This window comes from Phoxinus phoxinus (assembly GCF_949152265.1).
Source record: "Phoxinus phoxinus genome assembly, chromosome: 24".
NCBI lineage: Eukaryota > Metazoa > Chordata > Actinopteri > Cypriniformes > Leuciscidae > Phoxinus > Phoxinus phoxinus.
The window spans coordinates 18,782,522-19,056,888 of record NC_136899.1 but is presented as its reverse complement, the minus strand read 5'-3'; the positions used below and the strand labels follow the sequence as shown (position 1 = coordinate 19,056,888).

Genomic DNA, 274,367 nt, shown 5'->3' with positions numbered 1-274,367 from the left:
TATTTGTACACTGACCAAAAGAGAGAAGGCTACATGCTAATTCAGTGGTAATAATTTAATTGTTGTTTTTATTTATATTGTTGTCCATTTATCAAACTTTCATGCCTATTATATAGTAATTATATATTATGTAAACCAATTTACTAATGCTCGGACACTCGTGCTGCGTTCCAGTCCAAAATTGTCATGCCCTTCAAGTTCACTCGCTAACTTCCCTCCGTCTCGTTCACTCGGATGTACTGTACGTCATGTACTGTACGTCATTGCTTACGTTGCACGAGTGCCCACTACTGGCGGAAACTGCAATGGGCTGAATTCTGAAATGGAACGTCCATGGGTGCTTCTCAATTCTTATTTGTGCATCCTCGTTTCCTTTCCTCGCCTCCTTTCCTCGCGTCTCAGCTCCACCCCCGCGGGGGAAGGCTGCAAGGAAAGGAAATGAGGACGGAGGAATCGAATAAAAGCTTTTTTATACATTGGAATACTTGATCACTCGAGCTTCACAGCGTCATCAGCAGCGGTCAAAAGATCAGCCCTTAAGGCCTTTTTATGCTTCTGCGTCATATCGACGGCGTACCCCCGCAGACCCTTCTGCGTCGACGCGAAGCCCTCCGCCGTAGCTCGACGTGCACCTCCAAAAAATTGTAACTACGCGTCGAGGCGACGCAGACCACAAGGGCTGTGATTGGTCACACCCCCACCCCCTAGCATTCTGGCGGTGAAATGCACCGCGATGCAACACAACCCGACGCAGAACCATAAAACGGCCACGACGCCGTAGGAGTGACGGCGTAGCTACGGCGTGGAGTTGACGCAGAAGCATAAAAAGGCCTTTATGTTGTTGAAGTTTGGTTATTTAAGAAATTCATAATAAATAATAATAAAGCAAGAGACCCTGTTGAAATATGTGACGTGTGGTTTATATAAACTGCAATAAAATTATATAACTATAAAATTATTGTGACCGATGTGAAGGAGGAGGAGAATTTGTAATGTGCGTCACGTTTAGTCAATAAAACACTTCCGCATAGGATACACCTGTGTATCCTCGCTCATAGCTCCTCTGGAAGCCTCCTCACTCCTCGCCTCCTCGTGGTGCAATTAGGGAATTGAGATATCCCTCAAGATGACTGAGCTCGATCGGTTTCCGGGTCATAGGATGGAGGACGGAGGAGCGAGGAGACGAGAAGGGATATTGAGAAGCACCCCATGGCTGCGTTCCAGTCCACTTTTAGACACGCACTTGCAAATTTCCCTAAGCACTTCCCCTTGGGGGAATCCCTGCCGCCATTTTGAAGTGCGTTCCACTTCGCGAAGTGGACAAGGGAAGTTTTTATGGACAGACCCTTGTCCCCCCCGATTTTGACAGAGGGAGCGAGTCTACTTCATATGTACACTTCAGGCACCTATATGTCCCACAATGCAGTACGATTGTGATCAAGGACTTAGGACGTTCCAGTTCAGCCCATTGCAGTTTCCGCCAGTAGTGGCACTCGTGCAACGTAGGCAATGACGTACATCGAGTGAACGAGACGGAGGGAAGTTATCGCTAATAGAAGGGCATGACAATTTTGGACAATTTTGAAAAGAGCCCGAAGCTTTGAAGTGTCCCTGAGACAGGCGACCTAGATGGCGAGAACTCCTCTTTCCGAGGAGGCCGTATCCAGACCGCTTCTTCCCCCGGTGGAGGGCTATAGGAAAATCTTCTTTTGATTTTGCCGTCTGCCTGAAAGGCGACAGTACCCACATTTTTGGACAAAGAGCAGCTTCCTCCTCTGGGTCACACTTCCTCACGTTCAGCCGCAACACGTTGCGAGTGCACTTGTTACAGTAGCTTGCCATCATCTGCACCACCAACACCTCATAACCTCATGTCAGTTCAGCTGGTTGTGGCGTTTTCCCTAGGGACCCCTAGTATCAGTACATTGACACAACGTCGAAGTGACTGACAGATGGGGAACGTCTTGGTTACTATTGTGACCTGATGGAGGGAACGAGACGTTGTGTTCCTCATGCCACAACCCTGAAACCCGATGAATGGCCAGGACACGCTCTTGGCTCCTCAGCACAATCCTGAATGAGTGGATGCACGCCATCTCCTGTTATGGCCATACGTTTATGGGAGTGGTGTATGCAAACTCCACTCGCCAAAACTCACTGGCCTTTTCTCAATGTGTCAGAGGTGTTTGGGGGCACCCAAGTGTGGCCCCATAGTGTCAGTACATCGACATAACATCTCACTCCCTCCATCATGGAACGGAGGTTACAATAGTAACCATGATGTTTTTCCTGTTAGAGGTTTTGTGTTAATGTTAAACCTGCAGTGTGTGTTTGTCCTGATATAACACTAACAGTATAGTGTATCGGCACTACAAACCATTTAAAAAAAATTACCGTTTAATAAATAATTGCTTGTTCCTGCAGAATAATGTGTTGCCAAATTCATATGTTTATTTTTAAGTTTGTATATCTGTGCAGTAGTGGTTTGCAGTGTTTAGTACAAGCCGTGTGTGAAATGGGCAACTTAGACGTCTAAAAAGGGCAAATCATCAGAGCCTGTTTGGCGTTTAACAATAGCATTAGTAACCTTAACCACCCAATTGTGTTTTAAGAACACCAGTCTTTATGATCATGACTGTGTACACAAAGCATGGCTAGACTTCATCAGCGAGGAAGGAGAACAGAAGGCTAAAACCAAAAGTGCATATAGGGACTGTCAAACACTAAGGAGGATTGTGTCCATTGTGTTATTTTGTCCATGCAACCCTTTAACAGGCTGAAATTAAAGTAGAATGCTTGAATGAAATATTGAAAGACCATGTTCTCTCAGCACTTTCAGTATTAGTCAAGAACTGGATTAGATTAAAAACAAAGCAGTATTCACGTTGGAAAATGGGTAAAAGCAACTTAAAAGAAAGAATCATTTTTACAGTATGGTTTGTATTCTGAGCAGCCATCACTATTAAGGAAAAGCAAAGCATTACCCTGACTGTCCAACAGGGAGCGCCAAATGAATGGCAAATTGCACCTGAATGGTTGTTACCTGTAGATTGGTGCAAATTACAATAAAAAAGGATCACACATTTCATGACTTTGATCAATAGAATAATCCCTCATCTTTCCATTTATTTAAAAAGTAATTCTGATGTAGCTACTATTGGTGGTTACTTGCATTTTGACACTGAATAAAATAATAATTTCCTAAAAAAAAAAGAAAAAAAAAGTGCTGAGATTTACTTGCCAAATTGCTTTACAAAAATAGTAGCAAAAATCTGAATGCAGTGTAGGGAATTTCACAACTGAGAGTAGTTACATAGTAAAGGGTTCACAGAGAAAAGATTAAATTTTTCCATCCATGCTTGCCTCTCTTCCTCCATCTGCATGCACAGGAAGCTGGACACAAATATGAAGGAAATCTGGAGCCAGAGCTGTAAAGCCTGGTGCATTCATTAAGTTATTCATTGTCTTATGAGGCGTTTCTATCTGTACCTTCCATGGCCACAGGGTCAAGAAACAAGAGAACTTTCCAGTAGCAAGATTTTTTTTTAAATTAAAACTAAATCAGATCTTTATCTGTTTTCACAACAAATATACCCGTCTCACAACACCAAATGACCCTTTAAAGGGTTAGTTTACCCAAAAATCTAAATTGTGTCATTTACTCACGCTCATGTCGTCCCATACCTGAAAGATTTTCATTCATCTTCAAAACACAAATTGAGATATACTTTTAATGAAATCTGAGAGATTTCTGTCCCTCCATTTACAGCTACGCAACTATCCTTTTGCTTTCAAAGAGTTCATAAAGAGACCATAAAACGAATCCATATGAATCGAGTGGTTTAGTCCAAATTTTCTGAAAAGAGACTTTACAGTAGGCTTATATGATGAACAGATTGAATGTTGGCTTTTACTCACATAAACATTCATCAACACATCAGTTGTGGTAAATGGAAGCTCACACATGCTTGGAAGTGCAAGAACCAATGAGGTTCATACTCGTGTTACGCAGCATGTTTGAGCTTCAGCAAGAACCAATGAGGTTCATACTCGTGTTACGCAGCACGTTTGAGCTTCAGCAAGAACCAATGAGGTTCATACTCGTGTTACGCAGCACGTTTGAGCTTCAGCAAGAACCAATGAGGTTCATACTCGTGTTACGCAGCACGTTTGAGCTTCAGCAGGAACCAATGAGGTTTGTTCTTGTGCATCAAGCATCAATCTGTAGGGTTGATTTTATGTTTTCTGATCAATGTTTATATGTAAATAAAAGTCTAAATTAAATCTATTCATCATGTAAAGCGATTGAGTCTCTTCAGAACTGTTCAAGCGGTTTGGACTAAACCGCTTGATATGGATTAGTTGCTTGGGCTGTCAATGGAGGAACAGAAGTCTCATATTTCATTTAAAATCGTCTTTTGAACGAAAGTCTTACGGGTTTGGAAGGACAGGGTGAGTAAATGATGACAATCCATTTCTCATTTTTGCGTGAACTAACCCTTTAATACCAATGATCAATTCATGAGTTCACACTTACAAATAAGTCAGATGGAATAAATGGTATGCATATTTGGCGTGCTGTCCGAGGAGAGGGCTCCGGGCTCGGTATTCGGCCCGAACCAAGAGTACTCCCCCCGTATTGCTGGTTTAGGAAGTAACCAGGCGAGTGTGAGGAGACGGGGTGGTGGAGGGATGCTGAAAAACTGTCGAGGAACGTTGGTGAGTCAAATGAGTATGTATATAGGTCTCCACTCATGCTGATTGGATAGAAATGTTGATTACTGATTGTTGACAGCTGGTTGGAATGATGTGATAATTGGATCAATTATTTGAACGTGCTCCTCCCGAACTTTGTTTATAAAACATCATATGTGTATTTGAACAAAGAATCTTAGATCTAAAATAAACACTGACATGAGTTTATTGTCCCCAGATATTTAATTGTCGAATTTAGGAGGAAGGGTTTCACACTGAACAACAAACATCTTTGACTGTTTTGATTGTATACGCCTTACTGAAATATTCATTCATGCACAAACACTCTTGTCTGCAAGTTAAAGACCTGCCACATCACCACAGCAAAACAATAAAACACTGCAACAAATAAATAGATAATGAATTCAATCTTTTACATATTACTTCCACATTGATATGTTTCACTTTTAAGCAAGACAAAGTTGTCCACCAAACATTGACATATTTTACTAGCTGCAACTGAGATATTTATTGCTGTTAAAGTCCCCCTGTAGTCAAAACATCAGCACGCCAGCGATTTCAATTCGCATTTTCGAGACTGTCTTTAGTTCACTTAAAAAAAAAACTCAGCAATGGTGTTGACTTATGACTTTGCACATGGTTTGTCTTAAAGCAACTCCACATTTGATTTTCACCACAGGGGGTCTTTAATTCAGTAACACGATGTTAACCCTTACTCTGTTAAATGTTGCTTTTTGTTATGACTAGCTGCAATGTGGGATCACCCGGGAGCCAGTTTGACTCAAGTTTGAGATGTCCCTGAAACCATCAATTTCATCCGCCCCTTCAAAACAACACAAATACAGCAGAATGTTTTGTGGAAAGACACAACAAGTGCAGAATTACATCAGCAGGGAAACCACAACATTCATTAGTGTTTATCTATAGATCCATCATGTCATTTAACCATAAAGGCTAGGCTTACTGATTGTTTTAGATGTAAATGCAGGTTTTCATGTTTAGCTGTGATAGCTAAGCATGGAAATCTGGAAATATCGGAATCTAAAATCTAAACATTTTAAACATGTAAAAGTCATGAATACATAAGTTTTCCAGTTATGCTCTGCTCTAGCTAGATGTGACTCTTTTTGAGTGCAGTCTATAAAATTATTCAAAATTATTAATTAAGCTATTCAATCTAGATTTCCAATCATGATTCATTACAGATTTTAATTTCGGTCACTATGAGCATAAGACTTTTTACATGTTGGTTGATTTATATCCATATAATACAACCATTAAATCCATTATAGTTGATAGACTGTTTTGAGGGACTGTTTAAAGAAAGTTGGGCAATAAATCTGGGAGAAAGGCTTACAGAACACCACATCTCAAAAACACCCCAGAAAATGTGCATTTAGAGGTCAGGGGTCACATTTTACAAACACTTCACCAGACAGCACTGCTCCTGAAGAGGACAGGGTGAGAGAAGATCCATGCAGAAGTGGGAATTGATGATATTTGATGGAGTTTTAGTAGCTCATTCATCAAGTCGACCCTCCAGGATACTCTCGAAGGAAAACGGGACAAACTTGAAGCCCTGTCCTGTGTAGAATTTGTTCTGGAACTCCACCCTAAATGACAGGAAAAACAGGACAAAAGAACACAGTGTCAGAGCAGGACATTTAATACAAAAAACACCTGTGGATTCCTGTTGACAACATTGTACTTGCATCTTTATTTATTTAAAGTATGTTGTGGTTATTTCCTCAAAAGCAGAAGGGTGCTGAAGTAAAAGAGTGAGAATCGGGGTTGTGTTGTATGACCATATGAGGAATGTGTCAGTCGGTGGGGAGTCTGCTATAATGTGGCAGTTATCCATGGCCAAAATGTCTCTCATGCCCTCTCAGTCATACACGCACAGACAGCGCTAAAACACGCATACATCTCCTATGCTCATTAAGGCAGCATTTATTTGTTTAAAAATATAGTAAAAACAGTAATATTGTAATAAAAACAGTTGTAATACATTTTAAAATGTAAATTATTCCTTGTTTGGGAAAAGCTGAGTTTTCAGCATCACTACTCCCAGTCTTCAGTGTCACATGATCCTTCTGAAATGATTCTAATATGCTGATTTGGTGCTGAAAAAAAATATATTCCCCCCCCCAAAATTATTTGATGAATAGAAAGTTATGTTACTTTTGAACAATTGAATGTGTCCATGCTGAATAAAAGTATTGTTTTCTTAAAACCAAACCAAGGGCCAGATTTGACAGCTTGAGCCAGTGGGAACCTTCTTTAGTCATTAAAAACGTACTCGGTTACTAACGTAACCTCGGTTCTCTCTAGGAGAGGGAACGAGTACTGCGTCGAATCGACGCTGCGGGAAAGATATTTCTTTGTCGAGATTGAAGCCCAAAAATTAATCCTTAATTTTGTAATATGTAAAACGCTTTTCTGTAGCATACAACCCTAGGCGGAGCAATACAGCTCGCCCATTGGCTGCTCCGCCAGAAAAGCACAGCCTATGCGAGGCCAGTGACGCTGACCAATGAGGGCGCTTCGCGCCCTTCTGCGTCATCTCCCGCCGAAACAGGCGTGGCCTAGGTCTATAAATACCAAGCATAGCTGCTTCCACTCCGATTTTTGTCACAGAAGCGACACATCGTGGGCATGCACGGCATGAGACGCAGTACTCGTTCCCTCTCCTAGAGAGAACCGAGGTTACGTTAGTAACCGAGTACGTTCTCTTACGTAGAGTTCTCTCCTACTGCGTCGAATCGACGCTGCGGGAACCCCTGTAAGACGCCGTGCGTGCTCTTGGACCGACCCAGACACCCGAGGGCGCGCGCACGCGCCCCGGCATGCCAGAGCCTACACCAAGAGTATACAGGGAGAGCGGCTAGGATAGCATCATCCCTTTATAATAGGGCCCCTAGGGGCATAATAACATATATATGTAAATAATAGATATATATGGGGGGGGTAAATAGCATGCTCATGGGACACATTGTCGGTGAGTGATGCTTAAACATTAGTGACCTGGGCCGCAGTGCGGGGCAGGAACACTATACCTGGTCTTAGACCGAGAGCAGTTTAGCCTGCAACGCGGGAACCTCTAGGTTATAGAACCTTATAAATGTAGACGGGGAGGCCCAGCCTGCCGCCATACAAATATCATGCAAAGAGATTCCGCTATACCAAGCCCACGACGAGGCCATGCCTCTCGTAGAATGTGCTCTGATGCCCAGGGGGCATTCCAAACCTCTAGATGCGTAGGCTAGCGCAATGGCATCCACTACCCATCGAGATAGGCTCTGTTTCGTCGCAGCACGCCCTTTAGAGCGCCCACTGAACGAAACGAAGAGCTGCTCCGTCTGTCGAAAAACAGCGGAGCGGGACACGTAAGCTCTTAATGCCCTGACCGGGCAAAGAAAGCTATTTCCGTCCTCAGAGGCCGGCAGAGCCGACAGGGAGATGACCTGAGCCCTGAACGGTGTGTTGAGGGACTTAGGTACATACCCGTGCTTCGGTTTCAACACGACTATAGAGTCGTTGGGCCCGAACTCCATACAAGAGGCTCTTACTGAGAGCGCTTGCAGATCCCCCACACGCTTCACTGAAGCGAGAGCCAAAAGAAACATGGTCTTGAGAGACAGATGTTTCATGTCAACTGAGTGAATAGGCTCGAAAGGGGCCCCTTTCATAGCGTTCAACACTGTAGAAAGGTCCCAAACGGGGACTGAGGGAGGCCTTGGAGGATTTAACCTTCTGGCTCCTCTAAGGAAACGTACCACCAGGTCGTTTCTGCCCAGTGCATGGCCAAGCGTCGGATTGACGAACGCTGATATGGCTGCCACATAGACTTTGTGCGTGGATGGGGTCCTACCCTTATCCAACAGCTCCTGCAGGAAGGAGAGAACCTCCGTTTCACCGCACTGAAGAGGTGATAGACCTTGGTCTGAACACCAGTCAGAGAACACCGACCATTTGGAAGCGTAGAGCCGTCTAGTAGACGGGGCCCTAGCCTGCTCGATCGTGTCTAACACTCCTCTTGGGAGTTTAGCGGGTACCCGTTTATGGCCCACACATGAAGGGACCATAGCTCTGGGTGAGGATGCAAAATCGAGCCCCTGGCCTGCGAGAGGAGATCCCTCCTCACCGGGATCGGCCACGGAGCAGTACTCTTGAGCTGCATCAAGACTGGGAACCAGGGTTGATTCGTCCAGTATGGTGCTACAAGAAGCACTGAGCATCCGCTTTTCCTGATTCGCTCGAGCACTTGGGGCAGGAGCGAGACAGGGGGAAAAGCATAGAGCGGACGGCGGGGCCAGACTCTGGCGAGCGCGTTCGTGCTCTTTGAAAAGAATTCCGGGCAGTGAGCGTTTTCCTGGTTTGCAAACAGGTCTATCTCCGCTCTGCCGAACGTTTTCCACAGCAGACGCACTGTCTGTGTGTGTAGGGACCATTCTCCTGTCGGAACATTGTTCCGTGAGAGTCTGTCTGGTCCTACATTCAGGCGACCAGGCACATGGATCGCTCTCAGCGAGCGCAGGTTGTGCTGGGCCCATACCAGTATGCGTTCCGTCAGCCTGTAAAGGTTTCGGGATCTCACGCCACCCTGGCGGTTTATATAGGCTACTACCGACGTGTTGTCCGAACGGACTAGGACGTGGTGTCCTTTTATCCGAGGACAGAAGCGCCTCAGCGCTAAGTCCACTGCCATCATTTCTAGGCAGTTTATGTGCGGTAGTTCGACTCGTTTTGCCCATTGGCCAAAAAACGGTCTGCCTTCGAGCAGTGCTCCCCAGCCTGAGGTGGACGCGTCCGTGGACACCACCTTCAGGCTCGAAGAAGTCCCCAGGCTTACACCTGACCGGTACCAGTCTGACGCTCTCCATGGTGTCAGGGCTGAAACGCATTCCTGATTGACCTTGAGGCGATAACGACCGTGGACCCATGCTCGGCGCGGTACACGCGCTTTTAGCCAGAACTGCAGTGGGCGCATGCGCAGCAGGCCCAACTGTAGAGCTGTCGATGCTGCGGCCATGAGGCCTAGCATTTTCTGAAATCTCTTGAGCGGCACTATGTGGCCGCTGCGGAAGGATTTCGCCATCCGCAGGGAATTTCGCCTGCGTTGTGATGACAGTCGAGCTGTCATAGACAGCGAGTTCAGCTCCAGTCCTAAAAAGGAGATCCTTTGACTGGGAAACAGTGAACTTTTCTCCCAATTGACTCTCAGACCCAAGCACTCGAGGTGATCGAGAATTAGGGTCTTGTGGCGGATGAGTTCTGAAGGTGATTGAGCTAGAATCAGCCAATCGTCCAAATAATTCAGAATTCGAATGCCGCGGAGTCTCAGGGGTGCCAGCGCCGCGTCCATGCACACTGTAAATGTACGAGGTGCTAGAGACAGGCCGAATGGCAGGACTGTGTACTGATATGCCTGGCCCTCGAAGGCGAATCTCAAAAATCGCCTGTGACGTGACGCAATTTGTATGTGAAAATACGCGTCTTTCAGATCTATTGCCATAAACCAGTCTCCTCGGCGAACCTGCGCGAGGATGGCTCTGGTCGTGAGCATTCTGAACTTTCGCTTTGTCAGCGCTTTGTTCAGATGCCTGAGATCTAAAATGGGTCTGAGACCCCCGTCTTTTTTCGGTACCAGAAAATATCTGCTGTACAGACCCCCTTCGCTCTGAGCTTGAGATAAAGGCTCTATGGCCCCTTTGCTCAATAGCTTCGCTATTTAGGCTCGAAGTAGATGTGCTACTTCTGTTTTTACCGTTGTTTCGACTTTCTCCGTGAAACGGGGAGGGCGTCGATGAAACTGTAGCGAATAGCCTCTTTTTATAGTCTCTAGCACCCATTCTGAGACCCCGGGAAGTCTTTCCCATGCATCTGCACGTGTGACTAGGGGTTGAATGTAATCTGGGCCCTGGTCGCGAAATGGCGGCGACACGAGAGCAACCGTGTGCTGTGACATGGACGCCGTGGCGTGTGAGGCGGGGGGCATGTTTAACACAGTATGCATCCCGCGCGCGCTCGGCTCTCTGTGTCGAGAGAGAGCGCGCGGGACGAGTCCCGTAGGGCTCGATATGTTTGTGAATAAACGTGGGCGCTTGGTGGCGGGCACATTTATAACACCGGGGACATTGTGTTTGTGTACTGACTGACCGTTCGTTAGTTTCGTTTTTACAGAAACCGCGGAACGTGCAGTGTGTAGTGGTTGTGGGCACTGGATAGTGGGCACGCTCACTACATGCAAAGCACAATCGGCATGAGCCGATTTTATGTGTGCAAACCCTGTGTTGAACGGGGCTGTGCTTGTGTGAATGAATGGGCACTGGGTGGGCATTGCAGTTACACACATTACACCATCGGCCTTGGCCGGAACACCAGAAATTAAACTCTTTTTTAGATTTATCTGGGTCGCCGTGAAAACGGCGTTTGTGTGCAGGCAAACGGGCTTTACGGCCGGTTTGTTGGCTGCTAAATACACTGGTACAAACACGGAACTTAGGGCTGTACAAGCGAAAATCTTTGGTGGAAGTCCGGCCGCAGCGGGACCCGAACACCGTCTTTTTCCTAGCAGGGCTAGGATGGCGCCGAGGCCTCGGGCTTGAGTGAAATCTTGGGCCGAGGACCACGCGGTGGCGGGCGGCGTCCGGCGGAGCGAGACCGTGGTCTCTCTCGGGCCTGTTGCTGCTGGGCCGGTGCGGCGGGCGCGGGGCGCTGCTGAGTTCGGGCAGGCGGCTGTTTAGGGCGGCCTGTTACGGAACTGGAGCGCTTTGGCAGAAAATGTCTCATGGCCTGCGAAGTTTTCTGTACCTCGGCGAATCGGTCCGCGAAGTCCTTCACGGAGGATCCGAAGAGGCCCGTCGTTGAAATGGGAGCGTCGAGGAACGCAGAGCGCTCCGACTCCGCCATTTCAGAGAGAGTCAGCCACAAATGTCTCTCGGAAACAGTAGCTGAGGCCATAATCCTGCCGATGGCGTGTGCGGCGGACTTTGTAGCGCGAAGAGCTAGGTCTGTGGCGCTACGTAAGTCCGGAACACTGATCGCGCCCGGGCCTTCCTCGTCTAGCTTGCAGAGGAGGTTAGCCTGGTGGATTTGGAGCACCGCCATGGTGTGCAGCGCCGATGCAGCTTGTCCGGCGGCGGAATACACGCGGCCGTTCAGAGCTGACGATGTGCGGCAAGCTTTCGATGGTAGGACTCCCTTAGCCCGCCGTCCAGCAGAGGGTGGGCAAAGGTGAGTCGCTACGGCCTCCTCGACCGGAGGGAGAGCGTGGTAGCCTCTGTCTCGAGCACCGTCCACTACGGAGAATGCTGGCGAGGCAGAAGTACGCACTCTGGCTGAAAAAGGCGCCTTCCACGATTTCGCTACCTCTTCGTGAAGCTCAGGAAGAAATGGTGCGTGTCTGGAGGGGGGCGCAGCGCGGTCTCCAGCGAGGAAGCGGCCATCCAGCCGGTTGAGTGCAGGTTGTTCGGGCGTCGACCACTCGAGGCCGAGGCTCGACACGGCCTGTGTGAGCAGACGCATCAGCTCTGTCTCGATGCTGATCTTCCCTCCTCGACGTTCCGGAACGGCGGGGGAGGGGAGATCCACAGAGCTCGCCCATCCCTCGCTCTCCGAAGCGAGAAGCGAACAGCAGTCGTCATCCCCCTCAGATACAGCTTGCTGGTCGTCCTCCATAACGGACAAAGCGGCGTGCTGCGGCTGTTGTCCGTCGGTGAGCGACTCGAGCGAAACGTTGAGAGGAGCTAGCGGCGGCGGCGGCGGCGAGCTCCTCGTGGAGGGAGGTTCCGGGACCCGCTGAGCGCGGCGCTTCTTACGGCGCGGCGCTACAGGGGGCGGTTGAGCAGCTTCAGCGAAAGATGCCAGGCGAGTCCGCAGAGTCGCGATTGGCATCATGTCGCAGTGATGGCAGCCGCCATCACCGAGAGCGATAGCTGCATGTTCCTCGCCCAAGCAGGAAACACATAGTTCGTGGTGGTCCCCGTCGATGAGCGCGGCTCGGCAGGAGCCGCAGGAAACGCGAGACATCTTTAAAAAGACACTCGTGCTCTTTTGTGAGGAAAAAATGTGTGACGCAGTAGGCGAACACACACACAAAACACACACAAAGACTGAAAGGATATTCCACGCCGGAGAAGCGCAGCAGGGAACGGCGGCTGAAGGCGGCGATGACCAGCGGCTTCAGGTAAGGGCTCGTCCTGCTGAGGTGCTGTGTCAGACGGCTGTGGTGGCTCGAATCCGGTCCAACGATGCGTGTAGCTTCGTGAAGTAAAGAAAATCGGAGTGGAAGCAGCTATGCTTGGTATTTATAGACCTAGGCCACGCCTGTTTCGGCGGGAGATGACGCAGAAGGGCGCGAAGCGCCCTCATTGGTCAGCGTCACTGGCCTCGCATAGGCTGTGCTTTTCTGGCGGAGCAGCCAATGGGCGAGCTGTATTGCTCCGCCTAGGGTTGTATGCTACAGAAAAGCGTTTTACATATTACAAAATTAAGGATTAATTTTTGGGCTTCAATCTCGACAAAGAAATATCTTTCCCGCAGCGTCGATTCGACGCAGTAGGAGAGAACTCTACGTAAGAGAACTACTGTCAGGATTTACTAAAGACACGCAGTGAAAAATGAGCGCTGAAAAGCCGTGGACACATTTATTTTTGCGGATGACCTTATTGCATATGCATTTGTAGGATTTTCCCTTACAGACTCAACATTTATGGGAGGAAATTATTTAAATGAATCATGCAAGGTGATTTACTAAGGTTTGCGCTAGTCAATTTACTGGAATTTGCGCCATTATTCAACCACAGATGTCTCTCCGTGCTGACCAAAGCACCCATTGAATGAACAATAGTGCGGGCCATTTGCTTGGTCGCATGGAGGGACAAATCTGTGGCTCGACAAAGCTCTGAGAATGCCTCCTCGTCAATGCAACCTCTCACACTCAGGTCCTTCAACGGGTCAGCCTGGTATGCCTGTAACATCGTCATAGTGTGCAGCGCAGCACCAGCCTGAACTGCTGCTTAAAACGCTTTCCCCACCAGCGTTACGGTGGTTCTGCACGGCTTAGTGGGGAGAGTTGTTTCTTTAATGATGATGCCGAGCCAGGTGAAAGATAGCTTGCGAGCGTATCATGACCTGTTGCATCCTCGAATACTTCCGTGCTTTCACACCCACGATAGTCGAATATATCGACATCGAAGGCATAAAGACACGAGAAGTATATGGTTTCCCCCATGAACGAGATAACTCGCTGTTGTGGTTCTTCCTCCTGGCCACCAGACAGAAATCGGTCTTCCAGTTTAAAGCGTTTGGGGGTTTCTTGTTCGCTTGGTCAGTCCAGCTGTAACCTGGCCACCGCACGATTAACCACCTCAAATAATTCCTCAGACGCTTTGTCATCACGTGAGGAACGCTCAGAGCAACTCAAAATCCATACCGGATTCAAGAGATTTGTTGTCCTCCGTCCGAGCCGCGCTTCTGCTTCGGGATCGAGCAAGAGGACATCTGGATCTGGAAAGAGTGCAAGCAATAGGGATGGACCCGTCTCTCGTCCCTAAGCCAGATCCATACAGGAGCCCCATGATGGCGAAGCGGAGGCTGTTTTTTTGACAAATTTTTTCTTTCCCTTTTCACTTGTTTGACAGAGTAAGAGGATAAAGAAAGAATTTTCTGCACACTGCCTAGGGACAACTAACTCCTTGCAGAGACACAGAGATAGTTTGAATCACACACACACACAGTATGGTCTGAAGACAAAAAGACCTGTCAATGCACCTGTGGCACATCTTATTATAGCCTCTGATGAGCGTGCATTCCAATGACATCACTGTCCGAGGCTATAAAAGCTCAAAGTCAATTCCATTGACGTGTTACACGCATATGTTCACAGCTAGTCACACAAAAAGTGTTCCCAGAGCGCTGAATCAAGCGCAGCATTAAGTGTAGCTTTTGAAAGGGAACACTAATTACCATAAAGTACTAAAAAAACATTTTCAACATTCAAGATGACTTTGGGAAATGAGTGAATGCAACTAGAGAAAGATAACTGAAGATATGGAGGAAATGAGTGAAAAGTCTATTAAGAATTGCTCCGCCTCAAAAACTTTTGTTTTCTGCTTGACAAAACTCACTCGAATCAATGAATCTTAACTTGGGGAGTAACTAAGGCATAGTATGTGAATAGTACAGATTACTAGATTTTTACAATTAAGTTATGACATTAAGTAAAGTTAACTAAAAAGTGTTAGTTAGAACAACTGTTGGATCAGTTTAAATATTAAAAAATATTATACATTATAGTCAGTCTGTAAATCAAATACACACATACTCTTTTGTAATCCTACGCAGAAAGTTCTATGCAAAGACTTATTTTTTTCATATAAGCATTTTTTCCTTTTTAAAACGTTCATATCATTAAGCATATCATTGTTATTTGGGCCATTTCTCGTACTTTGTCTATAGTGGGAACATTTTTCAATTTCTACAGGTTTATCCGAAGATAAGGAGTGAAAAAAAGCTGTAATCACACATTCCTTCACTATCAGCAGCTCATAGATAAGAGTGTTTAGATTTGCAGGGTAGAGAACATATTTTTTAACTGAAGGTTGAGATTTTGAGTAAGGTAATGTCCAGACACAAACTTTTAAAATCAAACAGAAAGCTGTGAATGAGTGATTGTGTGCATGACAAGGGCGCTTTTGAGGAGCCAAGTGAGGCAGTTCCTCGTGGGGTGGGGGGGTTTACATAAAACATTTTTTTATTAACAGACGAAAATAAACATTGGCTTCTTATTTCAGATGTTCATCCTGTTTGTGTGAGTTTGAAAATACAAAAGAAAAGGAAACATTTAAGAGTGGAGGAATCTCTCACTGCTGTGATAAATATTTAATTCAAGAGAGAAAAGACTCTTCCATCTTTCCGCGCATTGAACAAATAAAAGCACCAAGAATGCAGAACTTTATTTGCCTCCAAAATGTATGTGTAATCATTAGATAAGGAAAGCATTGAAAATGGGTCAGGCCGGGAATGATATTGAAATGCCACAATTAGAGCCTCTCACTAAAAGCCGTTCTTGCCGTGACTAAAGCATTCAGAAAGCTGCGTATTTCAATATATCACCTCGCAAGGCAATGAATGAAACTAATTACCGGTAAATATAAGATAAAATAACAAGCAGATGTCATGAAATAAAATTCTGCTCCATTGAAATACAGCAGAACACTGCACTTTCAACCATTTCATGTTTCACCAGGTGTTATGTGTATTGTCTTCTATTGTTACAGTATCACTGGGTGAAAAAATGCCTTCAGATTTAGGTATGTGTTATTCCTGTAATTAAATCTGTGAAATAATATCTTCAGCAGACAGATCTGCCCCAATCAACTGTGTTAATGAATTGCTTGTATTCACAGAAGTCTGGATTTTTGCTTTATTAGAGTCCCTTTAAGCAGCTTCAGTGGAATGAATTGCAAAAGTGTAATGCCTCGAGTCAAGGGCTTAGGACAAACCCTAAGCTGAATGTTTGGGCAATGGAAAGGCAGTTCTGCCTTGCAATAATAAAATAAAATCAGTTATCAGGACATACAGTTATTCTTAAGAGGCAGTGATGTGCACCTTTCCTCTTCACACTCTTCACCTCTGTAGCACATTTCAAAAGGATGACATAATCTAGACTTTCCAATATTAACGGAAAAGTGTGGCGAGGATAGAGAGATAAAAAAAACAGTTATAGAAGAGACTAATCCTCTAATCTGTTCCGTTCCATTCATTCATAGATTTTTTTGCTAACATCAATTCAATCATGACAAGATAGATAGATTTGGCATGTTAATGGATATGACAATGTTAATGTATTTGGTCTTGGTGGACTAGATAAAATACTTTATATATAGAAAGATGGTGCATATTACTTATGAATGGGAGAATGTGCAATGCGCAATATGGTGGAATAAGTCCCACCTTCTAAATAAGAGAGCCAATCACTGATTGATAAAGTCATCACAGTTCAAGTGAGATTTTGTTGCTGATTTGAAATGCGTTATTTAACTGTGAGTTCGACAAGCAGTTTTGGGGATTTTTCAAGATTCCTCCATTCAAGTGGATGCCAGAAATAGCTGCCTGGAGGCGTTGCAAATATGGCCGCCTTGTGAACAGACTTTTCTTGAAAGGGACTTTGACTAGATCTGGTACGCATGCTTCTCTCGCTGCTGCAAAGCAAATATGGACTTGCTACTGGCAATAGATACGCAGACATGCTGCTGTGAGCATGTAAGACATGCCGCTGCTGCATGAACCGGCAGATCTAGACAGGTGGAGCTGGGGGAGGTGGAGGGTTTTAGAGCAATTCTAAACTCTATTCTGAACCAGAATATTTAAATGTTCAGCAAGCAATGCCATTGGCTGCAGAAGGCCAAGCAGCTTGTGCCATGTAGAAAACCAGCAAGCAATTTTGCTCAAAATTGTCCTAGACGTCTAGGATAAAACAAGCCAAAATTTGGGCTGTCAGTGAAAAATGTAATAGACGTCTAAACCATAGCCCAAGAATAGACTAGTCATCAATTAGATAACAAAGAAATTAAATTAGTGAAGAAATGAAAACAAAAACACCTTGTAATCACTGTTTGTGTACTTTACTTGCATGATAGAATATCATACAGTACATCTCGCGAGTTAGTTAGGCAAAAACGACATGTAACCTATGTCGGGTCTATAGTTAACCTGGACGGTGAAATGACGGCTATTGCTTGCTGGGAAATTATGTCTTTGCTAATTTTGCTAATTTTGTCTTCATAAAGCCAACAAAAATGTTAAAGATCAATTGTTTGAATTTAAAATTAATACAGTATTTCAGTATTTTTTTGTGTGTGGACACGCTGCCCTGTGTGTTGGTTTGTGTATCTCACCAATGCAAGCGCAGAGCGTGCAGGAATGCAGACAGTCCCTCCATGATGAGTAAGATGCACACTGTTAGTGTAGCAAAGGCAGAGAAAATGATCGACAAGGCAAAGAATCCGCCACCACTCCGAGAGGACAGCCCAATACGCATCACCATTCCCCAAAGAACCTCAGATAACTCTGATATACAGACAAAGAGAAAGTTATATTTCAACAAGCCAGTGGATATGCTGTTGATATTTGTATGTGTGTGTGTGTGTGTGTGTGTACTTACGAGCATGAGCCAAACTAAGGGCCCAGAGCCGCAGGTACGAGGCCGTGTTGGAGATGCAGCCCAAGCAGTACTCTATAGTGTGAATGGCCTGATGAACAGCCATATCTCCAAAGTTAAACTGCAGACAAGGAGAGAAAACCAGAATTCGGTCAATAATTATCTTTGAATGTAAGAGCTTCTTTAACAATCTCTTCATGAACTTTTTGAAGCATCAAAAGTTTTGCTAGCATTGACTTTCAATGGAGGGTCAGAAATCTCCCAGGCTGAAGATGAACGAAAGTCTAATGGGTTTGGAACGGCACGAGGGTAAAGGATAACAGAGCTTTAATTTTTGGGTGAACTATTCCTTTAAAGTTGCCTTTAAACTGCCCAGTTGTGATTAATAAACCTGAAATACCTATAGATATAGGTGATAGTAGATATAGAAATACCTATAGATACCTATATACATATAGGTGACTCATTAGGGGATCCGACTGTCAAGTTTATATAAAAATTTAATTAAAAAAACATAAATAGTTTTCTTTCCAATATAATACCAATATTTAACAGTGTACATTAACAATATGTAGAAAACAACTTTTTTAAGTCTTTATATTGTATAATGCCTACTTACAATAAGCAGTAGCCTATGCAGTGTATACTATGCAGAATTCAGAGAGTAGTAAGCTAGTATTCTTTTCAGAACTTTTCAGGTCCCATTTACATTTATGTTTATGCATTTAGAAAAAGCGACTTACACTGCACTGAGAGAATACTATTTTTTATCAGTTCATACATTCCCTGGGAACTAGACTCATTGTTGAGCTACAGGAACGTAGTGAAATATTTTAACGTGCTATATTTGTTATACAAATACTGATTATCCACCCACTTCCATTTGCACACAGCTGAACATTTTTTGTGTGTTTTTCTGTGCATATATTATTTTAATATTCTGCTCTTGTACTTCAAGTACTGGAAGCTTCTTAACTGAAGTAAATGTTTTTGCGAATGTGAGCATACTTGGCCAGTGAAGTGTTATCAGATTCTAAAATGATAAGTGAGCTTTAGAAGGAACACTGGCTCGGCTCCGTAATTCATCTTCACTTTCCATCATAATATTTTCATATGGTTTGAGCTGCATGGAGTCATTAGTGTTGAGAACAATAGAGCTGCGATGATTGTGATGTCAGTGATCTGTTTCCTGTCTTTTTTCTTCCATGTTCTGTCTAAAGATCACATATCCTCTTTTGTGAAGTTATGAGCAGTGTGTATACACACAAACACTGTTCTATGAAGAGTCTTTAATGACATTTATGTCATAATAAAAGTAGAAGGCTGCAATGGACCTGCATCCCAAGACCCTGACAAGCAGTTTGGACTTTGGAGACTTGGAGAATTTGAAATTCAGAATTCTATATACATACTATACATACTTATGCATGCTTGAATATGTATGACAAACTGGAATCCGAACATAGCCTAAATGTATGGACAGCACTTCAGCTGGAGTTCATCAATATGTCCAGGATGTTCCTGCTCAGGTGTTTCTGTCCAATAGAAATAATCGTACTCTTACTCGGCAAAGTTAGCAATACAATTGAGGGAAAATTGATGTCAGGTGTGTTTATCATGAAGGAAAACACAGGTCTGATCATTCCTACTTGTAACGTTTAGCTTGGCTGGGGCTGGTTTCCCTTTTCCACTAGACTCTTTTGTCAAGCATGCCGAATGGCCCAAAAGCCATCATGGAAAACCTGACGTAACACTCTCATTGTTCTATAACAGAGGTGTGTTATCAGGATATCATAGGAACCTGAAGTCCAAGGCTATTGAGTGACTCATAGTTTGTATTAACACGATATCAAGCAGAATACATCATTCTAACAACTGAGTGTAGAAATAACACTAAGAAACAGCAGGTAAGTGTATCCAAGAATGATCTTTCATTCATCTACCATTTTTTTTCTCTTCACTATCGCCACCCACTGATAAGTCATTCAATCACATTCTCTAGGCGGAAATCATTTTGCTTGTTGTCCCAATTTTTTTAAGAATTAAAAAATTATGAAACTTGATTGAGGTTTCATGACATCCACATCCGTTACATAATTTATTCTTTGCGGGAAGCGTAACTTGTAGGGATGTGTGTATTGTAGTACTGCGGGATGCAAACAGACCCTTCTCAGTTTTTAGTCCATTTGATTTAATTGCTTAAACAGAAACAATGTTTTCACCGTTTGATTGGACAAGTTTTTGAAAGAGATTTATATTTTGAGAAAATTACTTAAATTCTTTGAGTATATTTAATATTTAAAGTGAGTCTATAATTATGAGAAGCTGTTCATTTGAATAAATCATTACAATTTAGTTGAATATTGAATGAATATTTATTATAAATCATTTTTATGAATAAATTATATATGAGAAGGATTGTATGCAAATGTAACAATACAGAAATGTCTCTTACCGGTTCTTCCTCCGTATGCTTGAAAAGAAGAGAACAGAGGTTTAGATAAACAAATCAGAAAAAATTGTATCAATGTTTCTAATTTCATTACTGTGGAATTAACGGTGAGAAATTCAAATGCATACCACTGAGAATGATAGGAAAGGTTACATATCAGACAAATAAAATCTGCTAGGAAACTTACGCAGGTGTGTGATGTGTGTGTGTATTCTATACTGCACCTATACTGATAGACTGCTATTATACAATATTCAGATATGAGCATGCAGGATCATGTCCTTGTGTTTGCACTCATTTTTCCATCTCAGTAGATGAGGATCTACGCAATTATCTTACACCACAAACAATCAATGCCATGTGTGGATAATACCCGAGACTCAGTCATAACTCATAATGTTCATCATAATCATAAATTACAGAAAGATTCAATTACGATGGCCATAAATAATTACTGTTTCAAAACAGTTTCAAAACTACAGAGCATTCCAAAATGATTGAATCCCCATATGGCTAACTTTCTGTTTCCACTGTGTCTTAAACAGACCACACATCAAGTGATGACACTAACATTTAATAATAAAAAAGGCAGCAACTATTTGCAGTAAGTGCAAATAACGGTAGTTGCTATTTACACTAAGCGTACATAGCAACAAAAAGTATTTTCTTAGCACAAAAGTGCAAATAGAAGGCTATTTTAGATTTCAGAAATGCTGTTTTAAAATAAGTGTAAATAGCAATAGATGTAAATAGTAGTTAGATGCGATTTAGATGGCAGATACCATTTTCACCTCAGTGTATTGTAATATATTATAAAACATTATCCAATAATAACAACATATTAAGTGTACATGATTATATTCTTTAAAGGATGCTGCCTTATTTGTCTATTAATTGTCCCTCTCCCTAAAGCCCTCCCCTATACACCTACCCCTAACCATATTGAATCTGCTGATCAGTAAAGGTGTCCTCGAAGGTCCAAAATAGGGAGTCATGATTTTGAACATGATAAAATGAGCTGTACGTGTCACGGTTGATGTGGACACCATCCAATTTCAATTCTAGGCCAATTAAATACCCGTTAAAGCCGCTTTTTCCCCCACTATAGAATGGCCGTAAGGCATTTTATTTCCACTTGTCGAAATATATTTCCATTTTTCTAATATTTTCTTTTTTTATGTCAAATAAACACCTCTCCAAGCTGATATGTGATGGGAAAAGGTAGAAGAATGAGTTCAGAAAAAGGTCAGTCGCGTCAAAAACTAATGCCAACCACCAATCCCTCCACACCACTTCTCTTGTTATCATATGCTATTTTTTGTAATTTTGTCTTGCTCAATCAGACAGTGATGGGCAAAGTTAGTGTAAATAGCCTCTGCTAACAAGATGGGCTATTCATTAAAAAAAAAACACTCCAAAAAAATTTATATGAATGTGTTGTTCAAAATAACAAGTTATCGCCCTTTATATTGCCCACAAATAAAATCTAGTAGGCTAAGGGTTTGTTTACACGACAACGATGTACTAAAAACAGACACATTTTTTCTTTGCGTTTTTCGCATACAGTTGACAACGGTGTCAAAACGATCCACGTTCACGCAGATCTGCGAAAACGACTAAAAACGCTGTATTATGCATGTCAGGCCAGTAGTTGGCAATGTCACTTTGTAAAGAAAGACTACGCACCTACTGTATTGACTGAACACATAATACTCATGCGCATAACATCACAGGTTTCACAATTCACGTTTTTGTACAGTAGCTTACACAGAGACGACAACTCTATAGTTTTTTTTTTTTTTTTTTTCAAATCAGTTTGAAACCAGATTTCACAAGTTTGCATTTTCAGGCCCCCAAAACATAAATGAATGGCAAAACGCAGAAGTTTTATTTTTGAAAGCGGTGTCCTGTAAAAAGCCCCTTAATCTCAAAGAAAAGACCCCCAAAATCTTGAACTCAAATGAACTTTTGCCATTTCGTTTTTTTTTTAATTAAGCATTATAATATATATATATATATATATATATATATATATATATATATATATATATATATATATATATTGAAATATTAGAAAGTATATAATTAAAGTTATAAAAGTAACTTTATAAGTAAAGTTATATACCGTAAGCACATTTATTATTTCAACTGTAATGCATTTGGTTTTATTTTTGGAGTTTGTTATAATTCCCATTATTTTCAAAAATGATTATCATTAGATTCTCATCACTGTAATTTAGTCCTTTTTACAGCATTACAGTAAAAAATAATTAACTACAATACTTTTTAAAATTTGAATCAGCATTAATGAAAGGTCTTACAACATTTGCTACCACGGTCAATTATACTGGTTGTAAAAGCAGGCTTCATTGTCTTTATGCATATCATTTCATATATATGACCTGGAAATCATATATCTATCTAAAACATCACGGCACCAAGACAGCAGCTTTTCGTTCATTCAAGTGTATTTTCATTATTTGTTGTTTTTAATCTGCTCTGATAGAACATACGGTCAAAAGTTAAGACAGGGGATGAAAATATTTAGCACATTCCAGTGGTGGGTATGTTTGGAATGGATGAGTCAGGCTAACAGAGTCTCTGTGAGGAGTTACTCCTCTGTTTACATTTCTCAAATCACGGCAGGATAACAAATTGCTTAACCATCTTTCATTTATTAAGTAGTACGTTTAATTGGTGGTTTATAAACCATAGTTACTTTTCCATTAATCTTGATCTCACTGCACTCCACCTACAACATCTCACAAGTAACGTTTTTCTGTGCGCCACCAAAACGTCTCTGACTAGGTTGTGATTAGATTGTATTTTTATGTATATGCAATAAGGAATAAACACAATGTAGAGCTGGCCGACATCACAGACTCCACCCACCTCATCTCCTTCCTCTGAGTGCTGTGAGAGCTGGTCGTGGTCAATGATCTCCGCCTCGTCCTCCGTAGGTCCGTTTCCGACCCGGACGCCACCGAATTTCTGCGTGCCCTGTTGGGTGAGTCCGGTGGGTGAGGTGGTGCCTGTCTGCTCTAAAGTTTCTAGATTCTCTGCAGGTCTTGCCTCCCTCATCTGGGACTAAATACAAACAAGGTCTGTGTGGCTATCAGCATGCCATGGGGCGCCTGAGTGTTTGCTGTCTGGTACGGCTGCTTGGGGCACCTACCAAATATGATGGAGCTATACCTGTCAATCACACAGCAGCTGGCCAAACAAGCAGGCTAAGCCTAAGGTTCAGCTAATTGCATTTAACATACATTTAAACTAGAATCCTGTGTTCTTTTAATTCAAATGAACATGCATTTTAGTGTCTGAAAGCATTATATCTATTTCACACTTAAAGGGAAAGTTCACCCACACATTTTTATTCTGTCATCATTTACTCACCCTCAAGTGGTTTCAAACCTGTATGAGTTTCTGTCTTCAGCTGAACACAAAAGAAGCTATTTTGAAAGAATGTCGGAAACCAAACAGTTGATAGGCCCCATTGACTTGGAAAAAAAAAAAACTATGGAAATCAATGGGGCCCATCAACTGTTTGGTTACCGACATTCTTCAAAATATCTTCTTTTGTGTTCAGAAGAAGAAAGAAATTCATTCATGTTTCGATTAACTTGAGGGTGAGAAAAACATAACAGTATTTTCAGTTTTGGGTGAACCTTTAAGCATATTCTTTTAAAATATATAATACATGCATAATTATTAGGCAAGTCGATATTCTGATCATGTTTTTTTTTTTCCAAGCACATTTTACTAATTCCAAATCACATCAATCTTAATAACTACTGTTCATTGAGTATATAATCATTTATAAGTGATATATAACTGTAAACACGTCCTGTAATTGAAAAAAAAAAAAAAAAAAAAAAACCCACCTTATTTTCAGTTGGTTAGTTAGCAGGTTTTCTTTTACGAACGAGTAAAATGGGCCAAAATAAAATATTTAACTCACACGGAGAAGCCCAAAATAGAATAGAATAAAATAGAACATCATAAATTATATTTATGATAAAACAAGAAATCCACACTTTTGGTCCCCACATTTGAAATCTCTGCGGTATTTTTTGTACTTTTAGGGTGGATTTACAATATTTGGATGAAATACAATATATAAATCCTGCTGAATTCTACAGATTTCACCCCATTAGAACAAGAACTGATTCTAGTTCAACATTATGATGGATAAATTGGTTATTAAGTTTACTTTTTTTTTTTTTTTTTAAATGTCATTATGGTAAAGAGTTAAATATCTTTGTTGTTCAGGGCGTCCTTCCACATTAATCCTACAATTATAGCTGTTTTGCTAAAATAATAATATCATCAATAATCAAGTATTTTATCATTTTGAAAAAATCAGTACTCTCAGCGCTAAAACTCGGCGGTCTTTTCAATGGAAATTATCTGTGACCTGTTATCTTTTTCTTAGCTCTCCTAAACAATCTTCCATCTGCTGTAAATTCTTCAAGCATGGTAGGTGCCCCATTGGGTCAAACCAGAGTTGACTCTTCCTTCAAAATCTCATGTGATCTACAAACATGCACAATTCTACTCTATCAAACAGACATACACTGCCGTTCAAAAATGTAGGATCGTACAACTTTTTAAATGTTTTTTAATGTTCTCTTATGCTCACAAAGGATGCATTCATTTGATTAATGATACAAAAAAAAAGTAATATTGTGAAATGTTGTTACAATTTTAAATAACTGAATATATTATAAAATGTAATTTATTCCTGTGATCAAAGCTGAATTTTCAGCATCATTAATACTCAAGTCTTCAGAGTCACATGATCCTTCAGAAATAATTATAATATGCTGATTTGCTGCTAAATAATTTTTTTTTATTATTATCAATGTTGAAAACACCTCAGGATTCTTAGATTAATAGACAGTAAAAACATTTTTTTTCTGAAATAGAAATATTTTGTAACATACACTACCATTCAAAAGTTTGGGGTCAGTACAATTTAAATTTTTTTTTTGGAAAGAAATTAATGTTTATCCAAATGCATTAAAATGAATCAAAAGCAACAGTAAAGACATTGATAATGTTACAAAATATTATATTTCAAAGAAATGCTGTTCTTTTGAACTTTCTATTCATCAAAGAATCCTGAAAAAGAATTACACAACTGTTTTCAACAATGATAATAATCATACATGTTTCTTGATCAGCAAATCAGCATATTAGAATGATTTCTGAAGGATCATGTGACACTGAAGACTGGAGTAATGATGCTGAAATTTCAGCTTTGCATCCCTGGAATAAATTTGATTTTAAAATATATTCAAATAGAAGATATAGATAACTATATTACTGTTTTTACTGAATTTTGTATCAAATAAATGCAGCCTTGGTGAGCAGAAGAGACTTCTTTTAAAAACATTAACAAATCTCACCAATTCCGAACTTTTGAATAGCAGTGAATGTACACACAAACATTCATCTATGAAGAAATTCAGGAAAGGTGTTGTACTTGGCTTTGTCCCATGGCATGCTGTCAAAAAACATCTGAGGAAACACAATGCTCACAGTCTATAAAACTCCAAACCCCAGTACCAGAGGACTGTTTGTTCATATATTTGTCATAGACAATAAAATAACACAAGCATTCCTTTCAACATTCCACTTAACCCTCTGCATTGCAAGTAAATCACTTGCATATGGGAGTATGGTACATTTTGAGCTATGCAAATAAATGATACATTCTTAGATATCACTCACCAGTGATTGAGTTAGAGGCTAAGAATAAGCGTAGTACACATATATTTTCATGTGCCTACATTTGAACGTTCATAGTCTTTACAGTGCAGTTTAGAGTCTTGATATCAGTGGATATGCTTCTGTATTTGAGACTTTTTTAAGGTGTCTTTGTTACAGGGTAATTATACATTTAAGTACTTACTATAGGATTAAGATTGGTTTAGGGTTGGTTGAATTTATAGTTATTATATAGTAACTACATGTAACATGTGTAAGAAGGACACTGTAAAATAAAGTGTTACCAAATTAGTAGTAGTATTTTATTTCTAGTATTGTTAGTTTTTATAGAAACACCTAATGACAAATTATGTTAATCATCACTCCCAGCCCATAATTTCTACCATAAAAAATAAAGAAAAAATTTGTGAAGAGAAGCATATTTCAAGTCATTTATACATATATCATTCATCATTTATGTGTAGTTATATAAAGTCTGGCAAGTAAAAATGTAATAGCCAACGGCGATTCAATTGGTAAGGTATGAACATCATGTCCTCTGATTTAATGACATGTAATAAAAGAGAAAAAGGAATTTTGGCTGGTTTTGGTTAGAGAAAATAAACATACCAGGTGCTTCCTCCACATGTACTGACGGCGCAGGACCAAAGTCTTCACCACCAGCATGCATGGCACGCACGCCAAAGCTATCACCACCAACAGAGACTGAATCCCCACCTATGCACACATAGAAAGAGATCCCCCAATCATTCAACCAGAACTCTATCCTGTTCTAACCACACTTCTATCTTTCTACAACCATCGTTTTGTGTGAATGTGGGCGTTACCTGCCCTCTGTACAGAGGTTTGTTGGTGGGGTCATTGTAGTTGAATAGAAACATATTGATGAAGGCTATCAGTAGACTGGGAGCGTCTTTAGAGATTGCTGCGTCGTAAGCAATCCACTTGTAGAAGATGAGCAGGACCAGATAACCGAACAGACTGCTCATGAACACAATCTCAGGGATGAAACCCAGGAAAATGTTCAGAGGTTTCTTAAAGTACCTGTGAGACACATGAGGGAAAAAAAGCTGCAGTTAGAGCAGTAGATAAAACTCTGAGGGCCCTATTTTAAAGGAGAACTCCGGCGCAAAATGAACCTTTGGTCTAATTACACATTGTTACCTAGTCAACCGTTATCTGAGATTTGTTTTCATGATTATCGAATGTAAATAGTTTTATCTCTAAAAACAGTTTAGCCTATAACGCTAGTATAACGCTAGTATATAGGGCATTGACTAATGACAAATAAAAATCGCTTGTTAATACCACTAACAAGGCTCAAAATAGCCCCACACTAACACGGTAGCATAATGAGGGTCCCTACCTTCAAACCGAAGCATTGAGAACTTTTACAGTGTCCAGACAGTTTAATAAGAAGATATTTTATACATACAGTCAACTTCACGAATACAGGCAGAAGCCATCTTAGAAAAACAGTCTCTACCAGTTGATCTCCGAAACGCCGATCCAAATGCGCTGAACTGTGTAGAATCTCATATGGTCCAGCGCATTTGGATCGGCGTTTCGGAGATCAACTGATAGAGACTGTTTTTCTGTGCACTTAAAACGTGTCCGAATCCACTTTTGCTAGTTTAACGACGGGAAAAATGGTTGGCGCGCCCGGCGCATGGTCTAAAAGGGTTGTCCCTATTCACTTAATGAGTAATGGGTGTGTTTTGGTTGTAACGTGCAAAAAAACAATTAGAGTCTCGTCTCCCATTCCCTTTAAATGTCAGTTGCGCTCGTGCCATGGCGAATTGCTATTTACATGGCGGAACTAGCAAGCGGAAAAACTGAACGCTTCTCTAGCGAGGAAACGGATCTGCTCTTGCGCGAGGCTTAAGCGCGCAAGTATACCATCTATGGGACAAAGTGTATGTGCGTTGTGGACCCGCCTATAGGCGCACATTACTAACGCGCTCTTTTAATAAAAAAAAATATTGCGCCATTTTCAGTTGGTCAATGGCGCAGTCTATTAGCCTGGCAAGCCAGACCCACATCAAGATGTCAGGTCTGGGAACTCACCATTGGCAGGGCTCAATCCGAGGGGCGGGATAAACGGTTGTCTTTCAAATTCCCGCTGCATGCAATAGGATAGCGCTACAACCAACCAGAGCAACGAAGAAGGTGACGTAGTCAGAGCGGCAAAGATCCGGTCGGCAAAACTCTGAACACTTCTTCCTTTTTTAAGAATGACTTAAGTGGCGTTCTTTGTTCTTTTCTCAAAGAAAAGCTTAACTCCAAGTCCTCCAGAGTCGCGGCCAAAGCCGATTCGAAAGACAACTGTTCGCCAGCAGCAGCAGCCATTCTTTGTTTTCAAGTAGCATGAAACCGTCGCAACTCTGTCATTATGTTTAGCCCGCCCGCCGACTCTATATAGTGTAGTATACACGATGTGATTGGCCTGACTAGAGTTTGTTTTTTCCAGTTCTAAAGCCAACGGAGAGTTGCAAGACTACCCTGGCTGCAAAATAAATTTGGCTGCCGCTACGGTGCGTCTAGAGTTCTAGGCTAGCAGTCTATTTCAGTTGCCTCAAAATAGCAACGCGTCTGAACAATGCGACTGAACACACACCTCGTTTTCAGACCAGCATGCCCATGGGCGCACGAATGGGCGCAAATGCATTTACTATTTAAACAACGTGGTGCCAGACGTGAAAATGATAACTGTGTCGAGCTGAAACTAGCAAAAAACACTTGCGCCGCGCGGCTGGTGCTGCATTGCACTGAGTGTATGATAGGGCCCTAGCTGCTCCACACACACATTTGGACACACACTTACAGGTGATTGAAGAGAGACAGTGAGACTCCAAACAACATGTGAATGACACCCAGGATTACAGACATCTTCATCTTAAACGAGTTCAGGAACGTCAGCTTATTTGAGGCAATATTCCAGATCTAACAGAGAAACATTAGTAGAACAACATTATTCCAGCATCTCTGTGGTTCACACACGATTTGTTGAAGATAAATGCTTCATTTTACAATTAAGTTTTAAAGATAGATATTAGGGAACTGCATTTTGGATATTTTTAATACTAGAGATAAACTACAGGGTAAAAGTACACAGGAAGAGAAGGTCTCGTTTGTGCTATTTGATTTATTGATCGTTGCATGCACATGTAAAACAAAAGTTTAAAATAATTTTCCAGCTTTTTAAGTTTATATTTTGCACTCCTCAACAAAATCACCCAGTGATTTATTCATTATTTTCACATATTACTTTTTAAATGAACACTCCTGGTGAACACTCCTATATTTCTTCATATCGCAATTTGAAATACCGTATATTTTGCAGCCCTAATATCTGTGTGTGTATTGTATGCATGTGTTTTTGTGTGATGCAGCACATACCGGGTCAATTCCCAGAGGATACGGGCCACCAAACACGCCAGGAACAGTAGGGCTTAACTGAAGAACTGAGTTACTATCCAGAGTCTCAAATCTACAAACAAACACACACCGTACAAAGACAGAAACAGAAGAATATCACATTTTTTAAAATGTGTCATTAGTTTCATTCTAAATTCAAAATGTATTATTTTTAAACTGTTTCACCGATTTAATGCTGTAAACTTACGTCCAGTTTCCCTTAGGGAAAAACATGGGCCGCACACTCCAGCCAGAGCCGAACATGTTGATGGACTTGGAAAAGCAGTCATTATAAATCAACCCGGTGTAGACTGAGAATACCCCCATCAGAAGAACGATATAACGACCTGCAAATATCATGTTAAATATCTACTCACACACACACACACACACACACACACACACACACACACACACACACACACACACACACACACACACACACACACACACACACACACACACACACACACACACACACACACACACACACACACACACACACAATATTAGTATATGACTTTTGAATTTATAAAAAAAGAAAGAAAATAACGGTAACACTTTACAATATGGTTCATTAGTTAACTACCTTTCTTAACATGAACTAATAATGAACAATACATCTTCAGCATTTATTAATATTAGTTCACATTAATTTCAACATTTACATCAAAGGTTATATTTGTTACGAAGGTACATATATCATGTTAACTAATTAACCTTATTGTAAAGTGTTACCAAAATAACTTATAACATAATAAATATTCATACAAATCCAGCATCTCTGAATATGGCTTTATGATTATACTATGATTGTTAAATTATATAGTTGTATGTTAAATACATTGAAACAGGAAGTTAGATCTGTATATATTGAAAGGCTTGTCATTTTAAAATGTGAATGTAAAAATGTACATTTTAAATCCATTAAAATCCATCATTACTAACATACACTAACAACACCATATTTGATTTCGACTCCATCTTTATCGTAAGAATTATTGAGAAGCTGAGACCTCATTGTCACTCTTCTGAGCAAGCAGACGGGTCTCTCTGATGACAAGGTAAAGAGCAGCACATGTCATCAGCAAGCCATGACCCATGTCCCCAAACATGACAGCAAACAGGAACGGGAATGTAATGATTGTGTATGGCGCTGCAAGAAACAAAACAGAAACAATCCAATCATACAACTGTAAAATAAAACCTATAATTTATTGCCGGACAAAAAAGTGGACTGCAGATCTAACAATTCATTTATAAATGTACTTTAATGCATAAGAATTACCTGGGTTGATCTCTCGGTAGGTTCCGATGCCGTAAGCATCCACAATGTTCTGGAACCCTGAGGTGAACTTGTTGGTCTTGTTGAAAGTTGGTGGAGTCTGTTTGGTCTGCATTCGATTTAAGATGGAGGGAACTGTGGAGCCACTCCGTTCCTACAGGAATAAAATTGTGATTAAACTGACAGTATTATTACTGCATTATTACCTTTTCAATGTACACTGCCAATCACATCTACTCATTCTTTATTAGCAATATTTCCACATTTAAGTATAAAAGTAAAGTGATGTAAACTATGAAATAACACAAATGGAAATACAATCAACTTCATGAGTGTCATGATCATGTCTTGTTTTAACATAAGTCTGTAGATTTACAGGTTTTTAAAGGAAATAGGCTCATTTTCCAACTCCCCTAGAGTTAAATAGTTGAGTTTTACTGTTTTCTAATCCATTCAGCCGATCTCCGGGTCTGGCGGTAGCACTTTTAGCATAGCTTAGCATAGATCATTGAATCTCATTAGATCGTTAGCATCTCTCTCAAAAAAATGACCAAAGAATTTCAATATTTTTCCTATTTAAAACTTGACTTCTGTAGTTACATTGTGTACTAAGACTGACAGAAAATAAAAAGTTGCGATTTTCTAGGCCAATATGACTAGGAACTATACTCTCATTCCTGCATAATAATCAGGGAACTGCTGCTGCCGTACCAGCAGCGCAATGATATTACAAACTTAGTGCCGGTCACGTTGGAAGTTACCGAGCTGGGGACTATTTTCAGGCGCTGCGTAATATCATTGTGCCGCACAGTTTATTAATGCTAACGGTCTAATCCGATTCAATGATCTATGCCAGGGATAGGCAACTCCGGTCCTGGAGGGCCACTGTCCTGCAGAGTTTAGCTCCAACCCTAATCAAACACACCTGAACAAGGCAATCAATGTTTTCAGGATTACTAGATAGATACAGGCAGGTGAGTTGTTATTGATTACCTGATTGTTACCTGATCTATGCTAAGCTATGCTAAAATTGCTACCGCCAGACCCGAAGATCGGCTGAATGGATTAGAAAACGGTAAAACTCAACTGTTTAACTCTAGGTGAGTTGGAAAATGAGCCTATTTCCAAAAAAAGTGGAGTGTTCCTTTCATAAGAAAAGCATGTACGCTTTGTGTCCGAGCTTTTGACTAGAAGTGAATATATGCAAAGCATATTGTTTTCTTGCTTTTATTTGTGGATTGAATGACTAAATTAAATCATATCTCAGTGGTCGAAATCATCAAGAATGAATATTACTCACCGTTCCCCTCCGCAGAGCGAATTGAATGGAATCCAGGTCAGAAACGGGACACCAGACCTCAGCGATCAAACATTTCTGAGTAACATCGATATTACAGAGGTTCAAAGTGTGATAAATGGCCTTCATCTTCCTCACTTTGATGAACCACACACGTATGGTTTTCGCAGCGGCCTGCAAAACCCTCTGCCGGTGGTCTTCAGTTTGATTCAGTACCTATATGATTGAACACAGCAAACACTGTATGATTAGGGCATTTAATGCTATTTTTGCATGAATTTAAAGGTAATCAAAAAAATTTAGTTGAGACAAAGAGAACTAGGGTTGGACTGTGGCATACCATCTGGAGGTCATCAATGCGGGTGTTGACACCCGCTGCCATTTCTTTCCTCTCCTGAGGGGTTTCAGGGCACGGGTAGAGAGATGCACGGAACCTGGCGACCAGTTTAAAATGTTTGATTACCATTGGATAAAATGTTCAGAATAATTCAGAAAAGACCCTGCTACATACCCTTCACAGATCTTCTTCACTCTGTTCTTCAGCTGGTCTCCTTGGAAGAAGATGATAAACACGGATTTGTGCACCTGATCACCCTGTGACAAACAAAGACCCATGACTTGAACAATTTGATCACACTTGTAAATAAAATGTAAAACGCAGACATCCTAACTGACTTAATCACTAAATAATTCAGAATAAGAATAGAGACTGACTGTTGTGGGGTCCTCAAGAGGGTCCTCAATCTCTGCCTGACGTAAAAAGACATTTCCACGGCAGACTCTCCACAGCATCCTTTCAAACGTGGGGATTCTCTCACGGTTTATAACCCCAGCCACAAACCTACAGGGTAAACAAACCTGTATTATCAGCAGGGTACTTAGAGTGCACTTACTAAAGTCAATGCAAATCTGTTATTTACTCTGATTCTGAATTCTCTTCTAATATTACGAAAGAGATATTGTGATCTCTTTGAATAGATAAAAGCTCTGATAAACAAAAAGGCTTTCCCACAACTGTACAAGAGTAGGTAGCCTATGTATGCACCAATTCCATTTTATTTCTTTTACAGTAATTCCAGTGAAAATCAGTTTTTTAAATCCTAAACCCACTATCATAAAAAAAAAAAAAGGAAATCTCAATTCCAAACAGTAAAAGTAAATTCTTATGATATTTGCAGTGAGCGAATTCTTAAACAGCAACAGAAGACAGTGAACAGAAAGAAAATGTAATAATTATTCACTGATAATCTATCCCCCAAAATTCTCAAATTCCATTATAAATAGTAAAACACTAAATAGTATTAATATATACTAAAATAAAAATATATTTCTAAAGAACTGGTGCTGTCAAAAAAAGAATTAATAATTGAATGATGAATGGAATGATGAAATTCCAGAAAACGCCTAAATTGTCACAATAGGGTGGCTGTTGTAAAGATTGCATGACAAAGGAGAATCAAAAATGAGAACAATATTTCTCAACAACAGAACTAGGAGCATGCAGGTGTAAAGATAATCATAGAAAAAAACACATTAAACAGATGATAACTAACAAACTCAGGCCACATCCACACGAAGCCAGAGCTTTCCCTATCCGATGTTTTTTTTGCCTCGCTCTAAAAAAGAATTCCGTAAACACGGCGTCGTCTCAAGAAATATCTGCGTACACACGAAACCACTGAAACCGACTCAAAACGATGTAGTATACATCCCAGACCAGTATGTGGCACTGTAATTCTGCCATATAGATACAATAAAAATGGAGAAGAAGACTTTGAGCATGCGCATAAACCTTGCGCGCTGTATACAATAATATTAGGCACAGTAGCTTCTTCTTTTCTTTTTTACCAAGAACTTTATTAAACAATAATAACAACCATAAATGGCCTGGTACAAAATAGGGATGAGTCACGAATCACGATATTCAATTAGTTGTCGGACTCATAAAGCTTGCCACAAAGAACCGGCAAAAGTAATGAATGAGTCAAATATAGCAAGGAGACATTTTAATAGTTTAAAAGTAGACATTTCAAGCATTCTATATATTTCTGAGTTTCGGTTAATTTATGAGACGAGTTCCAGTTCACGAGCAATGCAAGTTATATTGCGCCGGCGCGTCCATGTCATGATTATATTGTCAGCTATATTTGCTTCTTATTTATTAAATCCAGGCAATTGGTTGATGAAACATTGATTAAAATTAAGATACAATTTATACAAAACAAAATTCACTTTAAATAAAGGCTTTATACAAACCAGCTTTATATAAAAACCAAAATGATGTCTCCCGCTATATTGCGCATCTTATGATTACTCATGCTGTTCACTTTCATAAATCAACATAGATGAAATAAAAAAATAACATTATTTAAACATAAATATGAAACTAAATACATTTTCTTTAATGGCTACAACAGGCTTACTGAGAAATGTAATGTCGGAGTGGAATTTGAGCGAGCGCCATTGTGCTGGCGAGCATGTGCGTTTTTTTAACAGCCTAATAATCAAATAATTCCCAGTGATCGTCGAATACTATTTTTGTTTGAAATGCCCATCCCTACAACATACGAAATGTCTTAATCAGACAACAGACCAGCACCATAGCATAAGAAAAATATAAAGAAATACAATAAAAATACATTTAAGTAAATAATAAATAGCCTAAAGTAATAAAAGAGGCTCAGTAGCTTCTGCAGCATTATATTATATTATTATACAAGCATGTAGTCGGCAGGTGTTGTTGCTGTTACGTGACTAGCAGTGTCTGACTAGTCGACACGTGGGGTGATGACATCAACGTTTCACAAAATATACGGATTGGCTGTACACACGAAAACGCAAGCGTGTCGTTTTCAGATTTATCCACTTTGGGACCCGGTTTCAAAAAATAGCGGTTTCAGTCTCTCAAAACGCCGGATCCGTCTGGACGAAACGCCAATACGACACAAAATTTGTCCGTATACAGCTAAACGCGTCTCCGTGTGGACAGGGCCTCAGAGTGCAAACTAAGGGCTAGCTATATATACAGGGAACAAACAAAGGAAACTAAACGAGACACAGGTGCAAATCGTATAGAAACTAAGGGACATCAATAACCTAGGAAACAGAAACTAGGAGAAACATGGGGTTCGAATTTAGGCACTGCTAAAGACAGTAAAGACCCTGGCTCACTCTACACATTGGGACACTGATGACTCTATTTCCAGCTACATGATAACATCCTCATTGTACAACATCACTGGTATTTATGAACAACAGCAGAACTGATATATTTCTGATATTACTTTTTAATGTTATTTAAATTACATTATGATACATACTTTTCGTGTTACATATACATGTAACATTTTAGCCGTACATGCATTATAAATGTTAGTTCGATTTTGTTCGTTAACTGTCTAGTGGTGTATCTTTATTCTGAAATATAATTATATTTTTTATAATTAAAAAAACATCTATCGTGTGTCATTATGTGTAGGGAGTTGGCTGACGTGATTTACGTTTCGCACTTCAGAAATTCCTGGTTTTCACGGTGCATTGTGGGACTTTTTTGGCTTAATTTAATAATAATAATAATATATTATTATATACAATTATATGATAATAAAACATATATACTTAATATGGGCTATTTCGTTCTGGAGGTCCTGCAGAGTTTAGCTCAACCAACCCTGATAAAAAATCTGTAATCCTGAAGACCTTGGTTAGCTTGTTCAGGTGTGTTTGATTAGGGTTGGTGCAAAACTCTGCAGGACAGTGGCCCTCCAAGGACCGAAATGTCTCATCCCTGCTTAATATTCTAATATACTTGTATGCATTTTATTTATTGTTTTTGTTATTAAATTATCAGTTGTTGCAATGGTATCAAGAAATGTGAAATTGCACTGGAACTCACCCCAGGCGCAGTGGGGCACCTCGGCCAGCCTCACTGGGGTCCAGCAGAGATGAGGATTCTTCCAACAGATTAGGATCCTCCATCTAAAAAGAGTCCAGTAGAATTATATGTTAGGGTCAGAGGTGGTTTGGATGTAACATTTCAAAGTGGATTTGAAAGACCTTTCCACTGTATTGGACCAAAGGCTTAACTAACACCTCAAAAGGTCTTGAGTTTTTTTAGTTTCTCTCAGTGGATTGCTTTCACATTGCCGGAGAGGACAGGCATACCTCGTCAAAGAACTGCTGGGTACGTCTGAGGATGTGCTTGAGTTCGGTCAGCTCTAGAAAGTTCTTCTTCAGGGCCTCTTGATTAGTGTTGATCTCTTTCAGCTCATTCTCCAGCTTCTCAAAGGTTGCCTGGCGATCAAAGATATAAATATAAGTTAAAAACATAAATCGAAAATATAGATATTAATATATACCCAAAGTCTAACATAACCAAGACAGAGTAAAATTACCTCAAGGTCAATCATGTCTCGTGGGAATGGAACTTCAGGATTCTCACCAGTGTCCATAGTTGAAATGTTGGCTTTCTTAATCTCCTTCTCTACAAACCCTGCAGAACATGACACAAGCATTGATGTATAATAATATTTAATAATTCATTCTCTTTGATTATTTTTCACAGGGTGAATTTTTTTGTCTTGTTTAGTGGTGGATCTTGCCATAAGCAATATAGGCCTTAAGTACAGGGAACTACACTAACCTTTTCCACTGGTGGCACTTGCGCTACTAACTTTTTCAGTTACTGGCGCAAAACATGATTTGGTCGCACAAATTATTTATAGTAAGCCGCTCTGGATAATAATGAACAATAATGAAACTGTATTGCATACAGATGTGCTTTTTATTTTACTTTCCATCTTTTAAACCACATGCCGCCTTGTTTTCTTTAACATTGGTTGGTATAGATTTACTGCAATAGAAAATACAGTACACAATAATGTAAATTAATTTCTTTTGGATTTCAACATGCTATGGTTGCCACAGATGGGCAGACTCCTGAACTCTTAAAATAAAATAAATATAATCCATAAAATAATAATAGATTTTCAGCAGCTATTGACTATTCAGTATTAAAGATAATACAAAAATGCATGTCTACTTCACAATTAAGTGAAATATAATAAGCCACAAATAAGGCTATATTATAAGCTACAGTACATTGAACTTAGCCTAATTATCAATTCAGATTCCTCACTTGCTCGGTTTGCTTGACGCCGAAATGCAGTGGGGAGTGCTGCTGCGTCACGGGATATGTACATGTCTATACATTTCGCGTGCTTCATACTGTCATTGTGAAGCTTCAATTTACATGGACACTTATAATCGGATTGACGGCTCAATCGGACTAAAAAAATCTTCATGTAAACGCCTTAATCGATCGGGTTGAGCTCGATCCGAATGCATTTTCGATCGGATTGAAAGGGGTGGTTTATTCCTTTTGTAATACGATCGAGAGAACATGTCAACACTTGATCGGATTGAAAACCGAAACTGAAAGGACTGCGCGTACAATGACGTATGACGCGCGGAACGAGCTGTTCTTCCTGTTGAATAAAGTGTCATATAAATGAGTGTCCCGTCATTCTAAAATTCTCATTTCACTCAGCGCCTGTGAAGTGAAGCAGGACAACATCCCACTAATTGTTTTGGATTCTCATCCACAGACGACTGGTTTTGGCCGCGGGGAGGGGCATTTTTACCGCGTGATAAATATAAACAGCACGGCAAAACGGTTCAATGCTCAATGTCTCCAAATCATGACCAGAGACGGATTAATATTACGTCTGCCGTTTAAAACAAATAAAGAGCCAATAGAGGAGAATGGTTATACGCAAACAGCGGGAAACGTGTGACATATAAACGCGCACATCAACCCGATTACTTTATAAGTCGCGGGGCTGAAGCCAACTTTATGTGTTGAATGCTCAGAGCACGTTATAAAACGTATTCTTAAAATACACATTTCTGTTTTAATAAATGCTCATAGTAAATCATAGCATATTGCCTAAAACATAAGGTAGGAACAAAAATAATCAGTGATACATTTGCGACCCATTAAAAATTAGGGTCGCAATGGCATTTCAAAAGGTCGCATATGCGACCATTTTGGTCGCAGTGTAGTTCCCTGCTTAAGCAGCAGAGTTTTATGGCTGACCCCCTTCCCCACCGCTAAAATTATACTTGTAACAAAGTAGGGTAAAACAGGGCTAAATGTGTGAGTTAAAAAGCACTCCCCCCCCCCCCCCCCCCCCCCCCTGTAATCTAATCCACTAGATGAAACAAAAAATCATTGCACCACTTTCCTAAACATCCACGTTGCACCATGTGGAAATTTTGGACATAATCTACTATTTAGTGGTTTAAATCTAGATTTATGCAGCAAATGCAGTACATTTTGATTTTCAGTTTTGTTTATAATTAAATCAACAGTTTTTCAATAACTGAAGAATATGTAGAAGTATGGTATTTGGAGTAAAAAGCACCCCTGCTTTTGCGGCGAAATGTACAATAATTAACATGATAATAAATAGCTGGCTGACATTTCCCATTGTTGACATGACATGTTAGATTTAGATGGTTAATATAATTTATTAAGTAGGGTGTCCACAATAGAGATAATATATTTATTTATATTAAAATATATAATATGAATAATTTCATATTAATTCATATCATGGATTCATTATTAAAGCAGTGCAATAATCTTTATGAATTTATATATGAATATATATATGAATATATATATATATATATATATATATATATACTGTATATATATCTTTTTTTTCTTCTTTTTTTTTTTACATATTTCTGAATAATTTAAATGAACATTTCATGACAACAGTATTTATTTGAATAAAGTAAACATTTTTTTTATCAAAATAAACTGAATATGGTAAAAACTTAGCTGAAGTGCTGTTTTAAAAAAGTATTATTTTAGATACTTTGCAAAACATATTACTTTAGCTAAAGTATTTGTATCCATACTGGGGTCCTTTTACCAAATTGTAACAAAAATGTATGAGATGGTGAGAATGGTATAAGGCCCCCCTCACCATTTCATTCATTTATATGATTTTTACACAAAACAAACCACTTTTAAGATGTATTCATCTTTAAATTCTCCATCAATGTTCAATAAAAATATATACCGTACATATTTTTTCTATATAGTGAAAAGCACAATGTGTGCCTTTTAGCTCCAATGTAAAATAATAAATCAAATATAATGTAACAGAGTACAGTATATAACTAAACATTTATGATTTTATAAGTTCATTTTTTCTACCATTTTCTTATATTTTGGTATTTATCTTAAAGGTTCTTTTAGTGATGGTTAAGCATAATACACATAAAGGAATATGTGTCCATTCTATCACACCTGACTTTGTCCACCATTTTAGCCAATCAGAAACGCTCTGCAGCTGTTAAACATTCTGAGGACTCAGGACCGTTACTGGTCTTTGTGTGTACAGTATGTGTGTCCATGTGTTGATCCACTCACTGAGCTTCCTGTCCATCTCCTCACAACGTCTCACTTCATTCACAAACTTCCTCTGAAACACGTTCACATCAGGGTTGAGCTGAAAGAAAGAGGCTTGCACTCATTATCAACAGATATGATAGAGGACAATATATGACAGAGGAGAGAGCAGGAAAAGAGAGAGAAAGCAACCTGTCTCTACTCACATCTCTGAACTGGACCATTCCCAGCTCTCCCAGTTCACTGACACAGCAATAGGCCGCTTCAGACTGGAGGAAGAGCTGGGCCAGAGTCATCTCCTCACTGCGGAACAACTCCCCCATGATGCTGTAGACCGCAGGAACTCACACACGGATCAGAAATCAATCCCACTGGATACTACCTGTCAGGAGAACAGAAGGACATTTTATAAATGATACAGACAAACAGACAGACAGACAGACAGACAGACAGACAGACAGACAATAGACAGATAGATAGATAGATAGATAGATAGATAGATAGATAGATAGATAGATAGATAGATAGATAGATAGATAGATAGATAGATAGATAGATTGATAGATAGATAGATAGATAAATAGATAGATGTCATATAAAAATATTTCTATACAGTATGTATCTTTTAGAATATATATATATATATATATATATATATATATATATATATATATATATATATATATATATATATATATATATTAATGTTTTTAAAACACATCTCTTTTGCTCACCAAGGCTCAATTTATTTGATAAAAAATACAGTAATATGGTGCAATATTGTTAATAATTAAATTATATTATATATTTGAATATACGGTACTTTAAAATTTTGCTGAATTTTCAGCATCCTTTCTTCAGTCTTCAGTGTCACATGATCCATTAGAAATCATTATAATATGCTGATTTGGTGCTAAAGAAACATTTTTATTATGATCCATTATTATTGGTGCTCAATGATTAATAATGGTTCTTATTATTATCAGTGTTGAAAACTGTTTTTTGCAACTTAACATTTTTGTGGAAATCGTGATGCTTTCCCCCCAACATTCATGTGTAAAGCTCAATGACAAGCATTTATATACAAAAATTATTATTTTGTAACATTATAAATGTCTTTACTATCACTTTTGATTAATTTAATGATGAATAAATAAATTAATTTCTTAATTTTTTGATCAAATAACTGCAGCAATAGTGGGCATAAGAAACTTATTTCAAAAACATTAAAATAATCTTAATTATTCCAAACTTTTGACCAGTCATTGGCAGTTATAATTAATTCATTATATTACATATTTAAATTTAATTGAATTATAATTATACCTTAATATATTAAAATGTAGCCTAGGCTTTCACAAAATTAACTGAACATTTGACATTTATTTTGATATCCACAAATTGTTTAGCTGACTGAAATAAAGCAATGAAAGTAATCACCATTAGATATTCTGTAACTGAGGCTGCTTCTCTTCTCATAAGAGAATCTGTGGGCTGGGCACAGCATCGCTCGCATCTCAAAGAGCCGATTGGCTGAAAGCTCAGCATCCTTTCTGAATGGCGGATGAACTCAACACCCCTCGCATCTCTAAGAGGTGATTGGCTAAAAACCTCAACAAGGTTCACATCTCTGCGAGCTGATTGGCTGATGCCTCAACATCTCTCACATCTCTGCCGCACTGTCCTTCAGCTCTGAAGGACGCCATTACGCACTCCTCTCTCTATTGCTAACAATCATTTTTATCAGAATTGTATCACATTATATAATATACTAACAGATTCTGCCACTTGTGAAAGTCTAATACATGCATATTAATTTGTAAGATGTTCATTTTTGTTTAATAAGGCGACAGTGAATAATTTTGCCATCATCCTGATTATAAATAGACCAGTTAGAGAAATAGCACTCATGTTGTCGCATTTTCAGCCAAATTAAGTAAAACATGAATTCCTAATTGAATAAATGAACGCAAGAATGAGTAGGCTAACCTTAAGTTATGCTCTGGGACGCAGATTTTACAATTTACTAATAACTAAATGCTGTTAACAGTTTATTCTTTCACGCGAATATAACATAACATTGTAACCATAATCACAATCAGAGCGAATATTAATATATTTATCAATGCTATGGCAGACAGATTAGATAAACCCCAAGCACCTTCTCATTCCAGCGACCACAAATTCAATGATTCATCCACTCATTTATGTCTTATATACATATAGTGGAAGTGTTAAAAGTGTGGAGAGAGAAACAAAATCACAAATATGTAAAAGATAAACGCTCTCACCGTCCTCGATGTCTTCAGAGATCACTTCACCTCTGCGATGATGATGATCAGACGTGCTACGTGACGTCACGCCAGCTGCTGCTGTCAGGGTCACGTGATTGCTTTTTCTGTGTACATTTATAGGCTACTGTCCTTTTTGGTTATGAACAATGTTTATACATTGGTTTATTATTATTTTATTCCAACCCTTGGGAATAAGAGTTGGTATAGCCTTTAGTAGGCTACATTGCATTGGTAAAATATTAGGTTATGTGGATAAGATGAATCACCATTACTGAAATTAAAAGGAACATGATTTGATATCTTAGAAAGACAAAGATTTTTACTAGCATATGTTTTCATTTGGATGTCTGACATGACATTGCATTAAAAAAAAGACAAAATGTATAAACATTTATAATATGCTTAAAACACATGTCAGATCTATGACTAGGGTAAAGCTATTCTTAAGCATCCTCATTCATCAGGATATAAATAAATACAGTATCTGAAGTCTGCTTTATTTTCATTTTCTGCTGCAGGAAAATAATGTCTTGACAATGTAGACAGGGATAATTATCTCCAAAAAAGAATCCGTTGGCCATTGGTAAAACATCTTGACCTATTATAATGTAATATTTGTGATTTAAATATGAATATAAATAATCTAAATCTAAATTAATATAATAATATACATAATTTGACAAATTGAAAAGGAAATTCTGATTATATTTAGAATAACCAATACTTAATGCACAATAGGCTACATACCAGAAATTATGGTTGTACTGTAACCAGAAAATATGTATTATGAAATTAGGGTTCTTTTTAGTTTCATATTTACATTTAAAGGTGCTTTGTAGCCAGAAAAATCATACTTTTCTTTACATATAGGCTACTGCTTTATGGAGCAAAAGAGAGATATGTATTCCAAGTATATTTTTGACACTTGTGACAATATGTGTCTAACTAGTTCAATAGTTAGCTCTCTGACTATTTAATTATTTAGCCATGAGTTTACGGGAATAGACCTGTGGTCTGATATAGACTGGGTGATGCAGGTTTGTGTGAAACAGTGAAAGGTGAGAGGGCAGACCTCAGAAGAATGTAGCACAGACTCTGTAATGAACCTCTATATTTAGAGCCAGAAACTACTGAAGAACCAGAGGTGAGAAACATGCAAACGCCTGAGAATTCACACTGACCAGCTGAAACAAGCTGCAAGTCTTTCCTCTGCGTTGCATGGTAACCCCTAATAAGGCCGTTTAAAGTATTATGAATTTCAATTACGTACACCTGTTAACTTATAATGTCAAAGCTTTGATATTTTCGAATTTTATTTAGCACCTGTACAATCAAAGCTCTGAAGATAATGAATATCTCTGGCCCTGTTTACACCTGTATTAAGATGCGTTTTGGTCGATCAGATTGCAAATGGACGAGGGAAAGATTCCCGTTTACACCTGGTGTTTTAATCCGTCTCTTTTGCCCACTTTCAACCACTTTTGTAGGCTACTGATTTCTTTGAGGGGAGGGTCTATGGGTGGGTAAATTTGTGGGGTTTTTTTCAGATCTTTCGATCTAAAGGATAAAATAAGCTTGCGAAATATATGAACGCGAAAGGAGACTCCGGAAAAACATGCAGAGAGCAGCAGCTTTCGTTTCTGCTCTGACAGCCGCAAGACCACACCGAACGTTAGCATGTTAGCAATATTGAGAAAACATTGTGCTTGGTACGTTTTCCGTCTTCAAACCAAACTGTGGTCTTCAGCCAACAAATTTAAAATCCAGCCTTCCCATAATGTTTGCGCATCAGGTCAGGAGGCGGACAGTATGCGGTCTTTTGTGGCTGTTCGAGCACATGACCACCGTTTACACTATGAAAGCAATCCAGTCGAATGCGTTTTTGACTACCTCTGGAAATGGTAGAAAGTGGACAAGCTCAAAATGTTTTAGACCCTGTTTACACCTGTACTAAGCGTCGTCCATTTGTGATCCGATCAACCAAAACACACCTTACTACCAGGTGTAAACTGTAAAGGCCTCTGATGTTTACATTTATGTTTCACTGAGCTCATTTTTGGATTCACTCCAAATCCACAAAACTATTGTTTCATTCCACTGGAAAGGAAATACAGTAATGATATCATCAATCAATCTCCACTGAATATTACATTTTCTCTCTAAAATTGTAAATAGTATGGCATTCTATCAGCGTAGCATTCAGCTAGTTTGAACTTTGTTTTCGTTTGCACTGTTTCTCCCTGCCTTGTTTGTTGTCATAGTTACTAATTTGATTTCATCATCTTCTTCAGCTGTGTTCCCCTGTGTACATAAGTTATTGTGTTTCATTCTTTGGTTCTTGGGTATTGTCGATGGTTGGTTGTGTTTCCCTGCCAGTCACTGTCTGAATTACCTGTGAATTAAGGACTTTGAACTTTCCTCTTCCTTGTTGTGCCCGTGATTATCACTACTGAGTTGTGACAATCATTGAGGGATGAGATGGAATAATACACACACTCGCACATGCATACACACGCAGGGCCCACGCACATAGAGTTAGAGCTCAAGTTATTTTTGCAAACTCTTCCTTTGGATAGGTTTTTTTTTAACGTGCTCTGGGAAAAATGGGCCTTTAGGGAACTGAGAAACCCTGCAGGTCTGGATGACATTCCAGCTCTCGCTGTGTCTGTGCCTGTCTAATACTGTTACACTCTCCAGAACCTCATGTTATCTTCACACATATACAGCACTGTCCCAGAGGGACATTTTATTACTCAAGAGTTTGCTAAAAGATATTACGAGTTTGGAATTGTTTCATATAAGTATTACCTTTTTACTAATTCATCAGGAGGTATAAAAATAGACACATATGAGACAATTGTTGATGTACAGTATACTTTACAACTACAGTATAAAATCATTGCGATTAAATAGCCTACATTTAGATGTATATCAAATAGCGATTTGATTTGGCAGAATTTGCTAAGAAATATTTGAGTTCACCCTTGTGAAAAAGACGTACACTTTAGAATTAGTACTTATTACAGAAATAATATACTTAAAAAGAATAAGTGCAAACTGATGTTTTCAGACACTTAATTGCGTGTTATTTACAATTAAATGAAAATGTATTATAGTTTAAATGTATATTAATTGCAATTTTAAAGTTGAACTTTATAGAGTGAATTTTGACCCTTAAGTCGGAATTTCATAATTCACTTAATTGTAAACTTCAAATCTAAAAAAGTATATATTTAACAAAAACTGTACTTAGGGGTAATATAATATTAATACAATAAGGCCAGTAAAAAGCCCATATGCTTTCATGACTGTTTCTTAACATTAATGTACAGCTTTAAAGTACATTTTAAATGTAAAACCTTTTGTGGCGCTGTACAAGGTTGTCCCATTTTTTCAGGGGTGTAGTATTTGTCATGGTCATGTGATCATGGCAGCCACAAGGTGGACCATCCTTATGTAGAATAAAGGTGAACATGAAGTACAACATGTTCCTGGATCAACATCTTTCTTGATCCTGGCACAACATTCCAATCAACAATCAATCAAATCAGTTTTTGGGGAAAAGTTTACAGTTTATGTCAAGTTACAGCCAGTACAACCAGGGTTAGGTGCTTCTACATCAGTATATTCCCCTCCTATTTTAGGCATAAGTTATGGGAAGGGTTAGGTTTAATTGTAGGGTAAGGGTTAGGGCAAAATTTTGGGATTGGAATGATGTTCCAGGATCGACTAAATATGTGGTTGCAGGAACATGTCTTACTTGGCAAAATCACAGAAAGCATAGAATGAAACAACTTTTTTTTTTAAAGTAGACCATGGACTCTTCATCTTTAAATGTAGACTGTTTGTACATTGGAAAAAGTTAAGATCTTATTTAAGATTTCTTTTTGTTTCTTTTTTTCAATGGGGTCCCATTGGAGGCCACTGGGTGGAGCACTGCTCTCCAACACACACACACACAGAGCTACACACCGTGCAGGGGGGAGTGTCACTGGGTAAGAGGAAGGCAGCTGGCACGCAGCTGATTTGTCTGGAGGGTTTCACAGGAAAGTGTGGCATTCACGACCCAGCGCTCATGCAGTACAGACCGTCCACAGCTTACTTGCCAGCCTCTGCTGCTCTGGCCAGATCCCAAACACACACACAGAGAGAGAGAGAGAGAAAGTGAGTGTGAGAGAGAGAGAGAGAGAGAGAGAGAGAGAGAGAGAGAGAGAGAGAGAGAGAGGAGAGCAGATGTGGTTAGTGTGACAGAGGAGGGAACAGTTAGGTGAACTCTAGAGGGGAATCCTGAGAGCAGAAAGAAAGGCGAGTAAGGACACAGAACTTTCCACTGCTTTTATCCTTTCACATTCCATTGATTTTACTAGATACTTAAGCTTTTCAACATGGAAGTGATTCAAGACAGCCATCTGCACCTGGAGGTGCCTGAGCTGCACAAATCCCTTACTGAGATCTCAGAAGATGAAATCAACCTCCCAGCCTCTGATGATGAAGATGAAGCCAACACTGAGAACAAAACAAAAGATGCCGGTGAGAAAGAAGAGGCAGTTGTGGGAGAGAAAGGTGAGATCAATGGAGTCATGGTCCTGGCGCTGCTGGACAAAATCATCGGAGCCGTGGACCAGATCCAGCAGACGCAGGCCGGACTGGAAGCCCGTCAAAAGGAGATGGAGAGATCAGTGACGGGCATCCAGGGGGAACTCACCAAACTGTCCAAGAACCACACCACCACGGCAAACACGGTCAATAAGATGCTGGAGAAGGTGCGCAAGGTGAGCGTGAACGTGAAGTCGGTGCGGGGGAACATGGAGAAACAGGCCGGGCAGATCAAACGCCTGGAGAGCAACGAGAACGAACTTCTGAAGAGAAGAAACTTCAAAGTCATGATCTACCAGGTGAGGGGTGTGCACACACACGACACTTAGGATTGCTCAGGATTCAGGAGTTCTCAGTTACATTTCAATGAAGCATCAACATTGTCTTAAATGTTTGTCTTGAAATTTTCTATGATAAATAAAAGTGGAGACAAATGACAATTACAATAAGAGTATTGACCTAATGAATGCAAAAACACATAGCTCATAGATCAGATCTTGGAGGAAATTGATAAGAAATGTTATTGTTATCTCTTCATTGTTGAGATCTCTTCTCAAACTATATATTAGACGCGAGATTCCTGTTGTAAAAAGAGAAACAAAGTAAAAGTCTCCATTTGCTCTCTATTTAATGTTATTGGTGTCTGGGCGAAACAATTGGGATATTGACGAGATCTCGTTTGTGTTTTTTCTTTCCAAAATTTTCAAAGATGTTTTGTAGAAGACATCACAACTGTGTTTTGTAAATGTGATTTGCATTATAGATTTGGATAGGTCTACCAGTGTAATGTAAAATGCAGGGTATCACATGTCACAGTCATACTGTAGTTGGTAGGGTGTGGCTTTGGGTAATGAGTATATCGGTAACACTTTAGTTTAGGGTCAAATTCTCACTATTAACTATATAGTTGATTATTAGCATGCATATTACTAGGATATTGGCTGTTTATTAGTACTTTAAGCATGTATTAATGCCCTATTCTGCATAACCATATTCTACATACCCAATATCTAAACTTAACAACTACCTAACTAACTATTAATAAACAGTAGAAGTTTATTGAGGAAAACGTCGTAGATGTTGGTTAATAGTGAGAACTGGACCCTAAAGTGTGACCAGGATATATTACTATTATTAAATAGTACGGTACCATTTTTATAGTGGCACTAAAAAGTGTTTGCATACTTAAAATGCACGAATGCCATTGCATTACAACAAAATATCAAACCAACTGTCACTTGTTTTTCAGAATAAAAGTATAAGCACACTTTTCAAGCACAACTCATAACAAGAAGTTTACGTCACATATACGGTTACACTGTAAGAAAACAATTTGTAAAAAGAATTAGGCCTACCAATACCTTTTCCTTTAAGTTTACTTGTGACTTTTCTTGTGTAATATTAAGTTTAAAAATTGAGTGTAAATTTAAGATTACAAAGATATTTGGTCAAGTTTACAGTGAAATGTTGGTAGTTAATGCATAAAACAACACCTTGTTACTCTATAGGACAACTGTGTGAACTGACCTCATACTAAAAATTACCACATGATTAAAAGCCATTGGGCAAAAAATAACGAAGAAAAGACTTCTGAGAAGAAGCAACATATTTTATACATTTTGTTATCTGATATCCCGACATTATAAGGTGTGGCTTAAAGGGATAGTTCACCCAAAAATAAAGAATTTGTCACCATTTACAGTTCAACAGTCTGTTGAACACAAAATAAGATATTTAGAAGAATGTTGGTAACTAGACAGTTGATAGTAGCCACTAACTACCATAGTAGAAGAAAAAAATACAACGGATGTCATTGTTACCATCAACTGACTGGTTACCAACATTCTTCAGAATTTATTTGTAGGTGTTCAACAGAAGAAAGAAACTCATACAGGTTTGGAACAACATGAGGGTGAGTAAATTATGACAGAATTTTAATTTTTGGGTGAACTATCCCTTTAAGTAAAAAAAAAGAGAAGCTTTTTGAAGGTATCTTTTATGTATTCTGATTTCTGAAGGAAAAAACTGTGTTAGTGTGAACTGACGGCCACACACTGTGTGTGTTAGGAGCTGGGCTACCTGCTGCCTTATAAAAGCAGGATTCTGTTTGATGGCTGCAGAATAAACGAACACTGACATGTTTTTACATGCATTCTCTCCCCAACACGGCAGTCATGCTGGATTAATGTAGAGAAGGTCTCTTTCTTTTTCTCAGAGATGGAAAATACCACAAACAAAATCCAGAGACTATTTTAAAAGGGTGGGAGTGGTTTGTTAGGGAAAGAGGGAATGAAAGAACACGAACAGTGGGTAAGGACAAAGTAGAGGGGAGTGGGAAAAGCAAAAAATAAAAATAAAAAATGGTAGCCTCATGCAAAAATAGTCAGAGAGATTTACTCAGACAGTCTGTCTGTAGTTAGAGTTTTTTTCGGCTGTATAATGCGATGTGTAATAGCTTGCAGCTTTGCACAGTGGCGCAAGAACATTCAGAGTTTCCACACAGTGAGTCAGAAAAGGCTGGAGCTGCCCGCCCCACGCACACACACTCCACTAATTACTCTTCCCAATATCCTTCCTTCGCTCATCAGAGAGGGAGGGTGGGGCGCTCACAATTCCACCCTGTTATTTAGCAAGTTTAGGAAGATCAAATTCCACTCTTTTCATTAATTTGTTCTTTCATTTACTTACTCAATCCCTTTTCTTTTTCTCTTAGTCAAATATGCAAATAGATGTGAATACTTGGTGGATGTATTGTGAGCATCACATTATACAACATGCATTCTCGCTTTATTGTCTTGAGTTGTCAGACGTTTGACTTTGCCATGGTCTGCAGCTTATTTTGGCCAAGAGCAACCGGCCCACTTGAGGAATGTACCTTCTGAAATGGTTTACATTAAATAAATGGTAGGCTACTACTACTTTGTGGGTAATGATGCTGACATATCTGTCATATAGTTTATTTATATTCTTTATTATGTATAAATGGTACACCAAGGTGAACATATTTAGACATGTTGTGAACCCTGTTTTGTTTTTAGGCAGTTGAATATAACTTTTAAAAAAGCCTGTTGCAAGCTTTACTGCCACTCGTCAATGGCAGCTGTCACAGTTGCTAGGCGACAAGAACAATCCCTCGTAAGCTAGACCGTCCCATTTAATAACGTTCAAGGTCCTTGCACACTGAATTTGAAATTCTCTTCCAAAATACATTTACGTACTGCTTCCAAAACTTTTGTCCGTCAAAAAACAATTTTCTGCGTTTTTCGCATTCGTAGCAAGCATTTTGAGAGGTGTTTTGACCATTCAGAGCCGCAGAACCGCCATCCAGAACTGTTCAGGATCAAATGGTTCACAGAAACACTTCTTTTTAATATGTGGCTCCTGTATCACTAGCAAAGCATCAAACTGAACCACTGATATCCTGAAGTAAACATTAAATTGACCTGGATAATCCCTCAGCTCCTTGACAAGGAGGAGGAACTCTCCTTCCTCTCTACGCAATCTCAAGATTGGATGGAGCCAATATTTCCTCCCCCCCCCCCCCCTTTTAAGAAGAGAAAAAAGACAACAAAATCATTCTTACTGCTTGAAAACGCATACAAAAATGTAGTGTGCAAGGACCTTCAGTTCGACCTTCGCTGCCTTCGAAGGCGTGGCTTTTTAAAGTCTGATTCATTCGAAGGATGCAGCCTCTGAATTGGGACAGCCATTGTATATCCGCAGTCCATTCTCTTCCGGTTTACCTCTTTTGAAAGACAGATACAAACTACTGCCACCTGCTGGTACGGAGAGTTATTTCCTCTAACGCATGCGCAAATGTTCATGGTAGTTGGCTATTAGCCGTCAGTCTTTGTGGTGCGTTAAAATGTAAAATTTTGGATCAGATGCAGGCGACGTGAGGTGAAAAAACAGTCGTTGGCACTAGTTCTTTGATGCTGTTTTGGACAACTGTAAATATAAAATAGTTTATGCTAATGTCTGCTATAGCACCTTTCGTGTAGCAATGCTGAGAATGCTTGTGTTGCTTTATAAATTGCATTCTGGTGCATTTTAGAGTATAACGTTCCTTGAAAACCTAGAAGCGTTTACATTCAAAAACGATGTTTCATCAGAGCCAAGACGTTTCAGCAATGGCATGCAAATATAACCATTAGATAATTACATACACATCTGATTTGCATGTTCCACGGGTGTGTTGAAATGGTTTAAAGGACAAAGAGCAATCTAATCGTTTGTCTCCCTTTAGCACAGTACTTTCCATATTTCATAATTTGTGAAATGTGTGTCTGACAGACACTCCAGGGTCACGAGTTAGAATGTGTTTAGGGGAGTTGTTGTGTCCCTGCCCAAAGGAGACGCCCCTCTCTTCTTCACAACCTTTAGCTCTTCTGTTCTGAGTGAAAGAATAATAGTTTTCATTCAGCAGTGACTGTCATGTAGTGTTGTGGAAGCTAGTTGGCAAGCTACTGGAAGCTAGTCATAATGTAATGTAGTTAGACTACAGCAGAGACAGTAGTAAAAGGAGACGGGACACTTGTAGAAAAAGCAATAGGATCATTCAAAATGGTCAATATTGCAACTTTGGTCTTTTCTCTTTCAAGCAGATAGAAGCTAATCGTAGTCCTAGAAACTAGATGCTGGGGATGTCACCAGTTAGTAGCTACTGCCGAATCTTTGCCTTTCCAACCCCTCTATATCATCACAATCGTTCATCCTGCCATCTTCTGCTGCTACGACTGACTGTCTCTCTCTCAGCTATACATCTGCTAACATGCTTTTTTCGACAAAATTCATTCTCTCTGTTCATTATGTGTTTGATATTCAATTGAGTCGGACAAAAGTTTTTTTTTTTTTTTTTATAGATCAGTTGGCATCAGCTAAGCATCATACTGTAGTTGTGTGTGCTTTTCAGGTAATAGTAAAAGTACAAATGTCTTGCAGCACGTTGTCATAATATTTTGGATTTGTGCAATTATTATTTTTTTTACGTTCTCTTTATTTAATGTCAACATTAAGTCATATGTAACCAATTTCACTCAATAAGACAGATTTATGAGTGAAACTTGATATTTAGGTGGGACTTAGGCCCTGTCCCAAATGGCACACTCCGGACTTGTGGACTTCCTCAGAGTCCACACTTTGGTGACGTCATGTAGTGCAGACCTATAGGGCCCTTGGCGCGAGTGCACGAGGGCGCATTGAGAGGTATTTTTGGGACAGACTCGATCGCCACGCCGGAAATAGGAAGACGGTCCGGTTGTTGTTTAAATATTATATTTCTACATTTACATATGACTCAGTAAAGCCCTGACATTCGTTTATATTTATTTAATTAAGCATAATGCGATCGTAGCCTATTATTCAGTGCGCTATTTATGTTTATATTAAATATAAATATATATTTATATTTATGTTTGAGACATCAACCACTGGTTGATGACCATAATGTTTGTATAAACTGTAGGTAATAACTGGCAAAATGTACACATAGGTTATAAAAATAATGATATTTACACTTAAATATTTTCTTCTCATCCATGTTAACATGAGTCAAAGCTCCTCCCATTCGTTGTCTGATTGGCCTTTCGCAAATTCGCAAGGATTTCTGGGTAGTTAAAGTGCGTGAAGCCTGCATCCATGCGGGCTTCGCGGAAGACCGCTTCAAGGGTACAAAGGGGGCGCTGCTGAGCACACTTCAGAGCGTTAAAATGATGAATGGGACGGCCTACGGACTCGTAGACTCAGCGAGCACGCGCAATTTAAGTCCACGAGACCGAAAGTCCACATCAAGTGCGCCATTTGGGACAGGGCCTTAAAAGTCACCTCTGTAATTTTTTTCGTTCATGTGGCACTGGCCGATATGGCAGTTGTCTTAGACTTATACTGACACCTAGTGGCGTGGATGCAGTATTATACAAATATTTTCAATTGGGCTTTATGCACAGCTGCACTACTTCCTGAATTTAGCCAGCTCCTTTGTTTCCTGTCTGCCATCATTGGACAAACTGATTAATCCAGGTGTGTCTGACCGAGAACAATAATCAGACACACCTGGATTAATCAACAAATTAATAATTAATTTGTACAATAATGGCAGACAGGAAACAAAGGAGCTGGCTAAAGTTCAGGAAGTAGTGCAGCTGTGCATAAAGCCCATTACTGATCCCATTGTAGAAATGTTCTGCAGTAAGTTATGCTGTTTTTTTTCTGTTAGCAAAAGAGTCCAAAAACAATAGAGGCTACTAAGAAATAGCATGTAGTATGTATTTCACATGTCAGCCTCCATGAGGTGAACTGCTTAACATAGAAAAAAGTTGCTTTTATTAGACTGCTGATGGAGTCTTATCTGTCTTATCTTATGTGTTTTTGTTTTGTTTTGTTTTTTCAAATATACTATTTTGGTCTAAATGTGTGAAACCTTTCTAATGCAGAAAAAACAGTCTATTACAATTTCAGAAAACATTACAAAGACAAAAAAAAATATTAGTTGGGATAACATGCGTAGAATTGTTCAAAACTAGGAACATGTATTAGGAATTATAAACGGCATCACTAACAGTTTATTCCCTCCCCAAAAATAAAAAACAGAAAGTAAGATAATAATAGATAAGTATGTTTTTTTAATGCTTTTTTTTCTACAACTTATTAACTGTAAATAGTTCTCATTTAGATTTAGATTAATGTCAAAAGGTCATTAAAGCGCAACACTTAATTGTGCTTAATTGTCCTAACACTTCAATAACATTCATTGTCACTTCTTGGGCCCTCTGGGCATGGCTTTAGAGGTGTATTCCAGTTCTTATTCTTCTATTCAGTGAAAGCAGGAAAGGGAATAAGAGAGGAGGGTTTTGTGGTAGGGTGTGGTGTTCTAACAAAGTGGAGCTCATATTTACCGTGCTGATTCATTCTTCAGGCATCCTGACTCCTAAAACTCTCCATCTAGCTTTCTTGCTTCCCATTTTGAACCACTGCCAGGATATCACACATCTATAAACCTGCCAGTACCTTTCACACCCTGATACTCCCAGCCTCCAAAATCCTGATAACTCATTGGCCTGAACTTCACCTCAAACTGTTGAATACATTTGCTATGACTGTTACTGATAGCTGTTATGTGAGCAGTTTAATAATATCATAATAAGGTATGCAAGCTAATTCATTTCACAATAAACGTAAAAAGAAACACGCACGCACGCACGCACGCAGACGCACGCACGCAGACGCACACGCACACGCACACACACACACACACACACACACACACACACACACACACACACACACACACACACACACACACTATTTGATAGAAAATATTAATGTTGTGAAATATTATTTAAAAAAATCTATTTTAATATATTTTGAAATATTATTTATTCCTGTCATCATCAGTCTTTAATGTCACATTATCCCTCAGAAATCAATCGAATATGCTGATTTGCTACTCGGGAAGCATTTAGGATTATTATATCAATGTTGAAAACAGTTGTGCTGCTAAATATCTTTGAAATCATGATAAATGTTTTTCTCCAGAATTCTTTGAATAAAACGTCCAAAGAAAATCATTCATTTCAAATAAAAATAATCTAAATATAGAAAATAAAATCATAATTAAAACATATTTCAGATTTTTGTTAATAGCTGTTGTATAAAATAGATCCTTCAGCACACCTTTGTTAGTGTTCAGTTAGTTTCAAAAGTGGATCTTATTCAGAATAGGCTGCAATATTAAAGTCAGTCCTCAAAAGTCCATGAGCAAAAATCTAAAATATTTAGATTATGGTGAGAAATCTGCAGTAATGGATTGAGACGATTTAATAAGTGAGAAATTAGAAGGAAAAACTTGGATCTTGTCCACCTTATAGAGACTGGAATGCTTAAGTGTATAACTTACATCATGAAGACTGATCACATACTGTAGTAAGTTGATAACTAATGTATTATATCTGCCCGTTACACTGGTAGACCATATATGGCAAAGTCACAGAAATACTCCTGTTGTCTGCGTCATGTAGAAAAGCCCATTTGCCTTGTTTCACTTTGGAAGCGATTTCAGCGAGGCAGGGGCTTTCTCCACTGACCGAAAAGAGAGAGAGACAGCGTATGAGACCAGGAAAACAAGAGCATTAGAGGAAAAGTTTGTGAATCAGACAGTAAGAACCATGCAGGGTGAAGCTATGAGAACAGAACGACATCTGGGCTTCTAAAACACAGCTAGCACACACACATCTGTGAGAAGGGAAGGAAAGGCACTAGTGGTTGCTATAAATAGGATCCGCTGCATAGTTGTTTGATTATGAGAGGGGGAGAAGGCTCATGGATGAGGTTGGGTTATTCTCTATAATTGATCAGAAAGCATCATGTCCAGCTGAAGGGAGATAGCAGAATGGATGGCTATATCCACCGCTGGCACGGTCCAGTGCTGTGTGTCTTTTTTGATTTCTTTCTGTGCAGTTAATCTTCAGGCGGCATGAGGCATAGCAGCATGACTCTGGCTTTTGGCCCATGTTTCTCAGTTTGGCATAGGCTTTATCTTGTGTGCTCTCTATCTCATACCCTCCTTCTTTCATTTTCTCCTTTTCAGGATTCTTTGAAACTGCGTATGAGCTACAAGCTAGTTGTAATTTAAAGAAGTTAAACAGTTTAGAGACCCTTTGTTAACTTAAATACAAAAAAACAAGCAACATGGCAAGAAAACCATTTTAAAAAAGTACACTTCAGCATACTTCAACTTATTAAGAGCACTTGTTACAGAAATAATATACCTCTGTACTTTCAGCCACTTAATTGCATGTTAATTAAGTGTGTTAAAGGGGTCATGGAATGTTTTTTTTATTATTAGGGCCCAAGCCTTGAAAAGGCGAAGGCCCTATTGTTTTCCTTCGGATTATTCTTCTTTATTATTTATTATTTATTAGGGCCCAAGCCTTGAAAAGGCGAAGGCCCTATTGTTTTCCTCCGGATTATTATTATTATTTTTCTTACGACTATTCGGGCACTTTTGGGGGCCTTAACGTGCTCAAAAACTCTTGAAACTTTGCACACTGGTCAGAACCCGCGGCCATTAGAGCCGGACTGAAGCTGGTACCCGGGCGTGGCAGGGGGGCTCGACAGCGCCCCCTGGAACGGGGTCCGAAAACTTGGTCCATAAATCAAACACGCTTGCATGAAATAATATGAAACTCGGTACACTTATAGATCTCATCGGTTCATATATCCTTCATGCTCTGACTTTTTACGCCAGCCCAACAGGAAGTCGGCTATTTGGGGTAGTTAGAAAAACGCATTCAATGGAATTTAAAATACTCCTCCTAGACGATTCAACCAATCGCCACGAAACTCGGTGTGCATGAAGTCAAGACATTGAGGATGAAAAATTGCGAGGGGATTTTTGATATCTCGAACGGTTTGGCCGTGGCGAGGAAACGAATTTATGGCGAATATTGGAAACAGGAAGTGTGTTATAACATCCTCATACATTAATTGATCTTGATGAAACTTCAGCAGTGTGTTCGCTGTAAGAGGCCCATCACATGGATGTGACTATTGTGAGTCAAAGTTATAGCGCCACCAACTGGCAGCAGGAAGTGTGTCACTTTCAAAATGCTTTGAATTCACCCTCTTATTTTTACCCGATTTGCTTCAAACTTCATCTGTATAATGTAAACACACGACAGATGTAGACCTGTGAAAGGATTATTGATATCTTTAATACTGTCGCCATGGCAACGCTTTAAACTTTTATATTCTTTTTGGATGCATTTGAGGCTCTTAACATACTTCAAATTGCATGAAACTCAACATGCATATCAGATTTATTGTCTAATAGACATGTGCGAAGTTTCAGAAACGGGCGTGGTAAGGGGCTGAGTAGCGCCACCTTTAGTCAAAAATGGGGTATTAGTTTTACCTACAGTAACCAAAATCGGTATCTATATTTATCTCCCCGAGCCGGACAACTTTCTAATTTACAGTCATTAGCTCCGACCAACAGGAAGTCAGATATTTTGGTTTGAATGTGTACTGTTTGGAGCATTTTCCCTCTGCCCCTCTGCATCTGTGTGTGTGTGTGTGTGTGTGTGTGTGTGTGTGAGGAGGGGGGCTAGTTTAGTTTAACCCTTTCTCTGCTGTGTGCAAAATCTCGGGCACTTTTGGGGCCCTTAACGTGCTCGAAAACTCTTGAAATTTTGCACACAGGTCAGAACCCTCAGGGCCGGGCTGAAGCTGGTACCCGGGCGTGGCAGGGGGGCTCGACAGCGCCCCCTGGAATGGGATTCGAACACTTGTCCGTATATCAAACACGCTTGCATGTAATAATATGAAACTCGGTACACATTTAGATCTCATCGGGCCGAACAACTTTCGTGCTCTAAGTTTTACGCCAGTCCAACAGGAAGTCGGCTATTGTGGGTGGTATGAAAACGCATGCCCCTGGAATTTGATATACTCCTCCAAGAAAATGAGTCTGATCACCACCAAACTCGGTCAGCATGAAGTCAAGACATGGATGATTCTAAATTGCGGACGGATTTTTGATATCTCAAACGGTTTGGCCGTGGCGAGGAAACGAATTTATGGCGAGAAAAGAGAAACACGATGTGTTATAACGTCTTCATACATTTATTGATCTTGATGAAACTTCAGTAGCGTGTTTGTTGTAAGAGGCCGATCACATGGATGTAACTAATGTGAGTCAAAGTTATAGCGCCACCAACTGGCAGCAGGAAATGTGTTACTTTTGACAAAAGTGGGGGGGTTAGTTTTACCTGCAGTCACAAAACTTGGTATGTATATTGTGCACATCGAGCCGGACAACTTTCTGATTTACAGTCATTAGCTCCGACCAACAAGAAGTCAGATATTTTGGTTTGAATGTGATTTATGGTATACTTTAGACTACGAGTTTTTAGCAGTGGTTTATTTTATTCACACCAAACTTTTTCAACATGATGAAAATACATTAAAGATGCTAAATTGTGAACGGATATTAAATATCTCAAACGGTTTTGCTATGGCGAGGGATTAAAGTAATGTCCAAAAAAGGGAAACACTAAAAGCCTCATATCTTCTAAAAATGTTATTATTCACCATTTATTTCTATATAAAAGTATACAAATATCAGAACTAAACCCATTTTGTTCTTTTTTTCAATTTAAGAATTATGTATATGTTAAAAAACAGCCAGAATGCGCTATTTAGTCAAAAAATAAGTCATACATAGGGCAATACTGCCCTCTTGTGATCAAAATCAGGTAGGCCCATTGTATATTGTATCTATTTAAATAGTGACTGTTAGAATATTTTCCTACCGGTTAATCGATGTGTGATTAAAGCGGGGGCTTTTAAATCGCTAACTTAAAAGCCAAAGTAAGTAGGCTACTGGACGTCTGAATGAACTAAAACACATTCACTCTGTTCTGCTCGTTCCTCGCCGTGAACGCGTTATTGCTCGTGCAGCCGTGAGCATTTCGTTTAATTTTAAACATAGCGCCATTTCGGGGGTGGGATTGCTTGAATTGCGTGTTCAATAGCCTATTATTCTTAATCTTTTCAGTCAGCTCTTCACTCATGATTAATGAAATTGGACTCCTTGTGCTGATGTTTGCTGAGACTCATTCAGCTCACGATTTATTAAGCGGACACGTTCAGGTTTTAATAGGCTAGTGCCCACTATATTTGAATATCTGTATGTAATATCTATACCTAGTCACACCCTACTCTTATTAAATGTATGCTTCATAGTTCAATTTTAATTTCTAAATTTGATCTATAAATTAAATTATTTAGAATAATAACACTGTAGGACTGTTAGCCTACCCTGTGGCTGATCAAATTAAATATTTTACACTGAAAAATAACAATGCATTAAATAATGTTACAAGATTGTTTTAAATATAAGTTAATTAACGATCGTTGCAAAGAATGAAAGGCTACTTTTAAACATAACACTAAACCTCCTTTAGGTGTCGCCAGGCGACCGTCTTAATGAGCGAGTCATTGATTCATTCGTTCAAACGAGTCGTTCAAATGACTGAGTCATTCATGAATGACACAGATCTTTATGGATTGATCATTGAATCTTTGAGTCAAGCGATTCTTTCAAAATGCGGAATCATTCACTAATGAAAAAACACTGAGATGCGCAATGGTTCTGCTGTGATCTTTGTTTAACTATTTTCGCTGCTGAAACAGAACAAAAACAGTCAACATTGTTGTGTGTGTGTGTGTGTGATTTTGGTTGGGTGACATTTGTAGGTTACAGTTTGACAAGAGTTTATAGTTTAACAAAAGCACAATGTTGTGTTTTATTGCGAGTGTACACAAATATAAGGAAACACTTTGCAGTTTGAATGATGTCCTGTATGAACAAAATGACAGAGTATGTTTTTATGTCTCCATTTTTCGATCGATCCTCGTACACACACACACACACACACACACACACATTGCAATCTTGACATTGCAGCCACACACACAGACAGCCCCTCCTGTGTGTGTCTGTGTGGGGAGGGGGGCAGAAAGACTATTAAAAATAGGTATATTGTGCCATCTAGTGTTTTATACTATGTATAAATGTGTTTTTTCTTTTAAACAAGTGTTTTAAAGTACACTAATTTCAATTAATTCAATGCTGCATTTTTATGTATATTTAAACATTATCAAAGACTACTTTCTGTCAAAGTTAGGATGTTATTTTTTTAGTTTCAAAAGTTCTCTGTCTCCCTCTGTCTGTCATTCCCCTCCCCTATTCCTGTTTTTTCATTGCACGTTTTTCAATGTAAAAAAATCTTTCTGTTTTGATATATTTAAACTTTTAAAAAAAATCTGGCAAAAAATCTGCCCTCGATGAGCCTTTTGCACAACCCATTTTTTTATTTTATTTTTTCACTGTTCTAATCAGGTCAGGCAAGTCAAATTCTCTGTCTTGTCCCTTAAAAAATTTAATATATATATATATATTATATATACCACACTTCATATGAATTTTTGGTCTTGTTTACTTACAATGGCTGCTGATTTCATGTGTCCGTTAAGTCCATGAGACTGGGTGTCTAATTTTTCATTTTAGGTTTCAGAAGGGTGCTCACGCATACTTTGTGGTTGATATGTGCCCTCAATGCGCACTTTTGCAGAACCCACACTGATGCAAGCTCTAAAGCAGACTTCTTCTGGACAGTCAAAGCAGAGTTACGTTACTGCCCGTCGTGCACAGGAACCCTAAAGGCACCGGGGTGGCGGATTTTTATATATATATATATATATATATATATATATATATATATATATATATATATATATATATGTATATATATATATATATAAATAAATAGAGCTGCAAGCAGCGATGGAGGGCCCAAGCCGGTGGCACCGTCTTCCTGGTGCCTTTAGTGCAACTAAAGGCACCGGGGTGGCGGTGCCACCGGCTTGGGCCCGTAATCGCTGCTTGCAGCTCTATTTATTTATATATATATATATATACATATATATATATATATATATATATATATATTTAGGGCCCAAGCCCTGAAAGGGCGCAGAGCCCTATTGTTCTTCTAAGGGTTTTTTGTTTTTCTTCTTCTTCTTCTTCTTCTTCTTCTTCTTCTTCTTCTTTATAATAAATTTTTTTTCAAGGTTTTTGCCACTTTTGGGGGCCTTAACGTGCTCAAAAACTCTTGAAACTTTGCACACTGGTCAGAACCCGCGGCCATTAGAGCCGGACTGAAGCTGGTACCCGGGCGTGGCAGGGGGGCTCGACAGCGCCCCCTGGAACGGGGTCCGAAAACTTGGTCCATAAATCAAACACGCTTGCATGAAATAATATGAAACTCGGTACACTTATAGATCTCACCGGTTCATATATCCTTCATGCTCTGACTTTTTACCCCAGCCCAACAGGAAGTCGGCTATTTGGCGTAGTTTAAAAAACACATGCAATGGAATTTAAAATACTCCTCCTAGACGATTCAACCAATCACCACGAAACTCGGTGTGCATGAACTCAAGACATTGAGGATGAAAAGTTGCGAGGGGATTTTTGATATCTCGAACGGTTTGGCCGTGGCGAGGAAACGAATTTATGGCGAATATTGGAAACAGGAAGTGTGTTATAACATCCTCATACATTAATTGATCTTGATGAAACTTCAGCAGTGTGTTCGCTGTAAGAGGCCGATCACATGGATGTGACTATTGTGAGTCAAAGTTATAGCGCCACCAACTGGCAGCAGGAAGTGTGTCACTTTCGAAATGCTTTGAAATCACCCTCTTATTTTTACCCGATTTGCTTCAAACTTCATGTGTATAATGTAAACACACGACAGATGTAGACCTGTGAAAGGATTATTGATATCTTTAATACTGTCGCCATGGCAACGCTTTAAACTTTTATATTCTTTTTGGATGCATTTGAAGCTCTTAACATGCTTCAAATTGCATGAAACTCAACATGCATTTGACATTTATTGTGTAATAGACATGTGCGAAGTTTCAGAAACGGGCGTGGTAAGGGGCTCAGTAGCGCCACCTTTAGTCAAAAATGGGGTATTAGTTTTACCTACAGTAACCAAACTCGGTACGTATATTCTTCTCTTCGATCCGGACAACTTTCTAATTTACAGTCATTAGCTCCGACCAACAGGAAGTCAGATATTTTGGTTTGAATGTGATTTGATGGGAATTTTGCCAGTCTCTCTCAGTGTCTGTGTGTGTGAGAGAGGAGGGGGGCTTTATTTTAACCCTTTCTCTGCTGTGTGGGACTTCTCGGGCACTTTTGGGGCCCTTAACGTGCTCGAAAACTCTTGAAACTTTGCACACAGGTCAGAACCTGCGGCCATCAGGGCTGGGCTGAAGCTGGTACCCGGGCGTGGCAGGGGAGCTCAACAGCGCCCCCTTGAACGTGGTCCGAAAAACTTGGTCCATATATCAAACACGTTTGCATGTAATAATATGAAACTCGGTACACATATAGATTTAATCGGGCCGAACAACTTTCGTGCTCTAAGTTTTACGCCAGTCCAACAGGAAGTCGGCTATTATGGGCTGTATGAAAATGCATGCCCCTGGAATTTGATATACTCGTCCAAGAAAAATTATCCTATCGCCACCAAACTCGGTCAGCATGAAGTCAAGACATTGAGGACGGTAAATTGCGGACGGATTTTTGATATCTCGAACGGTTTGGCCGTGGCGAGGAAACGAAGTTATGGCGAGAAAAGAAAAACACATTGTGTTATAACGTCTTCATACATTTATTGATCTTGATGAAACTTCAGCAGTGTGTTTGTTGTAAGAGGGCGATCACATGGATGTGACTATTGTGAGTCAAAGTTATAGCGCCACCAACTGGCAGCAGGAAGTGTGTTACTTTCAAGATACTTTTGACTAAAGTGGGTGGGTTATTTTTACCTACAGTCACAAAACTCGGTATGTAAATTGTGCTTATCGATCCGGACAACTTTCTCATTTACAGTCATTAGCTCCGACCAACAGGAAGTCAGATATTTTGGTTTGAATGTGGTTTTGTCTCTCTCTGACAGAGTTCCCCCTGCCATTCTCTGTGTGTGTGTGTGTGTGTGTGTGTGTGTGTGTGTGTGTGTGTGTGGGGAGGGAGGGAGGGCACACACACAGACAGCCCCCCCCCCTTTTCTGTGTGTGTTTGGAGGGGAGCAGAAAGACTCACACTGATGCAAGCTCTAAAGCAGACTTCTTCTCGACAGTCAAAGCGGGGTTACGTTATTGCCCGTCGTGCACAGGAACCCGAAAGGCAACGGGGTGGCGGCTTTTTATATATATATATATATATATATATATATATATATATATATATATATATATATATATATATATAAATAAATATAGCTGCAAGCAGCGATGGAGGGCCCAAGCCGGTGGCAGCGCCAGCCCGGTGCCTTTAGTGTAACTAAAGGCACCAGGGTGGCGGTGCCACCGGCTTGGGCCCGTAATCGCTGCTTGCAGCTATATTTATTTATATATATATATATATATATATATATATATATATATATATATATATATATATTTATTTTTATGTTCATTGAGGTTCACTTTTAATGTTAATTAAGTTTTTTAACTAAAAACACATATATATGTGGAAAAAGTATTATTTTCAACTCTCGTTCTGAACATATGTCTGAAATGATCAGTTTTTAAGGGTCGGCTCTTTTAAGTCTTGCCAGTAAACGGCCACTGTTATGATTGGCTAACATCACAAACATAATCACCGCCCACTTAATCCATATAAAAACGTACAGCGGACTCAAGTGCGTAGTGTACGTCAGAAAGCGAATGTGCATACAGTATCCAGTGTAGACAGCATCAGTTATTATAATGGATCCAATTTGCTTTCGATGAAATTCAGCACTCACATCAGGTGTAGGCAAGTCGTTAAGCGACTGAACGCCAGTGGGCGGGGCCTATGATGCGATGATGTAAAACTATTCGTCGAGGTCTTGCACTTGAGGCAGTCATATGCAAATCTATTTGCCCATGTGATGTCACAAATCCCACGATATCAAAACGAGCCATTTATGGAGCTTGCTTAAATAAATTATTTGTTTATAATGAGGAGAATGTTTTAGGATGAAATGCAGGATGTTTTAAAGGTACAAAATCCTCTTATATGTCAAAAGATCGTGAACCCTTTAAGAAATATAGTCAATGAAAGTGTACTCTCTTTAAGTGGCCTTTAATTTTGTTCATGTATTTTCCCTGCACATAAACAAAGAATCGCGATTACAGCACGGCACATACATGTACATTTATGCTAGATATAACTAAAAGTATAAAGCACTCCATACAAACCACATGTAAAATGTTGAACACATACTTAATCTAAATGAACTGAATCACTAAAATAAAAACTAAAACGAATCAGACCTCCCACTGCTACTTGTGGATATTCTAGGACTACGCGCTACTCGTTGGTTAAAAAAAACTTAGCCTCTGACATGGAAAAAAAGTTATTTAGTAGTAGCCTATTACTAGGTAGCTACTCCCCAGTTGTGGTTCCTGTCTAAGATGAATGATAGCCACAGTGGGCCTACACAGAGGTAGCATTCTTCTTTATTTTACAAGAAACTACCCCCTTTGTATAAACAGCAACACAAATAATAAAGGAGAAAGAGATTGATCGCTGGCCGTTTGTGGATTGGACTATAAACACACACTGTTAAAGGGTTTGTTCACCCCAAAATTGTAATTGTCTGTCATCATTTACTCACCCTGATGTTGTTCCAAACCCGTAAGACTTTCGTTCATCTTCGAAACAAAAATGAAAATCTTTTTGATTAAATCTGAGAGCTTTTCGTCCTCTTCATTGACAGTCTACGCAACTACCACTTTGAAGCTTCAACAAGTTCATAAAGAGATTGTAAAACTAATCCATGAGCGATTTAGTCCAAATGTTCTGAAGAGACTCGCCGCTTTATATGATGAACAGATTGGCTTTTATTCACATTTAAACATTGATCAGCGAAACATAAACAGAATCTAAACCGAACTTGCTTGACGTGCGCAAACAAACCTCATTGGTTCTTGCGGAAGCTCAAACGTGCGTAACACATGAGAATGAACCTCATTGGTTCTCGCAGGCTAAGCATGCATTCTTGAGCTTCTGTTTACCACAACTGATTTATGAACCTTTTGAAGCGTCAAAGTGTCTGTTGGGTAGCTGTCAATGAGGGACAGAAAGCTCTCAGATATCATCCAAAATATCTTCATTTGTGGTCTGAAGAAAAACGAAAGCCTTATGGGTTTTGAAACGACATCAGGGTGAGTAATTAATAACAAAATTTAAAATGTTGGGTGAACTATCTAAATGCATTTAAATCCTGAACATGGCAGTTTTTAACAATGGTTGCTAGTTATATCTCACTCTGATTTCCTTTCCTTTTTTTTTTTTTACCTTTTTTTTGTTAACGAAGAAATATTAACGATTGGATATGTATTTTTATTTGCCAATAGTAGGATATTTTGACAAAGGCAATCCTTTTGTGTTTGAATTTAGAAATTTGTTCATTTTCAGTTTAGCGTTATGTGCAGGGCAAAAAAAGTGTAGAAAAATAAGAAACAGAAGTCTGATCCAGTATTTTGCTGTGGGGAGCATTTGGTACATTACTACGGCTGTACAGAGAGGATGTGCTGATGTTCCACACAGTCATAAATCTCTGTGTAAACACTAACCTCTCTCCTCCATTGTTATTGGAAAGAGTAACTCAGCAGCACCATGGCAACCGTGATCGTGGTGCCAGACAGCGCTCTAAATCAGCGGGCAGAACCAACCAACGGCGATGGCATGTTCTGAATAACAAGCTACATATTTTTTCACTGTACTGCATATAGGAAAACGTCAGTTTAAGAAATGGGTTGCAGCTTACCACAGGCTGGAAACTGCCCGCTTTGCTTATAAAACTCAACATGGCAGCGAATGCATGAGTTTCTCCATGCGCCATGCTTTAAACCATTAGGAAACATTTTTGAACAGTCTGTTGTTGATGAATATGAAAATAAAGAATTGCTTTGTGAGTTCCAGATGCTGTATGCCAATGTTCACTTTCTCAGAGCAAGCGTGTTCCAATGGACTCTTTTATGGCATATAGCATATTGATTTCCTAAAGTTTACACAGAACTCCACATGGATGTGAATTATCGAGGACAGCCGCAATTGCTAAGCACACAGTTGCCACAGTTGTCTTGATGGTCACCATGAGGATATTGTTGTGCGGTTGCCATAGAAACTGCCAGTGTTTATGACATCAAAGAGTTTAATTTGGTGTTGTAACAGTTGAACAGCCTTGCTCTCTCTATCTCAACAACAGCCTCTGATTCATCAAATATTCCCTGCAGGGAAAGCCAGCATACCATCACTTTATATAGTCAAATCTCTCTCTCCCTCTCTTTTGCAGAGAAAATAACTCAGCAAAAGAACAGCTGAAAAGAATAGACTCTTCTCTAGAGTATGTCCACACAAATGTTTTCCAATTTCTCTCTCCTTCTGTTCCTCCATTAACATGATGAGGATTATCATGATGATAAAAGAACGGATTGTTCAGACTTTGAATTCAAACAACACCAATGCTATGTTCTGTCTTTCGAGTAGAGGTTACAGTTTCAAGGCCGCAGTCCAAGGACTGAATGTGACTCTAACCTCTTAGCATCCAAGGTGAACTCATCAATGAAATAGTGAAATCATCAATATTTGGTGGGAATACTGCCTTAGTTCCACTTTTTTAAGTCATCTAATTTGGTAGGTGGCACCATAGAAATAAATACATAGATGCCTCATTAGTGGCTGTTTCTATGGGCCGCTATAGTAAGCCGCCTGCCATATTGGAAAGGTCAAAGCTGGTTAACAGTGGAGAAGGGGATGCCGCATCTACGTGTGGTATTGTCACAAAAAATAATCATACTACAGTATTGGCACTTTCAAGTCAGGTGTATTCTGCTCTCAGTGTTTTTATTGTTTATCAGCTGGAAATAAACTTGCAATTCCAATGATATTGTTTCTATGTGTCGTTATAGTTGTGATGTAGACTTCCCCATTTTTAAAAAAATTATCTAAACCTTCCTTTTCTAGCTTTCGTTATTAATTAGGGTTAGTTATTAACATGTTCATTTTGTAATAATTTACAAAAAATATTTAACAGTTAACGTAGCATCTATTTTCTGTCATTCTTTGCGCTGCTACAGTATATGACCACACTATCATTCTTTACAGTGCTATCATAATCATTCAAGATCAATAAGACACAAAGAAAATAGGATGTGTGTCTGATCCATGTCATGTGTGTCAGCTCTTAAAGTGACAGCAGCCTAATAAACCTGCTGCTGTCTGTCATTATTGTTAATAAAAGAACAAAAGACAAAGAGAAAATCACTCACATGCTCTACTTGACTGAATAACTTAGTACTGGCATCAGTGATTTTAGTGCTTAGTAAAAAGATTACATTAAATAAATATTTAAAATATACTTAATTTTGTAGATTCAATGTGAAAGTATTGCAACATAAAAATATATTAAAAACTTTAATGTTTGGTGTGATTAATCGTAAATGAACTACAATTAGTTTTTTAATCGATTGACAGCACTGTTATTGGTACATTTATTAATTAATATTTATAGCATAATAATACACTTTCTTGTTAATGCATCCAAGATCCTTTTGTATTGGAAGGGTGGTTAAAAATCCTGATCCGGAGTTTAGCTCCAACCCTTATTAAACCCCTGAACCAGCCAATCAGGTCTTTAGATCTTTGGAAGCCTGAATGATACAGTATTTGTGAGCTCTGATGGAGGGGATTTTTTCTTTTTGCTAAATCATTTTAAATAACGTTTGTACCACTTTTGTGTGTTGCTATGTTTTTTGTTTTTGTATGTGAAACGAAATCTTACCAAACACATGCACATTCCACACGTACTCCCTTATCCTGGTGTTCCACTTTTTCATTTCCTGCCATGATGAAGTTATGCAACATGTCCGGAGGATTCCCTTCCACACATCCAGTGCTATATTCTTGGGAAAACCCCACACCCACTCATTTTCCCTCTGCCCTGGCCCTGCGCTGTAGTTTGTGGCTTTGAATGGAAAGGTGGGGCGGAGAGTGTTTTGGGAGGGAATCCCTCGTCGCCATAGAGACACGTCGGGCTGGAGGCAGGCAGATGTGAAAGAGCTCTTCACATGTGACTGAAAAGAGACGCTTCTGTGAGGCAGTGGAAATATTCCACCATGCAAACACAGTGTTTTCATTTATCAGTCTGCTGACATGTGCAAACATTTTCAGCTCGGTTTCTTGTTCTAATGAGGATTACTTAACCCAAAAATTAGAATTCTGTTATTAAACTCAACCATTATGTTCTTTCAACCCAGTATGGCATTCTTCCTTCTGTGGAACAAAATTTTTATATTTTGAAGAAAACGGCAAAAGTTTTTAACATTCAATGGCTGTTCTTCATCAATCTCCAAAAGAATACAAGCACCATAAATGCAGTCAAGAATATTCCAAACCTTCTGAATCCATGATGGCAACTGTGAGAAATAGATTGAAATGTATACAGTATAATCAGAGTCAACTCAAGAATCAATCTTGTTTTTTGAATAAATTGTTCGGTTCACTAATCTGGACCTAAAGTTAAAGTTAAACGTTTAGAATTAGGGTCTTAAAAATTCTGCTTTTGTTTTCCAGCATATGGGTTTGGAAAGAAGAAGAAGAAAATTTCCGTTTTTGGTGAATTACTCTGTGGTGAACCATAATGAAACCCTTTATGACATTTTCACTTTTTCATCATTTGTGGATATATAAAGTGGTATGTGAGGAAAAAAAATGTGTCCAGTCTGAAAAATGGATGGATAAATGAAAGTATTTAAAGACCACCTGGGATTGAAGCCAGTTGATATCAGCATATGACAAACCTACCTGCAAACAGACAGAGACAGATAGAGAGACAGTTAACCAAACCGCACACCATGTGACCCACACACAGTCAAAAGATCTCTTGTTGTTTCATTTTGTGTTTGTTCACACTGTGACAAACACACGCACATTAACTGTCTCAGAGACACACAAACAACTCTTCTGTTCCTGTGCTCATATATTATGTCAATCTCTGTAGCCCACGGCCCTCCGTGCTTCTGTGGTTGGCTCATGGAAAAGTCCAAGCAGTCTCTGAAAGTAATTCATATGTGTGTGTGTGTGTGTGTGTACGTGTAGAACACCTTGTGTTTAAGAGGAAAAAAAGGAGGAAGCCGTTGCATGACACCATCTTTCTTTCCTGACCACGATGAGAGACAGAATGAGAAAGAAAGAGGAGGAATTCATTTCTCATTCCTTAAAACGTGTTGCTGCACTGACTCAGATACCGTGTTACTTGTTTCTAAGGCAACTGTGTTGTGTGTGCGAAGGATGAGATGGTGGGATTACACTTTAACCATATTGAAAGACAATTGAATTATGAAATTACATATAAAGGTGTACTTACCATGTCATGCACACATGAAGTCAAAATTAGTATATTGTTATTTGTCTTCTATAGGAGAAGAAACTATGCAAACAAATCCACAGTGCAAACAGCAAAATAGCCATGCAGTTTACACAGATTACACTAATGAACCATAATAACGTATAAAGTGAGTTCTGTCTCATGGTTTGAAAGGATCTAGCCTTTCAAAAGGGAACAAGTTCAAAGAAAATCTTTCTTGGGAATGTGAAATGTAACTCCCCAGCTCTTATCGTTCCCTTCATACTCACATTTTCTCACATTTTCCAATGGTTACTAGTGGTGGAGTGCGTGTTTCCCTTCCTCTCCGCTCAGCAGAACAATGCAACATTAACTTGAGAGAGGCACTTTGGGATGTAGGCTCACCAAGGTGACTGCCTGACTTCCTCTAGCATGTTTCCATCTTACTGTTTCTTCCATTACAGCTGTTTTTACAGAATGTTGTTTACACAAGATCAGCGACCTTCGGGTCTTTAGTACTTAGATTATGTGCCCTTCTTATATTCTAGGTCATACCTTTGATTGTGTAATGAAAATGTATTGATGCTTGAGACATTTCAGTACTGTTTGTGTTAGCCGGCTAGCATTAGCATCTAGCAAAGTTCATTACCTTAAAATTCTTTAGGGTAGTGTTGTTCGTCATACACCATAAGGTATTTTGCTTGAGGGGACCTGGATTTAAATCTGGCCTGTGACATGACCTCTTCTCCCTTATCTCCTGTCAGATCTCCACTGTTTTATCTGATACACGCTAAAAGACCATAAATAAACTGACAGGCTTTACTTTGACCCCAAGAAATAGTTTGACAAGCAAAGTTTTTTAAACATTGCTGATGTACTTACTATTGAACAGAAAGTTTGCTAAACTTGATATCGCTACACTAAAAAAAAAAAAAAAAAAAAAAACCTGGGTTGCTTCAACCCATGTTTGGATCAAATATATGGACAAATCCAACTGTTGGTTTAAATTAACCTTAGTTTAAGTTGTTAAGTTTAATCCAATGGTTGGGTTTGTCCATTTTTGTCCATTTGTTTGTCCACACAACCCCAAATTTTTTAGCGTGTATTTCGATTTTCACAATTAAAAGTTTTGTGAGATGGCAAAAACAATTCCCAGGGAGATTTTCCAAACCCGATCTCACGGCAATTCGTACATATTTTACGAGTTGCCCAATTCGTACGCCAACTCGTGCAAATTCATATGAATAGGTCGTGACTCTTGAGATAGCGTTAGATTTTCCTCATGTTCAAGTTATACAGATTCAGAGCTATCCAGATAATCATACAGATTTGTGTAAGCTGCTTGTTTTAAAAGTGACTTCTGTGTTAGTTGTGCTTCATACATTGCTACAATATTGACAATGGACAGTAGACCTTTTTTTGCCTGTGAAATTTCACTAAAATTAAGCTAATGTGACCACACCTTTAGGGGGAGGAGCCACACAAGTCCACTTGAATGAACATTTTCCAGAAGTTTGACAGTGCTCTTGGTCTTAATGATTGGTTTTCTCTAATCCACACATGCACTATTACAGATTATTACAGGGGTATTACAGATGAATCCAAATATAAACATTTTCAGCAGCAGCAAACACCTTTACACCAAGATAAGCTAACCAACACTTTGTTTGCTTGTATGTTGATTCCGTGTTTGTGGTTTTCTGATTAGATCATTTGTCCCTGCTTGATGCAGAGGAAAATCAAAGATGATTGTTTGCATCTTATTGATGCAAACAATAAGAAAAGACATCCTTGAATTTGTTAGTTTTGCCTGGGAATGTTGGCAAAGACATTACCGGAGCAAAACGGGATGACTCAATGTATCACACTGATGGAAAATATGTCTCCTTTACAAACAAGTCAGAGCATTGTGCTGTAGAAAAAGAGTGCGCTTGGGAACGAGGGGCTTCGCGGGATGGAATGCAGGGAATTAGGGTCGGGCAGGAGGGTGGGAGACAGGTCGGAAGGGAAGGGCGATGAAAGAATGGAAGAACAACACAAGAAAGAAAACAAAAACACTGTTGAGGAACATAAGAGGAACAGCAGTGCATTGTGCATGTTCTCCCTGTGTCGACCTCTGTAGGAATTAATTTGTAATTTTTTTTAATTCATTATCTGTACATGCTTGTTTGACATTTGACATAATTTAAAAGGGTTATCTGTGAAATGGGGACCTGTTCGGTTTTGAAAGTAACGTTTAAATTTAATTTATGTGACATGTTATGCAATGTATTACTTAAAGAAAGGCATATAAATTACATTGTGCTAAATTAGATCATCTTAAATAAAAATGTAAAATATATATTGAAAAGACACAAGACTATCTTTTATTTAACCATTTTATGAACACATTTACTAATACAGAGAGAAGTAAGGAAGGATTTTTAAAAAATGATAATGCCGGTGACTCTTGGAATGACATTTTAAATGATACCTACCATACAAGTGCATGATAAAGTATTTGTAGTGACCCTACACACATAACATAATAACAGGGACCTCTGGGAAATCAAATGCTCTCCCTAATAATGGGCTTGTTGTGAATTCAGCATATGGGTGGGTGTGTTTTTGTGAGTAAGGTCACCATCAATGCTTGTACGGATGCTGAACAATGGGGCCATTAAATGGGTTAAATAAAGACAGGACATTGATTGTTTTTGGCGGTGCTTAGTTTGGGGATCTGTTACACGCTTTTGGCTAAGGATGCTTATTATTTTCACATTTCCTTAAGGAGAGAGATACAACTCTGTGGAACATAGATAGTGGTGCCTGAATAATCGTAGCATGTTGGTTGGTAGGTTCTTTATTAGGTTATGACTTGAGTAAAAGGAGCCCACCACAGATTCTCTCTGCTTGTATACCTTGATAAATAAAGACAATTGTTTTGAGGATTGTGTATGTGTGCTTGACCTCATGGCAGTAAATTATATGACTATTTTGGTGTCTCTCTGCAGGACGAGGTGAAAATACCTTCAAAAGTCAATGTGGCCAAGTCTATGAAGTTTCCAGAGCCTGTGGAAGGAGAAGCTGAAGGTGAACTCAAAGCGGCCGCAGAGGAAGGAGGTGAGGACAGAGAGAAAGTCCATCTGGACCTGTCCTCTGATGAAGAGGAGGTGGAGATCGAGGAGACCATTGAGGAGTCTCGAGCAGAGCGCATCAAACGGAGCAGCCTGCAACGCGTCCAGACCATCAAAACCGCTTTCTCCAAGGGAAGTATGGAGAAAACCAAGCAAAAGACCAAGGATAACTTGGAGAAGACCAAACAGAAGACCAAAGAGAACTTGGAGAAAACTCGCATGAAGACCAAAGAGAACTTTGAAAAATCCAAGCAGAAGACCAAGGAGAACCTGGAGAAGACCAAACAGAAGACCAGAGAGAACCTGGAGAAAACACGTCACAACATAGAGAAAAAGATGGGCAAACTCACCAATCGCATGGCTGTGAACCCCGAGCGTAAGGAGAAGATGAAGACCTCGCAGAAGAAGGTGATGAAGTCTTTCACTCCTGACCACATCATCTACGCCCGCTCCAAAACGGCCGTCTACAAGGTTCCACCGTTCACCTTCCACGTGAAGAAGATCCGTGAGGGAGAATTGGAGATCCAGGGAACCGAGATGGTGGAAGTCGGCGGGGACACAGAGGAGGTGGAGAACGCAGTGATGGAGGGAGAAGAAGATGAGGAGATGGAGATGGAAGGTGGAGACATGGTTGAGGAAGACGACGAGACAGAAGACAGCCCTGAGATAAGGGCGCTACTGGAGAGGGGAGACGAGCTGGTGTTGGTGGAAGACCATGACAGAGACAGCGATTAGTCTGTGTGTGTGTGTGTGTGTGTGTATGTATGCATGTGTATGTGTGTGTTCGGCGCTTACACATTAGAACATTTGATGGGTGGGAATGCATCAAATACGTTTTTAACCATGTTGATGAGCCGGCTCATTTTGATATCAAGTGTCAATGCAGCAAATATGAGTTCTGAAAGCACAACTCTTAGATTGTAATTGATAAAAAAAGTTTTGGTTGCTAGAGCATCCATTTCGCCAAACCCAGATTTTTGTCCTCCCAGCCTTTGCACCCATTAAAGTGTTGCAGCGTTCTTTGACATAGCGTAACCTCTATTGTGTAGGCGCCCTGAACATGTGTGCTGTACTGCTGATCCAGATGTTGGATGTTGCAGGAGAATGTGAATGTATCCGTTTGCATGTGTGTATTTACATCTTTTCTAGCAGCAAAATGTTTCAAATATAAGGTGACTCCACTCACCTGATGTGTGTGCGACTGAGAGATTTACTGTACTAGTCCAAGTAACTTAGTTCCTTGAGTTCCCCTTGTTTGATAAGGGTAAGGGGCAGGGACTAGGCGTGCTGACCAATACGATGAAATACGAGTTCTCGAAACATTTTTATGCTAGTTGGAAAGAATGAACTGACATTTTTTGACTATATGAAATAGATAGGCTTGATCAAATGAACAACAGACTTCTTGGACAGGTAGGTCTGTTGCACTAGAAGATTATTTGGTCACACTTTACATTAGGTGGCCTTAACTACTATGCACTAACATTAAATACCCACGAGACTATAGATTTACTGTATAGCCAAATGTTGTTTTGGAAAATTCCCACATTCCCTGTAATGACTTTGAGGTATGGTTAGGTTTAGGAGTTAAGGCCACCTGATATATAGTGTGACCGATTATTTTTCTTCTTGTTCTAGTCTCAGAGCTACAGACTGTTCTTCACTTTTCATAGAAGGTGGAAGAACAAACCAAGATAAGAAAACCTGAAGTATTGCCTCTGTGCTCATTTTTACATATCTTTTATATAGCTTAGAGTTTAATTAATAGTTTTACATTTCCTTAAAATAGGCTATCATAGTCAAACTGTTACACTGTTTTTTCTGTCCCAATGTGACAAATCACACAAATGATAAATAGTAAAAAAAAAGAAGATGAAACCATTGAAACACCAAAACACTTTTTATAATATTTTGCATTGGTTTGCTGGAAACTACCAAAATATATGGACTATAGAAGAAGTATAATGATCAAAAAATGATCTTGGTTTCAGAATGGCATGTACTGCAATACTGTTTGTGTAACATTTGCACGTCCCCTGGTGGACATGTGTGGTAATGCTGTAATAGGTCAAAGAGCCCTATGAACCCTTCCTTATTTGTAGACCCAAGAGCACAAACATATAATAAGAAAAAATAGGTATGAACTGCAAAAAGCTACAGCTAATGTCATCAGCACCTCCTGATCTTGAATTAAATGCATATGATTATGAATCACTGCTATTACTTAGAGAGCACAATCATTTCTCAGATGTTACCTTCATTCTCTGAATTGCTCAGATTGTATCATTTCAGTAATTGCGTACTGCAAAACTTCTACTATAAGCATCTTAGCTTTTTTATTTTAAGCATCTTAGCTTTTTTATTTCATTTTTGCTTGTGTAGCTGATGAAGCATATGAATACTCTCTTGTAATGTCACACGTCTTAACCACTAATGTGTTAATAAAAGCAATCACGCTTCACATTCCTTGAGTTCTGCTTGACTGATCAAAATTAATGTATTATTTTTGCACTTTATTGTTGCATTGTACTGTATAATTACAAGTAAAGCAAGTATTTCTTACTTATACTAATATGACTAAAGAAAAGCCAATGAATTCATTCTGAATTATGCAAAAAATTACTGTTATACATTGAAAATGTAAAGCGGATTTTGTAAAAAGTGTCTGTGGGAGATGGTCCTCAACATTAAAAGTGTGGTTAAATAGAGCGCACACAAGAAACAAGAGAAACATCGGTTTAATTTGATTTGCATTTTCAAACACAAAGTGACTTTAGCATTGGGAATACAAAATATCCATCTATTTATATAAATAGAACTATTCGAACTGTTGTCATTTGCATAGCTATTCATTAAATGCAGAAGAGAATATTTTAATTCTGATCTCATTTTATATTTGCCGAAAATCATAGACATACTCTCTGTACTGGTTTAGCTCTCACCAAAATTAGCAACAATTGATCATCACGTCTTTAACACAACAAAATAACTCACGAAACCATGCAGAGTGAAAGTTACCATAAAGAAAACACATCTACTCCAAACATAAAAACATGCATTTAGAAATACAACTCATAACAAATCATGACGATCTTCACATAACACAAAATTACCTTGGGAGAGAAAACATTAAGTGTGAAGCTATAACTCTGCAATGCTTGCATGAAACATAAAGAGTAAAGAACAGTGGTCATGCTAGTAAAGCTGATGCATGCAGTGCTTATCAGTGCCATTCACTAAGTTGCTCAGTAGATGGATGATTCACTGTTACCCTGGATGTGAGTGTACTCTGGGTATATCCACTTGTTACCATGACGATGGTTAGCGATGCGGCGCCTTCAGAGTAGCATCCACCTCTTCCTCTGTTTGAAGAACGTGCCACTGGGCCACTGGACGCCGGGGATTGGCCAGCATGTCTGACCAATGGCGTAGGCCGACACCGGTGGCGCCATAACCAATTAAGGTTTTGCCGATAGGGTCATTGCTGCCTAGCTTGTCGTAGTCAAATACAGTGATGACCAGTTGGACTTTCTGCAATTTAATAGATTTGAACTTTAGAATATGAATCTATGATCTATAAATGTCCCATTCACAATTTGTACATGTACAGTAATGGACACACTATAGGATATACCAGACGCAAGAATAATCACACATCACCTGAATCTGTTCAAATGGGACCTCAAAGCTGAAGCTCTCGTTGAAGTATGGGTTCAGTGTGTTCTTTTTAACTGTAGTTTTCTTCTTTTTCAGACGCTTTCCGTTATGCTGTAGCACAATCTTCACATACGGATCTGACACAGGGAGTAGGATTGTTACCACAAGTGGTTCAAATGCAAGCGTAAAAAAATATATATTAAGAAAATATTTAGCTACTGTGAATACATTAAATGTACTATTCGAGTCGTTTTGGACAGACCGATTTTTTCTGAAATCAGCAGTATTTTCCACATTTTAGAAAAATAGTAAAGTAATCAAATATATGACATTTTTATACTTTTTTCAAATAAATAATTATCAATACATCGTCAATCCTTCTTCCAAAAGTTGTTTTTTGTCTTACCCTGATTCACTATGGTAAGCCTATTTTAAGTGTTTATCCCTAGCGGGAGAGTTTTCGCAGGAAATTGCGGACACACGTGACTCGACTGTGTATGTCTCGTCCAACCCAATCTCACGGCAATTCGTACGAGTTTTAGTAGGTGGCTAATTTGTATGAATTCATATGACCTCACTCGTATGAATTCGTATGATTTTTGCTTAATCGCACATATTTTACAAGGTACCCAATTCGTATGAATTCATTTTTTAGAGCCTTGTTAGTGGTATTAACTAGCGATTTATTTTTACTTATTCTATGCCCCATATACTAGCGTTATAAGCTAATCAGTTTTTAGAGATAAAACTCTTTACATTCGATTATCATGAAAACACATCCCAGAGAACGGTCGACTCGGTAACCATGTGTTAATTACCCCATGGTTTATTTTGCGCTGGAATTGTCCTTTAAGTCTGGTAGTGAATGTTTTATGAGCAGTAGAATAATCATATTCATCCGCACAGTCACGCAGAGCCGAAGTACAACCAAAAATATTCTTCCGCAAAATGCATGCAGTTTTTTTTAACTGCTAGAGGGCCAAACGTTACATAGGCTACCTTTAACTTATGCTATTTCATAGATGTGATTTCATATTTTAAATGAATTATGAATTGTACCTGATAAACCACCGACATCCATCTTCTTGAGATTTTTGGCCTCCATTATGTTGACGGTGAGTTTACCAGCAGTGGGCACATAACGCAGAGAAATACAAACGTCTCCAAGTTTCTCCTGTTGAAGAGAAAAAAAAAGAGAAAGTGAATAGGTAACTTTAGAAAATATACAGCTTATAAAGCCAGGGATGAATGATGGCATACCTGAGAACTCAAGCCAGAATACAGTAGAAACCAAATAGATATAAATACTGTATAGACAGGATATATTATATACCTCCTCCTTTTCTCCATTTTCGAGATCCCTCCATTCATGCAGTGGCTGTGCGAGATCCACGCAGTTCATGGGAATCTTTATCTGGCCAATCACATCATGTTTACCAAACCGATCAAAGTCAAACACCTGAAGCACCAAAGTTTTACCGCCCAACTCAGCATAGGGAATCTATAAGTGAGTCACAAATATATTAGCTCAAATGAGTCTATCAGCATTTTGTGTAAAGCAATTTTCCAGTGTTAATATGTCATAAAACATTGAGATGTCTTTACTAAAATGCTGAAAATCCGAAAAAGAGATTCAGCAACATCAGAAACCATTTCAAATGCTTCCTGATGCTGGTATTTAAAGGAATAATTCATCCAAAAAATGTACATTTTGCCAGTATTTAGTCACATTTATGTTGAAAAAATAAATAAAATAAATAATTTAGAATGTTTACGCAGCTCTTTTCCATTAATGACAGTCTATGGTGACCATGTGACAGATGTCACATGTATGGAATGTATGTTTTCCTGTATGGAAAAGGACAGTGTGAACATTCTTCAAAATGTATATGGTTTGGAACAACATGAGGGATTATTATAATAAACATTTATTTTTTGTACATTTTTACGTGTTCATTTTTACGTGAACTATTCCTTCAAAAATGTATTTAACCTCAGAGATACCTGGATAGCTGTCAATCAAAAAATGAATGACAAAACCAGTGTAGGGAAGCAGGGATTTCTGGGAACTTAAGATGCCACACAAGGAGACAAAACCCTGACACAAAACCTGAGAGAGAGAGAGAAATGGACAAACAAACTACAGGTGGAACTAAACAGACGCTAGAACACTTAAAAAGACAAAACTACAGACAATAAAACCACATGTTCACGCTAACACATATATAAATCATCATGTACAGAATCCGGCTGCGTACTACAGTATGTAAACAAACAACATTTAAGAAAAACCTTGAAGATAAAGGTCTCGTTGAAGACAGGGCAGAGGTTTTTGCGCTGGACTTTGGTTTCAAACTTCTTCTTCTTGTCTGGAAGCAGGTAAACTTTTACATAAGGGTCAGATGTGCCTCCAATATCCATAGCAGGAAGATCTTGAGCCTGAAGAACTCCGACTATCAGCTGTTGACACAAAATTAGACATGTTGATTACATTTTCTTGTTACAGTGACATCACCACAACTTTTTAATAAGTATTTTCATACATCAGGAATGCACCTGAGCATCAGTGAAGTTGTAATCCAAAGAGAACTCCAGTTTTCCCAGATTGTCATGCTCCTCTTTGTGCTCTTCTCCCTCCTTCTTTTCTCCTTCCTCCTGCAAGATTGACAGTCAGTTTAAGTGTGCCTATGCAATATGTAAATGATAATCAATATGTATTTTATATGAAATCTAGCACGCACGCACGCACGCACGCACGCACGCACGCACGCACGCACGCACGCACGCACGCACGCACGCACGCACACACACACACACACACACACACACACACACACACACACACACACACACACACACACACACACACACACACACATATATATATATAGGTACACAAACACATAAACATTCTATAATGAACCATAATAAAAAATATTAAAACATTACACGTTATGTGTATAGAAATTAGAACTAACCCTAAAAAACCCTAACCCATAGTACTGTACATGTAGTTAATTATTATTACTCACTACTTACAGTAATTACACAGTAACAACATCACCCTAAAATAAAGTGAAAACTGTATTTTGTTCTTGCACCTTTTGTTCTCCTTCACCCTCTTTTTCAGCCCCTTCTACTTTTTTCCGTGCTGCTCTCTTCTTCTCTCGAGCTTTCTTGGATTTCTTCTTCTTGCCGAAGCATTTCTTGAACATGCAATATGTAAAACATGCCACAAGGGCGAGAACCACCACCACGATGGCTCCTACAGCCCACATCGGCACTAAGGGGAGCAGAGAGCTGGTCAGTCTCCATGGAAACAGGTACAGGACAACACACAGGACAATACTCGCTTAGTGTCTTATGACATCAACTCAATGTGCTTTTAATTTGAAATTATCATCGTCTATAAAGCTGCACAAAAACATAAATCAAAGTGCTCCATTTATGTAATTTCACTTCTCATCAAATGCAGGTAATGACTGATGAAAATGAAGAATGATATTGTGTCCTGTCATGTTACACAATCACAACAAGATCAGTGAATGAAGTATTTTAATGACATTAAGTGCAGTGAGTTGAGGAACTGAACAGAATAATTTATAAATGTAATAAATGAACTGTCTGATCTACATCTACTCTCTTCATTGTGCAGGTTTTGTGTTTCCCCCACATTTATTAATTGATGGATGGATGGATGGATGATAGATAGATAGACAGACAGACAGACAGACAGACAGACAGACAGACAGACAGATAGATAGATAGATAGATAGATAGATAGATAGATAGATAGATAGATAGATAGATAGATAGATAGATAGATAGATAGATAGATAGATAGATAGATAGATAGATAGATAGATAGATAGATAGATAGGGATGGACGGACAGACAGACAGGTTTTGTGTTTCCCCCACATTTATTAATTGATGGATGGATGGATGGATGGATGGATGGATGGATGGATGGATGGATGATAGACGGACGGACGGACGGATGGACGGACGGACGGATGGATGGATGGATGATAGATAGACAGACAGACAGACAGACAGCTAGATACATAGATAGATAGATAGATAGATAGATAGATAGATAGATAGATAGATAGATAGATAGATAGATAGATAGATAGATAGATGATGGATGGATGGATGGATGGATGGATGGATGGATGGATGGATGGATGGATGGATGGATGGATGGATGGATGGATGGATGATAGATAGACGGACGGACGGACGGACGGATGGATGGATGGATGATAGATAGACAGACAGACAGACAGACAGCTAGATAGATAGATAGCTAGATAGATAGATAGATAGATAGATAGATAGATAGATAGATAGATAGATAGATAGATAGATAGATAGATAGATAGATAGATAGATAGATGATGGATGGATGGATGGATGGATGGATGGATGGATGGATGGATGGATGGATGGATGGATGGATGGATGGATGGATGGATAGATAAGAAGAAATGCTATTCAATGAATCGAACACATTCGTGTGCTGTATATTTAATTGTGGATGGATGGATGATAGATAGATAGATAGATAGATAGATAGATAGATAGATAGATAGATAGATAGATAGATAGATAGATAGATGGATGGATGGATGGATGGATGGATGGATGGATGGATGGATGGATGGATGATGGATGGATGGATGGATGGATGGATGGACGGATGGATAAGAAGAAATGCTATTCAATGAATCGAACACATTCATGAGCTGTATAATTATTTATGGATGGATGGATGGATGGATGGATGGATGGATGGATGGATGGATGGATAGATAGATAGATAGATAGATAGATAGATAGATAGATAGATAGATAGATAGATAGATAGATAAGAAGAAATGCTATTCAATGAATCGAACACATTAATGTGCTGTATATTTAATTGTGATGCAAGAAAGTAAACTCATCATCTTTGCTTGCTAACTCTTTTATGTTAACTTGAGTAAATAATAGGTACTCACATGGAAGATGTTCCAGCTCATTCATGAACTTGGTCTTCATGTTCTCATAGTCATGATGAGTCGGGTGAGCAGGATGTGGCTCATGTTCTGGTTTTGGCTGTGGTTCAGGTTCAGGTTCAGGTTCTGGTTCTGCTGGTTCTGCAGTCCTCCGAACACGGACACCCATATTCACAAACCTCATCCCAGCTGTGTGTCAAGAATCAAATGCACAGCCTGAAAATAACGTAACACAAAAAGACAGAGGATGTATGGAAGAAACTGTTCAGTAAATCTCACAAAACCCGTAAAGAAATACAAAATGCCGGAATTAGAAACACCTTTATCATAAAGTAAATACAAAAAGTCATTCTTGACTTGCTGAAGGGTTTTTCTAATCTTTTATTTTATTAAGAAAAGTGAATAACCTTATAAGCATCAACTAGAGCACTATTATCTAAACAGCAATCTTTATTCTTGGCTCAGAATATGATTGTGATTACAGTTTTTTTTTTTTTTGGGAAAGAGAAACCGAGTTTCCTTGGAAACATGACAGCACAGGAGTCAGTACTAACACCAGCTCAAACAATTAGTCGCATACAGTTATGACTAATTCTGTATACACTGATTATAAAGTCTGTTCACACATTCAAAAGTTGAGCATTTGGTTCACATCTAATACCTCCTGAAATAAAAAAAATGTTGTACATGTATGTGCATGTATGTTCCCTAAAGCCATGATAACAAACATGGCTGATTCTAATCCATGATGTATTTACCCTCCTTTGCCATACCATGCATCCACCCCCATCTCTACTGGTCCATGTCTCTCTCTCTCTCTTTCTCTCTCCCATGCGTAACAAGATTATGGGGGGACATAATCAAAGCTCAGATAACTCAGATAAACAAGGCACCTCTTCAAAACATTATTGACTGTTTCATGACAAGAAACACATCCATCTTCGGTAATAACTGTTTATCAATATGCACTACAAAATGTTTCTAGTCCATGAGTAATTTATTTGTGCAACGTCTAATTTTGTTTTCAGATTTATGCAGATTTATGGAAGTCATGAAAATCCCTGAATGCTTATGTTTTTCAGTTTTTTTGAAGGTGATTAAATCATTTTTTTATGGGGTAATGTCCGTGGGGGTTATGTTCCAACTGTGCCTAAAATTCCAAAATAAATATTGTTTGTACGACTATGAAAAGTACATGACCCATATATAGAGCAATTCATTGTTTTCCATAATCATATAATAATTGATTTGAAGTATAGCCTGTGTTGATTCATGTGTCACGATTCATTTGCTAACCATCATTGCTTTGAATTACTTAAATGTAACTTCTCTGAAACCCCTTCATCTACACTATCGCGTGGGGCAGATTATTTTTGCTTTAATTCTTTTAACATAAATTATGTTACGCATTGATTTGCAATAAAAATAAATATAACCTACCTTTTTTCTTTAGCTCCATTTGGCTATTTATACATCAAATACAATCTACTTTGTGAGCTTCTACACTTCTCATAGATGCATGAAATTAATATCGCTATTAAAAGTTAATTATTATTTCTAAAATATGTGTTAAGTGTGGACGCGCCCTGCATGCGCTCTCTAAACGCGCTGCACCATTCGCAGGAACGCGAGCGTCATTCGCGGATTCCGCGCTGATCTCCAGCAACAGGTTACGATGGTATGCACAAATGTATTAATTAATATCGCCTCGCGTTACATATTTCTAAAAAATAACACCCCCCCCCCAAAAAATGAAATGATTTGTCCTGAAAATGTGTCCATTGCTGATGTGTGTTCTGTCTGGTCTGCTAAAGTGTGATATGAAAATGAAAGAATGCCTCTGTATAAAAAAAAAAAAAATCCTACCTGATAAATGAATTCCTCTGGATATGTTGGGCAGGAAATACCTAAGTTAACATTAATAAGATGCCCAGGCTTGTTTGCCCAGCAGCCCTCAGGCAGACATGCTGAATTGTGTATATTGTGATAAGTGTGCTGGTGGTTTAACCCCCTCCCCATCAGCTTTAAGCTCAAGTGCTTTCAAATCATTAAAGCACCACTAATCTCTCTCCCCCTCCCCATCACATCTGTTATGCAGTTATAGAATGTTTCTCTATTAATTCACCAGTCATATAAACCACGCCTCTATCTTTATTTTAGGTATTGAAAAAAATAAATAAACAAATAAGAAACCTCCCCACTGATGAATGTATGTTAATCTTGTGCTCATTTCCTTTGAGATCTCTTATTTATGTGACTGCAGAGCATCAACTGCCCATCTAATCTACACAAAACATCATGCTCGACATTGTTCCCATCTGGGACACGTTGTGGATGAAAATAGCCTTTCTGCCCTGATAATCTTTGATCACGGATTACACTTGCATTTTTTTTTTCAATCAATAAATCTGAAAGTATTGTTACTAAGCATGTTCACTTTTGCAGACATGTAAAATAAAATTTCATACAATTTCTGTACAGCTTTTGATCTAAATTGACTGATTTTGTATGGAAGTTTTGTACATGGTTTGATATAGCACAAGAACTGCTACAGTCAAGGACCGTGGATGATAGTGTGCATAGCAACAGGCTTTTGTTATGTTTAGTAGTAGCATGCATGCCTATACTACTATACTACTATATGCATACTGAGCCTATAGGCAAATTTTGGGTTAGGTGGGTTGGATCTGACCTTGTTTGTGCTGTAAAGAGGCTTACACTTATTTTGACAGACATACAGTACCAAAGAACATGTAAAGCACTGGTTTGATTATCGTTACAACTGTAGTTACAAATATATTTAAACACATAACATTGCATTTTTAGAAGGAATTGCATCAAATATATTATTAGTTTACCATAGATGCTTGTTAGTACACTTTAAAGTACAGAATATGATGAAATTACATATAATTCAACTAATTGTAAATTTAAAATATAATACATTTTCATTATAAAGTCTGTCACAGTCTTTGAAACGAGGCATTGAACATCAGGTTGGCATCAAACGTCAAAACACGAAACCTTCTGTGGGTTTGGTCCTTTGCATGAGTGCAAGTATTCTTTACAGCATTCAAAGCCTGACCCAGACTTATTAGTTTCAGCCTTTATACTGTATCTGCTCCACACACACGAATGACGAAAGTCAGGTGCGGCTAGATAAAATCCCCAACATTTTTTTTGGGCTTTTAGTACAAATGCCTTAAGGTTATCTATAAGCTTGTGTGTTCCAAAACAATGACAAAATTTGCATTTAGAAATTTGCATTGAAAAGTTAGTCTCTTTACCGCCACCAATATAAATCAATGATTTTGATGACATCACTCTGCACTTCAACTTCTCATCAGATTTTTTGTCCAATCAAATGCTCTCTAGAATCTAAAGTGCCCCGCCCCCTACACTAGTCGCTGAAGCACTGATGAAATCAGTCACTTGTTCACACAATTACTATTTTTGATATGGTGAATGGCACATAATGCATTATATAGGGGAGCGGAAACGATTCAGACGGTGTACAAAATGCTTTCCATCGGGGCGAATCAAATCTGGTTTCACGTTATTGTCACCTGAACCACCGCCGAGCGCACACAGTTTGCTCTGTTCCAGAGACAGAGCGAATGGACCACAAACTTAGCGGACTCGGACCCGTTTGAATTCTACACAGAATGCTATATTTAAATGCGATATGGAAGAGATTTGGAGAAGAAAGGATTAGAGAGACTCAGCATCAGAAACAGCACTGATGAGTATAACATCAGTGCCATGCACAAATATAAATTACACACTTTTCAAACTACACATTCTCAGCATGATTACATTCACTGTTTTGCTTTAGTAACAGTTTCATAATAAATCTAAAAGAGAAATCTATTAGACTGTGGCTGTCAAATGCTGGTGTGCCGAGCTGTGATATAAACTAAACGCTATTGGCTATTTAAAAAAAGGGGAGGGGCTGCTTGATATGTCCCGCCCTGTCTTACAGTAACACAGTCAAGGGTGATTGTGACAGTAAAGTGTACTTCTTTTTAACAAGGAATACTAATCAAACACACAACTTACAAATGAAAATAATACAAGCATTATTTTGATATTTCTTTAGTCATTTAGATTGCGTTGTGCTTTGAAACGTCATGGAAGGAGCAGAGCCATGATCAAGAAGTCATGACAACATATGTTTTTACATTACTTTAACTCATAAAAATATGTCAAACAAATTTCAACTTTTTATGCTTTACAAGATCCAACTGATTATTTTAAGTCAGTTTAATATAATTTAAGTTGAAATGACTTATACAACAACGTTAATTGTGCTTAAATTTAAGGCAGCAACTGAACTTAACTTTTTTCTATTCTTGAGTTCTATTATTGAATAAGAGAGAAGTGTGTGAAGACCTCTGTTGCACAAATCGCCCTCTCTGGTGTCTTTATATTTGCTCAGGGCATCGTCAAATACCTCATGATATGATACACATCACAATGTCATGATTCAATACTTCACAATCATGTAGAATGTCTCCAGGTGTATTTTCTGTTGTCTGTCAGTGAAAAGGCTATACTTTCCATTCTTTCCATTCACAAACACAATCAGATTGAATCCGGTTTCTCAGAAAAACTTTATTTTATGATTTGAAAAGGAATATGCTAGACGTACTGTAAGTGTTAGCACGATGCCTCATGCAATACATCAAACACCTCTTTCGGCATTCACAGCATCCTTTAGATTCATTGTTATTGAAAGGGTTAACTCAACAGTTTAATGGAGCATGAACCCATCCCTGCTAAAAGAGGCGGAGCTTAACCTCACAATCACTACAATTGTCATTCAGCTGCCGGTGACAACATTGCTTTTCTGCTTCCTGACTGAACCACCTTTTCTCACAGGTAAGAGTTGTGTTAAGAGTTGTTACAAATGCTCATTACAGTGAGATGTGGGTAATTGAGAAATCATATTTTACTCATGATTTACCTATAGATACACAATGAAATGAACAAGTGTAAGTTATTTCTTGGGCACAACACTGGCAGAGTGTGTGTTCACCTGACTTTACTGGACTTTGACCTCTTGGTGAATGTTTAGTGAAAAGGCAGCAAGATGAAACTGTGAACATGAAACACAAATGAAAGCAGAATTCATGGGAAGATTTAGCCTTTAAAAAAGCCAGACATTTTTCTCTGTTTCTAACAAGTACATACATGAACAATAGACAGAACACACACCCACATCATGAGCCAGTCTCAAAGGTTTTATGATGTGGTTTGTGCAGTGTATTCAAGTGTATTCTCTGTGCACATATTCTTCTTTGTTCATTTTGCTTAATATATAACACAGTTAATATATTCATTGAGAGGACTAAATGTCCCCACAAAAATAGAAATTGTAAAATAATAGTAAAAATAATAATTGCGACGCCCCACGAGGGAAACAGCTTATAAATCACACCAAGTGATGTTTTTTTGAAAATGTAAATGTGAAGAATGTTTTCTCTGATAGGTTTAGGGGTAGGGTTAGGGTTGGGGATAGAATATACAGTTTGTACAGTATAAAAATCATTACGTCTATTGAAAATCTGCGTAAAGATATTAAAAAAGTGTCCAGTTCAGAGAAAAAAAAAGTGTGTGTGTGTGTGTGCTTTAGAATGTTAGTCAGCACATCAAAATAAGTGTACACCTTTAAAGCATGACAAAACATTATTAAACCATTTAAAATGTACTTTAAATTAAAATGTTAAGAAAGTATGTTAAGAAAACAAGTGTAGTCTTGTCGTAGAATTGCTCTTTTTAAGTACACGTATTTAGCCTTTTATTTTATTAATGTAATATTTTCTCTAAGTAGTTTTTAAAAATATGCTTTTAATTTCTGAAATACAATATTCAATACAATTGAGCACACTTTTTTTTTCACAAGGATATAGTAGTGATATTTTTCTTTGAGGAGTTCCTGGTTGATGCCCTTTTTAATCGATCAGCAGATGTTTATCAAGAGCATTGTTTTCCGCATTGTATTGCATATGATTTTACTCAAATGGATAGCAAGCCATCACAGCTAAGGCATAAAAAGAAAAAGAAAAATCACTGAATTACTGCTATAGCAAATAAACAAAATAAAAGCTCCTGCTCAACAAGTGGAAAAGCTTCATCTGTGTACATCCCTGGTGCGAGCTGTTTCATAAAGTGGTGGGGACAAATTTAGACAAAAAATACACATTTATTCTATTCCTCCTTATTATGTCATCATGGCTGGATGGGCCAAGTTTCTGAACACCACAAAAGTATTGTTGATATGTAAATGTGGACGGCCATGTACTCTTTTCAGATGTACAGTGGTTCCGAAGCAGAATTTTAAAGGGTCTTCCATTAAAATGAATGTCACTGTTATTACCTATGATCATTGTTATTTCATCGCTTGTATTTTATGGATCCAGGCCCATGTAAAATCTGCCACCGCATTCATGTTTATACATTCCTCTTGTTGTTCTTTGTGTGGGTTTCAAACGCAGTCCATTTATTTATGACGTCACTTTTGTTTTTGTTTTTCCTCCCTCCTCTACCATAGTGATGTCATCTTCCACTCCTTTCCTGTCTAAGGAGTTGTTCCAGTGCTCTGTGTGTCTGAACGTTTTCACCCATCCCGTGTCCCTTCCATGTGGTCATACGTTTTGCCAGTCATGTATCCTAGCTCAGTGGACAGCATCTGGCTCCTCCCATTGCCCCAAATGCTCCGCAGTTTTCCAGGAAACACCAGAGCTCTGTGAAAATTCTTTTGCCCGTGAGATGGCCGAGCAAATCCTTAAGCAGAAGGGTCAGAGGTCATCAGAGTATCGTCCAGTCCCATCATACAATGTTTTATGTGACATGTGCCCCTTGGAGAAAGCATCCCGTGCTGTAAAGTCTTGCCTGGTGTGTGTGGCGTCATACTGTGAGGTGCATGTGACGTCACACACCTCCAGGTTCACCAAGCACAAGCTCGTGGAGCCACAGCGGATGGACAAGCGGATTTGCAGGATACACGAAAGACCCTTGGAGCTTTACTGCAGATACGACCAGTCTGCAGTGTGTGTGATGTGCATGAATACAGAACACAACACACACCACACAATACCATTGGAGACAGAATGGGCAGAGAGAAAGGTTTGGGCACATTTGGATGCTATTTGACTAATCAATGATTATGATTTTAATCAAAAACAATGGTAACACAACATAATATTTGGTCCCACTTTTTATTAGGTCTCTTTATGTGCATGTAGTAGCATTTAAATGAATCTGTTCATACAATACACTCCTTAAACCTAACCATACCACCAAAACCTGTCCCTAACATTATCCTGTATCCCACCCACATAGCACTAAAAGTGTTTTAAAATACAACACGAACACAATAAGAACATTGAACATAACATCTTTATGTACATAGTTAAAGACACACAATATAAAACACTGACACATTTTGTGATAAAACACTAATATTTTATTACCAAATATTCTAATATGTAGGCTACAGTATGTATAACTTATGAGTAGGGTTAAATATTATCATAAAAAAATGGTTTCTCTATAGAGAAAATATATAGGAATTGTACTTCTTCTATTTATACTTCTTTTACTGGAAAACCAATATTGTGTAAAGAAACAGGAACGTGAACAAAACAATGACACATAATATAACCTCCATAGACGCATTTTCAGATCATTTGTTTTCTCAGAGAGACAATATTTTTATGAAAATAAGCATATTTCATCTGTATTTCTGATTACTATAATGAATTCAGATTTTTACATTTGAATTTGAATCATTATTCTTGATGATTATCATTAGAACCTCAGTACTGTCTGGACACAGCCATTTTTAATGTGTTGTCTTACAGCTGCTTTTGTGTCATGAGATCTGTGTTCTCTCTGTTTGTCATAGACTCAGTTATTAAAGACACAGTCTGGCCTGAAGCAGATGATTGTGGAGAGATGGAGTAAAGTGGAGGAACTCAAACACTCTATAAAACTAAACAAAGTAAGAACCTGCAAACTACATCTTCAATGTTTGTTTAATTTGGCATATGCTTTTATCAAAAGCAGAATACAAACAAACTCTTTAATACATTCTAAATGTAATTAATTTTAAAATGTTGTTCTTTATAAACAAGATACAAAGGTGACATCAACCATAGGCTTACTAAAAAATTAAATAGTACGTTAAAATGGATTATAAACCTGCCATATAAGTCATAAATATAGGTAGTCAACTGCTAAACTTAAAGAATGCATTTCGCACAAGCCCATTCTTGTTTTATTGCCTGTTATTTATCTTTTTAGGAAAACACAGAAAGAGAGATGGCATACAGTGTTGAGGTCTTCACTGCACTGCAGCAGTTTATTGAAAAGAGCCAGTCTCAGCTGCTCAGAAAGATGAAACACACGCAGAAAACTGCAGAGAAACATGTAGAGGGCCTTATTAAAGAGCTGGAAGTAGAAATCGCTAAACTGAATGCCAGAAACTCTGAGCTGGAAAAGCTCTCATGCTCTGAAGACCATCTTTACGTGATACAGGTGACTCTTTTGTGCATCTTTTCAGCCATATCATACCTGTTCTTCTTGTTAATTAACAATCATAACGTAATATATATTTCAATATCAACTTAACACAGTGTGTTTAGTGAAATATATTAAAATACTGAAGGTTGTGAGGATGTTGACTTTAATTAAAGTAGTTGTATATTGACCTTTCCAGGCTTTCCGTAGCCCAAGTGAGTTGCCTCAGTGTAAAAGCTGGTCTCAGATCAGTGTGCACACCTGTCAGGGTCTGGAGGAGCTGAGAGAAACCCTGAATGCTGCAGAAGAACTGCTGAAAAAGCAAATATACACCGCCACAAAGAGAGGTACTTCTTTGTTATTTGACAGCTATAACTTAATGTTAATATTCACACAAAAAAAATCATTATTGTGTAAACTTAATAGGAAATTTTCTTTTTTTAACAGAACTTGAGGCCATTTCCCAGTATGCAGGTATTATAACATAATTAAGATGTGGAGTTTTGAATCTTCGATAGACTGACTATAACACATGTATTGAACTCTTCCTTTCACTTTGAAACTTTTAGATTCATTTGTAGATTAATTCCTCTGGAAAGTCTAAATATTCTGTTTCTGTGGTGATATCAAAACAGGTTTTTTTTCTTCTGAGCATTCCAACCAGTTTAACAGAACAATAGCCTATAGTCAATAGTCTGAGTTTGGGGAAGTAGCCTACTGCTTTTTTACTGTATGTTTATTTCAATTTTTAAAATTCCATTTGGTGACGCAAGTGCAGCAATTACACACACAACAGCTTGCATTTTATTGCTATTACGTGGAAATCTGAAAAACCTGAATCTTTAATTGTATATCTTTGAACAATCTTGAATTCTTACTCAAATCTTTTAAATACATTTACACTTTTTCAACATATATCAACATTCCGCCCTGGTACATTTCCAAACTACTTCTTTGTTAGTAAAACGTGGATACACTGTAAGAACAAATTCATTCAGAGCTATCCTGGTTTGTGGAAAATGCATGACAAATGTCAAACACCATTATTTAATAAAAACTTACTTTGACTTTTCCTGATGTAATTTTTGCAGCGGATATTACCCTTGACCCTGACACAGCAAACCCCTGGTTGATGGTGTCTGCAGACAGGAAGAGTGTGACTGACAGCAACATAGAACACAACGTTTCAAACAACGTTCAACGTTTTGACTCTGTACCTTGCGTCCTGTCAAGAGAGCCCATCTCAAAGGGAAGGAGTTATTGGGAAGTAGGAGTCTCAGGTAAAACAGCATGGGACTTGGGAGTGGCTAAGAAATCAGTCAACAGAAAGGGTTTGGTGACACTGAGCCCAGAGGATGGTTACTGGGCAGTTTGTCTGAGAGAGAATAGTGAGTACAGGGCCTGTGACCGTGAATCAGTGCTTCTGTCACTAAAGACTCTTCCGCAGAAAATTGGTATATATGTGGATTTTGAAAAGGGACAGGTATCATTTTATGATACGAGCGCATGCGCACATATGTACTCATTCACTGGACAGTGCTTTAATGAGAGCTTACTGGCCTACTTCAACCCAGACATGAATGACACAGGAAATAACAACGGACCACTTGTAATACAACCTGTCAATGTTGACAATGGGGATACTGTGACAATATGAAGACTGAAAATCAACAAAAACAGAAATTAAAGAAAAAAATAGAAACTCTAACAAATTAAAGTTCGACAGATTGAATAAAATTGATATAGAGTAATGATAAGTGTTAAGCTGTACAATTTTTTTTTGATACTGGATGTGATGAAGGAACTAAACTATGGGCCCTATCTTACACCCAGCGCAATTGACTTTGTATGCCGACGCATGTATCATTCCTATTTTGCACCCGACGCACAGCAGACTTTTCCCTCCGCAGACGCACGTCGGTAAATTAGGGAATGAACTTGCGCTCCCGAGGGCGGTTCAGCGAAAGAGGTGGCGTGTTCCGGCGCAAACGTTCCCTGGTGCTATTTTGCAGTTTCTGAAAACAATTCTGCCACAAACCAGGAAAACCCTAGTCTAAAGTCAGTGGTGCGTTAGATGCTATTTTAAGGGTGCATGCTTGGCCATAATGTAGCGTTTGCACAACGCGCATACATTTTGCTTCTCTCATCTACACAGACTATCCAAATTATTATAGGCTACGCCTGTTTAACCGAAGCTAATTTTGTTGGGTTTCTCCCATACCCATACAATGTCAATTCTCTGTGTTTTACGGCCCTGACGAGAACGTCGGTCTCCTCGGCTGTGAACCGCTCCTGGCGCGCGCCTGGCAAATCCGCCGTCATAATAGCAAGCATGGAACAAGCACGCCTGCTCGTAAAGGGAATGTGAGATAACACTCTGATTGGTTTATTTCACGTTAGTACGCCCAAACCACACCTATGAGTAATTTAGCTACTTCAGACCAACCCATTTTAGATTTGGACCCACAAAGTTAGTTGTGTTTCAGATCGTTAAAATAGGGCCCCATATATCTAAACAGTTTAATAATGCAACGAGAACACAAACCACTGTTTATTCCAAATTTGATTTTATATAACATTTGGGATTAATAGATAAATTGAACGTGTATAATTTATCCAGTCACACAAATTTTCACTTTGTTGAGACTTTCCATAGACATAATGATTTTATACTGTACAAACTGTATGTTTATCCCCTAACCCTAATAGCCCCGCGAAGGAAAAACAAGATATCATGGCCTCAAATTAAAGGCCCCCAGACAAAATGCAAGTTTTTTAGAATTTAGTATATATGTTACCTTTAAGATTAACATATTCATTAAAAAATAAGCTGTGTGTGTTACAAAACAATGACAAAAGCATTCGAAAGTTACAGTCTCTCACTTCCACTAAAATGTATCACATATTTTTTATGACATTACCCCGGACTTCAACTTCTCATCATATCTTCTGTCCAATCAAACTCTAAAATCTAAATCGCCAACACAATTAAAAGTTAGCAGATATTAAGCAGACAGTCTAATACTCTAATGAGAGTTAGTTGACATGTAGTTGCAAAGTTACTTCTAGTCAACAGAATGTTCAAAAGGAACCATCAAAATTAATGATTTAATTTAATTTAACTACACTGTCATGATTGGTTGTGGTTTTGTGTTCATGCTTTCATGTCTTTTATTTTGTTGTTTGGTACCCGTTTCCTGTCATGTATTTCTCATGCCCTCATGTGATCATGTCATTCATGTGCTTCCCTGGTCTCTTCTGTCATATTCTGATTGGTTGTTCTTTTCATGTGTTCATCAGTTCAGTTTTGTCATTGGTTCATTGTCTTGATCATGCCCATATTCTGATTGGTTGTTCTTGTCATGTGTTCATCAGTTCTGTTTTGTCATTAGCTGCGTACGAAATCGCATACTGCCCTATATAGTAGATGAAAAACAGTATGGGACAAAAGCAGTACGTCCAAATTCACAGTTCTGATATAAGAGTAGGCAAAAAAGCACCTTGATGACGTTCTACTTCCAGCGAGATTCTGGTGTGCATATGGTACTAGAACATACTTTTTTAGCAGTAATCAATCAAATTTAAAATAAGTACCTACTCAAGAGAGTATGCGAATTCGGACGCAGCCATAGTCTCAGGGGTATCTTGTTAATCATTAACCGTTTGTATATAGTCCTCATGCTTTTTTGTTCCTTTGTCTAGCTTTGTTTGTGTAACCTCAGTCCTATGATAATAAAGTGAAGTATACATTTTTGTTCATGTTATGTTTCAAGCCATGTTTGTTTCAAGTTATCGTTTTGGTTCACTTTTGGATTTAAATAAACTGCAGATGGGTTCTGTCAACTCGCCTACACACACACACACACACACACACACACACACACACACACACACACACACACACACACACACACACACACACACACACACACACACACACACACACACACACACACACACACACACACACACACACACACACACACACAATACTAAAGCTCCCTTTCATCCTTGTAATCTGATTTTCTCCAGTGACCTCCTGTTCTTCTTGTCTTTACTACAAACACAACAGCCAATCAAATTATTAGACAGCTACATTACAGCCAATCACATTGGACAAGGGTTCACAAACCATATGCTGCTCATCTTAATAATAATTACCGTCTTTTAGCATTTGTTAGTGCATCAGACAGTGCATGAACAATGTTTGAAGTTGTTTGTTCCAGGGGATTTGCATTTATATACAGTGTATTTGTAATTGAGAAATGCTGTGAGAAGGGAAGGAACACATTTGACAGGAGGAGGTGCAAAGAGAGATTAAGCAGATTAAAGTTGGACTGATGAGACAGCGTCTTTCCTAGTAAAAGAGAAACTAACAATCAGACCTAAACAAGATAGTTACGCTGCTGCTACTGATAAGTTGACTATGAGGAAGACCACAGTGAAGAGGATAGACCTGTTGAAGGAATATGAATGACACACACTGGTGCTGAGAGGAGGATTAACAACACTCACTAAAGCGCAAGAGACACACAAACACTCCTACAGGTATGTGACTGAGAAGACTTTACACAGTTTATAGTATGTCATCTCTTCCTTTCTATCTGTATCAGTATCATAATCATTTTCAGATTGGGATGTTTTCGTTTATTAAAGGAAGTTGCAATCATATTGTCAATCTACAGTTTGTGTCCATGCACCTGTTTGCCTTCACTAGTTAATTAGAAATGGTTCTGCTGTGTGACAAATTCATTTATCAAGTACTTGATTGTAGATATATTTGATGCAGATTCAGTCTCTCAATTAATATGAGGTCATGAAAGCATGCATAAGAATAATGAAATAAATATAAATAAATATTTAATGTTTTTTATAATGTTGCTTTAAAGGTTAAAAAAAAAATCATTAAAACTTTTTATATTATTGATTAATAATGTGTTAGAAAATAATGTATTTCTGTGATGGCAAGGCTGTCAGTTTTCTGCAGTCATGGCTGAATAATATGCTGATTTGGTGCTAAAGAAACATCTCTTATCAGTGTTGAAAACAGCTCTGATGTAAACTTTAATTAAGCTAAATGGTAACACTTTACTTGAAGGGGTGTGCATAAGACTGACATGACACCTTCATAAGCATGACATGACGTGATGAATATTGAATGAGGTTTTATGCATGTTTATGACAACTGCCATAAAGTGTCATTCGCTCAATTATGGCATTTTTTAATGCAAATATGACATTGTTTGAGATGTATTTGTTATGACAACTTGACATAAACCAATAATACATCATAACCTGTCAGTGTCATAACAACTCAACAATACCAAGCATAAACAGCATAAATTGTCATAAATATTTCATAAACATGACATAGCAGATTAATTATCAAACTTAAGAAACCACTTAGCTTTATGGGTTAACATTACATTAAACTGTCATGTGGTTGGTTTTGACATTGGCTGCCATGAAGCCATTATAACTGTGTCATGAATGTTTTTCTTGACCTCAACTACAGTGGTACAAACTGAATTTGTCAGTAAAATGTCATTAACTGTTAATACTATGTCAAATTATTTCATAACTGTGTCATGAATATTTTTCATGACCTCAACTACAGTGGTACAAATTGAAATGTTATTCAATGGGGTAAATGTAACAAAATAATAACAAAAGTTTGCTAATGGACAAAATAAGGTCACGTAATTTACACATAAATGCGTCGACGTAAAACACACAGAAAGCAGGAGCTTTCGTTTCTGCACTGAAATCTGCAAGACCACGACGTACACTGAGTGTGTATTAGAAATCAGGAATGGTGAGAGAACATTGTGCTTGGTATGTTTTTCGTCTTCAAACCAAGCTTGGGTCTCCAGCTGACAAAGTATCTCTTCTGGCTAGCGTGTTTCCCATAACGTTTACGCATTAGGTCAGAAGGTGGAGAGTCAGTCTTTTGTGGCTGTTCGAACACATTCCACCACATGAGTGTTTACACTACAAAAGCGATCCGGTCGAATGTGTTTTCAACTACCTCTGGAAATGGTCAAAAGTGGGCAAGCTCAAAACTTTTTAGACCCCGTTTACACATGTATTTAGCGTCGTCAACTTGTGATCCGATTGACCAAAATGCATCTTAATACCAGGTGAAAACAGGGCCTTTGAAATGACACTTGAGTGATCAAGAATATTCCAAAATACAAACAAAGTTTCCTTCGATTCCTCCGTCCTCCTTTTCTTTCATTGCACCCTTCCCTCACATCCTCTATGGGGGGTGGAGCTGAGACATGAGTGACTTTGGATTTTTTATTTAAGTACAGTCATTTTCATTTACATACAATCACAGATGTTTTTATGTCGGAGGTCCATGGATTGGCTGTAAAGATGAAAATCCCTCCTTTATTATTAACTGAATATAACATCATATGAGTTTAAGTTTAAATAATATGTTTAAAAATGTTAATATTAGTTTCAAATTAGTTGTTTAGTTTAATCTCATTCTTTGAAATGTTTTCTTATTTTCTTTGTGCCGCAGAAAAAGAAGAAAAATATCCCACTGACTTCCTCTGTGGTGACATCACTTCCTGAATGCCTCGGCTCATAAAGGCAGTGATTGGTTGCAGCTGTTAGTTCTCATAATAATGTCATTGACGGTGGATGAGACAGCAGGTGACCTCCCTGTGAGGGACGTGGGCTTGAGAGCAGGACTGATAACTGTTCTCACAGGTGTGTATAGAGCTGACACGGTGTGTGTTTCTGTAGGTTGCAAGATCATATGCATTTTTATTTCTGGTTTGTTTAAATGAGTGTATCTGTTCTGTTAAGATCAATGTATGCTTTATTTCAGACACAGATCAAGACACCAGAAGCTGGAGAAGACCACCACAGGTGCTCAAGATAAAGGGTAAGACATGTCAACATAGTCATATAAACATGCACTACTATTTCTTAGTAGGTTTAAAGGGATAGTTCACTTTTAAATTAAATTTTGGTATGTTTTAGCTTACCTGAAGTCCATCCAAGATTTAGGTGTCTTTGTCTTCGCAGTAGTTTAAATTTTGATATTTTTAGGTCAAACCGTTCTTGTCTGTCAGTCATATAATGCAGGTATATAGGTACTGTATCCAAAAGCATTCAGAGATGTCTCTAATAGCATGCAGAGAAAAGTCCAAATAAAAAAATTCCCCATCGTAAGTGCACATTGATGGCCTAAGACACGAAACAAGCGGTTTGTGTGATAAAACGGACAGTATTTATATAGTTTTTATCTCTTTTACACAACGACGTCCAAGTGATCTGTTTACACCGGATTTCTTCCCCGGAAACTAATCTAACCGCCTTCGATTGGACGTTGCATTTTTAAACTCAGCAGAAATGCGTGTGATTGGCTGTACGGCTCAGCCTTTGATTGACCTGAACAATGAAGCGAGTAGTGTGTCAAGATAGAAGGCTTACAAATTGGGAATAAGTGAAAACTCAACACTCCCGGATGAGTTTGCGCGAGCTTAGGCCATCAATATGCACTTACAATGGGGAATTTTTAAATTTGGACTTTTCTCTGCATGCTATTAGAGACATCTCTGCATGCTTTTGGATACAATACCTATATACCTGCATTATATGACTGACAGACTAGAACGGTTTGACCTAAAAATATAAAAATTGAAACTACTGCGGAGACAGACACCTACATCTTGGATGCACTTCAGGTAAGCTAAAACAAACCAAAATTTAATTTAAAAGTGAACTATCCCTTTAATTCCCCTTTTTTATAGAAATATATTACTTTTACTTATTACTAGAAAGAAAATGTATTCTTTACAATATCTTAACAGCAGTTAGATGCAAATGGAAAGCAAATGGAAACAAATGCCTCAGTAATCTAATCTCACATGTGTCATTTCAAGGAGAATTTGCTTGTTTCATTATTAGTCGTTACTTGTCCAACCACACTATTCATGTTTTATAGCTCTATACTCTTACTGTATATCAGCAATTATCTCCTTTGTGCTTATTTTTAGACGAAGCATCTGAGACAAAGTCAATACTCCAAAGAAATGTGAACTTCTTTCTTCAGTATGCAGTCCTGGGCTATAAAAGAGCAACTTCTGAGCAAGAACTGTAAATAGTAGAAACTCTGGGTTGTTTTCTAAGTCTCTCTGTCTTTATACAGATCGTCAGCGATTGTTCAGAGTACCACGCGAGCAGCTGGAAGACCAGTGTCTCCGTCTACAGGAGGAAAACGCACTTCTCAAACAACACAGCCGCACACAAGACCAAAAACTGCGCAGGTACAGAAACGCACACTAACAACGAGATTCATAATACTTAATTAATCTCAATGGTAGTTACTCAGCTGGTGCACGCAGTCCCAGAACTATGCAACCTGAACGCTTTGCTTGGACACTTTTATCATTGTTTTAATACCCCAAAATACACCACCTCATGAAGAGTATGACAATCTGTTGTCTTGGTCTTGGTTGTCAGGTTATCAACTAAACTGCTGCGATTAAAGCACGGACCTTCGTCTGCAGGGAGGGATGGAGAGCTGGAGGACACCATTCAAGAGCTAGAGGCTCGTGTAGCGTCTCTAGAGAGCCAGAAGGGGACGCTGCAGAGTAAACTACATTTAGCCAAGCAACACATCTTAGACCTGGGTATCAGAACTCATAATAGGCCACGAACAGGTGAGGAGTCACTTACAAAAATCTTGGTATCGGTGTGTGTGTTACTGTGTTTTAGGATATGGTAAAATGGTAATATTGCTGAAGCCTATTTTTGGACACACACTGTGTTAATACAATGGTGGCAGTTTAGTATCTCCACATACCTTTTTATAAGGAGTGTTAATTTGGTGTTGCAGTCCAGATTTTATTCAGTATCTACTCTCTCTTTCTCTGTCTCAGGGCGAGGCGTGGATGGGGATGGAGGTGTCAGACGAGCTGCCCAAACCGCTCCTGCCCGCTGTGGCATCAGTTCACTGGATGATACTAGAGGAGAGATAGACAGATTGTAAGTTGACCTGTGGGTGTGTTCTTATGTATGTTTCTACTTTAAAGTTACTATGGAGAATAGACAGAAAAAAATGCAACAGACAACAACATGTAACAGACGTAGGCCAGTGACAGCTCTATGTGTAAACCTCACTCCCGTAATCTCAAGAGGCGCTCTAGCGACTGATGCTAGAGACTGAGGTTTTTAGCATCCTTGTTAGAGCGCCCGCCTGCAATGCGGATGGGCCGGGTTCGAGTCCCGCAGAGTGGGCGGTTCGAACTTAAGGGGCTACCGTGGTGCCCGGTATGGGAGTGAGGTTTGGGGGGTGAGTGTAACAGACGTAGGCCAGTGATAGCTGTGAGTGTAAACCTCACTCCTCTAATCTCAAGAGGCGCTCTAGCATCAGTCGCCGCTAACAATGAGGATAAAGACAGCAGTTTTTAGTGTCAGTTGCTAGAGCGCCTCTTATAAAGTTTACAAGCACAGCTCTCATTGGCCTACGTCTGTTACACTAATAAGTCTGAAGACATAAAAAAAGAACTGCTCTTTAAATACCTCATGGAATGTTCACAATATAATATGAATGTGATGATACTATTCACATCAACCATGGTCAATACAAAAAAAAACTATTGTCCTCAATCTTTCTGTCTCTTTCTCCTCTGTAAAAGCAGAATTGCATTACTCAGGTTTGTTGGATGTTTTTGTGTTTACATAACTTGCAATTCTGCAAAACACAGTATAGTGCTGTGCTGCCTGCATCTCAGCTGAGACAAAGAAACAAACTAACAAACAAAAGAAGAAAGAAAGACTTTTAATGTAGTTCAAAAATGTAGTTCTGCACTGAAAATCATTTGCTTTATGACAATCTCCTCATGGCTTCCCAGCATAGAGACTTCAGCTATGTAGTTCTGCTTTCAACCTTAAAGACTTTGCTAGTATATTTTGCTTGATATATACTTAATTTGAATACATATTGATAATCCATACCCATATGGTAGGTAGTGATGGGACGGTTGATACCGGGGTTCCGACGCAGTTTCCAAAGCACTATTGTATCACTCACTGTTCCGATGCTTGTATTGAAATGACAATACCACGTGATTGATGACGTTTGAAGCTTCGAACGTCATGCAGTATCGGAAGGTCGGGACAGCTGGTTTGAAAAACATTGGCGCTTCGGACCTCATCTGATGCATAAAATGGGAAATGGTTATGGAGGAGGCATTATTTAAATTATTGAACACTACACTTCTCTATAACATCATTTATATATTTTAAAAACAGAACACCCAAAATATATTTTTCAATTAGCTTACAATTACTATAATTAATTATTTTATTAATTTAGATGAGACGTTTACACGTAACCGGCTATTTTCATAAACGGACATTTCACCCTCTCCGTTTTCAAAAATAAAATTGTGCACATCTGTCAGTTTTCAGAAAAGTGTTAGTTTACACAAACCCCCCGTGTATATATGCAGTCAAGAGCATGCCACACCTGTAGGTGGCAGTGTAACAAGAAGCTCAAGCCCACGTCAGCCAATCAGAATCCCGAAAATAGCAACAGAAGCAACGAATCACTCAACATAATAGAGCAGCTGTATTTGCAAATGCAAACTGACGAAAAGGGTTTGCACCAACATAAATGCGACTGCTACTCTGAATGCATCCATGATCACCATAGCCAAATGAAAATGTAAACATAGTTTGCACTTTTGACACAGGTGCAAGTTCTGTCGCATAGGCTACTGTGACCTCAGTTTACATGCAAACGTGCAAAGAAGTTTTCCAAAATCTCAACTCTGGCCGGAATTTTTAGAAAGAATCGGTTTCAGAGGCGAATTCTCCGTTTGCGTGTAAACGAAGGGAAATGTCTTCGTTTTTTAAAATAAGCATGTATGTGTAAACGGGGGCTAAATATAACTGTATTGGTCCCACACTTGTATGTCACGGACTTCCGAAGCTTTGGTCACATGCTTTTTCTGCTCTACGGTAATTTGTTAGATATGGTGGAGAAATCAAGTGTGACCACCGGATCTCACTAATGCACATTGTGTTAAAAGCTTTGAGTAGCATAATTAACCTTTTTTTCAGCACAATTTGATGAAAGCCTCAAATGCTTCAGAAAGCTTAGTTTTCCCATCACTTATGGTAGGTGTTACATACTGTACTGTTTAGACACACAAGTTGAGGATCCAAATACAGTCTTATTAGGGTAGCAGAAGGTCAGAAGGTCAGAATCATTACCCAGGAAACCAGATAGCACTCAGAAATAGTGTAACACATACAAGTTTTCACAGTGAGTGAATACACAGGGCTTATATAGGCAGAGTTTACAAGGGTAATGAGAAACTGCTGAAAGTAATCAGACATGAGTCCGAGCATTGGGTTCTGGGAAATGCTGTCCATGGTGAGATAACAAAGACGGCAGGGGTGCCCTCTGGTGGCTATCATAGGCACTCCGGCTGGCACGCGTGACAGTAAGACATTGCTTCCATGCTATTAATTAGCTATTAAAATGCCATGTTTATCTGCAATATCGTCTTTTCCCTCCTTGTTTCTTATTTTCTGGCTTGTTTTTTCTCTCAGCAGATCTACCATCATAGAAACCCAGCAAGGGAGGGTGGCAGAACAGGAGTTGAGTACTCAGTCTCTTAGAGAAATGTTCAGAGAAAAAGAGAAAGAAATTGAGGGTATTGTAAAAGACCTACGCAAACAACAAGCCGACGGACACAGGTAGGAAAAGTGTGAGTGTGTGTGAGTGTGTGCATGTGACATGTTTTAATTTTTTTACAGACTCACTATAAGTTTATGTGTGTGCATATAATGTATGTGCATGTGAAATGTTTTATTCTTCTTTACAGACTCACTATAAAAGATAATGTAGATGTGATCAGACTGCAGAAGCAGCTCTCTGAAAAGAGCTCCGCCCTTCTGGTCAATCAGGAAAAGTGTTCTGCTCTTCAGGAGGTGAGCTGTAAAACTATTACCCATTTAAATTATATTTTGGGTTCGGGTTCATTTGGGATAGTCCATCCACTTTATTGCTTGGCTCTGCTTTGGGCTTCACTGAACTATTAATGCACCAGCATATCGATGAGAGGAGTGAGTAGGAGTGTAACCAGTGTTGGTTTGGTGGCATTACAAGTAACACGAGATCTGTAATCAGATAACTTTTTTCAAATAACAAATAAGGCATTACTTTTACATATACAACAAAATATCTGAGTTCCTTTTTCAAATAAGTAATGCAAGTTACTTTGTTTTCACATTTATTGACTGCAGCATGCATGATGGTAGATTTCAATAAAGTCTTTATTTAAAATAATAAACACTCATACACATTACACACTTACTCCTTCCTACTGCTTCTCTCAAGATGGGGACAGAAGGGGTGTGTAATGTGTATGAGTGTTTGCACAATAACAGATTCAGTAGGCTATTCCTTAAAATGAATAAAAACATTGAAATGCAAAATCAGAATAAAAGAAAATATGATGCATATTTTAAAAACACATCACAATAAACATTAAAGTATTTTGAAGATGTCTTTATTTATAGTAAGTTAACTAAATTCACTAACAACGTGTTTAGTTTTATATTAAGCAAAAATGTTGTTTATGGTGAAATGAAGTAGTAAAGAGTATATTATATTGACCTACATTAAGCAGCATGTGTACTGTATATTGTCTTCATAATAAATCATATTTTTACTTTGTATGAAAGTTTTTTAACTGATCCAAGTTTCATAAAAATAATAAATTTGGCTGTAAAAAATATTTAAAAATATGAAATATATATATATGTATACATATAAGTATGTTTTACGTTGGTCCAAAGTGTGTGTGTGTTTGTGTGTGTGTGTGTGTGTGCGTGCGTGCGTGTGTGTGTGTGTGTGTGTGTATAAATTCAGTGTATATGGTGAATTGGATCTTAGATGGGGACTTCCACTTTGAAATAATTGGTATAATGTCTTCCAAATTATACTTCGCCATTAAAACAAATCATCCTCATTACCTCCTCTCTTTGTGTTCTTTCTTAAGGCTTACGAGACCCAGCTGGAGGAGGTGAGCTTAACCTGAAAATAAACATTTACCATTTTCATCGTTATCAGCTCTTTCTTTATAATCATGCAAACATTGACATGACCTGAAAATAAAATTGTATAATAGAAGTAGCCCTATTCTTAACTGGACAGAACATTGTTAAGTTAGACCCAGTTACTTTTGATAAATGCCATTGAATAAATAGGGTTCTATGTCTTTTATATTGTATATGGGTAAATATTATGTAGGGCCAAAGGTCTTTAAAAGAGAGTCAAGTAGCACTGCTGGAGAAGGTGGAGGACCTGAGCGAGCAGCTGAAACAGGAGAAGCAGCGAGTGCTAACACTCGAGGGCCAGCTCAACACCGCCACACTTTCACTGCAAGCTCTGGGGGAGGTACAGCTTGAGTTATTACTCTTAAAGTTTTTGCACTTTTATTTTCAAGTTTTATTCTTTGCAATCTTATACAATCATCTGTTCCTCAGCTTCAGGAGAGGGTTTCAGACCTGGAAGGGGAGAGGAACCTTTTGAAGAAGAGCTATGATTCACTTCTGGAGAGGTCAGTAGGATGTAGGTAGGGGCATTGATAGTGAGGGACAAACAGGGACATTTTCATGGACTGTAGGGCATTCCTTAGGGTGTAGCCTAGCCCTAGCCTACTTGAAGGCCTGAATTGACCTCATGACAGCAGTTACTATTCAGGGGGTACTCCATGTCTGTCAAACAAAATGACAACACAAGTCGCTTACTCTCTGATGTACCTGAATTATTTTTACACAGTTTATCATTGTGTAAAAATCAGAAACCATAAGCTTTTGAATTAGGTTATTTAACTACAAGAAAATACTGAAATTACAAGGTGTCAAGTGTCAAGAAGTCGGAAAGTTGACGTCACAGTGTATCAGATGAATGTATCCGTAAAAATGTTTGTGTGTGTGTGTTTGTGTGTAGTGTGTGTGTTTTATGTGCGTGTCACACTGTTTATTACTTATTAAAGCACAGAGATGTACATTCAGCATGTATCTGAACCAAATAATCCACAAATAAGTTGAAGTCAACAGATGGATGAAGCCAATTCAACAAGTCTAATTCAACCCTTGCATTTTTCAAGATCACTGGATGATTTCAAGAATGGACAAACGAAACTCCATTAACTAGCCACTCTGGGTAACTAGTATCAGTAAGTTCAGTAAGCTTTAAAGCTTGACAGACAAAATGGTGGATAGCAACAAGGCTTCTCAATGCAGCGATTTTTTGGGGTATTTGGGCTGTCAGTCATTTATCTGTTGTAAGGTCAATGGGGCCCATCCATACAACTTATTCCAGGCTATTCAAGCTATGGAACTAGTTGTTGATTTGTCTTTTAACCCCCAAACCATCCTGTAAATAAGTGTAGTTAACCTGTAGTTAAAAAGGCCAAGTTTTAAAAGTTTTAATTCATTGGTTTCCACCATAGCACTATGTCTGCTCAAAGCCATCAAGAAGTACAACACAAGGAACAAGAGAAAACAAGGGAACCGTTTAGAGAAGATAGGTGGAGAGAGGAGGTACAGAAGTTTGAAGAAAGACTGGTGGAAGAAAGGAGAGAAAAGATAATGCTGGAGCAGGAGAAGGAACAGATGAGACTTGAGAATGATCGAGTTCAGAAGGAGAAAGAGCGAGATAGAGGTAAGGCTCTTGCACTGTCAGATTTAAGTCTCTTCTTATTCTGGAAGTGCTCATTATAGCAGCCTGAAAACGGTGCACAAAGTTCTCCTGAAAAATCTGTAATCATCAAATCAGAGCTCATATTTGCAAATATGCAAAATACATCTGATGTTCATGTTTTCAATGTTAATGCAAACATCTCCCCCAATAAACTGAATGTATGTTTCTGTGTTCAGATATGGTTATGTTCCTCAGAGAAAAACATGACTGCTTGGAGCAAGAAGTCCTGCAGCACAGGCAAGAAGTCACATCTTTGCAAGAGAAACTGGACTCTGTTACAAAAGTAAAGTTTCCTGTATTTTCTTCGCATAGAGAAACTGGGGCCAGACATTCATCTCATTAGTATCTGTTTTTCATTTTCTATCAGGAGTTTGATATGAGTGTGGAAGATCTGAGTGAGACTCTGCTGCAGATTAAGGTAAGATTTTAGTTTTAAAAGGGCAGTTTCTTTTGACAGATTTTCAAATATTTAGGTAACTATATAAAAATAGCTTTGCTTTGCTTGTTTCATTCCATTTTTCTTTTTCCCTTTTTATTCGTGTGCTCTTCTCTTAGGCCTTCAGAATGCAGCAGGAGACTCAAGGGGTGTTGTGCTTCTTGAAAACGGATGGAAAGTTAGAAGACACATCACGGGATTTGACTGCAGTACAAGCCTCATATGCAGAAACTGTTTTAGAACTTCAGAAAACTAGGGACTTATTGTTACTGCAGCATCGCCTAAATGCTGACCTCCAGGTACACACAGTCACAGTGAAAATACATGTGGTATATCACAACTCTGGCATATATTGCTCAGAATGTCTCTTTTCACTCCACATAATCCAAAGCATCATCCGTTACACTTACAGTATTTTCTTTTATAGAACGAGATGAAGACAATTATGGAGAAATCTGAAAGAGAGAGGGAGGAGAATAGGAGGAGGGCAAGTGAAAAAGACAAATTGTTGAAAAGCAGAGGCCTTCAAATCAGCAATTTAAAAGGTTAGAGGAACTGCTGTTGTAGCATGTACAATATTCAAACGATCGGGGCTAGTTGTCACACGTTTTAAGTTAAGATTGTACCAATGTGTTTTTTTTCCGTTTTTTTCTAGCAGTTGTTTTGTATATTGGTTTCAAATATCTAGTTTAAACATCGTTTTCCGTTATATTTTGTTTAAATAAAACCATTATGTATTATGTTTTATTATTTAATATTTATAAAAATATTACATAATTAAAATGGTTACAAATTAAATAAGTATCCGATTTTAAATTATTTTAAATCTGTAATAATAGTAATAATTCAGAATTTTATCCTCCAAACTAAAATTCTAATGGATCATAATTTTTGTAATTTAGTTATTGGATAAACAAGAAACCATAAAAACACCACACTGGTATGTAGGGTCAACTATGTATGCATATGTCTTTATAGAAACTACTGAGAAACAAAGAATTGATGAGAGTAAAAGTGTGACAACTAGCCCCATTCTCCCCTATTTTCTTAATAATGCAAGTATGACATCATATTTTCCCTTCATTGTTTTAGCTCAACTCAAAGAGTTAGCGTACAGCCCTAGAAACAGTAAGCGGACCATACCCATGCAGTACACCTGGACAGGCCTGGCGCAGGAGTCAGTCCAGCTCACAGCAGAGGGCGCCATAGTCACACATCTGCGTGGAGGAGAATCTCTTCTGGAGGTCCATCTCACAGGAGCCACCTTTACACCACTGGGACTGAGACTCATGGGACAAAACACAGGAGATCACCAAGGGGTTGCAACCTTTTGCACCTATGGCTTTCTTGACTTTGAAACCCTCTCAACTCCATTACTGTCGGGTTGTCAGCCAAATTATGGCTTTACGTCGCATTACGCCCTCTCTGCCTTTGACCTGGATAAGCTCAGGGTTCAGGAAGGGTCCATCACTGTGGAACTGCACCAAGCACTTGGAGGGGTGCACTTTATAACCCGTGGGAGAGCGAGGATCACTCTGATGGGAGCGCTACAGTGCAGAGGTGAACGAATGAAAAACAGAACCAACATCGCAGGTAAGAAAAATAAATGATTCTTATGTAAGAGAGTTCAATTTCACATTCTTTTCATTGTTGTGGGTCTTGAATGCAATACTGTTTGCAACTGCATTTTGTAAGTTGTCCTTTGTTCCGCAGGAGCTGAAGGAGAAGTTATAGGAATCCTTGAGTTTTGGGTGTGTTTACATCCTCAGGTGGAAATCACAGAACCTCAAATGGAAAGACCCACAAGCAGAACAGCTGTAAGACACACCAGAGGTTCGGAATGGGCTCACGGGGAAACAGAGGTAAATGCCACCATGTACATACAGTATGAGGACAGCACTTTTTAGGACTGCAGTGTACTTATTATGGAAATAATATACTTGTATATTGATATATTGACAGTAAATGTGAACTAAATGCAATGGCTCAACTCAGAGCAGCACGCCATGGGATTTTTCTTATCCCCTCTCCTTCCCCAGCACCACCTGCCTAGATCTGCTACTTTCCTTGCAGCAGCTCATATTCGATTCCCTGTATTTATGTGCATGTTTTGGCAGTAGCCTCCACTCATGCCGGCAATAGCAGCGTATCAGATCTAGTCCGCCAAGACAAAGCCTATGCACATTCTGTTCTCATAAAAAAAAAAATGCCGTTTAAACCTATTCCAAGCATTGTGGAATGTAGTTAGCTGAAATTTTAATAGGTTTTTTTAACCACTAAAGTAGGACATAAGTACATATTAATATGTAATTTATTATATACTTATTTTGTCTTTGAAATATGCTTAATATGTACTGCTATTTATGATAATCCAAAATATACTTTAATGTCAATTCTATGGAAACTTGGATGTCTTGTATTTAAATATATTTGTAATTAAACATTTGTACTGATGACTTTGCAATTTAGTGCATTTAAAATATATTAAATTAAATGTAATATCAAATAACATAGTACAGATAAAATGATAAACAAGTACGTTACATGTGCTTTATCCGTTACATCACAATAAGTGTAGTGCTTTCAAGCAATTTACTTTTTAAAAGTTTACTTAAAGGGGTCATGACATGGTTTTTTTTATTTTATTATTATGTTCCCTTAGGTGCAAATATAGTATTACTATAGGTTTTTTTGCAAAAAACTTTTAAAATGTAGTGATTTATGACCTTTTCCCACCCTGTTTCTCATCCTCTGATTCAAACAGTCTGTTTTGGGGGTGTTTCCCCTTTAAGAGTTCAGTGTTAACGCCCACTGTTATGATTGGCTAACGTCAGTGCCTATGCATCAATTATTAACGCCCCCAGCCAGAACATTTGCGGATTTGGCGTATTTAAAAAGTAGTTTAAAGTTTTAAACACATTACTTACAGTTTGCGTCGTCGTTGTTGAGCCCAGAATAGTCGGCACGGACTTATCTTTGAGCAACAGTTTTCTGGCAAAGCCAGCATCATTTTGGGATTTGTTCTCAAAACAGTCATCCTTCAAATGTACAGAACACACGCTTAAACTAACACTGCCGTGACTGAGATGTCCACAAAAAATAAAGTGCATCCATTTTTCCCTGATGACTGGATCTTTCGCAGCGTATTCAAAGATGTTGTTTGTCCACAGCCAGGAACAGCACATCTGCGTGGCATCGTAATTTCCCTGTACACAGACCCACTCGCTGTCCGTCGACTGAACACTTGTGGAGCGCGCAGCGCGCGGGCTCGACAACGATACGAAATGAGCGTAGTTGTCTTGCGCTTAAAGCGTAGTTGCCTTGTGCCTGGAGGCGGTCGTATGCAAACGCTGGTACGTCACTTCGCACCGTGACGTCACTTCTTACCATGGATCCAGAACGAGCTGTATTTAGAGCTTGATTAAATAAATGATTAGTTTATAATGGGGAGGAAGTCTTAAGCTATGAAACTTGCAGGACGTTTTAATGGTACAAAGACCTCTTATATACCAAAAGATCAAGGCAAATTTGGTTTCTCATGTCATGACCCCTTTAAATGTGTTAAGAAGTCATTATATCATATATCTTTAAGTAGTAGCCTTTTATTTCATACATTTTATATTATCTGCAAGTAAATCTTTTTAAAAATGTACTTACAAGAGCACCTTCACTACCTTTAGACACACTTTTTCACAAGAGTGTATAGGGCTGCTCCTGAAAACGCATACCGGTACTTCCCTAATAGTATGTGACACGAATAGTGTGTCCGAATTCACAGTACTCTTAAAAGGTACAGTAGGCAAAAAGAACCCAGATGACTTACTACTTCTGGCAAGATTCCGAAGTGTGCGTACAATTACACTTTATTATCCCACTTTACAGTATCTCCAAACTGCTCTTTTCCATACAGTGAAAGTATACAATAACTAGGGCTCCAAAAAAGACAAAATAGAGCAAAGAAACACCAAAAAGCATGTAATATGACTTGTGCTCTTATTTTCAAGTCATATAATAGTTTTGTGTGAGTAACAGACTTTTGTGTGAGGAAAAATGCATTATTTAAATGATGCCCTCCATTGTAGCTATACTGTCCTTCACACATGTACATATTTAAAGATTATCAAATGGCTACATATAACTAGTAATATTGTCATATGGACTACTTTGATATGTTTGATATACACTTTTTGGGTTCCATTTTATTTTGATAGTCCACTTTAGACATTCTACTAACCATAAGTAACTTTGCAACTACATGTCTAATTCTCATTAGAGTATTAGTAGACTGTAGTAAACGGTTAGGTTATAGGTGTTTGGGTAAGTAGAAAAAATTGACTTGCAGTTGCCAAGTTAGTCAGTAGAATATACAGTATGTTGCAATAAAGAGTTAGCAAATATTAAGCAGACATTCTACTAATCCTCTAATGACAGTTAGTTGACATGTAGCTGCAAAGTTACTTATAGAAAGTAGAATGTCTAAAGTGGTCTATCAAAGTTTTTTTTCATTTCATTTTTGAACATCAACGGCATCTTTTACTGAATGTTACTGAGTCAGTTTAGAGGTTCTAAACATTTCCAGTTGTATTCCAGGTAGAACGAAAGCAATCGTAAGAGTAAATATTGAGAATTTTTCTATTTAAGTAGACTGAATACATTTGAATATCCATATTATGTAGCCGACATACATGTGTTGTATCAAACTAATTTCAGTCTTCTGTAATATAAATTCAATGTGTGTTGTTCTCTTGCAGAACTGGTTAATCTGACTGAAATTATTACCTCAAACTGTTAAAAACATGTATTTTTTGTGTGTTTTAGGAGATGTATGATTACGGCATAGGGATACCCAATGAGCTTGAGGTGGTACTGGAGCGCTGCGTGGGTCTCAGTACCCGCTGGCCAGGACTACTCCCTGATGCATACTTAACGTATCGCCTTTATGACCTACCACCTCATTCTACACCCATAATTCAGTGCTGCGTGGATCCTGTCTTTGAAGACTCAGCGAGCTATCCGTTAGCTGTTACCACGGATGTATTAGAATACCTGAATGTGGGCAGTCTGTGGGTGTATGTGTTTGATGACAGCGAAAGTCAGACTCCTCCCACTTATTTAGCAAAGACACCAATTCCGCTAAGAGCCCTTGCTGTAGGCAGACCAATCAGAGGTAATCATTACGATCAAGATGCAATTAAACAAAACCTTAATTGAACAATGTAAGTGGGAATATAATTTTGTTTTAGAATGTTTTAGAAAGAAGTCTTTTCTGCTCACCTAGGCTGCATTTATTTGATACGGTTTAACCCTTTAGTTCCTGAAGCTAAAATAGATGTTTTTCACTTTTTTTTTTTTACTGTAAAATTCTAAAACAATGTGCTATCTTCAAGTGCAAGGTGTCATCTTTTTCAGAAAAATAACTTGTATTTTTTTATAACTTGTAATACTATTTCACAAATTACAGTTTTTGCTATATTGTTGATCATATAAGTGCTGCCTCTGTGACTTATTAAGTGACTTAAACTACTTTTGCAAAGAAAAAGAAAAAAATCTTAATTAATTAAACCTTTTGTTTTGACCAATAGTGTACATTTAGTAATTTCATATTTTTTAAACAAAACCAAATATTCAATATTCAACCAAGAGAAACAAATAAAAGTAACATTATATTACCATGGGAATCAAATTTAGAACCATAAGAATTATTCACTAAGGCAATGGTTAAAGGGATACTTTAGGATTTAGCATTAAGGTTTGTATCAGTAGAAAACCTGTAGTATTTTCAAATTACCGTGCTTCCCCCCCCTCCTGAGACAAGAGATTTATGTATTTTTTTGTCTGTAAAAAATCCTCAGATGACGCAAAAATCGTCATTTTGCGTCATCGGAACCTTTTTTGGCCAGAGGCTAAAAACTACAGCCAGTAGAGGGCACTAGATCCGCATGTTTTCAACCGGCCCATAGAGGGTGGGATCTCACTCACAGAATCTACAAATAGAGTCAGCCATCTTTTATTTGGAAGCTAAGCTAACAGGTTCTTATTCTGTGGAGAAAGCTGAGTAGTAGGGGTTACCATCCTATTTTTCCCGGACATGTCCGACCGCCGAGATCGTCCAAAATGTCCGGGATTTGGCTTTTGCTTTCTGCAGTCGCCATTCATTGTTTACATGCACACCTTTTGTTTCAATCTAACTGAATTCATTCCGATTGGTGAATCTGAATGTAGTGTTTACATGAACACTAAACAAGTGATGGGTTAATGTGCATTTTAACATTGCTAAGAAAATTCCCGCTCCTCCGTGAGAGATACGAGACCGGTGTGTCACACAGGTGTCGCTCATCATCAATCACACCACCGGCCTCGCGTCGTTCTCCCGCGGCCATCAGTCTGCTCGTCACAGTAAACATAATGAATGGCGACTGTAGAACTCAAAAGCCGAATCCCGGACATTTTTGGCGATCTCGAAATCCCGGGCAGACTTGTCACGGAGACTCACTAGTAGCCTAGCCTTGTTGTTTAACTGCACTCTTACCGGTAGGCGTGGCTTGGGAGTGGCCTCGTAGGGCAGCGAAGCAAGTGCATTCTGGGAGTTGTTGTCTTTCATCCACAAATAAATGTTCTGACTTTTCTCAGTCTAGAAGGCTCCAAATTCAAAAATAATTTCTACTACATAAATGACCCATTTTAAATACACATTCCTCTTTCCAGAGGTGAAGTATCCCTTTAACTGGTGAATAATGTTTCCTCTGTTCCCTGCTGTCAGGTGATTATGTGCTTAGAGACCCTGCTGGCAGTCCTAGAGGAATGGTGAGGGTCACTGTCAGGTGGAAGTACCCCTTTCAGTCACCTGAGACTCCGTCAAGGCAAAGAGAAGGAGCCGAGAAAGAGAGGATGGTGCAGAGCACTGAGGTGTCACGGAGACCCGTTGCAAAGCCCAGGGTGAGTGTCTGTGAAATGACAATAACTGCCCAGGGGTGCGTTTCCCAAAAGCATCATTAGCCAACTATGGCCACAAGTTCTGATGCTTACAGCCGAGTCTGTGTTTCCCCGAAAACATAGTTTTAACGAACATTCGCAAAGTTGTGTTTTTGGAACGACATCTCTCGATCTGTAGTTTGAAGCACAGTTTCTTGTTTGCATGACATGTAAACTCAATAAATCCTTATCTGACATCCAGTACAATCTATATATTTTATTCAGAATACATACAAATGTAATTTACGTCTTTAAGTTTTTCAAGAGATTTAAAGCATCATTTTTCAAGAGTGTGCATGTGCGAATGTGCTCTTGTACGCAAGAACGAGCCTATGATTGAATCTGGAAATAACTGAGAAAATGAGTAATAGTCCTCAGATGCCATGTCCGTAATTTATAGCAAAACATCTAGGGTTAATTCAATCTCAAACAGTTTCATTAAAATAAGTTTACTCCAACACATTCGTGACATCATTAACCAACGTGGTCGAATGGCCACTTTGCGACAATATGGTTTTGTGACTGTCGTGACTAGCTAGTTGAATTCTTGAACGATGCATTGTATACTATGGCAGTGAAGCAGCAAGTTACGTCATTGTATGGGAAACGCACCCCAGAGTAATTCAACAACAATATAAAATAAATCTTTCAACTTAATTTCAGTCTCAGCTTCAGCCTCCACCAGACCATGGAGCCAAGACCTCTGACATTCACCCATCCACTCCCATTAGAATCCCTCAAAGAGGTTCGGTCTTACCCCTTCAGTCTCCAACCATTCTGGTATCTGAACCGACTTCGAATCATCGGAAACCTCTATCTAGTGCAGGTCAACCATCAAGGTCAGTTAGAAGGAAGCAACAACGCACTGCATCATTATCCATTCAGGACAAAGTCAAACCCACAACCCCTGCCATGTCCATTAAGTCAACTGAGCCCAATCAATTTATGGACTTTAGACCATCGGACTCAGAGCTGAGCACACCTCGTAGCCAAAAGAGCTATCGAAGCCATTCAGCAGAGGTAAGAAAGGTGTAACAGGAAGATTTGTGAGTATTTAAATCAGTCAGGTCAAATGTATCCTCAATATGTTTCTTTTGAAGCAAATCAAAATGGAGGAGCAGGATCAGGAAGAGCAAGAGGATGAAACAGAAGATAGAAGTGAGATTTTCAAAAGTCACTAATTCATTACACAAGTTATAAAGTACTGAGTTAAAGCTTCTTTTTTACCTCTTTTATCCAAAATAGCTCAGAGTGACGTCGACGCCCTTCAGTCTGATGAATCAAGAGATTCAAATGGAAGTGACGTCATCATAATTCCTCACCCTCCAAAACCACGTAAAAAGGTGATGATCACATGTTACATACAACAGAATCTCAAAAATGTGAAAAAGCAAAAACATACTTTATATCCAGAAGAGAACTGGCTCCCTTTTTCTTGTTTGTTTCTTGCTACTACCAACATTTTAGTTTTTCATGCTTTGCCACTGGGTTGTTTACTTGGGGATTAAAGCATTATGTGTTGACTTTCTGTGTAAATCATATTTAAACTACTTACTTGTGGTAAAGATTTTGGTCATATCGCCCACCTCTAAGTATTTTTCAACCAAAAATCTTTAACAAGATTGGAATTATTTTCAACCAAAATCTTTATCACATTATTAAGTCATTTTCAACCAAAATCTTTCCCAAGATATAAGTAATTTTCAACCAAAATCTTTACCATTTTCAACTAAAATCTTTACCAAGATATGTCATTTTGTCATTATGTTAAGAAACGACATCACAATATAGTAATTCTACCTGAAATTAGAGACGCTACTAATGGAAATGAAACCCATACACAATATTTCTCAACATCCTTGCTAAAGGTGAACTATGCAGGTTTTTTACCTTAACTGAACAGCTTCGGAGTCATTGGAATGGTATGACTTTTTTCGGGTTGAATAGTGGTCGTCTCGCACCCCCCTATCGCCTGTGAGCGGAAAAAACACCCTTGCAACTTTGGGCCGGCGGGCAAATATCTGCAAAAATTCTGTCATTATTGCTCTCCCTCACGCTGTTCGAACCCGAATGAAGACGACGTTGTAAAGAATGTCCCGTCTGCTTTGATGTCGTTGATCTACTATCCTCTGGTATCTGAGAGTCGCCAACAAGTTTTTCGACAGTGTTGTCAAATATCTATTCCGAAGCTGTAGGGGGAGCTCTAAAGAGAAACCTGAGAGCAAAAATCGAGAATATAGCAAAGAAATTCCCAAAACTGCATAGCCCTGCTTTAAATGACTGCAAATAAAATTTGGAAAATGTTAAACTCGCATAATATTATTTGACAACCAGCTGTTTCAGACAGCCAATCGTATCTTCATTTATGCTTTTTGAGTATTGTACACTGTCGCTTGGAAGAAAACTCACCATTATCTAAATCCCTTAATTACTTATTAGTAATCATAGTAAACTTGGTAACACTTTACAATAAGGTTCATTAGTTAACATTAGTTAACTACATTAGTTAACGTTAACTAATAATGAACTGCACTTATACAGCATTTATTCTTCTTTGTTAATGTTAACTTCAACATTTACTAATACTTTATTAAAATCTTGTTAACATGAGTTAATGCAATGTGAACTAACATGAACAAACAATGAACACCTTTATTCATATTAACTAACATTAACAAAGATGAATAAATACTGTAACAAATGTATTGCTCATTGTTAGTTAATGTTAGTTAATACATTAACTAATGTTTAATCAATTAACCTTATTGTAAAGTGTTACCGTAAACTTCAGAGCACATCATAGTAAACATCAAGCACATTTGGACCATTCCGTGAAATCAAGTTGGCGTTGCTGAAACATTTGTTTTCATGTACTTGCATCTTGCCTTAAATGGGAAGAGTCAGCTCTTCATTAACGTTTGTCTTTGTGTCTCACAGGGAGACAGACTCAGAGTGGAAATCCTGTCACTCTCTTTTAACCCTTCTTCCAGTGTTGCACTTGACTATTCAGTGCACCAGGTGTATGTAGAATACCGCCTTCTAGGTATTCCCATGGAGACGACAGAAACGCCCATGTCCCTGCGTAAACCAACAGATGGGGAGGATATACACTATAACTTTACACGAGGTAAGGTCACTGAAGGGAAATTACCATAATTACTTTATGTATATCTTAACCAGATGTTCTTCCATGGTAAAAGTCTTTGTCCTAACCCTCTGTGGCCTTTAACATCACTCTGTGTAGCCCCACCCAGCCTGACGTCTCATTGGTCCAAACTTCCGTTCAACATACAGTAGCTGTATAAACATCAAATATGTTTTTATTGACTGATTTAATAACTTCTCCCTGTAAACTTGCAGCACACTCGATTAGGACAAATGGTTAGTTTTCAAGTTTTGAGTAGTAGGAATAAAAATGCCACTTACAAAGAGAAATGCTATTGACCAACCCTTGTAAAATTAAGTACACCTCAACATACTTTTGAAAGACTTATTACAGAAATTATAAACTTAAAAAAAAAAATTCTTACGAACTCCATTTAATCTTTTTGGACACCTATTTGCAATTAAATTAAGTTATATTATAGTTTAAATTTATATTATCATATTAAACTCAATTAGCTGAAACTGCATTTATGGTAAACTAAAGATTTTAATGTAATTTCTATTTAAATTAAATGTATTTATTAGTATATTCTGAGCTGACTATTCATAAAATAGATGTATAAATAAATGAACTAAATTAACAACTTTTTTTTGCAACAAAAATTCCCTTTCTTAAGCTGGACTATGACACTATTTTCTCCTAAATCTGCTGTACTTTGTTGCACTATTTTCCTGTTATCACTGTAAAGCTGTATCGTAAAAAGCACTATATATATATATATATATATATATAGTAAATTTAACATGAACTTGGTATGATGAATTTAAAAAAGTGATAAGAAAAACAAACACATAATTAACAATGTATGTTTCCTTATTTGTCGTCAGTTATTCATGTGGATTCATTGGAAGCAGCTCCTCTGAGACATTACCTCTACACCATGCTGGAAGGCACAGACCCCAACCAGGGCAGGTAAACAGAGAGAACATGAGAGATGCTGATAGATGTAACAATAATAATTTCACATGGCAATAAAATGAAAGATTCGTAAAGAAGATCTACTAATCTCTAGGTTTCTTTCCTCCAATCATCTAGGTTAAAGTTCACAGTAGTCAGTGAGCCCATGAATGAGCAAGAAGAATGTGAAGATGTCGGCTATGCCCACTTGGATTTACGAGAACTTCTTCTGTCTGGAAATGATGTAATTGAAGAACAGATCGATGGTAATATTCAATTTTAAAGGAGATGAAAATATACTTGAAATATATGCATAAGAAATACATGCATTGTCTGTTTTTATCTCTCAGTTGTCAGCGCAGATGAAGAGCAGGATGTGGTTGGAAAGCTGAAAGTATCTGTTGAGGCCGCACAGACTCTGACTGGAATCTATCAGGAATATCATCAGATTGTGAAGAGGGATAGAAGAGAAACCAACAGCACAGAGGAGAAGGAGGAGGAGAAAGAAGTGATACAGAAGAACGACGAGTTGCATGTGCTTGATTTTGAAGTTGATGAAGACAGTGATTTTTAATGAAACTCTACAGTCCGAGGTTCTGCTCAAACCAGGCCAGGCTTATAAGGAACATCACTGGATTTTTTTTGTTTTACATGAAACATGAAAGTGGCTTCAGCTGCAAAAATGCTTTTATAATATAATATAATATACAGTGATATTATGAATAAAAAAAGTTATGTTTTGGGTTGTGCAGAATATAAATCTCTAAAGTTGGACACGTGGCTGGTACAACTAAGGAAGTGAATTAACTTCCTTTTGACTCATGAGCTGATGTTTTGTTTTCCAATCTGCTGTACTGTAAGCAGAAGAATGGTGCTTAATTGTGACGTTTAGAGCAGATGTTAGAACAAACATTTTATTTGGATATACTGTATGCTTGTAATTAGATTGATATAGTTTATTTGATATCCTGAGGATTGGTCTCCAACTGTTTCACTCATGAATCATCGTCATTAATGATGAACGACTCAGGTGAGCAGGCTTGTGTTTGTCTGATTTACACAACATCAGTCAGCAAAACTATATTTTTTCAAAGAAGGCAGGCAAATGAAAATAATTAAGCAGCGAGTTTTACAATAGCCTGGAATATTGCAAGAGCTGTAGTAGCAGATTCTACCAATGTCTGGTCTGAGTGAGTCCAGTGGAGTGAGGTACCAGTCGTTGAGTCCAGTCTAAAATGGAAATTCAGTCAGCTTGGTCCTCCAAGGCATGATAAAGTAGTCGCCAGGGTGGAACTCACATATGTGCGGCAATGTTTTTCAGTTGCGCATACATTTCAAATTTTAGATGTGCTCTGAACCAGCATCATGACTGGATCGAGTCCATGCAGCCTGTGTTCAATCACCAACACAATCATTGTGCTCCAATGGTGTGTGCCAGTTTAATGGATGTTGGCCAGTGAGAGATATGAATGTAAACCTCACTTCCTAGGCATCAAGAGGTGCACTGGCGACTGATGCTAGAGGCTGTAGTTTTTAGCATCCTTGTTAGTGTGCCCACCTCCCCCGCTGGAGACCCCGGTTCAAATCTCGCTTGGAGCGGGTCGAGTAGGACTGGTTCTTTTGGTGCCGTGACCTGGATAGTGAGGTTTGGGGGGTGAGTGTAACAGACGTAGGCCAGTAAGAGCTGTGCGTGAAAACCAGGCATGCTAGCAACTGAGGTCTTTAGCGTCCTTGTTAGCGAGCCCGCTTCCCACGCTGGAGACCCCGGTTCAAATCCCGCTTGGAGTGGGTCGAGTACGGCAGGTTACATTTGGTACCGTGACCCGGGTGGGAGACCCCGGTTCGACTTGTGTACGTTTTATGAAATCATCTGATTAAACTAGTGTAACCGGTCTTACTCGACCCACTCCTAGCGGGAATTGATACAACTAGTATGAGTTCCCTTGAAAACAGCAGCCTGGGTATGATAAAATATTTTTATTTTGGTGTCAACAATGCTGCACATGCAACATGAAAGACAAGTGAGTTTGGTGAACATTTCACCTGGAAACTAAAACAGCAAACATTTTTTTTTCTATACAAATGTATGCCTAGTCACATTTTATCATAAGATTAGGCTGTCTTTAGCTCAGCCTCTCCAGACTGTCATGAACAGACACTTCCTTTTGTGGAAATCGGACTGCCTCTGTCTCTGTCAATTGGTTTAGTCAGTATTTTGCACACTTTTATATTGGGTATTAATAGGTTCCATTTTTCCAAGATATGAATTCTTAGAAAATAGGAGACTGTTGTTGAATGATACTATACTGTGCTGAGCAATCATATCCATATATATCATTCAACAACAGTCTCTTATTTTGCCACAATAAGTAAAAAACATGAGAGTTGTATTGGACTATAAAGCCCACCATATCATATTTGATACACAATTTTTTAAAGCCTCTAAATTATTAACATGGTCAAAACTTGTTGTACACATTCTACATGCCTTTATATTGTCTGATTGATAATTAACACTTTTAGCACATAAAAGGCATTAGTTTAATTGTAAAATATGTCTACTTTCAGGTCTTGGTACAATTTTCTTTTTGCTGTGAAATCTTTAATGGTTTTTATAATTCTAAACATAAGAATACTTTTTATAATGTTAGTAATATTTCCACTTACTGGACTGAAGCAACTTATTAATTTCACCATTTACTTGATTATGTTTATATTGATATATATATATATATATATATATATATATATATATATATATATATATATATATATATATTTTTTTAAATCATGTTAAAATGTATCAGGTAAATAATACATCAGGCATTTGAGGAACGTTTATTACATCTCCCAATCATCACTGAATTGCATTGCATTAGCCTATATGTTTTGCCCCCATTGTAAAATAAAATAAAATAAAATAAAATAGAGCTTTGGTCATAAAACTAAACATTTAAATATAATCTATGACACTATTGAGAGATATAAAGTGACAAGTGAGATATTTTATATTTATGAGCATTTTATTTAAATAGTCTTCTATACTGTTATAAAGATTTATTTAATTTACATTCTATAAGAATTTCAACTTACTTTGCAGCCATATAAATATCAGCAACTGCACCAAATTGCTATTTTTGCTGAATAATATATATATAAGATTAACAATTAAATTTAAACTTACACTATGCAATCTTATGTAAATGTATGTACACTTTAAATTGTGGCCCTCTAGAGGTTAAAAACAAAACTGCATGCATTTTGTGGAAGAACATTGTTTTGGTTGTGCACCAGCTCTGCATGACTGATGAATATGACCATTTGCAATAGATTATGCTTTACGATGAACTCAAAAACCGAGGTTTGAGATTTAACGTGCTCCATGTCAACCTCTCTCGCTCGTTGCTCGATTCAGTGCCATCGCTAGAGGGGCCCGTAGACAACAACTCGCACCGGTGCCCCGGACACCCTACGGCGCAGGTGACAACTAACATATGCACTTCCACACCATGCAAGCTTACTGTAGTGACAAAAACACATTTAAAATAATTATTGATGATATATTGACTTAAATGTTGGTAATTCTGAACAACAACAAAACAATTTTTTTGGACTATTCTTTCATATATCAGGCTTTACAGGGTAGGTTTCAACTTTTACAGTAAAGAAGTCGTATTTTCCACTTTGCTTCGTCTCATTCTAAGAAAAAACAATTCTAGTGCAAATCCCTCTTGCTTTATTTAACTGGTTAAACAGTGTGGTGTATGAATTTTATATAAAGCTTACAATTTCATTCTTTCAGGTAGACCTACATATTTACTAGTCATAAAATAAGTTGTTTGTAAGGCATTCAGGCCAGTTTCAGTGGTTTTGATAACTTAAACCACACAAATAACCATTCAAGTGTAAGAACACCAATGAATGACTTTCATATCTAAACAACACACACAATGAGTCAGCAGTTTCAAAGTCCTTATCTCTGGCTTACACATTATAGCTGCCTTATTTATAACTGCCTTTAGTGTCGGTTTAAACAGCTGCTGTGTTCAGGAAGATGTGTGCAGTGTCAAATAAGCAAGAAGAGCATTTTGTTTGCAGTTTTCAGAGACATTAGCACTTTAAAGAGCAGGTCCATCTAGTCGGGAATTACTTTTTTACTGTATATTTTGAGCAAAATGGTAAGTTAATGACACAGTAAATCCTCCTGTTTTCATTCAGTTCTTCCCAATTGGTTACACACGTTTGCTGAATCATTCCCAAATTTTCCCAAAGCTCTAAACACAACTCTCAGGGAAAAGCAATCACAGCATTCGCTTTATTTTTTGCACCAAAATTACACACTTCATATGAAGAGATCTGTCCAAAACCAACACAGATGTGATCAACACAAACCACTTTGAAATCCCATCAGTAAGTTTATACCTTTTGCATTGTCAGTTACACTGGAGCTGGTTGTAAAATACTGTTACAGTAATACCTACTCAAATATACAACAACACACAGTAACAAACTTTGTCAATTACAAACTAAAACTGGTTTTAGGATTTGGTACACGAGTTATAGGTTTTGTTGATTGGGTTTCAAGTTCCAACATTAGTGTAAACAATTGAAAAACAAAAGGAAAATCAATGCCAGTCTTAATTGGATTCACACTTCAGAGGAAAAGTGTGGAATCGCATGAGACAATTTCTCACCTCAGCCACTTACTGGTTTTACTGATCAAATTAATTTTATTATGGCTTTCATATCCTAGAATGATAAATATGCTTTTTCATAGATTGTCAAATGATAAATTTGCCCCTGGTTTTGATTTACAAATAAATTTGCCTTTACAAACGCTCCCAGTTTTGGCAAGGGCAGTATTTCACAATGAGTTTATGAAAAGAACAGCAGGTTCCAATGTGTTGAGTTACTCTGGGATCTGTTAATGATTTGCTCAATTTTGATTGTCACTTTGACGACTGAACTACATGATAAAAAAAACAATTGTACAAGTGTGCTTAAATGCAATTAGATTTCTAAAATATATTATATATACACTTTAAAGAGGCTACACTAAAGTTACAAGCAAATAAAAAAAAAAGAACAACCATTTTTTTTGGAATGCTTTATTTTTATATTGACATGTTTGAGGTATATAAAGTCACAGTGATGACATTGAGTATCATGTTTGAGGTATATTTATTCACAGTGACTGTTCAGAGTTCTACAACGTGTACACACTCCTTTTCAGTGGTGCGCTGTACTAAACCTCGCATGAAGGACGTACAGGACTCTATAGGCTGGTTTTTGAAAAGATATGGTTTAAAAGTAGCACCAATACAATTATGTAAAGAGACCAAAGTACCATCTTTGGACTGGCACAATTCACAGTATAGTCCCACTTATGGAAAAAGAACATCAAAGGTTGGCGTCAAAAACACAGCGTGATTCTTACAGAAATGCCTTGAAAGGCAAAAATAATTAAATGAGAAGATGTCTAGAATTCCTTAAAATATTTCACTTGTGCACATACTGTTTGACATGGAAGGTTGGCAGCCAAACTCATCAGATCAGAGAGTGTGCTTGTCAAACAGGTACTCTCCCATTTTTCCGTGTGGGTCAGAAGAGATGAGATGACTCAGACTGCCAATGTGGTCCCCCAGAGTCTTAATGAAGTCATGACTGTCAGTAAAGAAGTTGCTCTCTAGGAAATCACACAGCTAGAATGATGGGGAAAATACACCGTTATACAAAAATAATATGCAAATATAATTGAATACACAAAACAAGTGAGAAAGATAAAGGGGTTATCAATTATTATTTTAATAAAAATAAAAATAAAAAAAACCTTTGGCTACTCACATGAGGGTCTGAGTTTTCTCCAGCCGCATGATGGATCTCCAGCAGGGATTGGTTGAGAGATTTCTGGTGATCCAGAGAAAAAGTAAATGCATCCATACCTCCACTCCAATCATCACAACTGGGCTTCTGATAAGTGACAGGGAAAAGGGAGAAAAATGGACAGAAGTATTAGAACCACACATTTATATATACAGTAGTCAACATTTAAAGTGGATCAAAAAAGTTCAAAGTTGTCCTAAGACAAGACCTGTATAGTTCAAAATTCATGTATAACTTTGATGAAAGGTTTTGATCCACTTCAAATGTTGACTACTGTAGATATTGCGGAAGCTCAAACAAGCCGCTTTTCCACCGTCAGGCCGAACGGTTCTAAGATCAGTAACGAACGGTTTCAGTTGCATTTCCAGCAGAGCCTGGTACGGCACAGCACGATTACAAACTGGTTTCGGCCGTGAATTCTCAGCACAGTTGGCCAACCGTGCTGGTAGAATTTGTGTACTATTCTCGCAACTCAGGATTGTTCACTTGTTACCTGGCTAAATATCAGATCATCCTCCATAGTGCGGCCGCTATTTACATCCGTCTCATATCATCTATAAACTCGTGCATTAAAAGGCAAACAACTGATGCTTTAGTATTTCATTCCAGAGAGCCCCACAATGGAAAAATCAAACCAGATCCATGCTGGCTGGCCCGGATCTACACGGTTAAGCAAAGAGAACGGTTTGGCCCGATGGTGGAGAAGCGGCTATAGACATATGTATCTGGAATAATCTATAACACACACACAAAATCAGATTATACACACACAAATGTGTTTGAATACACTAACATACTAAAGCACATGTAAAATACTGGGATATATTTTTAACTGTAGTACGCTGTAGTGTCAACTGGCTAAAAACGCTTGTGGACACGGACTAAGGCCTTGTCCACACTAATACGTTTTCGTATTCGCATCTTTTTCTCTCCGTTTTGGCCTTCCATCCACACTGACAGCGTTTTTATTACATTTATTCATTTAGCTGACATTTATTCATTTAGCTGACGCTTTTATCCAAAGCGACTTACAATTGCTATATATCAGAGGTCGCACGCCTCTGGAGCAAGTAGGGGTTAAGTGTCTTGCTCAGGGACACATTGGTGTCTCACAGTGGATTCGAACCCAGGTCTCTCACACCAAAGGCATGTGTCTTATCCATTGCGCCATCACCACCACCATAATATTATATAAATATTATATAACATATTATATAACATATGTTTTTATTACATATTAATAAAAACAAAGCTTTTCGAAAACGATCTCTAAAGTGGATACATTTGAAAACGCCTTTTTCATGTTGTAGTGTGGACGTTCAAAGTGGAGGCATTTAAAAAACAGATAATTCAAGTTTAGTCACGTGACGCATATTGTACCAATAGATATTCATGTTTACCGGTATTGTGCCTGTTATATGCTATTCATTTTCACACTGTTGCTAAAATGTGTTTCTTTGCACACTCTTCATCACAGTCCTGCAAAGATGAAAAATTCACTCACACTTGCTGTCCTGCGGCAATACATGAGAGCAGTTGCGGTTTAGACCAAACCTTTATTAGACCCAATAACTTTATTATTTATTTTTCCGTCTGTCTCATCTCAGTGAGCTTTTGTGAGGTTTTAACGCATACACAGTAAGGTGAATTTAGTGGGGGTTTTAACACCTGAAAACGCTAATGTGGACAGAGAGCGTTTTTAAACGAAAACACCGTTTTCAAATCTATCCGGATTCATGTAGACGTAGCCTAAGACTGACAGACCGAGATAGTGTGTAGAAGTATCCGTCCTCCTCTCGCGTTTTGATACTCCAGCAGGTGCTCCGCATGATCCCTCTCCTTCTGTGAACGCTCCAGAAAAAACTTGGAGAAGTTTGGCAGAGCCACATCATCCCTGTCGAAATACATTCCCTATGAGAGAGAGAGAAACCCTATTAGTGGTACAGACTAAACAGACATGCAGAGGTCAGTTATTATATAACATGAAAGCATCAGTGCTATAAAAGACAGTATATTAAATTATAAACGCACCGATATTTAGAATTATTCCATATTCTAAAAATATTCTTGAGCCCATTAAGTGCACAACGCACATTTGGCATGAAGTAATTGCTGACAATGTAATATTTTATGTTAGTGTATTTATGCGAGCAAAAAAAAAAAAAAAAGAAAAAAAAAAAGGAAAATAATTTAAAGAATAATTACATGTAAATTTGTCTATTTATTTATTTTATAGGCCAAGTGAAAAGGTGGGTGAAAATTATACAAATGTAAATGCATAAGAAAAATTGTCAATATGTGTGAACATACCAGGGAGAGATACACATATGAGGCCGTCAATTTGAGGTTGATCAGTTTGTTGATGTTTGCCTCATTATTCGAGTGAAAATTCTGCTTGACAAGAGACATTTCTGAAAAGAAAAAACAAAAAGAGATTAACTATATAACACAATTTAATAGAAACCTAAAAGAGGTTGTTAAATCTGCTTGACAATCTATGGAGCAGAGGTGGAGTCAAGACAAACATTACATGTTCTAACAAAATGCACAGAAAACATACACGTCAATGCATATCGCACAACTATCTTTAGGCCTATCTCTTACCTTGTAAAGCGTGTGTTCACTGTTCAGTGCTGATACTAAGTGAGTGTATGAAACTGAATTCTATTTGACAGGTTTTATAGATTTATCAGCTGTGACGCAAGACTGGGGCAAGAGATAAAAGACATGAAACTCTCCTTGAAGTAGGTCTCTTGCTTCAAACCAGGGATTTCCCATCTCAGAAATCATGCATGCATATGAATAATTGACAACAGGCTGTTGAATTATTAGAAAAATATGTGTACTTTTTTACACAATGGGTAATTATTAGAAAATAATGCACACCTGAGGTGGTAATGCGTTCCCGCCGCGAAGTGGAGTGTGTAATATATATATATATATATATATGGGGGTCTTAAGGCTCTATGAAAAAGTTCAGAGAAAAATAAACTTGAATGAAAATGAAAAATAAAGTAAATATGGAAAAAAAATTGTAAAAACATATCATTCTAATATTTATTTATAAATAATATAGTATACTATCTTTTGGTAAGACTGTTTTTCTGTTGGTCGGTAACCATGAGATTAGTGAGTCACTTTGTCATATTTTACATCTTTATAAACAGTACAGTAATGTTTAGGGTGTAACGATACTCTCATGTCACGATTCGATATATATATATATATATATATATATATCACGATATTAAACTTACAATAATTGAACAATCAATATTATTGCGATACTCCATGACATATGGTAAAAGGTTAAAAAAAAAGTTTTACTGTTGATTAAAATGCAAAATTTGGTATTACATTAGGGTGTAAATGAATAGGCTTGGACTTGATGCTGGTAGTAACCCAATGCAAAGGACAATAGAAACACCAGCATAAAAATATTCATGATTCTGAAGCTGAAAATACAGAATTATTTTTAGATGAATATGCATGCACTCTGTCACTGACTAGATAGCTATATTTAAAATAATGTAGGCCACATTTTACTAGTAACACAAGACATTTGGCTTAATGAGGAGGACCCACAAATATTCCCCCATTGCATTATTGTAACATTGAATTCAACATTATATATAGGCTAGTAGTTTAATGTGGTAGCCTAACTAAAACATGTCTCACACAATAATTTTCATTTTGGGAGAACTATACACAATACAGATTGTCACTATCCACGATACATATTGTTGCACACCTAGTAATGGTGGATAAAAAAAAAAAAAAACTAAATGGTTAAAATATTTAAATATATATATATATATATATATATATATATATATATATATATATATATATATATATATATATAAAAACACCAACAATACAGATATGTAAACATTTTCCAGATAATATTGTATTTTTAGATAACATTCCATGTCTAAGAAGCTTTTACTGTATGTAATCATATTTAGGGATCCGTGTCATCAAAAATTACCCAAGACCTTCAACAAATAAGAACACGAGGGACTAACTTAAAGTTACACGAACTTGTTGCGGTGCAAATTTATGTTTGCATTGATTTCTTTTAGACCATTCCTGTAGACACCGAAGACCATTACAACCAACCACTGTTATCACAAATGAAACTCGTCTAATAATTAATATCTAAAAAAAATTAAAACGCAAAGGACAAACACACAACCAAACAAAGAGACTGTTTTAACGCCTTCTGCATAAATGTCCCCGGGTTCTCTTCAAACAGGACCTGTACGTTATATCTCCAGCTCACCTGTTCTGCAACGATGTGTGTCAAATTACTGCTGGAAACAGAAATACTTAAATCGATTTAGTCCAGTTTATATACTTGTGTTGTTTCCTCGACAGTGCGTTTCCATATTGATTTTAAACAGCGACATCTAGAGTTGAGGAGTCTTCTTCTTTTATGTTTTATGGCGGTTGGCAGACCAGCTTTTGGAGTATATTCCGCCATCTACTGTGATGGAGGGTAAAGCGTTGTATTCAAGGACGAAACGATGTTGGTCAGAATTATTTTTTGCCCCCTATATGATCAAAGATGACTGTAAAAAATAAATATGTCCTATGTTTATCTTTTTGATATATATATATATATATATATATATATATATTTTTTTTATGCAAAGATCTAACCTTTTATTGAAGTGAAATTAATTGAACAATATGAAATAAATGTTTTTCTCCCAAAAACGTTGGGAACAATTATTTGCCCCCTTTTTATTAAATACTTTTTACAAACTCATTTGGCCAAGATAATAGCCCTGAGTCTTCTCCTATAGGCCTAATGCCTGAAGAGTTTGGAGAACACCTGACAAGAGATCAGAGACCATTCCTCCATGGATACAGAATCTCTCCAGATCCTTCAGATTCACAGATCCATGTTGCCGCTTCTTCTCTTCAGTTCAGCCCACCCATTTTCTATAGGGTACAGGTCAGGGACTGCGATGGCCATTGCAGATGCTTGGTTTTGTGCTGCTCAGTGACCCATTTTTGTTCAGTGTGAACACACTACTCAGAAATTCTGCATTAGTACGCAAATTGTGACTGATCTGTTCCGCAAATCTGCTATTATATGTAACATTTTTGTATATGAAATTGGCAAGTCTTGTTTCAAGAATTAAAGTTACATTTTAATTTACAGTTAGATTTTTTATTTATTTTGTGACAACAAACTAATAAACAGAAATATAAATCCATAAATTAGTAAATCAACTGATTAAATAAATATATTAATCAATCAAGGCGTTTAAAGACTCCATTTGTCCATTATTTATTTCTAAAGAAACACGACAATGTATAAAAGGCTCCATTACTTTGTATCTTACGTTATGGCTCTGTAGAAGCAGTTTTTGTAAAAATAGGCTAACGATTGCATCATAACCACTCGACTCTCTGTCGCACACTCGAGAAATTACCATATAGACAGGCGGAGAAGCTCGCAAGCAATCGGGGGGACGTGGAGGCATAAAGTCAATGGAGAAGCCCATAGAGAGTGATACAGTTGCTCCTGCTGCTAGCTCATGGACAGCTAATACTCACGCTCTCAGTCTCAGCGAGATTCGAAAGTGAATGATTCAGATTTCTCTCGGCACAGCTACTAGAAGACTTCTAGTCACATCTACGTCGTCAAGCTCAGTTTGAGCCTGCGCAGTTCGCCTAGCCATCAGGAATTGAGCGCTTCTAATTGACTTCACTTTTCTCTGTTGAAACCTATGGGGTTATATCTTATATATCCTATAAACTGTCTATGATCTATACCGTTTTGATTCGATCCAATGATACAATTTGCACTGGCCCAACCTAAAAAGGTTTTTTTTTTTTACCCATGTATCCTTGTATTGTAATAAATAAGGTTATGGCACCCACAATTTTAGATACCAGTGAAATTGAACAAATTAACAAATTCTCTTCCAAATATGGCTACCACAGCTAAAACTACTAACTAGTATACATTTCAAAGATTATTACAACAAGTAAACAGTCATTAATAAAACTAAAAAATAATTAAAGGGCACCTATTATGACATTTAAAATGTTCCTAATGTTGTTTAGGGAGTCCCCAACAACAGTTTTACGTGCATGCAATGACAAAAAACACTTTAGTTGTCGTATAATATGCATTTATTTTTACCTGATTTGCTCACCGACTCCCAAATGATTCGTTCAACGACTCGTTTTTCCAAACCCCGCCTTTGCGCGACGCTAATCGTTGATTGGTCAGATGACCCAGCAGTGTTTACAGAGATAAAACTTATTGTTTAACACGGAGTACAATGATGCTTTTATCAATTAAATTGTGTTACAATAATGATTATAGTCCACTGCTTTGTAGTTTGTAGTAAAAAACTAAAAATAAGATAAAGAATTTAATGTTATGTTAGCGAGCATAGCCCAGAGTTCATATTGTAAAAGCACAATCAGTCTTTGTGTGCGTTAGCCCGATGCATAAACATAACGTTTTTACAAAAAAAAAAAAAATGCAGTTATGTTACGAGGTATTAAAGCAGCACTCAGTAAGATCGGGATTTCTTTGTTGTATCCTCGCGTTTTGCTCGGAGGTTTCTCTCTAGAGCTCCCCCCGCAGCTTTGGAATAGATATTTGACAACAACTGTTAAAAACTCGCTGGCTATTCTCAGACACTAGAGGCTTAGTAGATCAACGACATCAAAGCAGATGGGAAACTCTTTGCAACGTCGTCTTCATTCGGGTTCCAACAGCGTGAGGGAGCGCAATAATGACAGCATTATAGCAGATTTATTTTTGCAGTAAAGCAATTCTTTACCTCGCGAGACTTGGGATCACACGATACTTCCAGACGAAGAGGCCGGCGGGCCGCCGGCCCAAAGTTGCAAACGCTGTTTTTCCGCTCACGGGCACCAGGGGGGTGCGAAACCACCACCATTCAACCCAAAATAAGTAGTATAACCATTCCAGTGACTCCGAAGTTGATCAGTTAAGGTAAAAAAGTTACTTAGTTCACCTTTAATCTATTCTATAAGACAACTCCGAAAACAACGACAAACACTTCACATATCTCAATACACTTGCCATTGAAGACCTAGAAGCTAAACGGTGCTTACACAACAGACAAAATAATTATTAAGCATGCAACATAAAACATAAAAGCAACAATTATTAATAACACTTACAGGTTGTGATACGGAGGAGGAAGCTGATGCAAATACACTTAGAAATGAACCTTCCTTCAATATCAGCCGACTCGCGAATCCAAGTTTGATTGCATTTAAGTTGGTAAAGCAATCCTCTTCAAAATGGCGCGAACAAAGCACAAGGCTCGGACTATACTTCTGTGGTATAGTTGTATATATGAATTGTAGCCACTTAGTCTTCAAATGCTGACTTCACTTGAGTCCCACTTCAGAACACAGCGTCTCGTCGCCATGATATTTTCCCTGGCTTTGGAGAGCAATAAGTGTCGTATTCAAATAACTTGACAAGTTGACGTCATCTAGTCAGAGAAAAAGCTTCGGTCTTCTAACGATTCATAAAAATGACTCCGAGTCGACTCTTACTTTTGAAAGACAATAACTTTATATACGGTGCACTTTCATATTTCAAACTTTGCAGGATGTTTTTGTTCACTTAGATCTATGTTACACACTACATGAAAGGTAAATTTCAAAATTCCATAATAGGTGCCCTTTAAACTACAAGCAATAACACAAATAAATAAATAAATACAATAAAACAAATGAAATAATCAGTGCTTTTAAGTTTTTCATGTACATGTAGGTCTAACAGTAGTTCTCTTTCATAGGTTCACTCAACGCTGCGGATAGCGCAGTGGGAAATCCTCTGGATGTGCCGATTGCCTGAAGCCCTATAGAATCACGCCAATTCATTGGCTGATGGCGCTCGTGCAAGCTGGCTCCGCCCCGACGCTCTTACGTCGTAGCATGATAAACGCGCGCGCCATCTTCTCCTCAGATTTCTCTGCCTTCACGAAGTGGTCACTTCTTGCCCTTCGTTCGGTTTTTCTGAGCCCAAAAATGTTCAACTAAAGCTTTCGTCTCGACACTTCAGCGACTGGTATGAGTGGAACTCCGTTCTCCTTACAGTGAAGTGACATGGATTATCGACGCTGCTCTCCGCCATGCGTTCGTTTTATTTCGAACGACGACCCTCACAGTAAGTGTGTTAAATGTATGGGTTTTTCGCATGAAGCCCGCGAATCGGTTTCTTTCGGTCTGGATGACGTGATTTACACTGCAGCTTCCGACTCCGAAGATTTCGGGACTGCTTTGACTGGTGACGTTATCCCGCCTAGCGGCCAGAGTACGCGGCCTGCACGGAGCTTATTGACGTGCTGTCGCGCGCTACGGAGAAGCTCTCTATAGACTGGCCTGATGAGCCCCGCGAGTCTCAATCATCCAAACTCGACGAGAGGTTCCTGAGTGGCCCTAATTCTAGGCCAGAGCGAAGAAAGCTGCCCTTTTTCAGTGATCTGCATCATGAGATCTCCAGATCCTGGAAGCAGCCTTTCTCCGCACGCCTAACTAATGCGGCAGCCGCTGACTTCACCAACCTCGTTGGTTTTGTGGAGCAGGGTTATTCCGCTATTCCAGCGGTCGAGGACACGCTGGTTAACCACCTTGCCCCGTCGTCTGCACCGTCATGGAAGTCGCGTACCCTCCTTCCTTCCAAAGCTTGTAGAACTACGTCCCTTATTGGGAAGACATGGCAGCTGGTCAGGGAGGCATGGCCCTGCATACCATGGCCATCCTTCAAGCCTACCAAGCGGACGTCTTGAAGGACATGGATGAAGGAGATGGACTGACGCCCGAAGCTGTCAAAGAGCTTTGCAAAGCCACAGATCTGGCCCTAAGAGCCACCAAACACACTGCTCGGGCTGTGGGTCGCTCTATGGCGGGCTCGGTTGCCGCAGAGCGTCACCTCTGGTTGAATCTTACGGAGATCCGAGACAGGGATAAGACCCAGTTACCCAGTTACTCCTATCCAGGTGGTGGTACCCCCAGTACGTGTCAGGACGCCAAGCGCTCTCCTCCACGGTCAACCACGCCGCCCCATGGGAATAAACGTGACATCCTACCTCAGGTATGTCCCTTGCACTCCAACACTCCTCTCCCTCTATCACATTTCTTTCTAGAATGGGAGCGTTTACCAGGGGTATTGCCTTGGATCCTTCGCACAGTTCGGCTCGGCTACTTGCTTCAGTTTTGTCGCAACCCCCCCTGCTTCAACGGCGTCTTTCCAACTGTAGTCGACAGCGCCGCTCAGGCTTCTGTACTACAGCAGGAGATTTCATCTGCTGAAGGGGGCGATAGAGGAGATTCCTTCGGGGGAAGTCGAACAGGGCTTCTACAGCCGTTACTTCCTGGTCCCTAAGAAGGGAGGCGGCCGATTCTAGATCTTCGCCGGTTGAATTTCTCTCTTTGCAAAGGGAAATTCAAGATGTAGACGGCTATCATATCTCAAATCCGGCTGGGGGACTGGTTTGTGACAGTAGACCTCAAGGATGCTTATTTCCACATCCAGGTCGTATGGCGACACAGGAAGTTTCTCAGGTTCGCCTTTGGAGAAAAGGCATACCAGTACAGGGTTCTCCCCTTTGGCCTCGCTCTAGCGCCAAGGACGTTCACAAAGTGTATGGATGCTGCTCTGGCAGAACAGACAATATGGCGGTAGTGTCCCATGTGAACAGACAGGGGGGTTCACGATCGCGCACCCTAGATAGGCATGCGCGTCACCTTCTCCTGTGGTCCCAGGACAAGTTCTTCTCTCTAAGAGCAGTTCATGTCCCAGGGATTCTGACCCTCGCAGCAGGTTTCCTGTCGAGGCAGAAGCTCAGGTCGGGGGAATGGATGTTGAACCGCCAGACGGTGGCCCTGATCTGGGATATGTGCGGGAAAACAGAAGTGGACCTCTTTGCATCTCAGGAGTCGTCCCATTGCCCGCTTTGGTTCTCCCTATGCCCTCCAGTTCCGTTGGGGATAGATGCAATCGCCCACCCATGGCCGATGCAAAAACTCTATGCCTTCCCGCCCATCAAGCTGATCCAGGCGGTTCTGTCCAGAGTGAGGGAGAGCGGAGTGCGCCTCATTCTGGTAGCCCCATTCTGGCCATCCCAGCCATGGTTTTCGGAGCTGATCCCTCTGTTGGAATCCTCCCCCTAGGAGATCCCAGTCCGCAGCGTTGAGTGAACCTATGAAAGAGAACGTCTCTGGTTACTTGCGTAACCTATGTTCTCTGAATAGGGAATGAGACGCTGCGAGTCAATGCTTGTGTTTACACCGGCCGCGATGCGGCGCGTTTCAGAAGCTTCCCAGAAGCGGCTCTCCGCGCCACATCGCTAAATAGAGGCGCCTAGTCTATTTTTGACGGCGCGTCCAAGTCGCATCGGAAATACAAAATAAAAGTAAACAAACCCTTTCAATTTCAAAATAAACACCCTTTGCAGACTCCCAATTGTATTGCACACTTATATATCCTTGGTAGAAACCATTGACTGTAAGGTAGAAATCGAAAAATCAAGAAAAAACACGTCGGACAGGCAAATCACGTGGTCTCGCGCATCCAGTCGCTTCACTTCTGAAATGCTCCTGGTGTGAGTTGTCGCCGCGTGGAGGACGGAATAAAACCATGTCGGAGCCGTGATGCGCCACACATGTATGCAGTGTAAATGAGGGGTTAGGCTGCTGTAACTTTAAAAGCGAATGCCAGGTTCCAATATAATGATACACATGCGTTCTTTCTCTACCGACTATGTTTACTTGGATACTCTCAAAGGTGGGCATTTTGAGATACAATTGTGTGAATTTCTCAGTTTAAAGTTGCCATTAAATTAAAATTGACCCTGTGTTAGCACACATTACTGGTCTTAGGGTGAACAATTAATCCGTGCAAGTTAATTCACAGAAAAAAATGGTTTGTCCTGGTAATCTTTGATCAAAATCTGAAAAGTTACTTCCGTTCTGGAATGGTGTTCCTTTTCCGATGACGTCATTGAAAACGCTTAACCACTCCCCTCCAACTAGTCCGCTAAGAGCGAGAGATGGAGAGGAGGTGCGCTGAAGTAAAACCCTGCCCTCAATTTAATATAGAGTGGTGCAGGTATGACATCACTTTGTAGGTCAAAACCATAGGTCAAAATGCGGAAGCGGGTTAGCATTTTAGCACTTCCGGTTCCATCGTCCCGAAGTCAATGGGTTTCTTGAATGGGTTTTTGATTCAATGGCTGAAATAAGGTCTGTGGTGAAAACAAGCTCAAGACACTTTCACGTTTTATTCTACGACATAAAATACATCAGTATTACCCCACTCATGATTTTCTGAAGCTGTTACGTGTCTTTAAAAAGGCGGTTGCTAACAAGTGGCTAAATGGGACAACAAAGGCTGTCAGGGACGCTGGAAATGTAAGTTCAGTTTGCTTTTACAGAATCGTTATGTTAATAGTTGTGTTCTTATAAACTATTTTAACTCAAAAGTTCTGGGAAAAGGTTTTTAAGATAAAAACTGAAGAGTTGTTGGAAGCTTAGGAGTGGTGACGTTGAATTTGTGGGACCATGATGCAGTTTGTTTATAGCCTACCTTTAGCTTTTTAAAACGTGCCCACTGGCCTCTGTCCACCATGGTCTCCTAATCATCCCCTGATTGCTTTCATAACTGTTTCCTCTAGACCAATAAGCTGGTGTGTGGTGGGCGTTCTGGCGCAATATATGGCTGCCGTTGCATCATCCAGGTGGATGCTGCACATTGGTGGTGGTTGAGGAGATAAATGTAACAAATTATTATTATTAATTAATTATTAATCAGATAGCATTAATCAGATATTTTCTCAAATGGAAGGCTGCATCCTACAAAGGCTCCATATCTCGGCTGCCACGTTGAAGGCAATCTCAATTTGAAGGATCTTTGGAAGGCAGCCTTCGTTTCGCGTCCTTCATTTGGCCTGTTTTGAAGGATGCATCGGATGTATCCTTCGCTGCCTTAAATCACCCACAATCCTTTGCACACATTTCAATTCATGTAAATAAACAGACGGAAAACAAGTCAATACTGAGCTTGTCTGAGTTTATTGTAAAAATGTAAGACAAAAATTATGTTTTCGGACATGAAAGCTAAGATGTTATCTTTTGTTTGGCTGTTCATCACTTACATTGGAGACATTTAATATTCAACAATATTATTGATCTGCCTTACTTAAGGTGGACGATGACGCAATTTTCTTCTAGAAACAAACTTTGTTGTATGTTTTTCATGTTATCACTGTGAAGCTGCTTTGATACAATCTGTATTGTTAAAAGCACTATAAATAAAGGTGACTTGACTTGACTTGCCGGCAAATCCGCTGTTATAATAGCAATCCGTCATGGAACCAGTGCGCCTGCTCTTAAAGGGAATGTGACAGGACGCTCTGATTGTTTTTTTTCACGTTACGCCCAAACCACACCTATGAATAATGAAGCTACTTCAGACCAACCCCTTATAGATTTGCGGCAGGCGCAAGAGGCATTTATCCCGCCGAGAAAATTGCAACAGCGCCGGGATCCGCCCACAAAGTTACGTGCGCTTTGACACTTGCGTTTCAGATCGTTAAAATAGGGCCCATTATGTTCATGTTTGCGGAAATAAATACGGAAAAAATATAAATTTGTGGCTTTTGAGAATCGGTATTGAATCGACCATTTTAAAAGACGATTAATCGAAAAATAAATTTTTTTGCACAGCCCTAGACTGAAGACGTAATACGCATGTGCATGCCGTCACGTTTTCACAAATTCACGTTTTTGTAGTTCACACGGAGATGATTCCTGTACAGTTTAAAAAGCGTGCACTTTTAAACCCGTTTTCAAAAGTTCAGTTGTCATGTAAATGAACGGCACAACGGCAATAAGTTTTTCTTTCTTATTTTTGAAAACAGTGTCATGTGAATGCCCCCTAAATATTAGTTGGTGGAAATAAAATAAATAAATAATAAAAATAATTATAATTATAATAATAATTATTATTATTATTACAGTGATTGTATGTTTTAAAACTAGAAATTTGTCTTGTTATTTTTATGGTGGATACTACTAATTCTTTTCCAAAGAACAAGGGATTTGTGTGCACCTTTATCACTAAAATGAAATGGGACACCAATTTATATTTGTGGAGAGTGCCAGTTGACAAAACAAGTGTTGTGTTGATCATAATGACATCAGTACAGTGGAAGAGTGCAAGGCAGGTATTTGCTTTTAGAGGAAGAACCTGTTGCGCTGCTTTTGACAAATATACGTCACGTCTGCAATGCTTTTCTCTCCAATTAAAATATAGCAGAATTTTGTTTAAACAAGTAATCATGGTTAAACTTTTCTTGTTCACTGCCTGTTGTTTTTCAAGCCTGTTGTTTGTTTGTCCATATTCAGCTATATAATTCAGCATCAAACTTTCACATATAATGTTTGGCAAAAAAGATGGTCCACTTTAAACATTCTACTAACTAAGTAACTTTTCAGTTCTACTAACTAACCATACCCCAAACAGTCTATGAATACTCTGGGAGTTAGTTGACATATAATATGAGTTAGTTGACATGTAGTTGCAAAGGTACTTACAATTAGTGTATAAAGTGGAACAAAAAAGTGACAAAAAGCAATTTTGCAACATGACAAGTGAAAAACAGAGTGGGAAACAATTACATTAGCGCTGACAGCGCTCCTCCTGTGTTGGCTGATAATTAAAAGTAAACTAAACCCTACACAGTTAATTTCCTCCACATCTTATTAGACTCCAGACAGTTATTTAAGTTTACATTTATATACTCTATGTGTGATTTACATCATAAGAAAAAAAAAAATACTCGGCTATAAATACTCCCTGTGTTCACTTTACACAAACCCTATGTGCACATGATCAGATATCAAGACACACCCAACTCAGCTATGGAACTAAAGCCTTGACGTTTATCTGATGTTATAATAAAGGCAAGAATAATAGGGTACTTGTCTGAGTTTGCTCATTTGAGAGGATTCTAGATTATTTTGTTGACTTGCCAATCCACAGCATGCACCATTCATCCAAAGGAGAAAACTAAAAACACTAAGTGATCACAACTCAATTGTATTCCTTCTTTTGTATTTCCTTTGGTTCATTTTGGTAAGAATGTATATGTCAAAATAAAGAAAATAAAAAATATTAATAAAACAAACAAAAAAAAGTAAAATAAGTCAAAGAGGAAGACCAATAATAAAGCATATGGGCGAGGGGTGTTTGAAAAGAGACAACAAGTGAGTTATAAATAGTTGGGAAAGAATAAAAAGGAGGAGTTTTAAAATAAGGAAGAACTTTGGTTAAAGGTAGGACAAAGGTTGTTGTGCATTGTTTTCCCGTCATGAGAAAAAGGAGAAGTGGCAATAAAACAGGCCATTATCAGTCAGCAGAGAAGGAACAGAGGCAGAGAGAAGCGACAGAAATCAAGAGAGACTAAACACACACTGAAGCTGTCATGTGTGAACGCTGTAATAGCAACAGGCTTGACTAGTTCTTTCGGAAACAATTTTTGAATGCAAGGTTTAATTAGGAAAAGCTGTTTACTTTGACTATACCGGGTTGATCATGGAACGAGTTTATACTTTAGTTTTGCTGTGTGCTGTTTCTGCATTGGTAAGTCACTCTTATACTCTATATACATACAGTACAACTGTTATTTGTGGCTACCTGACATTGCTGGTTTGAGGGTCAGATTGTAAAACCACAGCCATATGCACCATGACAAATACACCTGTGGCCGATACCAGCGACATAAAGCATATCGAAGTCAAAGATTAGCTCTGTTAATAAAGACTTAAAGACTTGTATAAATACAAAGGGAAACTAAGAGTATATTCAAGTATATTCATAATGGCCATGGCAAAAGGTAAATAAAAGATTAGGAACAGTAATGTGTTTGTAAATAATACTTTTATTCAGCTAGCATTCATTAATTTGACCAAATTGACATGCTGACTATAATGTTACAAAAGATTTCTTTTTCAAATAAATGTTGATCTTTTGAACTTTCCATTCATCAAAAAAGTTTTGACAATGGTTTCCTCAAATGAGTATGTAGTAAAACTTGTTTTTCATATACTGATGGTAATAAGGAATGTTTATCGAGTAATGAATCAGCGTAAGAATGATCAGCTGGTTTGCAATGATGGGAAATGATACAGAATTTTTTTTTAATTGCAATTTTTACTGTAGGCCTATGTTGATCACATAAATGCAGCCTTAATGGAAATTAGAGTCTTCTTTTGAAAAAACAATAAAACAAATTATGACCCCAAACTTTTGAAGTGTGTGTGTGTGTGTGTGTGTGTGTGTGTGTGTGTGTGTGTGTGTGTGTGCGTGCGTGTGCGTGCGTGCGTGTGTGTGTGTGTGTGTGTGTGTGTGTATGTGTGTGTGTGTGTGTGTGTGTGTGTGTGTTTGAAATATAAAATACTGTTTGTATTTTATGGGCTTTGAAAACAAACAAACAAATTTAATTTGTATTTGATCAGTTCAGACAACCCCATATTTATCGCACATGGGCATCATTGGGTTAGTGAATTCTATGCTCGAAAATGTGAGGGTTGAACTCGATTCCAAAAGAAAGAAGCGATTTTTCAATTCCGAGGCATTCAGAATTGAGAGTCAAGTCCAAGGTTTTAAGTTGAGTCCACCCCAAATTAAGTCTTCAGAAGACCCAATTTAACAGTAATCAACAATTAATCAGCTAATTTACTATCAGAAAAAGTTAATCAAGATATCAATTGTTCAGTGTTAGCAACTTCCCTTACGAAAAAGAAGTATACTTAAAGTTAATTTCATGAAGTATACTTAAGTAAAGTTCAAGTACATTTTTAAGTATACATTATGCAGTAAGTATACTAATGTCAATATGTACTTGTAGTAAACTTGTAAGTGTACCGCTTGGGACTAATGGCGCTTTTCCACTGCATGGTATGGTACGGTTCGGTACGGCACGGCACGCTTTGGCGCTTTTCCACTGCATGGTACGGTACGGCTCGGTTCGGTACGGCTCGGTTCGGTACGGCTCACTTATGGCGCATTTCCACTGCATGGTACGGTACGGCACGGCTCGCTTCGGCTCGCTTTAAATGGTACCACCTCTGTTGAGGTTCCAAGCGTACCGTACCGATACTAAACGTGACGTGTAAACACTGCAGATCACTGATTGGTCAGACAGAATCGTCACTTCAGCGTCATTGTAATTGCGACACGAGACACTAAACCCGCTAGATTTAAATAGCCAGACAACAGCCAACACAGTAGCACCTGTTTTTAGAGTATTTACTTGACAAAATAAGTTTAAAAAAAAATCAAAAAAGAAATGGCTGAATCGAGGTCAGTGGACGAGGTGCAGACGTTCCTCTCGTTGATTGCCACCGGACCTACAAACAGTGTAGGGACAAATTATAGGCGACAACTATGAACGATCAGTCCCACCCACTTTGAAGCGGTACTAACTGCAGTGGAAAAGCAACCGATCTAAAGCGAACCGAACCGTGCCGTACCGAGTCAAGTCGTACCAGGCAGTGGAAAAGCGAAGCAAGCCGAACCGTTCCGCGTCGAGACGAACCGTACCGAGCCGAACCGAGCCGTACCATGCAGTGGAAAAGCGCCATAAATTGGCCCACTTTTAGTATATAAAAGTATGTTTAAGTGTACTATAAGTGTAACAGTAGTAAACTTTACGTGCACAAATAGTTCATAATTACGTTTCTCATTTGTACTGCAAGTGAATTTATGGGTATAGTAGTTTACTATTTTAATACTTGTAGCAAATTTATAGTTTATGAAAGTACACTTTGAAGTATACTCCGTATACTACAAGTTTTCTTTAATTGAACTTAACATCATACTTGTAGTTTACTAATTAGGGCCCAAGCCCTGAAAGGGCGCAGAACCCTATTGTTCTTCTAAGGATTTTTTGTTATTCTTCTTCTTCTTCTTTTTTATAAATTTTTTTTTTAAGGTTTTTGCCACTTTTGGGGCCCTTAACGTGCTCAAAAACTCTTGAAACTTTGCACACGGGTCAGAACCCGCGGCCATTAGAGCCGGACTGAAGTTGGGACCCGGGCGTGGCAGGGGGGCTCGACAGCGCCCCCTGGAACGGGGTCCGAAAACTTGGTCCATAAATCAAACACGCTTGCATGAAATAATATGAAACTCGGTACACTTATAGATCTCATCGGTTCATATATCCTTCATGCTCTGACTTTTTACCCCAGCCCAACAGGAAGTCGGCTATTTGGCGTAGTTTAAAAAACACATGCAATGGAATTTAAAATACTCCTCCTAGACGATTCAACCAATCACCACGAAACTCGGTGTGCATGAAGTCAAGACATTGAGGATGATGGAGGGCCCAAGCCGGTGGCACCGCCACCCGGTGCCTTTAGTGTAACTAAAGGCACCGGGTGGCGGTGCCACCGGCTTGGGCCCGCAATCGCTGCTTGCAGCTTTAATTATATATATATATATATATATATATTTATATATTCTTTTTGCTCTTTTAGTGTACTCTCAGTAAACTACTAGTTTAGTAGCTTTATACTACAAGTTTTCTTTAAGTGAACTTAACATTATACGGAACTATACGGTTATCCGGACCACACGTGTGTCTTTTAGTCCGTATAGTCATCCCTGATTGGTCTTAACCCCAGTGACAGGTAGGTTTAGGGGCGGGGTTAGGGTTAGGCCATCGTATGATTGGTCTTAAGTCATTTTTTATTTATATAGCGTTTTTTACAATACAGATTGTATCAAAGCAGCTTCACAGTGATAACATGAAAATAATACAAAAAATAATTTCATCATCGTCCACCTTTAAGGCAGATCTATAATATTGTTGAATATTAAATGTCCCCAACTAAGCAAGCCAGAAGGTAAGGCAACAGCGGCAAGGAACCAAAACTCCATCAGGTAACAGAATGGAGAAAAAAAACCTTGGGAGAACCCAGGCTCAGTCGGGGGCCAGTTCTCCTCTGGCCAATGAGTGAACAGTGTATGAAGTTCAGAATGAATCAGAGTATTTGTCCAGTTCCGGTTGGTTGAAGTCGGAGTGGAGAGGAGGAGAGACTGGTTGACACTTCAGGTCAGCGTCGTCGTCGTGTCCTGGCGCTGGTCCTTCATCAGATAATAACCCCAGTGACGGGTAGGTTTAGGGGCGGGGTTAGGGGTATGCCATCGTGTGGTCCGGATAACTGTATAGTACCCATTATACTTATAGTTTACTATTTATATATATTATTTTTGCACTTGCAGTAGGCCTATATACACCACTATGTTCAAATGTAATTTTTTTATACTTGAAAAATACCTTTAACGGTACTTTAATTATAAAAACATTTTATTAGCTTCATGCATCCTTTTTTATCAACACTTGAATGTTTGGTAAGCTTTATAAAGAAAGGCAACATTTTAAACGAAAAAGTTGAGAAAATCTAATTTTTGTCAAAGACGACGCCTTGATCAGATTCAGAACGATGATCAAAACACAGATTGAGTAGATCGACCCCCAAAGCTTCACAGTCGTTTTCCCTTCATGTGTTACGCTTCATTTCATTTGGAAACATTAAGCAGTTTTGATTAACACCCTGTTTAATGTTTGATGATCACGTTATTTTACATTTGAGTGAGCAATCTTCTATCACTTGTTTCAGCTTCTTCTTCTCCTGTCTTTTGATCTGGAGATTCTGTACTAAGATGTGTCATAGCGCCCCCTACCGTAAACAGTGAAAACATGGATAGCTGGAAAATTCAGTCAATGGTGGGGAACGAGTAAAGTAGAATTAAAGTAAATTCCTATCTACACTACCAGTGGACTAGCCTACTCAAAAATTCAGATACACAGAATTAGAAACATATCTGTTTATATCAATATTTTAATCAATATTTTTAAACAATGTAAGTTTCATAAGACTGTATATGAAAAACTATGTAAAAAAAGTATATTTAATAGGCTACTCAATCAAAAGAGTTAACACAACTACAAGCCAAGTATACTTTGAATACTTAATTATACTTTTAAGTATATCTCGATCAAAAGATTGAGTACAAGTACAGACCAAATATACATGTACTTGGTCTTTTCTCCCAGTATAAGTCAAGTAATTTTTATTATATTTCTGAGAAGTACATAAAGTATATTTTTGAGAAGTATATAAAAAGTAGACTGAAAGTATGCTTTCTTATTTTTAGTTGAAAAGAAATATACTAATAGAACACTTGAATAAACTTATTATTATTATAGCTGTTTACAAGATCAGGTTCAGTTCCATGCTTATTTTATTGACTCTATAAGCTATTCCACCTGAAAGCTTGTTACTATATAAACTTGAACATGTTAGTTTATTAGACAGTGTGTAATATTATGTTTTAAAGTATTAAAGTATTTAATAAGCTACTCAATCAAAATAGTAAACACAAGTACAATCCAAGAATACTTAGAATACTTAATTATACTTTTAAGTATATCTCGATCAAAGTACAGGCCAAATATACTTAGACTTTTCTGTCAGTATAAATCAAGTACTTAAGTGCAATTTTAAGTATATTTCTGAGAATACATAAAAAGTAGACTGAAAGAATGCTTTCTTATTTTATTTTTTTTGTTTAAAATAAGTATACTAATAGCACACTTGAATAAACTTCTTTTCGTAAGGGTTGACAGTTTTTTATTTAATTTGGGTTATTAAACATTTGTATTGTCTTGCTAGAAATTATATTATTTACCTGACAGATATTATTTGTTAACTATTTAGAATTCATACTATTAATGTAATTAAAAATATGTACATCTTTTTTTTTAATTAAATTTAGCGCTATGGAATGAAATTATGACTTCATTTTGACTTCATGATCAATGAATATGCCATCCATCCATCCATTTTCCAAGCCACCTGTCCTTCATAGGGTTGTCTGTCGCAGCGTCTCAGTCTGGGACCTTCCTGTTCAGAAGCGACTACCTATTGAGGCGCCACAATGAATCACACTTTTCACAATTTGACGTGTTATTTTCACAATTCAACCTTTCATTATCAGTTCAAGTTTCAGTATTTGTAGTGATGCTGGCCCACACTGGTTTAAACAGTCCTTAAAAAACACACATAATCTGCCACACACAACTCTAAACAAATACAAATTAGAATCCTTCGAATCAAAAATTAAATCGAATCAAGTCAAAAAGTTCTGGGAGTAAGTATCTCATAATATACATTGCACCTCCTCTATTTCCTCAAAGAGTTTAACATGATTCGTTCGTAGTTTCAATTTCCCCTTAAAGGATTAGTTCACTTCAGAATAAACATTTCCTGATAATTGACTCACCCCCACGTCATCTAAGATGTTCATGTCTTTCTTTCTTCAGTTGAAAAGAAATTAAGGTTTTTGAGGAAAACCTATTTTTTCTCCATATAGTGGACTTTAACGGCAACCAACGGATGGTCGAAATTACAGTTTCAATGCAGCTTTAAAGGGCTCTACACGATCCCAGCCGAGGAATAAGGGTCTTATCTAGCGAAACGGACAGTCATAAAAAAAGCAAAAAAAACAACAACATTTATATACTTTTTAACCAAATGTTCATCTTGTACTAGCTGTGATGCGCCACACATTACATAATCACTTTGAAAGGTTTCGCGTGATGTAGGTGGAAGTACAGACCTAGTGTTTACAAAGTGAACGTGCAAAGACTAAGTTAAACGCCATTAAAAAATAAATAAGAAAATTAAATGGAGTTTTTCGCCCTACTCTACGGCACCCTAAGCACTCGCGGTCTTCCTCTGAGTCCGCACTTTCGTGACGTAACGCCGCTTTGACTGTCGGGAAGAAGTCTTCTGCGGAGCCCGCGTCAGTGCAGGCTCGGCAAAAGTGCGCATCGAGGGCGCAAATCGACCGCGCTCGTGAGCACCCTTCTGAGAGCTAAATTAAGAAATGTGACACACTACGGTCTCACGGACTTAACGGACACGCGGCAGCAATTGTTAGTCCACAGACCGAGTGCATATGAAGTGTGCCATTTGGGACGTGACCTTTCAAAGTCATTAGGTAATGCGTGACGTATCGCAGCTAGTGCAAAACGAGCATTTGTGGTTAAAAAGTATATTTTTTTAGGTTTTTTTTTAGAAAATGACAGATCGTTTCGCTAGATAAAACCCTTATTCCTCGGCTGGGATCGTGTCGAGCCCTTTGAAGCTCCATTGAAGCTGCAATTTCGACCATTAAAGTTGCCGTTAAAGTCCACTATGGAGAAAAATCCTGGAATGTTTTCCTCAAAAACGTTAAGTTCTTTTTGACTGAAGAAAGAAAGACATGAACATCTTTCTTGGGTGACGTGGAGGTGAGTAAATTATCAGGAAATTTTAATTATGAAGTGAACTAATCCTTTAAACCCCTTTTTCCTGCTCGGATTGGTCAGAAGGCCCAGTCTGTTGTGATTGGTCTACCGCTTACAGCGTGTGTCGGAGCTTCTTCAGCACTTGATTCAACGTGATGTGAACAGTATGGAGTTTTTCATATAAATTAGAGTCCTCATGCTTTTGAAGTGCATGCAACATGGATTTGCAGCGCTGAAAACAGTGTCTTCTTGAAAACACAAACCAAACTCTTCCAGGCTTCAGGTACAAGTACAGTGTTTGAGGGCGGGGCAAAATACATTTCGTTCGTAGGCAGCCAATGAAGACCATAGAGTGGTATTATGCAAATTTGTTACATTGTTACATAGGTCCCGAACTGTTTTTTTTTTTTGTGTGTGTGTGTGTGTGTGTGTGTGTGTGTGTGTGTGTGTGTGTGTGTGTGTGTGTGTGTGATTTCTTATTTTCTACTAGGCACGGAAGCAGTAGTTGAAATATAAAGACACATTTCTAAGCATTTGTTAAATAGGTCCAGATAGATTTCAGCCTAGTGATATTTCACTGAATGGCCAATTTTACATACATTTTGTGTATTTTCAAGATACAAAATACTGTATTTATTTTTATTGTAAGTACATGTTTCATGTTTTTGTGCCCATCTAAATGGCATGTGTTAAGATAAAAATTCGGTGGATTCATATTTTATATTTCTGGGTCTAATGTTTCACTCCTGAAATACAATCCCAGTCCAAAGTCCTGATTATAAATGATAGCCAGGAATTCGGTATTTGTTATCATTCAGCTGTAATAAGGTCTTAATGGTTATGACTTTATTGTATATATGACCTTTTATGCTCTTCAGTGCAGAAGGCATTTAAAAGAGAATGCAATAATTGTATGACTAAATATACTGGATGTGCTATAAATTTCAATCAGGCCATTTATTCTAAACACAAAGAACAACAACAACAAAAATATCTTATGATGCAATGTAATATTGTATTTAGTTGGCTCTTCTGAAACAGGTTCTCAGATAGTGAAGCCAGTGTCCAGCATAATGGGACTCTTTCAATACTTCACTTCACTTCATGATGCTGGATGAGAGAATACACTGATTTTGTAAAGGGTGGCTGCTTTGAAGAAGCTGAAATATAAGACTATTCATTTGTACATAATTCTACATAATGTTCTAAATAACTCATATACCTCCACTTTTTATGATCCTAGTATGGTAAATGTAGAACATGTTTATACAATAGTGAATGAGAAGAGACAACTAAACTTTTTACTTGGAGTTTCAAAAAAGCTGCCAGATCATCATACGCTATATCCGTCATGCGATATTTGTGGTGTCAACATCTTTCCTATTAATCCATGTGATGTTTTCAAAATGACTTCCATGTTACGGAAGCTTGTCAAAGAGAATCATTCAATACTAGAGATTGTTTCAGTAACACGTCCAGATGGTGCTTGACATTACTTTTTACACAGAACAGTTTTGAAATGTCAAATGAAAAATAGATGCTTAGAATAGTCGATGATTGGCTGTTGGTAATAATATGCAAATATATTTAACTGTAGTTTATTTGCCTGGCACTGTGCGCATTTGTTTTGCTCAGTGTAATGAAACATCAGACGTCATTCACACAATGGCTTTTGCGGTTGATTTTACATGTACAGTATATCATAAAATATTGTGATTTCAATTGGCATCTGCCTCAAGTAAACACATTCTGGTCATTTTATTGTGTTTGTAATAAATATCATAGTAAATGCCCTAAATGAACTGTAAAGAGTTAATTTGAGTAATTCTATTGATATTGTGGTAACACTTTACAAATAAGCTTTCATTTGTTAACATTTAACTACCCCCCAGTTTCTAAGGCTTAAGCCCATGCACGTTTGAGCTGTCTTAACTGAAAGCAACTTGTGCTGACAGATCTTAAAATATGTCAGTGACATTGTTTTGCCTCAAGATGCACATCATTAATGGATTTTTTTCTTCTTCTAGGGCATGTTTATAAAATATATTTAAATGTCCTAACTGAACCAAGGCCAAATCCTGGCTTAATCCGAACCCTGTCTGTGAACCAAATGAACCCTAATGAATACTTCTAAAGCCTTCTAAAGCCATTAATAGGTAATATTAATTTCAACATTTATATATATATATATATATATATATATATATATATATATATATATATATATATATAATATATAAATTATTATTTAATTAGCTAACATGAAATAACAAATGAACAGTTTTATTTTTATTAACAAAGATGAATACATACTTTATTGTTAGTTTAGGCATTGACGAAAGTTATTGGAACATTATTGAAAAGTAAAATTTTACAGATAGTGATAATATTACAGATATTTCTTAATCATGAAAATAAGATTACCGTTATATATACATTTTTTAAAAGATTAATCAGATGTTAGCCAAGTGCTAATGGAAAATATGTAAGATAATTCACCATCGTAGTGAATATGAGAGTTAGGAAGAGTGATGTTTTGCTGTTCACTCAATGACCACATCAGGAATTTCTAAATGAATAGGGTGTAGATTCAGCAACAGTACCATATGCAAGCCACGGTGACTTAAAGTCCCTTTTTAAGGAAAGTCAATTCACTAGGCAGCCATATTTCAGGAGTGCAAGACCGACTCCTATCTACTTGAACGAGGAAATAACAAAATGTCAAAAACTGCTTGCCAAATTCAAATCTCAATAACTTTCAAATCAGCAATAAAATGAATCTTAAGCTCAAACTACATGAAAAAGTGTATATTTCAGGTCAGTCAATGCGCATGTGCAACCCTAAGCATGAGTTTCAGGTTTATATGGCAACAGCAGTGACGCAATGAATTTACTGTGCTATTGACCATTTGGGTGTTTGCAAACAGTGATGATGTGATTTGTTGGCGGATCCTAAACCTGGTGGCAGAAAATTACAGTTCTGCAGTAGCAGTCTGTCACAATCGGTTGTGCCTGTTTTGAATAGACTTTTATTTTGAAGTGTTTTTGTGTTCCTATTTTTCTGTGTTCATTCCTGTCTTCTTCCTGTAGACAGGCTCTGCTGTGGCCCTGTTCGTAGTTTTCCCCGTTGATTATTCTTCCCCAGGTGTGTCTTGTTACTTGTTGTCTTGTTAAGCTTGTTTGCCCCCATAAAAAAAACAGCCCTTGTGTTTTACTTTTTCTCTGTCAGTTGTTAGATGTTTGCTGTTCCTCGTTGTCTCCTTATGTTGTTTCAGCTTTATGTTCATTATTGTTTCATTAAACTCCCATGCACTTGGATCCTCATCTCTGCTTGCCTTCCTTAACTCCCCTGTTTGTCAGTCTTTGGAAGCCACGTGATAAAATAATACAAAATGTAATTTTTAGTTTACATCTCACATTTCCGAGTTTATATCTCACAATTATGTGAAGGAAAATATTAATTGTGAGCTATAAACTTGTTACTCTGTCCTTTTTTTCCTCAGAATTGACAATTGAGAGTTATAAAGTCAGAATTGGGAGATATAAACACGCAACTGTGAGGGAAAAAGTCAGAATTGGGAGATACAAATATTATAGGTTTAAATATTTCACGTGGTAACTGTAGGGCTAATACATTGTCACCTAGAACTGCATGTGAATATTATGTAGACCTGGGCCTGTATCCCTAAAGATTCTGAGAATCCTCTCAGAGAGCTCCTAACTTAACCTAAAAATTCCTTGCCAGGAGTTTTAGCTTAGAAGTGATTCCAGAACATTTTCAGTGAACTCTGAGCAAGGAATGGATGGAAAATCCTATCTTAGTGAGGAGGTGTGGTTGACCCCGTTGCTAGGTTTGAGTCATAATTTCAAAAGCTGTGATTGGTTGATCCTACAAGTTTGATGAAAATTAACTTTTGGTGATAATGAGCAAAGGATGTACCCTCAAATCAATAAACATAATTATACACTCTAATCTTATGCAGACTGTAATTGTAAATAATATTTCACATTCAAGAAAATATCTGGAAAATGAATAGTAAGCTGTAGGGGTTATAGCCTAACATTAGAATCTAAAATATGTGAAAACTTAAGCTCATTACACCCTGTTCAAATAATGATTTGTGTCTTATTTGCTCATATTAATATCCTAGCTGGCATATTTTGTACTTTCACTCCCATATGGACCCCATTGAAAACAAGATGGCCTATCTCAAGGGGCTGTCCTTAATGAAGTAGAAATTGCAACGTTACAACTCAGTGTGGTCTTAACGAGGGTAACACGGCTCAGCTTTTATCAATGTCTGTGATTGTCCAGTGTTTGCAGGACATCTCTCCTGCCTCCTCTGTTGGCCATTTTGTGCAGCTGCTTAGGGGAACTCCTAAGCCACTAAAAGTCCTCTTCCCTGCTCTTAGCAGATCTCGCCTTAGGAGCCCTTTTAAGCGCTAGGAATCTTGAGGAATAGCTTTTATATTAACTGGGATTTTCGTGTCACTTTTAGGGGAAATTCTAAGAAAACGTCATGACTCTGAGAATTTTTTTTAGAATTTGGCCGCTAGGAGCCACTTTTTGCACAAAATTTCTTTAGGGATACGGGCCCTGTTTGTTTATATCAAATTGATGGTTTAAAAGGCCGCATTTACAGTTGGCATTAACATGCGACCTGTATTCCGGATGTTGTCCACATACACTTTGAAAAGACAAGTTTCTTTTCAAACAAGTTTGTTCAACTTGTTCAAAACAAGTTTCTGATCGGAATGTTATCTGATCAGCGTATCCTATTCCAGAGGTAGTCGAGGACGCATTGTGATCGGATCTCAGTTAAATGTAAACGCAATCCATCCAGCCATCGTGTCTGCATTCACAGGTGGACATCATATAAATCCCCGCCCAGTCTCCTCACGTGGCTGTCAGAAAATAATGGCCAGATGCAGTTAAGACAATAAATTCAACGTATTTGAACCTTAAACGTCAATATTTAAAACAGTTTATTTAGAATTACATGATACTGTGTGTGTCAGTTTTCATTTTAATTGTGCAACATTATCTGAACGAGGCGATCGCCTGTACTACAATCACAGCTGTGATCAGTCACAGAGAATGTCAGTCATATAATGCCATTTTTGTACAAGCTAATATGGTTATTTAGGGTCTAAATTAAAAGTTTGTAATATACTTTAATTAAAAATTCTCATTAGTATTGTAAGAAAACACTAATTTTACCTGGTCAAAAACAGCTCTGTTTTCAGCACGCCGTTTTAGTGCATATGTCCAGAGCCCGTCTACGGAGAGCCTGTTCACTCCCTATTAAGTCCTATTGTACCGAATTTTTGGTTGTAGTTCCACCAGAGTTCCACTGGGGGCGATCGCCCGAGTGCAAAATGAATGGGAGTCTATGGGGCTAGACGGCTAAATTTGTCTCTTTCACCCGATTGCCGTTGAGAAATCTCAGATTTGATTGTAGGTTTGGCAAGTTCAACATGGGTTATAGGTCGAAAATTGAATGAACGAGTACTTATGTCCTTTCGATTTCTTACAGGTTGAGTTGTTGTTGCCCATAACACGCTAGCATTCTGCTAATGAACGCTGATTGGTCAGTGAATGACTGGTTACGACCAGAGATACCGCTTGATGGCATCATGGCATCCGAAGCGGGAACAGAATGTATTCTAGCAGAAACTCTTCTAGCACGTGTGTTTACCTGTGTCAGCTGTGTTGTCGATGCCTCGAGAGAAAAGAAAGTGCAGAGCGCGAAAACACCAAAGTGCCTGAAGGATTGCCGTAAAGCAGTATCTCTGGTAGTACGATGTGTATGACGTCATTGACATTTTGAAAGACTTTTTAAAGCAAATAAGTGACTCTAAAAAATCTAACACCCAGCAATAAGCAATTTCTTTGCATCTCCTTTCGAATACAACATTCAAATTACTAGACAAAAATTTATATCTTGAGAAAAGTGGATTTTGAGGGGTATAGCTCCATAGACCACCATTCATTCTGCACTCGTCCTGTGAGCGCCCTCATATGGAATCAGAGTGGAACTGCAACCAGTCAGAAGCCGGAAGTGTAGTGAGAGTGAACCTTCTCCCCTTATTAGACATTCTCTGATATGTCTTTAAATGATAATGAGCTTTGCTGACCCCGCCCCTCTGTTCTGTGGTGCGCTTTTTACATGACACACGTGGAGTGTTGCCTTGACAACAATTGAGGCTCTATTTTGAAGAATGGCAGCGGGAGTCTCTGAGGATAACATAATAACTATAACGCATTGTTCAGTATAAACGTGGAATTATTAATTATATTGAGAACGTCGTAAAAACATGCCGTAATGTAACGTTACCCTGAGTGTAAACATTAAGTTAGCCGCATTCATCGTGAAGCATGCTAGCGATTTGCAAAGATTAATATAAGGATTAATATAAAGGTTAATAAAACGTTACACACTTCTTCTGGCGGTTCAGCAGGAACACGAATAGTTGGTACAGATCCTTTTTTCAGGAGCTTCTTAGCAAAACCAGCTTTATATTGGCCCTCATTTGTAAAGCAGTCTGGTGAAAAATTATTTGCGCAAAAAAAAAAAAAACATTTGTCCTGGGGAATATTCCCTTCTAAAGCAAAACTCAGCCACTGCGTCTTCAGCGGTTCTGATAGGAACATTAAAATGACTGCTGTGTTCCTTATTGCACCCGACAGCAGAACACCACAATCGCTTAGACACCATTCTGCTCATAGACAGTGCTCCCCAGCGTATATAGAGCTGGTAAGTCCCGCCCCCTCCGTAAAACCCCGCTGGACCTCAAAGTTGAAAAACCGTCAATGCAAGTGAATGGGAGAAAATAATTATTTTCTGGTCCCGTTCGAATTGTGCCATGAATGTGAACATATGCTGTCTGTGAATTTTTTATATAATCTTTCGTGTGAAGAATGCTACAATTTAGCGGGTAGAAGTTTGATACGGGTAGCCTTTGTGTGAGAACACTTTGTGGACTACAACTCTTCGCTGCTTTCGACGCGTTTGAAACGTCAACACCACTAGCTCACGGCTCTAGCTCACGGATCCCGCTAGACATGGCTGTGTCTTTGGTGCACTTCACCGCCTTCTTTCAGGGAGAGGACAAAATCGTTGAGGTTGGCGAAAACCACGGGTAAGTCAACTTTATGGGGTGACGTCACATAGGCGACATGTAGTCTTTCTCGTTATGTCTTTTCCACAACTGCTAGCCAACGAATCATACTATATACTGTCAAACTTGTAACATGAAAGATTATATAAAAAATTCACAGACAACATATGTTCACATTCATGGCACAATTCAAACGGGACCAGAAAATAATTATTTTCTCCCATTCACTTGCATTGACGGTTTTTCAACTTTGAGGTCCAGCAGGGTTTTACGGAAGGGGCGGGACTTACCAGCTCTATAAACAATGACGCGCGGACTATGATTGACAGCTCGCGAGGGCGGGTCTGTGTTGAAACGCTGCTGTCAATCAACAATCGTCGACATCACAAAATCGAACAGCTCAATTTGAGACAGGGTAAAACATATAAGGAGATTTTAAAAAAATACACTGGATGGATTTTTATCATTTTATGATGGTTGTGTACAGGCACTGACAACACACATTTCAGTGCAATCAACTTGTAAAAGTGCATGTACCATTATATGACCCCTTTAATGAAGAGCATGCGCAGCTTTGCCAGAGGAATAATGGGAATATACTTTATATTTTTTAATGTTTTAAATGTTGAATGTTTGTATTGTTTCAGCATGTTTAATCTCCCATAGTCATAGCACGCTATAACCTTAAACCCCGATCGATGATGTGACTTGTTTAACATGATAAACCCAGATATTTTTGTATGATCAACTCTAGAAGTATTCCTTCATTCAAAAAACGTAATTTGATCTAAGACTGGAGATTGCACATGACATGAAAGTAGATTAAGTGAGTGAGTGTAAGCAATTGGGACATTGATTAATTTGTATCATCTTTACTCTTAATTCTGTGTCGTGCCACAGACCTAAATATTATGCAAAAACAGAAATCCGATCGGTTAACCAGACACAGAGGCTACTTAATATGAACAAATGTAAATGCACCGTGTCCTGATTGGCTAATGATCCGATCTGCCTGTTATGCTAATCATTGCAGGTTTTATCAGTCATTCGTTTAAAGGGGTGGTAAAGTATGATTTCACTTTTCTAACTGTAGTTAGTGTGAAATGTTGTTGTTTGAGCATAAACAACATCTGCAAAGTTACAACGCTAAAAGTTCAAAGCAAAGGAAGATATTTGCTTTTAAAGAAAAGCACTACAACAAACGGCTGGTAGGGACTACACGACATTCCTCCGGGTTTAGTGACATCATCAGCAAGTCTAAAATGTACATAAACCCCGCCCCCGGGAACACGCAGTCCATGTTGAGAAGAGGAAAAGAAAACTTTAGCATCCATCTTTTCACATGCACTCGAAAGTCACTCTGTGTGCATCTCACAACAGTTCCTATAGGAGCGATTTATAGATTACCATGACAGAATATACTAATTGAAGATAGTTAACTCCACATCAGCAACATAAATTCATCAACTAACCTTTCAGAAACGTGTTGCATTCTACATGTTGTCACTTCTTCTTGAGTCTCTCCATCTTTGTCTGACTCCGTTTTGACATTATTTCTGTCATTTTAGTGTGTCTGACTGCGTGAGGTAATCGCAGCTGCTCACACGCGAGCTCTTGAAACCCCGCCCTCTGCAGCAGCTCATTTGCATTTAAAGGGCCAGGCACAAAACAGTGCGTTTTTGCAAATCCTCAAAAAGTGACAACTTCAACATAGGCCTACTTTATAAAAATATCTGTGGGGTATTTTGTGCTAAAACTTCACACACTCTGGGGACATCAGAGATTTATTTTACATCCTGTGAAAATGGCATTTTACCACCCCTTTAATCCTTGCAATCAAACGTCCGTGTTCAGCTTTAAATGGGTCTCTTCGACCACGGTATTCTATAAAAAATAAGATCATCTTCTTTTGCATTCCATTTCTGACATACAAAGGCACAACAAGAATTTGTTTTTCATTTTGCCCGTTCTTCCTTACCCGTTTTTCAGCCACCACAATGCGTACAAATTGGCGTAACTTTGACGTCAGCTCCCAAATGGCTCCCTGCACGAAGATACTATTTATCTTAATTTTGGAAAGAATACTGTATAGTAAACATCTTTGTATTAACTGACTTTCTGATGCAATTAATAATTAAAACTACACTTTAAAAATGATATGATCAGTAAGCCATGACAACATATGTTTTTCCATTAAATTACCCTCATTTGAACTTTAAATTATACAATATTCTACTTAAAAAAATTATAGTTGAAATGAACATCCAGTTCAAACATCCTTACAAATTTAAGGTAGCAACTGACCTTAAGTTTTTAAGTTTAGGGGTGTTTTTTATCAGTGTATTATGTAATTGATTTACAACAAAACAAAACACAATTCCTTCATCTTCTTTTTTTTGGTCCTGTATTAGGCCTACATGAAATTGGAGATCAGTGCCAATTTTTTTTTCTGCTAATATTTATTTATTTTTAATTGGAATGTGTATTGGATTGTGGTAATTAGAGGACGTGAAGGACACGTGATGTATCCTTCAAATATTGCTGAATGAAAGGCGCAAAAAACGAAGTTGGAAACTGCCTTCCAAGGATCCTTCAAATTGAGACGGCCTTCGACGGCACTTGATCACAGCGCTTGATGATAAAAGATTTGGGGCCCTATTTTAACGATCTGAAACGCAAGTGTCAAAGTGCAAAGCGCAAGTAACTTTGTGGGCGGATCCCGGCGCTATTGCTATTTTCCCGGCGGGATAAATTACTCTTGCGCCCGACGCAAATCTAAAAGGGGTTGGTCTGAAGTAGCTTCATTATTCATAGGTGTGGTTTGGGCGTAACGTGAAATAAACCAATCAGAGCGTCCTCTCACATTCCCTTTAAGAGCAGGCGCACTTGTTCCATGGCGGATTGCTATTATAACGGCGGATTTGCCGGCGCACGCCAGGAGCGGTTCACAGCCGAGGAAACCGACGTTCTCGTCAGGGCCGTAAAACACAGAAAAGTGACACTGGGGATGATGGGAGAAACCCACCCAAATTAGCTTCGGTTAAACAGCCTTATAATTTGGGTAGTAAATGTGTAGCCTAATCTAGATTTTTTTTTTTTTTTATCTAGATAGATCTTTTTCACATCTTCACGGACACAACAATGATTTCCCTCGTGTGTTAATATTTTTCCTTGTAATAATGTATGATTTGCAAAAATGAAAACTGCTGCATCTGTTTATATTAGAGAATCAAAGTGGATGCGCGTTAACATTATGGCCAAGCACGCGCCCTTAAAATACCATATCACTAACGCACAACGCGCCACTTTAGACTGTTTTTTTCCTGGTCAATGGCGCAATTGCTTTCTAAAACTGGAAAATAGCACCATGGAAGTTTTGCGCCGGAACACGCCTCCTCTTTCCGCTGAACCGCCCCCGCGAGCGCAAGTTCATTTCCTAATTTACCGACGTGCGTCTGTGGAGGGAAAAGTCCGCTGTGCGCGGGTGCAAAATAGGAATGATAGCCTACATGCGTCGGTGTTCAAAGTCAATTGCGCTGGGTGCAAGATAGGGCCCTATGTCACACTTTATATTAGGTGGACTTAATAAACCACTTGAAATGATTTAAAAATAGTAGTTTAAACGGTTTGTTAAAAAATAGTTAAAGCCATCGAAAATAAAGTGTGACAGAAACATTTCTGACGTAGCCATGCACACTAGACCGTCTAATTCTTGTGTTTAGTGCTGAGGAGGAAGCCATAGCACTGGTCAATGAAGGTCAGCCTTAGGATGCATGTAGTCTTCCAATTGAGAAGCACTCACAGTCTTCGCTTAAACTTGGCAGCTAAGAGATTCAAAGAGATGTGTAATATGGGTTCAATGATTGCACATTAGGATGAATGGCTAAAAGAGCACTGCAGTACTGACAAGAGCCTGGACAAAGTGATAAGATAAGATGGAGATGTCTATACTCCAAGTTTCCTTGCTGACCTTGATGGGGTTATTGTTAATAACCCCTTGTTCCAGAAGGGAATTAATTCATAATATTACGTAGCCTAAGGATTATTCAATTCAATTTGATAGAATTTTACTGTACAATTTATGCCCATATTGTATATCAGTGCTTCACAAAGCTGTCCTGCATGGGGACCCCACCTCTTCACATAATGTATGTCCACTGATTCAACTCAACAGATAAAAAGTAGAGACTGCAAGAGTTGAATTGGGTGTGATTTATGAGGGAAACATACAAAATGTGCAGAGCAGTGGCTCCATAGGACCAGGATTGAAAACCACTGAATTCATCACTCTCATTTTTATATGGAATATCTAGAATTTATTTACACAATTATTGTTTTTGAATTTTGTTTCTTTATAGAATATTTGATTGTTAATGAATGTCATTTCTTCTCCTTAGGGACAAATACAAAATGTTAACAAAGTTTCAGTAACTGATCGAACAGAGACTGAATTAACATTCCAATGGGATACAGTTGACAACGACACAAATTACACTTATGAACTGATGAACGGCAGTGGCCAAATCATTGAGATCACAGCAACGGTTCCTGTAGTCACTCACACGGTCTCATCTCTGTCTCCTGGAACGAATTACTCCTTTACACTTTACACTGTGTCTAATGAGACTCAAAGCGATGGATTTAATTTCTGGGCTGTAACTGGTAAGTGAGTCATTAAGGTTATTAAGGTTTTTGAATGAAGTGTTTTCTCTCATGCTGACATCTCTGTAGATCAACTTAAGAAATGCGGATTCAAATTCAAATTCTTCCACATTAAAATTAAAATAGACTATAAATAGACTGTAAACCTTATATAAATATGATCATTCTAGCATTTAAGCTAAAATTGTATTTGAGTTAATTGTTAATAAATGATCCTTCTCAAAAGTTAAAGTCCGCGTGAACCGGTGTTCTCAAGTGTTGTGACGCATTTCCGAGTGAAAGGGAATATTGAACAGAGGGCAGGGTTTTACTTTAGCGCTCCTCCATCTCCATCTCTCGCCCACAGCAGAGTAACGGTTTGAGGAGAGTGGTTAAGCGTTTAACCAACCCAAGCCGTCATGCCTACGTCATCAGAAAAAGAACCTTTCCAGACCGGAAGTAACTTTTCAGACTTTGATAACCACGGCAAACTATTTTTTTCTGTGTATTAACTTGCACAGATTAATTGTTCACCACAAGACTAGTAATATCCGCTAACAAAGTAAATAGTGTCAATTTTGATTTCATGCTGACTTTAATGTGTTCTTCACAATTTCAGCTACATGTGATCTATTTGCAAACTGCAAGTAAAACTAACTGAAACCTTCAATTAACTCTTGGATTTACTTAATGAAAAACAGTACAGAGAATACAAGTATTTGAACACTAATGCACACATAAAAATGTATGATTATCAAACTTAATCCAATTAAATAAAAAAATATAGTAGCAACATTTTAGGTTTGACTGGATTCTGTTAAATTTTAAGATAATAATTATGATATACAGTATATAAATCATAATTATTTAAATGAAATGCCTTTAAATGTTATTTTAAATGAAGTTCCATTATCTAATGTGATTTGATTGTTCAGTCTTTCTTTAAAATAAATGTAGATTTCTTGATTATTATTTTTTATAATGTAAAAAACATTCAGACATTTGTAGATGTGATTTCTAACTGCTACAGGCCAATTTTCTTTCTTCTTCAGTTCCATCTGATGTTGTGAATGTTTCGGTCATCGATCGGAAGGAGACCGAGATAACATTACAATGGAACGATTACAACGATTACACTTATGTATTGAAATACAGGGATAAAATAGAGTCTCCAAATTCACCAACTGATTATTTAGTGGAACATACGGTCACGTCTCTGTCTCCAGGGACTGAATATTCATTTACACATACTGTACTATACATCTGGTCTGTTATACTTACGGATTAAGAAAGGAAGAGGTGTGACAGACAAAACAACTGCCTCTGACATTTCTCCCAGATTCTGAATTAGGATGCAATTCTTTGTACAATGTGTAACCTTGCTGAATTTTTACTGTCAACAATTTAACTGTTCCCACCACAAAACAATGATCACTTTTTTAGTTTTAGCCTAGCAGTATAGTTTTATGTTTGCTTGAAATATTTCTTAAGAAAGAATATTTAAGATTAAGAATAGTAAAATATGTGAAGTATTAGATTCAGTGTTGAAAAAAGATTTTAAAAATAAAGTTTAGTTTTGAAGAGTTACAACAAGCAAATGTCACCCATTCGGTGGAATGGCCCAAATACGAGCACAATTAAATAAGAAATATTTGTATCAATAGGGCTTGGTGTAAAAAATAATGTGGAATAATATTGTTATTAAATACATAAATTTGAATAAAATAAAACAGCAACAACATAAAATATGTGCACTTTCTTAAATATTTATTAATCTTATTAAACAAGCCATAATTTTTCGCAGCACGCTTGCTTCTCTTGTGACGGCCCAGATATGGTTTTTTGTTGCAAACATTAGAAACACTTCTGAAAACATTTGAAAGTAATGCAGTTTTTAATTGCATTATGGTTTTTACTGTAGTATTTTTACATAATTTTACCATATTATCTTGTGTAATGGTAAAATAAATGTAATGAAATCTTTTTTACCCTTTTTGAATGCAAAATCAAAGTTATAGTTACATAAGGGATATACATCAGTAATGAATAAAACACTTCAAGTACTGCTTATTTGTGATCCCTACGTGTTCATTACTGAAAATGTTAACATTTGCAAAGTACAGTGGCCCAGAACGTATTTGGAAACAATATTTGGACTTTGGAGGAAACAGCACTTGCATGTCATAACGTAGTCGTTATTTATTTTTTGAGCAATGAAAGCCAATCATTTCTTATCGCTGTATTTCCTCATTATCTTCACCTGGAATGTTACCATTACAACGCAGTATGGTGTCCATCAGTAAATTTAGCTGTCCTTATAAATATAAATGCCTAATAAATATAAATATATTTTATAATTACATTTTTTTTTTACTTTAAAACTTGCCGTCTCTTCTTTAGGCCCTGCATGTAGTCACATTTACCGTACGTATCTACTATTAAACACATTGTAACTTATTTAAACTTCTTTGTAATATATCCCAAACAAAACAAAAGAACTTAAATGATTATATGTTTACTCGAACTCTCCTGCCATTTAAAATGAATCGTGAGGATTCACCACCCTGGGTCATATGACCAAACAATAAGATTACTTCCTTGATGTGACTTGGCAAACCCTTCACTGACAGATTTGTGGATGGGCCCTTCCTGAAGGGATTCAGGTGTTCACTGTCGTTTGGAACGTCCTTACTAATGGTGTCTCCTTCCAGAAGTGCCCAAATGTGACAATCAGACATTTGTAGATGTGATTTCCAATTACTTTCTGGGGACACTGTATATTCATTTCCAGTCAGTGAAGGAACTGAAAGACAAATTGATGGACAGGTGGATATCAGCAGGTGTAAAGAATGTGTTTCTTTCCTCTTTAGTTCCATCTAATGTTGTGAATGTTGTGGTCGTCAATCGGAAAGAGACAGAAATGACATTACAATGGGAAAAAGTCAACAACCGCAACGACTACACTTATGAGCTGGACTACAGGGATGGAGAAAAGCCTCCAAAGCCTATACCATCAGCTGATTTAGTTGAACAAAAGGTTGAGAATCTGACTTCTGGGACTGAATACTTTTTTACACTCTACACTGTGTTTAAAGATGTGAAGAGCAGTGGATACAACTTTTCCAATGTGACTGGTAAGTCTCAGTACATACATTTCAGTCAAAAACTGACACATTTCTCTCAGATTTCTGTTCACATGCTGGAATAATAACATGTTCTTGCGGTAATTGCTGAAATTCTTAACTGAATTAAGAATCAATTCACTGTATACACTGTGTAAGCTTGCTGAATTTTTACTTGCCCTGCCAATATTTTCACAATTTTAAGTTTTAGCAATGCATTTTTAGCATTTTAAGTTTTAGCAATGCAGTTTTATATTTGCAATTCACACTATTAATTAATCAATTAATTATTAACTACAAGTTTTGCCTCAATAAACTCCTTATACTGCTTATTAATAGTTTAGTACCCTAAACTTAAGTGTTACCGAAATATTTTCTATCACTTAACTTTTCTAAACAAAACAAATTTTGAATACAAAAAGTTGTTTTACAAGATGAAAATGATAAAAATATAATGCAACTCTATAAATTCATAAAAAAATCATAGAAACACTTCTATGATTGGTTTACAGTTTTACCAAAGCTTCCCAGACCAAATACTTTTTGCAATTTTCGACGAAACCTTTGTCAGTTTTAACTAGCTAAACTTATCTTGGTGACAAATCAGCTGAATTTGCAACAACAGTGTCAATCATAGAAACACTTCCTTATTGGTTTACAGTTATCCTCATTGATGTCCAAGATCAATGAATGTACAAATGTCAGTGGCATTGCAAGCACATGTGCCGAAAGGGCAAATGGCCTCAACTGTCAGCAATAATTAAAAGAATATGCTGGTTGTTGTCGCAGAGTTAAGAGTTCCATTAATGTGCTTAATCCCTCTGATTATTAATTCACTAACTCTGTAGATGATGGGCTTGTTGTATAACACATCTTGTCAGGATTAACCTTTTGCCTGTTTAGGTTCATTGTGTTTTGGTTTCGTTTTCCCTGCTCCTGTTTTCCCTGTGTTGGTCATTAGTTTCTGATTAATCCCGCACCTGTTTATTTTCTGGTTAAATAACTCTCTTAAACCCTAGTTGTTTGTTCTGCCTTGTTTGTGTTATTGTGTAGTTGCTGTTCTGATTCTCCTGCGTATTCTCCCTGTTTATTAAAAGACTCTCGATTCTATTTGGATTTGTGCGTTTTTAACTAACAAATCTCACTATATCTATATTTTGTTTCAGTGCCATCTAATGTTGATGCTCCACCAATAGTGGTGGCTTTCAATGACACCGACGTGATCTTTAAATGGAACACGAGCAACAAAGCATACAACTATTCCCTTGAAAACAGCAAAACATCACATGAAAACATTAATATCATATCAACTCAAGGGAATGAGGTTACAGGTCATATATCTGGTTTGAATCCTGCAACAAACTACAGATTCACTCTCTACACAGAGTTTTTTGATGCGAGAAGCACTGGATACAACTTCAGTCACACCACGAGTAAGTCTCCTATTCTTTCCATTATACTAATAATAGACCACATTAGCAAACGTCAAAATGAAAGAATCAGCTTGCATTCAATTCATGATTTGGCTTTTGAATTTGCTACAACACATGATTTTGAATTGAAATTTACTTTAAATGCAGTTTAAAGACATTCAACACAACAGAGGGATTGTATATGTCCAAGACAATACTTACATACATATTGATCTGACAGCAGTTTTGTAAATTTCTTTCAGTTTTAATTATAAAATAAAATTCCATTTTGTATTGCAATTCTTCATCTGGTTTGCCTCAGTTCAAATTCAGATTCTCAACTCAATACTGAATGGTGCACAACCCTGCCACCAAATTATCAGTGATGAATTTGAGATGAATTTACCCTACTGTATGTTCTATAGTATTTTTTTGGATTACTATCAACTCTTGTGGAAAATGTATCTCTTCACAGGTCTATCTCGCGTAACTGAAGTCAAAATCACTCGATCACTGACACAGTTGAATATCACATGGAATAAGTTGAACAAAAACAACATCTACGACTACATCTTGAGTGCAAGTAATGGAAATAAGACATACAATGGATCTTCTGAGGGAAATGAGATAACACATATGTACTCAGACCTCACACCAGGGACATTATACAGTTTCACTCTCTTCACTCAGGTGAATGGTCAAAGAAATGGGTACGACTTCAAGAGCATCACCAGTAAGTTTTGTTAGTATTACTCTGATATAGCTACTTATTTGAAAAGCAAATAATGAGTTCTAATTGAGCTTGTTATCATGGAAAAAAATGACTTGTGTTATAAATGCTTGAACTCTATACACTATTTTGGTAACACTTTACAATAAGGTTTATTGTAAAGCATTTTTTAAATCTTAGTTTTTTCATTGCAACATTTACTAATACAATATTAAAATTAAAAGCTATATCTGTTAATATGATGTAATGGCCCTGAGGTCACATGAACTAACATTGAACCATTTTTGTTGTTGTTGTTGTTGACTAACGTTAATTAAAGAATAATACATGTATTGCTCATTGTTAGTTAATGTTATTGCATTTTTTAAAATCTTTTTAAGACCCCACGATTAAGACTCCAGCTGAGTTTGAAGTCAGCGCTCATATGTTTGTGTTTTTCTGCAGCTATTAACTGTGCGTCCTTTACGTGGGACGTCACCAATTCATCGATAAATGCTATAGTGAATGGTAGCACAAATATAACAGCTAAAAACAGTGCAGGCAATGAAACTTTCCCTGTAAATAAAAACACGGTGAATCTGCAAAAGCTTAATCCTGGAGATAGCTACACTGTCTCACTGTGGTTTTATTTGGACTTAGAGAAACTCCTACAGTGCTCACATAACCTGACATTAGGTGAGTTTACATGCTCTGTTTTGGACTGTGCCGCTGACCGGCTGATATTCAGTATAATTTCTTTGTTTTACTATACTTCTGTTTCTCTTTCAAAATAGTTCCAAATAGTGTACTGAATCTTAGCTGTACACATTTTTCTGGAGGATATGGTCTGGCTGTAATTTGGGATCTTCCAAATGGAGTTGTGGATGTGGTGCAGGTGGACGTTGATAGACAAAGCTTCAACCTTAGTTCAAACACATCACAGAGACAGGAGGTAAAGAACCTGCAAGTTGCCCAATGGTACAAAGTGACAGCGACATCATTCTCTGGAGCAATGCAGAGCAAAACAGAAACACACAACTGTCAAACTGATCCAGCAGGTAAAATAAGGTCTAAATATGTTTAATATAGGCTATAAGATGGTCTTTAATCTACAGAAATATGTCAGGTTAAATACAACTTAAAGGAATAGTTCATCTAAAATGAATGTTCTGTCATTATTACTCACCCTCATGTTCCAATCCCGTGGCCGTGTGATATCATTATGACTGTTATGAGCTCTCATGGAATTTTCACTGAATAATGACTTAAATTTGGCCAAATTTTTCACACAGTTGCTATCATGTAACGTCAGAAGACTTAGAGGTCCCACTTTATAGGTGTCTTTAACTACTATGTACTAACATTTTAATTAATCTTTTGATATAATGCACTTCTAGTGTACATAGATGCATGTTTTTACACAGTACTTATATTTTAAACCTACCCAATACCCTACCCCTAGTAATTTAGCGCATGCTTTTAAAACGTGTGCACTAATTAATGCATTAAATATTATAAACTGACAATGAACAACTTTTTTTGTGAACGTACAATGTCAGTCATTTGACAGCTGTTGCATAACCCACACCCTGGTTATGCAACAACAACAAAAACTTAATGAAGTGTTCTATTAAGTGTTGAATTAAGTGAGTTCTCAGCAATATATCAATCAGATGTGGATATCAGCAGCATTGGGATCAGTTGAGCAGGTTTATCTTCTCAGAGAATCAGCCAAAACTAAAAGATGAATAGGAAGTAGCCTAATATTAACATTTAGCAACATTAATAAATGCTACAGTAGTTCATTATACCAAGAAGTGAAACCAATACTTGACATTTGTGATGGCAGTGCTGAGGAGACTTTGAGCTCCTCTTTTGCAGTATATGTGTATGGAGAAATATGCTGTTTTATCAAATGTAAACAACTCTCTTCTGACTGAACTTGACCATAAAACCTTTATGACGGCATATAAATCAGTAGAGGTCTATCTCTAGGTTCCAAGTTCATCGTCCTTCATTGAGGAGACAAGTTTGCACATGTAGACAATTATCAATCATTCTTTTCCTTATTGTTTTTCAATATGCGAGTGTGAGAATATAATAATAATAATAAGTTTAATTTATATAGCGCCTTTCCCAAGCTCAAGGACGCTTCACAATAACAGTAGAGAACAAACAATAATTTCAAACATGAATGGACAATAGACAAAAACTTTTTGTTTTCTTATGTGGTGGAAATGGATTTTCACACATATTAGCTCATCATAAGTCTCAAGTCAAGCCAAGTCACCTTCATTTATACAGCGCTTTTAACAATATAGATTGTTTCAAAGCAGCTTTACAGTGATAATAGGAAATTAAAGTAACAGAGATTGTTTTGGCTTTACAGCAGCTCTAGAATAAAGTTATTGTCCAGCTAAAGTTAGTCTGATTGATTCACTTCCGTCGCAACGGTCATTAGTTATTAACTTAGGGTTAGTTGTTGACACGACACCATTCTAACAGAAAACCCCTAATGCAATCCGGCCGCCCACCCGCACAAAACAATGCCTGGTGTCTCGAGAACGCAAACCATGAAATAGTTTCGGGGTACAAGTTTTGAGAAATTTCTAATATATAATTTTTTTATCGCTTCCGCATAGCCACCTGAACCGGAATTATCCCGACAACAATCTGTACAGAGTTTATCTGTCAAAATGATGGCTAGTCGAAATTGACATACTAAATCAAAGCTATGATATGACATTCTAAATCGAAATTATGACAGAATGTTGAAAATTATGACTTAAAAAGTTTAAATTATGACTTACAAAGTTGAAATATGACATAAAATGTCGAGATTGCCATAGAAAGTCAGAGTTATGAGATAGTCAAATAAGTCAAAATTATTATTTAAAAAGTCAAAATTATGACTTGAGTTGAAATTGACATACAAAATTAAAATAATGAGATAAAAATCAATTATGACTTAAAAAATAAAATAAATAAATTATGATTTAAGTTGAAATTGACACTAAATCGAAATGACATACAAAGTTGAAATTTTGATTTAAAATGTTTTAATTGACAATCAAAATGATTATAAAGCCAGATTAAAAAGTCAATCATGACTTTAAAAGCCAAAATTATGACATAAAATGTCAAGATTATGACATAAAATGTCAAGATTATGACATAAAATGTCAAGATTACGACATAAAATGTCAAGATTATGACATAAAATGTCAAGATTATGACATAGAAAGTCACAATTATGAGATAAATCGAAATGACAAAAAAAAAATGAGATGAAAAGTTACAATTATGATTTGCACTTTTTCCCTAATTTACTTGTCATATTTAGATTTGTAATTTTTCGGCATTAAATTCAACATTGCATGTCAATGATTTATTTTTATGTCATAATTATGATTTACCAGAGCATGATTTTTTGTTTTTCTTGTGGTGGAAATGGGCTTCCATAACCATGAGTCAAACAGCCTCAAAATTGTATATTTGGGTTAGAAGCATAAGATCAAACATTCCTACAAGAATTGACAGTATGTCCAATATAGAATCAGATTAGTGTGCTGAAGGTAAAATACTGCAAATTGTTCCTTGACCCTCTGCATTTGGTCATTATTCCGATGATGGATCTCCATATAACAATATATCTATCATTTCTGCCATTAAACCTCCTCAGTCTTCAGTTGAATACAGCTTCACCTTGCATTTAACCTGCAATATTCCTTTAAATCTTTGAGATATTAAGCTGTCACATAGTTGACCTACAGTATGTATTGACATGTTCACTGTTTGTTTCTGTGTGTGTTCTGCAGGCGTTATAGCAGGTGTCCTTGTGTTTTTCCTGCTGGTCCTCATTATTTGTGCTGCAGTCTATTTATGGTTCCGCTATGGTTCTGCAAAACGTAACAAGTATGATTTTAATTTATAGTTATCAAGCATTATGGGTTTATTTTATATTAAAATGCAATATAAGCTGTATTAGTTGTATCTCTAATGCATTTTCTCACCTTTAGAACTTCCAAACCTCCACCAGTGGTGTCAAACGTGACTAAAAAAAACTACAAGTATGTGTAACACTTCTATTTAGGAACATATGGGGGTAGCAGCTTTTGGACAGTTAAGTCACACTTAAAGGGATAGTTTTTTTTCCCTCTCCATACAATGTATGTCAATGATGTCCACAACTTTATGTATTGAATATTATATCATCTAATGCAATTTCAATCAAACGTTTTTGTTTTAAGTGTGCATTAGGTGTCCACATGGTTTTAGGGTCACTGTATATGATGTTGTTATAGTATGACAACAAACAATTGTGAAATGTTTTTCAGACCAATCCCCATGCATAAATTTCCTGAACATTTTCGACACATGAGTTGTGATGAGAATAGAGGTTTCAGTGAGGAATATGAGGTAGGGTTAGCAAATATGAAACATAAGAGTAAAATGTTTTGTAATTGCCGTTGCAAAATATTCAAACACTGCTTACGTCTTTCTGCTTAGCCTACATGTAAGAATCATCAAGCCAATTTTTGAAAATGTACAGTGTTTGTTGAGTATGTTTTTATTGGACATGTTTTTTAACAGGACTTGAGTTCAGTGGGTATAGAACAGTCAAATGCTGCGGCTTTTCTGCCTGGAAACAACAACAAAAACCGATTTTCAAATGTTTTACCTTGTGAGTGTTTTCTTGTCACACACACACACACACACACACACACACACACACACACACACACACACACACACACACACACACACACACACACACACACACACACACACACACACACACACACACACACACACACACACACACACACACACACACACACACACACACACACACACACACACACACACACACAGTGTCTTTTCGGTCTTGGAAGTCATTTTATCCTCTCTCTCTTCAGATGACTCCTCCAGAGTGCATCTCACTGTAAATGATGAAGATGATTCTGACTATATTAATGCCAGCTACATGCCTGTAAGTTGTACAACTAGTTAACATCAGCTGTAAAATGCTCCTGCTGTTGGGTGGACTGTGTTTTGTTTATGATGTTTATGTGTATATCAGGGATACGGCAATGCAAGCAAACAGTACATCGCTGCTCAAGGTCCGCTGCCATCCACCGTCAATGACTTCTGGAGAATGGTGTGGGAGAAAAGGTCACAGGCCATCGTCATGGTAACCAACTGCACTGAGAGTGGAAGGGTAAGGTTATGTTTAGAATAGGCTACTGCTTACACACAACACACATACACATAGTGAAAGTTATGCTACATTCTTGTTGCAATGTTTGTTTAGCATTTTATCCAATTATGTTTCACACTGTGGTCTGGATCTAAACTTTCTATAGTTTTCAACACTTTCAAAAACATTTGCCACCTGTAACTGGTGCAGTTATTTTTTCAATCTTTTTGTTTTGTTTTTGTCTGATAACTCCTCTAGGTCAAGTGTGAGCAGTACTGGCCACTGGACTACTCGCCTTGTCTCTATGGAAACCTGGTTGTGACTGTTAAATCAGAGGATAAAGCTCAAAGTTGGACTCTGCGGGAATTTAATATCAAAAATGTGAGATATTTCTATCGCTCTTTTTTGTGACAATAAAATAATAATAATCATTTGTTACATTTATATAGCGCTTTTCTGGGTACTCAAATCGCTTTACATATGGAAGGGAGAAATCTCCTCAACCACCACAGATGACAAATTAAATCAGCGCAGACGTTTTCTGCATTGATTATGATATTAGTGTTTTCTGGAGGGCCAACAATTCAGTTCAAATCATTCAAACATTCAGGAGCCTTCAGTATTTGTTTTTTTTTATTTACCTTTATTTTACCAGGAAATAATCCCATTGAGATTCAGAATCTCTTTTTCAAGGGAGTCCTGGCCAAGACAGCAGAATAATAGTTCCATATTAATAAAATATGATTGGCTGATTGAAATGTTGTTCCAGGATCAACAAAGATGTTGATCAAGGCACACGTTGTACTTGGTAAAATCATATTCACCTCGTGATATTAGCCCTAAAACTTATGAATAACAGAAAGCATCCATGGTCAGGTAACCTTAAGACAATCTATTTCTGTCAAATTTTTTGCACATAATAGAAAAGCAGCTCTGAGACACGAACAGTGAAGCACTTCCACTTCACAGCGTGGCCAGATCATGGCGTTCCCTTTGGCACAGAGGAGCTGATCAAGTTCAGAGGACGTGTCCGTCAACACATAGAGAATTCCTACTCTGCAGGGCCAACGGTCGTACACTGCAGGTGACCACTACTCACTTTAAAACCCAACTCAAAAATTAACTTGACACCAATGAGTCACACTGATTCAGAGCGCTGACAGCATTATTAAACAAACCGCTTAATTAAAACAAATGTTTATCGTCCTCCTCTAGTGCTGGAGTGGGCCGGACAGGTACACTGATCGCACTGGACGTTCTTCTGCAGCAGCTGGACAGAGAAAAGGAAGTGGCCATTGCAGCGTTCGTCCAGCAAATGAGACTCTGCCGGCCACTTATGGTGCAAACTGAGGTAACACTGTTTCAATCCATGATGGTAAAATGTATTGCGGTGAGGGGTTTATTGGCAATCTGGCATTGAATTGGATCTGGGTGTTATTATTACTGTTGTGGTTATTATTATGATAATGATGAATTTATTTGAGTTATTGCTTACTTTTTCTTGGAGGATTCAAACACCTGTAAAACAAAACTTTAGAAAAAGCAATTTATAGAGATTTAGCAATTGTCAAAAATGGCAGCCGTGGACACCAAAATTTCTACCTTAAGAAAATTAATAAATGGGGTTGATTGTATATTTTTAACTGTATCATGAAATAATGCTACAATTGTTTAAACTACTTAACTAGCTACTTAAACTTTTTAAACAAGGTTAATATACTAATATTAAGTGTGCTTTGGGATATAAAATTTTGGCTTTTTGTTTTTTACTTCCTTAAATGTGGCCTTTCCAGCACTCATGCCAATGAGTAAAGTTCAGCAGTATAACCCAATATTAAATAACTATAAGCAACATGAAATGAAAACACCAATTTAAATAGCAATACAAGAAATATAACTAGGCTTATATGAAAAATAGGTCAAGATTTCAGGTAAAACGCTAAAATGAAAGTGTAGCCAATTTACAACTCGCTTTGTATGGTTAATGTCATAATGTAAAGGAAAGCGTTTGGCAGAAAGTGCCGCATAGCTTGTGACGACTTCTGTGCTTCGGTGAAGCGCTCCGAGAACCCCTTTACAGCTGGGCCAAGAGGCCAATGCTGGAGACTGATGAGTCGAGGAACACCAATCTGTCCGCCTCTTTGATGTTGGTGAGGTTCAGCCAAAGATGGCGCTCGAGCACATCAAGTTTGCCATACCTCTGCCGATAGCTTGGCGCTGCGAAGGTCTCTGAACAACTCATTGTCCGGGCCAGACTTGTCCATAGCAAGGAGAAGTTTGGCCTGGAAAACCTGCAACACCGTCATGGTGTGCAGGGCCTAAGCAGCCAGGCCGGAAACAGTAAAGGCACGTCCTGCGAGGGCTGAGGTGTTTCGGTAGGGCTTGGATGGATGAACTGCTCTAGCTCTCCATCCAGCAGCAGTGGGCGGACAGAGATGAGCGGCGACCGCTTCTTAAGAGGAGGTAGCTTCTCGTATCCATTTTCTGTGGCGCTGTCAGCAGAGGAGAGCGTTGCGGAAGCAGAAGAGCTTATGATTTCTTCAGCTCTTCGGGCACCTCAGGGAAAAACGGCGCTGGCTTGTGACGGGGGACCTGCGGGCGCCCAGGCAGTAACTATCCATCCAACCGGCTTTTAGTGGGCCTCGTCCGAGGTCCGCTGCGGTGAGGATGCGAAGCATCTCCGTGTCAGAGTTAGTCCTGGCATTAGAACTAGACTGTGAGAGGGGCGGGGTCAGCTGAGCCCGACAAGCCCTTTTCAGACGGCGCAATGGAGAGGCTGACGCCGGGCTCTTCTTCGTCCAATCTGCCGAATGACACGAGACCCGCCCCTCGCTGGGAGGGGCGCTGGTCCGCCTGAGTAAACAGGACCAACGAAGTGGATTGTGATGGAGAAAGCGAAGCACGCGGGGACGTAGCCGGCGTGTGCTCACTTATATCCATATACTCAAGCTGCCGCTGAGGCACTTCTACCATGCTGAAGTAGTAGAAGGGCCGGTGTCGCCATCTTGTTTGAAGAGAGCTTACCGCGAACGCAGCATAGAGATGGGCAGGCTCTCGCACTGAGAGCAGCCTCCGGCAGAGAGTGCAGCTTCCGCATGGGAGGGACCCAGGCATGTGGCGCACTCCGTGTGCCCATCCACCTCGTGCAGAAGTAAGCCGCACACGAGGTGCGAGAACGAGGCATTTGCATCAACGCTCACGCTCTCAGAAAACTGCTCTTTTAGAAACTGTGTGTCGCGACGGTGAACACACAGCAGCTGAGAAAGGATATGCGTAGTCGCCGGATGGCCACAGGAGTGGAGCGGCTTCTCGAAGTGAAGAAGGCGCTGGTCCGCTGCAGGTAAGGCTCGTTCTAGCTGATTTGGCTTGATTCGACGGCGACAGCTTCGTTGAGGAGACAGAGACGTGTAGGTTGCAGAAGCAGATTAAATCTGATGCTATTGGCGAAAATGGTTGGTATTTATAGTGTAGTCACACCCATTCTAGCGGGCTCTGACGCGCTAGCTCCTGATTGGTTCGCGAGTCTGAGCCGCGTCGCCATAGGATGTGCAGTTGCTGCAGCACAGCCAATGGGCGAGCTAGACGTTCTGCTGGTGCTCACTGTGCAGCTGCACTGCGTTTTATAATATAAGCTTCAATATTCTCGAGGAAAAGAGTTTCCCCACTGCGTGTTAGCTGCGCAATACGAAGTGACCGTTCTCGAAAGGGAACACAGAGGTGTTCAGATTCTCTGTCACGGCGTTCTCTCCATATTAACGACTCTATGCAGCTACTGCCTACAACGCGCTGGATCCTTCACTGGAAACTGATAATAACTTCCTCCGAGTCCCGCTAAACGTCTTTAAATTCCTGCACCCAGAAACACTAAAAGTCGAAAACCATTATGACTAGAAGTTTTATAAGTATTGCCTACTAAAGCAAGTAATATATTACACTATAGTAAGCATATAGCAGACTGGTGGGAGTGGCTTTGGAAATTTTTACTAATCAGGCAGCAATGATTTCCAGCTAAAGATAACAAAATAACACCTGTTTTCGAATGCATAGGCAGACTAATTTTATTGAAAGCCCATTTTGCCAGTGTCGAAGTACCCCTTAAGTTTTACGACTTAACAGCAGGTCCTAGAATTCATAGCAAAATACAATAACATAGTAAATTGCCCGGTTTCACAGACAAGGCTTAAGCCTAGTCCCAGACTAAAATGCATGTTTGAGCTGTTTTAACTGAAAGCAACTTGAAAGCATTGTATCTTAAAGTATGTCAGTGCAATGGCAAGAATTTTGTCTCAAGAATCACACCAGTAATTTTTTTTTTTTCAAAAAGACATGCTTTTTGAGTTTTGAAGGCCATTTAAATATTATCACTTGGAAATTAAGACTAAGAGATGTGTATCCCTGTATACGGTAGACACCTTTCACCCTCTTCAAGTGTTTTATGCTTCTCCTCTCTGTCTCTTACAGTCTCAATACGTGTTCCTGCACCAGTGCATCATGGATACTCTGGAACCCAAAGTCGTGGCTCTGTCAGAGCCTCTCTATGAAAACTCAGACATGATCTACGTCAACGCAATAGCGTTAAGAAAATATGAAAACGGAAGTAAAATATGAACAAAAATAGAAGAACATCTTAAAATGTAACATAATTCATGTGTGGTTAGCAAAACCGTGTTCTTATAATAATAACGTACGATCAAAAACAGTCATGGAATTTCTCAGTACAATCTTGAGGCCACATTGGTATATTTTTTGAGCATGACTTTCAACAACTTGAATTAAATTTCACACCATATGTTATGTGCAATTGTTATTGGAATTATTTTATTTAAAATAGTAATAATATTAATAATAATAACAATAACATTCTACTGCTAACTGGACTGAAATATACTGGTATCTTGAGCTAAACCACTAAGAGTTTACCATTTCAACTGCCAGACTTTATTTATCTAAATAGCTGTGTATATAACCTTGTTTAATTGTTGTCTGTGAATGTTTTTAATGCTTGAGCTGTACTTAAAGCTGCTTATTTTGCACATTACTTTTACACAATGAGAATTTGCTATTTGCTATGTTAAAATGTGTTAGAATTTGATTTGTTTCAGATAAATGCTAAAAACCATGGCCAAAAATTGTGAATGCTAAAAAACCATGATCATCAATTAAAGAATTTTTCCACTATATTTTTTATTATGCCAGTGACATGTATTCTCAGCTGTCTGTCACTTAACAAGCTTTAAAATAATAGTTTATCTAAAGACAAAATAGTGTCATTATTTACATCAGGGTTGCTCAATCCTGTTCCTACCAGTATTTTAAACCTGTAGTGTATGTCATTATCAAGCATTCCTGAAGATTATGGCTGCATCTGAAATCATACAATTCCCAGCTATATAGTGGGTGATAAACAGTATGTGACCAAATAAATATGTCCAAATTCACAATACTCATAGAATAGTAGACAAAAAGTACCAGAAGACCTACTACTACCGGGGAGATTCTGAAGTGTGCATACGATGGACACTTAACTATCCCATGAGGCCGCGGGAGAAGATTTGTGATTGGCAGTGAAGCGACGCAACTGATGCTGGTAGGTCACATGATAATGACAACATGGTGAATGTAGTACGTTTGGATTAAATTCATACTATATAGAACGTACTTTTTAGCAGTTGTGAAATAATTATTAATTAAAAATAAGTACCTACTCAAAGTATAAGATTTCGGACGCAGACCTTTGCGTTTAATCAGATTTGGAGCTGATTTTGCAGGAAGGTAGATAGATCTCCAGGAACAGGATTTGGCACCCCTGATTTAAATAATTTTCAAAGCTGTATGTGAAATAGAGAATGATGTTTGAGAACAAATTTGTTTGTTTGTCATGGCTACTGGGAAGTGTGAACCATTGTTGTATGAAACATAAAGATTATTCAAACATTTCGTATTTCTTAAAGGAGTAGTTCACTTTCAAATAAAAAATTCCTAATAATTTACTCACTCCCATGTCAACCAAGATGTCCATGTCTTTCTTTCTTCAGTCGGAAAGAAATTAAGGTTTTTGAGGAAAACATTCCTGGATTTTTCTCCATAAAATGGACTTCAATGGAAACCAACGGTTTGAAGGTTCAAATGTCAGTCTCAATGCAGCTTCAAAGTCTCTACACAGTCTTATGTAGCGAAACGCGTGATGTTGTCGGAAGTACCGACCCAGTGTTTACAAGTTTGGAGTAGGAGGACCGTTTAAAGTTATTGTATGTTGAGTGACACATATTTATATGTTTTTGTGTCAGTTTATTGTTCAAATGGTCCTTACGTGTGCATATCCTGGATGTTTAACGATGTCACGCGTGACCGTGATGACGTAATGCGCGGCACATCTCAGAGATGGTACAAGACGGGCATTTGTGGTTAAAAAGTATATCATTTTAATTTATTTTTAGAAAACAAAAATGAATCGTTTCACTAGATAAGACCCTTATTTCTCAGCTGGGATCGTGTAGAGCCATTTGAAGCTGCATCGAGACTGACATTTGGACCTTCAAACCATTGGTTGCCATTGAAGTCCATTATATGGAGAAAAATCCTGGAATGTTTTCCTCAAAAACCTTAATTTCTTTTCAACTGAAAAAAGAAAGACATGGACATCTTGGATGACATGGGGGTGAGTAAATTATCAGGACTTTTTTTTTTAAAGTGAACTAATCCTTTAATACTTTTGTATTCCACAGAAAGACAACAAAAACCTCCAGATTTTAGGGTTAAGGACTGGTCTAATAAGTGAAATTACAGCCACTTTCAAATCAGGCATAAAATGTATGTTAATCAACACCGCAAATTCATGTGACCAATTTGAACCCGTTGCGAAATCTGCATGTGGAAACCGCTTGCCTTCACGAAAAATTCCAGATCACAGTAATTTCTATTGAAATGAGATGAGGATTGTGATGGACCGAACAAGGGTTGATTGTTTGATAGGAACATTGTTCCTATTGTTTGCACTGCAAGTCACTTTAGTAATTTAAGCACTTAACTTTTAACATTTAAATTCATCTGCTGTTAATATTGTGCAAATACTGAGCTGTCTTAATGATGAATTATATATTTATAAACGTATTTAAAGCAAAAGTCATGGACTAGGAGTACGTTTACAAGATGATAAAGTTTTTCCTTTGTGGTTTTGAAAAGTTTCGCTTACAGACGACAACCTTGTCAAAACGATTAAAAGCGTTGTTTTATGCATGTCAGGCCAGTAGTTGGCGATGTCACTTTGTAAAGAAAAACTACACACCTCTAGACTGAACACGTACTGATGCCATCATTTTCAAAAATGTGTGTTTGTGTAGTTTACACAGAAACTATAACGTCTTCAAAAGCTTGCACTTTTTTTTTTATGTTTTCAGGCCCCCAACACTCCATTGTCGTGCAAATGAATGGCCAATCGCATAAAGTTTTCCTTTTTTAGTTGAAAATTGTGTTGCGTAAACGACCTCTAAGAAAAACAGATCTACAACCTATCCTATCCAGGCACAATGTGATATGTTTCCAGACATAAGCAATTTGCAAGTAATTAACTTACAAATGATTTAAAAAAATTACCAGGTATTAACATCTTTTTTGGACGTGGTACTACAATTTTTGGTATATATAAATACGGTAATCATTTAGTATCATGCGGTATGTCAAAGTACCATAGTATTAGCAACTGACAGCATCACTGAATTATGGTACAACAGCAATACTTTTTCTTGTAACGGACTTGTATTATTAAGCGTGCTTGGTTTATAGCCTTCCACAGACAAACATTTTGTTTTTATTCATATCACTTGTTAACAAATATAAGTGTACTAGCATTACCTTATCAATTATTGATTAACTGAATAAAGCTTATGAATATGAAGAATCAACTGGCATTTTAACATGCGTTTATCTGTGTTCATTTCATTTATAGCATTCAATCTCTGGCTTCTTGCTATTATTACTGTTATTTTTCACATCTGGACATCTCATTCGTTTCCATCTTCTGAAATATTAAAAAACATTTCTATCATCTCCTCTTTAGTGTCTTCCATGTAGTCAAATGGCTGCTCTGCCAAGATGTTCAGCACCTCCGATGGTGGATGGAGCGGCTCTACGTTAAAATCCAAGGGTAACGGGACAGAGAACTTCTTGCAGATGTTGTGCAGGACGCAGCAGGCTTTGATGGTGCACGCCACGGACTCGGGTGACTGAACGGGGCCGATGTCACGCAGGCACTGGAAACGGCTTTTCAAACTGCCAAAGACCTGTTGCGCACGGCCATGTAGCTGAGCGTGAGCTTTGTTGAAGCGCAGGGCTGCGTTGCTTTTGATGCGAAAGGCCTCGACAGGGGTCAACACATGCCCACAACCTAAAAGACTTCTGGTACCTTTGGGGAACAGAGACAAAAAGCAGAGGGGAGATGGAGAAACTGTATTTGAGTTTTAAATCATTTTATTAGTTACTTGTAGAGACTGTGGAAAGACAACATATTATCACAGCATTGTTGTTAACTAAGGTTTGTCATTATTCAGAAATATTGGTCGCACTTTATTTTACAGTCCTGTTCCCCATGTACATACTATGTACTTGTTATAGTAATTGCAATAACTGGGTAATAACTAGGTACTAACTCTGAACCTAAATCTAACCTTAACCCATGTAGTCATGTTATATTAACCAGTAATTTATTAGGCAAGTACACGTAATGTAAAATAAAGTGCAACTGACATATCTGACAGTTGAATTTAGGGCTGTTTGATGTAAAAAAACAAAACAAAACAAAAAAAACATTTTAAAATCGCATATCACAATTTTAACCAGAGAAGTCGTAATTCGATTTTTCCCCCAAATCATGCAGCACTAGTTTAATAAAGGGTTAGTTTTATTACCCAAAAATGAAAATTGTCTGTAATTACTCACCCTCATGTTGTTCCAACCCCGTAAGACTTTCATTCATCTTCAGAACACAAATTAAGATATTTTTTTATGAAATCTGAGAGCTGTCTCACTCCTTCATGCTTCTAGGTAATTGCATCTGCCGGCTCAGAAAAGTTAGTAAAAACATTGTTAAAATAGTCCAAGTGACTACAGTGGCTCAACCTTAAGTTTATCAAGCGACGAGAATACTTTTTGTGCACAAAAACAAAACAAATATAACGACTCTATTCATTTTCTTCCGTGTGTGCCTCTGATGCAAGTTTACAAGAGCGCCACGACGCATGCGCGAGAACTGAGAAGTTCTTTTTCATTTGTGTTCCGAAGATGAACGAAAGTCTTACGGGGTTGGACCAACATGAGGGTGAGTAATTACTGACAATTTTCATTTTTGTGGGTGAACCCTTTAAGTATTCCAGGAATCCATTACAAAGCCCTGTTAAAACAGCTGTTTTTATGTAAAGAATTAAACAAAGATAAATCATATCAGAACTTTTGCACCTTCAAATGTAAAAAATTCTAACATATGTAGTGTAGTTCTTACCAACAACCCACGTATGACCGTGTTGAAAAATGCTGAACTGTCTTCCAATGTCCGAGTTTTCCCAAACAGTCTGCTCAGGAGTTCCTCCAGGACAGCACTGCTCCAGACTCAAGAGATTCCCATCCACGTCGAATACGACCTGCATCATGACTGAATGATAACCCGCAGTGTTTATATACATGTGCTCCTCCCCGGGCGGAGGGCTCACCTTCACATGCAGATACCCCAGCACTCCCACCACATGCGGGATACCGCTCACGTTCTTAAAGGCTTGTGCTGCACCCATGCGGTCATTATAACTGTTCGGGAAGGTGATGAAATCAGGGCTCAGGTCGGATAAGAGTTTGGTTATGCGGTTCACCGACTCGCCCGCTGCTGACTGATCTATTCCCAGGCGTTCTGTAATTTTCCTGGGCAAAGACCCGTGAGCGAAGTAGGCAAGCGCGGCCAGAATGTTGGCTTCTGCGGGGGTCGGGCTGTGGCCGGGGGCAAACACGTTTTTTTTTAAACGAGCCTGGATGAAATCGACGATGAACCGCAGACTCTGCCGATTGAGATTTAAACACTGAGACAGAAAGCGATCATCCAGTCTGTCCAGGACAGTGTGTGTCTCGAGCGCAGCAGAGATGGGCTCACTGATGCTGGGTTGTTGTTTTGCGTTGCTGATGCTGGATGATGTTGTGTTGTTACACACGGCGTGTGTGAATAAGTCATCCTGAACAGCAAACCACAGCGCTCCAGCTAAAGACATTATGAGCAGCAGAAGAAAAAGAATAACCTGAAAGAATATTATATTTTTGTGCACTGCAACGCAACTATTGAAATGGATGAAAAAAACATCTGTTTCATCATACACGAATCTTCAGATAAGTTAAGTTAGTCCGTGAAAACCCAGTATAACTGAGTGGAATAGCAAACGGGCATTGCTTAGCATAGGTCTTTTGCACGATGTAAATATGCATCTGACCGCCCGCCAATGTAATTTAAAATCCTACATTGTAGTTGTAAAAACACACGCGAATACAACGAATGAACTCAAAACATGCTTTGAGTCGCTTGTGTTTTAACATCCGGGTCATGTGGGGGAAAAATCCTTTCATAATAAAAGTCTTAACTGTCCTGTAAGCGAAATCATTGAAGAAAATACAGAACAAATTCAGAATAAATAAATAAATGTCATTAAGACATTTCGTGAATTAATTAATTGAAGCTTTATTTGGATTATCGACGATGAACCGCATACACTGCCGATTGAGATGTAAACAGACTGTACCAACACTTGAAAATGAAATATGAAATTAATTTCCCCTCAAAAGTATTGCGGGCACGGATCAAAAGATAACAATCGAGAATCCAAAATTAATGCAATTATCCTCAGAATAGTAAACAACGTGGTCACGGATAAAAAATAATAATTAAAAGCGCATTTTAAAAAAACAACAAGCATGACACTAGGCTAAAACACATGAAAAATTACATTGCACAAAACATTAATGCAATTGTTTTTTTAATCACTCACCAAATTATTTTGCTTTTACTACTCTGTATTTTGAGCTCTCTTTAATTTTCTGCTCATATGTTTTTTTCTTTTTTTATTTGTACGCTTTTTCTGTTTTTCTCTTCATTTCTCTTTCCACGTTCTGCACTTGCTTTTCAAAATGTTGCGGTTGGAGATTCATAAATAGGTCGGTCTTAGAAGCCTCCTTAAATCAAATTAAGTTTTTTAGATTTTTATATTAATAGCCTATGTTACCCTTAATAAGGCCATTTTGCAGGTTAACCACCACTGTCGATTAATGGGTACATAAATCACTCAAGATATGTATATAATTTTTAAAATGTCTCAAAAATGGTCTTAAATACCAGTTTTTTACGTTTTTGGTATTAAAGGTTTTTTTCACGCAATTCGGCGATGACGTCACGTTGGGGTGAAGTGGAGGAAAGGTAGCCTGATGGCCGTCAAAGCCAGTGAAATGCATAGTCCGAGGAGAATGAGTGGAGAGTTGGTGAAGTGTCTTGGTGAGCTGCTATCATTTAGCAACGCAGCAATGAGATAACGACACATATTTTTTTTACTGTCATTGAATAGCACCAAGTGAAAAATCAACGTTTTCTTTATAGTGGCGGTGATCATGACGTTAGTTCAGATAAGTACCGGTAACCTTTGTCATAGTACTGGTAAACTTTGTCTTTGTCATCTAGAAATAGAAGGCATCGTGCTAGCTATATGGGCATTTCTAAGCGTTTCTCTTCCTCTGGTGAAAATGTTGTTGCAAACGTAGCCGCCGCGTGTCTGTCGCGGTGTTTGGCAGGTGCTCGCGCGGGCGGTGCCGTCCCGTGGAAACTGCGTTGGAAAGCTTGTGCTGTAGGGCAGTGAGTGCGTTTAGGTCGCTGGTCGAGGAGCTCACCCCGCGACCAGATGTGACTGAATGCTGAATGCATGCTGCCTGAATCCGTTTGTGCTGAAGATAGCATACACACATCTCAGGCAGGATCATGGTCCCCTTCAAGCCCGCACGCACGAGTAGCTATGTTAATTGTTTGTTTACTTTTTTCACGAAGTCTTATGAACCAACTTAAACAGTTATAGGTGACTATAGATGTGTTGTATAGACAATGATCATGTTCTATAATCTGCGCTGAATACTCTTGTCTAATACTCGTCTCTCTAGTCACTCTCAACGCTCTCAAGGCGGGCTTTGGTAAACTCCCTCCCCAAGGTGACGTCATGCAATGCATTGTGGCGGAAAGGAGAATCGTTGGCGCTGTAAGATATTACCTACTTTTTCGTATTATATTCCGTTTTGTGATACCGAACAACATAAAATACAATGGATAACAGTTTAAATGTTCATTACCAACAAGCAAATTGCACAAATTCGTTGAAAAATTTAACCTGCAACACGGCCTTTAAGGTTATGAATAAGCTGGTGTGTTCCAAAACAATGACAAAATGCGCATTTAGGAGATACAAGCATTCAAAACCTACAGTCTCTCACCTCTGCTAAAATGGATCACATATTTTTATGACATCACCCGGACTTCAGCTTCTCATCACATCTTATGTCCAATCCAATGTTCTCTAGAATTTAAAGTGTCCCGCCCCTATGCTTTAAATACCACCGAGCCAAAGCGACCGTTGACACGTCATGGAGCAATATTGGTTGGAGGTGTGTGTTCGGTTGCGCTAACGCTTTTTAGCCATTTCATTCTTAACCAACTTACAGTTGGAAAACGGAATTCCGTTTTCCAACTGTACGTTGGTTAAGAATGAAATGGCTAAAATTGATTCACACCTATACTATTGAATCCAACGTATCATCCGCGCTCGGATTCGCTTCCATGGTGCTGTCAAGTACAACTTGCAGTCTGCGAGGTAAACTAAACTAAACGCTATTGGCTATTTGAAAAGGGGGAGGAGTCATTCAATATGCAAATAGCTTCCTGTTTCAATGGAAATTACGTCAACGCATCATACAAAGCTGCGAGTTCCAAGGCGTTCCAACTTCAGTGGTCCTTTAAGGGTCACCCTAGACTTGGTCGGCATTACTGGAAACGCCCGCGAAAACGCCATATCCGTTAATGTCGTGGGGAAAAACAAATAATTTGAATTAACCCGCGTAGACCTGGTTAGGACTATTAGACCTGGATCTTTAGCCTATTATTAGAAATAATTACGATTGATTTTTGCTTTTCGGTGCAATGCCAAATTGCATTCTGCACCTCTAATAATACTTTTAAAAAACGATCTGAAGTTTTATATACTGCCGAATAAACAGACGGAGCCGGGAAAGAAGAGGCTATCATGCGGCAGGATTCCTCAGGATGGTTGTGGGATCCTACATCTCATCATGTGTGTGTAGTCGGCACTTCATAACGGGTAATTTACTTTAAATGTTATTGCAGAAGTCCTGTATTTTAGTTCCAATTATGGGAATGGGATCAATGGAATCAAAGATGAAGCGATCAGGCAGTTGAAGAAGGTTTTCATCAGACAGCGTGAAAGGAAATGATAGCGAATCCCATACAGTAAAAAAAAAAAAGTATTCTGGCCAAAATATATTTTAAATATATGTTGTAACTGTGAAGTCGGATTGTTTCGAAGCCTCGACACAATACAGCACATTTGCTTCAACTGTTTGTGTTTCACGAAGCCTCGATCTGCCCACCCCTAGTAGAAACTATATCTATAGAATCTGTATGGAAATCTATAGATGTACCAAATTATTAATTGATTAACCATTAAGATCAGTTGGATTAAATCATAGTGTATTCAACTGAATGAAAAGAGATACAAATGAAAAGTTCGATAGTAATAGCATTATGAAACTGAATGAAACATTAATATAGTTGAAACAGTGATTTTGAGTAATCAAAAGGAGACTTTGTGATTTTGAGTATTGCAATTAAAAACATGAAATGTTTGAAAAAAAATTGCTCTTTTGATCTGTTATCTTGATCTGTGATATTAGCACTAGGAGTTTTGAAAATGTACACCTTATTTGTAAAAATAGTACCAAAGTGAATAACAAAAAAAACTTTAATAATCATATTAACACAGTTGTTTTGAGATCATGCACTCAAGAAAAAAAAATAATTCAGGTAATGCGAGCCATCCCTTATTTATCAAAAATGATCCTTTATCTTAATTAAAAACACATGATTTATTAACGCACATTATCAAACAAACGTTCAACAGCATATTTAAGAAACCCAATAGCATATGGCCCAGGCCCAGGCTATGAGGAGTAAAATTCATCAGTTCACTCAATGCATGTGTAAAATTCAAGACATCTGATAGAACATGTTATGCTGACATTAAATGTGATGACATCTGAATATGGATAAAAAAAACAAACAAAAAAAAACCTCTACAACATTAAAATTGGACTAGAGCAAATGCAACCGTCTATTGGAACATTTCAAATAGTAACCATATTGTAAAACTTTGTCGGTTTTCTCTAAACAATTTGAACTTAAAATGGTCTCCATATTTAGAGCGTTATTTTGCATCTACATTTTGCTCCTGTCATCCTTTCTTCACTTCTTCACAGATTTAACTTAATTTCTCGTCTTAATTTCTGCGTTTTCTTTCCCTTCTTCCATCTGACTCGAATTTCCTTACAGCACACTGATTTCTGTTCTCTAAAAATTAGATTATACATGTCAACTATAATTAAATTGACATTCACTGATTGATTGAATTACTGAAGGTTTAAGTTCACCCACTTTACCCAAAACCCATTGGCCCATTTTAACACATTCAGCCAAAGTGGGCCATCAATATTTAACCAACAAACCAGGAACAGTTTACATTTAGTGAGAAACTTTATAATTTAGAAAATAAAATCTTATGTCAGAGGGTTTTACCTTTAACCATTAGGGTGTCCTCCCTTGAGTGTCACATTGCATCAAAGCTATTTTATCATTTAGAGAAATAGTGTCCCTTTAATTAAAGAGCATTGTCATGATCTGAAAGTTTAGCACAGTACAATCAAATTTAAACTGCCTACTTAACCTGCAGTGACCCTACATTTATTTTTAAGAGTGGAGCCATTTACTATTGGAAGCTATGGCCACAAAGTCTCTGAAGAGACCAAAACAAAAACAAATTGCTGGATGCCAGGAAACCATTCAAAAGCATTGGAAGTGTTTGTAATGGCAATAAATCTAGGGATATAATTTCAGGGTATTAAGGATCACTTTAATGTAGGACACAGACAAAGAATACACAAGGAAAACCATGATTATCCTATTTGAATCTGCTTTTCCACCATATCCAACTCTCAGTTCCCTCCTCCACAGCTTTTCTTGGGGATCAGTTCAGTCTTCTGCCACAGACTTGGAGAAGTAATACCAATCACACCGCAAGCAATTATCTGTCCAAAATTCCCAGTCTGTTTACTCTCCTCATCTGACCCCATTCCCAGATCATCGTCCTTCTCATGAACCACCACCGCACGTCCCAGAATGGAATGGGCCCCGAAGAGCTTGGCCTCTGGGAGCTTCAGGAACTGCCTTATAACTCCTTGCTCAGAAGCAAAGTTGCCCAGGTCTCCAGGATGATGAGGGTGGTCAACACCCTTTGGATTGTAATGAGGACCAACAGTGATGCTGCCTTGACTGAGGTCTCCATACCGATGGATGTCAATGGCACGCTCTTGATGATCGATGGCAGGCAAACCACGGAGGTTGATTTTCACTTCTAAAACTCCATTAGGGAATAACTGCTTGAAGAGGATTTGCCCAAAGATCTTTGGCTGGAAAGGTGGCAAATTGGGGCTGGGAGTTACTTCACAAGTGGCATAGATTGTGTTGTTGAACTCCACGACTTCCGGCTGTGAAGCTCCGGCAATCTGACAAACTGGATTTTTAGAGAACTCTCCTCCTTGTATATGCAGCACCAGCAATATCAGAGGGATTTTTAGGATGATTTTCTCCATGTTGATCATTAAAGCCTACAATGAAGAGTGGATTCAGTGAAATCATGTATTTTAATAACATAGTATTTTTGATAGAATAAAGTTTAAAGCTTTGTTCCAGGGAGCTTTGAGAGTAGAAGTTGCATTAGTAAAATAGCACAACCAGATTAGTTTAGTCGCTATGATTTGTTGCTATATACCCTTGAGAAAAAGTGTGCTTATTTGTATTGAATGTGTACTTCAAATCTTGAAAATAATAAAATAAAAACTGTGGGTCGATTTGCAGATAATAACACTGATGAATTATAAAAAGCCACTTAAGTGTACATATCTTATATTAGTGCCTATGATGGCCACCAGAGGGCTTATACATTAACAAGCCAATGACACACATGTGGATGTAATCACACTATAATGAGTCCAGGCAAAGGTTTATGGAAATGGAAAAAGGACTAGGGAGGAGAGCCCTCTGGTGGCTCATAGTTCTCCGGCTGGCAGACGTGACTGCTTTTAAAAAGTGAACTTAGCAATAATGTCAAAATAAAAGTTAATTTAAAGTACATTGATTTATAATCTTTTTGTTTTGCCTTAAAGAAGTGGACTCATTTTGATGTGTTGACTAACATAGTACATTATAATTGAATCTATCATATTATTCAAGATTAAATATAAAGTTAATATTTTTATATCTACTCAATTGCAACTTCAATACAAATATTTATAGGCTATATATTTTTTTAAAGAAATTATATTAAACAATTTTTTAGTTCACCATAATTGCGCATTAAATTCAGTAGTACACAAACCATATTTCAAAGACAAAACAAGTAATTATGAAATTAATTTACATATAAAGATGTGCTTGGGTCAAACAAATGACCTTTTCAGCTAACTGCATTTAAGCTACAATACATTTTCATTTAATTGCATAAAGATGCAATTAAGTCTGAAACCATTACATTCTTGCACTTATATTAATATGCATAAGCATGCTAAAGTGTACTTTTCACAAGGGCAGGTAAAATAAAACACAAAATATTTATACTTGGAATAAAAAAAAACTTTGTAGTTGTACTAAATCAAGTCAATATTTGCAAGAATGGAGAGAAAAAACACATGCCAAAATCAGCAAAGGACCATTACCGAAAAGTTGTCCTTAATCTGTGTGCAGAATATTGCAGCCACAAAAATACTCCAACGCTTAATCCGTGTGCAGTCCTGAACTGAGGTTGAGAGAATGTTCCTTTGCATTTAAACTGTTGGCTACTCTTCTAGGAACTCATGCGGCGCAACAAGTTAACCATGTTAGTCTGTTAGCCACTAATTAAGTTCACCTGTGTTTCATTTAGCTCCCTTTGCCTGTGAACAGTTGTTTCAGTTCTTTGTTTTGCATTGCACCATGCATGGCTGCGTTCCAGTCCACTGTTAGACACGCACTTGGGAACTTCCCTAAGCACTTCCCCTCGGGGGAATCCCTGCCGCGGGGACTAAATCTATAGCATGAAATAAATGTTAAAGGAGAAATAAGAAAGCTGTAAAATAATCTCTGGTTTAAACTTGCTCGCTCCCGCACTTTCATGCGTGCTCAGTCCTCTCCGCATTGGATTGTGGGAAATAGTGCTTCAGCAAGTGAGGATTCAGAGAGGATTGTGGGTAAAAGTAGTAAACGAATGTAGGGAATGATGTCGTTCACTCAGAATTCGGACACCACTACAAAATGGCCGATACCCAACATATACTGTAGTGGATAGGGAGCGGTTTCAGACACAGCCTGTACACTTTCAGGCACCTATATGTCCCACAATGCAGTACGATTGGGACGTCACCACAGCCCTTGTCTAATCACCACCACAACAAACAACTCCATGATATATTAATTATATTTTGATTTATTTAAAACAAACCAAACACACCTATATACATTTGGATGCTGCATTAAACAAATTCTTAAAGGGGAAAAAAATTAAATAATAAGTGAACTCCATAGCTTATTCCAAGTGATCAAGGGCTTAGGACGTTCCAATTCAGCCCATTGCGGTTTCTGCCTGTAGTGGGCACTTTTGCAACGTAAGCAATGACGTGCATCCGGGTGAACAAGACGGAGGCAAGTTAGCAAGTGAAGGGCATGATGATTTTGGACTGGAACTCAGCCCTTGTGTTCTCCAGTGTAGATTATCTTCATTGTTTTGTGTTTATTAAAATAAGTACTGCTATAGATTCCTCTCCTCTTCATTTGGTGACTCAACTGACACATTCATTCTTAGTTAGCATACAATTCCACTTGAAGTTCATGCTTGACACCACTTCTTTTAGCAGATATTCATGAATAAGTGAATATCAGACAGTTCTTTTTCAAGAAACCATTTCTACAGGCTCTGTCCCAAACCTGACAAGCCTATATTTCACATGCAATTGGACTGTTATTTAATTGTCTTTGAAGGTATAAGTAAAGATGTCTGGGGGACTGGTTCTTCTGGCACTGATGTTAAAATCCCTGTTTAGTAGCTAAACAAGGGAGAATGAGTAAACAAGCTTCAACAACTTTCATAATATTTATTTACTTTTTTCAGCCATATTTTAGGTACATATTTGTACCCAGAAATAAGCTAAACCTAAAAATAAAATCCCAAAACCTATTTTCACAGACAATCATAGAAAAATAAGGTGTGAAAGGCAAAAAAAAAAAAAGCCACCGTATGCTATAATTATTGCGATGTGTGGCAGTGTTTTATGCTTCTTAAACAAACTGCTCAAAGGTTTCTACTGTAAATTTGACTGTTTATTTTAGACTTTGCTAATATATGAGATCTTGTGTAATTTCTTGCTTTTTTTTGCTTTTTGTACAATCTTAAGAGAAGATATTACTTTTTATTATTTTTAATTAATTGATTCAATTATCAACCTATTATCTAAGTTATTTCCATAGCTATGCAATTATTTTTTTCTTTAGATTTTTAAATCGGTGGATGCTGTTGGTTAATGTTTAACTCAGCTAACTCTTTTTATTATCTGTAGTTCAGCATTTCATTAAATTGATATTGTTACGTGATCCTGTTAGATTGAATGATGTCATCTATATGTGTAGCATGCCCGCCACCTGACTGGCGGTGCTGCAGTAAGTTAATTCTGTTTAGCAAAACAATAAGACAGACACAGTTGTGCTGTTATCAGTTAGCAGTCGCTCTTGTAATCTTTTATTACAATAATTCAAAGATTATTTATATATATTTTGTATAATTAAATCACAATATCTTGTGTCACCTTACATATGACTCACTCAAACAAAACACCAATAAACATGTGTTGTATCACTCTTGCAAGTCTTTCTTCTTCTACTCAAGCAGTATTTTCTCAGATAACTCAATACTTTTCCCCGTAAAAAATATTAATCACAATGTATTACAGTCTCTGTTGTCTGTGCAAGTGTGTCCTGCTAAATACTGTATAACTGAATAGTTGAGCGTACCATTGGTTACACAATAACCATTTAAACTGAATTACTATATACAGTACAGCAGATATACTTGATCAAAAGATCATTAAAACATGTTATAAAATCCAAATATCAACAGTAGCCTATATAATAGTATGCAAAGATTATATGTATAATATTCAACAGTTACATATGTACGTATCTACATATACATAGGGGGCCCTATCTTGCACCCAGCACAATTGACTTTGTACACCGACGCATGTATCATTCCTATTTTGCAACCGACGCACAGCGGACTTTTCCCTCCACAGACGCAGGTCGGTAAATTATTGCCTCCAGTGTCCTCAACATTTGTAGCAGAGTGCGATTGAAACATTCCACTGGTTTGCTTGGGGGTGATAAGGTGTTGTTCTGGAGTTACTGATATCTGTTAACTGCTGCAAAGTCGTGAAGAGATGGTTCTCGAATTCATGGCCTTGGTCGTGATGGATATCCGGCAAGGATAGCCAAATCTTGAAATATAGTCGTTAAATATCCTCTCCGACACCATGCTTCCAGACTATTTTCTTGTCGGGTACGCCTGGACAAATAGGGGTTCAAGGAATCAAAACCTGAGCCTCCGCAAGCCAGAATCACTCTCAGCTGCAAGGGCCTCTGGGATGAATCTCACAGTAGTTGAGCAATGGTTTCAGACCTACACGTCACTCCTCCACCGCCTACAGATCCAGGAGATGCCATCGCACCTGTGGAACTGCGATGAATCCGGACTACAGGACCATTTCATCTCAAAAAAGGTTGTTGGGGTGACTGGCAAGTCCTGCTTCCAGGTAACATCAGGGGGGAAAGGAGAAACGACAACAGTCCTGGCTGGGTTCAATGCGGTTGGGACTTACACCCCCACAATGGTAATTTTTAAGGGAAAGAGGCTCAGGGCAGAGTGGCTGGAGGAACGACCAGAAAAAGCAGTTATCAGCGTGTCAGATAATGGCTGGATAAACTCCCAGCTGTTTCTGGAGTGGGGCCAGTTTCTGCTCTTAGATGGCCACTACAGCCATGTCTTCAATCTGGAATTCTTGGAGCTCATTAAGAAAAATTATATCCATGTAGTGAGCTATCCTCCTCACACAACCCACACGCCCTCCACCCAGCAGACAGATCGCTGTTTCGAAGTATGTAACACCACTGGCAGGAACTGGGACGCAAGTGGACAAGGAAGACAGGCGGGAAGAAGCTTTCAAAACAGCTCTTTTTTTTCTGTGTTCAGCCCCGCGTGGAAGAAGGCCGCCACTGTTGAGAATGCCCAAGCAGGTTTGACTCTTTTATTAATAATTAGTTGTCTTGAATTATTTGTATAAAAATATTAGCAGTAAGTGGATTTTTACTGTCTTATTTACATTGCATCATTACATTATACACATTACTCTTCTACAGGTTTCCGAGCCTCAGGGATGTTTCCTGTCTCCACGGAAGTCATTCCAAATGACCTTTTCTTGCCAAGCCAAACCACTGAAAGGGTGATTGAGGAAACATTAGAAACCCTTCTGTTGTCGGAGGAGGACATTTATTTTGGTGTGGAAGAAGTGGTGGTATCAGCCACCCTGATGAGGATGCGCATACCTCCACCCTCACAACTGGGCCAGGCCACCATGCCTCCACCCTCACAACTGGGCCAGACCCCCATGCCTCCACCCTCACAACTAGGCCAGCCCCCCATGCCTCCACCCTCACAACTGGGCCACCCTCTCTACCCAGCATTTCAACAGCTGAGTGGGCTTCCATTGTAAGGTTTTCAGACCTGATTAAAGTACCTAAAAGAGAGAGGGGAAAGAAGAGGATGATGGCGAGGCCATCCAGCTACCACCTAACAAGCCAGGAACACTTCAACTTTGTCCAGGCCAAAGCAGACAAAAAGAAACCAAAAACAACCAAAGCCTGCTGGTGTCCGCCCCCAAAATGCTGCAGTTCCTCCCCTGCAAACAATTCAGGGAAGTGACCCCTGTACTGGTTGCAAGGGGGTCTATGGTGATGCAAGTGACCCAAAGGCCAATGAGGAATGGGTGGCTTGCTGCCCCTGCCAACGGTGGTATCATGAGTCCTGCGGAGAACTCAACGGACTTATGAATGACAATGACTTCATCTGTCTTCAATGTGTTCACTGAAGTTGTTAAAAGGTGGTAAAAGGATGTAGGCTTAATGAAAGTTCCATTCATTGAATGTAGAGTGAAGTATACAATGTCAAAATTTTTGTATTAGTTCCAGAAATGCATTTTTAAAAAATCCTTCCAAGTATTAATTAATTGAAGGTCTCCGTTGTTGTATTTTGCGCTTCATAATGCGCCACACATTTTAAATGCATGCATTGTTTTTATTTACGTTTTACACAACGTCCCAACTTCATTGGAATTGGGGTTGTATTTCTCATGTTAACCATAAAATAGTGTCCCACTTTCCCTAACAGTGTCGCACTCAACCTGATTGCTTCCAGTTTGCTGAAGAGGGTGTCAGATGGTGTTTAAAGATGAACAGTTTGTTAATATATAAATTGGGAAAATTTCACCATAGTAGCCTTCATTACAATCTATTTGAACAAAACACATACAATTGTAATATACTCTAACTGATTTAGGTTGTTTAAGATGCAATTTACCAAAAAGTGTCCCACTTTACCCGACTTAAAACCTACCCAAAATGTATTTTTTTTATTAATATAGAATTTATTTGAACTTAGTTACTTGACACATTCAGCCAAAGTGGGCAATTAATATTTTAGCACCTTACAAGGAAATTATAAAAAATTAAATATTCTTTGCATTTGATTCAGTGTTACTGTAGTAACAAACCAGGAACAGTCACAATATTGGTTTACATTTAGTGAGAAACCTTACAATTTAGAAAGTAAAATCTTATGTCAGAGGGTTTTCTACCTTTAACCATTGGAAGCTATGGCCAAAAAGCCTCTGAAAAGTCCAAAGCAAAAACACAAATTGCTGGATGCCAGGAAACCATTCAAAAGCATTGAAAGTGTTTGTAATGGCAATAAATATAGGGATATAATTTCAGGGTATTAAGTATCATTTTAATGTAAGACACAGACAAAGAAAACCATGATTATCCTATTTGAATCTGCTTTTCCACCATATCCAACTCTCAGTTCCCTCCTCCACAGCTTTTCTTGGGGATCAGTTCAGTCTTCTGCCACAGACTTGGAGAAGTAATACCAATCACACCGCAAGCAATTATCTGTCCAGAATTCCCAGTCTGTTTACTCTCCTCATCTGACCCCATTCCCAGATCATCGTCCTTCTCATGAACCACCACCGCACGTCCCAGAATGGAATGGGCCCCGAAGAGCTTGGCCTCTGGGAGCTTCAGGAACTGCCTTATAACTCCTTGCTCAGAAGCAAAGTTGCCCAGGTCTCCAGGATGATGAGGGTGGTCAACACCCTTTGGATTGTAATGAGGACCAACAGTGATGCTGCCTTGACTGAGGTCTCCATACCGATGGATGTCAATGGCACGTTCTTGATGATCGATGGCAGGCAAACCACGGAGGTTGATTTTCACTTCTAAAACTCCATTGGGGAAGAGCTGCTTGAAGAGGATTTGCCCAAAGATCTTTGGCTGGAAAGGTGGCAGATTGGGGCTGGGAGTTACTTCACAAGTGGCATAGATTGTGTTGTTGAACTCCACGACTTCCGGCTGTGAAGCTCCGGCAATCTGACAAACTGGATTTTTAGAGAACTCTCCTCCTTGTATATGCAGCACCAGCAATATCAGAGGGATTTTTAGGATGTTTTTCTCCATGTTGATCATTAAAGCCTGCAATAAAGAGTGGATTCAGTGAAATCATGTAGTTTAATAACATAGTATTTTTGATAGAATAAAGTTTAAAGCTTTGTTCCAGGGAGCTTTGAGAGTGGACGTTGCATTAGTAAAATAGCACAACCAGATTAGTTTAGTCGCTATGATTTGTTGCTATATACCCTTGAGAAAAAGTGTGCTTATTTGTATTGAAAGTGTACTTAAAATCTTGAAAATAATAAAAATAAAACTGTATGTCTAGTTGCAGATAATAACACTGATGAATTATAAAAAGCCACTTAAGTGTACATAACTTATATTAGTGCCTATGATGACCACCAGAGGGCTTCTACATTAACAAGCCAATGACACACATGTGGATGTAATCACACTATAATGAGTCCAGGCAAAGGTTTATGGAAATGGAAAAGGACTAGTGAGGAGAGACCTCTGGTGGCTCATAGTTCTTCGGCTGGCAGACGTGACTGCTTTTAAAAAGTGAACTTAGCAATAATGTCAAACTAAAAGTTTTACTTTAATGTACGTTGATTTAATAATATTTTTGTTTTTCCTTAAAGAAGTGGACTCGTTTTGATGTGTTGACTAACATAGTATATTATAATTGAATCTATCATATTATTCAAGATTAAATATAAAGTTAATATTTTTAAATCTACTCAATTGCAACTTCAATACAAATATTTCTTTGCATAGGCTATATTTTTTTAAAAAGAAATGATATTAAACAATTTTTTAGTTCACCATAATTGCGCATTAAATTCAGTAGTACACAAACCATATTTCAAAGACAAAACAAGTAATTATGAAATTAATTTACATATAAAAATGTGCTTGGGTCAAATACTCAAAAACTTTTTGTAGTTGTACTAAATCAAGTCAATATTTGCAAGAATGGAGAGAAAAAACACATGCCAAAATCAGCAAAGGACCATTACCGAAAAGTTGTCCTTAATCCGTGTGCAGAATATTGCAGCCACAAAAATACTCCAACGTTTAATCCGTGTGCAGTCCTGAACTGAGGTTGAGAGAATGTTCCTTTGCATTTAAACTGTTGGCTACTCTTCTAGGAACTCATGCGGCGCAACAAGTTAACCATGTTAGTCTGTTAGCCACTAATTAAGTTCACCTGTGTTTCATTTAGCTCCCTTTGCCTGTGAACAGTTGTTTCAGTTCTTTGTTTTGCATTGCACCATGGCTGCGTTCCAGTCCACTGTTAGAGACGCACTTGGGAACTTCCTTAAGCACTTCCCCTCGGGGGAATCCCTGCCGCCATTTTGAAGTGCGTTCCGCTTTGTGAAGTGGACGAGGGAAGTTTATATAGACAGACCTTCGTCCCCCCGATTTTGACAGAGGGAGCAAGTCTACTGTGTCCGAAACCGCTCACTTGTTCACTCATTCACTAATCCCTATATAGTGTACTGCATTTGAGTGCACTCTATTGCCCTGTCCCAAATGGCACACTCCGGACTTGTGGACTTCCTCAGAGTCCACACTTTGGTGACGTCATGTAGTGCAGACTTATAGGGCCTTTGGCGCGAGTCCACGAGGGCGCATTGAGAGGTATTTTTGGGACAGACTCGATCGCCACGCCGGAAATAGGAAGACGGTCCGGTTGTTGTTTAAATATTATATTTCTACATTTACATATGATTCAGTAAAGCCCTGACATTCGGTTATATTTATTTAATGAATCATAATGCGATCGTAGCCTATTATTCAGTGCACTATTTATGTTTATATTAAATATAAATATATATTTATGTTTGAGACATCAACCACTGGTTGATGACCATATGTTTGTATAAACTGTAGATAATAACTGGTAAAATGTACACATAGGTCATAAAAACCATAATGATATTTACACTTAAATATTTTCTTCTCATGTTAAAGTGAGCGAAAGCTCCTCCCATTCGTTGTCTGATTGGCCTTTCGCAAATTCGCAAGGATTTCTGGGTAGTTAAAGTGCGTGAAGCCTGCATCTATGCAGGCTTCGCGGAAGACCGCTTCAAGGGTACAAAGGGGGCGCTGCTGAGCACACTTCAGAGCGTTAAAATGATGAATGGGACGGTCTACGGACTCGTAGACTCAGCGAGCACGCGCAATTTCAGTCCACGAGACCGAAAGTCCACATGAAGTGCGTAATTTGGGACAGGGCCTATCTCCAATGAGTGAACGAAATGAAGTGAGTGAATTCGGACGCTGACGTTTACACTGTGCGTAGGAGAGCTGGAGCTGTCGCAGAAAAGGCTTCGTCACACACAGTGATAAAACTCCATTTATCTTACGTTACTTACTTTATAAAATAATATTAACAATCAAAATAATTATATATACCTCCGTGCCAGCTTTGTAGTTTCATCGATTGAAATTGTTAGAAACTCTCACGCTCACAGATGACGTGGTCGTTGAGCGTCCTCAGGCGACCGTTATGATTACATTCGAATGAATACGCACCTACTGATGATTAACGCATATTTTTTAAATCATCCAACAAATTATCATCTATTCCTGGGAAATAGTGCTTTAGCAAATGTACACTTGAATTCAGAGAGGATTGTGGGTAAAAGTAGTGAACGAATGTAGGGAATGTTGTCGTTCACTCAGAATTCGGACACCACTACAAAATGGCCAATACCCTTTATAGAATACTAGTGGACAGGGAGCGGTTTCAGACACAGCCTACTTCACATATACACTTCAGGCACCTATATGTCCCACAATGCAGTACGATTGTGACGTCTCAGCACAGATCTTGTCTAATCACCACCACAACAAACAACTCCATGATATTTTAATTATATTTTTATTTATTTAAAACAAACCAAACACACCTATATACATTTGGATGCTGCATTAAACGAATTCTTAAAGGGGAAAAAATTTAAATAATAAGTGAACTCCATAGCTGATTCCAAGTGATCAAGGGCTTAGGACGTTTCAATTCAGCCCATTGCGGTTTCCGCCTGTAGTGGGCACTCTTGCAACGTAAGCAATGACGTGCATCCGGGTGAACAAGACGGAGGGAAGTTAGCAAGTGAAGGGCATGACGATTTTGGACTGGAACTCAGCCCTTGTGTTCTCCAGTGTAGATTATCTTCATTGTTTTGTGTTTATTAAAAAAAGTACTGCTATAGATTCCTCTCCTCTTCATTTGGTGACTCATCTGTGACACATTCATTCTTACAATTCCACTTAAAGTTCATGCTTGACACCACTTCTTTTAGCAGATATTCATCATAAGTGAATATTTGACAGTTCTTTTTCAAGAAACCATTTCTACAGGCTCTGTCCCAAACCTGACAAGCCTATATTTCACATGCAGTTGGACTGTTATTTAATTGTCTTTGTAGGTATAAGTAAAGATGTCTGGGGGACTGGTTCTTCTGGCACTGATGTTAAAATCCCTGTTTAGTAGCTAAACAAGGGAGAATGAGTAAACAAGCTTTAACAACTTTCATAAGATTTATTTACTTTTTTCAGCCATATTTTAGGTACAGATTTGTACCCAGAAATAAGCTAAACGTAAAAATAAAATCCCAAAACCTATTTTCACAGACAATCATAGAAAAATAAGGTGTGAAAGGCAAAAAAGAAAAGAAAAAAAAAGCGTATACTATAATCATTGCGATGTGTGGCAGTGTTTTATGCTTCTTAAACAAACTGCTCAAAGGTTTCTACTGTAAATTTGACTGTTTATTTTAGACTTAGCTAATTTATGAGATCTTGTGTAATTTCTTGCTTTTTGTCCCCGCTTTATGTACAATCTTAAGAGAAGAGATTCTTTTTTATTATTTTTAATTCATTGATTCAATTATCAACCTATTATCTGCTAAGTTATTTCCATAGCTATGCAATTATTTTTTTCTTTAGATTTTTAAATCGGTGGATGCTGTTGGTTAATGTTTAACTCAGCTAACTCTTTTTATTATCTGTAGTTCAGCATTTCATTAAATTGATATTGTTACATGATACTGTTAGATTGAATGACGTCATCTATATGTATAGCATGCCCGCCACCTGACTGGCAGTGCTGCAGTAAGTTAATTCTGTTTGGCAAAACAATAAGACAGACACAGTTGTGCTGTTATCAGTTAGCAGTCGCTCTTGTAATCTTTTATTACAATAATTCAAAAATTATTTATATATATATTGTATAATTAAACCACAATATCTTGTGTCACCTTACATATGACTCACTCAAACAAAACACCAATAAACATGTGTTGTATCAATCTTGCAAGTATTTCTTCTTCTACTCAAGTAGTATTTTCTCAGATAACTCAATACTTTTCCCCGTAAAATATTAATCATAATGTATTACAGTCTCTGTTGTCTGTGCAAGTGTGTCCTGCTAAATACTGTATAACTGAATAGTTGAGCGTACCATTGGTTACACAATAACCATTTAAACTGAATTACTATATACAGTACAGAAGATATACTTGATCAAAAGATCATTAAAACATGTTAGAAAATCCAAATATCAACAGTAGCCTATATAATAGTATGCAAAGATTATATATGTATAATATTCAACAGTTACATACAGTGCTATGCATAAGTTTAGACACCCATGCTAAAGTCGACTAAAAAGAGGAATAAAAAATCATCTTTTGGAAATTGAAATATCCCCACATCATCACACACCCTTCACCATACCTGGAGATTGGCATGGAGTACTTTCCATAAGATCATCTCTCAATGCAAATCAAACCAGCTGTTAGGCTAACTGAAATAAAACCATGCCAATCTCCAGGTATGGTGAAGGGTGTGTGATGATGTGGGGATATTTCAATTCCAAAGGCCAAGGGAACTTTATCAGGATGCAGAGTATCCTGGATCCATATAGTAACTGGCCTTTAAAAATAAAAATCTGCCTGCCTCTATGGGAATTTAACATAGGGGTGTCCAAACTTATGCACCCTGTATTTTAAGGAAGGACATTTATTTATTTACGATACATTATTCATTCACAAAGTGAATTGGTTTTGGTGTCCTTAAAGGTTGGATTTTTCCAATTTTTTTTTTAAATTAAGGCATTAAGTTCAATTTCCAAAAGATTATTTTTTATTCCTCTTTTTAGTCAACTTTAGCATGGGTGTCTAAACTTATGCATAGCACTGTATGTACGTATCTACATATACATAGGGGGCCCTATCTTGCACCCAGCACAATTGACTTTGTACACCGACGCATGTATCATTATTTTACAACCGACGCACAGCGGACTTGTCCCTCCACAGACGCACGTTGGTAAATTATCGCCTCCAGCGTCCTCAACATTTGTAGCAGAGTGCGATTGAAACATTCCACTGGTTTGCTTGGGGGTGATAAGGTGTTGTTCTGGAGTTACTGATATCTGTTAACTGCTGCAAAGTCGTGAAGAGATGGTTCTCGAATTCATGGCCTTGGTCATGATGGAGCCGGCAAGGATAGCCAAATCTTGGGATATAGTCGTTAAATATCCTCTCCGACACCATGCTTCCAGACTATTTTCTTGTCGGGTACGCCTGGACAAATAGGGGTTCATGAAAAGGAATCAAAACCTGAGCCTCCGCAAGCCTGAATCACTCTCAGCTGCAAGGGCCTCTGGGATGAATCTCACAGTAGTTGAGCAATGGTTTCAGACCTACACATTACACCTCCATCGCCTACAGATCCAGGAGATGCCATCTCACCTGTGGAACTGCGATGAATCCGGACTGCAGGATCATTTAATCTCAAAAAAGGTTGTTGGGGTGACTGGCAAGTCCTGCTTCCAGGTAACATCAGGGGGGAAAGGAGAAACGACAACAGTCCTGGCTGGGTTCAATGCGGTTGGGACTTACACCCCCACAATGGTAATTTTTAAGGGAAAGAGGCTCATGGCAGAGTGGCTGGAGGAACGACCAGAAAAAGCAGTTATCCGCGTGTCAGATAATGGCTGGATAAACTCCCAGCTGTTTCTAGAGTGGGGCCAGTTTCTGCTCTTAGATGGCCACTACAGCCATGTCTTCAATCTGGAATTCTTGGAGCTCATTAAGAAAAATAATATCCATGTAGTGAGCTATCCTCCTCACACAACCCACACGCCCTCCACCCAGCAGACAGATCGCTGTTTCGAAGCCTGAAACACCACTGGCAGGAACTGGGACGCAAGTGGACAAGGAAGACAGGCGGGAAGAAGCTTCCAAAACAGCTCTTTTTTTTCTGTATTCAGCCCCGCGTGGAAGAAGGCCGCCACTGTTGAGAATGCCCAAGCAGGTTTGACTCTTTTATTAATAATTAGTTGTCTTGAATTATTTGTATAAAAATATTAGCAGTAAGTGGTTCATTGTTTTTACTGTCTTATTTACATTGCATCATTACATTATAAACATTACTCTTCTACAGGTTACGAGCCTCAGGGATGTTTCCTGTCTCCACGGAAGTCATTCCAACTGTTCTTTTCTTGCCAAGCCAAACCACTGAAAGGGTGATTGAGGAAACATCAGAAACCATTCTGTTGTCAGAGGAGGACATTTATTTTGGTGTGGAAGAATTGGTATCAGCCACCCTGATGAGGATGTGCATACCTCCACCCTCACAACTGGGCCAGGCCACAATGCCTCCACCCTCACAACTAGGCCACCCCCCATGCCTTCACCCTCACAACTAGGCCAGCCCCCCATGCCTCCATCCTCACAACTAGGCCAGCCCCCCATGCCTTCACCCTCACAACTAGGCCAGCCCCCCATGCCTCCACCATCACAACTAGGCCACCCCCCATGCCTCCACCCTCACAACTAGGCCCACCCCCCATGCCTCCACCCTCACAACTAGGCCAGCCCCCATGCCTCCACCCTCACAACTAGGCCACCCCCCATGCCTCCACCCTCACAACTGGGCCACCCTTTCTACCCAGCACTTCAACAGCTGAGTGGGCTTCAATTGTAAGGTTTTCAGACCTGATTAAAGTACCTAGAAGAGAGAGGGGAAAGAAGAGGATGATGGCGAGGCCACCCAGCTACCACCTAACACGCCAGGAACACTTCAACTTTGTCCAGGCCAAAGCAGACAAAAAAAACCCCAAAAACAACCAAAGTGCGTAAGACTGATTGTGTCAGCCCCCAAAAAGCTGCCGTTCCTCCCCTGCAAACAGTTCAGGGAAGTGACCCCTGTACTGGTTGCCAGGGGGTCTATGGTGATGCAAGTGACCCAAAGGCCAATGAGGAATAGGTGACTTGCTGCCACTGCCAACGGTGGTATCATGAGTCCTGCGGAGAGCTCAACGGACTTATGAATGACGATGACTTCATCGGTCTTGGATGTGTTCACTGAAGTTGTTAAAAGGTGGTAAAAGTATGTAGGCTTAATGAAAGTTCCATTCATTGAATGTAGAGTGAAGTATAAAATGTTACAATTTTTGCATCAGTTCCAGAAATGCATTTTTTAAAAATCCTTCCAAGTATTAATTAATTGATTGAAGGTCTCCGTTGTTATATTTTGTGCTTCAACATTTTCAATGCATGTATTTTGTTTTTATTTACGTTTTACACAACGTCCCAACTTCATTGGAATTGGGGTTGTATTTCTCATGTTAACCATAAAATAGTGTCCCACTCAACCCGATTGCTTCCAGTTTGCTGAAGAGGGTGTCAGATGGTGTTTAAATATGAACCGTTTGTTATTAAATACATAAATTGGGAACATTTCACCATAGTGGCCTTCATTACAATCTATTTAAACAAAACACATACAATTTTAATATATTCTAACTGATTTAGGTTGTTTAAAATGCAATTTAGCAAAAAGTGTCCCACTTTACCTGACTCAACCCTACTTCTACTTAAAGGATTAGTTCACTTTAAAAAAAAACTTTTGCTGATAATTTACTCACCCCCATGTCATCCAAGATGTCCATGTCTTTCTTTCTTCAGTCGAAAAGAAATTAAGGTTTTTGATGAAAACATTTCTTCATATAATGGACGTCAATGGGCCTCAAATGGTTCAAGGTCCAAATGACAGTTTCAGTGCAGCTTCATAGGGCTACCATCGTACGATACCAGACTATGAATAAGGGTCTTATCTGGCGAAATGTTTGGTAATTTCAAAAATAAATAAAGTTTAAGTTTTATAAGCACACATGTTCGCCTTGCTGTGTTCTGTGATGCGCGTTCGTGACGTCACGTAATATTCAATTACGTTGAAAAGGTCACGCTTGTGTACCGAGTCAGTGTTTACATGTGCGGAAGGAGGACCATAAACACATATTCAAATGTCTTTGTGTCAGTTTATCGTTTAAGTGCCCATTTCGTGTGCGTATCCTGGGTGTTGTAATATTAAAAAGCCTAAAAGAAAATTTTCGTCAGGACAGAAATGTTTTAGTTTTCATAGAAGCGCGACCTTTTCAACGTAATTTCGACGTCACGAACGCGCATCACAGAACAGAGCAAGGCGAGCATTTGTGCTTATAAAACTTTAACTTTTTTATGTATTTTTGAAATGACTGAACGTTTCGCTAGAAGACCCTTATTCATCGCCTGGTATCGTTTAAAGCCCTTTGAAGCTGCACTGACACTGTCATTTGGACCTTGAACCGTTTGGGACCCATTTAAGTCCATTATATGGAGAAATGTTTATCAAAAACCTAAATTTCTTTTCGACTGAAGAAAGAAAGACGTGGACGTTTTGGATGACATGAGGGTGAGTAAATTATCAGCAAAAGTTTTTTTTAAAAGTGAACTAATCCTTTAAGGTAACAAAGTATATGTACTTCGTTACTTGACACCTCGTTTTTTAACACATTCAGCCAAAGTGGGCAATTAATATTTTAGCACCTTACAAGAAAACTAATAATATATATATATTCTTTGCATTTGATTCAGTGTTACTGTAGTAACAAACAAACCAGGGACAGTCACAATATTGGTTTAAATTTAGTGAGAAACCTTACAATTTAGAAAATAAAAAATTCTACCTTTAACCATTAGAGTGTCCTCACTTGAGGTGTGGCCACACCCACCAGTGTTATATTGCATCAACCAAAGCTATTTTATCATTTAGAGAAATAGTGGCTCTTTAATTAAAAAGCACTGTCATGCTATGAAAGTGTAAACCATTGAGCACAGTACGGTCAAATTTTAACTGCCCACTTTACCTGCATTCACCCTACATTTATTTTTAAGAGTGGACCCATTTACTATTGAAAGCTATGGCCAAAAAGTCTCTGAAGAGACCAAAGCAAAAACACGAATTGCTGGATACCAGGAAACCATTCAAAAGCATTCGAAGGATATCATTTCAGGGTATTAAGTATCATTTTAATGTAGGACACAGACAAAGAAAAAACTAAGAAAACCATGATTATCCTATTTGAATCTGCTTTTCCACCATATCCAACTCTCAGTTCCGTCCTCCACAGCTTTTCTTGGTGATCAGTTCAGTCTTCTGCCACAGACTTGGAGAAGTAATACCAATCACACCGCAAGCAATTATCTGTCCAGAATTCCCAGTCTGTTTACTCTCCTCATCTGACCCCATTCCCAGATCATCGTCCTTCTCATGAACCACCACCGCACGTCCCAGAATGGAATGGGCGCCGAAGAGCTTGGCCTCTGGGAGCTTCAGGAACTGCCTTATAACTCCTTGCTCAGAAGCAAAGTTGCCCAGGTCTCCAGGATGATGAGGGTGGTCAACACCCTTTGGATTGTAATGAGGACCAACAGTGATGCTGCCTTGACTGAGGTCTCCATACCGATGGATGTCAATGGCACGCTCTTGATGATCGATGGCAGGCAAACCACGGAGGTTGATTTTCACTTCTAAAACTCCATTGGGGAAGAGCTGCTTGAAGAGGATTTGCCCAAAGATCTTTGGCTGGAAAGGTGGCAAATTGGGGCTGGGAGTTACTTCACAAGTGGCATAGATTGTGTTGTTGAACTCCACGACTTCCGGCTGTGAAGCTCCGGCAATCTGACAAACTGGATTTTTAGAGAACTCTCCTCCTTGTATATGCAGCACCAGCAATATCAGAGGGATTTTTAGGATGATTTTCTCCATGTTGATCATTAAAGCCTGCAATGAAGAGTGAAATCATGTGGTGAAATCATGTGGTTTAATAACATAGTATTTTTGATAGAATAAAGTTTAAAGCTTTGTTCCAGGGAGCTTTGAGAGTGGACGTTGCATTAGTAAAATAGCACAACCAGATTAGTTTAGTCGCTATGATTTGTTGCTATATACCCTTGAGAAAAAGTGTGCTTATTTGTATTGAATGTGTACTTAAAATCTTGAAAATAATAAAAATAAAACTGTAGGTCTACTTGCAGATAATAACACTGATGAATTATAAAAAGCCACTTAAGTGTACATATCTTATATTAGTGCCTATGATGGCCACCAGAGGGCTTCTACATTAACAAGCCAATGACACACATGTGGATGTAATCACACTATAATGAGTCCAGGCAAAGGTTTATGGAAATGGAAAAGGACTAGGGAGGAGAGACCTCTGGTGGCTCATAGTTCTCCGGCTGGCAGACGTGACTGCTTTTAAAAAGTGAACTTAGCAATAATGTCAAAATAAAAGTTAATTTAAAGTACATTGATTTATAATCTTTTTGTTTTGCCTTAAAGAAGTGGACTCATTTTGATGTGTTGACTAACATAGTACATTATAATTGAATCTATCATATTATTCAAGATTAAATATAAAGTTAATATTTTTAAATCTACTCAATTGCAACTTCAATACAAATATTTATTTGCATAGGCTATATATTTTTTTAAAGAAATTATATTAAACTATTTTTTAGTTAACCATAATTGCGCATTAAATTCAGTAGTACACAAACCATATTTCAAAGACAAAACAAGTAATTATGAAATTAATTTACATATAAAGATGTGCTTGGGTCAAACAAATGCCCTTTTCAGCTAACTGCATTTAAGCTACAATACATTTGAATTTAATTGCATAAAGATACAATTAAGTCTGAAACCATTACATTCTTGCACTTATATTAATATGCATAAGCATGCCAAAGTGTACTTTTCACAAGGGCAGGTAAAATAAAACACAAAATATTTATACTTTGAATAAAAAAAAACTTTTTGTAGTTGTACTAAATCAAGTCAATATTTGCAAGAATGGAGAGAAAAAACACATGCCAAAATCCATTACCGAAAAGTTGTCCTTAATCCGTGTGCAGAATATTGCAGCCACAAAAATACTCCAACGTTTAATCCGTGTGCAGTCCTGAACTGAGGTTGAGAGAATGTTCCTTTGCATTTAAACTGTTGGCTACTCTTCTAGGAACTCATGTGGCGCAACAAGTTAACCATGTTAGTCTGTTAGCCACTAATTAAGTTCACCTGTGTTTCATTTAGCTCCCTTTGCCTGTGAACAGTTGTTTCAGTTCTTTGTTTTGCATTGCACCATGGCTGCGTTCCAGTCCACTGTTAGACACGCACTTGGGAACTTCCCTAAGCACTTCCCCTCGGGGGAATCCCTGCCGCAAGGACTAAATCTATAGCATGAAATAAATGTTAAAGGAGCTGTAAAATAATCTCTGGTTTAAACTTGCTCGCTCCCGCACTTTCATGCGTGCTCAGTCCTCTCCGCATTGGATTGTGGGAAATAGTGCTTCAGCAAGTGTATATCGAATGTACACTCGAATTCAGAGAGGATTGTGGGTAAAAGTAGTAAACGAATGTAGGGAATGATGTCGTTCACTCAGAATTCGGACACCACTACAAAATGGCCAATACCCAACATAGTATTCTGTAGTGGATAGGGAGCGGTTTCAGACACAGCCTGTATACTTCAGGCACCTATATGTCCCACAATGCAGTACGATTGGGACGTCACCACAGCCCTTGTCTAATCACCACCACAACAAACAACTCCATGATATATTAATTATATTTTGATTTATTTAAAACAAACCAAACACACCTATATACATTTGGATGCTGCATTAAACAAATTCGTAAAGGGGAAAAAATTTAAATAATAAGTGAACTCCATAGCTTATTCCAAGTGATCAAGGGCTTAGGACGTTCCAATTCAGCCCATTGCGGTTTCCGCCTGTAGTGGGCACTCTTGCAACGTAAGCAATGACGTGCATCCGGGTGAACAAGACGGAGGGAAGTTAGCAAGTGAAGGGCATGACGATTTTGGACTGGAACGCAGCCCTTGTGTTCTCCAGTGTAGATTATCTTCATTGTTTTGTGTTTATTAAAATAAGTACTGCTATAGATTCCTCTCCTCTTCATTTGGTGACTCAACTGACACATTCATTCTTAGTTAGCATACAATTCCACTTGAAGTTCATGCTTGACACCACTTCTTTTAGCAGATATTCATGAATAAGTGAATATCAGACAGTTCTTTTTCAAGAAACCATTTCTACAGGCTCTGTCCCAAACCTGACAAGCCTATATTTCACATGCAATTGGACTGTTATTTAATTGTCTTTGAAGGTATAAGTAAAGATGTCTGGGGGACTGGTTCTTCTGGCACTGATGTTAAAATCCCTGTTTAGTAGCTAGTAAACTAGCTAGTAGCTAGTTTAGTAGTCTGGGTGGTGTCCGCAGAATAATATAGAATTCATAGACAATTGGAAAAGTTTTTGGGGCAAACCTGACCTGTTGAAAAGAGATGGTATTCATCCCTCCTGGGATGGTGCTGCTCTTCTCTCTAGTAATTTGGCTCATAGTCTTAGAGATAAAACATGACAATCTGGGCCTCAGGTCAGGAAGCAGACAGACTGGCTTAACCGACCGTCTGCTAGCGGCCTCACGTCACCAAGGTCAGATAAATCCCATCACATAGAGCCTCTTTCACCTAGATATCATCATATAGAGACTGTGTCTGTTCCCCGAACTTGGAAATCAAAAATACGTTCAAACCCATCTAAGGTTAAAAATTTAATTGATCTTCAACAAATAAAAAACAGATATAATACAAATGAGCAAATGATAAAGCTTGGGTTGCTGAATATTCGATCTCTTACTTCAAAAGCGCTAATAGTTAATGATATGATTACAGATTATAACCTAGATGTGCTGTGTTTAACAGAAACCTGGCTAAAACCAAACGATTACATTGCTTTAAATGAGTCAACCCCACAAGATTACGGTTATAAACATGAACCTCGTCTGAAACGCAAAGGAGGAGGTGTTGCTGTAATTTATAGTAATATTTTCAAAACCACTAAGAAATCTAGTTGTAAATATAATTCTTTTGAAGTGTTGGTGCTTAATGTAAAAATATATAGTGTAAACGATAAATCACGTTTGAAAATTCTGCTGGCTACTGTATACAGGCCACCAGGGCACCATACAGACTTTATCAAAGAATTTGCGGACTTTCTATCAGAATTAGTATTGGCTGCAGATAAAGTACTAATTGTTGGTGACTTTAATATACACATAGATAATGAAAAAGATGCATTGGGATTGGCATTTAAAGACATTATAAACTCAATTGGAGTTAGACAACACGTGTCAGGACCGACTCATTGTCGTAATCATACTCTAGATCTAATACTATCACATGGAATAGATGTTGATGCCGTTGAAATACTGCAACAGAGCGATGACATCTCAGATCACTATCTCGTCTCGTGTAAATTACATTTAGCCAAGGCTGCAAAGCCGACTCCGTGTTATAAATATGTTAGACCGATTACTTCTGCTACTAAAGATTGCTTTATCAATAATCTTCCTAATCAGTTTCATCATCTCAGCATCCCGGATAGCTTAGAAGAACTTGATATTGCAACAGAAACTTTTAACTCTCTCTTTTCCAGCACTTTAGACACAGTTGCTCCGCTGCGCTTAAAGAAGATTAAAGAACATAGTCCAACGCCGTGGCACAACGAGCACACTCAGGCCCTTAAGAGAGCAGCCAGAAAAATGGAACGCAACTGGAAGAAAACAAAACTAGAGGTGTTTCGGATTTCATGGAAGGAGAGCTCGATTGCTTACAGAGAGGCTTTAAAAGCTGCTAGATCTGCTTATTTTTCAACCCTATTAGAAGAAAATAAACATAATCCTAGGTATTTATTTGAAACAGTGGCTAAACTAACGAAAAAGAAAGCTTCAATCCCAGAAGCTTCCAAGAAACACAGCAGTAATGACTTTATGAACTTCTTCACTTATAAGATCGATAATATCAGGGACAAAATTATAACTATGCAACCGTCTAATACAGTATCACATCAGCGAGAGCATTGTAGTCTCCCTGAGGGAAAATTTGATTCTTTCATTGCTATAGGAGAGGAAGAATTTTGCAAACTCGTCAAATCATCTAAATCGACAACGTGTATGTTAGACCCTATACCGACTAAGCTGCTGAAAGAGATGCTTCCAGATGTCATAGATCCTCTTCTTAATATCATTAATTCATCTTTGTCTCTAGGATACGTACCAAAAACCTTTAAGCTAGCTATGATTAAACCGCTTGTTAAAAAACAGCAACTTGATCCTACAAAACTAGTCAATTACAGGCCGATCTCTAATCTGCCATTTCTGTCAAAGATATTAGTAAAAGCAGTATCCTCACAACTGTGTTCCTTTCTAGAAAGAAATGATATCTGCGAGGATTTTCAGTCCGGATTTAGACCGTACCATAGTACCGAGACAGCTCTCGTTAGAGTCACAAATGATTTGCTCTTATCATCTGATCGTGGTTGTATCTCTCTATTAGTATTACTGGATCTTAGTGCTGCATTTGACACCATTGACCACAACATCCTTTTAAATAGACTCGAACATTATGTTGGCATTAGTGGAATTGCACTAGCATGGTTTAAATCATACTTATCTGACCGTTATCAGTTTGTAGCAGTAAATGAAGAGATGTCTTATCAATCACAAGTTCAGTATGGCGTACCACAAGGCTCAGTACTAGGACCGCTGCTGTTCACTCTGTATATGCTACCATTAGGAGATATCATTAGGAAACATGGAATTAGCTTTCACTGTTATGCCGACGATACTCAGCTGTATATTTCTTCAAAACCTAACGAAACCTACCAATTCACAAAATTAACGGAATGCATAGCTGATATAAAAAATTGGATGACTAGTAATTTCCTACTACTAAATTCAGAAAAAACAGAGATTCTAATTATTGGACAAAAAACTTCCACACGTAATAACCTAGAGTACTGTCTAACACTTGATGGCTGCTCTGTTAAGTCTTCGTCGTCGGTTAGGAACCTGGGTGTGCTCTTTGATACCAATCTTTCATTTGAAAGTCATGTGTCTAGTATCTGTAAAACCGCTTTCTTCCATCTTAAAAATATATCTAAATTACGTCATATGCTCTCAATGAATAATGCAGAACAATTAGTTCATGCGTTTATGACCTCAAGGCTAGATTATTGTAATGCTCTACTGGGTGGCTGCCCTGCACGCTTAATAAACAAACTACAGCTAGTTCAAAACGCAGCAGCTCGAGTTCTTACTAGAACCAGGAAGTATGACCATATTAGCCCCGTTCTGTCAACACTGCATTGGCTGCCTATTAAACATCGTATAAATTTTAAAATATTGCTGATCACTTACAAAGCACTAAATGGTTTAGCTCCGCAGTACTTGAGCGAGCTCTTAACGCATTATCGTCCTTCGCGTCTACTGCGATCTCAAAATTCCGGCCAGTTAATAATACCTAGAATATCAAAATCGACTGCTGGCGGTAGATCCTTTTCCTACTTAGCACCAAAACTCTGGAACAGTCTTCCTACCATTGTCCGGGAAGCAGACACACTCTGTCAGTTCAAATCTAGACTAAAAACACATCTCTTCGGCCTAGCATACACATAACACATTATAGACTTATATAATTAGGCTGCATAGTTTAGAACAGCCGGGACCGGGAACACTTCCCGTAAATCCTGATGTACTTGGTACATCATAAGAAGGATGGCGTCTACGCTAATATTAGTCTCTCTGTCTATCCCGAGGTTTACTGCTGTCCACCGGAACCAGGCCGTATCCAGATCTGATGAAGGACCAGCGCCAGGACACGACGACGACGCCGCTGACCTGAAGTGTCAACCAGTCTCTCCTCCTCTCCACTCCGACTTCAACTGGACAAATACTCTGATTCATTCTGAACTTCATACACTGTTCACTCATTGGCCAGAGGAGAACTGGCCCCCGACTGAGCCTGGGTTCTCCCAAGGTTTTTTTCTCCATTCTGTCACCTGATGGAGTTTTGGTTCCTTGCCGCTGTTGCCTTACCTTCTGGCTTGCTTAGTTGGGGACATTTAATATTCAACAATATTATAGATCTGCCTTAAAGGTGGACGATGATGAAATTGTTTTTTGTATTATTTTCATGTTATCACTGTGAAGCTGCTTTGATACAATCTGTATTGTAAAAAGCGCTATATAAATAAAGATGACTTGACTTGACTTAAACAAGGGAGAATGAGTAAACAAGCTTCAACAACTTTCATAAGATTTATTTACTTTTTTCAGCCATATTTTAGGTACAGATTTGTACCCAGAAATAAGCTAAACCTAAAAATAAAATCCCAAAACCTATTTTCACAGACAATCATAGAAAAATAAGGTGTGAAAGGCAAAAAAAAAAAAAAAAAAAAAAACCACCGTATACTATAATTATTGCGATGTGTGGCAGTGTTTTATGCTTCTTAAACAAACTGCTCAAAGGTTTCTACTGTAAATTTGACTGTTTATTTTAGACTTTGCTAATATATGAGATCTTGTGTAATTTCTTGCTTTTTTTTCCTTTTTGTACAATCTTAAGAGAAGATATTACTTTGTATTATTTTTAATTCATTGATTCAATTATCAACCTATTATCGAAGTTATTTCCATAGCTATGCAATTATTTTTTTCTTTAGATTTTTAAAATAATTAATTTTTTATATTAATATTAATCACAATGTATTACAGTCTCTGTTGTCTGTGCAAGTGTGTCCTGCTAAATACTGTATAACTGAATAGTTGAGCGTACCATTGGTTACACAATAACCATTTAAACTGAATTACTATATACAGTACAGCGGATATACTTGATCAAAAGATCATTAAAACATGTTATAAAATCCAAATATCAACAGTAGCCTATATAATAGTATGCAAAGATTATATGTATAATATTCAACAGTTACATATGTACGTATCTACATATACATAGGGGGTCCTATCTTGCACCCAGCACAATTGACTTTGTACACCGACACATGTATCATTCCTATTTTGCAACCGACGCACAGCGGACTTTTCCCTCCACAGACGCAGGTCGGTAAATTATCGCCTCCAGCGTCCTCAACATTTGTAGAAGAGTGCGATTGAAACGTTCCACTGAGTTTGCTTGGGGGTGATAAGGTGTTGTTCTGGAGTTACTGATATCTGTTAACTGCTGCAAAGTCGTGAAGAGATGGTTCTCGAATTCATGGCCTTGGTCGTGATGGATATCCGGCAAGGATAGCCAAATCTTGGGATATAGTCGTTAAATATCCTCTCTGACACCATGCTTCCAGACTATTTTCTAGTCGGGTACGCCTGGACAAATAGGGGTTCATGAAAAGGAATCAAAACCTGAGCCTCCGCAAGCCAGAATCACTCTGAGCTGCAAGGGCCTCTGGGATGAATCTCACAGTAGTTGAGCAATGGTTTCAGACCTACACGTCACTCCTCCACAGGGACGGACTGGGACTAAAAAACGGCCCTGGACTTTGACTAGGCCCGGCCCAAAGCAATCGGCACGCGGAAACTCGTCAACAACAACAATAACGCCTGGCATGAGTGTCACAAGACTTTAATTGGGTCTCATGATACTATACCATCCAAATTATAGCAATAGCACTGATGTTGACTAGATGTTGTGTTAAAAGCATATTATTCTAGATTAACTTGAATACTCACATATAAATGGAGGTCTCAACACACTGCAGTCCTGTGTAAAAACCTCTAGGCTGTGACTGTCTGACTTGGGGCGCTTGAAGTAATTTAAAGTTGAGCTGGAGTGGGTGTCTTTCTCTGCTCTTGGTCTAAGCTCAACCTGAATAAACAAATGATGGAATGAAAAAAAATAACAGCATATTATACAATCTATTCCATGCTGTCTCAAAATGAATTTATTACTTAATAATCTTAATTAATTTATGCAGCAATTAATCTTACATCACAAATAATATCACATCTAAATGAAAATACACCATTACAAATGTAACATCTGTATTTAAAATCTTCAAAGTTTGTAAACTGTAACGTTACCAACATTTTTAAAAGTAAAAGGACAACATATTTCTTAATATTAGCTACTGCATGTGGCATTTTACAGCTAAAATGTTGAAGTTGAGCTGTTTTAACTAATGTAATCATTAAAAATGTAGCAACCCGAATATCACTTCCTAACATCATCCCTAGCAAGTAACTCTCTTTCTCCTCTCATGTTTACTTACTTGCCCTGGATCTACCTGTGGACCAGCTCATCTCTCTGTCCCTCATCATCACTGGTGGCATGTTGCTATATCTGTCTGGCTCACTTCTTCACTGCTGCTAATATTTAACTGTGAGGTGCTGCTGCTGGCTGTGCTGCTAAATATTTCAGTTAGTTTGCGACATTTAGCGGCTTCAGTATCGAAATTCCGCAAAAAAAATTATCTCGCCTTCTCAGCCCCGCCCTTTTCTTTCCGTTTTTTACCCGCGGCCGCGTTAACGGAAAAAAAACAGGTGATGACTGCTTGCGTGGCGGGTGGTGAGCCGGCCCGCCGGCCGTCCTGGAATACCGGCCGTTCTGTGATTCTCCAGATCACACAGATGGCCAGTCCGCCCCTGCTCCTCCACCGCCTACAGATCCAGGAGATGCCATCGCACCTGTGGAACTGCGATGAATCCGGACTACAGGACCATTTCATCTCAAAAAAGGTTGTTGGGGTGACTGGCAAGTCCTGCTTCCAGGTAACATCAGGGGGAAAAGGATAAACGACAACAGTCCTGGCTGGGTTCAATGCGGTTGGGACTTACACCCCCACAATGGTAATTTTTAAGGGAAAGAGGCTCAGGGCAGAGTGGCTGGAGGAACGACCAGAAAAAGCAGTTATCCGCGTGTCAGATAATGGCTGGATAAACTCCCAGCTGTTTCTGGAGTGGGGCCAGTTTCTGCTCTTAGATGGCCACTACAGCCATGTCTTCAATCTGGAATTCTTGGAGCTCATTAAGAAAAATTATATCCATGTAGTGAGCTATCCTCCTCACACAACCCACACGCCCTCCACCCAGCAGACAGATCGCTGTTTCGAAGTCTGTAACACCACTGGCAGGAACTGGGACGCAAGTGGACAAGGAAGACAGCCGGGAAGAAGCTTTCAAAACAGCTCTTTTTTTTCCTGTGTTCAGCCCCGCGTGGAAGAAGGCCGCCACTGTTGAGAATGCCCAAGCAGGTTTGACTCTTTTATTAATAATTAGTTGTCTTTAATTATTGGTATAAAAATATTAGCAGTAAGTGGATCATTGTTTTTACTGTCTTATTTACATTGCATCATTACATTATAAACATTACTCTTCTACAGGTTTCCGAGCCTCAGGGATGTTTCCTGTCTCCACGGAAGTCATTCCAAATGACCTTTTCTTGCCAAGCCAAACCACTGAAAGGGTGATTGAGGAAACATCATGTGGCATGAAGAGAAGTTGCTAAAGATCTAATGTACTGACTACGCCACCTGGGAATTCTCCACCCAGGAAAATCAACCTAATAAATAGGCTGCACAGATTTATTCCCCTAATAGGACAAGAGACGTGGATGAAAAAATAATTATTTTTATTAAATGACACAAAGGTAGTAAATATAATTCAAGACAAAGACAATACAAGGAAAAATGTTCAAAATAATACTACAGCGCCAAATAGCGCAAACATCACAACATCCATACCAAATAAATACACTTAATCACAGGGCAACACAAAACAAAATAATCAGACAACGGGACTGAGTGAGGCCAGCAGGGGAGACTCAATGAGCACCAACACACTCAGTAAGTTGCACAAAAAAATGCAAAAGAAAACCAAAACAATAACAAAATTAGTATCACCTTCACACACGGGTGCCCATACACAGCACAAAAATAATCTACAAGTCAAGCCCCTTCCTTTTTGTTGTTCTTGGACACTCAACCCCTAATGAAATGAAAACTTACATAAGATGATTAAATAAACAGTTCATGGTAGAAACACGGCTACAAAATAACAAAATCAGCTAAACAATAAACATTTAAAAGAAAACAATATTACCAAACCAGACAACACTCTCCTTGTAAACATACACGCGCACACACATACACACACACACACACACGCACACGCACGTAGCCTACACACGTAAACAAACACACTAAAACTGCAGGGCGGCGATATGCCTCCTATCAACCTGCATGCAGTACGCAATTAAAACACTAACAGTTCTTCTTCAGCCGCAGCCAGAGTAGAATGAAATTGACAAATCCTTTCGTTTTAATAGTCGAGACAGCAGCAAAACAGCAGCGCTCCGCGATCAACGAGCGGATGACAGGCAACCCCAACAACGGAATCCTCCCCACTACTCGGCAGAATACACTGCGCTTTTGGGGTGCGAGGGATCCCAGTCACGGCCGTCCGAAATCAATACGCACACTGTGGAGAGTCTATACAAGAACGCCAGCCATGGGAAACAGTCCTCGATCTCCTAAATGCCATACGAGGGACCAAACAGACCAATTTCCCGCATGCCGCTCAGCATGTGGAACCAGACAAACAAGGAAGAAACTCCGTGACGCGATTCATTACCAAACAGGTATATATATGCTCCGCCTTTAGCTGTGATAGGCTTAATAAATAATCCTTAAGCAACCAATCGTAGCCCGAAGCCAATAATCTATACTGCCACATTCCACCCCCTGCTCTTGTATCGTCGCCCCGATGATATATTTTAAAATACGCTGCCTTAATCCCAAGGCCTAAAGATTGCAGAGACAGAGTTAGAAACCTGAGGCGTAGTCACTACGGCATTCCTCCCAAGTGCTCGTGGGAGACGATAAACATTAGAATGTTGGCCAGCTGTGACCCGCTGCGACCGCCGTAACACACCATCCTCCAAGGAAGGCGCCGTAGACACCAACTCAAGTTGCGGTTGAACTGCTACTTCAACCTCATGGGACATATCAGAAATCCCCGGCTGCGTAACCCTGGCGGATGGCCCTGGCGGATGGCCCTGGCGGACTCTGATAATCACTACTCCCCTGCCCTGAAAGAACTGGCAAATCTGCCGGTGCCAAAAGAAACAAATCACCCTCTTGTTCTTCAACCTCAGAGGAGGGGGTATTTTCAACTGGCAAATCCCCTACAGGGCCAACGAGATCAGGGTCCCGCTGGGTTCTAAGCTTTAAAAGTGACCGGTGTACCCGTCGCACCCGGGCCAGGTCCCCAACAGGTGCGATAGTGTACACTGATCCTCCCTTCCTAGGTGCCTGTACTACCTGGTATACCACTGAGCTCCATAAATCTTGTATCTTAGAACGACCTCTTACTCCAAACTGACGAAGATAGACCAACTGGTCCTCTCCCAGTGGTGCCTCACGAACGTGCAGATCATAATGGGCTTTTCGGCGATCTGCTGCTACCCGTAAACGCTCTTGAGCTCCTTCAAAGGCGACATGCAATCTGGTCTGGTGTTCCAGCACCCACTCGTGCACGTTACTCGCAGCTGGCTCTCGAGTCCCCCCCAGCAGAAAATCAACTGGTAAACGGGGCTCCTGGCCAAACATTAAAAAGTAGGGTGATTCACCGGTAGCCTGGTGGACGGTAGTGTTATAACTAAATAAGACCTGGGGGAGACAAGACACCCAATCCCTCTTACGGGATGGGGGCAACGTGCGCAATAGATTGTGCAGTGTCCTATTAAATCTCTCACACTGACCGTTACCTGACGGATGGTAGGGTGTCGTACGAGACTTCTGGACCTTATATAGGTCACAAAGCTGTTGAATCAATGTGGATTCAAAATTGCGGCCCTGGTCAGAATGTATGCGATCGGGGACGCCAAATTTATAAAACCATTCAGCTACCAATATTCGCGCCACAGTTTCTGCACGCTGATCCCGTGTGGGAACCGCCAAGGTGTATTTAGTAAAGATGTCGGTCATGACCAAAACATTCTCTATGCCTGACGTCGAGGGCTCCAGCAAGGTAAAATCAATGACCAAAATCTCATTAGGCCTTGACGCCAGCAAGTGTCCCAAAAAACTAGAGGCGCCTGGTTGTACATCCTTACCGAGCTGACACCGCTCGCACTCTCGGCACCAACAAGCCACGTCCTTCGCCATTCCTGGCCAATAACACCTCTGCCGTACCAATTCGGTGGTGCGCTCAACCCCTTGGTGTCCATGTTCCTGATGCAACCCTGTTAACACCTTATCCTTCAGGACAGAGGGCAAAATCAGCTGAAGGATCTCCTCCCTCCCATCTGGGCGGAAAACACGACGATACAAAACCGCTTCCTGCTCGACCAACCGGTCCCACTGACGAAGAAGAGTCACAGTGTCTTTAGATAGCAACTGACGCTCCTGAGAACTAGGAAACACCCCACGCCTCCAAAATGGTAGTATTTTCCCAATTACTGGATCAGCCTCCTGCAAACTCTTAATGTCCGCCAATGGACAACAAGGAAGAGTGGTGACAACCGATTGAGTAGCCAGTAGTGGGGTGGCCAACTCTGCCAACTCTGCCTCTGCTGCCTGCCTTACAGAGCCAGGAACTAAGGTAAACGGGAGCACTCCAAGCATCTCCCCCCCATTTAGTGGAGGCTGCCTGGAAAGGGCATCAGCATTGCGATTGGTCCTCCCAGAACGATAACGCACCTCAAAGTCAAAAGCTGAAAGCTGGGATGCCCAACGCTGTTCCATCGCCCCAAGCTTAGCTGAAGCCAAATGACTGAGAGGGTTGTTGTCAGTAAAAACAGTACACTTATGCCCTAACAAGTACTCCCGAAATTTTTCTGCCATGGCCCATTTGAGCGCCAAAAACTCTAGCCTCATAGAGCTATAGGTGGAAGTATTGTGCTCAGTGGGCCTAAGACAACGACTTGCATAAGCAATTGGTCTTACCTGTCCCTCCTGTTTCTGAGAGAGCACAGCTCCCAAACCCCTGTGACTAGCATCCACCTCTAAAATAAACGGCAAGGAAAAGTCGGCATATGCCAAAACAGGGGCTGTAATAAGTTTACTCTTTAGAGCGTCAAAACTCTCCTGGCACTGGGCTGTCCACGTGCTTGTAAAATTCCGCTCTGCTTGTTTCTGGGGTCGGCGACCACCCATTTCGGCTACCAACCTATGCAAGGGGGCTGCCAACTTAGAGAATCCTTCTACAAACCGACGGTAATAGCCCGCAAACCCCAGGAAAGAACGCAACTCTGAAAGATTTGTGGGGCGCTGCCACTGCGCTACCACTTCAACTTTGCTGGGATCTGTAGCCACCCCCTGAGAAGACACAATATGCCCCAAATACCTCACCTGTTGTTGGAAAAAAGCACACTTGCCTAAATTTGCTTTTAAACCCTCTCGTTTTAATCGACTCAAAACAACTTCCAGACGCTCCAGATGTTGGGCCACCGAGGAAGAGAAAACGACTATGTCATCGAGATATAAGAGCAAAGACTGCTGCTGCTGATCTCCAAACAATCTCTCCATCAGACGTTGGAAGGTACTGGGAGCATTGCAAAGCCCAAAGGGCATGCGATTCCACTCAAAGAGACCGAAAGGAGTGCAGAAAGCAGTCTTAGCCCTATCTATCTCGGTGACCGGAACCTGGTTGTACCCGCTGGCCAAATCCATAGTGGAAAACCAGCGAGCTCCAGTTAACGCGTCTAGGGATTCCTCAATTCGGGGCAAGGGGAACGCATCTTTTCGTGTCTTAGCATTCAGTTGGCGGTAGTCCACACACATGCGCAGACTACCGTCCTTCTTCTTAACAAGAACAATCGGGGAAGCGTAGGGACTGCAGCTTTCCCTTATAACCTGAGCATCAAGAAGTTGACTGATGTGGGTCTTCACAACATCATACTCCGAAGGTGGTATGCGTCGATACCTCTGCCTAACTGGAGTATCATCTAAAAGAGGAATGTCATGAGAGAGTAAATTGGTACAACCCAAATCACCATCATGGGCTGAAAACACTGACTGATATTGCTGAAGCAACATCCGCACCTGGACCTGGTCACTCTGTGTCAAAACAGTTAAATCAATAGACTCAATTTGTTCAGACATAGTAGACCCAGTCTGTGATGACTGCAAACCAACTGTTGCAGACACGGTTTTAACTTCAGTGACTCCTTGGGGTAAACTAGTCACAAAAACAGCATTCAAGGTGCCTAAGGCTGCACCAGGATACAGAAGAGCATCTACGGTGCCCACATTCACAACAGGTATGTAAACAGTACCCCGAAAAACCTGTACTAAGGCCGGAGACACAAGCAACCCAGCAGGAAGGCCTGGATCGACAGGCTCAAACAACACTGTATTACCTGAACAATGTTCAGAACATGTGGCCGCCACTATCTGCATCATACCCCCTGAAATGCGTTGTGCTTTATGCCCACGTACCCTTACCTTACTCAAGCCAGAAGGTTGGGCTTTCAGTTGACAGTGTTGCAAGGCTTGCATTACAGGACCAGGGGCCCCTGAAACCGCAGGTAGATTAAAAAGGGACAAACCATGCTGCCCAAAAAGTTCTTGGTAACAACGACTAAGAACGTTCATCCCTAGAACTCCAGGAACTTGGACACCCAAACCACCCAGGGGATCCTTAATCACTAACACTCCACATCCTAACACTACTTTCCCACACAACTCAATATCCAGCTCCAGGTAGCCAATGTAGGGGATTTCCAGCCCATTCGCAGCCCTAAGCTGCAACCACTGGCAAAACCTCAATCGCTCCTGCCCACATTGTGCAAAATTAGCGAGAAAACAACTTTCCGTTATAGTAGAAACCATGGAGCCGGTATCAATTAGACAAGGTATCTTAACTCCTCCCATACCAACAACAAGATGTGGGCATGAAGACATTAGGTGAGAATTAGGATGAGAGCTAGACAATTCATTCGAGCCAATAATCTCCCCTACCGATTTGTGGCTCTGCAATTCGGCGGGTACTAGTTTCCCAATGGCTGACGATTCTGACGATGCCCATCCACAGACAAGGGAACCGTTGAAGGGCCCACAATTGGTGGACGTGAAGGTACTCGTGGGCCTTCGCAATCTCGGGCAAAGTGGCCAGGCTGTTGACACCGTCTACAAATTACTGGGCCATAACGTGGGGACCGGTCACGTGAACGAAAATCTTGAAATCAAGCAAAATTTTGTGTTAATTGATTTAACTGTTTCTGTTGGGCTTTCAACATTTCTCTCAACTCACCCATTTCAGATGAGTTGGGAGAAGCAGCGACAACAGAATGCAACTCTCCTTGAACCCCATACTGGAGGCCATAAGACAACGGAACTGATTGACTGCGACCCCTCGCACCCCCTGGCATTCCCTCCTGCTCCCATCTAATGGCTTCACCACGTACTTCCAATAAAGTAACGGTTGGTTGACGGCGTACTAACTGTTTAAGTTCTCGACGAAGTGCACAGTCAGCTACATGTTCCACGAATTGATCACGCAATAGAACGGGTACATCTATCACAATGGCCGAATGTTGTTTAACCTTTTCCATTAGACTCATCAATGCGAGGGAAAATTCTAACAAAGTCTCCCCTTCCTGTTGCTTCCGAGAAAAGAAAGCCTCCTGCAAGGCCACATGGGACTCGGAACATCCATAAACCTCACGCAATGCAGCAAATATTTTCTCAGGGTCACTTCGTTCACTAGCAGGACGGTAACGAATTTCTTCTCGTGCCTCCCCCTCCAAGTGGTCAAATAAAAAGAAAGCCTGATCTGATATGGACAAATGACGAATTCGAATACAGGCCTGAGCCTCCTCAATCCACTCACCAATGACAATCCCTGATCGGCCATTAAACTTAGGGCACTTCCTATCCCTTGGGACAAAAACAAATCGTTCGGACAAAGCAACATTAGCACCAACAGATGGGGCTGGAGGTGTAGTGGGCAAAACTTTGCGTCACCAGGGGGTCTACTTGACCCCGGTGAGGCAACAGGGGCACGTTCCTGACGTAGCATCTCATTATCGGCTCGCAACTGCGCCACCAACTCCCTGAGCTCTTGGAGTTCCTCACTCATTATTATAATATGCAACTTCTTACTTACCAAAAAAAAACAGAACCCCCTTCCAGGCAGGCACAACCGAAAAGGGGAGACTCAAACCAAACGGGCACTGCTGTTTTGCTGCTTTTCTAGAAAGGAAAGAGAAGAAAAACAAAAACAAAACAAAAAACAAGAAAACAACCCAAAACAATTCACAAAAATAAACACCCACGTCTCTGTCTCAAGTATGGGAAAACCCTGCCGACTGCGCCAAATGTGGCATGAAGAGAAGTTGCTAAAGATCTAATGTACTGACTACGCCACCTGGGAATTCTCCACCCAGGAAAATCAACCTAATAAATAGGCTGCACAGATTTATTCCCCTAATAGGACAAGAGACGTGGATGAAAAAATAATTATTTTTATTAAATGACACAAAGGTAGTAAATATAATTCAAGACAAAGACAATACAAGGAAAAATGTTCAAAATAATACTACAGCGCCAAATAGCGCAAACATCACAACATCCATACCAAATAAATACACTTAATCACAGGGCAACACAAAACAAAATAATCAGACAACGGGACTGAGTGAGGCCAGCAGGGGAGACTCAATGAGCACCAACACACTCAGTAAGTTGCACAAAAAATGCAAAAGAAAACCAAAACAATAACAAAATTAGTATCACCTTCACACACGGGTGCCCATACACAGCACAAAAATAATCTACAAGTCAAGCCCCTTCCTTTTTGTTGTTCTTGGACACTCAACCCCTAATGAAATGAAAACTTACATAAGATGATTAAATAAACAGTTCATGGTAGAAACACGGCTACAAAATAACAAAATCAGCTAAACAATAAACATTTAAAAGAAAACAATATTACCAAATCAGACAACACTCTCCTTGTAAACATACACGCGCACACACATACACACACACACACACACACGCACACGCACGTAGCCTACACACGTAAACAAACACACTAAAACTGCAGGGCGGCGATATGCCTCCTATCAACCTGCATGCAGTACGCAATTAAAACACTAACAGTTCTTCTTCAGCCGCAGCCAGAGTAGAATGAAATTGACAAATCCTTTCGTTTTAATAGTCGAGACAGCAGCAAAACAGCAGCGCTCCGCGATCAACGAGCGGATGACAGGCAACCCCAACAACGGAATCCTCCCCACTACTCGGCAGAATACACTGCGCTTTTGGGGTGCGAGGGATCCCAGTCACGGCCGTCCAAAATCAATACGCACACTGTGGAGAGTCTATACAAGAACGCCAGCCATGGGAAACAGTCCTCGATCTCCTAAATGCCATACGAGGGACCAAACAGACCAATTTCCCGCATGCCGCTCAGCATGTGGAACCAGACAAACAAGGAAGAAACTCCGTGACGCGATTCATTACCAAACAGGTATATATATGCTCCGCCTTTAGCTGTGATAGGCTTAATAAATAATCCTTAAGCAACCAATCGTAGCCCGAAGCCAATAATCTATACTGCCACAATCAGAAACCCTTCTGTTGTCGGAGGAGGACATTTATTTTGGTGTGGAAGAAGTGGTGGTATCAGCCACCCTGATGAGGATGCGCATACCTCCACCCTCACAACTGGGCCAGGCCACCATGCCTCCACCCTCACAACTAGGCCAGCCCCCCATGCCTCCACCCTCACAACTGGGCCACCCTCTCTACCCAGCATTTCAACAGCTGAGTGGGCTTCCATTGTAAGGTTTTCAGACCTGATTAAAGTACCTAAAAGAGAGAGGGGAAAGAAGAGGATGATGGCGAGGCCACCCAGCTACCACCTAACAAGCCAGGAACACTTCAACTTTGTCCAGGCCAAAGCAGACAAAAAGAAACCAAAAACAACCAAAGCCTGCTGTTGTCCGCCCCCAAAAAGCTGCCGTTCCTCCCCTGCAAACAGTTCAGGGAAGTGACCCCTGTACTGGTTGCAAGGGGGTCTATGGTGATGCAAGTGACCCAAAGGCCAATGAGGAATGGGTGGCTTGCTGCCCCTGCCAACGGTGGTATCATGAGTCCTGCGGAGAACTCAACGGACTAATGAATGACAATGACTTCATCGGTCTTCAATGTGTTCACTGAAGTTGTTAAAAGGTGGTAAAAGGATGTAGGCTTAATGAAAGTTCCATGCATTGAATGTAGAGTGAAGTATACAATGTCAAAATTTTTGTATTAGTTCCAGAAATGCATTTTTAAAAAATCCTTCCAAGTATTAATTAATTGAAGGTCTCCGTTGTTGTATTTTGCGCTTCATAATGCGCCACACATTTTAAATGCATGTATTCTGTTTTTATTTACGTTTTACACAACGTCCCAACTTCATTGGAATTGGGGTTGTATTTCTCATGTTAACAATAAAATAGTGTCCCACTTTCCCTAACAGTGTCCCACTCAACCTGATTGCTTCCAGTTTGCTGAAGAGGGTGTCAGATGGTGTTTAAAGATGAACAGTTTGTTAATACATAAATTGGGAAAATTTCACCATAGTAGCCTTCATTACAATCTATTTAAACAAAACACATACAATTTTAATATACTCTAAATGATTTAGGTTGTTTAAGATGCAATTTACCAAAAAGTGTTCCACTTTACCCGACTTAAAACCTACCCAAAATGTATTTTTTTTATTAATATAGAATTTATTTGAACTTAGTTACTTGACACATTCAGCCAAAGTGGGCAATTAATATTTTAGCACCTTACAAGGAAACTAGCAAATTATAAAAAATAAAATATTCTTTGCATTTGATTCAGTGTTACTGTAGTATAAAACCAAGAACAGTCACAATATTGGTTTACATTTAGTGAGAAACCTTACAATTTAGAAAGTAAAATCTTATGTCAGAGGGTTTTCTACCTTTAACCATTGGAAGCTATGGCCAAAAAGCCTCTGAAAAGTCCAAAGCAAAAACACAAATTGCTGGATACCAGGAAACCATTCAAAAGCATTGAAAGTGTTTGTAATGGCAATAAATATAGGGATATAGTTTCAGGGTATTAAGTATCATTTTAATGTAAGACACAGACAAAGAAAACCATGATTATCCTATTTGAATCTGCTTTTCCACCATATCCAACTCTCAGTTCCCTCCTCCACAGCTTTTCTTGGGGATCAGTTCAGTCTTCTGCCACAGACTTGGAGAAGTAATACCAATCACACCGCAAGCAATTATCTGTCCAGAATTCCCAGTCTGTTTACTCTCCTCATCTGACCCCATTCCCAGATCATCGTCCTTCTCATGAACCACCACCGCACGTCCCAGAATGGAATGGGCCCCGAAGAGCTTGGCCTCTGGGAGCTTCAGGAACTGCCTTATAACTCCTTGCTCAGAAGCAAAGTTGCCCAGGTCTCCAGGATGATGAGGGTGGTCAACACCCTTTGGATTGTAATGAGGACCAACAGTGATGCTGCCTTGACTGAGGTCTCCATACCGATGGATGTCAATGGCACGCTCTTGATGATCGATGGCAGGCAAACCACGGAGGTTGATTTTCACTTCTAAAACTCCATTGGGGAAGAGCTGCTTGAAGAGGATTTGCCCAAAGATCTTTGGCTGGAAAGGTGGCAAATTGGGGCTGGGAGTTACTTCACAAGTGGCATAGATTGTGTTGTTGAACTCCACGACTTCCGGCTGTGAAGCTCCGGCAATCTGACAAACTGGATTTTTAGAGAACTCTCCTCCTTGTATATGCAGCACCAGCAATATCAGAGGGATTTTTAGGATGATTTTCTCCATGTTGATCATTAAAGCCTGCAATGAAGAGTGGATTCAGTGAAATCATGTGGTTTAATAACATAGTATTTTTGATAGAATAAAGTTTAAAGCTTTGTTCCAGGGAGCTTTGAGAGTGGACGTTGCATTAGTAAAATAGCACAACCAGATTAGTTTAGTCGCTATGATTTGTTGCTATATACCCTTGAGAAAAAGTGTGCTTATTTGTATTGAAAGTGTACTTAAAATCTTGAAAATAATAAAAATAAAACTGTAGGTCTACTTGCAGATAATAACACTGATGAATTATAAAAAGCCACTTAAGTGTACATATCTTATATTAGTGCCTATGATGGCCACCAGAGGGCTTATACATTAACAAGCCAATGACACACATGTGGATGTAATCACACTAGAATGAGTCCAGGCAAAGGTTTATGGAAATGGAAAAGGACTAGTGAGGAGAGACCTCTGGTGGCTTATAGTTCTCCGGCTGGCAGACGTGACTGCTTTTAAAAAGTGAACTTAGCAATGATGTCAAACTAAAAGTTTTAATTTAAAGTACATTGATTTATAATCTTTTTGTTTTGCCTTAAAGAAGTGGACTCATTTTGATGTGTTGACTAACATAGTACATTATAATTGAATCTATCATATTATTCAAGATTAAATATAAAGTTAATATTTTTAAATCTACTCAATTGCAACTTCAATACAAATATTTATTTGCATAGGCTATATATTTTTTTAAAGAAATGATATTAAACAATTTTTTAGTTCACCATAATTGCGCATTAAATTCAGTAGTACACAAACCATATTTCAAAGACAAAACAAGTAATTATGAAATTAATTTACATATAAAGATGTGCTTGGGTCAAACAAATGACCTTTTCAGCTAACTGCATTTAAGATACAATACATTTTCATTTAATTGCATAAAGATGCAATTAAGTCTGAAACCATTACATTCTTGCACTTATATTAATATGCATAAGCATGCTAAAGTGTACTTTTCACAAGGGCAGGTAAAATAAAACACAAAATATTTATACTTTGAATAAAAAAAAACTTTTTGTAGTTGTACTAAATCAAGTCAATATTTGCAAGAATGGAGAGAAAAAACACATGCCAAAATCCATTACCGAAAAGTTGTCCTTAATCTGTGTGCAGAATATTGCAGCCACAAAAATACTCCAACGTTTAATCCGTGTGCAGTCCTGAACTGAGGTTGAGAGAATGTTCCTTTGCATTTAAACTGTTGGCTACTCTTCTAGGAACTCATGTGGCGCAACAAGTTAACCATGTTAGTCTGTTAGCCACTAATTAAGTTCACCTGTGTTTCATTTAGCTCCCTTTGCCTGTGAACAGTTGTTTCAGTTCTTTGTTTTGAATTGCACCATGGCTGCGTTCCAGTCCACTGTTAGACACGCACTTGGGAACTTCCCTAAGCACTTCCCCTCGGGGGAATCCCTGCCGCGGGGACTAAATCTATAGCATGAAATAAATGTTAAAGGAGAAATAAGAAAGCTGTAAAATAATCTCTGGTTTAAACTTGCTCGCTCCCGCACTTTCATGCGTGCTCAGTCCTCTCCGCATTGGATTGTGGGAAATAGTGCTTCAGCAAGTGTATATCGAATGTACACTCGAATTCAGAGAGGTTTGTGGGTAAAAGTAGTAAACGAATGTAGGGAATGATGTCGTTCACTCAGAATTCGGACACCACTACAAAATGGCCAATACCCAACATAGTATTCTGTAGTGGATAGGGAGCGGTTTCAGACACAGCCTGTATACTTCAGGCACCTATATGTCCCACAATGCAGTACGATTGGGACGTCACCACAGCCCTTGTCTAATCACCACCACAACAAACAACTCCATGATATATTAATTATATTTTGATTTATTTAAAACAAACCAAACATACCTATATACATTTGGATGCTGCATTAAACAAATTCTTAAAGGGGAAAAAATTTAAATAATAAGTGAACTCCATAGCTTATTCCAAGTGATCAAGGGCTTAGGACGTTCCAATTCAGCCCATTGCGGTTTCCGCCTGTAGTGGGCACTCTTGCAACGTAAGCAATGACGTGCATCCGGGTGAACAAGACGGAGGGAAGTTAGCAAGTGAAGGGCATGACGATTTTGGACTGGAACGCAGCCCTTGTGTTCTCCAGTGTAGATTATCTTCATTGTTTTGTGTTTATTAAAATAAGTACTGCTATAGATTCCTCTCCTCTTCATTTGGTGACTCAACTGACACATTCATTCTTAGTTAGCATACAATTCCACTTGAAGTTCATGCTTGACACCACTTCTTTTAGCAGATATTCATGAATAAGTGAATATCAGACAGTTCTTTTTCAAGAAACCATTTCTACAGGCTCTGTCCCAAACCTGACAAGCCTATATTTCACATGCAATTGGACTGTTATTTAATTGTCTTTGAAGGTATAAGTAAAGATGTCTGGGGGACTGGTTCTTCTGGCACTGATGTTAAAATCCCTGTTTAGTAGCTAAACAAGGGAGAATGAGTAAACAAGCTTCAACAACTTTCATAAGATTTATTTACTTTTTTCAGCCATATTTTAGGTACAGATTTGTACCCAGAAATAAGCTAAACCTAAAAATAAAATCCCAAAACCTATTTTCACAGACAATCATAGAAAAATAAGGTGTGAAAGGCAAAAAAAAAAAAAAAAAGCCACCGTATGCTATAATTATTGCGATGTGTGGCAGTGTTTTATGCTTCTTAAACAAACTGCTCAAAGGTTTCTACTGTAAATTTGACTGTTTATTTTAGACTTTGCTAATATATGAGATCTTGTGTAATTTCTTGCTTTTTTTTGCTTTTTGTACAATCTTAAGAGAAGATATTACTTTTTATTATTTTTAATTCATTGATTCAATTATCAACCTATTATCTAAGTTATTTCCATAGCTATGCAATTATTTTTTTCTTTAGATTTTTAAATCGGTGGATGCTGTTGGTTAATGTTTAACTCAGCTAACTCTTTTTATTATCTGTAGTTCAGCATTTCATTAAATTGATATTGTTACATGATACTGTTAGATTGAATGACGTCATCTATATGTATAGCATGCCCGCCACCTGACTGGCACCGACACATGTATCATTCCTATTTTGCAACCGACGCACAGCGGACTTTTCCCTCCACAGACGCAGGTCGGTAAATTATCGCCTCCAGCGTCCTCAACATTTGTAGAAGAGTGCGATTGAAACGTTCCACTGAGTTTGCTTGGGGGTGATAAGGTGTTGTTCTGGAGTTACTGATATCTGTTAACTGCTGCAAAGTCGTGAAGAGATGGTTCTCGAATTCATGGCCTTGGTCGTGATGGATATCCGGCAAGGATAGCCAAATCTTGGGATATAGTTGTTAAATATCCTCTCCGACACCATGCTTCCAGACTATTTTCTTGTCGGGTACGCCTGGACAAATAGGGGTTCATGAAAAGGAATCAAAACCTGAGCCTCCGCAAGCCTGAATCACTCTCAGCTGCAAGGGCCTCTGGGATGAATCTCACAGTAGTTGAGCAATGGTTTCAGACCTACACGTCACTCCTCCACCGCCTACAGATCCAGGAGATGCCATCGCACCTGTGGAACTGCGATGAATCCGGACTACAGGACCATTTCATCTCAAAAAAGGTTGTTGGGGTGACTGGCAAGTCCTGCTTCCAGGTAACATCAGGGGGGAAAGGAGAAACGACAACAGTCCTGGCTGGGTTCAATGCGGTTGGGACTTACACCCCCACAATGGTAATTTTTAAGGGAAAGAGGCTCAGGGCAGAGTGGCTGGAGGAACGACCAGAAAAAGCAGTTATCCGCGTGTCAGATAATGGCTGGATAAACTCCCAGCTGTTTCTGGAGTGGGGCCAGTTTCTGCTCTTAGATGGCCACTACAGCCATGTCTTCAATCTGGAATTCTTGGAGCTCATTAAGAAAAATTATATCCATGTAGTGAGCTATCCTCCTCATAGGGGTGGGCGATATGGAAAAAATATCATATCACGATTTTTTCAGGAAAAATCACGATTAACGATTTTATCACGATTCTATTTCATGATGCTTTTTACGACTATTTTGCAAATTACTGAGCCGCAATACAGGAAAACTTATATCCACATTTAAAAAATATAGCCAAGGGGGAAAAAAAATTACAGACTATGTCAAAGTACGTTTTCGAGCATATTTTAATCAAGTTATCTGTTATCATATTTATGGAAGTCACAGTGCAATTGTGCAAAGTAAGAACATTCAACAGGACTTGCATTACAATCAAAGACTTCTCATCACAAAATGAACATTTAAAAAAAAAAAAAATCTAACATGGCAACAGCTGTAACAGACCATGAGCAAACCCCATGTCAGCTTTTTTTCTTTTTGTGAGGTTGCATCTAGCATGAAAAATATAGATAAGCAAGCTTACATTTTGGAACTGCTGCTGTTTGTTTATTTTAAAAAGATTAAATAAAAATGTTTAAATAAAAAATTAGACTATATTTATGGTATAGCTAGCATAAATCCCCAAATAAATATCTGTTTCAAAATGTAAAGCACAACACTATAATAGCTTAATAAAGAAAAGTCAAATACAAAATTTAAACTACCTTTTATAATCTCTTAAGTTTTTTTTTTAAAGTGCAATGTGATTCAGAACAGAACCAAAACAATTAACCAAAGGTGCAAACTTCTGAATCCTTCCTGACTCTTTTAAACTAGCAGCTTTAGAACAAATTTTTCACATTCGTATGTATCCTAAGAACGTAAAGTATGACTGATCCCAATCACAAATTTTTAGAGAGGAAAACCAGTTGATTGACTTTATCTGGCTTGAGAGTTGCCCTTTGGCATGTGACAATATTGCCACCAGTGCTAAAAGCTCTTTCTGAGGGAGCACTTGTTGCTGGAATGCACAAGTACTTTCTAGCAAGTTGGCTAACTCTTGGAAAGTTTGCCTCATGGACTTTCCACCATTCCAAGGGATTCACCTCACTTTCTGCATTTGGTGTGGACAAGTATCCGCTCAATTCCCCCTCTATTGCCTCTTTTAGAGATAAGGAAGATGATCCTGGAACTGCAGATGTACTTGCACCACCTGAGGTTTTCAAAAAGCTGGCAAGTGATTTCTTTACTTTCTTCTGCGGTGTTTGTTCTGCGTCAGGGCTCTGTGATGTGGAGGCAGCTGTAAGCTGTTGAAACGATGCTGGATACTGTACGGTCAGCAAAGACTCCAGCTCAGATACAGCTCTGGCTTGTATTCCCTCTAACTTGTCGCTGTCAATGTATTGGGTTTTGAACCTGGGATCAACAAGCGAAGCCATATCCAACAGGTTATCAGTGGTGGGATCCTGATATTTGTCAGTGAGGTAATTGAGAATTGTTTTCTTCATTGTTTTTGTTAGTTCAGTGTCATCATCATTCAGGCTCAAGATGTTGACTTTCAACAGGTGAAGCACTGGCTTTACGTAAGACACACTCACATAGTCCTCACCGGAGAGTGCATCAGTAAAGTCTCTCAGTGGACTCAGTGCCTTTTTCACAGACTCCATCACATCAATGTCTTGCCATGATGGGACCAAATGCCTCGCCTTCCGGTCTGCCTTCAGGACCTGCGAAATGGCCTTTTCCTGGTCAAGCACTCTCTCAATCATGTTGAGTCTGGAACCCCATCGTGTAGGGGATTCAGTGATGAGCTTCTGTTGAGGTAGTTTCAGCTCAGTTTGAGCATTATTTAATTCCCTCTTTTTCTTCCAACTGAAAGAGAATGTACTGACGACTTTCTTGCAGATAGATGTTACGCGTTCAACACGAGGGTCTCTGGCACTTTTTTCTAAAAATAAAAAAATGTATTGATTAGATTTAATTACATTTTAATTCACAAAAGTTTATATTTTTCAATTGTTGTAATATTTTATTGAAACCAAATAAATTGTGCTTACAATACCATATTTTATTTCATATACAAAACATTTAAATATAATAATTTATAATGTAAATGAGTCTCTCTCATCTCATAATAATTTTACTCTGTTCAGTGTTCCTAATATACCATAATTACTAAATATATAGTATTACAAAAAAACATCTAAATAACAGTGACAATATTTTATTTTTAGTTTCACTCACCAATAGCTAGGTGAAGTCTGTGCCCAAAGCACTGCAGACGTGTCCATTTGTTGAGCTCCAAAGCCCTCACCATGTTAGCCCCACTGTCAGTAGTCATGCAGGTCATGTTCGCTTCTTTCAGTCCCCAACATTCAAGCGCTTCCCTAAGGCCTTGTCCTATGAGCTCCCCCGTGTGGTCTTGCGGGAAGTATGTTGTTTCTAGACAGGCACTGCACAACTTCCAGTCATCAATGAAATGAATTGTCAGACTTAAATACGGCTCTGAAGTGCGGCTAGACCATAAATCAGCTGTTGTGGCAAAAAAATTGACTTTTTGAACGTTGTGTTCCATCTTGTTGCGGCATTCGGAATACAGCCGTGGAATGGCCGTGGCAGAAAAATATTTGCGGCTGGGAATCTCGTAACGCGGATCTACAACTTTGAGCAGTCTTTTGAAGCCCTCGTTTTCCACAGTTTTTATGGGGATCATATCCTTGGCCAGGTAAAATGTCACTGCATCAGTTACATCTTTCCAGCGCTTACTTGTCCTGTCATACGGAGTTCCCTTTTCAAATACCTCCTTCGTTAGAGTTGTTTGTTTTAGCCTTGTAACGCTAGCCTCTGGCTGCCGCGTGGATGTACCTGATGCACTCGCGTGGGGTCCCTTCACAATTTGACTGTCAGCATATTCTTTATGGTGTTTTCTTTTGAGGTGGTTAAATAGATTTGTTGTGTTGCCATCCGACGTGCGAATCTTATCATTGCAACATTTGCAAATAACTGTTGTTTGCGCCGTGTCTGTTATAGAAAATCCAAACCATTTCCATATTACCGATGTTGAATGTTTTTTTGGGATCAACTCCTCTGTGTTATCATCCATCGTCCCAGCGTTGCTAAATCTCACGAGCAAGTTTATGATCCAGTGTTTTGATTAACGCGCCGACATCTAGCGCGCCTCGCATCACATGTTATTACGTAGTTGAAAAGCCATAGATCTGCATCTGATAGAACGTGCATTGTAGCACGATACAACGATATTTCCGAAAAAGTGAATCGTGGAGACATTTTAATCGTTCACGATCAAATATCGTCATATCGCACACCCCTACCTCCTCACACAACCCACACGCCCTCCACCCAGCAGACAGATCGCTGTTTCGAAGCCTGAAACACAACTGGCAGGAACTGGGACGCAAGTGGACAAGGAAGACAGCCGGGAAGAAGCTTCCAAAACAGCTATTTTTTTTTTCTGTGTTCAGCCCCGCGTGGAAGAAGGCCGCCACTGTTGAGAATGCCCAAGCAGGTTTGACTCTTTTATTAATAATTAGTTGTCTTGAATTATTTGTATAAAAATATTAGCAGTAAGTGGATCATTGTTTTTACTGTCTTATTTACATTGCATCATTACATTATACACATTACTCTTCTACAGGTTTCCGAGCCTCAGGGATGTTTCCTGTCTCCACGGAAGTCATTCCAAATGACCTTTTCTTGCCAAGCCAAACCACTGAAAGGGTGATTGAGGAAACATCAGAAACCCTTCTGTTGTCGGAGGAGGACATTTATTTTGGTGTGGAAGAAGTGGTGGTATCAGCCACCCTGATGAGGATGCGCATACCTCCACCCTCACAACTGGGCCAGGCCACCATGCCTCCACCCTCACAACTGGGCCAGACCCCCATGCCTCCACCCTCACAACTAGGCCAGCCCCCCATGCCTCCACCCTCACAACTGGGCCACCCTCTCTACCTAGCATTTCAACAGCTGAGTGGGCTTCCATTGTAAGGTTTTCAGACCTGATTAAAGTACCTAAAAGAGAGAGGGGAAAGAGGAGGATGATGGCGAGGCCACCCAGCTACCACCAAACAAGCCAGGAACACTTCAACTTTGTCCAGGCCAAAGCAGACAAAAATAAACCAAAAACAACCAAAGCCTGCTGGTGTCCGCCCCCAAAATGCTGCAGTTCCTCCCCTACAAATAATTCAGGGAAGTGACCCCTGTACTGGTTGCAAGGGGGTCTATGGTGATGCAAGTGACCCAAAGGCCAATGAGGAATGGGTGGCTTGCTGCCCCTGCCAACGGTGGTATCATGAGTCCTGCGGAGAACTCAACGGACTTATGAATGACAATGACTTCATCTGTCTTCAATGTGTTCACTGAAGTTGTTAAAAGGTGGTAAAAGGATGTAGGCTTAATGAAAGTTCCATTCATTGAATGTAGAGTGAAGTATACAATGTCAAAATTTTTGTATTAGTTCCAGAAATGCATTTTTAAAAAATCCTTCCAAGTATTAATTAATTGAAGGTCTCCGTTGTTGTATTTTGCGCTTCATAATGCGCCACACATTTTAACTGCATGTATTCTGTTTTTATTTACGTTTTACACAACGTCCCAACTTCATTGGAATTGGGGTTGTATTTCTCATGTTAACCATAAAATAGTGTCCCACTTTCCCTAACAGTGTCCCACTCAACCTGATTGCTTCCAGTTTGCTGAAGAGGGTGTCAGATGGTGTTTAAAGATGAACAGTTTGTTAATACATAAATTGGGAAAATTTCACCATAGTAGCCTTCATTACAATCTATTTAAACAAAACACATACAATTTTAATATACTCTAAATGATTTAGGTTGTTTAAGATGCAATTTACCAAAAAGTGTCCCACTTTACCCGACTTAAAACCTACCCAAAATGTATTTTTTTATTAATATAGAATGTATTTGAACTTAGTTACTTGACACATTCAGCCAAAGTGGGCAATTAATATTTTAGCACCTTACAAGGAAACTAGCAAATTATAAAAAATAAAATATTCTTTGCATTTGATTCAGTGTTACTGTAGTAACAAACCAGGAACAGTCACAATATTGGTTTACATTTAGTGAGAAACCTTACAATTTAGAAAGTAAAATCTTATGTCAGAGGGTTTTCTACCTTTAACCATTGGAAGCTATGGCCAAAAAGCCTCTGAAAAGTCCAAAGCAAAAACACAAATTGCTGGATACCAGGAAACCATTCAAAAGTATTGAAAGTGTTTGTAATGGCAATAAATAATATAGGGATATAATTTCAGGGTATTGAGTATCATTTTAATGTAAGACACAGACAAAGAAAACCATGATTATCCTATTTGAATCTGCTTTTCCACCATATCCAACTCTCAGTTCCCTCCTCCACAGCTTTTCTTGGGGATCAGTTCAGTCTTCTGCCACAGACTTGGAGAAGTAATACCAATCACACCGCAAGCAATTATCTGTCCAGAATTCCCAGTCTGTTTACTCTCCTCATCTGACCCCATTCCCAGATCATCGTCCTTCTCATGAACCACCACCGCACGTCCCAGAATGGAATGGGCGCCGAAGAGCTTGGCCTCTGGGAGCTTCAGGAACTGCCTTATAACTCCTTGCTCAGAAGCAAAGTTGCCCAGGTCTCCAGGATGATGAGGGTGGGCAACACCCTTTGGATTGTAATGAGGACCAACAGTGATGCTGCCTTGACTGAGGTCTCCATACCGATGGATGTCAATGGCACGTTCTTGATGATCGATGGCAGGCAAACCACGGAGGTTGATTTTCACTTCTAAAACTCCATTGGGGAAGAGCTGCTTGAAGAGGATTTGCCCAAAGATCTTTGGCTGGAAAGGTGGCAAATTGGGGCTGGGAGTTACTTCACAAGTGGCATAGATTGTGTTGTTGAACTCCACGACTTCCGGCTGTGAAGCTCCGGCAATCTGACAAACTGGATTTTTAGAGAACTCTCCTCCTTGTATATGCAGCACCAGCAATATCAGAGGGATTTTTAGGATGATTTTCTCCATGTTAATCATTAAAGCCTGCAATGAAGAGTGGATTCAGTGAAATCATGTGGTTTAATAACATAGTATTTTTGATAGAATAAAGTTTAAAGCTTTGTTCCAGGGAGCTTTGAGAGTGGACGTTGCATTAGTAAAATAGCACAACCAGATTAGTTTAGTCGCTATGATTTGTTGCTATATACCCTTGAGAAAAAGTGTGCTTATTTGTATTGAAAGTGTACTTAAAATCTTGAAAATAATAAAAATAAAACTGTAGGTCTACTTGCAGATAATAACACTGATGAATTATAAAAAGCCACTTAAGTGTACATATCTTATATTAGTGCCTATGATGGCCACCAGAGGGCTTATACATTAACAAGCCAATGACACACATGTGGATGTAATCACACTAGAATGAGTCCAGGCAAAGGTTTATGGAAATGGAAAAGGACTAGTGAGGAGAGACCTCTGGTGGCTTATAGTTCTCCGGCTGGCAGACGTGACTGCTTTTAAAAAGTGAACTTAGCAATGATGTCAAACTAAAAGTTTTAATTTAAAGTACATTGATTTATAATCTTTTTGTTTTGCCTTAAAGAAGTGGACTCATTTTGATGTGTTGACTAACATAGTACATTATAATTGAATCTATCATATTATTCAAGATTAAATATAAAGTTAATATTTTTAAATCTACTCAATTGCAACTTCAATACAAATATTTATTTGCATAGGCTATATATTTTTTTAAAGAAATGATATTAAACAATTTTTTAGTTCACCATAATTGCGCATTAAATTCAGTAGTACACAAACCATATTTCAAAGACAAAACAAGTAATTATGAAATTAATTTACATATAAAGATGTGCTTGGGTCAAACAAATGACCTTTTCAGCTAACTGCATTTAAGATACAATACATTTTCATTTAATTGCATAAAGATGCAATTAAGTCTGAAACCATTACATTCTTGCACTTATATTAATATGCATAAGCATGCTAAAGTGTACTTTTCACAAGGGCAGGTAAAATAAAACACAAAATATTTATACTTTGAATAAAAAAAAACTTTTTGTAGTTGTACTAAATCAAGTCAATATTTGCAAGAATGGAGAGAAAAAACACATGCCAAAATCCATTACCGAAAAGTTGTCCTTAATCTGTGTGCAGAATATTGCAGCCACAAAAATACTCCAACGTTTAATCCGTGTGCAGTCCTGAACTGAGGTTGAGAGAATGTTCCTTTGCATTTAAACTGTTGGCTACTCTTCTAGGAACTCATGTGGCGCAACAAGTTAACCATGTTAGTCTGTTAGCCACTAATTAAGTTCACCTGTGTTTCATTTAGCTCCCTTTGCCTGTGAACAGTTGTTTCAGTTCTTTGTTTTGAATTGCACCATGGCTGCGTTCCAGTCCACTGTTAGACACGCACTTGGGAACTTCCCTAAGCACTTCCCCTCGGGGGAATCCCTGCCGCGGGGACTAAATCTATAGCATGAAATAAATGTTAAAGGAGAAATAAGAAAGCTGTAAAATAATCTCTGGTTTAAACTTGCTCGCTCCCGCACTTTCATGCGTGCTCAGTCCTCTCCGCATTGGATTGTGGGAAATAGTGCTTCAGCAAGTGTATATCGAATGTACACTCGAATTCAGAGAGGTTTGTGGGTAAAAGTAGTAAACGAATGTAGGGAATGATGTCGTTCACTCAGAATTCGGACATCACTACAAAATGGCCAATACCCAACATAGTATTCTGTAGTGGATAGGGAGCGGTTTCAGACACAGCCTGTATACTTCAGGCACCTATATGTCCCACAATGCAGTACGATTGGGACGTCACCACAGCCCTTGTCTAATCACCACCACAACAAACAACTCCATGATATATTAATTATATTTTGATTTATTTAAAACAAACCAAACATACCTATATACATTTGGATGCTGCATTAAACAAATTCTTAAAGGGGAAAAAATTTAAATAATAAGTGAACTCCATAGCTTATTCCAAGTGATCAAGGGCTTAGGACGTTCCAATTCAGCCCATTGCGGTTTCCGCCTGTAGTGGGCACTCTTGCAACGTAAGCAATGACGTGCATCCGGGTGAACAAGACGGAGGGAAGTTAGCAAGTGAAGGGCATGACGATTTTGGACTGGAACGCAGCCCTTGTGTTCTCCAGTGTAGATTATCTTCATTGTTTTGTGTTTATTAAAATAAGTACTGCTATAGATTCCTCTCCTCTTCATTTGGTGACTCAACTGACACATTCATTCTTAGTTAGCATACAATTCCACTTGAAGTTCATGCTTGACACCACTTCTTTTAGCAGATATTCATGAATAAGTGAATATCAGACAGTTCTTTTTCAAGAAACCATTTCTACAGGCTCTGTCCCAAACCTGACAAGCCTATATTTCACATGCAATTGGACTGTTATTTAATTGTCTTTGAAGGTATAAGTAAAGATGTCTGGGGGATTGGTTCTTCTGGCACTGATGTTAAAATCCCTGTTTAGTAGCTAAACAAGGGAGAATGAGTAAACAAGCTTCAACAACTTTCATAAGATTTATTTACTTTTTTCAGCCATATTTTAGGTACAGATTTGTACCCAGAAATAAGCTAAACCTAAAAATAAAATCCCAAAACCTATTTTCACAGACAATCATAGAAAAATAAGGTGTGAAAGGCAAAAAAAAAAAAAAAAAGCCACCGTATGCTATAATTATTGCGATGTGTGGCAGTGTTTTATGCTTCTTAAACAAACTGCTCAAAGGTTTCTACTGTAAATTTGACTGTTTATTTTAGACTTTGCTAATATATGAGATCTTGTGTAATTTCTTGCTTTTTTTTGCTTTTTGTACAATCTTAAGAGAAGATATTACTTTTTATTATTTTTAATTCATTGATTCAATTATCAACCTATTATCTAAGTTATTTCCATAGCTATGCAATTATTTTTTTCTTTAGATTTTTAAATCGGTGGATGCTGTTGGTTAATGTTTAACTCAGCTAACTCTTTTTATTATCTGTAGTTCAGCATTTCATTAAATTGATATTGTTACATGATACTGTTAGATTGAATGACGTCATCTATATGTATAGCATGCCCGCCACCTGACTGGCGGTGCTGCAGTAAGTTAATTCTGTTTAGCAAAACAATAAGACAGACACAGTTGTGCTGTTATCAGTTAGCAGTCGCTCTTGTAATCTTTTATTACAATAATTCAAAGATTATTTATATATATTTTGTATAATTAAATCACAATATCTTGTGTCACCTTACATATGACTCACTCAAACAAAACACCAATAAACATGTGTTGTATCACTTTTGCAAGTCTTTCTTCTTCTACTCAAGCAGTATTTTTCTCAGATAACTCAATACTTTTCCCCGTAAAATATTAATCACAATGTATTACAGTCTCTGTTGTCTGTGCAAGTGTGTCCCGCTAAATACTGTATAACTGAATAGTTGAGCGTACCATTGGTTACACAATAACCATTTAAACTGAATTACTATATACAGTACAGCAGATATACTTGATCAAAAGATCATTAAAACATGTTAGAAAATCCAAATATCAACAGTAGCCTATATAATAGTATGCAAAGATTATATGTATAATATTCAACAGTTACATATGTACGTATCTACATATACATAGGGGGCCCTATCTTGCACCCAGCACAATTGACTTTGTACACCGACACATGTATCATTCCTATTTTGCAACCGACGCACAGCGGACTTTTCCCTCCACAGACGCAGGTCGGTAAATTATCGCCTCCAGCGTCCTCAACATTTGTAGAAGAGTGCGATTGAAACGTTCCACTGAGTTTGCTTGGGGGTGATAAGGTGTTGTTCTGGAGTTACTGATATCTGTTAACTGCTGCAAAGTCGTGAAGAGATGGTTCTCGAATTCATGGCCTTGGTCGTGATGGATATCCGGCAAGGATAGCCAAATCTTGGGATATAGTTGTTAAATATCCTCTCCGACACCATGCTTCCAGACTATTTTCTTGTCGGGTACGCCTGGACAAATAGGGGTTCATGAAAAGGAATCAAAACCTGAGCCTCCGCAAGCCTGAATCACTCTCAGCTGCAAGGGCCTCTGGGATGAATCTCACAGTAGTTGAGCAATGGTTTCAGACCTACACGTCACTCCTCCACCGCCTACAGATCCAGGAGATGCCATCGCACCTGTGGAACTGCGATGAATCCGGACTACAGGACCATTTCATCTCAAAAAAGGTTGTTGGGGTGACTGGCAAGTCCTGCTTCCAGGTAACATCAGGGGGGAAAGGAGAAACGACAACAGTCCTGGCTGGGTTCAATGCGGTTGGGACTTACACCCCCACAATGGTAATTTTTAAGGGAAAGAGGCTCAGGGCAGAGTGGCTGGAGGAACGACCAGAAAAAGCAGTTATCCGCGTGTCAGATAATGGCTGGATAAACTCCCAGCTGTTTCTGGAGTGGGGCCAGTTTCTGCTCTTAGATGGCCACTACAGCCATGTCTTCAATCTGGAATTCTTGGAGCTCATTAAGAAAAATTATATCCATGTAGTGAGCTATCCTCCTCATAGGGGTGGGCGATATGGAAAAAATATCATATCACGATTTTTTCAGGAAAAATCACGATTAACGATTTTATCACGATTCTATTTCATGATGCTTTTTACGACTATTTTGCAAATTACTGAGCCGCAATACAGGAAAACTTATATCCACATTTAAAAAATATAGCCAAGGGGGAAAAAAAATTACAGACTATGTCAAAGTACGTTTTCGAGCATATTTTAATCAAGTTATCTGTTATCATATTTATGGAAGTCACAGTGCAATTGTGCAAAGTAAGAACATTCAACAGGACTTGCATTACAATCAAAGACTTCTCATCACAAAATGAACATTTAAAAAAAAAAAAAATCTAACATGGCAACAGCTGTAACAGACCATGAGCAAACCCCATGTCAGCTTTTTTTCTTTTTGTGAGGTTGCATCTAGCATGAAAAATATAGATAAGCAAGCTTACATTTTGGAACTGCTGCTGTTTGTTTATTTTAAAAAGATTAAATAAAAATGTTTAAATAAAAAATTAGACTATATTTATGGTATAGCTAGCATAAATCCCCAAATAAATATCTGTTTCAAAATGTAAAGCACAACACTATAATAGCTTAATAAAGAAAAGTCAAATACAAAATTTAAACTACCTTTTATAATCTCTTAAGTTTTTTTTTTAAAGTGCAATGTGATTCAGAACAGAACCAAAACAATTAACCAAAGGTGCAAACTTCTGAATCCTTCCTGACTCTTTTAAACTAGCAGCTTTAGAACAAATTTTTCACATTCGTATGTATCCTAAGAACGTAAAGTATGACTGATCCCAATCACAAATTTTTAGAGAGGAAAACCAGTTGATTGACTTTATCTGGCTTGAGAGTTGCCCTTTGGCATGTGACAATATTGCCACCAGTGCTAAAAGCTCTTTCTGAGGGAGCACTTGTTGCTGGAATGCACAAGTACTTTCTAGCAAGTTGGCTAACTCTTGGAAAGTTTGCCTCATGGACTTTCCACCATTCCAAGGGATTCACCTCACTTTCTGCATTTGGTGTGGACAAGTATCCCCTCAATTCCCCCTCTATTGCCTCTTTTAGAGATAAGGAAGATGATCCTGGAACTGCAGATGTACTTGCACCACCTGAGGTTTTCAAAAAGCTGGCAAGTGATTTCTTTACTTTCTTCTGCGGTGTTTGTTCTGCGTCAGGGCTCTGTGATGTGGAGGCAGCTGTAAGCTGTTGAAACGATGCTGGATACTGTACGGTCAGCAAAGACTCCAGCTCAGATACAGCTCTGGCTTGTATTCCCTCTAACTTGTCGCTGTCAATGTATTGGGTTTTGAACCTGGGATCAACAAGCGAAGCCATATCCAACAGGTTATCAGTGGTGGGATCCTGATATTTGTCAGTGAGGTAATTGAGAATTGTTTTCTTCATTGTTTTTGTTAGTTCAGTGTCATCATCATTCAGGCTCAAGATGTTGACTTTCAACAGGTGAAGCACTGGCTTTACGTAAGACACACTCACATAGTCCTCACCGGAGAGTGCATCAGTAAAGTCTCTCAGTGGACTCAGTGCCTTTTTCACAGACTCCATCACATCAATGTCTTGCCATGATGGGACCAAATGCCTCGCCTTCCGGTCTGCCTTCAGGACCTGCGAAATGGCCTTTTCCTGGTCAAGCACTCTCTCAATCATGTTGAGTCTGGAACCCCATCGTGTAGGGGATTCAGTGATGAGCTTCTGTTGAGGTAGTTTCAGCTCAGTTTGAGCATTATTTAATTCCCTCTTTTTCTTCCAACTGAAAGAGAATGTACTGACGACTTTCTTGCAGATAGATGTTACGCGTTCAACACGAGGGTCTCTGGCACTTTTTTCTAAAAATAAAAAAATGTATTGATTAGATTTAATTACATTTTAATTCACAAAAGTTTATATTTTTCAATTGTTGTAATATTTTATTGAAACCAAATAAATTGTGCTTACAATACCATATTTTATTTCATATACAAAACATTTAAATATAATAATTTATAATGTAAATGAGTCTCTCTCATCTCATAATAATTTTACTCTGTTCAGTGTTCCTAATATACCATAATTACTAAATATATAGTATTACAAAAAAACATCTAAATAACAGTGACAATATTTTATTTTTAGTTTCACTCACCAATAGCTAGGTGAAGTCTGTGCCCAAAGCACTGCAGACGTGTCCATTTGTTGAGCTCCAAAGCCCTCACCATGTTAGCCCCACTGTCAGTAGTCATGCAGGTCATGTTCGCTTCTTTCAGTCCCCAACATTCAAGCGCTTCCCTAAGGCCTTGTCCTATGAGCTCCCCCGTATGGTCTTGCGGGAAGTATGTTGTTTCTAGACAGGCACTGCACAACTTCCAGTCATCAATGAAATGAATTGTCAGACTTAAATACGGCTCTGAAGTGCGGCTAGACCATAAATCAGCTGTTGTGGCAAAAAAATTGACTTTTTGAACGTTGTGTTCCATCTTGTTGCGGCATTCGGAATACAGCCGTGGAATGGCCGTGGCAGAAAAATATTTGCGGCTGGGAATCTCGTAACGCGGATCTACAACTTTGAGCAGTCTTTTGAAGCCCTCGTTTTCCACAGTTTTTATGGGGATCATATCCTTGGCCAGGTAAAATGTCACTGCATCAGTTACATCTTTCCAGCGCTTACTTGTCCTGTCATACGGAGTTCCCTTTTCAAATACCTCCTTCGTTAGAGTTGTTTGTTTTAGCCTTGTAACGCTAGCCTCTGGCTGCCGCGTGGATGTACCTGATGCACTCGCGTGGGGTCCCTTCACAATTTGACTGTCAGCATATTCTTTATGGTGTTTTCTTTTGAGGTGGTTAAATAGATTTGTTGTGTTGCCATCCGACGTGCGAATCTTATCATTGCAACATTTGCAAATAACTGTTGTTTGCGCCGTGTCTGTTATAGAAAATCCAAACCATTTCCATATTACCGATGTTGAATGTTTTTTTGGGATCAACTCCTCTGTGTTATCATCCATCGTCCCAGCGTTGCTAAATCTCACGAGCAAGTTTATGATCCAGTGTTTTGATTAACGCGCCGACATCTAGCGCGCCTCGCATCACATGTTATTACGTAGTTGAAAAGCCATAGATCTGCATCTGATAGAACGTGCATTGTAGCACGATACAACGATATTTCCGAAAAAGTGAATCGTGGAGACATTTTAATCGTTCACGATCAAATATCATCATATCGCACACCCCTACCTCCTCACACAACCCACACGCCCTCCACCCAGCAGACAGATCGCTGTTTCGAAGCCTGAAACACAACTGGCAGGAACTGGGACGCAAGTGGACAAGGAAGACAGCCGGGAAGAAGCTTCCAAAACAGCTATTTTTTTTTTCTGTGTTCAGCCCCGCGTGGAAGAAGGCCGCCACTGTTGAGAATGCCCAAGCAGGTTTGACTCTTTTATTAATAATTAGTTGTCTTGAATTATTTGTATAAAAATATTAGCAGTAAGTGGATCATTGTTTTTACTGTCTTATTTACATTGCATCATTACATTATACACATTACTCTTCTACAGGTTTCCGAGCCTCAGGGATGTTTCCTGTCTCCACGGAAGTCATTCCAAATGACCTTTTCTTGCCAAGCCAAACCACTGAAAGGGTGATTGAGGAAACATCAGAAACCCTTCTGTTGTCGGAGGAGGACATTTATTTTGGTGTGGAAGAAGTGGTGGTATCAGCCACCCTGATGAGGATGCGCATACCTCCACCCTCACAACTGGGCCAGGCCACCATGCCTCCACCCTCACAACTGGGCCAGACCCCCATGCCTCCACCCTCACAACTAGGCCAGCCCCCCATGCCTCCACCCTCACAACTGGGCCACCCTCTCTACCTAGCATTTCAACAGCTGAGTGGGCTTCCATTGTAAGGTTTTCAGACCTGATTAAAGTACCTAAAAGAGAGAGGGGAAAGAGGAGGATGATGGCGAGGCCACCCAGCTACCACCAAACAAGCCAGGAACACTTCAACTTTGTCCAGGCCAAAGCAGACAAAAATAAACCAAAAACAACCAAAGCCTGCTGGTGTCCGCCCCCAAAATGCTGCAGTTCCTCCCCTACAAATAATTCAGGGAAGTGACCCCTGTACTGGTTGCAAGGGGGTCTATGGTGATGCAAGTGACCCAAAGGCCAATGAGGAATGGGTGGCTTGCTGCCCCTGCCAACGGTGGTATCATGAGTCCTGCGGAGAACTCAACGGACTTATGAATGACAATGACTTCATCTGTCTTCAATGTGTTCACTGAAGTTGTTAAAAGGTGGTAAAAGGATGTAGGCTTAATGAAAGTTCCATTCATTGAATGTAGAGTGAAGTATACAATGTCAAAATTTTTGTATTAGTTCCAGAAATGCATTTTTAAAAAATCCTTCCAAGTATTAATTAATTGAAGGTCTCCGTTGTTGTATTTTGCGCTTCATAATGCGCCACACATTTTAACTGCATGTATTCTGTTTTTATTTACGTTTTACACAACGTCCCAACTTCATTGGAATTGGGGTTGTATTTCTCATGTTAACCATAAAATAGTGTCCCACTTTCCCTAACAGTGTCCCACTCAACCTGATTGCTTCCAGTTTGCTGAAGAGGGTGTCAGATGGTGTTTAAAGATGAACAGTTTGTTAATACATAAATTGGGAAAATTTCACCATAGTAGCCTTCATTACAATCTATTTAAACAAAACACATACAATTTTAATATACTCTAAATGATTTAGGTTGTTTAAGATGCAATTTACCAAAAAGTGTCCCACTTTACCCGACTTAAAACCTACCCAAAATGTATTTTTTTATTAATATAGAATGTATTTGAACTTAGTTACTTGACACATTCAGCCAAAGTGGGCAATTAATATTTTAGCACCTTACAAGGAAACTAGCAAATTATAAAAAATAAAATATTCTTTGCATTTGATTCAGTGTTACTGTAGTAACAAACCAGGAACAGTCACAATATTGGTTTACATTTAGTGAGAAACCTTACAATTTAGAAAGTAAAATCTTATGTCAGAGGGTTTTCTACCTTTAACCATTGGAAGCTATGGCCAAAAAGCCTCTGAAAAGTCCAAAGCAAAAACACAAATTGCTGGATACCAGGAAACCATTCAAAAGTATTGAAAGTGTTTGTAATGGCAATAAATAATATAGGGATATAATTTCAGGGTATTGAGTATCATTTTAATGTAAGACACAGACAAAGAAAACCATGATTATCCTATTTGAATCTGCTTTTCCACCATATCCAACTCTCAGTTCCCTCCTCCACAGCTTTTCTTGGGGATCAGTTCAGTCTTCTGCCACAGACTTGGAGAAGTAATACCAATCACACCGCAAGCAATTATCTGTCCAGAATTCCCAGTCTGTTTACTCTCCTCATCTGACCCCATTCCCAGATCATCGTCCTTCTCATGAACCACCACCGCACGTCCCAGAATGGAATGGGCGCCGAAGAGCTTGGCCTCTGGGAGCTTCAGGAACTGCCTTATAACTCCTTGCTCAGAAGCAAAGTTGCCCAGGTCTCCAGGATGATGAGGGTGGTCAACACCCTTTGGATTGTAATGAGGACCAACAGTGATGCTGCCTTGACTGAGGTCTCCATACCGATGGATGTCAATGGCACGTTCTTGATGATCGATGGCAGGCAAACCACGGAGGTTGATTTTCACTTCTAAAACTCCATTGGGGAAGAGCTGCTTGAAGAGGATTTGCCCAAAGATCTTTGGCTGGAAAGGTGGCAAATTGGGGCTGGGAGTTACTTCACAAGTGGCATAGATTGTGTTGTTGAACTCCACGACTTCCGGCTGTGAAGCTCCGGCAATCTGACAAACTGGATTTTTAGAGAACTCTCCTCCTTGTATATGCAGCACCAGCAATATCAGAGGGATTTTTAGGATGATTTTCTCCATGTTGATCATTAAAGCCTGCAATGAAGAGTGGATTCAGTGAAATCATGTGGTTTAATAACATAGTATTTTTGATAGAATAAAGTTTAAAGCTTTGTTCCAGGGAGCTTTGAGAGTGGACGTTGCATTAGTAAAATAGCACAACCAGATTAGTTTAGTCGCTATGATTTGTTGCTATATACCCTTGAGAAAAAGTGTGCTTATTTGTATTGAAAGTGTACTTAAAATCTTGAAAATAATAAAAATAAAACTGTAGGTCTACTTGCAGATAATAACACTGATGAATTATAAAAAGCCACTTAAGTGTACATATCTTATATTAGTGCCTATGATGGCCACCAGAGGGCTTATACATTAACAAGCCAATGACACACATGTGGATGTAATCACACTAGAATGAGTCCAGGCAAAGGTTTATGGAAATGGAAAAGGACTAGTGAGGAGAGACCTCTGGTGGCTTATAGTTCTCCGGCTGGCAGACGTGACTGCTTTTAAAAAGTGAACTTAGCAATGATGTCAAACTAAAAGTTTTAATTTAAAGTACATTGATTTATAATCTTTTTGTTTTGCCTTAAAGAAGTGGACTCATTTTGATGTGTTGACTAACATAGTACATTATAATTGAATCTATCATATTATTCAAGATTAAATATAAAGTTAATATTTTTAAATCTACTCAATTGCAACTTCAATACAAATATTTATTTGCATAGGCTATATATTTTTTTAAAGAAATGATATTAAACAATTTTTTAGTTCACCATAATTGCGCATTAAATTCAGTAGTACACAAACCATATTTCAAAGACAAAACAAGTAATTATGAAATTAATTTACATATAAAGATGTGCTTGGGTCAAACAAATGACCTTTTCAGCTAACTGCATTTAAGATACAATACATTTTCATTTAATTGCATAAAGATGCAATTAAGTCTGAAACCATTACATTCTTGCACTTATATTAATATGCATAAGCATGCTAAAGTGTACTTTTCACAAGGGCAGGTAAAATAAAACACAAAATATTTATACTTTGAATAAAAAAAAACTTTTTGTAGTTGTACTAAATCAAGTCAATATTTGCAAGAATGGAGAGAAAAAACACATGCCAAAATCCATTACCGAAAAGTTGTCCTTAATCTGTGTGCAGAATATTGCAGCCACAAAAATACTCCAACGTTTAATCCGTGTGCAGTCCTGAACTGAGGTTGAGAGAATGTTCCTTTGCATTTAAACTGTTGGCTACTCTTCTAGGAACTCATGTGGCGCAACAAGTTAACCATGTTAGTCTGTTAGCCACTAATTAAGTTCACCTGTGTTTCATTTAGCTCCCTTTGCCTGTGAACAGTTGTTTCAGTTCTTTGTTTTGAATTGCACCATGGCTGCGTTCCAGTCCACTGTTAGACACGCACTTGGGAACTTCCCTAAGCACTTCCCCTCGGGGGAATCCCTGCCGCGGGGACTAAGTCTATAGCATGAAATAAATGTTAAAGGAGAAATAAGAAAGCTGTAAAATAATCTCTGGTTTAAACTTGCTCGCTCCCGCACTTTCATGCGTGCTCAGTCCTCTCCGCATTGGATTGTGGGAAATAGTGCTTCAGCAAGTGTATATCGAATGTACACTCGAATTCAGAGAGGTTTGTGGGTAAAAGTAGTAAACGAATGTAGGGAATGATGTCGTTCACTCAGAATTCGGACACCACTACAAAATGGCCAATACCCAACATAGTATTCTGTAGTGGATAGGGAGCGGTTTCAGACACAGCCTGTATACTTCAGGCACCTATATGTCCCACAATGCAGTACGATTGGGACGTCACCACAGCCCTTGTCTAATCACCACCACAACAAACAACTCCATGATATATTAATTATATTTTGATTTATTTAAAACAAACCAAACATACCTATATACATTTGGATGCTGCATTAAACAAATTCTTAAAGGGGAAAAAATTTAAATAATAAGTGAACTCCATAGCTTATTCCAAGTGATCAAGGGCTTAGGACGTTCCAATTCAGCCCATTGCGGTTTCCGCCTGTAGTGGGCACTCTTGCAACGTAAGCAATGACGTGCATCCGGGTGAACAAGACGGAGGGAAGTTAGCAAGTGAAGGGCATGACGATTTTGGACTGGAACGCAGCCCTTGTGTTCTCCAGTGTAGATTATCTTCATTGTTTTGTGTTTATTAAAATAAGTACTGCTATAGATTCCTCTCCTCTTCATTTGGTGACTCAACTGACACATTCATTCTTAGTTAGCATACAATTCCACTTGAAGTTCATGCTTGACACCACTTCTTTTAGCAGATATTCATGAATAAGTGAATATCAGACAGTTCTTTTTCAAGAAACCATTTCTACAGGCTCTGTCCCAAACCTGACAAGCCTATATTTCACATGCAATTGGACTGTTATTTAATTGTCTTTGAAGGTATAAGTAAAGATGTCTGGGGGATTGGTTCTTCTGGCACTGATGTTAAAATCCCTGTTTAGTAGCTAAACAAGGGAGAATGAGTAAACAAGCTTCAACAACTTTCATAAGATTTATTTACTTTTTTCAGCCATATTTTAGGTACAGATTTGTACCCAGAAATAAGCTAAACCTAAAAATAAAATCCCAAAACCTATTTTCACAGACAATCATAGAAAAATAAGGTGTGAAAGGCAAAAAAAAAAAAAAAAAGCCACCGTATGCTATAATTATTGCGATGTGTGGCAGTGTTTTATGCTTCTTAAACAAACTGCTCAAAGGTTTCTACTGTAAATTTGACTGTTTATTTTAGACTTTGCTAATATATGAGATCTTGTGTAATTTCTTGCTTTTTTTTGCTTTTTGTACAATCTTAAGAGAAGATATTACTTTTTATTATTTTTAATTCATTGATTCAATTATCAACCTATTATCTAAGTTATTTCCATAGCTATGCAATTATTTTTTTCTTTAGATTTTTAAATCGGTGGATGCTGTTGGTTAATGTTTAACTCAGCTAACTCTTTTTATTATCTGTAGTTCAGCATTTCATTAAATTGATATTGTTACATGATACTGTTAGATTGAATGACGTCATCTATATGTATAGCATGCCCGCCACCTGACTGGCGGTGCTGCAGTAAGTTAATTCTGTTTAGCAAAACAATAAGACAGACACAGTTGTGCTGTTATCAGTTAGCAGTCGCTCTTGTAATCTTTTATTACAATAATTCAAAGATTATTTATATATATTTTGTATAATTAAATCACAATATCTTGTGTCACCTTACATATGACTCACTCAAACAAAACACCAATAAACATGTGTTGTATCACTTTTGCAAGTCTTTCTTCTTCTACTCAAGCAGTATTTTTCTCAGATAACTCAATACTTTTCCCCGTAAAATATTAATCACAATGTATTACAGTCTCTGTTGTCTGTGCAAGTGTGTCCCGCTAAATACTGTATAACTGAATAGTTGAGCGTACCATTGGTTACACAATAACCATTTAAACTGAATTACTATATACAGTACAGCAGATATACTTGATCAAAAGATCATTAAAACATGTTAGAAAATCCAAATATCAACAGTAGCCTATATAATAGTATGCAAAGATTATATGTATAATATTCAACAGTTACATATGTACGTATCTACATATACATAGGGGGCCCTATCTTGCACCCAGCACAATTGACTTTGTACACCGACACATGTATCATTCCTATTTTGCAACCGACGCACAGCGGACTTTTCCCTCCACAGACGCAGGTCGGTAAATTATCGCCTCCAGCGTCCTCAACATTTGTAGAAGAGTGCGATTGAAACGTTCCACTGAGTTTGCTTGGGGGTGATAAGGTGTTGTTCTGGAGTTACTGATATCTGTTAACTGCTGCAAAGTCGTGAAGAGATGGTTCTCGAATTCATGGCCTTGGTCGTGATGGATATCTGGCAAGGATAGCCAAATCTTGGGATATAGTTGTTAAATATCCTCTCCGACACCATGCTTCCAGACTATTTTCTTGTCGGGTACGCCTGGACAAATAGGGGTTCATGAAAAGGAATCAAAACCTGAGCCTCCGCAAGCCTGAATCACTCTCAGCTGCAAGGGCCTCTGGGATGAATCTCACAGTAGTTGAGCAATGGTTTCAGACCTACACGTCACTCCTCCACCGCCTACAGATCCAGGAGATGCCATCGCACCTGTGGAACTGCGATGAATCCGGACTACAGGACCATTTCATCTCAAAAAAGGTTGTTGGGGTGACTGGCAAGTCCTGCTTCCAGGTAACATCAGGGGGGAAAGGAGAAACGACAACAGTCCTGGCTGGGTTCAATGCGGTTGGGACTTACACCCCCACAATGGTAATTTTTAAGGGAAAGAGGCTCAGGGCAGAGTGGCTGGAGGAACGACCAGAAAAAGCAGTTATCCGCGTGTCAGATAATGGCTGGATAAACTCCCAGCTGTTTCTGGAGTGGGGCCAGTTTCTGCTCTTAGATGGCCACTACAGCCATGTCTTCAATCTGGAATTCTTGGAGCTCATTAAGAAAAATTATATCCATGTAGTGAGCTATCCTCCTCACACAACCCACACGCCCTCCACCCAGCAGACAGATCGCTGTTTCGAAGTCTGAAACACCACTGGCAGGAACTGGGACGCAAGTGGACAAGGAAGACAGCCGGGAAGAAGCTTCCAAAACAGCTATTTTTTTTTCTGTGTTCAGCCCCGCGTGGAAGAAGGCCGCCACTGTTGAGAATGCCCAAGCAGGTTTGACTCTTTTATTAATAATTAGTTGTCTTGAATTATTTGTATAAAAATATTAGCAGTAAGTGGATCATTGTTTTTACTGTCTTATTTACATTGCATCATTACATTATACACATTACTCTTCTACAGGTTTCCGAGCCTCAGGGATGTTTCCTGTCTCCACGGAAGTCATTCCAAATGACCTTTTCTTGCCAAGCCAAACCACTGAAAGGGTGATTGAGGAAACATCAGAAACCCTTCTGTTGTCGGAGGAGGACATTTATTTTGGTGTGGAAGAAGTGGTGGTATCAGCCACCCTGATGAGGATGCGCATACCTCCACCCTCACAACTGGGCCAGGCCACCATGCCTCCACCCTCACAACTGGGCCAGACCCCCATGCCTCCACCCTCACAACTAGGCCAGCCCCCCATGCCTCCACCCTCACAACTGGGCCACCCTCTCTACCCAGCATTTCAACAGCTGAGTGGGCTTCCATTGTAAGGTTTTCAGACCTGATTAAAGTACCTAAAAGAGAGAGGGGAAAGAGGAGGATGATGGCGAGGCCACCCAGCTACCACCAAACAAGCCAGGAACACTTCAACTTTGTCCAGGCCAAAGCAGACAAAAATAAACCAAAAACAACCAAAGCCTGCTGGTGTCCGCCCCCAAAATGCTGCAGTTCCTCCCCTACAAATAATTCAGGGAAGTGACCCCTGTACTGGTTGCAAGGGGGTCTATGGTGATGCAAGTGACCCAAAGGCCAATGAGGAATGGGTGGCTTGCTGCCCCTGCCAACGGTGGTATCATGAGTCCTGCGGAGAACTCAACGGACTTATGAATGGCAATGACTTCATCTGTCTTCAATGTGTTCACTGAAGTTGTTAAAAGGTGGTAAAAGGATGTAGGCTTAATGAAAGTTCCATTCATTGAATGTAGAGTGAAGTATACAATGTCAAAATTTTTGTATTAGTTCCAGAAATGCATTTTTAAAAAATCCTTCCAAGTATTAATTAATTGAAGGTCTCCGTTGTTGTATTTTGCGCTTCATAATGCACCACACATTTTAACTGCATGTATTCTGTTTTTATTTACGTTTTACACAACGTCCCAACTTCATTGGAATTGGGGTTGTATTTCTCATGTTAACCATAAAATAGTGTCCCACTTTCCCTAACAGTGTCCCACTCAACCTGATTGCTTCCAGTTTGCTGAAGAGGGTGTCAGATGGTGTTTAAAGATGAACAGTTTGTTAATACATAAATTGGGAAAATTTCACCATAGTAGCCTTCATTACAATCTATTTAAACAAAACACATACAATTTTTATATACTCTAAATGATTTAGGTTGTTTAAGATGCAATTTACCAAAAAGTGTCCCACTTTACCCGACTTAAAACCTACCCAAAATGTATTTTTTTATTAATATAGAATGTATTTGAACTTAGTTACTTGACACATTCAGCCAAAGTGGGCAATTAATATTTTAGCACCTTACAAGGAAACTAGCAAATTATAAAAAATAAAATATTCTTTGCATTTGATTCAGTGTTACTGTAGTAACAAACCAGGAACAGTCACAATATTGGTTTACATTTAGTGAGAAACCTTACAATTTAGAAAGTAAAATCTTATGTCAGAGGGTTTTCTACCTTTAACCATTGGAAGCTATGGCCAAAAAGCCTCTGAAAAGTCCAAAGCAAAAACACAAATTGCTGGATACCAGGAAACCATTCAAAAGTATTGAAAGTGTTTGTAATGGCAATAAATAATATAGGGATATAATTTCAGGGTATTGAGTATCATTTTAATGTAAGACACAGACAAAGAAAACCATGATTATCCTATTTGAATCTGCTTTTCCACCATATCCAACTCTCAGTTCCCTCCTCCACAGCTTTTCTTGGGGATCAGTTCAGTCTTCTGCCACAGACTTGGAGAAGTAATACCAATCACACCGCAAGCAATTATCTGTCCAGAATTCCCAGTCTGTTTACTCTCCTCATCTGACCCCATTCCCAGATCATCGTCCTTCTCATGAACCACCACCGCACGTCCCAGAATGGAATGGGCGCCGAAGAGCTTGGCCTCTGGGAGCTTCAGGAACTGCCTTATAACTCCTTGCTCAGAAGCAAAGTTGCCCAGGTCTCCAGGATGATGAGGGTGGTCAACACCCTTTGGATTGTAATGAGGACCAACAGTGATGCTGCCTTGACTGAGGTCTCCATACCGATGGATGTCAATGGCACGTTCTTGATGATCGATGGCAGGCAAACCACGGAGGTTGATTTTCACTTCTAAAACTCCATTGGGGAAGAGCTGCTTGAAGAGGATTTGCCCAAAGATCTTTGGCTGGAAAGGTGGCAAATTGGGGCTGGGAGTTACTTCACAAGTGGCATAGATTGTGTTGTTGAACTCCACGACTTCCGGCTGTGAAGCTCCGGCAATCTGACAAACTGGATTTTTAGAGAACTCACCTCCTTGTATATGCAGCACCAGCAATATCAGAGGGATTTTTAGGATGATTTTCTCCATGTTGATCATTAAAGCCTGCAATGAAGAGTGGATTCAGTGAAATCATGTGGTTTAATAACATAGTATTTTTGATAGAATAAAGTTTAAAGCTTTGTTCCAGGGAGCTTTGAGAGTGGACGTTGCATTAGTAAAATAGCACAACCAGATTAGTTTAGTCGCTATGATTTGTTGCTATATACCCTTGAGAAAAAGTGTGCTTATTTGTATTGAAAGTGTACTTAAAATCTTGAAAATAATAAAAATAAAACTGTAGGTCTACTTGCAGATAATAACACTGATGAATTATAAAAAGCCACTTAAGTGTACATATCTTATATTAGTGCCTATGATGGCCACCAGAGGGCTTATACATTAACAAGCCAATGACACACATGTGGATGTAATCACACTAGAATGAGTCCAGGCAAAGGTTTATGGAAATGGAAAAGGACTAGTGAGGAGAGACCTCTGGTGGCTTATAGTTCTCCGGCTGGCAGACGTGACTGCTTTTAAAAAGTGAACTTAGCAATGATGTCAAACTAAAAGTTTTAATTTAAAGTACATTGATTTATAATCTTTTTGTTTTGCCTTAAAGAAGTGGACTCATTTTGATGTGTTGACTAACATAGTACATTATAATTGAATCTATCATATTATTCAAGATTAAATATAAAGTTAATATTTTTAAATCTACTCAATTGCAACTTCAATACAAATATTTATTTGCATAGGCTATATATTTTTTTAAAGAAATGATATTAAACAATTTTTTAGTTCACCATAATTGCGCATTAAATTCAGTAGTACACAAACCATATTTCAAAGACAAAACAAGTAATTATGAAATTAATTTACATATAAAGATGTGCTTGGGTCAAACAAATGACCTTTTCAGCTAACTGCATTTAAGATACAATACATTTTCATTTAATTGCATAAAGATGCAATTAAGTCTGAAACCATTACATTCTTGCACTTATATTAATATGCATAAGCATGCTAAAGTGTACTTTTCACAAGGGCAGGTAAAATAAAACACAAAATATTTATACTTTGAATAAAAAAAAACTTTTTGTAGTTGTACTAAATCAAGTCAATATTTGCAAGAATGGAGAGAAAAAACACATGCCAAAATCCATTACCGAAAAGTTGTCCTTAATCTGTGTGCAGAATATTGCAGCCACAAAAATACTCCAACGTTTAATCCGTGTGCAGTCCTGAACTGAGGTTGAGAGAATGTTCCTTTGCATTTAAACTGTTGGCTACTCTTCTAGGAACTCATGTGGCGCAACAAGTTAACCATGTTAGTCTGTTAGCCACTAATTAAGTTCACCTGTGTTTCATTTAGCTCCCTTTGCCTGTGAACAGTTGTTTCAGTTCTTTGTTTTGAATTGCACCATGGCTGCGTTCCAGTCCACTGTTAGACACGCACTTGGGAACTTCCCTAAGCACTTCCCCTCGGGGGAATCCCTGCCGCGGGGACTAAATCTATAGCATGAAATAAATGTTAAAGGAGAAATAAGAAAGCTGTAAAATAATCTCTGGTTTAAACTTGCTCGCTCCCGCACTTTCATGCGTGCTCAGTCCTCTCCGCATTGGATTGTGGGAAATAGTGCTTCAGCAAGTGTATATCGAATGTACACTCGAATTCAGAGAGGTTTGTGGGTAAAAGTAGTAAACGAATGTAGGGAATGATGTCGTTCACTCAGAATTCGGACACCACTACAAAATGGCCAATACCCAACATAGTATTCTGTAGTGGATAGGGAGCGGTTTCAGACACAGCCTGTATACTTCAGGCACCTATATGTCCCACAATGCAGTACGATTGGGACGTCACCACAGCCCTTGTCTAATCACCACCACAACAAACAACTCCATGATATATTAATTATATTTTGATTTATTTAAAACAAACCAAACATACCTATATACATTTGGATGCTGCATTAAACAAATTCTTAAAGGGGAAAAAATTTAAATAATAAGTGAACTCCATAGCTTATTCCAAGTGATCAAGGGCTTAGGACGTTCCAATTCAGCCCATTGCGGTTTCCGCCTGTAGTGGGCACTCTTGCAACGTAAGCAATGACGTGCATCCGGGTGAACAAGACGGAGGGAAGTTAGCAAGTGAAGGGCATGACGATTTTGGACTGGAACGCAGCCCTTGTGTTCTCCAGTGTAGATTATCTTCATTGTTTTGTGTTTATTAAAATAAGTACTGCTATAGATTCCTCTCCTCTTCATTTGGTGACTCAACTGACACATTCATTCTTAGTTAGCATACAATTCCACTTGAAGTTCATGCTTGACACCACTTCTTTTAGCAGATATTCATGAATAAGTGAATATCAGACAGTTCTTTTTCAAGAAACCATTTCTACAGGCTCTGTCCCAAACCTGACAAGCCTATATTTCACATGCAATTGGACTGTTATTTAATTGTCTTTGAAGGTATAAGTAAAGATGTCTGGGGGATTGGTTCTTCTGGCACTGATGTTAAAATCCCTGTTTAGTAGCTAAACAAGGGAGAATGAGTAAACAAGCTTCAACAACTTTCATAAGATTTATTTACTTTTTTCAGCCATATTTTAGGTACAGATTTGTACCCAGAAATAAGCTAAACCTAAAAATAAAATCCCAAAACCTATTTTCACAGACAATCATAGAAAAATAAGGTGTGAAAGGCAAAAAAAAAAAAAAAAAGCCACCGTATGCTATAATTATTGCGATGTGTGGCAGTGTTTTATGCTTCTTAAACAAACTGCTCAAAGGTTTCTACTGTAAATTTGACTGTTTATTTTAGACTTTGCTAATATATGAGATCTTGTGTAATTTCTTGCTTTTTTTTGCTTTTTGTACAATCTTAAGAGAAGATATTACTTTTTATTATTTTTAATTCATTGATTCAATTATCAACCTATTATCTAAGTTATTTCCATAGCTATGCAATTATTTTTTTCTTTAGATTTTTAAATCGGTGGATGCTGTTGGTTAATGTTTAACTCAGCTAACTCTTTTTATTATCTGTAGTTCAGCATTTCATTAAATTGATATTGTTACATGATACTGTTAGATTGAATGACGTCATCTATATGTATAGCATGCCCGCCACCTGACTGGCGGTGCTGCAGTAAGTTAATTCTGTTTAGCAAAACAATAAGACAGACACAGTTGTGCTGTTATCAGTTAGCAGTCGCTCTTGTAATCTTTTATTACAATAATTCAAAGATTATTTATATATATTTTGTATAATTAAATCACAATATCTTGTGTCACCTTACATATGACTCACTCAAACAAAACACCAATAAACATGTGTTGTATCACTTTTGCAAGTCTTTCTTCTTCTACTCAAGCAGTATTTTTCTCAGATAACTCAATACTTTTCCCCGTAAAATATTAATCACAATGTATTACAGTCTCTGTTGTCTGTGCAAGTGTGTCCCGCTAAATACTGTATAACTGAATAGTTGAGCGTACCATTGGTTACACAATAACCATTTAAACTGAATTACTATATACAGTACAGCAGATATACTTGATCAAAAGATCATTAAAACATGTTAGAAAATCCAAATATCAACAGTAGCCTATATAATAGTATGCAAAGATTATATGTATAATATTCAACAGTTACATATGTACGTATCTACATATACATAGGGGGCCCTATCTTGCACCCAGCACAATTGACTTTGTACACCGACACATGTATCATTCCTATTTTGCAACCGACGCACAGCGGACTTTTCCCTCCACAGACGCAGGTCGGTAAATTATCGCCTCCAGCGTCCTCAACATTTGTAGAAGAGTGCGATTGAAACGTTCCACTGAGTTTGCTTGGGGGTGATAAGGTGTTGTTCTGGAGTTACTGATATCTGTTAACTGCTGCAAAGTCGTGAAGAGATGGTTCTCGTATTCATGGCCTTGGTCGTGATGGATATCTGGCAAGGATAGCCAAATCTTGGGATATAGTTGTTAAATATCCTCTCCGACACCATGCTTCCAGACTATTTTCTTGTCGGGTACGCCTGGACAAATAGGGGTTCATGAAAAGGAATCAAAACCTGAGCCTCCGCAAGCCTGAATCACTCTCAGCTGCAAGGGCCTCTGGGATGAATCTCACAGTAGTTGAGCAATGGTTTCAGACCTACACGTCACTCCTCCACCGCCTACAGATCCAGGAGATGCCATCGCACCTGTGGAACTGCGATGAATCCGGACTACAGGACCATTTCATCTCAAAAAAGGTTGTTGGGGTGACTGGCAAGTCCTGCTTCCAGGTAACATCAGGGGGGAAAGGAGAAACGACAACAGTCCTGGCTGGGTTCAATGCGGTTGGGACTTACACCCCCACAATGGTAATTTTTAAGGGAAAGAGGCTCAGGGCAGAGTGGCTGGAGGAACGACCAGAAAAAGCAGTTATCCGCGTGTCAGATAATGGCTGGATAAACTCCCAGCTGTTTCTGGAGTGGGGCCAGTTTCTGCTCTTAGATGGCCACTACAGCCATGTCTTCAATCTGGAATTCTTGGAGCTCATTAAGAAAAATTATATCCATGTAGTGAGCTATCCTCCTCACACAACCCACACGCCCTCCACCCAGCAGACAGATCGCTGTTTCGAAGTCTGAAACACCACTGGCAGGAACTGGGACGCAAGTGGACAAGGAAGACAGCCGGGAAGAAGCTTCCAAAACAGCTATTTTTTTTTCTGTGTTCAGCCCCGCGTGGAAGAAGGCCACTGTTGAGAATGCCCAAGCAGGTTTGACTCTTTTATTAATAATTAGTTGTCTTGAATTATTTGTATAAAAATATTAGCAGTAAGTGGATCATTGTTTTTACTGTCTTATTTACATTGCATCATTACATTATACACATTACTCTTCTACAGGTTTCCGAGCCTCAGGGATGTTTCCTGTCTCCACGGAAGTCATTCCAAATGACCTTTTCTTGCCAAGCCAAACCACTGAAAGGGTGATTGAGGAAACATCAGAAACCCTTCTGTTGTCGGAGGAGGACATTTATTTTGGTGTGAAAGAAGTGGTGGTATCAGCCACCCTGATGAGGATGCGCATACCTCCACCCTCACAACTGGGCCAGGCCACCATGCCTCCACCCTCACAACTGGGCCAGACCCCCATGCCTCCACCCTCACAACTAGGCCAGCCCCCCATGCCTTCACCCTCACAACTGGGCCACCCTCTCTACCCAGCATTTCAACAGCTGAGTGGGCTTCCATTGTAAGGTTTTCAGACCTGATTAAAGTACCTAAAAGAGAGAGGGGAAAGAGGAGGATGATGGCGAGGCCACCCAGCTACCACCAAACAAGCCAGGAACACTTCAACTTTGTCCAGGCCAAAGCAGACAAAAATAAACCAAAAACAACCAAAGCCTGCTGGTGTCCGCCCCCAAAATGCTGCAGTTCCTCCCCTACAAATAATTCAGGGAAGTGACCCCTGTACTGGTTGCAAGGGGGTCTATGGTGATGCAAGTGACCCAAAGGCCAATGAGGAATGGGTGGCTTGCTGCCCCTGCCAACGGTGGTATCATGAGTCCTGCGGAGAACTCAACGGACTTATGAATGACAATGACTTCATCTGTCTTCAATGTGTTCACTGAAGTTGTTAAAAGGTGGTAAAAGGATGTAGGCTTAATGAAAGTTCCATTCATTGAATGTAGAGTGAAGTATACAATGTCAAAATTTTTGTATTAGTTCCAGAAATGCATTTTTAAAAAATCCTTCCAAGTATTAATTAATTGAAGGTCTCCGTTGTTGTATTTTGCGCTTCATAATGCGCCACACATTTTAACTGCATGTATTCTGTTTTTATTTACGTTTTACACAACGTCCCAACTTCATTGGAATTGGGGTTGTATTTCTCATGTTAACCATAAAATAGTGTCCCACTTTCCCTAACAGTGTCCCACTCAACCTGATTGCTTCCAGTTTGCTGAAGAGGGTGTCAGATGGTGTTTAAAGATGAACAGTTTGTTAATACATAAATTGGGAAAATTTCACCATAGTAGCCTTCATTACAATCTATTTAAACAAAACACATACAATTTTAATATACTCTAAATGATTTAGGTTGTTTAAGATGCAATTTACCAAAAAGTGTCCCACTTTACCCGACTTAAAACCTACCCAAAATGTATTTTTTTATTAATATAGAATGTATTTGAACTTAGTTACTTGACACATTCAGCCAAAGTGGGCAATTAATATTTTAGCACCTTACAAGGAAACTAGCAAATTATAAAAAATAAAATATTCTTTGCATTTGATTCAGTGTTACTGTAGTAACAAACCAGGAACAGTCACAATATTGGTTTACATTTAGTGAGAAACCTTACAATTTAGAAAGTAAAATCTTATGTCAGAGGGTTTTCTACCTTTAACCATTGGAAGCTATGGCCAAAAAGCCTCTGAAAAGTCCAAAGCAAAAACACAAATTGCTGGATACCAGGAAACCATTCAAAAGTATTGAAAGTGTTTGTAATGGCAATAAATAATATAGGGATATAATTTCAGGGTATTGAGTATCATTTTAATGTAAGACACAGACAAAGAAAACCATGATTATCCTATTTGAATCTGCTTTTCCACCATATCCAACTCTCAGTTCCGTCCTCCACAGCTTTTCTTGGGGATCAGTTCAGTCTTCTGCCACAGACTTGGAGAAGTAATACCAATCACACCGCAAGCAATTATCTGTCCAGAATTCCCAGTCTGTTTACTCTCCTCATCTGACCCCATTCCCAGATCATCGTCCTTCTCATGAACCACCACCGCACGTCCCAGAATGGAATGGGCGCCGAAGAGCTTGGCCTCTGGGAGCTTCAGGAACTGCCTTATAACTCCTTGCTCAGAAGCAAAGTTGCCCAGGTCTCCAGGATGATGAGGGTGGTCAACACCCTTTGGATTGTAATGAGGACCAACAGTGATGCTGCCTTGACTGAGGTCTCCATACCGATGGATGTCAATGGCACGTTCTTGATGATCGATGGCAGGCAAACCACGGAGGTTGATTTTCACTTCTAAAACTCCATTGGGGAAGAGCTGCTTGAAGAGGATTTGCCCAAAGATCTTTGGCTGGAAAGGTGGCAAATTGGGGCTGGGAGTTACTTCACAAGTGGCATAGATTGTGTTGTTGAACTCCACGACTTCCGGCTGTGAAGCTCCGGCAATCTGACAAACTGGATTTTTAGAGAACTCTCCTCCTTGTATATGCAGCACCAGCAATATCAGAGGGATTTTTAGGATGATTTTCTCCATGTTGATCATTAAAGCCTGCAATAAAGAGTGGATTCAGTGAAATCATGTAGTTTAATAACATAGTATTTTTGATAGAATAAAGTTTAAAGCTTTGTTCCAGGGAGCTTTGAGAGTGGACGTTGCATTAGTAAAATAGCACAACCAGATTAGTTTAGTCGCTATGATTTGTTGCTATATACCCTTGAGAAAAAGTGTGCTTATTTGTATTGAAAGTGTACTTAAAATCTTGAAAATAATACAAATAAAACTGTAGGTCTAGTTGCAGATAATAACACTGATGAATTATAAAAAGCCACTTAAGTGTACATATCTTATATTAGTGCCTATGATGGCCACCAGAGGGCTTCTACATTAACAAGCCAATGACACACATGTGGATGTAATCACACTATAATGAGTCCAGGCAAAGGTTTATGGAAATGGAAAAGGACTAGGGAGGAGAGCCCTCTGGTGGCTTATAGTTCTCCGGCTGGCAGACGTGACTGCTTTTAAAAAGTGAACTTAGCAATAATGTCAAACTAAAAGTTTTACTTTAAAGTACGTTGATTTAATAATATTTTTGTTTTTCCTTAAAGAAGTGGACTCATTTTGATGTGTTGACTAACATAGTACATTATAATTGAATCTATCATATTATTCAAGATTAAATTTAAAAGTTAATATTTTTAAATCTACTCAATTGCAACTTCAATACAAATATTTCTTTGCATAGGCTATATTTTTTTTAAAAGAAATGATAAACAATTTTTTAGTTCACCATAATTGCGCATTAAATTCAGTAGTACACAAACCATATTTCAAAGACAAAACAACAAGTAATTATGAAATTAATTTACATATAAAGATGTGCTTGGGTCAAACAAATGGCCTTTTCAGCTAACTGCATTTAAGCTACAATACATTTTCATTTAACTGCATAAACATGCAATTAAGTCTGAAAACATTACATTCTTGCACTTATATTAATATGCATAAGCATGCTAAAGTGTACTTTTCACAAGGGCAGGTAAAATAAAAGACAAAATATTTATACTTTGAATAAAAAAAACTTTTTGTAGTTGTACTAAATCAAGTCAATATTTGCAAGAATGGAGAGAAAAAACACATGCCAAAATCAGCAAAGGACCATTACCGAAAAGTTGTCCTTAATCCGTGTGCAGAATATTGCAGCCACAAAAATACTCCAACGCTTAATCCGTGTGCAGTCCTGAACTGAGGTTGAGAGAATGTTCCTTTGCATTTAAACTGTTGGCTACTCTTCTAGGAACTCATGTGACGCAACAAGTTAACCATGTTAGTCTGTTAGCCACTAATTAAGTTCACCTGTGTTTCATTTAGCTCCCTTTGTTTCAGTTCTTTGTTTTGCATTGCACCATGGCTGCATTCCAGTCCACTGTTAGACACGCACTTGGGAACTTCCCTAAGCACTTCCCCTCGGGGGAATCCCTGCCGCCATTTTGAAGTGCGTTCCGCTTTGTGAAGTGGACGAGGGAAGTTTATATAGACAGACCTTCGTCCCCCCGATTTTGACAGAGGGAGCAAGTCTACTGTGTCCGAAACCGCTCACTTGTTCACTCATTCACTAATCCCTATATAGTGTACTGCATTTGAGTGCACTCTATTGCCCTGTCCCAAATGGCACACTCCGGACTTGTGGACTTCCTCAGAGTCCACACTTTGGTGACGTCATGTAGTGCAGACTTATAGGGCCTTTGGCGCGAGTCCACGAGGGCGCATTGAGAGGTATTTTTGGGACAGACTCGATCGCCACGCCGGAAATAGGAAGACGGTCCAGTTGTTGTTTAAATATTATATTTCTACATTTACATATGATTCAGTAAAGCCCTGACATTCGGTTATATTTATTTAATGAATCATAATGCGATCGTAGCCTATTATTCAGTGCACTATTTATGTTTATATTAAACATAAATATATATTTATGTTTGAGACATCAACCACTGGTTGATGACCATATGTTTGTATAAACTGTAGATAATAACTGGTAAAATGTACACATAGGTCATAAAAACCATAATGATATTTACACTTAAATATTTTCTTCTCATGTTAAAGTGAGCGAAAGCTCCTCCCATTCGTTGTCTGATTGGCCTTTCGCAAATTCGCAAGGATTTCTGGGTAGTTAAAGTGCGTGAAGCCTGCATCTATGCGGGCTTCGCCGAAGACCGCTTCAAGGGTACAAAGGGGGCGCTGCTGAGCACACTTCAGAGCGTTAAAATGATGAACAGGACGGTCTACGGACTCGTAGACTCAGCGAGCACGCGCAATTTAAGTCCACGAGACCGAAAGTCCACATGAAGTGCGTCATTTGGGACAGGGCCTATCTCCAATGAGTGAACGAAATGAAGTGAGTGAATTCGGACGCTGACGTTTACACTGTGCGTCGGAGAGCTGGAGCTGTCGCAGAAAAGGCTTCGTCACACACAGTGATAAAACTCCATTTATCTTACATTACTTACTTTATAAAATAATATTAACAATCAAAATAATTATATATACCTCCGTGCCAGCTTTGTAGTTTCATCGATTGAAATTGTTAGAAACTCTCACGCTCACAGATGACGTGGTCGTTGAGCGTCCTCAGGCGACCGTTATGATTACATTCGAATGAATACGCACCTACTGATGATTAACGCATATTTTTTAAATCATCCAACAAATTATCATCTATTCCTGGGAAATAGTGCTTTAGCAAATGTACACTTGAATTCAGAGAGGATTGTGGGTAAAAGTAGTGAACGAATGTAGGGAATGTTGTCGTTCACTCAGAATTCGGACACCACTACAAAATGGCCAATACCCTTTATAGAATACTAGTGGACAGAGAGCGGTTTCAGACACAGCCTACTTCACATGTACACTTCAGGCACCTATATGTCCCACAATGCAGTACGATTGTGACGTCTCAGCACAGATCTTGTCTAATCACCACCACAACAAACAACTCCATGATATTTTAATTATATTTTTATTTATTTAAAACAAACCAAACACACCTATATACATTTGGATGCTGCATTAAACGAATTCTTAAAGGGGAAAAAATTTAAATAATAAGTGAACTCCATAGCTGATTCCAAGTGATCAAGGGCTTAGGACGTTTCAATTCAGCCCATTGTGGTTTCCGCCTGTAGTGGGCACTCTTGCAACGTAAGCAATGACGTGCATCCGGGTGAACAAGACGGAGGGAAGTTAGCAAGTGAAGGGCATGACGATTTTGGACTGGAACTCAGCCCTTGTGTTCTCCAGTGTAGATTATCTTCATTGTTTTGTGTTTATTAAAAAAAGTACTGCTATAGATTCCTCTCCTCTTCATTTGGTGACTCATCTGTGACACATTCATTCTTACAATTCCACTTAAAGTTCATGCTTGACACCACTTCTTTTAGCAGATATTCATCATAAGTGAATATTTGACAGTTCTTTTTCAAGAAACCATTTCTACAGGCTCTGTCCCAAACCTGACAAGCCTATATTTCACATGCAGTTGGACTGTTATTTAATTGTCTTTGAAGGTATAAGTAAAGATGTCTGGGGGACTGGTTCTTCTGGCACTGATGTTAAAATCCCTGTTTAGTAGCTAAACAAGGGAGAATGAGTAAACAAGCTTTAACAACTTTCATAAGATTTATTTACTTTTTTCAGCCATATTTTAGGTACAGATTTGTACCCAGAAATAAGCTAAACGTAAAAATAAAATCCCAAAACCTATTTTCACAGACAATCATAGAAAAATAAGGTGTGAAAGGCAAAAAAAAAAAAAAAAAAAAAAAGCGTATACTATAATTATTGCGATGTGTGGCAGTGTTTTATGCTTCTTAAACAAACTGCTCAAAGGTTTCTACTGTAAATTTGACTGTTTATTTTAGACTTGGCTAATTTATGAGATCTTGTGTAATTTCTTGCTTTTTTTCCCCGCTTTATGTACAGTATTAAGAGAAGAGATTCTTTTTTATTATTTTTAATTCATTGATTCAATTATCAACCTATTATCTGCTAAGTTATTTCCATAGCTATGCAATTATTTTTTTCTTTAGATTTTTAAATCGGTTGATGCTGTTGGTTAATGTTTAACTCAGCTAACTCTTTTTATTATCTGTAGTTCAGCATTTCATTAAATTGATATTGTTACATGATACTGTTAGATTGAATGACGTCATCTATATGTGTAGCATGCCCGCCACCTGACTGGCAGTGCTGCAGTAAGTTAATTCTGTTTGGCAAAACAATAAGACAGACACAGTTGTGCTGTTATCAGTTAGCAGTCGCTCTTGTAATCTTTTATTACAATAATTCAAAAATTATTTATATATATATTGTATAATTAAACCACAATATCTTGTGTCACCTTACATATGACTCACTCAAACAAAACACCAATAAACATGTGTTGTATCAATCTTGCAAGTATTTCTTCTTCTACTCAAGTAGTATTTTCTCAGATAACTCAATACTTTTCCCCGTAAAATATTAATCACAATGTATTACAGTCTCTGTTGTCTGTGCAAGTGTGTCCTGCTAAATACTGTATAACTGAATAGTTGAGCGTACCATTGGTTACACAATAACCATTTAAACTGAATTACTATATACAGTACAGAAGATATACTTGATCAAAAGATCATTAAAACATGTTAGAAAATCCAAATATCAACAGTAGCCTATATAATAGTATGCAAAGATTATATATGTATAATATTCAACAGTTACATACAGTGCTATGCATAAGTTTAGACACCCATGCTAAAGTTGACTAAAAAGAGGAATAAAAAATCATCTTTTGGAAATTGAACTTAATACCTTAATTAAAAAAAAAAGGAAAAATCCATCCTTTAAGGACACCAATTTTCTTTGTGAATGAATAATGTATCGTAAATAAATAAATGTTCTTCCTTAAAATACAGGGTGCATAAGTTTGGACACCCCTATGTTAAATTCCCATAGAGGCAGGCAGATTTTTATTTTTAAAGGCCAGTTACTATATGGATCCAGGATACTCTGCATCCTGATAAAGTTCCCTTGGCCTTTGGAATTAAAATATCCCCACATCATCACACACCCTTCACCATACCTGGAGATTGGCATGGAGTACTTTCCATAAGATCATCTCTCAATGCAAATCAAACCAGCTGTTAGGCTAACTGAAATAAAACCAAAAATCTGCCTGCCTCTATGGGAATTTAACATAGGTGTGTCCAAACTTATGCACCCTGTATTTTAAGGAAGAACATTTTTTTATTTACGATACATTATTCATTCACAAAGTGAATTGGTTTTGGTGTCCTTAAAGGTTGGATTTTTCCTATTTTTTTAAATTAAGGCATTAAGTTCAATTTCCAAAAGATGATTTTTTATTCCTCTTTTTAGTCAACTTTAGCATGGGTGTCTAAACTTATGCATAGCACTGTATGTACGTATCTACATATACATAGGGGGCCCTATCTTGCACCCAGCACAATTGACTTTGTACACCGACGCATGTATCATTATTTTACAACCGACGCACAGCGGACTTTTCCCTCCACAGACGCACGTTGGTAAATTATCGCCTCCAGCGTCCTCAACATTTGTAGCAGAGTGCGATTGAAACATTCCACTGGTTTGCTTGGGGGTGATAAGGTGTTGTTCTGGAGTTACTGATATCTGTTAACTGCTGCAAAGTCGTGAAGAGATGGTTCTCGAATTCATGGCCTTGGTCATGATGGAGCCGGCAAGGATAGCCAAATCTTGGGATATAGTCGTTAAATATCCTCTCAGACACCATGCTTCCAGACTATTTTCTTGTCGGGTATGCCTGGACAAATAGGGGTTCATGAAAAGGAATCAAAACCTGAGCCTCCGCAAGCCTGAATCACTCTCAGCTGCAAGGGCCTCTGGGATGAATCTCACAGTAGTTGAGCAATGGTTTCAGACCTACACGTTACTCCTCTATCGCCTACAGATCCAGGAGATGCCATCTCACCTGTGGAACTGCGATGAATCCGGACTGCAGGATCATTTAATCTCAAAAAAGGTTGTTGGGGTGACTGGCAAGTCCTGCTTCCAGGTAACATCAGGGGGGAAAGGAGAAACGACAACAGTCCTGGCTGGGTTCAATGCGTTTGGGACTTACACCCCCACAATTGTAATTTTTAAGGGAAAGAGGCTCAGGGCAGAGTGGCTGGAGGAACGACCAGAAAAAGCAGTTATCCGCGTGTCAGATAATGGCTGGATAAACTCCCAGCTGTTTCTGGAGTGGGGCCAGTTTCTGCTCTTAGATGGCCACTACAGCCATGTCTTCAATCTGGAATTCTTGGAGCTCATTAAGAAAAATAATATCCATGTAGTGAGCTATCCTCCTCACACAACCCACACGCCCTCCACCCAGCAGACAGATCGCTGTTTCGAAGCCTGAAACACCACTGGCAGGAACTGGGACGCAAGTGGACAAGGAAGACAGGCGGGAAGAAGCTTCCAAAACAGCTCTTTTTTTCCTGTGTTCAGCCCCGCGTGGAAGAAGGCCGCCACTGTTGAGAATGCCCAAGCAGGTTTGACTCTTTTATTAATAATTAGTTGTCTTGAATTATTTGTATAAAAATATTAGCAGTAAGTGGATCATTGTTTTTACGGTCTTATTTACATTGCATCATTACATTATAAACATTACTCTTCTACAGGTTTCCGAGCCTCAGGGATGTTTCCTGTCTCCACGGAAGTCATTCCAACTGTTCTTTTCTTGCCAAGCAAACCACTGAAAGGGTGATTGAGGAAACATCAGAAACCCTTCTGTTGTCAGAGGAGGACATTTATTTTGGTGTGGAAGAATTGGTATCAGCCACCCTGATGAGGATGCGCATACCTCCACCCTCACAACTGGGCCAGGCCACCATGCCTCCACCCTCACAACTAGGCCACCCCCCATGCCTTCACCCTCACAACTAGGCCAGCCTCCCATGCCTCCATCCTCACAACTAGGCCAGCCCCCCATGCCTTCACCCTCACAACTAGGCCAGCCCCCCATGCCTCCACCATCACAACTAGGCCACCCCCCATGCCTCCACCCTCACAACTAGGCCAGCCCCCCATGCCTCAACCCTCACAACTAGGCCCGCCCCCCATGCCTCCACCCTCACAACTAGGCCAGCCCCCATGCCTCCACCCTCACAACTAGGCCACCCCCATGCCTCCACCCTCACAACTAGGCCACCCCCCATGCCTCCACCCTCACAACTGGGCCACCCTTTCTACCCAGCACTTCAACAGCTGAGTGGGCTTCAATTGTAAGGTTTTCAGACCTGATTAAAGTACCTAGAAGAGAGAGGGGAAAGAAGAGGATGATGGCGAGGCCACCCAGCTACCACCTAACACGCCAGGAACACTTCAACTTTGTCCAGGCCAAAGCAGACAAAAAAAAACCCAAAACAACCAAAGTAAATGGTCTGCATTTATATAGCACTTTCATAGACCCAATGGCCACCAAAGCGCTTTACAATATTGCCTCACATTCACCCATTCACTCACTCATTCATACACCGACGGCGGTGTCAGCCATGCAAGGCGATCCAGCTCGTCGGGAGCAGCTGGGGTTAGGTGTCTTGCTCAAGGACACCTTGACACTTGGTCAGGTGGAACCGGGGATTGAACCACCAACCTTCCGGTTTGTAGACAATCTACATGAACCACTGAGCCACTGCCGCCCTAGTAAAGTGCGTAAGACTGCTGGTGTCAGCCCCCAAAAAGCTGCCGTTCCTCCCCTGCAAACAGTTCAGGGAAGTGACCCCTGTACTGGTTGCTAGGGGGTCTATGGTGATGCAAGTGACCCAAAGGCCAATGAGGAATAGGTGACTTGCTGCCACTGCCAACGGTGGTATCATGAGTCCTGCGGAGAGCTCAACGGACTTATGAATGACGATGACTTCATCGGTCTTGGATGTGTTCACTGAAGTTGTTAAAAGGTGGTAAAAGTATGTAGGCTTAATGAAAGTTCCATTCATTGAATGTAGAGTGAAGTATAAAATGTTACAATTTTTGCATCAGTTCCAGAAATGCATTTTTTAAAAATCCTTCCAAGTATTAATTAATTGATTGAAGGTCTCCGTTGTTATATTTTGTGCTTCAACATTTTCAATGCATGTATTTTGTTTTTATTTACGTTTTACACAACGTCCCAACTTCATTGGAATTGGGGTTGTATTTCTCATGTTAACCATAAAATAGTGTCCCACTCAACCCGATTGCTTCCAGTTTGCTGAAGAGGGTGTCAGATGGTGTTTAAATATGAACCGTTTGTTATTAAATACATAAATTGGGAACATTTCACCATAGTGGCCTTCATTACAATCTATTTAAACAAAACACATACAATTTTAATATATTCTAACTGATTTAGGTTGTTTATAATGCAATTTAGCAAAAAGTGTCCCACTTTACCTGACTCAACCCTACTTCTACTTAAAGGATTAGTTCACTTTAAAAAAAGCTTTTGCTGATAATTTACTCACCCCCATGTCATCCAAGATGTCCATGTCTTTCTTTCTTCAGTCGAAAAGAAATTAAGGTTTTTGATGAAAACATTTCTTCATATAATGGACGTCAATGGGCCTCAAATGGTTCAAGGTCCAAATGACAGTTTCAGTGCAGCTTCAAAGGGCTACCATTGTACGATACCAGACTATGAATAAGGGTCTTATCTAGCGAAATGTTTGGTCATTTCAAAAATAAATAAAAAAGTTTAAGTTTTATAAGCACACATGTTCGCCTTGCTGTGTTCTGTGATGCGCGTTCGTGACGTCACGTAATATTCAATTACGTTGAAAAGGTCACGCTTGTGTACCGAGTCAGTGTTTACATGTGCGGAAGGAGGACCATAAACACATATTCAAATGTCTTTGTGTCAGTTTATCGTTTAAGTGCCCATTTCGTGTGCGTATCCTGGGTGTTGTAATATTAAAAAGCCTAAAAGAAAATTTTCGTCAGGACAGAAATGTTTTAGTTTTCATAGAAGCGCGACCTTTTCAACGTAATTTCGACGTCACGAACGCGCATCACAGAACAGAGCAAGGCGAGCATTTGTGCTTATAAAACTTTAACTTTATGTATTTTTGAAATGACTGAACGTTTCGCTAGAAGACCCTTATTCATCGCCTGGTATCGTTTAAAGCCCTTTGAAGCTGCACTGACACTGTCATTTGGACCTTGAACCGTTTGGGACCCATTTAAGTCCATTATATGGAGAAATGTTTATCAAAAACCTAAATTTCTTTTCGACTGAAGAAAGAAAGACGTGGACGTTTTGGATGACATGAGGGTGAGTAAATTATCAGCAAAAGTTTTTTTTAAAAGTGAACTAATCCTTTAAGGTAACAAAGTATATGTACTTCGTTACTTGACACCTCGTTTTTTAACACATTCAGCCAAAGTGGGCAATTAATATTTTAGCACCTTACAAGAAAACTAATAATATATATATATTCTTTGCATTTGATTCAGTGTTACTGTAGTAACAAACAAACCAGGGACAGTCACAATATTGGTTTAAATTTAGTGAGAAACCTTACAATTTAGAAAATAAAAAATTCTACCTTTAACCATTAGAGTGTCCTCACTTGAGGTGTGGCCACACCCACCAGTGTTATATTGCATCAACCAAAGCTATTTTATCATTTAGAGAAATAGTGGCTCTTTAATTAAAAAGCATTGTCATGCTATGAAAGTGTAAGCCATTGAGCACAGTACGGTCAAATTTTAACTGCATTTACCCTACATTTATTTTTAAGAGTGGACCCATTTACTATTGGAAGCTATGGCCAAAAAGTCTCTGAAGAGACCAAAGCAAAAACACGAATTGCTGGATACCAGGAAACCATTCAAAAGCATTCGAAGGATATCATTTCAGGGTATTAATATCATTTTAATGTAGGACACAGACAAAGAAAAAACTAGGAAAACCATGGTTATCCTATTTGAATCTGCTTTTCCACCATATCAAACTCTCAGTTCCGTCCTCCACAGCTTTTCTTGGGGATCAGTTCAGTCTTCTGCCACAGACTTGGAGAAGTAATACCAATCACACCGCAAGCAATTATCTGTCCAGAATTCCCAGTCTGTTTACTCTCCTCATCTGACCCCATTCCCAGATCATCGTCCTTCTCATGAACCACCACCGCACGTCCCAGAATGGAATGGGCACCGAAGAGCTTGGCCTCTGGGAGCTTCAGGAACTGCCTTATAACTCCTTGCTCAGAAGCAAAGTTGCCCAGGTCTCCAGGATGATGAGGGTGGTCAACACCCTTTGGATTGTAATGAGGACCAACAGTGATGCTGCCTTGACTGAGGTCTCCATACCGATGGATGTCAATGGCACGTTCTTGATGATCGATGGCAGGCAAACCACGGAGGTTGATTTTCACTTCTAAAACTCCATTGGGGAAGAGCTGCTTGAAGAGGATTTGCCCAAAGATCTTTGGCTGGAAAGGTGGCAGATTGGGGCTGGGAGTTACTTCACAAGTGGCATAGATTGTGTTGTTGAACTCCACGACTTCCGGCTGTGAAGCTCCGGCAATCTGACAAACTGGATTTTTAGAGAACTCTCCTCCTTGTATATGCAGCACCAGCAATATCAGAGGGATTTTTAGGATGATTTTCTCCATGTTGATCATTAAAGCCTGCAATGAAGAGTGGATTCAGTGAAATCATGTAGTTTAATAACATAGTATTTTTGATAGAATAAAGTTTAAAGCTTTGTTCCAGGGAGCTTTGAGAGTGGACGTTGCATTAGTAAAATAGCACAACCAGATTAGTTTAGTCGCTATGATTTGTTGCTATATACCCTTGAGAAAAAGTGTGCTTATTTGTATTGAATGTGTACTTCAAATCTTGAAAATAATAAAATAAAAACTGTAGGTCTACTTGCAGATAATAACACTGATGAATTATAAAAACCCACTTAAGTGTACATATTACCATATCTTATATTAGTGCCTACGATGGCCACCAGAGGGCTTATATATTAACAAGCCAATGACACACATGTGGATGTAATCACACTATAATGAGTCCAGGCAAAGGTTCATGGAAATGGAAAAGGACTAGGGAGGAGAGCCCTCTGGTGGCTTATAGTTCTCCGGCTGGCAGACGTGACTGCTTTTAAAAAGTGAACTTAGCAATAATGTCAAACTAAAAGTTTTACTTTAAAGTACGTTGATTTAATAATATTTTTGTTCTGCCTTAAAGAAGTGGACTCATTTTGAGGTGTTAACTAACATAGTACATAATGTAATCTATCATATTATTCAAGATTAAATATAAAGTTAATATTTTTAAATCTACTCAATTGCAACTTCAATACAAATATTTCTTTGCATAGGCTATATTTTATTTTAAAGACATTGTATTAAACTATTTTTTTTTGTTCACCATAATTGCGCATTAAATTCAGTAGTACACAAACCATATTTCAAAGACAAAACAAGTAATTATGAAATTAATTTACATATAAAGATGTGCTTGGGTCAAACAAATGACCTTTTCAGCTAACTGCATTTAAGCTACAATACATTTTCCTTTAATTGCATAAAGATGCAATTAAGTCTGAAAACATTACATTCATGCACTTATTAATATGCATAAACATGCTAAAGTGTACTTTTCACAAGGGCAGGTAAAATAAAAGACAAAATATTTATACTTTGAATAAAAAAAACTTTGTAGTTGTACTAAATCAAGTCAATATTTGCAAGAATGGAGAGAAAAAACACATGCCAAAATCAGCAAAGGACCATTACCGACAAGTTGTCCTTAATCCGTGTGCAGAATATTGCAGCCACAAAAATACTCCAACGCTTAATCCGTGTGCAGTCCTGAACTGAGGTTGAGAGAATGTTCCTTTGCATTTAAACTGTTGGCTACTCTTCTAGGAACTCATGCGGCGCAACAAGTTAACCATGTTAGTCTGTTAGCCACTAATTAAGTTCACCTGTGTTTCATTTAGCTCCCTTTGTTTCAGTTCTTTGTTTTGCATTGCACCATGGCTGCGTTCCAGTCCACTGTTAGACATGCACTTGGGAACTTCCCTAAAGACTTCCCCTCGGGGGAATCCCTGCCGCCATTTTGAAGTGCGTTCAGCTTTGTGAAGTGGATCGAGGGAAGTTTATATGGATGGACAGACCTTTGTCCCCCAGATTTTGACAGAGGGAGCAAGTCTACTGTGTCCGAAACCGCTCACTTGTTCATTCATTCACTAATCCCTATATAGTGTACTGCATTTGAGTGCACTCTATCTCCAATGGGTGAACGAAATTAAGTGAGTGAATTCAGACGCTGACGTTTACACTGTGCGTCGGAGAGCTGGAGCTGTTGGAAAAAATCCCTCAAAATCCCAAAACCTATTTTCACAGACAATCACAGAAAGGTGTGAAAGGGCAAAAAAAAAAAAAAAAAAGCCACCGTATGCTATAATAATTGCGAGGTGTGGCAGTGTTTTATGCTTCTTAAACAAACTGCTCAAAGGTTTCTACTGTAAATCTGACTGTTTATTTTAGACTTTGCTAATTTATGAGATCTTGAGTAATTTCTTGCCTTTTTAATGCCTTTTGTAGAATCTTAAGAGAATACTGACTTTTTAATTGTTTTAATTAATTGATTTATTTATCAGCCTATTATCTTATTTCCATAGCTATGCAATTATTTGCTATACACGTACACACTTTTTACAACTTTTACACACACACATATTTTATTTTTTTATCCGTGACCACAATTCTTTTGATGGGAAATGAATACCATACACATTCTTAAATTACATATTTCATACACAATATATATATATATATATATATATATATATATATATATATATATATATATATATATATATATATATATATATATATATATATATTGTTTTTTACAATTTTGTTTTTCAATGTTTTGAAACATATTTTAATTAAATATCAAAATAAATTATTTTATGCATAAAGAAAGCCGTAAACTGTAAAGCATTTAATGGTAATATTTTTTGTACTGCTTTTATTTTATTTTATAATTATAATTTCTGAAAAGTATTATCATATTCATTGGTGTTTCTATATGACTGATTTTTTTCTTCTTCTTATGGTTGATTTCATTTAATTGGTTTATTTAAAAATATTTAATTTAACCAAGCAGATATGAGTTTAATATAGGCTATACTATACCTTATAACAGACTCATTTTCTTTGTAAACAGAGAAAGAATGTTTCTCTCATTTGTAGATAAATGCGACTATATTTTAGATAAGAAGTGCAATTCTATTTAGATGCAGTGGAATGTCTGTCATTAAATGTTTTGGAAACCTTTAGTGTCATTTCTTGGTAATTTTGGCAGTAAAATAGAGGATGTGTGTGTTACTAGTGATTTATGAGTGACTTTTACTTTGGTAATCTGCAATACTGATTCTTCTTACGTCAACATAAAAACGTGAAGTTTGACACAATAATAAACATTACAAAACACAGATTAAAAGTGCTTTCACCATTTCTCCATAATCATGGCTTTAACTTTAGGGAGAAGGTCATTTGATAATGGATTTAGGAGGGTAATCCACCACACGTGTTTAAACTCAGTGAACGGACAAAGACTTTATAACACCGTTTTAAAAGAAGAGAGAAACAGCGGTAACTCAGGTAAAGTTATAACCGAGTTTCCGTTTCTTAACAGTAGAGGTCAGTATAAACCTCTTATATACTGTCTATGGTATAAACTTAGCCTACTACACTTTACAGTTTAAGTTGTTTTTACAAAACTCATTCTGTCATCATTGCCAGTCTGGCAGAGATTTTGAGATGCACGGACTGAATTAGGAATAGGCCTATACTATTTTAACGGCCATTTAAGAAGTATGTCGTGTTTTTGATGCCATTCCGATTTCGCTAAATTGTTGTTAAAACGAATCTCACCTGTTAGAAAACTGCCTATGGCTGCTCTATTCTTGAGGAAGACCAAATATAGCTCACTTCAAAGTGAGTAACTTTATGTCGAAGATTAGCAGACAGGGAATTTTGTAACCTCTAAAATTGCTCTGGATTTGAATGGCTGCCTGCTCCTCATCATATTGGCCTTCCTCAAGTGTAGCCTACTCCTGTCCACACAATTAAATTTATCACCTCAATTAATGACTTCCTATATTATATTAATGTACTAAATTAAAACTTTGTGGAAGACTTTTACACGTTGTTATCACAATTTTTTCTTTAAAGCTGATTTTAATCAATTTACACTGTGAAAGTGCTTTATTGACTTGACTTCGTAAAGTTGCGTTCAACCTGTAAAAAAAACGTCCTCGTAGAGGCCGCAACTACAACTTATAAGTAGGTTACTGCGGTCCCTAAAAACCCTTTCTTTTCTCATAGGTCTCTCCATAACGCCGTCAGCAAACCACAAATTATGAGCCATTTTCCCTTTTCTTTTGGCTGTTTGTAATGTAGGCCTAACTGATTGTTACTGCTGGTTGCCAAGGTAAAATAGAGTCTTAGACCTAAGTTAGCCTGGGGGTAAGGTGTCTCATTTTTTGGGTCTAAATTAAGTCAAGTCTTTATTTTTGTGAAACAGTCTAACTTGCATTAGACTAGTCTATGAGCAAATTTTAGACTTGTCTAACACTAGACCAGTCTAAAATAGCTTTGTGAAACCGGCCCCTGATGTTCACTAAATTCTGACCAATCAGCTGTGACTCTGTGAACTGAGTTGAACTTCAGCAACAATGGGTGAATAGTTTAGATATCGTAGTTTATTTTTTAACAGAAATCCAGTACAGTGATGATCTTACTGAGTTTGCTGTGCATGTGGTTAGAAACTAGAAACTAAATATTATGTAGATTAGCTGTCCAGAAACATTACAACCTTTAGTTTGATATAATACTGCTTAGTAACATATATTTATAAAATATGTAGCCTAAGCCTATTCAATATTTAGCTAGTAGAATTCTTAAAATAGGATATTGATTTTCACATTGATATGGTAAAATAATATAACCACCACTTAAGAAGTTAGTACTTCTCAATGTACTTTGACTTTGTTGTTCTGTATTGAAATTCAATAAAAAGTGCAATGTCTGGCACACATTCAGTTTAGATAGGGCGTGAGATTTATTTGTTTGTTTATTTTACTGTCTGTGGGTAGATGTATTAAATCAAGCCATATCTATGAGAGAGTAGTTGTGGATAGTTATGGGAAAAAAAAAACTTTAGTTTTGTGGCACCTATATGTTGGCCTTAAAAAGCATTTGTACACATATCATTTGTGAATGTCATTGCATTGCATACATACAAAGAAAGTTAACACATGCCCCACTTTTCTAACGAGACATTTCACAAAATAACATTTCAAAATGATAAAATCGTAGACATTTAAAATAAATTAAACTTGTTTTAGGTTAATATTTTGTTATCTAATATCTTAAGTGTCCAAATGAGGCCATGTATGTTGTACATTTTTTTACAGTATGTCATCTTTTATTGTTTTAAAAACTCTATCTACTGTATGTATACAGACAGATTAATTCTGCTCAAATGTTCATGTACTTCCTCCTGTGATTATGGCAGGTACAGGTGGGACGGTGGTTTCTGAAAGGAGGGGTGCGGTGATGGTCATTGGGATTAACCGTCCTGAAGCTCGTAATGCAGTAAATCAAGAGACTGCTCAGAGACTGACCGAGGAGCTGACAGCCTTTGACCAGGACAACAGCCTTAATGTGGCAGTGCTTTATGGAGTCGGTAAGTTCAGTTACACACTACTGTGACACACTGTGGAAAAAATGGGCTGACTTTAGTTCAGTTTCATGGTCAGTGGAAAGAATGACAGAATGTCGTTGAGCAATAAAGCAAAGAATAGTTTATAAATGCAATTTTCCCCTCATTTTTTTCCAACTTTTGCTGTGAAATTTGTATAGACTTAATGTAGCCCCGCCCCTTTTCAGAGCGGCACTGTTTGTTTTCTGTCTTCCGGTTTGTATTTCCACAGCATGGAGGTAAGATCTTACGGATTCATGAATGAACCTCTCGTCCCAGTCTACTGACATTTGTTATGACATCCACTTCAAACATTACAATGCTCATGATAAATATATCCACTTCACCAGCTAATTACTCTTCGACAGTGATGCCATAGGGTGCGTCTCATTTAGCTCAATAGCTCATGAATCAGTATATCGGGTTCACGAATTCGGGCACTGGTAAGGACAGTAAGGACCCTGGCTCACTCACTATACAATAGGACACTGATGACTATTTTTGGCGACGTGACAACGTCCTCATTGTACAACATCACAACTGGTTTTTATGAACAACAGCAGAGGTGATATCTTTCTGACATTACTTGTAATGTTATTTAAGTTACATTATGATAAATACTTCGCTTGTTACATATACGTGCAACGTTTTAGCTATAAATAAATTGTAAATATTAGCTAGATTATGTTCATTACCTGTCTAGCGATGCTGAAATATGAAAAAATAATGTTTTTTATTTAAAACAAACTTATATCGCGTGGCATTGTGTAGTTGGCTCACAGGATTTAAGTTTTGCGCTTCACAACTTCCGTTAAGGGCACATAGTGAGCATCTATGCTGCCTGGTTTTCACGGTGCATTGTGGGACTTTTTAGGGAGCGAACGTTTCAGTGCCCTGGAAGGATTCTGCGATTGAGACGGCCTTTAAAATGGTAGACTCCCTGATCAGTGCCCTGACTACTAAATTAGGGAGCTGATTGAGACGCACCTATAGAAATATACAGAGATATCGCAAAACCTGAAGTTTAAAGATCAAATTCTAAGAATGGCACCTAAGATCTAATGTAGATATTAAATGTTTACTTGGTTATGCCTTAACCATACATTGCTTTGCAATTTGCTGCCTTCATATGCTAAAAGCCAAGTCTTTGACTGAGTGGGCAGCACATAGCTACAAGAGTCCTGTGTTATGTCAAAGTCTGTGATGACAATATTACCACATTGAAAACAATTATCTCAGGCCATCAAATTGGACACCCTCAATAGAAATAATGTGTTCAACCTGGATCAACCAACCCTACTCAAATTTCCCCAGTCAACTTTATCACGAGTTAAATGAGAAGTTTTGATTTCTCTCACACTCTAAACCTGGATCCCAGCCAGAGGACCATCTGCAGGTGAACTGACCACAGCAGATAACATTACACTGACAACAATGTAAAGAATGTGTGATGACAGTAATTGCTTGAGTTTTGAAGAAGTGCCAGAGTTAATGTTGGCCACACAAGAATTCCTTTATTTGTGTTAACATATACTGTATCTCTCAAGACATTTAAATGAACATTAAATGCAATTGAGCACATTACACAAGCTGACTTACTGGTCTAGAAGTCCATTAGAAAGCCATTTGGAAAATTGTGTCCATTCGCATTTCAGCTAAATTATGAATAATTGCTGGTTCGAGCAATGATTTGTTCAAGTACACTGAAGAACTGTTTTAACTGGTAACTTGTTACGGAAGTTTAAAATGACTTGTAATTAGCATCTGTTTCCCTGTGAAAAAGAAGTGTGCTTAATTATTTTCAATATGCATTTGTAGTGTACTTTAAACAATGATAAAGTATATTTAAAAAAGTCTTGCAGATAATATATGAATAAAATAAAAGGCTACTACCTAAGTGTACTTAAAGGAATAGTTAACTTTCAAATAATGTTTTGCTGATAATTTACTCACCCTGATGTCATCCAAGATGTCCATGTCTTTCTTTCTTCAGTCGAAAATAAATGTACGTTTTTGAGGAAACCATTCCAGGATTTTTCGACACAGAATGGACTTCAATGGTAACCATCTATCCCAATGTTCAAAGAAGGTTAAAATGTCCGTCTCAATGCAGCTTCAAAGTCTCTACACGATCCCAGTCGAGAAATAATGGTCTTATCTAGCGAAACGATCGGTCATTAAAAAAAACAAAAACATTTATATACTTTGTAACCACAATTGTTCGTCTTGTGCTGCTTTGCGACGCGCCACGCATTACGTAATCACGTTGGAAAGGTCACCATCACGTAATTTATGAGTAAATTATCAGCAAACATTTTTTAGAAAGTGAACTAATCCTTTAAAGGGAGTACTCTTTGCAGTGTAATTACACAAATAAGAACTGAGTGTAACACTTTATTTTACAGTGTCATTGTTACATATGTTACATGTACTTACTATAGGAATAACAGTAAATTATGCATAATTACAATCAACTAACTCTCAACCAAATCCTAATCCTACCCTAACCCTAGTAAGTACATGTTGTTAATTACTATTACTCAGTACTTAAATATTACACTGTAACGAAGACACCTTAAAATAAAGTCTAACAGAATCGAGTAATATTAATTAACGTACTTACTATAAGTTTAAGGTTAGGGTTTGGTTTAGTGTTAGTACTTGTAATTATGAATAATTTACCATAGTAAATACATCTAACAATGACACATTAAAAAAAGTGTTACTTAAAGTGAATGCAAGTTTCACCTTCAATAAAAATGACAATATCAAGTATATACAACATAAAGTATAGTTTAGTTTACATTGTCAGAACATTCGGCAGAACATTTTAACCATATTTGAAAAATAACAGAGGAAATTAACATGCTGTGTCTGAAAATTGTACATTGAGTTTGTACTTAATAATTGATGTATATTATTTCCATAATAACTTTTTTTAAGTATGCTAAAGTGTACTTTTTTTTCACAAGGGTTGCTTTGTCTTTAACAAAGTGTATGCCTGCCATCGCTTTATTCATTCTTTTCTAATGTGTAAGTTTCTTTAGTTTCTTTTCATGTGTAATTTAGAACCTTAACACATCTCAAAATATTAATATAAGAATAGAGCATGTAGGCCCTGAACACATGAAAGTGATACTCATGCTATTAAGTTATGTTTTGCGGTATGACTTTCATGGTTTAATCTGCTTTGTTGTATAATTGAGTTTGTTTGATTCAGGAGGGAATTTCTGTGCTGGATTTGATCTGAAGGAGTTGGCCCAGAGCTCTGGTTCCCTCAAACTGGAGCAAGATGTCCGCCGTGGTCCTGGTCCCATGGTACGGAGTGGTCCTTCTCAGATGCTGTATTGCATATTAATACTAAAGGAGTCATATAATGCATTCATTTTAATTCAGCTTGTAATGTTATAACTAATGAATGTTTCTTGCAGCAAAAACTGTTTTACATGACCATTTTCCACCCTCTCTGAGCCTTAAGGCCTGTTCACACATATTTTTGTATTTGCTATGGTGTTTAACAAGCAACCACAAATACAAGAGTGCAGAGACAAGGGAGTTAGTTTATTTCGCTTTGTAAAGTAGCCTAGTCTTTTTGTGAGCACCTCCAAATTGTAGTTTTACATAATAGCAGTGGCTGTGGGTGCAAATCTCTTTGTTTGGCCAGCTTTTTTCGCAATGCAGTAGAAAAGCGATAAGAATACCTGCAAAAAATAGATTAACAGCCAATTATAATTCAATTAAATACATTTTTGTACTGCACCGAACATTTGTCTGGGTGTAAACGAGTTGGTTTATGACTTATATTTGAAAATGGGTTACACTTTTTTTTCGATGGTCCACTTTAGACATTCTACTAACTATACGTAACTTTGCAACAAGATGTCAACTAACTCTCATTAGATTTTTATTAGTTGTGTTAGGGTTTGGGTTAGAATAAGTTGACGTAGTTGCAAAGTTATTTATAGTCAGTAGAATGTCTGTTGGGGGACAATCAATATAAAGTGTTTGCAGATATTAAGCAGACAGTCTACTAATACTATCATGACTGGTAGTTGACATGTAGTTTCAAAGTTGCTTATAGTTAGTAGAATGACTGAAAACAAGCTTTGCCTGACCATCTTCTTAACTTGTAAAATGAGTAACGTGTCACATGAGCGACAGAGACCATCGACAACCACCAATAGTAGTGCAGACTGAAACTCACGCAATCTTCTGAACCATGTGATACTGTTAGTAAAAGCTAGTTAGCGGCTTTTGATGTAAACGTCCTTCATAGTGGAGGGTAGAGTCTACAAACCTATTGGTTTGCAGGATATTTAGAACAGAAATAAACCGATGTGTGTTGTTTGCTGTAGGGTCCGTCTCGTATGAGGCTCTCAAAACCCTTGATCGCTGCAGTCGGTGGGTACGCTGTGGCTGGAGGTCTGGAGCTGGCCCTGCTGGCTGACCTGAGGGTGGTGGAGGAGAGCTCCATCATGGGCGTTTTCTGCCGCAGATTTGGTAGGAATTGTTGTCTGTTATTTCACATTGAGGTGTTATTTTGCTTATGGTTGAGGTATGCAGTCATTACTAACAGATTTGCTCTGTTTATTAACTGCATTAAGCCTCAATTATTTTTTAATTTTAGAGTTTTTTTTAAAACAAATTATTATTATTTACAATAGCAAGAAAGACATTCAGTGAAGTACTGTCTAATTATTATTACTGACAAAATTCCGGAAAATATTGAGATATACTTGAGATTTTCTGTCAATATTACACACCCCTAGTACTAAATGATTACCATATTCATGAAGTTTGATATATCTGATACATTACTGTACAGTGGTCTTAGCAGAGTACTGTTTTGACGTCTACTGAATACTGCTAAATGGCTCTGTTACGATAGATAAAATGTCAATTTCAAGCCCAAAAATGTTGGTAAATTAAATCCTGGGCTGCAAAAATATTGCAGACAGACTAGAAACTACATAGAAAGAGAAATTTGATGTAGTTTCATTCTGAGTGTACTAGTTTCTCTATGCTACAGATACGGTATGACCACAGTGTGTATAAATATGCCAGCAGTGCTATAATTTACTGCCAGGAACTGATTTTTCCAGCTGCTCGTTTAAAACATAGAGCCATCATCATGACCCTCTCTCTTTCATTAAACCAAGCATCCGGGCATTGCCCGCATGTGCCTGTGAACCCGTTCCTCAGACTGTCTGCCTCTACTGCACTCGCGCCACCCAGGAAGACGTGACGTCTGCTGTCTAGAAGTCTTTAATGATACTCTAATGATTAGTGAACATTTTTTGTGTAATTTTTAGTGCCACTGAGCATTTTTTTGTTTTTATTTCGAAATTTTACCAAACCTTTAACCCACAGTCATCTTGTGTTCAGGCCATTTCAAGGTTGATTTTGACGTGACATAGAGTCTAGAGATGATATCTAAGTGGGTGAGTTGTTTACTAACTTTTGAATTAGTTTTCCCATTAACGCCATCATTTTGTTCATTCAGACCAATTCGTGAACCTGCATGGAAAAAAAGAGGCTGGGTTTATTGCGCGAACCAATCATATCCAGTCATAACCAATCATATTCAATCATAGCATGATGGAGGTATTGTCTCCTCTCATTCAACTTTCTCACATTCATTCTTTTAACCCCCACCAAACCCATGGCAGGCTTTAAGGGGTCTGGTAAAACTCAATGCTGGTGTTGCTGTTGGATAGTGTTACTTTAGAAAAACTAGATTTATACACTTTTTTTTGCAATATTTTATGCAATATTTGCATTGTTTTATTTTTGTAATATTAATTATTTTCTCCTTTAATTTTATTTGAGGAGGCACTGCCTCCATTGCCCCCTCGGAGGAGGAAACACCCCTGCCTACTGTATAGTAGGGAAATTTGCAATTTCGGATGCAACCATTGTCCTTAAACACTCGAGAGCAACTGTGCAAACACTTGACTGTGCATCTACTTCGGCTGTCAGACTGAAGGAATTTCCCTTCCGGTGATTTTGATTTGCTCAATATCACGATCTGCGATATTTGATATACACATGATATTTATTTCTTTCTTTATTGCTATATACAGTAAATAAGTGTTACGATGTGTTATGATGTGGTCAGCACGCATGAATATGGAGATTTTGGCTTTATTAATAATTCAAACAATTAAAAAA

The 274,367-nt window shown here is 38.7% G+C and overlaps 18 protein-coding genes across 30 annotated transcripts in view; 5 read left to right on the top strand and 13 right to left on the bottom strand.

The window, feature by feature from the left end:
- Nucleotides 1–4,486: 4,486 nt before the first annotated feature.
- On the bottom strand, nucleotides 4,487–41,870 carry atp6v0a1b (ATPase H+ transporting V0 subunit a1b). Of its 4 annotated transcripts, none has more exons than XM_079601575.1 (22): nucleotides 41,783–41,870; nucleotides 39,698–39,873; nucleotides 39,513–39,591; nucleotides 36,460–36,557; nucleotides 36,230–36,358; nucleotides 35,961–36,043; nucleotides 32,780–32,906; nucleotides 32,577–32,659; nucleotides 32,406–32,499; nucleotides 32,069–32,281; nucleotides 30,772–30,922; nucleotides 30,500–30,639; nucleotides 29,692–29,852; nucleotides 29,466–29,556; nucleotides 28,891–29,009; nucleotides 26,894–27,110; nucleotides 26,676–26,783; nucleotides 23,226–23,420; nucleotides 20,337–20,354; nucleotides 17,885–18,002; nucleotides 17,619–17,790; nucleotides 4,926–6,329 (listed from the first exon to the last, which is right to left on the bottom strand). In XM_079601575.1, the coding sequence occupies exons 2-22, from the start codon at nucleotides 39,812–39,814 to the stop codon at nucleotides 6,236–6,238; spliced, it is 2,607 nt and encodes an 868-aa protein (XP_079457701.1). In that variant the 5' UTR covers nucleotides 39,815–39,873; nucleotides 41,783–41,870; the 3' UTR covers nucleotides 4,926–6,235. The 4 variants fall into 4 exon arrangements, 2 of the variants coding, with proteins under 2 accessions (XP_079457701.1, XP_079457702.1); XM_079601576.1 differs by having other exon boundaries at nucleotides 23,226–23,333; XR_013796307.1 differs by lacking the exon at nucleotides 20,337–20,354 and having other exon boundaries at nucleotides 4,487–6,329; nucleotides 23,213–23,420.
- Nucleotides 41,871–45,768: 3,898 nt separating this feature from the next.
- cavin1b (caveolae associated protein 1b) lies at nucleotides 45,769–73,934 on the top strand. Its single transcript, XM_079601209.1, has 2 exons — nucleotides 45,769–46,680; nucleotides 71,349–73,934. The coding sequence occupies exons 1-2, from the start codon at nucleotides 46,171–46,173 to the stop codon at nucleotides 72,204–72,206; spliced, it is 1,368 nt and encodes a 455-aa protein (XP_079457335.1). The 5' UTR covers nucleotides 45,769–46,170; the 3' UTR covers nucleotides 72,207–73,934.
- A 257-nt stretch (nucleotides 73,935–74,191) lies between these two features.
- syt5b (synaptotagmin Vb) lies at nucleotides 74,192–82,248 on the bottom strand. 3 transcript variants are annotated; one of them, XM_079601207.1, is made up of 9 exons: nucleotides 81,997–82,248; nucleotides 80,134–80,346; nucleotides 78,230–78,411; nucleotides 77,685–77,783; nucleotides 77,421–77,588; nucleotides 76,462–76,629; nucleotides 76,188–76,302; nucleotides 75,132–75,265; nucleotides 74,192–75,002 (listed from the first exon to the last, which is right to left on the bottom strand). In XM_079601207.1, the coding sequence occupies exons 2-9, from the start codon at nucleotides 80,312–80,314 to the stop codon at nucleotides 74,793–74,795; spliced, it is 1,257 nt and encodes a 418-aa protein (XP_079457333.1). In that variant the 5' UTR covers nucleotides 80,315–80,346; nucleotides 81,997–82,248; the 3' UTR covers nucleotides 74,192–74,792. The 3 variants fall into 3 exon arrangements, with proteins under 3 accessions (XP_079457333.1, XP_079457332.1, XP_079457334.1); XM_079601206.1 differs by having other exon boundaries at nucleotides 80,134–80,319; nucleotides 81,997–82,110; XM_079601208.1 differs by lacking the exon at nucleotides 81,997–82,248 and adding an exon at nucleotides 81,571–81,937.
- Nucleotides 82,249–84,944: 2,696 nt separating this feature from the next.
- btr33 (bloodthirsty-related gene family, member 33) lies at nucleotides 84,945–92,411 on the top strand. The gene is made up of 7 exons (XM_079601075.1): nucleotides 84,945–85,011; nucleotides 86,684–87,258; nucleotides 88,040–88,135; nucleotides 88,438–88,671; nucleotides 88,853–89,000; nucleotides 89,101–89,127; nucleotides 89,745–92,411. Exons 2-7 carry the CDS (start codon nucleotides 86,686–86,688, stop codon nucleotides 90,308–90,310), a joined length of 1,644 nt encoding a protein of 547 aa, XP_079457201.1. The 5' UTR covers nucleotides 84,945–85,011; nucleotides 86,684–86,685; the 3' UTR covers nucleotides 90,311–92,411.
- Nucleotides 92,412–92,749: 338 nt separating this feature from the next.
- rpgrip1 (RPGR interacting protein 1) lies at nucleotides 92,750–203,917 on the top strand. 3 transcript variants are annotated; one of them, XM_079600937.1, is made up of 30 exons: nucleotides 92,750–93,201; nucleotides 95,183–95,373; nucleotides 95,495–95,551; nucleotides 96,821–96,938; nucleotides 97,135–97,334; nucleotides 97,554–97,659; nucleotides 100,237–100,383; nucleotides 100,512–100,617; nucleotides 101,691–101,714; nucleotides 101,942–102,088; nucleotides 102,178–102,251; nucleotides 103,149–103,360; nucleotides 103,576–103,682; nucleotides 103,767–103,817; nucleotides 103,955–104,134; nucleotides 104,263–104,380; nucleotides 104,928–105,428; nucleotides 105,549–105,697; nucleotides 108,654–109,002; nucleotides 110,596–110,771; nucleotides 111,471–111,646; nucleotides 111,764–111,827; nucleotides 111,908–111,965; nucleotides 112,053–112,150; nucleotides 113,745–113,934; nucleotides 114,801–114,885; nucleotides 115,009–115,136; nucleotides 115,221–115,848; nucleotides 116,062–116,754; nucleotides 203,501–203,917. In XM_079600937.1, exons 2-28 carry the CDS (start codon nucleotides 95,289–95,291, stop codon nucleotides 115,442–115,444), a joined length of 3,930 nt encoding a protein of 1,309 aa, XP_079457063.1. In that variant the 5' UTR covers nucleotides 92,750–93,201; nucleotides 95,183–95,288; the 3' UTR covers nucleotides 115,445–115,848; nucleotides 116,062–116,754; nucleotides 203,501–203,917. The 3 variants fall into 3 exon arrangements, with proteins under 3 accessions (XP_079457063.1, XP_079457062.1, XP_079457064.1); XM_079600936.1 differs by having other exon boundaries at nucleotides 92,967–93,201; nucleotides 100,240–100,383; nucleotides 111,471–111,827; XM_079600938.1 differs by having other exon boundaries at nucleotides 92,973–93,201; nucleotides 97,554–97,671; nucleotides 111,471–111,827.
- Nucleotides 119,165–125,197, bottom strand: LOC306992263 (ferritin, lower subunit). Of its 2 annotated transcripts, none has more exons than XM_079600942.1 (5): nucleotides 125,039–125,197; nucleotides 123,064–123,164; nucleotides 122,518–122,664; nucleotides 120,715–120,840; nucleotides 119,165–120,572 (listed from the first exon to the last, which is right to left on the bottom strand). In XM_079600942.1, exons 2-5 carry the CDS (start codon nucleotides 123,160–123,162, stop codon nucleotides 120,423–120,425), a joined length of 522 nt encoding a protein of 173 aa, XP_079457068.1. In that variant the 5' UTR covers nucleotides 123,163–123,164; nucleotides 125,039–125,197; the 3' UTR covers nucleotides 119,165–120,422. The 2 variants fall into 2 exon arrangements, with proteins under 2 accessions (XP_079457068.1, XP_079457069.1); XM_079600943.1 differs by lacking the exon at nucleotides 125,039–125,197 and adding an exon at nucleotides 123,358–123,417 and having other exon boundaries at nucleotides 119,971–120,572.
- LOC306992260 (receptor-type tyrosine-protein phosphatase H) lies at nucleotides 135,127–169,533 on the top strand. The gene is made up of 17 exons (XM_079600939.1): nucleotides 135,127–135,412; nucleotides 153,650–153,914; nucleotides 156,764–157,027; nucleotides 158,182–158,448; nucleotides 158,903–159,160; nucleotides 159,602–159,832; nucleotides 159,931–160,194; nucleotides 162,955–163,051; nucleotides 163,156–163,206; nucleotides 163,474–163,555; nucleotides 163,730–163,820; nucleotides 164,056–164,129; nucleotides 164,220–164,357; nucleotides 164,595–164,717; nucleotides 165,260–165,420; nucleotides 165,552–165,687; nucleotides 168,798–169,533. The coding sequence occupies exons 1-17, from the start codon at nucleotides 135,365–135,367 to the stop codon at nucleotides 168,942–168,944; spliced, it is 2,697 nt and encodes an 898-aa protein (XP_079457065.1). The 5' UTR covers nucleotides 135,127–135,364; the 3' UTR covers nucleotides 168,945–169,533.
- Nucleotides 170,982–174,965, bottom strand: LOC306992545 (putative nuclease HARBI1). The gene is made up of 2 exons (XM_079601574.1): nucleotides 173,830–174,965; nucleotides 170,982–172,737 (listed from the first exon to the last, which is right to left on the bottom strand). The coding sequence occupies exons 1-2, from the start codon at nucleotides 174,578–174,580 to the stop codon at nucleotides 172,337–172,339; spliced, it is 1,152 nt and encodes a 383-aa protein (XP_079457700.1). The 5' UTR covers nucleotides 174,581–174,965; the 3' UTR covers nucleotides 170,982–172,336.
- LOC306992952 (uncharacterized protein) lies at nucleotides 178,094–181,882 on the bottom strand. The gene is made up of 2 exons (XM_079602300.1): nucleotides 181,395–181,882; nucleotides 178,094–180,287 (listed from the first exon to the last, which is right to left on the bottom strand). The coding sequence occupies exons 1-2, from the start codon at nucleotides 181,500–181,502 to the stop codon at nucleotides 179,616–179,618; spliced, it is 780 nt and encodes a 259-aa protein (XP_079458426.1). The 5' UTR covers nucleotides 181,503–181,882; the 3' UTR covers nucleotides 178,094–179,615.
- LOC306992899 (uncharacterized protein) lies at nucleotides 185,987–188,662 on the bottom strand. Its single transcript, XM_079602173.1, has 2 exons — nucleotides 188,445–188,662; nucleotides 185,987–187,506 (listed from the first exon to the last, which is right to left on the bottom strand). Exons 1-2 carry the CDS (start codon nucleotides 188,550–188,552, stop codon nucleotides 186,835–186,837), a joined length of 780 nt encoding a protein of 259 aa, XP_079458299.1. The 5' UTR covers nucleotides 188,553–188,662; the 3' UTR covers nucleotides 185,987–186,834.
- On the bottom strand, nucleotides 196,168–198,939 carry LOC306993104 (uncharacterized protein). Its single transcript, XM_079602599.1, has 2 exons — nucleotides 198,656–198,939; nucleotides 196,168–197,547 (listed from the first exon to the last, which is right to left on the bottom strand). The coding sequence occupies exons 1-2, from the start codon at nucleotides 198,761–198,763 to the stop codon at nucleotides 196,876–196,878; spliced, it is 780 nt and encodes a 259-aa protein (XP_079458725.1). The 5' UTR covers nucleotides 198,764–198,939; the 3' UTR covers nucleotides 196,168–196,875.
- Nucleotides 203,918–215,906: 11,989 nt separating the features above from the next.
- LOC306992986 (uncharacterized protein) lies at nucleotides 215,907–218,733 on the bottom strand. The gene is made up of 2 exons (XM_079602344.1): nucleotides 218,596–218,733; nucleotides 215,907–217,489 (listed from the first exon to the last, which is right to left on the bottom strand). Exons 1-2 carry the CDS (start codon nucleotides 218,701–218,703, stop codon nucleotides 216,818–216,820), a joined length of 780 nt encoding a protein of 259 aa, XP_079458470.1. The 5' UTR covers nucleotides 218,704–218,733; the 3' UTR covers nucleotides 215,907–216,817.
- A 7,036-nt stretch (nucleotides 218,734–225,769) lies between these two features.
- LOC306992951 (uncharacterized protein) lies at nucleotides 225,770–228,711 on the bottom strand. The gene is made up of 2 exons (XM_079602299.1): nucleotides 228,525–228,711; nucleotides 225,770–227,418 (listed from the first exon to the last, which is right to left on the bottom strand). The coding sequence occupies exons 1-2, from the start codon at nucleotides 228,630–228,632 to the stop codon at nucleotides 226,747–226,749; spliced, it is 780 nt and encodes a 259-aa protein (XP_079458425.1). The 5' UTR covers nucleotides 228,633–228,711; the 3' UTR covers nucleotides 225,770–226,746.
- A 7,605-nt stretch (nucleotides 228,712–236,316) lies between these two features.
- LOC306992736 (uncharacterized protein) lies at nucleotides 236,317–239,253 on the bottom strand. Its single transcript, XM_079601893.1, has 2 exons — nucleotides 239,034–239,253; nucleotides 236,317–237,927 (listed from the first exon to the last, which is right to left on the bottom strand). Exons 1-2 carry the CDS (start codon nucleotides 239,139–239,141, stop codon nucleotides 237,256–237,258), a joined length of 780 nt encoding a protein of 259 aa, XP_079458019.1. The 5' UTR covers nucleotides 239,142–239,253; the 3' UTR covers nucleotides 236,317–237,255.
- A 4,731-nt stretch (nucleotides 239,254–243,984) lies between these two features.
- LOC306993162 (uncharacterized protein) lies at nucleotides 243,985–246,432 on the bottom strand. Its single transcript, XM_079602758.1, has 2 exons — nucleotides 246,295–246,432; nucleotides 243,985–245,188 (listed from the first exon to the last, which is right to left on the bottom strand). The coding sequence occupies exons 1-2, from the start codon at nucleotides 246,400–246,402 to the stop codon at nucleotides 244,517–244,519; spliced, it is 780 nt and encodes a 259-aa protein (XP_079458884.1). The 5' UTR covers nucleotides 246,403–246,432; the 3' UTR covers nucleotides 243,985–244,516.
- Nucleotides 246,433–250,826: 4,394 nt separating this feature from the next.
- Nucleotides 250,827–253,763, bottom strand: LOC306993035 (uncharacterized protein). Its single transcript, XM_079602466.1, has 2 exons — nucleotides 253,564–253,763; nucleotides 250,827–252,446 (listed from the first exon to the last, which is right to left on the bottom strand). Exons 1-2 carry the CDS (start codon nucleotides 253,669–253,671, stop codon nucleotides 251,775–251,777), a joined length of 780 nt encoding a protein of 259 aa, XP_079458592.1. The 5' UTR covers nucleotides 253,672–253,763; the 3' UTR covers nucleotides 250,827–251,774.
- Nucleotides 253,764–260,690: 6,927 nt separating this feature from the next.
- Nucleotides 260,691–264,471, bottom strand: LOC306992949 (uncharacterized protein). The gene is made up of 3 exons (XM_079602297.1): nucleotides 264,215–264,471; nucleotides 261,779–263,095; nucleotides 260,691–260,878 (listed from the first exon to the last, which is right to left on the bottom strand). Exons 1-2 carry the CDS (start codon nucleotides 264,320–264,322, stop codon nucleotides 262,424–262,426), a joined length of 780 nt encoding a protein of 259 aa, XP_079458423.1. The 5' UTR covers nucleotides 264,323–264,471; the 3' UTR covers nucleotides 260,691–260,878; nucleotides 261,779–262,423.
- Nucleotides 264,472–265,889: 1,418 nt separating this feature from the next.
- Nucleotides 265,890–274,367, top strand: part of LOC306992331 (enoyl-CoA hydratase EchA19) — a 20,585-nt gene continuing 12,107 nt past the window's right edge. The window contains exons 1-4 of one of the 5 annotated variants that reach the window (XM_079601072.1): nucleotides 265,890–266,092; nucleotides 268,011–268,181; nucleotides 271,417–271,514; nucleotides 272,552–272,696. In XM_079601072.1, the coding sequence (XP_079457198.1) occupies nucleotides 265,957–266,092; nucleotides 268,011–268,181; nucleotides 271,417–271,514; nucleotides 272,552–272,696 (550 nt within the window). In that variant the 5' untranslated portion in view covers nucleotides 265,890–265,956. Of the gene's footprint in view, nucleotides 266,132–266,214; nucleotides 266,306–268,010; nucleotides 268,182–271,416; nucleotides 271,515–272,551; nucleotides 272,697–274,367 lie in introns of those variants that run through there. The other 4 variants (XM_079601069.1, XM_079601070.1, XM_079601071.1 and 1 more) reach the window with 4 other exon arrangements.

Bases quoted from the DNA above. Each gene is read 5' to 3' on its own strand.
- atp6v0a1b (XM_079601575.1), bottom strand. From the start codon at position 39,814: ATGGGGGAGTTGTTCCGCAGTGAGGAGATGACTCTGGCCCAGCTCTTC. The intron at 32,282-32,405 runs GTATGCCACAGT...TCAATCATATAG, and splicing joins GCATTGATGACCTCCAGATG to GTACTGAATCAAACTGAAGA. The intron at 29,010-29,465 runs GTATGTGCTGCA...TTTCTCTGTTAG, and splicing joins ATCCTCTGGGAATTGACCCG to ATCTGGAATATTGCCTCAAA.
- cavin1b (XM_079601209.1), top strand. From the start codon at position 46,171: ATGGAAGTGATTCAAGACAGCCATCTGCACCTGGAGGTGCCTGAGCTG. The intron at 46,681-71,348 runs GTGAGGGGTGTG...GTCTCTCTGCAG, and splicing joins TCAAAGTCATGATCTACCAG to GACGAGGTGAAAATACCTTC.
- syt5b (XM_079601207.1), bottom strand. From the start codon at position 80,314: ATGAGGTTTGTGAATATGGGTGTCCGTGTTCGGAGGACTGCAGAACCA. The intron at 77,784-78,229 runs GTGCAAGAACAA...TCAATCTTGCAG, and splicing joins AGGGTGAAGGAGAACAAAAG to GAGGAAGGAGAAAAGAAGGA. The intron at 77,589-77,684 runs GTGCATTCCTGA...TTGTGTCAACAG, and splicing joins ACAACTTCACTGATGCTCAG to CTGATAGTCGGAGTTCTTCA.
- btr33 (XM_079601075.1), top strand. From the start codon at position 86,686: ATGTCATCTTCCACTCCTTTCCTGTCTAAGGAGTTGTTCCAGTGCTCT. The intron at 88,136-88,437 runs GTAAGAACCTGC...TTATCTTTTTAG, and splicing joins ACTCTATAAAACTAAACAAA to GAAAACACAGAAAGAGAGAT. The intron at 88,672-88,852 runs GTGACTCTTTTG...TGACCTTTCCAG, and splicing joins ACCATCTTTACGTGATACAG to GCTTTCCGTAGCCCAAGTGA.
- rpgrip1 (XM_079600936.1), top strand. From the start codon at position 95,289: ATGTCATTGACGGTGGATGAGACAGCAGGTGACCTCCCTGTGAGGGAC. The intron at 109,003-110,595 runs GTAATCATTACG...CCCTGCTGTCAG, and splicing joins TGTAGGCAGACCAATCAGAG to GTGATTATGTGCTTAGAGAC. The intron at 110,772-111,470 runs GTGAGTGTCTGT...ACTTAATTTCAG, and splicing joins GACCCGTTGCAAAGCCCAGG to TCTCAGCTTCAGCCTCCACC.
- LOC306992263 (XM_079600942.1), bottom strand. From the start codon at position 123,162: ATGTCTCTTGTCAAGCAGAATTTTCACTCGAATAATGAGGCAAACATC. The intron at 120,841-122,517 runs GTCTGTCAGTCT...GTCACTTATCAG, and splicing joins TACTTCTACACACTATCTCG to AAGCCCAGTTGTGATGATTG. The intron at 120,573-120,714 runs GTGAGTAGCCAA...CCATCATTCTAG, and splicing joins GAGAAAACTCAGACCCTCAT to CTGTGTGATTTCCTAGAGAG.
- LOC306992260 (XM_079600939.1), top strand. From the start codon at position 135,365: ATGGAACGAGTTTATACTTTAGTTTTGCTGTGTGCTGTTTCTGCATTG. The intron at 164,358-164,594 runs GTAAGGTTATGT...TAACTCCTCTAG, and splicing joins ACTGCACTGAGAGTGGAAGG to GTCAAGTGTGAGCAGTACTG. The intron at 165,688-168,797 runs GTAACACTGTTT...TGTCTCTTACAG, and splicing joins CACTTATGGTGCAAACTGAG to TCTCAATACGTGTTCCTGCA.
- LOC306992545 (XM_079601574.1), bottom strand. From the start codon at position 174,580: ATGTCTTTAGCTGGAGCGCTGTGGTTTGCTGTTCAGGATGACTTATTC. The intron at 172,738-173,829 runs GTAAGAACTACA...TGTTCCCCAAAG, and splicing joins CGGTCATACGTGGGTTGTTG to GTACCAGAAGTCTTTTAGGT.
- LOC306992952 (XM_079602300.1), bottom strand. From the start codon at position 181,502: ATGCAAAGGAACATTCTCTCAACCTCAGTTCAGGACTGCACACGGATT. The intron at 180,288-181,394 runs GTAATGGTCCTT...TCTTCATTGTAG, and splicing joins AGATTAAGGACAACTTTTCG to GCTTTAATGATCAACATGGA.
- LOC306992899 (XM_079602173.1), bottom strand. From the start codon at position 188,552: ATGCAAAGGAACATTCTCTCAACCTCAGTTCAGGACTGCACACGGATT. The intron at 187,507-188,444 runs GTAATGGTCCTT...TCTTTATTGCAG, and splicing joins GGATTAAGGACAACTTTTCG to GCTTTAATGATCAACATGGA.
- LOC306993104 (XM_079602599.1), bottom strand. From the start codon at position 198,763: ATGCAAAGGAACATTCTCTCAACCTCAGTTCAGGACTGCACACGGATT. The intron at 197,548-198,655 runs GTAATGGATTTT...TCTTCATTGCAG, and splicing joins GGATTAAGGACAACTTTTCG to GCTTTAATGATCAACATGGA.
- LOC306992986 (XM_079602344.1), bottom strand. From the start codon at position 218,703: ATGCAAAGGAACATTCTCTCAACCTCAGTTCAGGACTGCACACGGATT. The intron at 217,490-218,595 runs GTAATGGATTTT...TCTTCATTGCAG, and splicing joins AGATTAAGGACAACTTTTCG to GCTTTAATGATCAACATGGA.
- LOC306992951 (XM_079602299.1), bottom strand. From the start codon at position 228,632: ATGCAAAGGAACATTCTCTCAACCTCAGTTCAGGACTGCACACGGATT. The intron at 227,419-228,524 runs GTAATGGATTTT...TCTTCATTGCAG, and splicing joins AGATTAAGGACAACTTTTCG to GCTTTAATGATTAACATGGA.
- LOC306992736 (XM_079601893.1), bottom strand. From the start codon at position 239,141: ATGCAAAGGAACATTCTCTCAACCTCAGTTCAGGACTGCACACGGATT. The intron at 237,928-239,033 runs GTAATGGATTTT...TCTTCATTGCAG, and splicing joins AGATTAAGGACAACTTTTCG to GCTTTAATGATCAACATGGA.
- LOC306993162 (XM_079602758.1), bottom strand. From the start codon at position 246,402: ATGCAAAGGAACATTCTCTCAACCTCAGTTCAGGACTGCACACGGATT. The intron at 245,189-246,294 runs GTAATGGATTTT...TCTTCATTGCAG, and splicing joins AGATTAAGGACAACTTTTCG to GCTTTAATGATCAACATGGA.
- LOC306993035 (XM_079602466.1), bottom strand. From the start codon at position 253,671: ATGCAAAGGAACATTCTCTCAACCTCAGTTCAGGACTGCACACGGATT. The intron at 252,447-253,563 runs GTAATGGTCCTT...TCTTTATTGCAG, and splicing joins GGATTAAGGACAACTTTTCG to GCTTTAATGATCAACATGGA.
- LOC306992949 (XM_079602297.1), bottom strand. From the start codon at position 264,322: ATGCAAAGGAACATTCTCTCAACCTCAGTTCAGGACTGCACACGGATT. The intron at 263,096-264,214 runs GTAATGGTCCTT...TCTTCATTGCAG, and splicing joins GGATTAAGGACAACTTGTCG to GCTTTAATGATCAACATGGA.